Below are 288,358 nucleotides of genomic sequence, written 5' to 3' on the forward strand. Positions count from 1 at the left end.
CTCAGATTGTGCATTGCTGCTGCTGGAGGGCGGCTAGTGGCTGTCTTGAAGAGCTGGTTTTTGTCTGTGTTGCAACCCGCCTTTTCACACAGGCTAAACTGCCTGTTCAACACAGCAGACTCACCCTGCAACACAGACAAAACCAGACCATCAGCACACTGTAAAGTTGCCCTGCAACAGTGAGGCACAACATCTCCCCCGTTGTGTTTGTATAGGTTTCAATTGTGGCCATGAAATGGTATCTCCCATTGAGAGATGCCTCCTACTATGTGCACTTGAGCCCTGGTCACATCACTCCAGCTGATCTGCAAATCAGCTGAAGTACGGCACCATCCTGCGCATGCATGGGCACTATTCGGGGGGGGGGGGCACTACTTCTCGACAGAACACCAGCACTGTGGAGCTAAATTTCATTGAAAGAACCATGAATGCCAATATGCACTGTGACATACTGAATCTGAGCATGATCCCCTCCCTTCAGGGCAGTATTCCAACATAATAACAACCCCAAACATACCTCCAAGTTGACCACTGCCTTGCTAAAGAAGCTGAGGGTAAAGGTGATGGACTGGCCAAGCATGTCTCCAGACCTAAACCCTATTGAGCATCTGTGGGGCATCCTCAAATGGAAGGTGGAGGAGCGCAAGGTCTCCAACATCCACCAGCTCTGTGGTGTCGTCATGGAGGAGTGGAAGAGGACTCCAGTGGCAGCTTGTGAAGCTCTGGTGATCTCCATGCCCAAGAGGGTTAAGGCAGTGCTGTAAAATAATGGTGTCCACACAAAATATTAACACTTTGGGCCCAATTTGGACATTTTCACTTAGGAGTGTATAAAGTGTACTTTTACTGGCAGCAGTTTAGACATTAATGGCTGTGTGTTGAGTTATTTTGAGGGGACAGCAAATTTACACCATTATACAAGCTGTACATTCACTACTTTACATTGTAGCAAAGCGTCATTTCTTCAGTGTTGTCAAATGAAAAGTTATAATAAAATATTTACAAAAATATGAGGGGTGTACTCACTTTTGTGAGATACTGTATCTTTCCAGCGCTTTATGCAGATTAATTTAGACCATTGAGATTTTTGTTTTAATTAATTCATTCTTTTGTTTATTTTTTTTTGCAAACAGGAAAAAAAAAATAATGAAAATCTCAATCTTTTTTAAGAAGGGAAATAAAGCTTGTGCGTCAAGGTTAAATAAAAGACTATTTAACCCCCAAACAAGTTTTAGGTGCCTAAAAATGTTTTGGATGCAGACGAATCCTGGCTGTAATAGTGGAGCTGGCCCTTATCTAACCTTTAAAGCTTGCTCTAAATGTTTCCTAAGCTGAAATTAATGACAAAAAGAATGCAAATGAATGTAAACACTGCAGGTTTCAGGCAGTTTTTGTGTTAGGAACAGCACACTATGCTGCTGGCCCAGGCCCCGCCCTCCCGCTCTCTGATAGGTTGCTAAGAATAGTTACAGTCTGTGTCACTGAAGGGCAAAGTATTTTGAAATAGAAACAAAGTTGTTCTCAGCAGCAGTCTGGATCATGCTATGATGTGCAAGGTAAGATCACGCACCGCTGCTGCCAAGGGGAGCGCATCTTTATCATAGATCTCTGGATGACCTGGAAAAATTCCCACCACCAGGAAAATGCTTCCAGAAAACACTACAGAGGACCTTATCCTGCAGCAACACGGCCACCAACCAGTCCCTAGGCAAACAGGTAACACCATCCTGAGTGACAGCCAGGGTACACACTGTTCTGATTCTTTGCTGGGCCTGGGAACATCTCTATTGCTTTTTATTACCAAACAGATTGGAACACAGGCTTCTGTTTTTTAACTGCTTGTAAGCTTGTATTGACATGTTTATAACTATTAGATTGTTATGTAGAATAACATCAGGCTGACCCATAGCGAAAAGGATGCCGGTAGTGACGAAAAGCGGGTCTTAGGCCCCTTTTACTTGAGCTGTGTCCGGTCTGAGCAGCGGGACATCTCTGATGCAATCCCCTGCTGAACCATACCTCTGCTGATCCAATCCCCTGCTGATCCAATCTCCTGCTGAACCATACCCCTGCTGATCCAATCCCCTGCTGATCCAATCCCTTGCTGAACCATACCTCTGCTGATCCAATCCCCTGCTGATCCAATCCCCTGCTGATTCAATCTCCTGCTGATCCAATCTCCTGCTGATCCAATCTCCTGCTGATCCAATGCCCTGCTGATCCAATCCCCTGCTGATCCAATCTCCTGCTGAACCTTACCCCTGCTGATCCAATCCGCTGCTGAACCATACCCCTGCTGATCCAATCCCCTGCTGATCCAATCCCCTGCTGATCCAATCTCCTGCTGATCCAATCTCCTGCTGATCCAATCCTCTGCTGATCCAATCCCCTGCTGAACCATACCCCTGCTGATCCAATCCCCTGCTGATTCAATCTCCTGCTGAACCTTACCTCTGCTGATCCAATCCCCTGCTGAACCATACCCCTGCTTATCCAATCCCCTGCTGATCCAATCTCCTGCTGAACCATACCCGTGCTGATCCAATCCCCTGCTGAACCATACCCCCGCTGATTCAATCCCCTGCTGAACCATAGCCCTGTTGATCCAGTCCCCTGCTGAACCATACCCCTGCTGATCCAATCTCCTGCTGAACCATACCCCTGCTGAACCACTCCCCTGCTGATCCAATCTCCTGCTGAACCATACCCCTGCTGATCCAATCCCCTGCTGAAACTTACCCCTGCTGTTTCAATCCCCTGCTGAACCATACCCCTGCTGATCCAATCCCCTGCTAAACCCTACCCCTGCTGATCCAATCCCCTGCTGAACCAATCCCCTGCTGATCCAATCCCCTGCTGATCCAATCCCCTGCTGATCCAATCCCCTGCTGATCCAATCCCCTGCTGATCCAATCTCCTGCTGATCCAATCCTCTGCTGATCCAATCCCCTGCTGAACCATACCCCTGCTTATCCAATCCCCTGCTGATCCAATCTCCTGCTGAACCTTACCTCTGCTGATCCAATCCCCTGCTGAACCATACCCCTGCTGATCCAACCCCCTGCTGATCCAATCTCTTGCTGAACCATACCCCTGCTGATCCAATCCCCTGCTGAACCATACCCCCGCTGATTTAATCCCCTGCTGAACCATACCCCTGCTGATCCAATCCCCTGCTAAACCATACCCCTGCTGATCCAATCCCCTGCTGATCCAATCCCCTGCTGAACCATACCCCTGCTGAACCAATCCCCTGCTGATCCAATCTCCTGCTAAACCATACCCTTGCTGATCCAATCTCCTGCTGAATCATACCCCTGCTCATCCAATTCCCTGCTGAACCACACCCCTGCTGATCCAATCCCCTACTGAACCATACCCCTGCTGATCCAATCGCCTGCTGAACCATACCCCTGCTGATCCAATCCCCTGCTGAACCATGCCCCTGCTGAACCAATCCCCTGCTGAACCATACTCCTGCTGAACCAATCCCCTGCAGAACAGATGGATGTCCCCGGTTTGTTACATCTTTTTGCTGCAGGCCTTTTTTTTTTTTTTTACTCTTATCAGATCTATGGGTGGCCGGGTGTAAACAGATTTGTGTCCATTTACATCCGACTGCCTCTGATCTGTCATATTTAGGTCTAAATAAAGGGAAAAAAGACACAGAGACCTGGGTACATCCACCTGCCCATAGACTTAAAAGGATAGTTCACCTTTACAAAAAAAAACCTGCCCATGCAGATAAGAGATGTTTTTAGATTAAAACAAACTGTGCAGCTCTGACTAAAGATGAGTAATACAGTTGCTATAAGTGTAGGCCATTTACGTACCTTATGAAGCCTGACTGGAATACTCCCAGGACATTGCTAAGTACTCCTAGGATGTTGCTAAGTGAGGCCTAGCCATCATTGCTTATCTCCACCATCACAGGAGTGAGTGCTTTCTCTGATTCAAACCCCCTCACATACTAGAGTTGCCACCTCATCCCTTTAAACCCGAACACATATTAATTACACAGGTTCTGAGGCTAATTTAATGTAGATAAGGCACCAAGTGAGTTTAATTACCACCTTAATCAGCCTCAGAACCTGTGTAATTAATATGTGTTTAGTTTTAAAAGGACGAGGTGGCAACCCTATCACATACTCTTTCTCTCCCCTGATGCAGTAGCTCTGAGCTCAACATTTGAGAGCTCACACATGTGATGGTGGCGATGAGCAGTATTGACTAAGCCTTACTTAGCAACATCCTGGGAGTACTTAGCAACATCCTGGGAGTATTTTAGTCTGACTTCATAAGGTATGTATATGGCCTACACCTATAGCATGGGCATTATTCAACTTTAGTCAGAGCTGCACAGTTTGTTTTTATCTACAGATGTCCCTTATCTTGGTAATGCTGAACTATCTCTTTAAGCTGGGTATACGCTAGCCAATTAAGGACCGAGCCTCTTTCTGAGATTTGTTGTTTACAAGTTAAAAACACTTTTTTTTGCTACAAAATGACTTAGAACCCCAAACATTATACATTTTTTTCCTAACAGCCTAGAGAATAAAGTGGCGGTTGTTGCAATACTTTCTGTCACACCGTATTTGCGTATTTGAGGTCTTACACTTTTTTTGCAAAAAATACACTTTTTTTTAATAAAAAAATTAGACAACAGTAAATTTAGCCATTTTTTTTTATATTGTGAAAGATAATGTTATGCAGAGTAAATTGATACCCAACATGTCACGCTTCAAAATTGCGCCCGCTCATGGAATGGCGACAAACTTTTACCCTTCAAAAACTCCATAGGCGACGTTTAAAAAATTCTACAGGTTGCACGTTTTAAGTTACAGAGGAGGTCTAGGGCTACAATTATTGCCCTCACTCTACCGATCGGGGCGATATGTCACATGTGGTGTCATTTTCATATGCAGTTGCTAGTCACATATGCGTTCGCTTCTGCACATGAGCTCATTGGGACGGGGCGCGTTTAAAAAAAAAAAATTGTATTTATTTTACCTTTTTTTGTCACTTTTATTTCTATTATAAGGAATGTAAACATCAAAGAGATCTCATATTTACACAAAAATACAATAAAAAAAAAATGTTGTCATTTAAATTTTTTTTTTTTTAAATGGCCCTTTAAGAGCTATAGGCGGAAGTGACATTTTGATGTCGCTCTCACCCTGCAATGATATGGAGACGGGTGGGGGCCATCTTGCCCTCACTCATCTCTGTGTCAGGCCACAAGAAGGACCTGACTGCCTCCGCCGCTGCCGACGGCTCTGGTAAGCGGTGGAGGGCACCAGAGCGTGGCAGGAGGGGCCCCTCTATAGCCCCCGATAAAAGTGGTTTCTCAGTGAATCTGCCACAGAGACCACTTTTATCTTAAACTGGACTGCTCACTAAAGAAGACGATACCGGGGTTATGGCAGCTAGCTGCTGCCATAATGACGATACTCCTCTTCAAACAACCCACGTATAATGACAGTGGGTGGCCTGGAGGTGGCTAGCGCAGGGGTAGGTAACTTTAAAGAGGTGGAGATCTACCTGTACAAAATGGGAGAAGTCAAAGACCACTGGGCACCTCCTCACACCACTTTTAAACTTGTAATTTCTGTACTACTGTGCCGCAATCACGTGCATTGCATGGCAATCATGGGTTTAAATCAGGCGGTGAGGAGGCAACATATCCCCTCCTCACTGCCTGTCAAACACACTCAGATAACTTTTTAGAGGAGCAGCAGTGCCTGCTGCACTTGTGAATGAGCCCTTAGTTGCATTCGGCACCAGCATTCTTAGGGCTTGTTCACATGTAAAACCCTGTGTTTAAGTTGCGAGTTTTACCACCCCCAGCTGAGGCAGTAGCCAAAGGCTGCAGCAGGAATTAAGCCCCCTGTTGCTTTTGGTGCATGCAACCGCCTGCCCATTACAACCCATTCAAGTAAAATCAGGCTACTCCGCATGGGACAGGAGCCAGCACTACAGAGGCATTAGCTTATGCAGCTCTTGTTCCCTACTACAGCTCCAATTAGTTCCTCTACATTGCACTTTGTTTCATGCTCTGGAATGGTGGGTCAGAAAGCCCAGACTGCGATCTATCAGTCACTTGTCAGTGATCTACTGGTTGCTGACCTCAGCTAGTGGAATTTTAAACAAAAATTCTCAGATCTATGGGTGGCCAGATGTAAACAGACCTGCATCCATTTAGGCTGGGTTCACACTGTGTGTGGCCACGGGGCAAAGCAGGGGGTCCGGTGCGTCCCCGTTCACCAATTCAGGTCCGAATTAGGTCTGAATTTTTGAATGAATTCAGACCTAAAACAGAGCCAAAAATGCATAGGACTCTTCTGCTGTGTGCTCTGCGGCCACCCCGGAGATGTGTGACCCGGCTCCATTGAGAACCGGTCACAGTCTTCTGCCATCTGAATTGGATGCAGTGGAACCCGCATACAATTTGCAATAGTGTGAACCCAGCCTTACATCAGACTGCCTCTTATCTGTCACATTTAGGTCCAAATAAAGGGAAAAGGATGCAGAGGTCTGGGTACGCCACATAAGCTGGGTATACACTAGTGGATTTTCAAACAAAAGTTTGTACGAAAAATCTCAGATCTTTGGGTGGCCAGACGTAAACAGACTTGTGTCCATTTATATCAGACTGCCTTTGATCTGCCACATTTAGGTCCAAATAAAGGGAAAAGGACGCAGAGATCTGGGTACATGTGCCTGCCCATATACTTAAGTTGGATATACACTAGTGGGATTTCAAAAAACAATTTGTGCGAAAATTCTCAGTATATTATTTATTTATTTCAGGTACTTATATAGCGCCATCAATTTACGCAGCGCTTTACATATACATTCACATCAGTCCCTACTCTCAAGGAGCTTACAATCTAAGGTCCCTAACTCACATTCATACATAGTAGGGACAATTTGGACAGGATCCAATTAACCTACCAGCATGTCTTTGGAGTTATTATTATTATACACGATTTATATAGCGCCAACAGTTTATGCAGCTCTTTACAATGTATAGAGGGAAAAAACACAATTATAGTACAGTTAAATACAAAAGGTACAGGAGGGCCCTGCTCATAGAGCTTACATTCCAAAGGAAGAGGGTGGTGGTACAAAAGGTAATAACTGCAGAGAATAATTTGATGGGGTGGCTCTGGGACAGTTGTTAGGTGGGTTTGGGATAGGCTTCCCTGAATAAATGGTTTTCAGGTATCTCCTAAAGGTGGACAGGGTAGGGGATGATTGGACAGACTGGGGCAGGGAGTTCCAGAGGATAGGAGAGGCCCCGGAGAAGTCTTGAAGGTGAGCATGGGAGGAGGTAACAAGGGAGCTAGAAAGCAGGAGGTCCTGAGAGGAGCGGAGGGTACGATTTGGGCGATATCTGCAGATAAGATTGGTGATGTAGATGGGGCGATGTTGTGGGTGGCTTTGTATGTTATGGTTAGCATTTTAAATTTTACACGGAGGGATAGGGGAAGCCAGTGAAGGGATTGGCAGAGAGGGGTGGCAGTCACGGATCGATTAGTGAAGTGTATTAGTCTAGCAGCAGCATTCATAATAGACTGAAGGGGGGATAGCCTGCTTAAGGGTAGGCCATTAAAGAGAGAGTTGCAGTAGTCAAGGCGGGAAATAATCAAGGAGTGAATGAGTTGCTTTGTGGTGTCATTAGTCAGGAAGGGTCGAATTCTGGAGATATTGCGGAGGTGAAGGCGGCAGGATTTAGCCAGTGATTGGATATGGGGGCTGAAGGAGAGGTCAGAGTCAAGGATTACACCCAGGACCCTGGCATGTGTGGTGGGACCAATGGTTGTGTTGTTGATATTAATGGTGAAGTCACAGGGGGGGATTATGAAGGAGGAAATATAACAAGCTCAGTTTTAGAAAGATTGAGTTTGAGGAAGTCGTATGACATCCATACTGATATGTCATTCAGTAAGTTTGAGATCTGTGGGGGTGAGTTGAGGAGTGGAGAAATAGATCTGGGTGTTGTGGGCATAGAGGTGGTATTGGAAACCATGGGAGGTTATCAACTGGTCCAGGGAAGAGGTATAGAGCGAGAATAGGAGGGGCCCAAGCACGGAACCTTGGGGTACCCCAACAGAAATAGGAAGGGGAGCGGAGGAGATGGAGTTGTAAGTGACACTGAAAGTGCACTGAGATAGGTAGGAGGAGAACCAGGATAAAGCAGAATCGCGGAGGCCAAGGGAGTGTAATTTGCTGAGGAGGAGCAGGTGGTCAACTGTGTCAAAGCTAGTAGAGAGGTCTAAAAGTATGAATATGGAGTAGTGGCCGTTGGTTTTAGCAGTTAGTAGGTCAGTGGTGAGTTTTAGTAGGGCAGTTTCAGTAGAATGTTGTGGGCGGAAGCCAGACTGTAGGGGGTCGAGAAGGTTGTTGTCCATGAGGTAGCGACTCATTCGGTCATGGACAAGGCGTTCAATGAGCTTGGAGGCAAACGGGAGCAGGGAGATAGGTCTTAAGTTATTCAAACAGGTGGGGTCTAGTGAGGGTTTTTTGAGTATGGGGGTAACCAGTGCATGTTTGAGTGGGGAAGGAAAGGTGCCGGAGGAGAGGGAGAGGTTGAAGATGTGGGTTAGGGAGTTGAGGATAGAGTGGGAAGGCGGTCACAGTAATTGTGAGGGGACAGGGTCCAGGGAACAGGTAGTGAGGTGAGCCATGGAAAGGAGTTTATCAACTTCCCCTGTGGTAACTGGGCAAAAAGAGGAGAGTATTGATTGTGGTGTTGGACCTGTTGTGTTGGGTAGGGGAGGAAGTTGAATGCTGGATATCTCCTTGCGAATTGTATCGATTTTGCTATTGATATGGTTGGCAATCTGTTGAGCGGTAAGCAAGTTGGTGGGTGGGGGCAATGGGGGGTGAAGTAAGGAATTAAGGGTAGAAAAGAGTTGACGAGGTTTGGATGAGAGGGTTTTGATGAGAGTGTTGTAATAGGTTTGTTTAGCAGTGTGGAGGCAGGAGTTGTATTTGAGAAGGGCAGATTTGTAGAGGGTAAAGTCTTGCAGGGACTTCGCTCAAGAGCACGGTTGTGTCTTTTGAGACTTCTGGTGTCGTCTGTTTGCCAGGGTTGTGGCAGATGGGGCCTGGTTCTGCGTGTAGAAAGAGGAGCAAGTACATCTAGGGAGGATGACAGCATGTTGTTGTAGATGGAAGTGGTTAGGTCTGGGTAGGACAGGGGTGCGATTTTGTCATAAAGGCATCAGTAGCATAGTGAAGAAGTGAAGGGTTGAGGTTGCGAAGGTTTCTGTGGGTAGTGGTTTGTGGGTTGGCAGCATAGGATGTAGGAGACAAGGAGAGTGTGAAACGGATAAGGATAAGGTATATTGAAATTTTGTTAAAAAATAATGCAATAATTTGTTTGCTTTTATAACATTGGATTTTGAAATAAATGGACTTTGAATGAAAATGAAAAATCACATACACTGTTAGGCCGCGTACACACGCGCGGACTGTTTGCCCAACCTTGTTCGTCAAACAGTTTGGGCAAACAGTCCGCTCAAAATTTGCATGAGCGGACTTGCCCACACACGAGCGGACTGTTTGACGAACAAGGTTGGGCAAACAGTTCGCTCAACTTTTGAAATGAACGGACTCGCCCACGTAAGGAGGAGGCAAATCCGCCCATTTCGAGCGCGTGTACAGGTAGGCGGGGCCCGCGAGGGAGACGTCGCGGGCTCCGCCGCCTGGAATGGGCTTAAAGGGGAACCCCAACGCCGAAAAAAATCGGCGTGGGGGTTCCCCCCAAGTCCACACCAGACCCTTGTCCGAGCACGCTACCCGGCCGGCCAGGAAAGGGGGGCGAGCGAGCGCGCCCCCCCTCCTGAGCCGTACCAGGCCGCGTGCCCTCAACATGGGGGGGTGCCTTGGGGAAGGGGGGGCCGCGCGGCCCCCCCACCCCAAAGCACCTTGTCCCCATGTTGATGAGGACAAGGGCCTCTTCCCGACAACCCTGGCCGTTGGTTGTCGGGGTCTGCGGGCGGGGGGCTTATCGGAATCCGGGAGCCCCCTTTAATAAGGGGGCCCCCGGATACCGGCCCCCCACCCTATGTGAATGAGTATGGGGTACAATGTACCCCTACCCATTCACCTGTGAAATAAAGTACAAAAAAAACACAACACATGGAAAAAGTATTTTATTGCACAGCTCCGGGGGTCTTCCGTCCTCGGGGGTCTTCTCGCCGGACTCCTCCGCTATGTGTGTGTAGCTCTTTTACTAGCGGAGGAGTCCGGCTTTCTTCCTCCCCGCCGCCGGCCTCTTCTCCCGACTTCGGGGGTCTTGTCCCCCTCTTCGGTTCTTCTGCCGGGCCACCGCGCCTGGCCTGGTGGCCCGGTCTTCTGTCGCCGTCTTCCGTTCTTCTGTCGCCGCCTTCGGTTCTTCTGCCGGGCCACCGCGCCTTCTTGTAGCTCTTTTACAGGCGGTGGCCCGGTCTTCTGTCGCCGCTGTCGTCGCCGCCGCCGCCGCCTTCCGTTCTTGTTCTTCTTCTTGTTCTTCTTCTTCTTCTCCTGGAGATGTTGACTCGACGATCTCTCCGGCCGGAATGCCAGGGACACGCTGCGCTGCCACTTATATAGTGACAATGGGGCGGTGTCACATGGTATATGTCACATGGGTTGGTCACATGGGTTGATGTCACATGGGGACTATGACATCGTAAGGGGGCGGGGTCACCATGTGACCAACCCATGTGACATATACCATGTGACACCGCCCCATTGTCACTATATAAGTGACCGCACAGCGCGGCTCTGGCATTCCGGCCGGAGAGATCGTCGAGTCAACATCTCCAGGAGAAGAACAAGAAGAAGAACAAGAAGAACAAGAACGGAAGGCGGCGGCAGCGGCGACGACAGCGGCGACAGAAGACCGGGCCACCGCCTGTAAAAGAGCTACAAGAAGGCGCGGTGGCCCGGCAGAAGAACCGAAGGCGGCGACAGAAGAACGGAAGACGGCGACAGAAGACCGGGCCACCGGACCAGGCGCGGTGGCCCGGCAGAAGAACCGAAGAGGGGGACAAGACCCCCGAAGTCGGGAGAAGAGGCCGGCGGCGGGGAGGAAGAAAGCCGGACTCCTCCGCTAGTAAAAGAGCTACACACAGATAGCGGAGGAGTCCGGCGAGAAGACCCCCGAAGACGGAAGACCCCCGGAGCTGTGCAATAAAATACTTTTTCCATGTGTTGTGTTTTTTTTGTACTTTATTTCACAGGTGAATGGGTAGGGGTACATTGTACCCCATACTCATTCACATAGGGTGGGGGGCCGGTATCCGGGGGCCCCCTTATTAAAGGGGGCTCCCGGATTCCGATAAGCCCCCCGCCCGCAGACCCCGACAACCAACGGCCAGGGTTGTCGGGAAGAGGCCCTTGTCCTCATCAACATGGGGACAAGGTGCTTTGGGGTGGGGGGGCCGCGCGGCCCCCCCTTCCCCAAGGCACCCCCCCATGTTGAGGGCACGCGGCCTGGTACGGCTCAGGAGGGGGGGCGCGCTCGCTCGCCCCCCTTTCCTGGCCGGCCGGGTAGCGTGCTCGGACAAGGGTCTGGTGTGGACTTGGGGGGAACCCCCACGCCGATTTTTTTCGGCGTTGGGGTTCCCCTTTAAGCCCATTCCAGGCGGCGGAGCCCGCGACGTCTCCCTCGCGGGCCCCGCCTACCTGTACACGCGCTCGAAATGGGCGGACTTTCCGAGCGGGAACAGTCCGCTCATTTCGAAAGTACAGCGGACAGGCCCACACACGGGCGGACTGTTCGCTCAAACACAGTTTCAGCGGACAGTTTTTCGGAATTTCCGAAAGACTTTGTCCGTCCAACTGTCCGCTGAAACTGTCCGCTGAAAGCCCACACACGAGCGGACTGTCCGCCCAAACACTGTTCAGCGGACAAGGTTGGGCGAACAGTCCGCCCGTGTGTACGCGGCCTTAGAAATTTTTATACATATACATTTCTATCCTGCTCCTTGAATGAGTGAAATGAATGCTGATTTGACCCCACCCCAGTTGTTAGAAAAACAAATGAACATTCTTACAATGAAAAATTTTGAAGTTTCTGGTCAGATCTACCTGAAAAACTGAGAAACGACCAGATCGGACCACCTGTTATGAAAGGGACCTTAATAATAGTAGCAAAGTCCCGGGGTCCCTGAAGCCCAATGGTGACCTCCAGAGTTAAGGACAGCTGACATCCTTCAGTGTAGAGTGGGTTACAAGGCATGGTAGGTGTAATGCAAGATGAACACGTGGGCGCCAGACACTTTTTGAATGCAAAGAGATTTATTGTCTCTTAAACAGAACTGTGGGATTAGGGCCAGGACACCCTTAGGTAGATGCAATGATAATTGTCAGACTCCGAGACTTCTATAGGTAGACAGCGATACAGGTGAAGGCTTCCAGCTGGATACCACTTCTGTATAGGTAGGACGCTGTCACCTATGGCAAGAATCTTGCAACATGAACAGTTCTCTTTACCCCACACTCACTCACTGTGGGTCTTCCTTCAACAAGCTCCCAATCTCTCTCACTAGACTTCAGATCCACTAGCCACTGGATCCCCTGAGCTTTTTCAATGTAGCACTCAGTATTTTCCTCAAGCATCACCCCCACTTCACTGCTGGGTCCCTGGCTTGGCACTCACAGATACTCCTCAAGCTTCACCACTGCTGACACGTTAGGTCCCTGGCTTGGCATTTCACAAGCGTCACCTCTGCTGTCCTGCTGGGTCCCTGACTTGGCACTTGCTGATGCTTTCCCACTTCTTTACCTTCCTCGGATAGCGAGAAGTCTGCACTGGTACTGGCCTCAGCTCACACACTGTGGTCTCCGGTAGCAAGGTGGATGGTCCTTTTGTGGCGACAGCTTCCCCTCTACCTGTGAACATGACTGGTTCCCCGGCCGGCAAAACTTTACTTCTGGTTGGACTACAAGCCCACAGTCCAAACCCTGCACTACTTCTGGATAGGCTCTCAGCCCAGCAGCCAGATGTCCCTGGGATAGGCCTAGCAGCCCGGGGCAATACGACACAGGTCCACCCAGACAGCCGTCTAGGTGGCACAGAACCCTGATCACCTGACTCCACCCAAATAAATAGGTTCTTCCAGCAGGCCAAGGGACCCAAGAAAGTCCCTACCCATTGGCTGAGACACCCCATTCATTCCTAATCTGTTCTTGCAGTGCCCTTGTCTTATTTTATGTCACCAGATACCCAGCCATCTAGTAACAGAAGAGAGAAGTGCAGCAGTTCCAGAATTAGGGCAAAATTAATTGACCTAACAATTGGCCAAGGCAACCATCACTTCGCAAATACATTTAATAGCAACCCTGCCTAAACATCAGGATTCTACACAATGATTACCAAATTCAGTGAACCTGTACTTTTGCCATATTACAGGTGTGTTTAATAGCAGGCAATACTAGGAATTTATACTTAAGCAGGCCATACATGGGTCAAATTGCAAAATAACGTTCTTACGCAAATCGTAACTAACCATTTTCTTTCGAATTTCGCACCATAAGTGGGCTGCAGTAATGGCCGATTTTCGTGCAACCATTGAATTTGAGTGATCAGGCATGTTGGAAATTTTTGGAAAAACTAATTTCTAATCAATGATGGGAGAATCGTGTAGGGAATATAATAAAAAAAGAAATGTACATGAGCTTTGACCTGGAAAGAAAAGAAGATTCCCAGCCACAATCTTTCTCTTCTGTAGTAACATTAAGTGAAATTAAAGGCTTAGTTGTTTGAATTTCGAAATCAATGGCGGCACCAATGGACCACAAAACAGTTCAGATTTTCAAAAGAAAATTTGTTCGCAAATCAACCCGTGTATGGCTGGTTTACTTCTAAATGCCTGACCATTATCTGAATTTGTAAGTACCCTGTTGTTTCAGGTGCGGTGGAACACATGTCCTTCCCCTTGCTTACTACAGTGCGATTCAGGGGTCTGAACAGCCAGTTGTCACACTTGAGTACTATTACTTGGAAAAAGTTAAAAAATATGCAGGAATTTTTGGGGTCTTTGGTGCCTGCTATCAAGGGTACATGTTACCAATTAAAGTATAACTAAAATAAAAACATTTTTTTTTAGGTCTGGATTGAGTTGTAAGTTTCATAGAACTTCCTTTATTGCTGTCTCTATTAGGGAGGTTTACTGTCTCTAATTCTCCTTATCACCAATGTATCCAGTGATAAAGGAGGAGATTAATACAAATTTCTGAGTTGCCACCAGAAAAGGAATAGAGGGGAAATTTTTCAATGAGGACACTTGTTCCCTTGACAACTGGCTGGTACACACAGGCCAAATATCATCAGGTTCAACAGAAACCGGTCAACATTTTTCTCGTGTGTACACCTGCCTGTCTGGCAGAAGCCGGCTGAAGGAGCATGCTGGAAAATGGGCACCTGATCGGCATCCAATCATCACTGATAGCCAATGGCTGCGAGCGCCCACTATTGTGTTCTGGTGGCAGGGCCGTCTGTAGTGCAGGGCAAACGCGACACCTGCCCTGCGCCCAATCTTTGTTGGGGGGCCCACGCTACCAAATAATTGGGGCCCCAATGACGGCTTTGCAAAGCGCACAGACGACACGGGAGGCTGTATTCCCAAGCTAGTCAGCAGAGAGGGGGTGGGGCCGGGAACTCCACTGACACTTTGACCCCACCCCATGTAGCCTGTATACTCGAAACACAGCAGCTGTAGTGAAAGCAGTGATCAGAATGGGAGCATCAGTGGAGCTCCCGGCCCCACCCTCCCTATACTAGCTGGGGAATACAGCGGTCAGGGGGAGCGGAGCTGGGAGCTCCACTGATGCTCTAACCCCTCCCCATGCAGCCTGTATGCTTAGAATGGAGCAGCTGAAATGATAGCAGAGAGTGGAAGCCCTTCCCACAGACCTCTGAATGTATGTAGTGAGCTTGGCTGGCCAGGTATGTCCATACACCCATAAAATGCCTGACTGCTGAAACCCTGAGCCATGTTATTCAACTGTAAAGCTGTGCATCTCCTGTATAATTTCTACAGTCTCCGATGGTCTCCTGTAGTATGTCCACAGTCTCTGATTGTCTCCTGTAGCATGCCCGCAGTCTCTGATTGTCTGCTGTAGCATGGTCACAGTCTCTGATTGTCTCCTGTAGCATGTCCACAGTCGTCACTGATTGTCTCCTGTAGCATGTCCACAGTCATCACTGATTGTCTCCTGTAGCATGGCCACAGTCGTCACTGATTGTCTCCTGTAGCATATCCGCAGTCTCTGATTGTTTCCTGTAGCATGTCGGCAGTCTGATGGTCTACTGTAGTATGTCTGTAGTCTCTGTCTCCTGTAACATGTCCGCAGTCTCTGATTGTTTCCTGTAGCATGTCCGCAATCTCTGATTGTCTCCTGTAGTATTTTCGCAGTCTCAGATTTGTCTCCTATAGCATGTCCGCAGTCTCTTGTTATCTCCTTCATATAGTTACATAGTTAGTAAGGATGAATAAAGACACCAGTCCAACCTGAGTGAGGTGTCCATAATTGTCCCTATCCCTGTACATTGCACACTCACATTAGTCCGTACTCTCAAGGAGCCCACAATCCAAGGTCCCCATTCATATACTAGGGCCAATTTTGGACAGAAGCCAATTAACCTATCTGCATGTCTTTGGAGTGTGGGAGGAAACCGGAGTACCCGGAGGAAACCCACGCAGGCACAGGGAAAACATGCAATCTCCAGGCAGGTAGTGTCGTGGTTGGGATTTGAACCAGCAACCCTTTTTACTGCTAGGCGAGAGTGCTAACCACTACAACACTGTGCCGCCCTTCAGTATGTCCGCATTCTCTGACCCTCTCCTGCAGTATGTTTACAGTCTTTGATGCTCTCCTGTAGTATGTCTGCACTCTCTGACCCTCTCCTGTAATATGTGTATTAGTGTGCCGCTTTACTTGCTCAATTATTTGGGATTGCTCCATTGCTCAGTGAATGGTAATGATGTGCATTAACCTGTAGCAACCAAGCAACCAATCAGTGAACAGTAGTGATCTGCTGTAATCTCTAGCAACTAATCAGTAAGTGGTAATGATGTGCTGTAACCCCTAGCAACCAATCAGTGAGCACTAATAATGTGCAGTAACCTCTAGCAATCAAGTGGCAAGCAGAAATTATGTGTTGTAGCCTCTAGCAACCAGCCAGTGAGCTGTAAGGATAGACTGTAACCTCTGGCAACCAATTGCAATCGCTGTGTGATCTGCTGCAGTAAACTGATTTGGAGTCTACCTGCTATTTTTTGTATGTCTCAGACTGGTGTGTGTGGGGGGCAAGAAAATGTTTGCCCAGGACCCAATCAATATTAAAGACAGCCCAAATGTGTCAGCTGATCACAATGTTTTTATCACGTTGGGATAGGATGACTAATGTGACATTCCCCCCCCCCCCAACAAAAATAGCACTCACCTGCTTCAAAAGCATCACTCCATCACTGGCCAAAGCAGTAAGATCAATGTGCCAGCCCTGGCCAGCCAAATTCTGCACCATTTTGGCCAGCACAAAAACAACTCTATAGTTCAGTGCTTTTGCAATTCTATTGCTGTTGAGCTGCATTGCAAGTATGACATGGCCCTTAATCTGATGCAGGAGTGACAATTAATAGGGGTTGACCTCCTGAATAGTTTTTTTTGTTCTGTAAAATTTAAGTTTTTCCTGCCTCTTAGCACATAATGTAACCAGGCCTCCAATAACGGGTACAAGCAGCTCTACTATACAAGGTCTGGGACCCATCGGGTATAAATGGAGGCCTGGGATTTGTAGGGGCTGTCTGGGTTCAGGCCTCATTATCCAGAAGCAGCCTGCAGTTTCCAGCTAGTGGGCAAAGTGTGACCTCCTCAGTGGGAGGAACCAGCTCAGCAAGCCAGCAGCAAAGAGCTAGCCAAAGGGCAAGCTCAAGTCAGGCCCATTCCGGGCCAATTAGCTTGACAAGTTCAGACTTCAGAGTGTTCACAGCTTGTCAGGTAAATGAAGAGGGTGCAGCAACTCTTCCTTACTTCCTCCTTATTGTGATTCCTTCCTTTGTTTACCTGCTGCCCATTATTTACATGACAGTACATTCATGATAGGCTGTACATTTTGATTTATAATGGTGGCCCTGCAGTGTGATCATCTGAGCATTCCTTCTGCACACAGCAGTCGCATGTTTTATTCAATCATTTTTACTTTTACTAATCACCCGCTATTGCTACTTATCAGATCATACCATCATTGTCATGGTGCTCTGCCTGTAATCATAAAAATCATTTTTTTGGCACTAGTCCATAAAACATGCAGTAAATTCTAGATTGACTGCCCTGTTGTTAACATAAAGATCACAGTAGACACATATACGCAATATAAAAATTGGCTAATGCCCATAGTAATTGCATTCATGCTGCATCCCTTGTGTTCTGTAAATGCTTGTTTGTATACTATCTACTTCTAACAAATTTCCCAAGGCCCATATGTACAATATGTATTTCCAAGCACTTTGCAACTGTCTGATTTTATGCATAGTATTTTCCTTGTCAAAAAGATTTTATTGAACATACAATAGAGTATTTGACAATAGGTTAAGTACATAATATACAACAGAAGTAATGAAGCTCAGAGTTATATATTCAATACAATGTAAATGATATATTCAACTATAATTACTACTAAAACAATAACGCATATTAATGGTATGGTTTTTTAGAGGAATTAGCTTCTTAAGTAGGAAAAAGCTTCTTATGCATAGTATTTTCAAGAGTTTCTTGGTACCACAGGCACTACCTTGTCTATAAAGACCTTTCTCAACCAGGGTTTTGTGGAACACTAGGGTTTTTGCAGAGCTTTCTATGGGTTCTTTGAGCACTTTCTACGTCTTAGATATGATCCGATTACATCAATGATGTTTTAAGCCTGCCATAGACAGTTCAGCATGAAGTGGCTAAGATTCGAGCCATGTATGGGCAGGCTGAATGCACCAAAGTTGATCGATCAATCAACTTGGGTACAACCAGCCTGCTGAATTTTACAAGGAAATAAATGTACTCCATCTATCGCCAGCCTTAGGCTATCTGTAGGGTTATTCTTTCAAGTGACCACTGATATAGGAAGTACTCTTCCCAATGACCACCGGGCTAATGCACTGTAAGCTGTAGATAGGCTGAATTTTGGTAGGGATTTCCTGAGACCTGAAAGTTTTTCTTAGAGAGTTCCTTCATGTTAATAAGGCTGACAAAGGCTGGTCTATAGGCTAAAGTGTGGGTTGTCTGAGCAGACATCCTTCTTCTCATGAGAATTTATTTCAGGCAAGCTAATCTTCGCCAGAGCTCTGTAATACGTACAGACTTGCTTATAATACTGGCCTTCCTCTGGATCAACTGTGGGTATAGTATAGTATAGTATAGTATAGTATAGTAAAGTATAGTAGAGTATAGTATAGTATAGTATGTATAAAGTTTTTCTATGTGTCTATGTGTTTTTTTTTTGTTTTTTTTTGTATTTTATTGGTTGAATTAATGGAGCTACTGTATTTTTTCAATCTAACTATGTAACAGACATTCCCTGGTCTAACCAGCTTTTTTGGGGAACAATTACCCCATGTTTATGACATGTTCCCTTTAAGCAGGGACATATGACTTTCTCTGTAGGGTGCTGTTTTTTTGTTTTTTTCTCTGGAAATTCCTTTTGCTGTGAGATACGCTTACTTTTTAACATGGGTCATAATCCTGCCCCTGCAGGTGACTGCTATGAGCTGACAGCACTGGATTAGGTAAACATGTAACACTTCATGTTTGCAATGAGATTTATGCAATATGCAATAATAGAATGACGGCAGAGATTACAGAGATTATTATTAATCTTATCAACAGAGATTACAGTAGCTGTGTCTTGTGCACAATGCAAGGTATCGCTGCTGATATACAGTATCTCACAAAAGTGAGTACACCCCTCACATTTTTGTAAATATTTTATTATATCTTTTCATGTGACAACACTGAAGAAATGACACTTTGCTACAATGTAAAGTAGTGAGTGTACAGATTGTATAACAGTGTAAATTTGCTTTCCCCTCAAAATAACTCAACACACAGCCATTGATGTCTAAACTGCTGGCAACAAAAGTGAGTAAACCCCTAAGTAAAAATGTCCAAATTGGGCCCAAAGTGTCAATATTTGTGTGGCCACCATTATTTTCCAGTACTGCCTTAACCCCTCTTGGGCATGGAGTTCACCAGAGCTTCACAGGTTGCCACCGGAGTCCTCTTCCACGCCTTCATGACAACATTACGGAGCTGGTGGATGTTAGAGACCTTGCGCTCCTCCACCTTCTGTTTGAGGATGCCCCACAGATGCTCAGTAGGGTTTAGGTCTGGAGACATGCTTGGCCAGTCCATCACCTTTACCCTCAGCTTCTTTAGCAAGGCAGTGGTCGTCTTGGATGTGTGTTTAGGGTCGTTATCATGTTGGAATACTGTCCTGCGGCCCAGTCTCTGAAGGGAGGGGATCATGTTCTACTTCAGTATGTTACAGTACATGTTGGCATTCATGGTTCCCTCAATGAACTGTAGCTCCCCAGGGCCGTCAGCACTCATGCAGCACCAGACCATGACACCGCCACCACCATGCTTGACTGTAGGCAAGATACACTTGGCTTTGTACTCCTCACCTGGTTGCTGCCACACACTCTTGACACCATCTGAACCGAATAAGTTTATCTTGGTCTCATCTGACCACAGAACATGGTTCCAGTAATCCATGTCCTTAGTCTGCTTACCTTCAGCAAACTGTTTGTGGGCTTTCTTGTGCATCATCTTTAGAAGAGGCTTCTGGAATGACAGCCAAGCCATGCAGGCCAATTTGATGGCATATGATCTGGGCACTGATAGGCTGACCCCCCACCCCTTCAACCTCTACAGCAATGCTGGCAGCACTCCTACATCTATTTCCCAAAGACAACCTCTGGATATGACGCTGAGCATGTGCATTCAACTTCTTTGGTCAACCACGGCAGGGCCTGTTCCGAGTGGAACCTGTCCTGTTAAACCGATGTATGGTCTTGCCCACTGTACTGCAGTTCAGTTTCAGGGGCTTGGCAATCTTCTTATAGCCTAGGCCATATTTATGAAGAGCAACATTTATTTTTTTCAGATCCTCAGAGAGTACTTTGCCATGAGGTGCCATGTTGAAATTCCAGTGACCACTATGAGAGAGTGAGAATGATAACACCAAATTTAATACACCTGCTCCCCATTCACACCTGAGTCCTTATAACACTAACTAACAAGTCACATGACACTGGGGAGGGAAAATGGCTAATTGGGCCAAACTTGGACATTTTCACTTAGGGGTGTATTCACTTTTGTTGTCAGCGGTTTATACATTAATGGCTGTGTGTTGAGTTTTTTTGAGGGGACAGCAAATTTACACTGTTATACAAACTGTACACTCACTACTTTACATTGTAGCAAAGTGTAATTTTTTCAGTGTTGTCACATGAAAAGATATACTAAAATATTTACAAAAATGGGAGGGGCGTACTCACTTTTGTGAGATACTGTAATTGCAACTTCTATTGCCCTGTGTTCCAGAGACACCTTGGCACCCATAAAGGTATTATTGGAAAGCAGGTAAAGCTTACGTTTAGTTAGGTTCAGTAAAAAAAAAAAAAAAAAAAAATATATATATATATATATATATATGTGTATATATATATATATATATATATATATATATATATATATATAAAAATATAGATATATATGTGTATCTAATGTTGTGCTTAACTCACACTTCTTGCCCCTTGCAAGCACCCCATCGGGAGAAACGTGAGTAGGGCAGAGTTTAGCGTCGGCGTTATGACACCCAGTGAATCAGCGGTGCTGTGTGATATGCTTGTCAATCTATCTGTTTTGTGAGTACCCACTTGGTTTATTAATAAATGTTTTCTAAACAGTACTTCACTCTGGGATTTCCTTGCTCTTACCTTGGTATATGTTTCTGCTGCTGAGACCGGTATATGAGAAGCGTTTGAGTGACCACTTTTGGGGCATGCCATTCATGAGAGAGTGAGGCTTGAGGCTTACTGTGGTGTGAGGGGAAGAGAGCTGGAACCATCCATCCATCCATGCGGGATCTGTCATCTTTTAAATGCTGATTTAGACCTCTTGAGTGGTGGGGTCTAAGGATATGGTAAGCAGCATTATAATAACTTGGTGGTTGGTACACGGCAGCTGCATGAGCCCTGGTTCACACCAGTGTGGCTTTGATATTGCGCTATTTCAGTGCAATTGTAAAGCTGCAGATCAGTGCGATTTGGATCTCTGATTTCATTGCGACTTGGGACTTCATTTAACAGAAGTCAATGCAAGTCACAATGAAATGTCAGAAAAATAGTGCAGGAAGCAATTTTTATGGTTTCATTGCCAAAAGTAGGGTGTGACTTTTCATGCGTTTTTGTACTGACAAATTACATGAAGGTTTTGGTGGACTATTGTTTATAGGGTTTTATTATTTATTTTTTATTTGTTTGTGATGCATTATATATTGAATTAAAGGTTTTCCTGACAGCCCATATATATATATATATATATATATATATATACACAGTGGCGTGCATTTGTATTCAGCCCCCTTTACTCTGATACCCCTAACTAAAATCTAGTGGATCCAGTTGGCTTCAGATGTCACCTAATTAGCAAATAGAGTCTACCTGTGTGTAATTTAATCTCAGTATAAATACAGCTATTCTGTGAAGCCCTCAGAGGTTTGTTAGAGAACCTTAGTGAACAAACAGCATCATGAAGGCCAAGGCACACATCACCCTGAAAAAAACATTCCCACCGTGAAACATGGTGATGGCAGCATGTAGGGATGCTTTTCTTCAGCAGGGACAGGGAAGCTGGTCAGAGTTGATGGGAAGATGGATGGAGCTAAATACAGGGCAATCTCAGAAGAAAACCTATTATGCCGCATACACACAGTCGGATTTTCCGATGGAAAATGTTCGATGGGAGCTTTTTGTCAGAAATTCCGACCGTGTTTAGGGTCCAGCGGACATTTTCCATCGGAATTTCCGACACACAAAATTTGAGATCTGGATCTAAAATTTTATGACAACAAAATCCGTTCTCGTAAATTCCGATTGTGTGTACACAATTCCGACGCACAAAGTTCCATGCATGCTCTCAATCAATTAAGAGATGGAAGCGATCGGTCTGGTAAAACTAGCATTTGTAATGGAGATAGCACATTCGTCATGCTGAACATTTTTAAATCTTTTAATGCAGCGCATTCTCTTCTTCTTTAGAATGCTAGGATAATGCTGCTCATTTTCACACACAGTTCTGATAAACTGATTTCTTTATTATTTCTCATGATCTCATGAATAATTGTTTTTTTTTTTCATCAGATCTCAATAATCATTTTTAGAATTTTTGGTTATAGTGTTATTTTTTTTATTATAGTGATCTCCATAATGTTTTCTTTCTTTTTGTTTGTCAAGTTACTTCAACACATTATCTTGTATTTTTTAACCTCAAGGAGGTTGGTTTGTGTTGGTGTCCCTTGTTAATTTGATATTGTATTATGGAAATGTACCTGCCTACTCACAAACAAACTGGCCTTTTTGAAGTAAAACACATAGGCAAGTATTTGTGAAAAATAAATAGCCATTTATTCTGGGTCATAACAAAATAAAGAGGAAGGCATCGCTGGAGAAACTGGTGAAATTTGCAAAGCCTTTGTACCCCAGGGCAAATATTATTTTGCAGTCAAAATTGGTGGTCTGAGGAGTCCTTAGCCCCTGTACACACGGTCGGACATTCTGCCAACCAAATCCGTTGGATTTTGTCCAACAGATTTTGTCTGACGGATTGTGTCTGAAACTGTTGCATACACACGGTCGGACCAAGTTGTCGGAAAATCCAATAGTTCAGAACGTGATGACGTTATTTCGTTACGACGGGACTACGTTCACGCTAGTAGCCAAAAGCTTTGATGTAGGAATTTGATCTGGGCATTGTGGCACTTTGTCCGATGAAAATTCTCTACACATGATCGGAGTATGTCCGATCGGACCAGTTTGTCGGAAAATATTTCCAACAAGTTGGAAAATTGGGTCCGACGGATATGCCGACGGAAACAGTCCGATGCATACCACACACAGTCGGAGTATCCGACAAAACGGTCCGATAGGACACATTCCGTCTGAATCTCCGATCGTGTGTACAAGGGCTAAGTAATAGTGAGCACAATCTGGTCCAGGGCTACAAGAGATCAGGAACGCCAGCAGATGACATATCTGTCCTCAGGCTGTGGTCTTACAACAGCCTGTGTCTTTTGTCAGATCAGACTGAACCCAGGCCATCACTCTCTTGTCTTCCTTCTAGGCTTGCTTCCAGGCTGTGGCTCTGGTGTTGTAGTTGCGGCAGGAGGTGGAGGAGGAGGAGGACCATGGTTGAACTCACAAACGTGGCTTTGGCTTGTGAGTTTGCCCCTCAACCCCTTATTTGGGGCTTGTAACATAACTTACTCACATAAGAGGCGTTGGCCCTCCTCCATTTCTAGCATTTTGCAGGCTGCCATGCAGGCATAGTCCTCTTGAATATTGGGTGGGGGGGTTCTGAGGGCCTTCTGAGTAGCCTTCCAAAATAGGCCAAGTGCTACCTCCTCCAGGTTACTCCTCTTCCTGGGACTTTTTTCTGGAAGGTGGAGGGGAGGCACATGGGTTTTGGGTAGGCTACTGGGCCCGGCCACCTCCTGGCTGCCACTTACCCCCGCCACCTCCTGGCTGCTGCTTTCCACAGCCTCCTCCTGGCTGAGACTTTCCTGTGTATGAAAAAGGGACATAGTTTTATTTTTTAGTTCATCAATCACACACAATTTTTAGCACATGATTGTTGCAAATTGAATGTTAATAAAATAGAAAAGACCATCATTCTGAACCCAGCATTTTTCCTTCTTGTCCCAATCATTTGTGGCTAGACATGTGCAATTCATTGAGTTCCAAATTCGTTTTTTTATGAATTTTGACAAATTTGTTAATTCCAAATTTCCGAATTCTTCAATTTCAAAATTTCAAAATTTGCAAAATTATGAATTTCCGAAATTTCCAAATTTCCAAAATTACGAATTTCCAAATTTCGAATTTCCGAATTTCAGATTTTCGGATCTACGAATTTCGGATTTTCAGAATTCCGAATTTTCGGAAATTTGAAAATCTGAAAAAAATAAAGAAAATCTGTTTAATTCTAAATAATAACTAACTATTAAATTATAGGTATTGGAATTTCCTTTCAAATTTGTCTGTTAGTGAACGTTACAAATAGAAATAGAAACCAGGCGTTCAAGAAGTTTAGAGGAAAAGGGGAGCAAGGAGATAGGGCGTAGTTTGTTAAGATTGGTAGGGTCCAAGGACAGCTTTTTAAGTATGGGGGTGACCAGTGCATGTTTTAGTGCATTGGGGAAAATGCCATAGGTGAGGGAGAGATTGAAGATGTGAGTTAGAGAGTGTAGGATAGAGTCAGAGGGTGACCGTAGTATTTGAGAGGGAATAGGGTCCAGGGGGCAGGTGGTTAGGTGGGTGTTAGAAAGGAGTTTAGCAATTTTGTCTGTAGTAGCAGATTTGAATAAGGGGAGTGTCAATTGTACCTGTTGTAATGGGGTCTTAACTGGGGGAAATACCTGTAGAGTGGAGATTTCATTACAAAATGTTGGTTTACCAAAAAGTATCTCCTTGTACAGTATAGCACTACATTTTTGATCAGAGCTCCTTTTGCATGAATTATTGCATCAAAGCGGCGTGACATGGAGGGGATCAGCCTAGCTGTAAGCTATAATCATCAAAATTAAAAGAGAGAAATGCTTGAAATATATCACTCTGTGTGTAACACATCTATATAAAATATATGAGTTTCACCTTTTTAATTGAACTTTTTGATGATATTCTAATTTTATTAGATGCACCTGTACACACACACCCATAAAATCCAACGTCAATCTGTTGTGATCCACCATTCCACTGCTATACACTGGGTACTGCAATGTCATCTTCCTCTGTAATGTCTTTGGGAGGCACCTGTGTCTTATAGTCAGGCCCCTGATGATGGATGCCCTGCCAGGTACTTCTTCCTCTAGCTCATGGCTTCTGAAATATCTGATGTGTGGAGATGGGGTGGTCCATAAATTAAAAAAAAAAAGATAAATAAAAACAAAACAGAAAAACGTGTCACTTTTTTAAAATTATGGGGTGGGGGAATACAGTGGGGCAAAGGAGTATCATGGCGTAAAGGTCCAGTCTCTGGAGCGGGACATAGGTTGCAAAAGAAAGACCTAACAGGCTTTATAGCCATCATCTACACTATCCAGATTGGAATAAAAGTGTTTTGGCTTCAGATATACTTTACCTTTTGAAATTTTATTTGCTGCCATGAGTTAGGCCCATTTCACACTTGTGCGACTTGTCCTGCGACTTGGGACTGCAACGTCGCATGACAAGTCATAGTCCCTGCACTACTTTGATCTGACTTTGATGCAAGTCGCGTAAAAATCACAGCTAGGTCACAGAAGTGTGAAAGGGGTCTTACTGAAGTTTAGCTATGCTAATTACTGTTTTTACACACATTATGTTAGTGTTAACGTGGAATTAAATTGCTGCAACTGTGAAAACATTTTGGGGGGCCCATAGGAGCTTGTTCCATAATGTGTGCACAGCATTATTGCTCATTATTATGACATACTTACTGGGATTTCTGCGCTCCCTCTGTTGCCAGCGATTCCATCTTCTCTTGGAGTTACTTCATCCTAGAACAGACTCGTGCCAAGACTTTACACTCAGTTGCGCATGCACGGCTTAGTGTATTCATACAGAAAAAAAATGCTGACAGGCAGGGAGATGCATCTATAGCAAAAGACTAATACTCACTTTATATATATATATATATATATATATATATATATATATATATATATATAAATTGCTAAATTTTCACTTTAACGTAGGCCCATAAGGTTTGCAACACTAAGGCCGCGTACACACGCGGGGACTGTTCGCTCAACTTTGTTCGTCAAACAGTTTCAGCAGACAGTCCGCTCAAAATTAGCATGGACGGACTTGGCCACACACGACGAACGAACAGTCCGCTGAAACCCTGCGCGATGACGTGAACGGCACGTACGACGGGACTAGAAAACGACGTCCTATACACTGCAATGCAACCTTCGGCGTATAAATTCTTTCTGAGCATGCGCGGAACTTAGTTTGACGAACAAGCCTACACACGCGGGGACTGTCCGCTCAAACCAAGTTTCAGCGGACAGTTTTTCCGGATTTCCGAAAAACTTTGTTCGTCAAACTGTCCGCTGAAACTGTCCGCTGAAGCCCACACACGAGCGGACTGTCCGCTGAAACACTGTTCAGCGGACAAAGTTGAGCGAACAGTCCCCACGTGTGTATGCGGCCTAACTTGTACATTTTACTAAGGCTATTTCCTTAACTGGAAGAATATTTGAGAAGAGGGACAGAGTTTGACTTCTGCATTTGTGATCTACATAATTTACTGGAAATAGATTAGAAATTGCTGATTTTTGTCCATGTTCTAATCTGAACAATTAACTGGCTTGTCCAGTAAGGCAGTAATAAGAGCACTTATGTTGTACAAACTGCGATAACCTAGAGAGCAATCCGATTTCACATCCCAGCAGTTTAATGTAGGTAATACTGCAAAAAAAATTGCTGATTGCTTAGTATGGATTTCTAAAATTTATACCATAAGGTAATACTTAGGCCGCGTACACACGGGCGGACTGTTCGTCCAACTTTGTCCGCTGAATAGTGTTTCAGCGGACAGTCCGCTCGTGTGTGGGCTTCAGCGGACAGTTTCAGCGGACAGTCTGACGAACAAAGTTTTTCGGAATTTCCGTAAGACTGTCCGCTGAAACTTGGTTTGAGCGAACAGTCCGCTCGTGTGTAGGCTTGTTCGGCAAACTAAGTCTCGCGCATGCTCAGAAAGAATTTACACGGCGAAGGTTGCATTGCAGTGTATCGGACACCGAATTTCTCGTCCCGTTGTACGTGCCGTTCACGTCATCGCGCAAGTTTTCAGCGGACTGTTCGTTCGTCGTGTGTGGTCAAGTCCGCTCATGCAAATTTTGAACGGACTGTTTGTCAAACTGTTTGACGAACCTAGTTGGGCGGACAGTCCGCCCGTGTGTATGCGGCCTTAGTGTTTTATTTTTTTTGTTTCTTGTCTGGTCTGCCCATGCAGAGCACCATCATGCACATACCTGTGCATTGGGGGGTAAGGGGTGCTGTGTTTTAAAAAAAAAAAGGGTCAAATGTGTGTTTTCTTTTTCCATTGCAGTGCATTGGCAGTTCATTCATATTAAGTGCATAGGATTGCATAAGTGTGAATCCCCACTAAAGCCAGGTTTACATATGTGCAAATTGGATGCAGTTTTCGCCTGAAGTGCACCTGAATCAGTAACAAGGAACGCACCGGACCCCAGGCACGAACCCATGGCCATAGATATGCGAACCCGGTCTTAGAGTTTAAAGCTGCCATTGTAAACTTCTTACCATGAGTATTAGTACTGTTATGCCGCGTACACATGATTGCAATTTTGGTCGGAAAAAGCTCTGATGGTTTTCCTGATGGAATTCCAACGGGATTTCGCTCAAGCTGTCTTGCCTACACACGGTCACACCAAATTCTGACGGTCAAAGCGGTGACATACAACACGTCTGACGGGACTAGAAGAAGGAAGTTCAATACCAAGTAACCAATAGATTCCATCTCGTAATTGAATCTGAGCATGCGTGAGTGTTTGCGCGTCAGAATTGCATACATATGATTGGAATTTCCGATAGAAACTTTTTCCGTCTGAAAAATTGAGAACCTGCTTTCCTCTTTTGCTGGCTGAAATTTGGCCAGCAAAATTCCGATGGAGCATACACACGGTCGGATTTTCTGTCAAAAAGCTCTCATCTGTCTTTTACTGGCTCAAATTTCCGGTCGTGTGTATGCAGCATTAGGGTCCTTTCACACAAGCAGTCCATCCGGTGGACTCCGGTTTGCTCTGTGGATCCCCGCTGAGCAGGTGAATGACAGGTCCGTCTCTGCTCACTGGGCAGAGATGGATCTGTCAGAGCCCCACTCTGCTCTATGGGGAGATTGGATGAAAAATGACCACCTGTCCATTTTCATCTGATCTAGGATTGGATCGGATAGCAGCTGGTGTCAGAGGTCATGTCACCACTGACATCCGCTGCACCATAGGCGTGAATGGAGCGTCAGATCAGATACGCCTGAAAAACTGACAGGCAGACCTGATCGGAAAGCCCATGCGAAAGGGCCCTATGTTTTTAATCTTCACCATTCCACAGTCTTCAAGAATGATTGTATAGGATTTTTCAGTTACTGCTTTGTAGATGCACCATAAAATACCTTCCAAACCTATTCGGTTAAAACTGTCAAGGGACACTTAAGCCGCGTACACACGGGCGGATTGTATGGCCTACTTAGTCCGTCATACAATCCGAAAGGACAGTCCGTCATACTTTCGAATGAACGGACTTGACCACACACGGATGCACAAACAGTCCGTCGAAAGCTTGCGCGATGACGTGTACAGCACGTACGACGGGACTAGAAATAGGAAGTCCAATACACAGCAATGCAACCTTCCGCCGTGTAAATCCTTTCTGAGCATGCGCCATTCTTAGTCCGTCGAACTAGCCTACTCACGAGCGGATTGTCCGCTGAAACCAAAGTATGACGGACAGTATTACGGCAATTCCGAAATACTTAGTACGCCAGACTGCACGCTGAAAAAGTCCACTGAAGCCCACACATGAGCGGACTGTCCGCTGAAATGTGTTTCGGCGGACTAAGTAGGCCATACAATCGTGTGTATGCGGCCTTACACAAGCAATCCTATCTTCACACTTTCCGCTCTCACCTAGCCTCATTATACACGTTGGATTGTGAACTGGATAGATCCAAGGCAGAGACCCTTTTCTCCAATATAATCCTCCCAACGCTATCTCAATTCCATTATGATCGACTCGAAAACCCTATCACTGAAGATGAAGTTTCTATAGCCATTAAAGCCCTGAAACTTGACAAAAAACTGGCCCTGATGGGTCTTCTGCATCTTATTGTAAGAAATTCTCGAGCGTTTTGACTTCTCTTCTGGTGAAAGCCTTTAACGCAACTCTTGCGACAAGCTTCTTGCCAGGTCGGATTTATCCCAATCCAACAAACTGGAGATAATATCTGCAGAGCCGCGCTTCTTGTACATGAAGCTAGGCAGCGACGCATTCCTTCCTGTTTTCTCTCTCTGGACACCAGGAAGGCATTCAACATCGTTTCATGGTCTTATTTACACTATACCCTTCAAAAATGGGGCTTTGACCCACATTTCATGGGTTGGATCTCTGCTCTTTATGACAAGCCAATTCGACAACTCGATAGAATCTGGCAAGCTTGGATAAAGCATTGTTTGAAACAGTGCTTATGCCATGGTGACTCGCCTTTGTTAGTCATTGGTCTCTGGCAGTGGGTGTTCTCTCTTTCCCTGGGGAATCTATTCTGGTCGCCCCACACTCATAGTGGGGTCTTCTTTTATTTTCCTTTCTCTTTTCTATACCACGCCTCTTTTCTCCTAGTATACATTAATAGCCTATTTCAAGCTCTTCGCAAACCATTGGCCTCTTTAGCAGAGGTGGTGTCTGGTTATAATAGGCTGTCAGTGTTAATAATGGTAAAAACTGTAATTGCCTCACTCTGCTCACTCTCTATTGAGCGGGTTATGTTTGTTTCTGTGTCAGTACCTGCTACTGTTGATTTTCTACATAGTTTCCTGAGGCTGCTGTTTTGATAATTTTTTCACAATTAACCTAGCTGTCACCCTACTGGTGACTATCTTAATGCATTACTTCTGTACAGTTACCGGTAATATCTTCATTATAGGAGTTCTTTTGTTACCGGTATACTTGTAAACTCAATAAACAATTTGAACAAGGAAAAAAAATTCAGTTGGGGACTTAATGATCCAGGTTTTGTTTTTGGGAGAGATATACATTATTTTAGTATGGACTTTTTTTTTTTTTTTTGCTTGTGACAATGGCACTAACCTGCTGGCTTGGCCTGGAAAAAAACAAAAAAACATTTACCTTGCCTGGTAGGAAGAAGGTTTTGTTTCTGGTGATGAAGAGAAGGAGGAGGAGGAGGAAATGGGGCAGGCATCAAGAGGAATGTTGTACATGGGTGGGATGAGATTGTTGATGTCCTGACTGCTGCATTCAACACCTGAGCAAATCCCCCCATCCCTATTTAACACTTCCCCACCTAAATAAAGTAACATCAAAGAAAAAGGGGAAGCTTTCCTGTAGCCAATATAACTGTCATTTATGCATGGTTCTTAGGAAACCTAGAAGACTTCTGTTAGATTTGTCCAGTGTTGTAGGCATGTCAATAGATATCTTTTCTCCTGGCACCTGTCTCCTTTCTGAAGTCACTTTTACTCATAATTCCTCCTTTTTATTGTATGTTTGCTGCAGCATTGCTTAGCGCAGAGATTACAGAGAAGGCCAGTAATCATATACATTTTCAAGGCTATATTGGCTGCTATATTTATATAGAATGAATCCTAACATTTATTTATGGGTATATGACTTCTCTTATAATCAACCAAAACTAATAAACAGAGGGCCCCGTATATAACAGAGAGTCAATATAGTTATTTGCTGCTGTAGCGCTACCCCTTTAAGGACTGCTGGATTTTGGGTCCCCCTTCTTTGGCACAGCTTTCCCTCCTGAATGGCTAGCTTTCATTATTATTATTATTATTATTATTATTATTATACAGGATTTATATAGCGCCGACAGTTTACCCCTTTCCCTGTAGGCGATGAACAAACAGAGGTTTCATCTCTCAGTCCCAAGTGTCCTGTAGCAGGGATAAAAATTTCTGATCAGGTCTCCTGCTGAACAGGTTCCATGCGCTCCCAGGGTGTCTCAGCCAAGTTTGGCTGAGGCTGAAGGGGGTGAGAGTTGCTCGTCCATCTATTCCTTTCTCTCTCTGGCACCTCTTTCCTGGAGGCAGAGCCACCATCACCAGGGTCCCCCTCCAGGCCTCTGGATCCTGGAATATCTACTTACATAGCCAGGCTCTACAATATTTAAGGACCATCTCCCCACATTCTTACCCAGGGATTGGCAGAGATCCCTTGAATATTCAGTCTCTCAATCCTATACCCCCACCCACTAAGTTCTGGAATTTACTAGAAGATTCCAGAAGCCTGGGGGAAGCAACAGAGACTCAACTTGCAGAGCCTGCCAACAAATCTACACTGAACTTCACTTGACCCCAATTAAAATGACTTCACAGACTAAAGTGCAACTAAATTTGCCTAATTTATCCCAACTATGTACACTAGGAAGTGATACACTGCTATACTCCGCAGTAATACTTCACACTAGGGATGAGCTTGATGTTCGAGTCGAACATACGTTCGACTCGAACATCGGCTATTCGCACGTTCGGCGAATACCGAACGTTATGGGCCGTTCGCGCCAAATTCGTGTGGTGCTCACGGCCCACAATGCACTGCACTATCGCAGTGCATTGCTGGCTCATGATTGACCAAGCATGCACTGTGACCCCGCATGCTTGGCCAATCACAGCGCCGGCAGCAAGGAGAGCCATGATTGGCCACAGGCAGGATGCCTGTGGCCAATCATAGCTCAGGCTGTGTAGTACACGCCCCACACTATATAAGGCTGCCAGCGCGGTGGCCTTGTGTAGTGTGTTGGCGTCTGCAGGAGTTAGTGGGTGTTCTCTGTGTACCTTCAACACAGTATACACTGTTCGTTATTGGCCAATTTAGGGTTCTTGCTCTTCTGTAATTGAGCTTTTAGCAATCTGCAGGAGTTTGTGGGTGTTGTCTGCGTGCCCTGACCGCAGTATACACTATTATATCCACCTATATAGCTAGCTATATTGCTCTTTGGTAATAGAGCTTTCAGTCAGTTGTAGGAGATTGTGGGTGTTGTCTGCGTGCCCTGACCGCAGTATACACCATTATATCCACCTATATAGCTAGCTATATTGTTCTTCTGTAATAGAGCTTTCAGTCAGTTGTAGGAGATTGTGGGTGTTGTCTGCGTGCCCTGACCGCAGTATACACCATTATATCCACCTATATAGCTAGCTATATTGCTCTTCTGTAATAGAGCTTTCAGTCAGGCCGCGTACACACGCGGGGACTGTTCGCTCAACTTTGTCCGCTGAACAGTGTTTCGGCGGACAGTCCGCTCGTGTGTGGGCTTTCAGCGGACAGTTTCAGCGGACAGTCTGCTGAACAAAGTTTTTCGGAAATTCCGAAAAACTGTCCGCTGAAACTCTGTTTCAGCGAACAGTCCCCTCGTGTGTAGGCTTGTTCGTCAAACTAAGGCCGCGTACACACGCGGGGACTGTTCGCCCAACTTTGTCCGTCAAACAGTTTCGGCAAACAGTCCGCTCAAAATTAGCATGGACGGACATGCCCACACACGACGAACGAACAGTTTGCTGAAACCGTGCGCGATGACGTGAACGGCACGTACGACGGGACGAAAAATACGACGTCCTATACACTGCATTATAACTTTCGGCGTGTAAATCCTTTCTGAGCATGCGCGGAACTTAGTTTGACGAACAAGCCTACACACGGGCGGACTGTTCGCTCAAACAAGGTTTCAGCGGACAGTTTTACGGAATTTCCGAAAAACCTTGTTCGTCAAACTGTCCGCTGAAACTGTCCGCTGAAAGCGCACACACGAGCGGACTGTCCGCCCAAACACTGTTCAGCGGACAAAGTTGGGCGAACAGTCCGCGCGTGTGTACGCGGCCTAAGTTCCGCGCATGCTCAGAAAGGATTTACACGCCGAAGTTTGCATTGCAGTGTATAGGACGTCGTATTTTTCGTCCCGTCGTACGTGCCGTTCACGTCATCGCGCACGGTTTCAGCGGACTGTTCGTTCGTCGCGTGTGGGCAAGTCCGTCCATGCTAATTTTGAGCGGACTGTCCGCTGAAACTGTTTGACGGACAAAGTTGAGCGAACAGTCCCCGCGTGTGTACGCGGCCTCAGTTGTAGGAGATTGTGGGTGTTGTCTGCGTGCCCTGACTGCAGTATACACCATTATATCCACCTATATAGCTAGCTATATTGCTCTTCTGTAATAGAGCTTTCAGTCAGTTGTAGGAGATTGTGGGTGTTGTCTGCGTGCCCTGACCGCAGTATACACCATTATCCACCTATATACAGTGCCTTGCGAAAGTATTCGGCCCCCTTGAACTTTTCAACCTTTTGCCACATTTCAGGCTTCAAACATAAAGATATAAAATTTTTATTTTTTGTGAAGAATCAAAAAAGTGGGACACAATTGTGAAGTGGAACGAAATCTATTGGATTTTTTTTTTTTTTCAAAAACATTTTATTGAAGTTTACATGTCAATACAGATAATCAGATTAGCATATAATAAGTGAATAACAGTGGTTCAGTTACATTTGCCATAGAATAAAAGGCGGACGCAGCCGCCAACAAACATATGAGAACTTTTAAGGCAGTATGCGACTTTCAGAAGAAGAAAAAGGAAAAATATCAGGAGAAAAAACAAGAAAGACATGGGGAAAAAACTGTGAACCATCATGTAATAAGTTGTCTTATTACCTAAACAGCTAAGGTGAACCACCGAATCTCAGAGGCTATTTGAGTGGAGTAAATGAATGTATCTGCCATGTTATTAGTCATAAGTACAGGTATAGACAGAGGGGATACGTGACTAGTATTATCGACGGAGATATTGATCTCTAAGGTCGAACAGACCGCATATTCATGAAAATCAGTGAGAAAAGCAGGGGAGTTTACGAGATTGAACATTAAGGTGGATTTAATAAGTGTAGGGAAATTCTAAGTGAGAAAAGATTCCCATTCATTGGGCATTTTCCTACAAGAGGAATCTGTTTTTGGAGCTAAGTAGTCAAACCTGCATGAGTTGTTTATAGGGATCAGTAGTCTTAAAATGAATCCAACAAGCCCATGTGGCCGTGAATTTTGAAGGAGTATCGTTCGCTTGGTGGATCAAATCTTCCATTGTCATAATGGCGTTAATGTTATTAAACCAATCCTGGAGTGAAGGGGGGTCAGAAGAGCGCCATTTGCGAGGGATACATGTTCTGGCAGCGTTGATCATGTGCATCGCTAGAGACTTATAATAAGAGCTGTCGGGGTGATCAGAGTGATGCAGTAAAAATTGGGCTGGACTTTTGTCCAGTTGATATGTAGTGACCTCTGTTGTTATTTTGTGTACTTCCGACCAATATGTTTGTATGATGGGGCACGTCCACCAAATATGAATAAATGTCCCTGTGGCCGTGTTACATCTCCAGCACATCTGAGATATGGAAGGGTTAATTATGTGGAGTTTATGGGGTGTAAGGTACCATCTTGATATTATTTTGAATGCAGTCTCTTGCGTGTTGGCGTTGATTGATCCCTTATGGACATATCTATAGACTCTATCCCAATCAATATCGGAAACTTCCATTTGGATATCGTTGGCCCATTTGTGCTGTATTTGGATGTTTTGTTTATCACTATCAAGAAACAACAGTGGGTAAGTATAGGAGATGAGATGGCGTTGTGGTTCTTCCTTGGAGCATAGCTCTTCGAAGGAAGTTAAGGGACTGGACCAACGTGGTTTAAGTTTATGATTAAGTAGAAAGTGACGGATCTGTAGGTATGTCCACATCGGAAACGTCTCCTGTGTTGTAATGGATGCCAGATCTTCCCTGGAGAGGAATGTATCATTGCGGAAAAAATGTGAAGCTCTAGCTGTAGCATGTGGCCATCCCGGCGTCGGGAATGTTGAATGGGTGCCTGGAGTGAAATCGGGATTGCCCCTAAGGGGGGTCATGGGGCCGTTCGGAGAGGAAATATTGTGATGAATACAAGCCCAGCGGAAAGAATGCAGTGTCGGAGCTATCAGGGGGTGGGTCTTGTATGTGTGAGATTGGTATTTATAGTTTAGCCATGGGAGAGAGGTCAATGGGTCGGGGGATAAAGCCTGTTCAAGACGAACCCAGTCCTTAAACGGGGCATGAATATGCCAATCAATAATTCTAGTAAGGTGGCAAGCCACCTGGTATTTGTGGATATCCGGGAGACCAGTTCCTCCCTTTAATTTAGGCAGAGTTAGTTTGGAAAAGTTTATACGTGGGCGGCTTTTGTTCCAAACAAACTGTGTACATAATTTGCGGTACGTGGAGAAGAAGGTGGAAGGGAGTTTTATTGGGATAGTCTGCAATAGATACAGAATTCTTGGTAAAATGTTCATTTTGAGTATCGCCATTCTACCAAACCAAGAAAATCGTTCCGGAGACCATTTCTGAAGATCAGAGCTAATCTTCTTTAAGAGGGGGGCATAGTTTTGGGCATATAGGTCCGATAGGGAAACTGGAAGTTGAATGCCTAAGTAAGTAATTGCTGTGTCTTTCCACTGGAAAGGGAAATTGGTACGGCATAGAGAACATAGTGGTTTGGGCAAGGAAATGTTTAGGGCATTAGATTTGTCAAAGTTAATCTGTAGATTTGATAGGGTCCTAAAGTCAGAAAAATCTTGTAATAAATTGGGAATAGTAGTTAATGGGGCTGACAGGAAAAGGAGAATGTCGTCTGCAAACGCCGCAACCTTGTAAGTGTGGTTCTTTATATCTATTCCTCTGATGTTGGGGTTAGCTCTGAGCCTTCGTAGAAGGGGTTCTAGTGTTAATATAAAAATCAAGGGGGATAGGGGACACCCCTGACGTGTACCATTCGATATGGAGAAGGCGTCCGACAGATGGCCATTTACTCTAACCTTTGCCGTTGGGACAGAATATAGAGCTAGAATCGCATTCAGCATTTTAGGAGGGAAATGTAGAGCTGTAAGTACTTGGGATATGTAGTCCCAGGCCACTCTGTCGAACGCCTTCTCCGCATCCAAGGACAGCATAAATCCAGGCGTTTTAGAAATTGATAGCCAATGTCCGATGTTAAGCGCTTTAAGGGTGTTATCCCTTGCTTCCCTACCCGGTATGAATCCGACCTGATCAAGACTGATGAGCTGAGGTAAGAGTGGTAGTATTCTATTAGCCAACGCTTTAGCATACCACTTAAGGTCCACATTTAATAGGGAGATGGGTCTATAATTCGTAACTACCAGAGGATCTCTGCCTGGCTTCGGGATGACCGCGATATGCGCTTGTAAAAATTCTGCTGGGGGAGGGGTAGGTTCTGATAGTGAACGGAAAGCCGAAAGAAAGTGGGGTGAGAGAATATCTTGAAACGTTTTATAATAGGCCACTGTAAGGCCATCAGGGCCGGGGCTTTTTCCGGGTTTGAGCTGCTTTAGTGCTACAGCAATTTCTTCCGCTGATAAGGCAGAGTCTAAGCCTTGGGCTATGTCATCCGAAATTGGGGTAGGACTATATTTGTTCAAAAATTCCTTAATTTTAGTGCGTCGTAATTCTGATTGATCTGTAGTCGGGGTCGTTTTGGAAAGGTTATAGAGTTTAGTATAATATTGAACGAATTGATTAGCTATATCTGCAGATTTGTGTAATCGGTTGCCTTTTGTGTCGGTCAATGAATGGATAGTATTAGAGGCCCGTCTGGTTTGAATCGCTCTTGCCAACAGCCTGCTGGTTTTGTTGCCAAATTCGTAAAATGATTTTTTATAAAGGATATACTTGCGTTTGGTTTGTTTATCTAGAAGATCCAGGAGTTCCGCCCGAGCTTCTGTAAGTTCCTTAAGCGTAGCTAAAGCTTGGGATTGCTTGTGGGCCGACTCAAGTCTCCTAATTCGGGCAGTAAGGTCGGTATATAGCTTTTTCCTGTCTCGGTTACGCTTAGCTGTCAATGCTATTAATATACCCCTGATGGTACATTTGTGTGCTGCCCAGTTATTTAAAGGGGAAGTGTCTTCCGCCTTATTTTCGGTGAAAAAATGTTTCAGTTGTATAGTGAGTTCTTGCATAGCGGATGGGTCAGTGAGTAGAGAAGAATCAAGTCTCCAAATCGGGGCTGAAGATTTGATTATTGGGAATTGTAGTGTGATAGAAATTGGGTGGTGGTCCGATAGGACCATCGGATCTATCGAAGCCTTTTGCAATAACGGGAGGTCTTTCTGCGTTAGAAATAAAAAATCAATGCGTGAATATCTGTCGTGAGGGGTCGAATAATATGTATAATCCCTGCCGTCTGGGTTTAAAGTGCGCCATGTATCGTGAAGTAGGACAGTAGTCAAAGAGGTATTAATAGTCTTTAAGGCTCTATACGGGAGGGAGGACGTCCCGGAGGACGTGTCAAGGAGGGGCACGAGGGGAACGTTAAAATCTCCACCCAGGACTACAATTCCTTCCTGGAAAGAGGCTAGCGTAGTCGTTATATCTTTAAAAAAGGGGACCTGTTTGGTGTTTGGGGCATATATATTGACTAAGGTAATTGTCATGCCAGCATATTGACCTTTAAGGAAAATGAATCTACCATTGGTATCTATTAGTTGATCGGTGAGTTGGAATGGACAATTTTTATGAAACAGTATAGATACCCCTTTCGATTTCGTTAAAGGGGACGTTGCATGAAAGGCGATGGGGTAGTGGTTGTCTGTGAGTTTCGGGACTGAGTTCGTCTTGAAGTGGGTTTCTTGCAGAAAAATAATATCTGCTTTACTCCTATGCATTGTAAGGAGGAGTTTGGATCTTTTCTCTGGAATATTCAGGCCTTTAGCATTAAGCGAGATAATTTTTGCCTGAAGTGGAGTTGTTGGATTCGGAGTGGGAGGCATTATCAAATTTAAGTTTAAGACAAACTACAATATCAGTAGGGTACGTATCTATCCCCGATCAGAGTATAATTAAACACTAGTACCTGAGCTTAGGAACTTTGGAGAGAACCTCTGTCTATATTGGAAAATATAGGGCAGATAAAGCACGACTGATTCGGTGGTCGGAAAAATGGTGATCGTTCAACGATGAACAAAAGTACAACTGGCGTTGGGGAGTCCCCTAGAACCGTATAAGGGTCAAAGGGACTATCTATGTACAATAGCCAGTTAAGTTCAGTGGTGTTGGGTAAAATATCGTATTGTGGGCTTTATACGTACCACTGCGGTGGGGTTGACTATGGGTGAAGTTAGATATGTAAGTGAAATCGACACTCTATTGTAGCTATCAATGTTATAATGGGCCAACGGTCTCCACCTAACAATAAGGGAAACCGATGGTCCAGAACTAGATCTGAGAAATGTCAAAACTATCCTCTAGCCGTCTGGCCCGCAGCCAGAACTGAAACCTTCATATTTAAAAAAAAAAGTTGTGAAGTGTGGGGGGTGTTGTTTAAGCAATGGTGTAGCCCAGAATGCAAGTCAGAGCATGGCATGGGATATACTGCTAGGCGAAGAATGTCGTAGAAGCATCAATCTCCCAGACGTCATGCTCCTGGTACACTCATGCATTATCATATATAACATTGAGTATTTCTGTTAGCCTGAAAAATAAAGCCTGGAAAAAAAAAAAAAGTTCACTCGTCCTGAACCACAGACCAAGGGCAGCCTTGTATGTGTATATGACATCCACTGGGTGGTGCATTATGAACCAAAAAATCAGAAACTTGAAAAGTAACATATAACCAACATCAAATTTAAACAGAAAGAAACTATCTCATCACTCCCTTGAGTACGGGAAGTAGAAGAATCCTCCTTCAGCCTTACGTTACAGCCCTGTCTGAACAAAAGGATAAGACAGCATATATAGAGAAACGTTGAATGGGATATTATGAAAAATAGCCCTATGATGTCAGTTGGTATATTTCCCCTGGGGGTGTCTATCATGTGGCAGGGTGTGTGATCCATGAGGTCTCAGGGAGTAGCAGCCATACACCCCACTAATCTGGTTCCTCCCGGTAGCCCAGCATAAGTGTATGGGGATTTCGTCCCGGCCTTCCCCCAGAAAGAGGAAAGACCTCATACTCCCCCAACCCGGTGAGTTGGGGCAAGATAAAGCAGGTCCCGGAACCGTAAATAGGTACCCCCAGAATGCAATATTCTATAGCACGATAAAGTGGTACCCGACATATATAGTTTTATCATATACCTGTATACAAGCCCTTTTACGTGAGGTATCATTTGCGGGAGTGTCTTGTCTTTAAATATAATTTTGGTAGGTAGTCCAATCTGTCGGATACGGTCCATGTTGCTGTCCGAAACCTTTAATCGAAGCACTGGAGATTAGGTATGGTGTTGACCTTGAGTGGTCTGTATGAAAGAGCAAAGTTAGTTTTGACGTTGAAACGCTCCCTCTGAAGCATAAGGGAGGTCCGTTCGAAGTCATCAGTGCAATGTCGTGACCAGTAGCCCGTTCGGAATTGCCGATGGATGTGTTTTAGAAGATTTGTCCGACGGGATGGCAAATTTTGCGCAATCATTATAAGACCCGATTGGAAAAATAAAAAACGAACGGGTTCAATATAAAGGACCGTTATCTCCAAAGGTGTGTGCAGGAATAATAAGGAGGGCTGACTGAGTCAAATAACAAGAGAACGTACCTGCCGAAAGTAATCCAATGCAGCCTGGAATGGCACGACAAATCAACAGGCAGAACATATTCGGTCGGGCATCAGGGAAAGTCAGGAGGTTCAGAATAAGGCAGGAAGGAGTGATGAGAGATGATGGTCGATGACCGGTGGAGCGGTTTAGCGATCCCTGCGTGCTCTCCTCGGTAGTGGTGCCGCGGTTGGGCTCGCGGGTATGTGTCGGATGCGGGATCCCCCTCCTGTTCCGTCCATAGATGGAGATCTTCGTCTTCTCGAGATCGGGGTCTGAATCTCCATGTGTTCGTAACCCGAATAGCCGCCGCTACGGGTCGGGATCTGAAAGTCAGCATACCAGTTCGGTAGGTCGACATACGGGATGTCAAGCGTACAGCAGAACGAATCTAGCTCTTCCGGAACCCTCAAGGTAGCAGTGCGTCCGTTATGAACGGCTTGAAGGGCGAACGGAAACTTCCACCGGTAGCGTATATCCCTGTTTTTCAAGATTTCTAGCAAAGGACGGAGGTCCCTCCTGTTTCTCAATGTTATTGCTGACAAATCTTGATATATGTGGATAGGGTGTTCCTCGTACGTCAGCCTCGGATGGTCTCGGGCCTTCTTGAGAATTTCCTCCTTGACTGAAAAGTCATCGATGTGGCAGATGACATCTCTTGGTGGATCTGCTTCCTTGCCCTTGGGCCGAAGAGCTCTGTGTATGCGCTCCATAGCGATGACAGTTTGCTGGGGCCTCTCAAGTAGTTGGTTAAACATGGATGTTACCGCTGGTATTAACTGTTCTTGATCAATCGTCTCGGGTAGGCCACGTACCCGAAGATTGTGCCTGCGGCCTCTGTTATCAATATCCTCGACGTGTCTCTGAAGGTCACGGAGTTGCATGGTGTGGTTGTCTACCCGCCGTTCAGTTTTGCGGATGGCCTGTTGGTGATGTGAGGCCTGAGCTTCCACTGCATTCACTCGGCCCGATATTTCCTGCAGTTCCCGGCGGAGGTCTGATATGGCGGCTGTGAGCGTATCCTTGATGTCTGTCGCTACCGCCCTCAGATCTTGCAAGCTCGGGTGTTGATGTTGCGGAGAGCGAGCATTGCCTTGTAACAGTGGAGGATCTGTAGGGGTGAGGGTAATGCCGACATGGCCGCGGGCGGGAGGATTCGCCGCCATGTTTGAGCCTTGGCTCCGGAAAAGCTCCGGTATAGTCGGTGATGTACGGGCGCTCAGGTCTCTCGGAGAGCGGGAGCGGGATGTGGAACGACTCCAGGACGAAGTGCCCATGATCTAGGCGATAGCACGTTGTTAGAGTCCCCCGTTATTAGAAGCTCAGGCTGCAGACCAGACGGAGCTCTGAAGCTAAGCAGCCATCTTCATCCAAGGCTAGCCACGCCCCCTTCCTATTGGATTTTTGAAACTTTTTTAACTAATAAAAAAATGAAAAGTGGGGCGTGCAAAATTATTTGGCCCCCTTGCGTTAATACTTTGAAGAGCCACCTTTTGCTGCGATTACAGCTGCAAGTCGCTTGGGGTATGTCTCTATCAGTTTTGCACATCGAGAGACTGAAATTCTTGCCCATTCTTCCTTGCAAAACAGCTCGGTGGATGAAGAGCGTTTGTGAACAGCAGTTTTCAGCTCTTTCCACAGATTCTCGATTGGATTCAGGTCTGGACTTTGACTTGGCCATTCTAACACCTGGATACGTTTATTTGTGAACCATTCCTTTGTAGATTTTGCTGTATGTTTGGGATCATTGTCTTGTTGGAAGATAAATCTCCGTCCCAGTTTCAGGTCTTTTGCAGACTCCAACAGGTTTTCATCCAGAATGGTCCTGTATTTGGCTGCATCCATCTTCCCCTCAATTTTAACCATCTTCCCTGTCCCTGCTGAAGAAAAGCAGGCCCAAACCATGATGCTGCCACCACCATGTTTGACAGTGGGGATGGTGTGTTGAGGGGGATGAGCTGTGTTGCTTTTACGCCAAACATATCGTTTTGCATTGTGGGCAAAAAGTTCGATTTTGGTTTCATCTGACCAGAGCACCTTCTTCCACATGTTTGGTGTGTCTCCCAGGTGGCTTGTGGCAAACTTTAGATGAGACTTTTTATGGATATCTTTGAGAAATGGCTTTCTTCTTGCCACTCTTCCATAAAGGCCAGATTTGTGCAGTGTACGACTGATTGTTGTCCTATGGACAGACTCTCCCACCTCAGCTGTAGTTCTCTGCAGTTCATCCAGAGTGATCATGGGCCTCTTGGCTGCATCTCTGATCAGTCTTCTCCTTGTCTGAGCTGAAAGTTTAGAGGGACGGCCAGGTCTTGGTAGATTTGCAGTGGTCTGATACTCCTTCCATTTCAAAATGATCGCTTGCACAGTGCTCCTTGGGATGTTTAAAGCTTGGGAAATCTTTTTGTATCCAAATCCGGCTTTAAACTTCTCCACAACAGTATTACGGACCTGCCTGGTGTGTTCCTTGGTCTTCGTGATGCTCTCTGCGCTTTCAACAGAACCCTGAGACTATCACAGAGCAGGTGCATTTATACAGAGACTTGATTACACACAGGTGGATTCTATTTATCACCATCAGTCATTTAGGACAACATTGGATCATTCAGAGATCCTCGCTGAACTTCTGGAGTGAGTTTGCTGCACTGAAAGTAAAGGGGCCGAATAATTTTGCACGCACCACTTTTTTCAGTTTTTTATTTGCTAAAAAAGTTTAAATTATCCAATAGATTTCGTTCCACTTCACAATTGTGTCCCACTTGTTGGTGATTCTTCACAAAAAAATTTAATTTTATATCTTTATGTTTGAAGCCTGAAATGTGGCAAAAGGTTGAAAAGTTCAAGGGGGCCGAATACTTTCGCAAGGCACTGTAGCTCTTCTCTAATTGAGCCATCTGCCATCTGCAGGAGTTAGCTGGTGTTGTGTGCCTCCAGCACAGCACAGTATACACCAGTATCTACCCTTTAATTCCTGTTCTATAATAAAGGCATCTGCAGGAGTTAGTGGGTGTTGTGTGCCTCCAGCACAATATACACTACCCAATTGCTGGTTTTCCCATCTCCTTTCAGGCCATTACCATGTCTGGTAGGCCAACAAGGAGAGGCAGACAGGCACAAGCCGATAAAAAAGGGCAAGCAGGCTCTGTGTCTAGAGACAACAGTGCTGGTCGTGGACGCGGTGCATCGTCATCATCAGCATGTGGCCATGGGACACGCTTGTTCTTATTTTCGGCAGCTGGACGTGTTGAGCCGCATCATGGCGAAGACTTGGTAGAGTGGATGACCAAGCCCTCTTCATCCTCCTCATCCTCTCTCACCCAGTCTCAGGGTACTAGCAAAGCAGCTGCCAACGCATCGTCTTCCCTCCTCTCAATGTCATCATCAGTGACTCCTTCCCTAGACCCACCAGTGCGACCATGTCCTCCGAGGAGTCCCCTGAATTCTTTGAGCACAGTGTTGGGTACATGCTCCAGGAGGATGCCCAGTGTTTTGTAGGCTCTGATGATGATACTCAGCTAGAGGAAGGCAGTAGCGTTAGCGCAGAGAGAGGGGATGCTCAAGAAGGACAGCAATCTGGCAGTCATGCTCCACAAGCTGCAGCATACTGCCAGGTTTGCTCCAGCGAGGGAGGGGATGATGAGGGCACTGACTCCACGTGGAGGAGGAGGAGGAGGAGGCACATGTCCAACGAGGCAGGATGCCCTCCGGGGGCCAGCTTAGGGGCAGCACACCGACTAAATCACACCGCAGAGCTCCGCCTGTACAGGGCGCTGCCTCTGTGCGTTATTCTAAAAGTTCTTTGGTGTGGGCCTTTTTTGACACGAGTGCATCAGATCGCACCGCTGCTATTTGCAACATATGTCCCAAGCGTATCTCGCGTGGCCAAAACATCAGCCGCTTGGGCACCACATGCTTGACCAGACATATGTTGACCTGCCATGCAGCTCATTGGCAAGCGTACCTCAAAGACCCACACCAAAGAACAAAGCGGACCTCTCCTTGCTCCTCATCAGCTGGGATCTCCAACCCCACTAGACCTTCAGTCCTCTCTGAAACCTGCTCTGAGAGGAATGAAGGTGTAGAATTAGGTGTGTCACAGTCAAGTGCTTCCAGGCACTCTGCTAGCAGTACACCCACGTCCGATTAAAGCAGGCAAATTTCCTTGCCCCAGCTGCTGGACCATCGAAAGAAATTCACTCCCAGCCATCCACATGCCCAGCGGTTGAATGTTAGCTTGGCTAAATTGCTAGCACTTCAACTGCTGTCTTTTCAGTTGGTAGACTCGGCCCCCTTCCGTGAGTTTGTACAATGTGCGGTTCCTCAGTGGCAGGTCCCCAAATGCCACTTTTTCTCATGGAAGGCGATTCCGGCTCTCTACCGGCATGTGGAAGGCAATGTCCTTGCCTCGCTGGACAGGGCGGTCAGCGGTAAGGTGCATATTACTGCTGACTCATGGTCCAGCAGGCATGGACAGGGACGTTACCTGTCTTTCACGGCCCATTGGGTCACTCTTCTGGCAGCTGGGAAGGATGCAGGACAAGGTGCAGTAGTGTTGGAGGTTGCCACCACGCCTCCAAAATGCTACTACTGGTTGTGACACACCTCTCTGCTCCACCCCCTCCTCTTCTTCTTCCTCCATGGCCTCTTCCAGTGCTCTGTCCTCAGAACCAGCGGTGCTCCGTAGGCGTTCAAGGGGCTACGCAAGTACGCAGACAAAACGATGCCATGCCGCGCTTGCGCTGGTTTGTTTGGGGGACAGGAGCCACACTCGGGCAGATATTTTGGCAGCTCTGCAGGGGCAAGCCGAGAGGTGGTTGACGCCACGCCAGCTTAAGCCAGGAATGGTGGTTTGTGACAATGGCACCAACCTCCTCTCCGCCCTCCGACAGGGACAACTGACCCATGTGCCCTGTGTGGCTCACATCCTTAACCTGGTGGTGCAGCGGTTCTTGGGCAGGTACTCGGGCTTACAGGATGTCCTGAAGCAGGCCAGGAAAGTCTGTGTGCATTTCCGCCGATCATTTAATGCCTGTGCTCGGCTGGCTGAGCTCCAAAAGGAGTTGAACCTGCCCAAGAACCGCCTTATATGTGACATGCCCACCAGGTGGAACTCAACGTTGGCCATGCTGCAGCGGCTACACATGCAGCAGAGGGCCATCAATGAGTACCCGTGCGACTACGGCACCAGGACAGGGTCAGGGGAGCTCGGTTTTTTCTCACCACGCCAGTGGGGCATGATCAGGGATACATGCACTGTCCTGTCACCGTTTGAGGAGGCCACAAGGATGGTGAGCAGTGACAGTGCATGCATCAGTGACACTGTACCTCTTGTCCACCTGTTGGAGCATACGCTGCATGGAATAATGGACAGGGCACTTGAGGCAGAACAGAGGCAGGAAGAGGAGGACTTCCTTGCCTCTCAAGGCCCCCTTTATCCAGACAGTGTTCCTGCTGTCCCACCCATCACACAGGAAGAGGCCGAGGAGGAGGAGGAGGACGACGAGGAGGATGATTGTGTCAGCATGGAGGTGGAGGCTGGCACTCAGCATCAGCAGCCACAGCAGTCTTGTAGGGATGATTTACAGTCCCAAGAAACACGTGGACTTGTACGTGGCTGGGAGGAGGTAGCTGTGGATCATGTTGTCCTTAGTGACCTAGAGGACTCCGGACAGAATGCCTTTAACTAACCTACGCTGCATGGCCTCCCTGATCTTGCAAAGCCTGTGGAAGGATCCTTGTATTCTTCGGATCAAAGAGAGGGACCATTACTGGCTGGCCACTCTCCTTGATCCACGGTACAAGGGTAAGGTTGCCAACCTTATCTTGCCATCATAGAAGGAGCAGAGGATGAGACATCTCCGGGAGGCCTTGCAGAAAGGTCTGTGCAACGCGTTCCCAGAGACTGGGAGGTTACAAACTCCTGGTCCTGGACAACGTGTTGCTGAGGCATCGGTCAGAAGGAGCAGTGGAGAAGGTGGCCGTCTAACCAATGCGTTCAGACAATTTTTTAGTCCGCAGCCCCAAGGTATGACCGGTTCCAGCAACCATCGCCAGCGTCTGATTTACATGGTGCAGGAATACCTAGGGGCAAGGTCAGACTTGGACACCTTTCCCACCGAAAATCCTCTGGCTTACTGGGTCTTGAGGATGGATCACTGGCCAGAGCTTGCACAATATGAAATTGAGCTACTGGCCTGTCCTGCATCCAGCGTTCTTTCGGAACGCACCTTCAGTGCTGCTGGTGGCTTTGTTACCGATCACAGGGTGCGCCTGTCCACCGACTCGGTTGATCGACTGACCTTCATAAAGATGAATCAGTCTTGGATCACCCACAGCTACCAAGCACCTGAAGCTGATGTAACCGAATAATTTTTTTTTTTTTAAATATCACATCCCTTCAAGACTCCCTATGCTGATGCTGAATGACTGTCCTGTTATGTTGATTGTCTATCCTCTTCCTCCTCTGCTGATATCTTGGAAGAACATTTTTGGTTCTGGGTGATGCCACCAGCCCAATTTTTCAGCCCCTGTTTAACAGGGGCGTTTAATTACAATTTTTGATGCAATGCTTCGCAGCAGGGCTCATTCCTGCACCACAACTAGAGTATATGGGAGAGGTTGCAGTGTCGTGGCAGGGCAGGGCTCATTCCTGCACTACAACTAGAGTATATGGGAGAAGTTGCAGTGTTGTGGCACTAGCACCAGTGCCTAAGGCCCAATTTTTCAGCCCCTGTTTAACAGGGGCATGTAATTACAATTCTTGATATAATATTTCACAGCAGGGCCCGTTCCTGTGCCCACCGAGAGTAACTGTGAGGACTTATAGTGTTGTGGCACCAGCACTACAACCACCAAAGGCCCAATTTTTCTACCACTGTTCAACAATGGCATGTAATTACAATTCTTGATATAATCGTTCACAGCAGGGTGCTCCAGCGCCCACCAAGAGTCACTTTGACGGCTTACAATGTTGTGGCAACACCAACACCTTGTTCCGCCATTTCTGCAGAGCATATAGGGCAGGCCCCTACTTTCAAACATCCAACATACAAACGTCTGCTACTTGCAAACGGAAGGAGACAACAGGATGTGAGATGAAAAAAGACGGACGGCAAAACAAATTATACAGGGGTGATAACCCTTCCCTATGTTTTCCAAAAAGCTTAAAAATGTATTTTTTGACTACACTTTAAAAATGTATCAGTTCAAAATTACAAACAGATTCTACTTAACACAACAAACCTACACAGTCCCTGTCTTGTTTGCACCGCCTGTATACTGCTGTTCTGAGTATATAGGGCCTGGGGGCCCCACGTCTTTCCTTTTTTTAATATGGGTACGGGGTTCCCCTTAATATCCGTACAAGATCCAAAGGGGCTGGTAATGGGCAGGGGGGGCTACCCATGCCATTTTTCTTAATGATTTTCATCCATATTGCCAGAACCAGATATTACATTAAAAACGCAAGCAGTTTTAAATGAAACACGTGGCACTTCACAGGCATACTATAGACACCCCCCAGGCACGATATTTAAAGGAATATTTCACTTTTTTTTTCACTTTAATCGTCATTAAAATCAGTGCTCCCGCAAAAATGGCCATTTTTAAAAACATTTTAGGCATTGACCCATGTCCCCTGGGCAGGAGTCAGGCCCCCAAACCCTTTTTAGGACAGTATCTTGCATATTAGCCATTAAAATGAGCACTTTTTATTTCGAACGTTCGAGTCCCATAGACTTCAATGGGGTTCTAAAGTTCGCACAAATTTTCGGTCCGTTCGAAAGTTCTGGTGCGAACCGAACCGGGGGGTGTTCGGCTCATCCCTATTCCACACCTCGAACCATCCATAAAATACAGTCCGCAATGTAGAGCCATCATTGTAATACTATGTTTCTCTCAGTGGCAGCCCGTCCATAGGGGGCGCCCAGGCGCCGCCCCCCCTCCTGTGTAGTCAAAAAAAAAATGTTTTTTTTAAAACTGCCACTTTAAGAAAAAAAAAGTCCTTTAACATAGTGCACTGTGTAAGAGCGCCGGACACAGTGCGCTATGGAAGCGCCACGTCAATGCAATCACAAGATTGCAGATGCGGCGCTTCATTTGCAGGCTTTTATCCCGCCTTGGGGCGCTAGTACTAGTCTATGGCCCGGGTGGTTTGATTGACAGATGATCTGACTCTTGTCAGATGTCACTTCCTGTTTTCGTTCACACCGCAGGAGAGGAGAGGAGAGGAGGACACAGTCAGCAAGGTAAGTGCTTCTGTGCTCCGGGAGGAGCATTCATAGTTGCCAACTGTCCCAAATTTCCTGGGACATTCCCGGGATTAGGACATTTGTCCCGAACGAATTTTGTCCCGGGAAATGTCCCGGGAAATTCGATTTGTCCTGGGAAATTGAATTTCCAGTTTTTTGCCTCCAGCCACTAGAGTTCCGTGGCCGGCGGAGACATTTTTAAGAAGACCAGAAGCTGATCTTCAATAGAGAACCTGTGGCGCCACAGTTCAAAGTCAGCGCGGCAACGACAGCTGCCGCTTGGAGGCCAGGAGATGTAATATCCTGTCGGGGGAGTCCATGCAGTGAGGATGTGGGGGCCAGTCTGTGGATGTGGGGGCCAGTCTGTGGATGCGGGGGCCAGTCTGTGGATGCCGGGGCCAGTATGTGGGGGCCGGTCAGTCTGGATGTCAGAGGGGCACCAGATGTAAGGAGGGGCTCCGCTGATGGACACAGATGTGAGGAAGGTACCTCTGATGGGGCACCTGATGTAAGGACAGACTCCGCTTGGGACACCTGATGGCATCTGGTGGCAGGCAACGTGGCTAGTGACGCGCTCATGGCTCCCACTGATTCTGCATTATGGTGAGTTGAATGATTTCATTTCATATTACAATGTAATAATAGAAATAATGCGCTTCAATCATCCTGACACCATAACAATCATGGCGCTGGGATGATTGAAGCGCTAACACCAGGTATTTGGAGTATCTTTATCTGCTGATTGTCAAACTCTGGCAAACACATATTGCTATTGTGGTGTAGGATCGGGGGGCTGCTGTCTTTCCTTTCCCTCTCCCCCCTTTCCCTCTCCCCCTATCCCTCTCCCCCCTTTCCCTCTCCTCCCCCGAATCTCAGACTCTAACCACACCCCTTTGAGCCACTTCCCCATGTAAGCCACGCCCACTATTTACGTAAACCCATATTTTGCCGCATGCCCCACCCAGTAATTATAATACAACTCCGCCTCCTGCCAAAAAAGTGTCCCGAATTTTTTTTTTTTACAATGTTGGCAACTATGAGCATCTAACATTCGTTTTTTTTTTTTCGTTATCAGTGCCTGTGGAGTGACAGCAGCATTTTTAATGTCCAACTTTACTTCCCTAAGACTTGTGTAATCTACATGTTGTGCACACCTTCCCTATCACACTGATCCCCCCCCCCTTCACTATCTTCTGTTTGCATACATGTTCACTGCTCTGACTGACACCCTTTCCTTCCCAGATGACTTTTTATCTCTTCCAAACTGTTGAGCAGCTCAGTACATTCTCTGCACTCATTTAAGGTGGCCGTAGGAATGAAATTAAAAAGGAATTATCTATACCTTAAATGAGTGCAGAGAATGTACTGAGCTGCTCAACAGTTTGGAAGAGATAAAAAGTAATCTGGGAAGCAAAGGGTGTCAGTCAGGGATTGGACCCCTAAAGAGAATGCCCAGATGTGAGACCACACTTGTAAAGAAGAACTCAGCACAGGGATGGTGGGGACCCCCATAATGGGCACATCAGGTTACAGACCCGGGAACTCAGCACAGGGATGGTAGGAACCCCTCATAATAGGCACATCAGGTTACAGACCTGGGAACTTGGCACAGGGACGGTGGGAACCCCTCATAATGGGCACACAGATGTTCAGACCCAGGAATTTTGCACAGGGATAGTGGGAACCCCTCAAAACGAGCACAGCAGGTGTACAAACCTGGGAATGCAGTACAGGGATAGTGGGAACCCCCATAAAGGGCACATCAAATTACAGACCCAGGAACTTGGTACAGGGATGGTGGGAACCCCTCCTAATGGGCACATCAGGTTACAGACCTGGGAACTCAGCACAGGGATGGTGGGAACCCTCATAATGGGCACATCAGGTTACAGACCCGGGAACTCAGCACAGGGATGGTGGGAACCCCTCCTAATGGGCACATCAGGTTACAGACCCGGGAACTCAGCACAGGGATGGTGGTAACCCCTCATAATGGGCAGAGTGAGGCTGCAATTGATGACCACAGTTTTATCTAGCAGTAATGATCGATAATCACCTGATAAATGGCTATTTACAGCCCTGCATTACTAAAAGTTGAATTTTTCAGTTTGCGCCCCCCCCCCCCCCCCCAAAAAAAATATGCAGAATATGCTGGTTGCATGACTTTATTTATCACAAGTATTTATTATAGCACTATCAATTTACACAGCGTTTTACATATTTTACACAGCAGTCCCTGCCCTCAAGGAGTCTACAATTGAAGGTCCCTATGCTGCATTCATACATGCTAAGGCTAATTTAGACAGGGTCAAATTAACCTACCAGCATGTCTTTGGAATACGCAGAGGAAACACATGCAAACACAGAGAGAATATGTAAACCTCACACAGATAGTGTACTGGTATGGATTCAAAGTGGGAACCCTAGTGCTGCAAGTAGGGTTGCCATCTTACCTCTTTAAAACCAAACACATATTATTTACACAGGTTCTGTGGCTGATTAAGATGGTAATTAAACTCACTTGGTGCCTTATCTGCATTAAATTAACCTCAGAACCGGTGTAATTCATATGTGTTCAGGTTTGAAGGGATGAGGTGGCGACCCTAGCTGCAAGGCAGAAGCAATTCCCACTAAGTCTATGGAACTGGGCTTTCCTCCCAGATTTTTTTTCTTACTACACATATTCATAATAATAGCGCTTCGCTGCCTTCAAATTCCAGAAGCCAGCTGAGCACTAATCATATCACTATGCTCTATGAATTTGCCTTTTTTTTTTTTTTAACCAGCAGTATGACCATGGTAAGGCCATATGATTGCTTTATGAAATGGACCCCAGACTGTTACTGATAGTTATGAACCTTTAGCCCTTGTACACACGATCGGACATTCCGACGGAAAATGTTTGATCGGACCGTGTTGTCGGATAATCCGAGATGTGTGTGGGCTCCATCGGACTGTTTCCGTCTGAATATCCGACGGACAAAGTTTTAGAGCTGGGCTATAAAACTTTCCGACAGAATGATCCGATCGGACTTGTGTGTAGAGAATTCCGATCGGACAAAGTGCCACGCATGCTCAGATCAAATTCCTAGACCAAAGCTATTGGCTACTAGCCTGAATGTAGTCCCATCGTAACGAAATAACGTTGTCACGTTACGTACTGTCGGATTTTCCGACAACTTTGTCCGACCGTGTGTATGCAACACAAGTTTCGGATAAAATCCATTGGACAAAATCCGACTAATTTTGATGTCGGAATGTCCGACCGTGTGTACAAGGGCTTAGGCATTAACAGAGACTGGGCTAAACACATATTGTGACTTTGCTAATGGCTATGGTATATGTCAGCATTATAGAATAATTTCAATGCAGTGAAGTAAAAAGTTTGTACTTCTCGCACTGTATGGACATCCTACATATGGGAATTTACATGTTTCTAGTGCTTGCTCCTATGATCAGGAGTCAGGCCTGTCTGGGACAGAACCTGCTGGACTAATATTTGCTTTGTTTATGGGTTACGCTGATTTGTAATGTCTTTGCGAGGACAGGCTTGGTTTATCTTGTTTGTATAAATTTACTGGCTACTATTACGTAGCACATCCTGGAAGATGCCGTTTACTTATGTCAGTTTAACCGAGAAGTGAGTTCTATTATGGAACGGCAGATACTATCACATGCCTAAGGCCATGATTATGTGGGAATAGTAAAATGAGACTGCCATGTAAAATTTCTGTTTCATGAAACTAAAAATAAAATAATATTTTAAAATGAGGAACTGATGCTCAACTGCGTAATACATCACACTAAATACAATACACTTTTACATTTTTCTGCTTTCCCATAAATGGGAGAGTTTCCAAACAATTAATGTTAAAGAATTTCCAAACAGAATTTTTTGTTAAAAAATAAATAAATAAAAAATTTAAACCTGAACTCCACACAAACAAAAATATAACGTTCATATACAGTATCTCACAAAAGTGAGTACGCCCCTCACATTTTCATGTGACAACACTGAAGAAATTCTGGTCCTCTGCTGAACTGAGCAGACAAACACCCCTGTGAAAGGGTCCTAAAAGGGGTAAGTCGCGTGTCCTTCTTTAAGTGATTGCAATGATCAGGCTTGAGGAAAGGACCCTTCAGTGTCCCAGGAGGATTCCTGTTTTCCTGCCCCTGGATTTATGTGGCAATGGATGCTTAGTGGACTGTGACACCCAGCTGTTTGGTGCAGTGGCCATATTGTAGAGCTTCAGTGGGTGCACATGGCATTGTAAGCTACAGACATAGTGAGATACCATGGAGAAAAGGAGCACCAGGATCACCTCCACCCCTTTATGAAAAATAGCCAAAGCAGCAGGTCATTCCAGATGTTAGCCTATGGCAATGACATTGATGGTGTATTGATAGAATCCTTCATAGGTAGTGCCAGACCTCACCCCACAGCAATAACAGTATGTAAACACTTATCTACAAGAGAGATATTGTCTGACAGCTGTCAGAGAGCAGATAAAGATTAGTGATTGGGTCATCTTGCTTTACGCAGCAGGTTCCCAACCACTTGTCGGTTATAATTATTTTATTTATTACTTATTTCAGGTACTTATATACTGCCGTCAATTTACGCAGTGCTTTACATATACATTGTACATTCACATTAGTCCCTACTTTCAAGGAGCTTACAACCCAAGGTCCCTAACACACATTCATACATTTACTAGGGTCAATTTAGACAGGATGTGATTAACCTACCAGCATGTCTTTAGAGTGTGGGAGGAAACCGGAGGGAGGAAACCCACGCAGGCACAGGGAGAACATGCAAACTCCAGGCAGATGGTGTTACTATAGTGATTACATTTAGAAAATATTGCAATTGCTTCATGAGATGCTGTACTGAACCGATAAGGAATCTTTTACTGGTTTCATTTGTGAAGGAGTTTAGTTAACATTTTATTTTAATACTGTCAAAATTTAATGCAAAATTCCAGGAGCCCCTTTTGCAATGTGTATTGTGGGAGGCAACAAAAACAAGACAGGCATTCCAAATTGTTTTTTTTTTTTAGCATACCATGCTGCACAGCAAAGATGTGAACACAGACATGAGTGGACTTGTGTTGTACTTGAATAAGGTTTAGAAAGACCAAGCAGCTAGGTGGGACTTTATATGAAGCGCAAGGTGTGTAGAGCCAAGCACGACCATCCCCGATAATTTCGACCAAAAAAAATAAATAAGGACAAAAATAGGTGGGACTTTATATGAGGCATGCACCCAGGAGATAACACGGTGATAGTGAATATGGCAGGTACCCAAAAATAGTATGAAAGAACCAAAGACGCTGCATATAAACATCACATGACATCAAATGGCACTAAATAATTTAATTGTATATAAAAAAAATAATAAAGGAATATTATCATAGTTCATACTAAAAATACTATTAAAAAAAACAAATTCATTAGAAACTAGTCTCTAATATTGTAACAGAAATGTAATTACTAACATGATTAGTTCATACTGTAGATACTGTAGGAAACAAATTCATTCAGGGCAGATCTCTATGATAAATAATTATATCCTAAATTAATTAATAAAAAACAATTGATATATAAGGTAATATAATGCTGTAATTGTAAACATAAGGGAGTGACTATTTGGCTCACAATACCATAGTAAAGCAACAAAGTTGGTTCATACTGTAAACATTTGTAAATAACCAAATTCACCACAACGTGTCTCCATGGTAAATAGTTGTAATCATAATTGGTTGGAACAGTCCAGTTGGTGTGTAGGGTAACAGAAGATGATAATATAATGTAGTATAATTAACAAGTTGCTTTTTACGACAGCAGTGGTCTTCTCCAGTGTTTACACGCTAGCAGCTCGAAATCTTCTCCGACAGTTGCTGTGTAATGATTAGCAATAGACTGGAATAGGGTCATATTCTAATACTAAAAGTGTTGGCGATATTAACAACTGGGCACTTAAACCTCCCTCCTGCCCAGACCAGTTTTCAGCTTTCGGTGCTCTCCCACTTTAAGGCCGCGTACACACGCGCGGACTGTTGGCCCAACTTTGTCCGTCCAACAGTTTGAGCGAACAGTCCGCTCAAACTTAGCATGGACGGACATGGCCACACACGACGGACGAACAGTTTGCTGAAACCGTGCGCGATGACGTGAACGGCACGTACGACGGGACGAAAAATACGACGTCCTATACACTGCAATGCAACCTTCCGACGTGGAAATCCTTTCTGAGCATGCGCGAGACTTAGTTGGCCGAACAAGCCTACACACGAGCGAACAGTCCGCTGAAACCTTGTTTCAGCGGACAGTTTTTCGGAATTTCCGTAAGACCTTGTTCGGCCAACTGTCCGCTGAAACTGTCCGCTGAAGCCCCACACACGAGCGGACTGTCCGCCCAAACACTGTTCAGCGGACAAGGTTGGGCGAACAGTCCGCGCGTGTGTACGCGGCCTTAATGACAATTAGTCATGCAACACAGTACCCAAATTAATTTGTTGTCCTTTTTTTCCCACAAATAGAGCTTTCTTTTGGTTTCTCTGGGTTTTTTATTGTTTGCGCTATAAATGAAAAAATATCTTTTCTTTGTTTCTGTGATAAAATTTAGCAAATTATTAATTTTTCTTCATAAATTTTGGCCACAATTTATACTGCTACATATGTTTGGTAAAAATAACCCAAATCGGTGTATATTATTTGGTCTTTGTGAAAGTTAGAGAGTCTACAAGCTGTGGTGCAAATCATACAAAATTGATCACATCTGATGTACTGGTGGCCTATCTCGCTTCTTGTGACCTGAACAAGTCAGGAAAGTACAAATACCCCCCAAAAGACCCCTTCAAGACATTTCAAGGTATTTAGTTAGAGGAATGGTGAGCTTTTTTGTTGTCATTTTTTTACCACAATTCTTTGCAAAATGAAGATTTTTTATTTTATTTTTTTCCACAAAATTGTCATTGTAATAGGTTATTTTTCTCACGTGGCATGTGTATACCACAAATAATGCCCCAAAATAAATTCTGCTACTCCTGTGTGTGCCACTGTGATTGGCCGTTTACAGCGATCCGGGGGGCACGGCCAGCACAGAACTTCCCCGATGCGCACCCGTGGCAGTGCGCAGAGGGGAAGTTAATAGGAGGAACGTCCAGGGACGCCCTCCAGGCACATAGCGTCCGTGCTGTAGCCGTCTTTTGGCTGTAGCGTGGGCACAAAGTGGTTAAAGTCTATGATGACTTATTGCAAAAGAATGTTGGAAAAGATTTTAGGCCAAAGACATTGAGGCAACAGAGACCGCTTCTCCCATAGAGAGGTAAGTGAGTCACCTTTAGGAAAGGGGGCTCTAGGGTGAGTGGGCTAGTGTGTTTTTGTTAAAAAATTAACTCACCCTTTAACATTTATGAATTTACTTATTTAAAAGGAGTTGTAAAGGCAAAAGTTTTTTTTATCTTAATGCATACTTAACTGCTTCCTGACCAGTCGCTGCAGTTATACTGTGGCAGATTGGTTCCCCTGCGTGAGCCGTCGTAGCTATACGTCTGCTCGTGGGGCAGGGATAGCAGGCACGTGCCCGCTGCACAGCGGGGGTGCCGATGCTAGGGGTGATGACCGCCGGCCACGAGCGATTATGAGCAGGAGACACAGAACAGGGACGAGTGTGTGTAAACGCATACTTCCCTGTTCTGTTCTGAGAGGAGTGACAGATTGTGTATTCCTATTAGCTAGGAACCACGATCTGCCACTTCCTCTAGTCAGTCCCCTCCCCCTTCAGTTAGAATCCCCTCCCAGGGAACACAGTTAACCCCTAGATCGCCCCCTAGTGTTAACCCCTTCACTGCCAGTGTCATTTTTACAGTAATCGAGGCATTTTTATAGCATGACAATGGTTCCAAAAATGTGTCAAATTTGTCTGATGTGTTTGCCATAATGTCACCGCCATGATAAAAATCGCAGATCGCCGCCACTACTAGTAAAAAAAAAATAATAATAATAATGCTATAAATCTATCCCCTATTTTGTGGACGCTATAACTTTTGTGCAAACCAATCAATATACGCTTATTGTGTTTTTTTTTTTACCAAAAATATGTAGAAGAATACATATAGGCCTAAACTGTGGAAAAAAATTTGCTTTAAAAAAAATGGGGATATTTATTATAGAAAAAAGTACAAAATCTTGTGTTTTTTTCAAAATTGTCGCTCTTTTTTTTGTTTATAGCGAAAACAATAAAAACAGCAGAGGCCATTAAATACTTCCAAAAGAAAGCTCTATTTGTGGAAAAAAAAAAGGACATCAATTTTGTTTGGGTGCAACATCGATCGACCACACAATTGTCAATTAAGTGCTGAATCGCAAAAAGTGCTCTGGTCAGGAAGGGGGTAAATTCTTCCGGGGCTGAAGTGGTTAATGCATTAAGATAAAAACCTTTTGTGTGTAGCAGCCTCCCCAGCACCCCCCAATTACTTACCTGAGCCCCATTTCTCTCCAGCCATGTGTCTAAGCCGTGGAGGACACTCCGACTGATTGGCAGAAACACAGCAGCGGTGCCATTGGCTCCCATGGCTGTTCATCAAAGTCAGTCAGCCAATCAGGGGAAAGAGGGGGCAAGGCCAGGTCAGGGCTCTGTGTCTGAATGGATACACGGAGCTCTGACCTGGCTCCAGTGCCCCCCATAGAGAGCTGCTGGCTGAGGGGGCACTTGATAGGAGGGAGGGGCCAGGATCAGCAAAGAGGGACCCGAGAAGAGGAGGATCCAGTTTGCTCTGTGCAAAACCAACTGCACGGAAGAAAAACCAACTGCACATGTTTGTTTTTGTTTTTTTTACCAAAACTTTACAATCGATTTAAAGCCGCGTACACACGATCAAACAATCCGGTGGAAAAGTCCGGCTGATGTCCCTGCCCATTATGATGTCACAGTCCCAGTGGATGCTCCCTATATAAGTCGCCGCACGCTGCGTCCCTGTTATTGTGGCCAGAGACAGCGACGAGGCAACAGCTCAAGAAGAAAAGAAGAGAAGAACAGAAGAACAGTAGGCGGCGACAGAAGACCAGGCCACCGCGTGTAAAAGAGCTAGAAGAAGGCATGGTGGCCCGGCAAGAAGAACCGAAGAGGGGGACAAGACCCCCGAAGAGGGGGACAAGACCCCGGAAGTCGGAAGAAGAGGGCGGCGGCGAAGAAGAAAGCCGGCCTCCTCCGCTAGTAAAAGAGCTAGCAGAAGATAGCGGAGGAGTCCGGCGAGAAGGCCCCCAAAGACGGAAGAAGACCCCTGGAGCTGTGCAATAAACAATTTTAACCCTTGTGTTGTTTTTTTTTTTACATTTTTTCACAGGTGAATGGGTAGGGGTACATTGTACCCCATACTCATTCACATAGGGTGGGGGGCCGGTATCCGGGGGCCCCCTTATTAAAGGGGGCTCCCGGATTCCGATAAGCCCCCCGCCCGCAGACCCCGACAACCAACCGCCAGGGTTGTCGGGAAGAGGCCCTTGTCCTCATCAACATGGGGACAAGGTGCATTGGGGTGGGGGGGCCGTGCATCCCCCCCTTCCCCAAAGCACCCCCCCATGTTTAGGGCACCAGGGCACCCCGCCTGGTATGGCTCAGGAGGAGGGGGGGCGCTCGCTCATCCTCACCACCTTTCCTGACCAGCCGGGTACCGTGCTCGGATAAGGGTCTGATATGGACCTAGAGGGGGACCCCACACCGTTTTTTCGGCGTAGGGCTTCCCCTTTAACTCCATACCAGGTGACGGGGCCAGCGACGCTTCCTTTGCTAATCCCGGCTACCTGGAGCTGCATTCAAAATGAGTCCGTTCATTTCAAAAGTACGGCGGAAGTACCGTGTGTGGGTAGGTAGCTCGTTCGGAAAGTCCGGTGGACAGTCCGGCGGTTTGTCCGCCAGACTAAGTCCGCCGGATAGTCTGATACGTGTGTATGCGGCATAAGACTAGTTCTTTAAAAGGTGAATCTGGAAAAATAGCATGTCCTTGTCTTACACTTTTTTTTCCCCACTTAAAATAAATATGTATATAGGAGGATTACAAGGGATAACATAGCAAACAAAGCCAAGTTGTCAAGGATGCTAATTATCAAGAGAGAGAAGTGCTGATTTGGTGGTATGCCCATGTTTTATGGCTGTTTGTAAAATGTCTCGAGTTGTAGAGGATTTAAATATGCCTGAGGTGGCAAATTACATTAACACATGATAAAAAAATGTCCTCATTATAGAAATGCTGTGGGACAAACAGACAATATTTCGGATATAAAAAAAATAATTGTATTAGTAAACAACAATTTGAAAGGACTTTGTAGATTAAGGGCTGCGTGTTCTCTTATCACCCAAAGAAGGGTGAATGCCACTGCATTACAGAAAAAAAAGTGGAGAATGGAGGTTGTGTACAACCGCCTACACATGACCGGTTTTCCCATCGGAATAAACTCTGAAGGTTTTTCCAACGAAGTTCAGCTGAAACTGTCTTGCGTACACACGATCACACCAAAGTCCGACTGTTAAGAACGCGGTGACGTACAACACGTATGACTAGACTAGAAAAAGGAAGTTCAATAGCCAGTATCCAATAGCTCATACTTGCTTCAGAGCATGTGTCGTTTTTGGTCCGTCGGAACAGTACACAGAAGAGCGGTTTGTTGCAGTTCTTTAGAGTTGACATTTAGAAAGAAAATTATTCAGACTGATTCTTAGGCATTTTAGAAAGAATGGTCACTTCCCTCTGAGATAAGTAGCACTGGGGCTGTCTTTAAGGTGGGAGACTATATTTCTTCTGACCTTTTCTAATGCCTAAACAGAAATACCTGTGAGACCCATGTATCCCTGCATAAAGCAGAAGCTGTGTCTGCAGCCATTGCAGGATGGTTGATCACGTATGGTCAACCAGTTTTTAAGTATCAAAATGTATCAAAATGTAATCATTATATTAAATTCCACATTGAGTTTCAATCCTTGCCACTGTTTCTACTCCTATTAATCTGAACAATTTTGAAGTTTGTAAACGTATTTTGCAAAAACCGCCCCACATTTACTTACATTTTGTGACATACATTCAATATGCCCTGTAAATAGGCACTGCTGTGTCACACATTTCATAGCGCCTGAATTCTGAACTACTGAGGTGCTGAGAGGAGGGGTTTCAGGCCGTAGGTTTAGTACCATGGGATATGTAGTCCGTAGAAACTGAATGTAAACAGCATAGGAGAAGCTGTAGAGCATGCAGGGAATCCAGGAAGTTGTGGAAAGAGATGACCAGCAGACAGGCAGAACTCACAACATGAAAGGACATTTTTCAAGTAAGCTTATATAGTATTGTCAAATACCATATAACTGTTGTTTTCTTTGGTATTACAATGCTGATGTCATAGAATGAAAGTGCATGCTGTGACCACAAGAAGTGCGCACAAGCCAGCTTTGGATTTCTTACATAATCAACAAGTATATTTTTTCCCAAGGCTTTTTTGTCAAAGAATAGGTGCAGGAGCAGGTGGGTAACCCCTTTAGATCCAAAACCCCTATAATCAGGATTTAGAGGCTCTTTTCCACCCCAGAAGTGTCTATGAGCCTCTCAATTCCAGGTCCCTTTATAAGGACATACTAATCCTGAGAGCACTGTAAATCAGCCCTTCTGCTCTCCATAGTCAATATTGCCATCACACACGTTCCTGGAATAGGCTCTTAGAATACAGGGTGCTGTACCGACCGCCAGCTGGATACTGGAACCTATACGATATGTAGATATTTGCCTGCACACCAAGGATCATCAATTTAGTCAAAACATTTTTTTTATTCAAAGAATGATCACATCACAAAATGGTATATTACAACGTTTCAGAGCCACGCAGGACCCCTTCGCCAGGCATGCTCGTCAGCCCTTCTCCTCCCCATGCGCACTACCCTGGAACCCTTCACCCTGCATGGGGCAGAACCCCTGAAAAAAATGCATACAAGATGTCCCCCTTAAAGGAACCCCAACTCAAATAATGGGAAAAAATACCTGCCACCCAGGACACACTATGGCGTCCTGTAATATACATGCATATATACAGTGGAGACAAAAAGTCTACACACCCCTGTTAAAATGTCAGGTTTCTGTGATGTAAAAAAGTGAGACAAAGATAAACCATTTCAGAACTTTTTCCACCTTTAATGTGACCTATAAACTGTACAACTCAATTGAAAAATAAACTGAAATCGTTTGGTGGAGGGAAGTAACAACAAAAAAGGAAAATGTGGTTGCATAAGTGTGCACACCCTTATACTAATACTTTGTTGAAGCACCTTTTGATTTTATTACAGCACTCAGTCTTTTTTGGTATGAGTCTATTAGCATGGCCCATCTTGACTTGACAATATGTACCCACTCTTCTTCTTCTATCAGATTGTGATGGCATTTCCTGTGCACAGCCCTCTTCAGATCACCCCACAGATTTTTAATCGGATTCAGGTCTGGGCTCTGGCTGGGCCATTCTAAAACTTGAATCTTCTGATGGTGAAGCCAATACTTTGTTGAATTGAATGTATGTTTTGGGTCGTTGCCATGCTGAAAGATAAAGCTCCTCTTTGTGTTCAGCTTTCTAGCAGAAAGCCTGAAGGTTTTGTGCCAATATTGACTGTTATTTGGAACTGTTCATAACTCCCTCTACCTTGAATAAGGCCCCTGTTCCAGCTGAATAAAAACAGCCCCAAAGCATGATGCTGCTACCACCATGCTTCATGGTGGTTATGGTGTTCTTTTGGTGATGTGCAGTGTTGTTTTGCGCCAAACATATCTTTTGGAATTATGGCCAAAAAGTTTAACCTTGGTTTCTTCAGACCAGAACACATTTTCCCACATGCTTTTGGGAGACTTCGGATGTGTTTTTGCAAAATTTAGCAGGGCTTGGATGTTTTTCTTCATAAGAAAAGGCCTCCGTCTTGCCACTCTACCCCATAGCCCAGACATATGAAGAATACAGGAGATTTTTGTCACATGTGCCACACAGCCAGTACTTGCCAGATATTTCTGCAACTCCTTTAATATTGCTTGGCAGCCTCCCTAACCAGTTTTCTTCTGGTCTTTCATTAATTTTGGAGGAATGTCCAGTTCTTGGTAATGTCACTGTGTTTCTCCACTTGATGATGACTGTCTTCACTGGTATATCTAATGCCTTGGATATTATTTTGTACCCTTCTCCTGACTGATACCTGCTAACAATGAGATCTCTCTGATGCTTTGGAAGTTCTCTGCGGACCATGACTTTTGCTGTAGGATGTGACAAAAGAAATGTCAGGAAAGACCTACAAGAACAGCTGAACTTTATTTGGGGTTAATCAGAGGCACTGTAAATGATGACAGGTGTGTACTGACTCCTACCCTGTTTCCTCGAAAATAAACTAGCGGATTGTCGGTGATGGCTGCAATATAAGCCCTACCCCCAAAATAAGCCCTAGTTAAAGTCCTTGTAGGTCTTATTTTCAGGGTAAGGCTTATTTTTGGGGGAAACAGGGTAGGGCTTATTTGGAGGGTAGGGCTTATATTGCAGCCATCACTGACAATCACGCTAGGTCTTATTTTTGGGGAAACTGGGTATGTAACATGAGTTTGAATGTGATTGCTTGATTCTGAACACAGCTACACCCCCAATTATAAGAGGGTGTGCACACCACATTATTTTCTCTTTTTTTTTTTACATCACAGAAACCTGACGTTTTAACAGGGGGTGTGTAGACTTTTTATATCCACTGTACATGTGTGTATGTATATATATATATATATATATATATATATATATATATATATATATAAACCTTATTATCACAAGTAACCCAATGCATTGGGTTGTGCATATCTAAGGAATTGTTTTCACAAATAGTATTCTTAGCATAGCATATAATTATATAGTTGACTATGCAGTTTACTAAAGTCCATACCTTGCAAACAAATAAAACATTAGATGTTTGTTTTGTTCCCTATCTCAATGGTATCTTCTATTTAAAATATAACACAGGTTTTTAAAGTGAATAATGCTTTCAGAGACCACAATAAACATGGTATTCATATATTTACACTGCCTGTGAAATTCTAGTTCCCCTGTTAGTTCAGGCTGGTTTTTTATACTTTTATGACTAGTTCCGTCTCTTACAAAGTCTAACGCCCCTGTCATGCACATTGTCCTGTCTCTATATTGTGATCATCTGTACAGTGACAAACATTCCACCCCTTTAATTATGCATTCATAACTTATTCCAATGCCCAACATTTTATATACTCATGTTCATTTTCACATTGCTCACTAATTCATTTTACTTTTAGTTATACATATTTCTTGTAATTTTACAGTATCTATTCTTTACACTTGTGTCAACCACAGCTCTCTTATCAGCAGCGAGCTGCAATTACATTGGGAGTTGTGGTATCCAATGTAAACAAAAGCAGCTATTTTAACTACTTGCCCTTTGGAAGGTTTACCCCCCCCATCATGACCAGGCCCTTTTTTTTGTGATATGGCAATGCGTTACTTTAACTTACAATTGTGCGATCATGCATCACTGTACCCAAATAAAATTTATGTCCCTTTTTTTCCCACAAAGAGAGCTTTCTTTTGATCACCACTGCCTTTTTTATTTTTACTTTTTACTTAACAAAATTTTTACTTTCTGCTATAAAACATATCCAATAAAAAAAATTAAAAAAATCGAATTTCTTCATAAATGTAGGTCAATATGTATTCTGCTACATATTTTTGTTAAATAAAATCCCAATAAGCGTATATTGATTGTTTTGCACAAAAGTTATAGCGTCTACAAACTATGGGATATATATATATACTAGAATTGCTATTTTTATACTAGAAATGGCGGCGATCAGCAACTTATAGCGAGATTGCGATATTGTGGCAAACAATTGGACACTAACCTACACTTTTCGGGAACCAGTGACACTAATACAGTGGTCAGTGCTAAAAATATGCACTGTCGCTGTACTAATCAAACTGGCTGGGAAGGATTTAAACATCTAGGGAGATCTAAGGGTTTAATGTGTGCCTAACCAGTGTTTGTGTGTACTATATGTGCTGTATACTTTCACTTTAGTGTAACTGTAAAAAAAAAAGGCTCTGAACAGAAATCTTTGATAATTGACTTTGAGATGATGTGACTATCCAATGATCTTTTATTTCTTTACCTGCCCGGGTTTTGAGGATAAAAATATGTAACGTTAAATAGGGATAAACAGGATACCTTTAGAGCTCATTGAACAAACCTGGATGTCAGTTCCTGGTAGGAAAAGACAATCTTGAATGTACAAACATGCATATAAAAACCTTTATGTTTCTATGCAAATCTGTAAAAAAAATTCAGAATTCGAATTTGTATGACTGTCCTTTTTTTTGTACTCATGTGTGAATATCTGTCTAAAATCCATGGCTGGCTTTACCCTTGTTGTGTCATAACACACTTTAGGACAATGTAGTTGGTTGGGTGGGTCTGGTGCACTTACCCCATCTATGGTGGGCAGCGCCGGTGGCTTCCCTTGCTCGGCGGTGGTGGCTTTCCCTTCCTCTCCACGGGCACACGAGGGCTTCCGTTTCCTCCCTCCTCCTCAGCGGCCAATTGGGACTCTTCTCTTTTCAGCCAATCGGAAAACTGAGACCTGTTTCTGATTGGCCGGATTGAGGATCAGTGTTTCAATTGTGAATATTCATTCACTGTTGTAACATCTGGGTGGGCTCCTGGTTCAATGCTTTGCATCACAAGCCAACCTTATTATGAAGCCTATTAGAGCCTCTGGCTCTAATCACGTGCTTCAAATAACACCCCGCTGCTGTAATTCACACGCCCGGCATCCTGAAAGGGACCAGACGCATAAATAATGGGGTGACGGTGTCCTGCACAATAGCAGCCCTGGATAGCGCATGTGGGTGGCAGCCATGGATAGAGGGGGCAGCTCCCCGGTGCCCCTAATGGATGGGCCGCCACTACCTAGTATTCAGAATAGACTCTCAACAAATAGAAATGAAAGCTAAGAGAGAGAAAAAAAATACTGTGATGATAGGGCGTGTGTAGTAAAGTGCATAGAAATTATTTGTCTAAAACAATGCTTAAAGTATAGTTTTTAATTTTGGACAAAGCAGATATGGATTAGAACACGCAATCCATCTACACCAAATTCTAAGGTTTTTATTGCTGTATGTTCCCCAGCTAGGCAGATTCACCCTCTCTATTTGTCATGCTTACCATTATTAGAAAAGGTGAGAGTCCAAAATTTAGAGTTGTCCACAGAACAGTAATAGAGGGGTAATCTTTCAATAAGGAAATTAGTTCTGGTGACCCTGTTGGCAGGTGCAGTTAGCTTGCCTGCCATTAGATGGCTCTGTTGCCACTATGAGATGGTAAGGGAAAAGTTAAAAGCAGGTTTTAGCTGCCCTTTTAGAGAAATCCCTCCTCTAGTGATGTAATGGGTGGAGTTAGTGCCCTTATAAATGCCAGCTGTGGGTGGGGCATGAGAGCCTGAGAGATGTCCCAGAGCTGCCAAGATGTTGACCTCCACTAAACTGAGCTAAACAGCTCAAAGCAGGGCTGAATTCCCAGGTGAGGTGGTACAGATCATAAGAAAAATAGCTGAAGTCACCCTCTCTCCCATGACCTTCTTCTGTAGGTCCTGTAGGGTGCAAAAGGCCTTAGGGGTCTGGATAGTGTCCTTGTAATTATATAATGGTGGAAACCTGGGAACAGGTTTGTCATCTGGAAGTGTGCATGGCTGGGCAAAACTGTAGAAGGAAGATATGGGACTAATGGAAGCACCTTGTCCCTCTGACCCTCAGCTGCGGGTCCTGTGACTCGGCAATTGAAGCCTAAGGCTATGGACTTAGGGTAGATGGGGAAGTGGTCCCATTCTATGGTGCTTCCAAGGAGGAGAGGGAGGTTGGCTTCATCTGCAGTCATACTGTAAGTTGCTGTGTAAGCTGTGAGTCCTAACCTGCCCTATAGCACCCCAAACTGCCAATATACCAACCTAAATTGCCCTATAGCACCCCAAAACTGCCAATATACCACTCCAAACTTCCCTATACCACCACCTGCCACCTAGACTCTGGCATTTCATAAAATAAGCTTGCAGTAGTAGTAGGTCTATGTTACAGTATCCATTGGCCATACAGTTTTCCCCTAGCTGGGATGTAAGTCTTCTCTGGCACTGTGTAAGAGAAAGCTCGCAGGCTGTGCTTGAACAGCCAGTAGGTCTAAGCAGGCCAAAACTGTCTTATAACCAGTGTTTTAGGATGGGGGGGTGACAGACCCAGCCCTTCCTTTTTGACCCTTCCCACTTTCTGAAAATTGGCATGGTTTCAGTGAAATAGTGAGCGTGACTCTAAGGTGGTGTGGTTAGGGTCTGAGTTGAACGAGGGATGGAGGGAGGGATGGAGGGAGAGGGAGGGACAGCATGTCCAGATCCTACACAACAATATAAATATGTGTATTCTAGAAAGTTTAACGATCAGCAGATAAAGATGCTCCAAATAGGGATGAGCCGAACACCCCCCGGTTCGGTTCGCACCAGAACTTTCGAACGGACCCCGCGTTCGAAACGAACGTTAGAACCCCATTGAAGTCTATGGGACTCGAACGTTCGAAATAAAAAGTGCTAATTTTAACGGCTAATATGCAAGATACTATCCTAAAAAGGGTTTGGGGACCTGACTCCTGCCTCAGGGGACATGGGTCAATGCAAAAAAAGGTTTTAAAAACGGCCGTTTTGGCGGGAGCACTGATTTTAATGACGATTAAAGTGAAAAAAAAAGTGAAATATTCCTTTAAATATGGTGCCTGGGGGGTGTCTGTAGTATGCCTGTGAAGTGCCACGTGTTTCCCGTGTTTAGAACAGTCCCTGCACAAAATGACATTAAACGGAAATAACACCATTTAAAACTGCTTGCGGTTTTAATGTTATATCTGGTTCCTGCAATATGGTTGAAAATCATTCAGAAAAATGGCATGGGTAGCCCTCCCTGCCCATTACCAGCCTATTTGGGTCTTGTACGCATATTAAGGGGAACCCCGTACCCATATTAAAAAAAGGAAATGCGTGTGGCCCCCAGGCCCTATATACTCAGAACAGCAGTATACAGGCGGTGCAAACAAGACAGGGACTGTGTAGGTTTGTTGTGTTAAGTTGAATCTGTTTGTAATTTTCAACCGGTACATTTTTAAAGTGTAGCTCCAGTCCAAAAAACTATTTCCTGGTGCCTCCATGGCAGCATACCTGTGACAAGCTCCGCCTTGGCTCCTCCCTCAGGACTAGTGAATATTATAAAAGAAAAGGTTAGTACAGCCCCCGCATTCTCCTTTTTTTCCTCATACCTCATGGCAGTGAATCCTGGTCGGCGTCCTTACCTTCTGCATTCGGCAGCGTCCGTCCGGGTTCAAGCCTCTCCCGGACGCAGTTCCTTCTCTTGGGCAGCTAAATGCGCTTATAAGGTTGGAAGTCCCTTCTGTAGGATCTTTTGGGACAAGCAGTTTGTCTCTTAAGTAAGAGCTTTACCTGCAGTATGGGCGTTCAGGCTCCAGTCTATGGCAGCAGAGGTAGCAGCTTTTGCTCTGTCCCTGAGGTTTGTTTTTTCCCTCCAGTCTCATCTGTCCTTCCTCTCTCCTGCGCTCTGTTTCCGCGGTCCCCATAGTCCTAGCAGGCCCCCCTTTCCTTTCCCATGTGTGTTTGTCACTCCCAGACTCACTAGGGGCCGCGCGCGGCGAGTCTGTGTCATTTTATAATAGTATAGCGTTCCCGCCGTCGTCTGCGCATGCGCCGGCGGGTCGTATGTTTCGACGGTCAGTTTTGACGTTCGGCGCGTGCGCGGTAGCGTCGGAAGCTTCGGCGGCCATCTTTTTTGAGGGCGAATGGTTCTTTTTGCCCTCAGAGTGTCAGAGGAGGAGCTTTAGCACGACATCACTTCCCCTCCTCCTATTTATTTCCCCAGCAGCACAAGTGAAATGCCTGTGGTCAACAAGAGAATTACACTCTAGAGTTCCAGGCTATTCCCACCCCTGTTAAGGTAAGGCATGTTTTAATGCATTTGTTTTTGTACTTGTGATCATCCGAATATATTGGTATAGCTCTGATGGAATGTCTCTTTTCACTTAAAAAGAATAAATTTATTAATATATTAAATTATTTAAATCGGAGCCTCCAAAAAAAAAAAAAAAAAAAAAAAAAAATATATATAAAAAATGGATTTAAAAAAAAAAAAAAAAAAACACAAAAACACAACACACAGTAACGGGGGGTGGGAATCGTCACTTTTGTAGGCAAATTCCCTTCTTTTCCGTGAATCAGCGCACGACTGGTTGACGCCTTTTTCCTCTGACTCTTTCCTAGCCGTTACCTCTGCTAAGCCGCCTAAACATGAGCCTTTCGCCGCCCGCTCAAGATCCTACTCTACTCCCAAGGTAAGGACCTACGCCCAGGTAAGTTTTAAAAAAAAAAAAAAAAGAGTGCACTAAGGACAATACTTTTGTATTTCAGTCCTGTACGCCAGAAGACGTCTAAGAAGACCTCAAGGCGATATGGAGATGACGATGATGATTCCTGTCACAGCAGAGACAGGTCACCCAGACATGGGCATTACAGAAGCGGCAGGAAAGCTTCAGCTAAGAGGCGCCGTCATTCGCGCTCCCCGAGACCTAGACCTACCAGATGTCAGGCCTGCGGAGGCTCCCCACTTCCGGACAAACTCATTTGTCGAGACTGCCTTAGAGACTATGCAGCAGACAGAGAGTCTGAGAGCCTACAGGTGGCAGATCTCCTTAAAAAGGCAGTAAAAGACTCCCTTACGGAATTGGTCGCTACAAGGCCGACACAACAACCGGCATCTCCTCCTCAGGAGCTGATGGCGGAGGCCTCCATTCCTGGTCCATCCACCAGTGGAAGTGGTCGTCTGTTCCCTCCCTCCTCCTCTAAACATCAGGACGAAATGGCCATTTCAGAGGATTCCTCAGATGACACAGATGCCTCTGGCTTTGCCTTTGCCATGGTCCAGCCCTATGTGCAGGCCGTTAAACAAGCAATCGGTTGGGAGGATTCCAACGTGGAGGTCAGGAAGTCCAAATCATACTTCCCCTTCCTTAAGCGCCAGATCTCCTTCTTCCCTCTTATGGAGGAAATCAGGGAGGTGATCGAGGAAGAATGGGGGAGGACAGACAAAAGACTTTCCACCAATCGATTGGGAAAATTATACCCTCTCTCCGAGGCAGATTCCAAAATGCTGGACGGCCCGCCGGTGGTAGATGCCGCAGTGGTAAGGCTGGCCAAGAACGTCACTTTACCCCTAGATGATTCAACCTCCTTCAAGGACCCTCTGGATAGAAGGATGGACCTTGACCTTAAGAAGGCCTATCAGATGGCAGGATATGCCTGTAAACCTGCAATAGCTCTGACATCAGTGTCCAACGCACTACGCGTCTGGACAGATAATATAGAGTCGGCAATCCAACAGGATATCCCTAAAGAAGAGATAATAAGGGCATTGGATGAGCTGAAGCTCTCAGCCGACTTCATTGGAGAAGCCGCCATCGATTCCATTCGTTGCTCCGCAAGGGCAATGCTTCACACAGTAATGGCCAAAAGGGCACTGTGGCTAAAACCATGGGCAGCGGACGTTGCCTCGAAGCAAAATTGGTGCAAGATACCTTTTGACGGTAAAGCCTTGTTCGGGGAAAAACTCGACAAAGCCATCTCTCGGGTCACCGGCGGAAAGTCAGGCCTACTTCCTCAAGACAGGCGATCTAGACGTTTCAGATCCTCTGCACCAAGGTTCCAATATTCCAAAAATAGGGACTACCGACAATCAAGACAAGGGAAAGGCTTCAGGCACAACTGGAAGAGCACACAGTCGACGTTTCTCAAGTCCAGGAGGCAGAGGCCGGTACCTACCCCACAGGAGCCATCAAAATCTTTTTGACGCCAGGCCAGCCCAAGTGATCCCTGTGGGGGCCAGGTTGAAACAGTTCTCAAAGATTTGGGAACAAAAATGCAGGGATCCCTGGGTAGTTGCAACAGTCAAACACGGTCATTCCTGGTCCTTCCTAAACCAACCCCCCAAGGACTATTTTTCTCCGACAAGGGTGTCAAGATCTCCTCAAAAGGCGGAAGCTCTGAAGCGATTTCTTCTTTCCCTACAGGAACAACAGGCAGTAGTTCCAGTGCCTCCATCCGAGAGATTTTCAGGTTTCTATTCCACCCTGTTTCTAGTCCCCAAAAGAAACGGAGGGTGGAGACCTGTGATAGACCTAAAGAGGCTAAATCGCTACATTTTTCTGGAAAAGTTCAAGATGGAGTCTCTTCAGACGATCATTCGCGTAGTCCAACCAGGGGATTGGATGTTGTCTATAGACCTGCAAGACGCCTACTTACACATACCTATACTCCCTACGTTCCAGAAATACCTGAGATTTGCGGTGGGGCAAGTACATCTCCAATTTCGGAGCCTTCCGTTTGGCCTCTGCACGTCACCCAGAGTCTTTACAAAAACCCTGATTGCCATCATAGCACCTCTGAGAGAATTGGGGCTCCGGGTGTATCACTATCTGGACGACCTTCTACTCCTGGCGAAGAACCCAACCCAGTTATTAGAACACAGGGATATCCTGTTAACAACACTAGTGGATTTTGGTTGGAAGATAAATTACGAGAAAAGTCTTCTCTCTCCGACCCAAGAGATGGTCTATCTGGGAGCCCTGTTCAATACAATGAAAGGATCAGTGTCTCTCCCTCCTCAGAAGGTATCTTCCATTATCCAACAGATGAAGAAGGTGAGCTTGAGATCCTACCTGACAGCCTCAAATTGTTTGAGCCTGATAGGTCGGATGTCATCATGCATCCCTATGGTCCCCTGGGCCCACTGGCATTTGAGACACTTTCAGCTGGAGTTCTTAAGAATGTGGAACAAACGATATCTATCCCAACCCATACACCTGACAACCCGGATGCTCAGGAGTCTACATTGGTGGATGAAGAGACAGTCGCTTCTGAAGTCTCGCCCGCTAGGGCATGTCGACTGGATCATAATTACTACCGATGCCAGCGCAGCTGGTTGGGGAGCACATTCCAACAAGACCTCAGTACAAGGGAGATGGTCCTTCAATGCAGCAGGCGTGGTGTCCAATGTCCTGGAGCTCAGAGCGGCCTATCTTGCACTGCTAGCCCTGGAGTTCGAGATTTCGGGCAAACCAGTTCTCCTCAGAATGGACAACAGGGCCGCGGTATCTTATGTGCACCGTCAAGGGGGAACGCGCAGCAGATCCCTCCTGAACGAGGTGGAGCCCATATTCCTCTGGGCCGAAAGGAATCTGAAGGACCTGAGGGCAGTCTATCTGCCCGGCCATCTCAACTCAAGGGCAGACAGCCTTTCCCGCAGGTTCGCAGACACCAACGAGTGGTCCTTACACCCGGAAATCTTCAACTGGATAATGATCCAGTGGGGGCCCCTCGAGCTAGATCTCTTTGCGACAGCATCCAACACCAAACTGCCAAGGTTTATCTCGAGATTTCCGCACCCCCAGGCGGAGGCAACAGATGCCCTATCAGCCCCGTGGGCATGCGATCGGGCCTACGCTTTTCCCCCACGGCCCCTCATATCGAGGTTCCTGTCAAGACTCGTGAGGGAGACATCGACGGTGATAGCGGTTCTGCCATACTGGCCAAGAAGGCCTTGGTTCCCTACGGCAATGGATCTGAGCACCAGTCCTCCAGTCAAAGTTCCAATAGTACCCCTCCTCCTGTCGCAAGGATGTCACACCCACCCAGATCCCCGCAGGCTGGACCTTCACATCTGGCAACTGAAAGGGAAAGGTTCCAATCCCTAGGGTGCTCCGACAAGGTGATCGCAACCCTGCTCAAGGCAAGAAAACCATCCACAAACAACATATATGATAAAGTATGGAACAACTTCAAGACCTTCATGCTTGATAGAAACTGTGATCCAGGTTCCCCTTCGTCATCTCAAATTCTTGAGTTCCTGCAGGCAGGCCTGGACCTGGGTCTTGCATTGAGTACTTTGAAGGTACAGGTGTCAGCGATCTCAGCAGCAACCAGTAGAAGATGGGCGGAGGACCCATTGTTAATCCAATTTTTTAAGGCCGTCAGGAAGATCAGACCACCGTCTAAACAATCTTTTCCCACTTGGGACCTTACGGTCATCCTGGAGTCCTTAGCCAATCCACCCTTTGCCCCTTCGGACTCAATATCACTCTGGAACCTAACTTTAAAATTAGCCTTTCTGATAGCCATAACCTCCGGCAGGCGGGTGTCAGAGCTCCAAGCTTTGGGAGCAGATCAGGATCATATTATTTTTTACCCAGATAGAGTGGAACTTAGAACAATACGAGGGTTCATTCCCAAGGTCGCTTCATCCTTGAGCATGTCAGAACCCTGGGCACTCCCAACATTTTCTGAACAGGACTCTGTCGCTCTTCATGAATTAGACATCGCATCCACTCTGAAATGCTATCTCCAAGCCACAGCTCCATTCCGGGCTTCCATCAGACTGTTCATAATTCCCTGGGGAAAACGTAAAGGAAAGGAGGCATCAGCCAGAACGATTGCTTCATGGATCGTCAAACTCATCCACAAGGTGTACAGGACAAAGGGACTAGAGACCCCTTCAGCGGTCAGGGCGCACTCCACAAGAGCGGTCTCTGCCTCTTGGGCGGCAAGAGCGAATGTGTCGATCGAAACTATTTGTCGGGGAGCAACCTGGTCATCCCAACACACATTCCTGAAACATTACAGGGTGGACCCAGGAGCTCTCTCCTCAGTGGAGTTTGGCAGACAGGCAATCACTTCGGCCTTAGCCTCTTCTAAATAATAAATTCTTTAAATAAACCTCTAAGCATTATCCCACCCGTCTCAGCTAGTTATTTGTCACAGGTATGCTGCCATGGAGGCACCAGGAAAACAGAAAATTGTACCATACTTACCGTAATTTTCTTTTCCTGGTGCCTATCCATGGCAGCATACATTCCCACCCTCGGTATTCTATATTAACGAGAATGCGGGGGCTGTACTAACCTTTTCTTTTATAATATTCACTAGTCCTGAGGGAGGAGCCAAGGCGGAGCTTGTCACAGGTATGCTGCCATGGATAGGCACCAGGAAAAGAAAATTACGGTAAGTATGGTACAATTTTCTGTTTTTTAAGCTTTTTGGAAAACATAGGGAAGGGTTATCACCCCTGTATAATTTGTTTTGTCGCTCATCTTTTTTCATCTCACTTGCTGCTGTCTCCTTGTGTTTGCAAGTAGGAGATGTTTGTAAGTTGGATGTTTGAAAGTAGGGGCCTGCCCTATATTATAGCGGTATGTACTGGGTACAGAGCACGCAGACAGCACGCACTATCTCCTAACACTACTGACTGCAAGCTCTATTATTAACCACTTGACCACTGGGCACTTAAACACCCTTAATAACCAGACCAATTTTCAGCTTTCGGTGCCCTCACATTTTGAATGACAATTACTCAGTCATGCAACACTGGACCTATAGGAAATGTTTGTCCTTTTTTTCACACAAATAGAGCTTTCTTTTGGTGGTATTTAATCATCTCTCATTTTTTTTTTTTTGTGCTATAAAAGAAAAAAGACCGAAAATTCTGCGAAAAAATGAATTTTTCTTCGTTTCTGTTATAAAATTTAGCAGATTAGTAATTTTTTCTTCATAAATTTTGGCCAAAATTCATACTACTACATATCTTTGGTAAAAATAAGTACAAATTGGTGGATATTATTTGGTCTTTGTGAAAGTTATAGAGTCCACAAGCTATGGTGCCAATATCTGAAAATTGATCACACCTGAAGTACTGACGGCCTATTTCCTTTTTTTTTTTTTTTTTTTTTCCACAAAATTGTCATATTATCAGGTTATTTCACACACACAGCATATGCATACCACAAATTACACCCCAAAACACATTCTGCTATTACTCCCGAGTACGGCGATACCACATGTGTGAGACTTTTACACATGGTGGCCACATACAGAGGCCCAACATGCAGGGAGCGCCATCAGGCGTTCTGGAGCACCCAGGCCAATTCTGACATTTCTCTCCTACATGTAAAAATCATCATTTATTTGCTAGAAAATTACAGAGAACCCCAAAACATTATATATATTTTTTTTTTAGCAAAGACCCTGGAGAATACAATGGTGGTCATTGCAAATTTTTATCTCACACGGTATTTGCACAGCAATTGTTCAAACGCGTTTTTTTGGGGGAAAAAACAGTTTTGTGCTTAAAAAACAAACAAAAAAAACAGTAAAGTTAGCCCAATGTTTGCATAAAGTGAAAGATGAAGTTATGCTGAGTAAATAGATATCAAACATGTCACTCTTCAAAATTGCACATGCCCGTGGAATGGCGCCAAACGTCGCTACTTAAAAAATCCCCATAGGCGACACTTTAAAAAATTTTTTACTGGTTACATGTTTTGAGTTGCAGAGGAGGTCTAGGACTAGAATTATTGCTCTCGCTCTAACGTTCTCGGCGATACTTCACATGTGTGGTTTGAACACCGTTTTCATATGTGGGCGGGGCTTGCGCATGCGTTCGCATCTGCATGCGAGCACATGGGGACATGGGCGCTTTAAAAAAATTTTTTTTTTTTTATTGTTCATTTTACTTTATTTATTTTAGTTTGACATTTTTTTCCCCAAAAATATATTTTTGATCACTTTTATTCCTATTACAAGGAATGTAAACATCCCTTGTAATAGGAATATGGGGTGACAGGTCCTCTTTACAGTGAAATCTGGGGGTCAATATGACCCCACATCTCACCTCTAGGCTGGGAAGCCTGAAATAAAAAATAAAAAAAAGATTCTGGCTTTGTTTGTACTGGCGAGTTGGTAGAAGCACCGGAGGGCGGTAAGGGGTGGGGGGCGTCTATGGCTGGGTATTTCAGGGTATCACCGAGTATGGCTGGGTATCTCCGAGTATGGCTGGGTATGGCAATTTATGGCAGGGTATTGCAGAGTATTGGCGGGGTATTGGCGGGGTACTACAGAGTAATAGCAGGGTACTGCAGAGTATTGGGGGGTACTCCAGAGTAATGAAAGGGTACTGCAGAGTAATGGGGGTTACTGCAGAGTAATGGGGGGTACTGCAGAGTAATGGCAGGGTACTGCAGAGTAATGGCAGGGTACTGCACTGCAGAGTAATGGCGGGGTACTGCAGAGTAATGGCGGGTACTGCAGAGTATTGGGGGGTACTGCAGAGTATTGGGGGGTACTGCAGAGTAATGGGGGGTACTGCAGAGTAATGGCAGGGTACTGCAGAGTAATGGGGGTACTGCAGAGTAATGGCAGGGTACTGCAGAGGTATGGCAGGGTACTGCACTGCAGAGTAATGGCGGGGTACTGCAGAGTAATGGCGGGGCACTGCAGAGTAATGGCGGGGTACTGCAGAGTAATGGCAGGGTACTGCAGAGTATGCACTGGTATTGCAGAGTATTGGCAGGGAATTGAGGGGTTAAATTCGGTGAGCAGCGATGTGGGCACTGCAGATGCAGCCCACATCGCTGCTGACACCGATCTCTTTCCCCTCCGCTGTACCGATCGGTACAGAGAGGGGAGGGAGGAACCGGCGTCATAACATGATGCCGGTTTGTTTACAAGTGATCACTCCGTCATTTGACGGAGCGATCACGTGGTAAACGGCCGCGACGAGCGGCTGTTTACCGTGATCCGTGACCCACAGGACCCGGCGGTCACGGATGCTCTCGAGTGCGCGCCCCAGGGGGCGCGCGAGAGCAGAATTCTGGGAGGCCGTTAATTAACGGCCTCTCAGAGTTAAACAACCGCCCTGAAGCCGTTAATCGGCAATGGGCAGTTGTTAAGTGGTTAAAGCTAGATCACTAGCTATATAGGTGAGGTGAATATAGTGGTGTATACTGCGGTCAGGGCACAGACAACAAGCACTACACAGCAGCAAGATAGGAAATCAGCCAAAAACGATCGGTGTGTACTGTGTTGAAGGTACACAGAACACCCACTGCTTCAGATGCTAACACACTACACGAGGCCGCCTCAAAGGCGGCCTTATATAGTGTGGGGCGTGCACTACACAGCCTGAGCTATGATTGGCCACAGGCAGGATGCCTGTGGCCAATCGTGGCTCTCCTCGCTGCTGGCGCTACGATTGGCCAAGCATGCGGGGTCACAGTGCATGCTTGGCCAATCATGAGCCAGCAATGCACTGCGCCACCGCAGTGCATTGTGGTCCGCGCGCGCCACTCGAATTTTGACGCGAACGGCCCAAACGTTCGGAATTCGCCGAACGGCCGAACAGCCAATGTTCGAGTCGAACGTACGTTCGACTCGAACACGAAGCTCATCCCTAGCTCTAAACACCTGGTGTTAGCACTTCAATCATCTCGGCACCATGGTTGTTATGATCTCAGGATGATTGAAGCACATTATTTCTATTTTTACATTGTAATATAAAATTAAATCATTCAACTCACCATAATGCAGAATCAGCGGGAGCCCTGAGTGTGTCACTTGCCAGGTCACCTGCCACCAGATGCCATCAGGTGTCCCCAGAGGAGTCTGTCCTTACATCAGGTGCCCCCAGAGGAGTCCATCCTTACATGAGGTACCCCAGCGGAGACCCTCCTTACATCAGGTGCCCCCAGCGGAGTCCCTCCTTACATAAGGTGCCCCCATCAGAGTCCCTCCTTACATCAGGTGCCCCCATTAGAGATCCTCCTTACATCAGGTGCCCTCAGCGGAGTCCCTCCTTACATCAGGTGCCCCCAGCGGAGTCCCTCCTTACATCAGGTGCCCCAGCGGAGACCCACCTTACATCAGGTGCCCCCAGCGGAGTCCCTCCTTACATAAGGTGCCCCCATCAGAGTCCTTCCTTACATCAGGTGCCCCCAGTAGAGATCCTCCTTACATCAGGTGCCCCCAGCAGAGTCCCTCCTTACATCAGGTCCCTCCCAGCGGAGTCCCTCCTTACATCAGGTGCCTCCCAGCAGAGTCCCTCCTTACATCAGGTGCCTCCCAGCGGAATCCCTCATTACATCAGGTGCCCCCAGCGGAATCCCTCATTACATCAGGTGTCCCCAGCGGAGACCCTCCTTACATCAGGTGCCCCCAGTGGAGTCCCTCCTTACAACAGATGTCCCCAGCGGAGCCCCTCCTCACAACTTTGTCCCTGCAGCAGAGTCCCTCCTCACATCTGTGTCCCCGGAAGAGTCCCTCCTTACATCTGTGTCCCCGACAGAGCCCCTCCTTACATCTCTGTCCCCAGCGGAGCCCCTCCTTACATCTGTGTCCTCAGCAGAGCCCCTCCTTACATCTGTGTCCTCAGCGGAGCCCCTCCTTACATCTGTGACCCCAGCGCAGTCCCTCCTTACATCTGTGTCCCTAGCAGCACAGTCCTCCTTCAAGGTGACTCCCCAGCCAGTTCCTAGCTTTCTCCATGTGTTCAGGGGAAAAGGGAGCGGCGCTGCCACTGCTTATAACTAGCCAAAAGACTGAATGTTGTTGTGTGCCAGATTTTGCTGACACAATCCCCCTTAGAAGGAATCTCTTTTTTTTGTGTTTGATACAACACTGACCAATAAACACATAAAGCAGGAAGCCCTTTAAACTACTTTGGCACTTGGAAAACCTCTCTGCATTCTATACGTTCAAAGCAAACCCCTACATTATTACAATTCATTGGTGGCTTTTCAGTATATAGTATATCTGGAGTTAAGCTTTAAAAATATCTTGGCCAACTATTCGCCTAGTTCTCTCCTGCAATCTGTTTTACTGAATTTGAAGCTTCAATATTTTGTTTTGCCATTGTCCTTTTTTGTCATTCAATTTTTATTATTAAAATGGCTGAAGATGATAGGTAATCTTTATTTAAAATAAAATAAGTCGTTTTTAACTGATGTGTTTCTTGTTTTAAAGGGATTGTAAAGAGAATTTTTTTTTTTTAAATAACAAACATGTTATACTTACCTCCACTGTGCAGCTCGTTTTTCACAGAGTGGCCCCGAACCTGCTCTTCTGGGGTCCTTCGGCGGATGTCTCGGCTTCCTCCCTCAGATGTTTCTCACGTTCATGCGAGCTCCCTCGCATGGTGAGAAGCATCTGCGGGCGCGCTCCCATGATACAGCCGGCGGCTATAGCCGCTCCCTGTATCACACGGACCCGCCCCCCGGTGCTCCACGTCAGTGGATGTGATTGACAGCAGCGCGAGCCAATGGCTGCGCTGCTTTCCATCCATCCACTCCAGCCAATCAGCGGCCAGGCTGAACGGTGGAATGGACGTCGGGGGACGAGCGCTGGACTTTCAAGGGGTGAGGTAAGTAAATTGGGGGGGGCTCGGGGAGCCGGCACTGTCAGATGTTTTTTCACCTTAATGCATAGAATGCATTAAGGTGAAAAAACATTTACCTTTGCAACCCCTTTAAAGAGAAATATGGCCAAATTGTTTTTGGCCATGCTTCTTTTGTAGGTCAAAGGAGTTCACTTTTGCACTTCTGTGACCCAGAGTCGATTACAGCAGGCTACAGCCTGCTGATATCACAGAGACACTCCAGGCTCTGGAAGGATCCCAACCATATTGTCAGGATCCACCCAGCTACCTGATTGATAACTGGTTCCAGCTCTCAGTGTACAGCTGAGAGCTGAAGCCAGCTGCGCCCATCCTCTCCTTAACGGCACTCCAGTGAGAAGACTGAGAACTGCACAATCACTGGTCATGTGATCACTCAAGTCTAGGTCTTACAGCCGACAGAGGACATATAGGAGAGTATGTCGTTATTTTTTATAAACCTCATACACCTCCTTTAATGAGTAAGGAGTTTAAATAACACATTGATCAGTTTTTTTAAATAGCAGACATCAATTTATTTATACCATGCTGTCACATTTTAGTGGGCTTAGGGTTGGTACAGAAGATTCTGGTGCCATTGTTACCGGCCTCAAAATGTGAATTAAGAGAGCCGATGATTGTAGACGCGATGAGATAAGGTGATCAGCTTGGCGTGGACTGCAAAGAATCACACAAACAGCATGAGATATGACCACTGGCTTTATGGCTGGAAGTAGTTTTTTTTTTACATAACAATACATCTTTTACATTTTTATAGTCACATGTTTATAACCATTAACAATATATATAATACAGATTTTAACTAAAGTATTTTAAAACGTAGTTATAACAATGAACATTACTAAATTTAATAACATATATATCCCTGTTATTCAGTGTTATAGATAATTATCTTTATCTCTCTGGTACACTTTAAGTGTGCAATAATCATACTGGCAATGCATTGCTTTAATACAAATAATATCATGGTAGTACTCTTTTTTAACCACTAGATGGTGCACATTGCATGTCTGTATGATGCAATACATAAGCTTTACATACAATAGGTTTTTTTCTATATTAAATAACAGAAAACATGTGCTTCTATAAATCAGGTTTAAATATACCTATTTAGAAAGGTTTAGTGTTTATCATAGACATTTGTTCTGACTAATGCAGTATTTTCATGTTCTTATGCACTTTTCACTTGTTTCTGACACATGCTGTTCTAAACTTCTAATTACAGCAAAACTATAGCATAAAATCTGCTGAGACTTTTTCTGCATCTGCTCAAGATGTTTAGGAATCTTTCTATCACAGGTTAATACAGATTAGGAACAATTTAGAGTACATACCTGCAAAGAATCACACAAACAGCATGAGATATGACCACTGACTTTATGGCTGGAAGTAGTTTAATTTCCAGTCACATGGTGTGTGGCCTTATATAGACTCTGTTTGTGTACCTTCTCTGCCATCTACTGGTTATTAATAGAATAGAAGGGACATGTTTAGAAATATAAAAAAAAAAATGAATATGTACTTTGCTTTGGGGTGTCTGTTTTGTGACCATATAAACCCCAGTCCGTCACACTCTCCCCTCCTTCAGTTAATGGCTCCTGACATTAAACTCAATTGGTATCTGAACACTATTTAGTGATTTAAGTAACCCAAATAGGTACTTGTTGCCACCAAGGAGCTACGTTAACTACCCGGCATGTCCTGGGAGTAGCTAGCATTGTGTGAGTTTGTATGGTGTGAATCTGACTTGGTATGTATCTTGGCTGACCTAGTGTGTCATATGTAAAGATCTCTTTAGGCTTAACTTGTCTGGTAGATCTTCTGACAGGAGTTGAGTCTTCTCCATCAACATCATTTTCCATTTGCATATCTTGGTTCACAGGTAAGTCTTGACTTAATGAGGGTAATTCTGCAGTGTCTAGTCCCACCATATCTGTAGCCCAGATTTGGTCGCCAACTACTGTTCCATCATTTTGTTCTTGTTCAAGATTGGGTGTGGCAGTTGTAGGATAGAACTCTTCAGCAGAAACTCTTAATGGGATTTTCTGTACGTTTTGAGAGTTTGGTTGAGACACAATACAATCATGACTTTCTGTAGTCTCTGGTATATAAGGATAATACCATCTTTCTTCATCTGAACATTCCTCCTCCTGGTCCACATCCATTCTGGTATCCTTTCTGTTACTTGATTGTCTTTGTTTCATCGGTACTCTTGGAATGTGTCCTTCAATTGGTAGGTCATTTACTGGTAGTAAAAGATTTCTGTGCAGTACTCGGATAGTCTTTTTACCACTTTCAGGCTGAATTTTGTACACAGGCCCATCTTTGATTCTTTCTACCACTTTGTGTACTGATTCTTCCCAGTATGAACGAAGTTTACCAGGTCCTCCTCTTTCAGAGAGATTTCGTACTAAGACCCGATCACCCGGTTGAAGAGGTGCTCCTTTTATCTTTTTGTCATAGTACTTCTTCCCTTTAGCAGATGATTTTTTGCTATTCTCGGATGCGATTTTGTAAGCTTCTTGCATTCTAGATGCCCATTTCTGAGTAAATGTTGGTTGACTTTCTGATTCCTTTTCCAAATTTAGGTTGAGCATTAGGTCAATTGGCAAACGAGGAGATCTTCCATACAATAGAAAGAATGGCGAGTATCCTGTGGCTTCATGCCTGGTGCAATTGTATGCATGAACCATATGTGGAAGATGTTCTTTCCAATCTGACTTTTTCTCTTCCTCTAAGGTGCGAAGCATCTGTAACAAAGTACGGTTCAGTCTCTCCACTGGGTTACCCTGTAAATGGTATGGAATAGTTCTTGAATGAGAAATCCCTGCCAATCGTTGCAATGTCTGAAATAAGTTGTTTTCAAATTCTCTTCCTTGGTCATGGTGGAGTTTCTCTGGATAGCCAAAACGTGGTATGAAATCTTGAAAGATCTTTTCTGCCGCCGTTTTTCCAGATTTGTTCTTAGTTGGATACGCTTGTGCAAAGCGTGTGAAATGGTTAACTATTACAAGTATATACTCATATCCTCCTTTGCTTTTCTCCAAGTGAAGATAATCAATGGATACTAACTCCAAAGGTGAATTGGTAGTAATCGAAGCCATAGGTGCTCTTTCGGTGATATTTGGACGCTTTTGTTTGATGCAGCTGCACTTCTTCAGCACATATTCATCAATGTCTTTTTGCATAAATGGCCAGTAAAATCGTTCACGTGCTAGGTGGGTTACCTTGTCAGTACCAATGTGACCCATGTCATCATGAAGATTTCTTAAGACCAATGGTTTTAACTTTTCTGGTAGAACTAGCTGTTTTCGGGTTCCAGAGTGTCGGTAGAGGATTCCTTCTTCGACTCTGAGTTTATTCCATTCATGTATCAAACGTCTTGTTTTGCTGGTCATACTCTCCTTTTCTTTGTGGTTTGGAATCCAGTCGTTCTCCTTTAGCCAGACCACTTCTCTAATGTTGGTATCGTCTTGTTGTAATGCTCTGATATTCTCTTGAGTCATTGGGCAGATTGTCTGTCCTTTCAGCAATTCTTCGGCCACATCACTTTCTGAGTGAAGAGTCAATGAAGCCACCCATAATGCCTCTTCTTCGTCAACAGCTTTGCTCCCTTGCCACATAGCTGACACAACCTCAGATGGTACAAGCTCTGTGTACTCACTCAGATTCTTCCTGAGTTCCACCGGAAATCGTGACAGTGTATCTGCGTCTGCATTCTGTTTACATGGCCTGTACTTGATATCAAAGTGGAAATCAGCCAACTCGCCAACCCATCGATGACCCACAGCATTCAGTCTGGCAGTACTTAATACATATGTCAATGGGTTGTTGTCTGTGTAAACGGTGAATGTTGGAGCGTAGTACAAGTAATCTCTGAATTTGTCACAGACTGCCCACTTGAGAGCTAAAAACTCAAGTTTACCAGAGTGAAGATGGTAATTGCGCTCTGCTGGAGTCAATGTTCTGGAGCCAAACCCAATAACACGAAGTTTTTCTCCTTGTCGTTGGTATAGTACAGCACCTAGGCCTTCATTGGAAGCATCAGTGTGTAAGACGAAGGGTAAATCAAAATCAGGGTATGCTAGAATTGGTGGATTGGTTAGCATGTCCACCAGTCTGGATACTACAGCTTGATGTTTGGGTGTCCATTGAATCAGTGTTTTAGATGGCACTTGTGCTTTGTTCCCGTTTTTCTTTGTAGATTCCCTCCGATTGTTTTTGGGGATGGATGTAGCAGATTCTTTCTCAGTGTTCTGCAAAAGTTCATACAGTGGTTTAGCCAGTCGAGAGAAATCTTGAATGAAGGACCTGTAGTAGCTCAGGAATCCTAACAAAGATCTGACTCCTCCCACTGTTTTTGGTTCTTTCCTTTTCAAATGTAATGCCGCTTCAAGATCTTTTGGGTCAATTTTTATGCCTTCTTCTGACACCATTCGTCCAAGGTATCGAATCTGTCGTTTAAAGAGTTCACACTTCTTCGGTCTAAGTTTGATACCATGCTCACGCATTCGACTAAGGACTTGCCTAATATCATTGACATGCTCCTGAAAAGTTTTGGAGTAGCAAAGTACGTCATCCAAGTATGGAGAACAACATTTGTCTCTGATGCCCTCTAATACATTCTCCATGCATCTCTGAAAAGCTGCTGGGGCATTCGTTAATCCAAATGGAATACGGTTCCACTCCAGGAGTCCCCAGGGGGTGCTGAAAGCCGTCAGATGTCTGGAGTCTTCATGCACAAAGCCTTGATGATACGCACTACCCTGGTCCAGGATTGAGAACCACGTAAATCCTCCTAAGCTATCCAGCAGATCTTGTATTCTGGGTAGTGGATGTCTATCTGGGATAGTCTTTCGGTTTAACTCCCTAAAGTCAACACATAGTCGTAGGCTACTGTCCTTCTTTCGAACACAAACAACTGGTGATGAGTATGCGGAAGAAGATTTTGTTACCCAACCTTGGTCAAGAAGGTTTTGGATATATTCTTTCACTTCTTTGTATAGGGGTTTCGGTATCGAATTGTAGCGTTTCTGGACAGGAGTTTCATCTTTCAGGTTTATCCTCAGTTTCAGGTTAGGGATGCATCCTATGTCTCCCTCATCTCGAGCAAAGACATCTGATTCATCATATAACATTTGTCTCGCTATCTCCTGTTCTTCTTCTGAGAGATCTTCCAAATTGACAGGTGGGTGCCACTTAACAGATTTGTTAGTGGGTAGCTGATTTCCAGTGTCCACTTGATTCAACTGGTTTACATGAAACACCCTTTTCTTCTGGTCAATTCCCTTTCCATCGTCTTTGTTTGGAGACAATGGTAGAATCTCAGCTGCTGGAGAAATGGTACCCAATACTGTTCTGGGTGGAAGGTAGATGTCATGTTGAGCACGGTTCAGTATAGGTATCTTCACCAGTTTAGAGAACCCATTTGGCACATCTACCACTGAAGGAAATAGTTCAAGTCCTTCCTCGACTGGATATTCGGGAAGTGGTTCAAATGACATGATTCCTCCTTTCGGCCACGCTCTAATTCTGCATTTGACTTCACAGAGCTCGCCTCCTTTAATCTGGAGTCCCTTCTTCCCCACTTTGACCATATGACTATCGAATATTTCTCCTGGGTCAGTTGCTTGACTGACAGCATTGACAATGTTATTCGCTACACTCTGTCTTACTTTCATAGCTTCACTCAGCAAGATAGTCAGGTTTTGGGTGCTGTTTGGTCGGTCACGGTTTTCTCTGATCAATTCTTCGATAACATTAAACCCAAGAATTGGATTGTCATTACAGCAGTCACTCACCAGCATTGGCACATAAATGGCTAAGTTTCCATGTCCACTACTTTCGAATTCCAGGCAGACTTCAATCCACCCGATGAATGGAATGATAGAACCATTTGCAGCTGTAATGGATAAGTTGTCATCACAAAGTAAATCTTGTATGTGCCTAATGGAGACGCTGGGTAGAAACTTTTCTAACCATGCCTTCCCGACAATGCTGACCTGAGCTCCTGTATCCATCAACATGTCAACTGGAACACCATTCATCCGACATGACAGTAGGCATTTTCCTCCAATTAATTGTGCTACATGTTGTTTGGAGAATCCATTCTCTTTTGGGAGTGTTCTAGTTGACCGGTGGGTGAATACCCTGTTTACCTTAGCATGGGACAGATCATTTGAGGTGGTCACTGGTTGTCCCTTTCCCAGTGACCGTCTGTTGTTTCCCGACTGCCTTCTTTTCTTCAAGCAATCAACCGCTCTGTGTCCTGTCCAACCACAGTAGAAACAATGGTAGCAGTTCTGACTCTCTCGTTTAATGCAATCATCACACCTGGGCTTGCAGTGAGTTGTATCTGGAACTTGAACATTGGTTAGTGGCTTAGTCATTTGGTTTCCAACAATAGGAGTTAGCTTCATCATCTTTTCCAGGTTCTTTGTGAGAGCAGAGACCTGTGTTGTTAGTTCCATTAATGCAGTGTGATTTGCTTTAACATCTCCCTCAACTCTCTGTTGCAAGGTGTCTTTTTCACTATTACCTGGTGTCTGTGATGAATGAACAGTAAGAGGTTTATGTTTAGGTGCACTGTTTAAGCGTCTCTGCCTTTCTGTTTCCTCATCAACTGATCTGGTGACTTGCTCTATGATAAAGTCATCCGTTACTGTCAAATCAGACACATAAGGCTTGATATCTCGTCTAACATTAGAATTTTTCTCATTTAGTCCCTGATACAGTGTATGAAGGAATATGCCTTGCACCAGTTTTTTGTCATAGCTAAGCTCTCGCCTATCATGTTGTGATGTGGACAGAACTTTTTGTTTTAACCCCACTAGCCTGTAAACAAATTGTTGTGCTGTTTCTCTTTCTTGCTGGGTAGCATTGCTAAGGTCCTGAAATAACTCATTACCACTTCGTTCTCTCATATGTGACTTCAAAAACCTTTTCAATTCAGCAACAGTAAGATCATCTTTGTCAGTCAACATATCTTTAAAATTACCAGGTTTGATTATTCTCAACACTGTGCGTATAATTTCAGATTCAGGGAATTTTTCTGATAGACCCTCGTCAATTTGTCTGCACACGCTACTGTAACTCATGTCCGAACCATGATCTGAAATTACACCACCATGCATTTTAAATTCTCTACGTGGCAATAAAGCAACAACATCAGTTAATCTCACCATCTCCGATACCTGTTCAGTCCTTGCAGTCCCACTACTTATTTTTTTTGCAGCGGTTGCAATGTCCACAGTTGGTGTACTTTCCTTGTTAAGTTTTAGTTCATTGATCTTGTCTTGGATGATGAGTAGGTAAGACATACCTTGATCTTCCAACTTTTCCAGCTGTTCACTTCTCAAGTAGTCTTCAATAAATTCAACAAGTTCCATTTCATTGGTACCAGTCACTGATGGAACGTCCACGTCTCTTTCATCTTCCAGCGTAATAGCGAGGCTATGCAGCTGTTCTTCATTAAGCAGATGAATTTGTTTCTGGATATCCCACATCAGCGCACGACGAGGAGACGCCATCCCTGTTGCAATCTGAAGACTTGCACTCACGAGGCAGACGACTCTCACGACTCTCCTTGTAGCTCTGTAGCAGGCTCACGCTTGTCTTGCGCTTCCTTCTCACTGGTAACACAACGAATCCCGGCAGACGAGCCCCCAAAATGTTACCGGCCTCAAAATGTGAATTAAGAGAGCCGATGATTGTAGACGCTATGAGATAAGGTGATCAGCTTGGCGTGGACTGCAAAGAATCACACAAACAGCATGAGATATGACCACTGGCTTTATGGCTGGAAGTAGTTTTTTTTTACATAACAATACATCTTTTACATTTTTATAGTCACATGTTTATAACCATTAACAATATATATAATACAGATTTTAACTAAAGTATTTTAAAACGTAGTTATAACAATGAACATTACTAAATTTAATAACATATATATCCCTGTTATTCAGTGTTATAGATAATTATCTTTATCTCTCTGGTACACTTTAAGTGTGCAATAATCATACTGGCAATGCATTGCTTTAATACAAATAATATCATGGTAGTACTCTTTTTTAACCACTAGATGGTGCACATTGCATGTCTGTATGATGCAATACATAAGCTTTACATACAATAGGTTTTTTTCTATATTAAATAACAGAAAACATGTGCTTCTATAAATCAGGTTTAAATATACCTATTTAGAAAGGTTTAGTGTTTATCATAGACATTTGTTCTGACTAATGCAGTATTTTCATGTTCTTATGCACTTTTCACTTGTTTCTGACACATGCTGTTCTAAACTTCTAATTACAGCAAAACTATAGCATAAAATCTGCTGAGACTTTTTCTGCATCTGCTCAAGATGTTTAGGAATCTTTCTATCACAGGTTAATACAGATTAGGAACAATTTAGAGTACATACCTGCAAAGAATCACACAAACAGCATGAGATATGACCACTGACTTTATGGCTGGAAGTAGTTTAATTTCCAGTCACATGGTGTGTGGCCTTATATAGACTCTGTTTGTGTACCTTCTCTGCCATCTACTGGTTATTAATAGAATAGAAGGGACATGTTTAGAAATATAAAAAAAAAAATGAATATGTACTTTGCTTTGGGGTGTCTGTTTTGTGACCATATAAACCCCAGTCCGTCACACCATATTTCCTGTAGCAGAGCTCCATGGAGATATGTGTGTAGGCAGATGCAGCCTGTACTCCCCACTGGAGGTAACACTCAACCAAAGCGGCAATGCAAAAGGGGAAGGAAGTTGTGAAGAGCTTGGTCCCTCTATGACTTCTGGCAGTCACAAGGAGACAGATGTCCAATTGGATGCTGGCCCCTCATGTGACTCCAGTGACCATCTTGGGTCAGACTGTGTCTATTTAAGACTCTGGCTCCAGGGTTTGGCACACTTTATACGTGTAGGGACAGGTTCCCTGCCCAGTACAGAGGTAGAGAGTGGTTCTGGAGGAGAAGGGACAGTGCAGGGACTACGTCTGCCTCCCTCCAGGAAGCCTTTTGGGTTTGGCTCAGCCAGGCCGTGTTCCGCTCCTCAATGCAGACACCGACAGTGCATCTTCGAGTCTTCAATCCGTTGTCACAGTTTGTAAGTGGCTCCGGACAGGTGTGCTTACCCCCTGATTAAGTTGTGTAGAACCTTTTTACAATATTATGATATTGCCTTACTTGGACTCAGATGCATTCCCTATTCGCCACACCACTCTGCACCTTGCTCACACATGGTCTGTTTAGGCACAAACTTGCATTAAAGTCTACTTAATCCTGCACCATGTCATCTAATTATCTGCATAATGAGTTTGAAGGCTTATTAAGATCTGTGCTTGTTGGTAACCCAACAAATCCTTATCTGTATTTTAAGAAGGATTTTTGTCATGCTGTAACATGGCAGCTTACCCTTTTTTTTGAGATGTTCATTTTGTGCATTGACGCAACTTCTCGCTAAATATTCATTACTTGTCATGGAAAGTATGAACAAACTTGCCAGCTGGCAAAGTTAATATGACTCACTGGCTTCAAGTCAGCTAGTAAGTACATAACGGTTTCATGCATTCATTGTTTTTACATATTTAATGCTACTCATACTGCCCTTGTTTAAATTAACAGAAAAATATCTGAAAAAAATATTCAGTTTTGTGTAGTTATTAGCACATTGAATTGACATTAAAAATACAATTTATGCAATCTGCATGATCCATGATTGGCCACATTGTTGTAATATCGTATTAGCAAAAATTAAATTGCTTTTGTAGTTATAGTGGAACTTCACCCAAAAGAGGAAGTTCCATTCTTCCTCCTCCAACCACCCCCCCCCACCCCCCCCCCCCCCCCACACACACACACACACACACACATTTCAAATATTTTTTTTGGAGGGGTGGTACCTGGTTTTGACAGGGACTCACTCATGTTTCCAGGTGGATCACCAAGGTGTAGATCCCCTCCCCCCGCCCGCAATTTTCTGGGACACATCACAGGTCCCAGATAGCTGTGGTACTATTCACAAAGCGCAGCGCAGCTTGCGCATGTGCAATAGTAAACTACCTGTGAAGCCGCAAGGAGTCACAGGCAGCTGCCCATCTGTGACAGCCCAATCTGTGAATCTCCTTTGCTCCCCTGTTTCTAATGGAGGAGAGTTATGCTCAAACACACACTGCAGGCTGCTTTGTGTCTCAAAGAAAGCCTAATTAAAAAAAAAAGTAATAACACATTCCTCACAGCCACAATTTAGATTCCACCTGGCTTCATGGCTGTCGTCCCAGAAGGAAGCCTGTTCTAAAGTTGATGCACAAGAAAGCCCACAAACAGTTTGCTGAAGACAATCAGACTAAGGACGTGTATTACTGGATCCATGTCCTGTGGTCTGATGAGACCAAGATAAACTTATTTGGTTCAGATGGTGTCAAGCGTGTGTGGCGGTAACCAGGTGGGGAGTACAAAGATACGGTAAGTGTGTCTTGCCTACAGTCAAGTATGGTGGTGGGATTGTCATGGTCTGGGGCTGCATGAGTGCTTCCGGCACTGGGGAGCTACAGTTCATTGAGGTCAACAAATTGGTGCGCTGAAGACAATGACTTAGTGCATAGATGTATTTGGAGAGATGGGAGGGAGGGGGTTAAAAGAATGTCCACAAATGAGATATTGTTAAAAAGTAGCAGCAATAAGTCAGTGAATAATAGTTATAAATCTTGATGTAATTACAATTGCTAGCACCGGGCAGGAGGCTGCATGCTGAAAGGCAGAAGAGACCTTGAGGAGAAATACAAAAAAGAGAAACATGCAGCGCCAACCTAAGTGCAGTAATATAGCACACGTTTTATTAATTGTAGTCAAAATGCACTCACTCTGTGTTAATTAAAAACAGGCACATCTCAATGGTGGAGTTTGGGTAGGCAATGTAATGGGCGATCTGGCTTCAAAGAAGGTGATCCTATAGCGCTGTGCAGTCCCGTCTGGTGGTGCCAGTGGATTCCAGTGTCCCAGGCTGAGGTCGGCAGAAACAGCGCACACACCCTGCATCATCTTGATGATGCAAGGTGTGTGCGCTAATGAGATCAGCTGGTCAGCTCCTTCCTGTGCCATTACCTACAGTCTGAGGACGTAAGACAGAAGCAATAGATGCATTTGGATTCATGGATGGAGGACAGTAAGACTGACGATCTCCGCTGTTTCTGCCGACCTCAGCCTGGGACACTGGAATCCACCGGCGCCACCAGACGGGACTGCACAGCGCTATAGGATCACCTTCTTTGAAGCCAGATCACCCATTACATTGCCTGCCCGGACTCCACCATTGAGATGTGCCTGTTTTTAATTAACACAGAGTGAGTGCATTTTGACTACAATTAATAAAACGTGTGCTATATTACTGCACTTAGGTTGGCGCTGCTTGTTTCTCTTTTTTATAGTTCATTGAGGTAACCATGAATGCCAACATATACTGTGACATACTGAAGCATGATCTCCTCCCTTCAGAGACTGGGCCACAGGACAGTACTCCAACATGATAACGTTCTCAAACACACCTCCAAGATGTCCACTGCCTTGCTAAAGAAGCTGAGAGTAAAGGTAATTGACTGGCCAAGTAGGTTTCCAGACCTAAACCCTATTGAGCATCTTTGGGTAATCCTCAGACGGAAGGTGGAGGAGTGCAAGGTTTCTAACATCCACCAGGTCCATTATGTCGTTATGGAGGAGTGGAAGAGGACTCCAGTGGAAACCTGTGAAGCTCTGGTGAACTCCATGCCCAACAGGGTTAAGGCAGTCTGGTTACCACATAAAATATTGACATTATGGGCCCAATTTGGACATTTTCACTTAGGGGTGTACTCACTTTTGTTGCCAGCAGTTTAGACATTAATGGCTGTGTGTTGAGTTATTTTGAGGGGACAGCAAATTTACACTGTTATACAAGTTGCACACTCTGTACATTGTAGCAAAGTGTCATTTCTTCAGTGTTGTCACATGAAAGATATAAAATATTTACTAAAATGTGAGGGGTGTACTCACTTTTGTGAGATACTGTATATGCAACAATTAATTGTGATTGGAACAATCTGTGTGAAACAATTGGCTTGCGGCTGCCAATAATTGGCAGACAACCGCCCCTGTTGAGGGATACAAATGCAGAAATTCTAACATATATAACAGATATAAAACATCATATGAATCATATAAAGAACAGACTGAATAAGAATAAGATAATTTAGAAAAAATGTCTATCGGGATCACTAGTACCTTGGATGCACTTTATTCATTCATAATAATGTGACACATCGCATTCATCGTTGAGCCCTCAAGGTTTACGCGTACCCAAACGAAAGATCCAAGAAAACTTTCTTTTTACACAGAAGTCTGGATTTATCACCACCTCTCCTGGTGAGTTTTCTACACCTGGTATAGATACAGCTGAGGGGTCACTTGCATGACAGTCATCGAAGTGCTTAGTTACATTGGTTGAATGTTTCTTGTGAATAACATAAAGATGGTCATGCATGTGATCACTCAATCAGTGGGTAGTACGGCCAATATACTGAAAGTTGCAAAGGTTGCACATAATTGCATATATCAAACACCTAGTGTTACAATTAATGAAGGAAGTAATGTCATGATTTCTGTTGCTACTAGTAGAATGCACAAAATCTCCCCTCTTAATATGGGAACAGCAGGGGCATCCATTAGGTTCCATCTGCCTTGGAAAGTTTGATCTCATTAGTAAAACAATGAACAGACAGAGGACATTGGAGAGTGAAGACTTTAGAAGCAGAACCAGCCACTATACATGTGATGAGCTCTGAAATTATCTGCAGAGGATTTAATGGAAATAAACAAAATGATAAATAAAGTGGGCTTGACTTTAACATAGTTGCAGTAATGGACTGTATTAGCAGTTCAATTCACATTTTTGTCCTCAAATGGCACAATACCCAAGGTGCTGTACAGGGGCGGACTGACAACTCATGGGGCCCCCTGGGCAATAGGAGATTATGGGGCCCCCAGGCAATCAGAGATTATGGGGCCACACAGTATACACAAACACACACACACAGAGTATACAATCACACAGTATACACAGACATGTTTCTATTGGCGGAGAAGGTACTGGAGAGGTGGGGCAGCTATAATCTCAGGATTTTTAGAGCAAAAGGATGCCGGTATGGGACATTTCAGAGACAGATGTAAAAAAAACACAGATTTTTACATACTGTCCCTGGTTTTACTGAGCCTGGCAACCCTGATGGGGCCCCCTAGTGGCCCGGGGCCCTCGGGCAGTGCCCTAGTGGCCGAATGGTCAGTCCGCCCTTGGTGCTGTAACATGCAAATCTTGACTTGTCTTGACTCCCCTTTCATCTCCAATTCTTCCGATTTCTCCTTCAGTGTAATATGTGGTCTTAAAGTATATATCAGGGGATAAAAAAACCATATGCAACACATGCACTTTTCCCCATGTTTTATTAATTTAGTCACCCTGCAAAAACAGAAAAATACCTATTTATGTGCCAGCAATGCATTTGGCTCCTTATTCTTGGTAGGGACTGAATGTTGTCAGTGCTGCTAAGTTGTCTTCTGCTTAACTACTGTAAAACCTAACTTCAGGTTTCATTAAACTTTAAATAGTTTGTTTACACCAGGCTGGTCCAAACAATTTCCTTTACAAATACATGTGCCAGCTGTCAGCACTGTATATACTATATACAGCAGCGGTATAGGGACTTCTCATCCCATTCCTGGAACAAAATCAAGTCAGGATTAAATAAATAAAATGTGTTATTTCACAACTCAGGCCTGCATATAAACTGACAAGGCATTGTTTAGACATAGTTCTACTCTTCTACTTAAAGTGGTTGTAAAAGCAGAAGGTTTTATTATCTTAATGCATTTTATGCATTAAGATGAAAAACATTCTGTGGATAGCAGCCCCCTCAGCCCCCTAATACTTACCTGAGCCCCATCTCGATCCAGTGATGTGCACAAGTGCCTCGGCTATCTGGGACTCTCCCTCCTGATTGGCTGAGACACATTAGTGGCACCATTGGCTCCCGCTGCTGTCAAATTCATTTAGCCAATGAGGAGAAAGAGGGGGTGGTGCAGAACCACGGCTCTGTGTCTAAATGGACAAACAGAGCTGCGACTCGGCTCAGGTGCCCCATAGTAAGCTTCTTGCTGTGGGTGCACTCAACAGAAGGAAGGTGCCAGGTGAGTCGACGAGGGACCCGAGAAGAGGAGGATCTGGGCTGCTCTGTGCAAAACCACTACATAGAGAAGGTAAGTATAACATGTTTGTTATTTTTAAAGAAGAAAATATACTATACTTTACAATCACTTTAAATAGAGTACGCAGTGCATACCTAATGAAAAAATATGACTTCTCACATGTAAGCATGCAAGAAGAATTTAAAATATGAACATTTAAATGCACCCACAATTTACTAGCATGCTACAATGTAATGGGGGACCCTTTTGAACTCAAGAATTCTCTTGCTGAATAAAAATGGACACGTCTAAGCGATATCTTAAAGCAGTGATGGCGAACCTTGGCACCCCAGATGTTTTGGAACTACATTTCCCATGATGCTCAACCACACTAAAGAGTGCAACAGCATCATGGGAAATGTAGTTTGAAAACATCTGGGGTGCCAAGGTTCTCCATCACTGTCTTAAAGCGTTATTTCACCTTTATTAAATTAAAAACTGCATATTTAAGGAAAGGACTCTTGTAGATAAAAACAAACTGTGCAGCTTTGACTAAAGTTGAATAATGCCTTTCTATAAGTGTAGGGCATTTAATTTTGTTGACTCTCTGGCAGGGGCACTTTAACCTCTTCTGGACCGCCCACGCAGGTATACTGTGACAGGGCGGCCCTCCTGCACGAAATTATGTACCTGTATGTTATTCTGTGCACGGGATCTGTGCGCCACCAGCGACCCGCTTCCACTGGCATTGGACACAGCGGGAGCCAATCAGCGGGTCCGGTGGACGCAATGTCTGCCAGGACCGACCTATTAATCTCAGGAGAGGCAGAACAGTGGTAAACAAGAAAGATTGCCATTCTGTGAGAGGGGAAAATTGAGTTTTTGTGTTTCTGCTAAGCAGAAATATGGATCTCTGTCTCCCCCCCGTCAAAGCACCCCCACCCCCGGGGTTAGAAAGGACCCCCTAGGGACACACTTAACCCATTCCCTGCCAATGTCATTAGTAAAGTGACAGTGCATTTTTATTTAGCACTGATCACTGTATTGGTGTCACTGGTCCCCAAAAAGTATCAAAAGTGTCAGTTAGGTGTTCAATTTGTCCGCCACAATGTTGCAGTCCTGCTAAAAATCGCTGATCGCCGCTATAACTAGTAAAACATTTTAAATAAATAAAAATTCCATAAATATATATATATATATATATATATATATATATATATATTGAGATTTTTTCCCCCAAAATATGTAGTAGAATACATATTGGCCTAAATTTAATATGTTTTATAGCAGAAAGTAAAAAATATTGGTTTTTTTTTCAAAATTGTCTGTCTTTTTTTGTTTATAGCGCAAAAAATAAAAACGCAGAGGTGATCAAATACCAACAAAAGAAAGCTCTATTTGTGTGAAAAAAAGGAGATCAATTTTATTTGGGTACAGCGTCACAGGACTGCACAATTGTCAGTAAATAAATAAAGCAATAAATGGCCTGGTCATGAAGGGGGGGTAAGCTTGGGGTAGGGAATTCCATAGGATGGGTGAGGCTCAGGCAAAGTCCTGGAGATGTGCTTGGGAGGAGGTAACAAGGGGGCTTGAGAGCAGGAGGTCTTTGTTGTTATTTTGAGACCAGGTTAGGGATGTAGCTGGGGGCTGAGTTGTGGATGGCTTTGTAAATTGTTGTTAGTATTTTGAATTGAATTCGTAATTCGATATTATGTATAATTTATCCTTACATGTAAATATATATGGAGGTTCTCTGTCATGGCCACTTGTACTGTATATACTGTTGTTTATGTGTTACTGATTGGGTGTTTTCTTTTTTTTTTCTTTAGGATGTGGACTTTTTATCGTCCTTTCTTCAGTCATAGCGGCTATAAGTGGATTGCTTGTGGGCTATGAGCTGGGTATTATCTCCGGGGCCCTTCTTCAGCTACATAGCCTACTGCATCTTAATTGTCAACAGCAAGAACTAGTAGTGAGTGCACTGTTAATTGGAGCACTTTTAGCCTCACTGGTTGGAGGATTCCTTATAGACTTCTATGGAAGGAGAATCGCAATCATGATTACGTCTTGTTTACTTGGACTTGCCAATTTGCTGTTGATCACTGTTGTATCCTATGGAAGCCTCATTGCAGGACGCCTCATCATTGGCATTTCCATATCTTTATCTGCAATTGCTACCTGTGTTTATATTGCAGAAATTGCACCTCATCATAGAAGAGGCATGCTGGTGTCTCTAAATGAACTAATGATTGTAGTTGGCATACTGCTGGCCTACATTTCAAATTTTCTCTTTGCAACTGTTAGCAGTGGTTGGCAATACATGTTTGGACTCATAATTCCTTTGGCTGCGTTACAGGCATTTGCTATGTATTTTCTCCCTCCGAGTCCTCGTTTTTTAATCATGAAGGGACATGACGAGGCTGCAGGCAAAGTTCTTCAGAAACTTAAAGGAACCTCACAGACCAAGGAAGAGCTTACAGCTATCAAATCCTCCATAAAAGCAGAATACCAGTACAGTTTTTGGGACTTATTTGGTTCAAGGGACAATATGAGAGCCCGCCTATTAATAGGCGTAGCTCTCAGCTTCTTTGTCCAAATTACAGGGCAACCCAACATCTTATTTTATGCTTCTACAGTACTGAAATCGGTTGGCTACCAGAGTGATGAAGCTGCTAGCCTAGCCTCAACAGGCATTGGAGTTGTGAAAGTAGTCAGTACAATCCCAGCAACGTTTTTTGTAGACAGAATTGGAAGTAAGACTTTCCTCTGTATTGGGTCTGCTGTCATGGCAACATCATTGGTTACAATGGGAATAATAAGCCTTAATATTGACATTAATTATAATAATATTTGTAAAACCAGCTCCTACCTAAACCAGTCCTTTGAGGATTCCCACTCTTACAAATCAGACCTAATAACCAAAAACAATGAGTCTCTCCAGAAAGAATTCCGTGAATTATCAACCAGGACATCTTTACCTCCTTCTTCTGGAAATGTGACTGAAATGGACCAACGGATTATACAGACAGGACATGATCCCCCTGAAGAAGCTGTTTCGACACAAGCACACAGTGTACCAGTATTCATGAAGTGGTTGTATTTAGGCAGCCTACTCATTTATGTAGCTGCATTTTCAATAGGTCTGGGTCCAAGTAAGTGTTTTCAGTTTCTTTTACTTTACCGGTAGTAGTAAAGGCAGACAATCATTTTGTTTTTGTGGTCCCTGAACCAGAATTATTTATTTAGCCTTATATATGATAACGCACCTTCTAATAATTTAAGTCATTTTGATATGGTTTCTCCTTGACAAAATACATAAGACAGATATGGAAAATAAAAAATATAAAAAGTGTGAGAATCTGGCTACAGGTCAGATTTAGTCATAGGTTATTTGCATGCTTTTCACTGTACAATACACTAGCCTTTCTGAGCACATTTGCTTATCTTTGCCTTTCACATATCATTTACTCCAGTGTGGTATTTCCACCCTTCCTATTGGCAAATGTCAGTTTGATTTTTTCTAGAACATACTTGTTTGATCCATTACCTTTTGTTGTATGTTTGGTTCTTGCTTTGCGATTCCTGTGTTTTTATTTTGTTATGTTATTCCTTGGTCTGTATTTTGTGGTTATGTTTAGTTCTATAAGTGTGTCCTGGCAACCTTCTCATCAAACAAAAGCAGTTGTGTTGCTTCTGTGTGGGTGCATATAGTTTTCCTCTGCTCTTGAGTGTCGAGGTTATGCGCTTTTCTGCCAACCTTCTATTCAAGCGTATGTAAGCTGTTTGGTTGCTTCTGCCTCTGCATGGTTTTCTCTGACAACCTTTTCATCTAGTAGATCTAGTCTTGGTACTTGCTGCTATACACGTGTGTGTGTGACCTTTAACTCTCCGTTGTTGAGTCTGTTTTTCTGTCTCAAATGTGCCACCAGGGAGGGCCACAACCTGGGATTGTCAGCCAATCTCCTTCTTCGCCACCCAGAGCTCTGGCAAAGACCCAACCATCTTGTGGTGAGACATTCCACCTGCTGGTGACGCAACCTCTATTCTCTGTTCCCTCAGTCTGTTTACAGATTCTACAGTGAAGGAAAAAAGTATTTGATCTCCTGCTGATTTTGTACGATTGCCCACTGACAAAGAAATTATTAGTCTATAATTTTAATGGTAGTTTTATTTTAACAGTAAGAGACAGAATAACAACAACAACAAAAAAACTGAAAAATGCATTTAAAAAAAGTTATAAATTGATTTGCATTTTAATGCGTGAAATAAGTATTTGACCTCTTCGCAAAACACGACTTAGTACTTGGTGGCAAAACCCTTGTTGGCAATCACAGAGGTCAGATGTTTCTTGTAGTTGGCCACCAGGTTTGCACACATTTTAGGAGGAATTTTGTCCCACTCCTCTTTGCAGATCCTCTCCAAGTCATTAAGGTTTTGAGGCTAACGTTTGGTAACTCAAACCTTTAGCTCCCATCACATATTTTCTATGGGATTAAGGTCTGGAGACTGGCTAAGCCACTCCAGGACCTTATTGTGCTTCTTCATGAGCCACTCCTTTGTTGCCTTGGCTGTGTGTTTTGGGTCATTGTCAAGCTGGAATACCCATCCACGACCCATTTTCAATGCCCTGGCTGAGGGAAGGCGGTTCTAACCCGAAATTTGACGGCACATGTCCCCGTCCATTGACCCTTGATGCGGTAAAGTTCTCCTGTCCCCTTAGCAGAAAAACACCCCCAAAGCATAATGTTTCCACCTCCATGTTTGATGGTGGGGATGGTGTTCTTTGGGTCATAGGCAGCATTCCTCCTCCTGCAAACACGGTGAGTTGAGTTGATGCCAAAGAGCTTGATTTTGGTCTCATCTGACCACAACACTTTCACCCAGTTCTCCTCTGAATCATTCAGATGTTCATTAGCAAACTTCAGATGGGTATGTACATGTGCTTTCCTGAGCAGGGGGGGTGCAGGCTTCAAGGCGAAGTGTGTTACCAATTGTTTTCTTGGTGACTATGGTCCCAACTGCCTTGAGATCATTGACAAGATTCTCCTGTGTAGTTCTAGGCTGATTCCTCACCGTTTTCATGATCATTGAAACTCCCTGAGGTGAGATCTTGCATGGAGCCCCAGACCGATGGAGATTGACAGTTATTTTGTGTTTCTTTCCATTTGTGAATAATCGCACCAACTGTTGTCACCCTCTAACCAAGTTGCTTGGCGATGGTCTTGTAGCCCATTCCAGCCTTGTGTAGGTCTACAATCTTGTCCCTGACATCCTTGCACAGCTCTGTTGTCTTGGCTATGGTGGAGAGATTGGAATCTGATTGATTGCTTCTTTGGACAGGTGTCTTTTATACAGGTAACAAGCTGAAATTAGGCACCCCCATTAAGCCTAGAATCACAATGACAGCGGGATTGAGATTGTGTGCGTTCAGCTGAACTCGCATGATTGCATACCCGTATGTCAGTCCAACTTCGGCAGCGATTTCAGAGACATCTGTGCGGGTTCCTGCACAGATGTCTATATAAATCGCACCCCAAAGTTGCCAAAAGTAGTACAGAAACTACTTTTGGGAATCAGTGCGGTGCTGCAAAATCATCGTCATCGATTCGGACAGAGCCATTGCCGGCAATAGCCGACAATATGGCATGTGATTTGACATGTCAAATTGCATGCCGAATCGCATACGTATGAACCTAGGCTTAGAGAGTGCTCCTAATCTCAGCTCGTTACCTGTATAGACACCTGGGAGCCAGAAATCTTGCTGATTAATAGGGGATCAAATACTCATTTCACTCATTAAAATGCAAATCAAGTTATAACTTGATTTTTCTGGATTTTTCTGGATTTATTTTTTGTTCTTCTGTCTCACACTGTTAAAATAAATCTACCCTTAAAATTATAGCCTGATCCTTTCTTTGTCAGTGGGCAAACATACAAAATAAACAGGGGATCAAATACTTTTTTTCCTCACTGTAGTTGTTTAGACTCTCAGTATCTTCTTAAGCCTTGTACTACACCTTACCTTGCAGTAACAGATCTTTGCAGTAGCAATCTATTGTATGCCAATTTTACTGGTTATTTTACTATGTGTACTGGCACAGATCACTGAGAGTTGTAACTATTTTATTGCATGCCAAAACATGAACAGCCAAAAATGCAAACTTTTGTTACAGAAAAATGTGATAATTTGTTTGAAAATCAGCTCACATACAATACATTGACAACTCACAGGCCGCGTACACACGGGCGGACTGTTCGCCCAACTTTGTCCGCTGAACAGTGTTTGGGCGGACAGTCCGCTCGTGTGTGGGCTTTCAGCGGACAGTTTCAGCGCACAGTTTGACGAACAAGGTTTTTCGGAAATTCCGTAAAACTGTCCGCTGAAACCTTGTTTGAGCGAACAGTCCGCCCGTGTGTAGGCTTGTTCGACAAACTAAGTTCCGCGCATGCTCAGAAAGGCTTAACACGCCGAAAGTTATAATGCAGTGTATAGGACGTCGTATTTTTCGTCCCGTCGTACGTGCCGTTCACGTCATCGCGCACGGTTTCAGCAAACTGTTCGTTCGTCGTGTGTGGCCATGTCCGTCCATGCTAATTTTGAGCGGACTGTTTGCCGAAACTGTTTGACGGACAAAGTTGGGCGAACAGTCCCCGCGTGTGTACGCGGCCACACAAAAAAATTATGATTTGAATTGTCTGTAATATTTGGGTATACACTTTTTTATATTCCATACACAATAAGTAAGATAGGGTAGGTTTAAAGATGTAACGGGTCCCCAAAATGAAAAATTAAGGAACCACAAACAGGTGCTAAATAAGAGCACTTATCACTTAAAGGCAGTGGCGGCTGGTGCTCAAAATTTTTTGGGAAGTGAAAACAAGCTGAAAAATTCTGGAAAAAAACATCAATTGCAGACTCACTGTGCCATCAAATGCAGCCACTGTGCCGATCAATTGCAGCCACTGTGCCAATCAAAAGCAGCCACTGTGCCAATCAAAAGCAGCCATTGTGCCAATCAAAAGCAGCCACTGTGCCCATCAAAAGCAGCCACTGTGCCCATCAAAAGCAGCCACTATGCCCATCATATGCAGCCACTGTGCCATCAAATGCAGCCACTGTGCCCATCAAAGATTGTCACTGTGCTCATTAATTGCAGCCACTGTGCCCATCAAATACCGCCATTGTGTTCATTAAATGCCACCACTGTGCACATCAAATACCACCACTGGGCCCAACAAATGCAGCCACTGTGCTCATCAAATGCGGCCATTGTGCCCATCAAATACCGCCATTGTGTTCATTAAATGCCACCACTGTGCACATCAAATACCACCACTGGGCCCAACAAATGCAGCCACTGTGACCCCCGCCTCCTGTCTGACCGGCACTTACCTCATTTTGGTGGCCGGTCAGGCATCGACGAGCTGTGTCCTCCATGCTTCCTCCGTGTGTCTCGTCTTACTTCCTGCCAGGTTCCCAATAGCAGCGCTTGTCCTTTCAGCCAATGAGGTGACGTGTATCAGACCCACACTACCTGATTGGCGGAGAGGCAAATTCAGTGTTAGAAAAGTAAATATTCATTTGTTTTTCTAACACACCTGGGTGGGCTCCAAGCGCAATGCTCTGTGCTCCAAGTCCACCTTTTTTGAAGCCTATTAGAGCCTATGGCTCTAATCAGGTGCTTCAAAACAATATGCCTGTCACTGTAATTCAGGTGCCCGGTGTCCAAAAAGGTGCAGAATGCCTGACTAGGGGGTGGCGGCCATGAATAGACTCATGCAATCTGTGAAAAACCAATTGGAAATCAACTGGGAGAACACCACGCCAAAGAAACTACAAATAATTGAATCAAAAAAGCTGCTCCCTTAAAAAGAGGTAAAAAACTAATTTGTGAAGTAAATAAAGTGATAATGGGGCACTAGAGTAACTTATTAACTTAATTAGATATAGTCCTAATTATCTCAAACAAGATAAAAAAAATATAAAATATATAAAATATCACATGCAATATCAGTGATAACACATCATGATAACCTCCACTATAACACATATGTGCATCTGACAAAAAAATACACACACATATATATATATATACACAACACTCAGTGATCATAAGTGTATAATCCAGTGAAAATTATTGAAATTCCACAATAATAAAAGCGTATTACGAAAGAAAAGTCCCATTCATGTGCCAAACACTTTCCAGGTGTGGTAAAATCCTCTGAATGTGTTGAGTGAACCTTCACCAGAAATTTCAACAAACGACACCCAATAGTGATTGAATATGCAGTTTGCTTACCAGATCCGTTTGACTACTTTAATTAAAAAGATAGTCAAACAGGGCTTGTACAGGTTTGTGCCTGCTCACATAGGAAATGGCATGGAGATATAGGGAGACCGTCCTCCTCACAGGCTTAGGCGGGGTATATAGAAAGAGCAAGAGACATCCATAGTATAATACTGTTTATTTAAAAAGTGTTAAAAAATATGTAGCCAAATGGCTCCTTACATTATAGTTTGCCTGACCCGACTGGGGCTGCTCGCTTGTCGGATGGAATTCACCGGGTAGTTCGTTCCCCTTGGATACCGATGTAGCGGCGTGTGTTCCACACCGTCTAGCCGACAACCAGAAAACCGGATGTAGCGTCATAAAAACGTTACCAGGTACCGCCTCGATGTACGTTTCGTCATCAACTTCCTCAGGAAGCGTGTGACATGTGGCACTTCCTGAGGACGTTGATGACGAAACGTACGTCAAGACGGTGTGGAACGCACGCCGCTACAGCGGTATCCAACGAGAACGAACTACCTGGTGAATTCCATCGGACAAGCGAGCAGCCCCAGTGCCGGGTCGGGCACACTATAATGTAAGGAGCCATTTGGCTACATGTTTTTGAACACTTTTTAAATAAACAGTATTATACTATGGATGTCTCTTGCTCTTTCTATATACCCCGCCTGACCCTGTGAGGAGAAAGGTCTCCCTATATCACTTTATTTCAATGCATGAATCTATCTATCTACATAGAAGGGGTGGCTGGCGAGAGGGGGCGACGCCCATGCATCCTGAATGGACGGGCCGCCCCTGCTTAAAGGACAAGTATATTGTATTTTCACAGAAAGACACAACTACCGTATAGCACTACTAAGAAGAAAGAATGGCTTACATAGGTATTGAGGAAATATGACTGCTCATATATAATTACAAGCTATACAAATTGTTTAAATCAGATAGATTACTGAAAAAAAAAAATCAAAGACAACAGTTCCCTTTTAAAACAAACTGGGACCACTGCATCTTCAAAAACAAATACTGCAACATTTTTAGGCATTTCCTTACCACATCCAATAGAGCAATAAATGCTCAGACTGAGTATTTTCACACATGCACTAGACATGTTTCTTTCTCTAGGTCTCTATATATGTGACCTAAAACAGATGTTTTAAAGTTTTACTAACATACAATAATACATAGATGACACCATATTTAGTTTAGACAGTGCTTAGCACTGCAGATCCTGAAATTAACAACTAACGATTTCAACACAAAATAAAACGTTATTTGGTAGATATTGCCTTGATTTTCATATCTCTTGGCTAGTTGGTAAACTGTTTTTTTTTTTTGTGTTTTAGTGGCTTGGTTGGTGCAGAGTGAGATCTTTCCCGCCGGTATTAAAGGTCGGGCTTTCGCAATAACTAGTAGCATGAACTGGGGCATGAACCTCCTCATATCCCTGACCTTCCTTACACTCACTGGTAAGAGTTCTGTTTAATTTTATGCCTTTTCTTTCAAAATCCTGATGAAAAATATATGGGGGCACAAAAAATATTTATTAAAGAAAAGGATCTATTTGAAAACAATGGAGAAATACATAGAAGCGATCAAAAGTCATCGTGCACTGATCTGAAAATAGTTAATTTGAAATCTGGTTGCCTTATCTTTCTTCTGTTTGAGCATAGGACAGTACTATTTCATTGTTTGTTGAATAAGCCCAGTTAACACTTAAGCCCCATACACGCTATCAGATTTTCTGCTGATTTTTGTCTTCAGATTTACCAAAACCATATAATATGAGGTCAAACCTTAGGAGTTTCAATTTGTATGCAATCAGGCAGGGCTTTACACACTACATGGTATTGGTAAATATGAAGACAAAAATCAGCAGAAAATCTTATAGTGTGTATGGGGTTTTATTTAAAAGGTTTTCAATACATTTTTCATAGAATTAGAATAAATAGACAATTTATGTACTAATTTCCAAGTGAATGATTTATTCACTCATTGTTTGCTATATGAATGCAAGTGTGTTGCCAAACACTTTGAGTACAGTAAAAAGCCACGTCATTTATTTCTTATCACAGATTAATACAAATTCACACTCCTGGTTTATTAACACTAAAATGCATTATAAATATTTAATTTTGATTTGATATAGTACAGCTTATCAAGGTCCTATCAAACACACTTAGCTACACACCCAACAGAATGTATATGACGAAAACTCTGGATAAGAGAATGTGATTAAAGCAGCCAGTCTAATAGTTATCATAGGAATAAATGTGGGTGTATGATGACATCCACTCAATAGATAACACACATATACAATATATATATATATATATATATATATATATATATATATATATATATATATATATATATATATATATATATATACACAATAGATAAAAAAAGTCAGGTTTCTGTGATGTAAAAAAATGAGACAAAGATAAATAATTTCAGAACTTTTTTCCACCTTTAATGTGACCTATAAACTGTACAACTCAATTGAAAAACAAACTGAAATCTTTTAGGTGGAGAGAAGTAAAACTAAAAAAGAAACATACTATGGTTACATATATTTGCAGTCTGCACACCCTTAAACTAATACTTTGTTGAAGCACCTTTTTGATTTTATTACAGCACTCAGTCTTTTTGGGTATAAGTCTATCAGCATGGCACATCTTGACTTGGCTCTTCAGATCACCCCACAGATTTTCAATTGGATTCAGGTCTGGGCTCTGGCTGGGTCACTCCAAAACTTTAATCTTCTTATTGAAAGAGTGGGTGGCCTCACAAGACACAGTAAAATACATAACAAATGTTAACATAGGTACCATCATCTGAATTGAATGAAATAGAGGTTTGGGAGTCTGGACTCCAACCAGGACCCACCAAGGACAAAGAGGCAAGCGGACAGATTATAAAAGTAGAAAAAAATATATATAGACAGACATAAAAAATTGAACAATTTATTGGTACAAAAAACAAAAAACACAAAAATAGTTTCTTAAAATTACAGATGGTGCGGTATTTCAACTAGTTTCGCGGTGTAACCACTTCATCAGGAAATACATCTGTAAAAGATAGCTATGTAACAGCGTTAATATTTTTTTTAAACAGTACAGATTGATATAGTGGGGGAGAAAAGGTAGAAAATCACAATGACAAGCGGCTTACCCACAATCCAGCACAGTCAGGGCATATGAAACACCCAGTAAAGCCTCCCACGGCGACTGGGGGAGAATGTTTGAGCAAAATCAAAAGGCTATTGTCTAGATGGAGTAATAAGATAAATTAATTGCATTTGCCAGATAATGGTAATGAATAATGGTGATTGAAGTAGTGGTCAAGGTTGGTGTGAAGAGGAATAGGGCAGAGTAAAGGTTAAAATTGCGATTCAGTTGATAACCAATTGGCACAAACAGAGAGGGGGAGGGGGGAGAGGAAAGGGGGAGAGAAGGGGGGGAGAGGAAAAGGGGGGAGGGAAAAGAAAGAGGAGGGGGGCAGGGAAGGAAAAAAGGGGGGAAGGGGATAAGGTGAAAGTGAAAAGAGATAGTAAATAGAAAACAAGTGAGTGTGAAGGTGGTAGATAAGAATCACAGCCATGGAGAGGAGAGGTGCGCTAGAAAGCATGCTAGAAAGCATGCATTAAAAATAACACAAAGCCACCAAGAGTGCAATAGTGAATGATATAATGACACAAACCACGTGCGTAAGAATGAAAACTGAAAAAGTTCCGCCCAATGTGTTTGTATACAAAACCATAGATACCTAATTGGCAATGATGATAGAATATAGAATCCGGAGGTAGGAGTATCAATAGTATCAAATTGGATGGATAAAACCAATGGTAAAGTAAGCTTGGTGGTTACTGCAAACAGCAAGGAATGCGTGGCTTCATTATACATAAAGTAATATAAATAAAGCCTAGGAAAGGAATATAGAAAAATACTGGCATAAGTGTGCAGCATTATAATCCAAACCAATCAGTTGCAGCGATAAGGCTGTGAAAAAGCCGTATACTAGATAGCGTTCAGGGACTAACGGGCCGCCATAAGGGAACAAAGACATCCTCCGGGTCGCCACAAGCCTAAAACTAAGCAGGAACTGCCTGCTAATATAAGTCTCCCCACCTTGCACAGTGTCACAGGGTCAATGGTCACGCAGTGCGCATGCCTACGCACAGGTCCCAATGCAGCTGGGTGAAGCCCGGGCTAGGACATGTACAAGTGGAGGGACAAACTGCCCCTAAATAGGGGCGGTCTTGTGGCCACCAGGGAACCTACCTGTCGCCGCGTAAGGGTAATCCCGGGAGCCAGAGGCCACTGAAAAGCGCTGGAGCAGGGGAAAGAAGAAAGTTTAATTGACATACAAAACAATTTAATTATACAATTAGATCATTTATACAATAGAGGTTACATATAAGCAGTGATAATAATAATGAATAGACAAAGAAAAAAAAAGTATACATAATATAAAGAGGATTTACATCATTCCTCAAAAATGGCCATACACTAAAGCAGCAACAATCAATGGATAAGGTACAGGTCTGGACTAATCGCAGCTCATGAAACCATGTTAAATAGGAAAATATAATCACAGAGATTGGATTGGCAGCAATTAGATGATGAACACTATTCATAAAAGAAAAAGAAGATGGCAAGACAATGAGATGTCCCAGACAGGGACAGGGGAAGCGTCATTTAGGCCATAATGGCATTTAATCTTTATAGCCAAAGATATGGTGAAGCCATTACTTTGTTGGTTTGGAAGTATGCTTTGGGTCGTTGTCATGCTGAAAGATGGGGATTCCACTTCTTGGTCAGCTTTCTAGCAGAAGCCTGAAGGTTTTGTGCCAATATTGACTGGTATTTGGAACTGTTCATAATTCCCTCTACTTTGGCTAATGCTGGCCATACACGGTTCGAATTTCGAAAGAATTTTCTTTCGAAAATCGTATCTAAGAATTTTTGGACGAATTTTGCACCATTAATGGGCTGCAATAATGGCCAATTTTCATGCGGCAATCAAATTTGACGAATTGGACATGTTGTAATTTTTTTGAAAAACAAACGATTTTCTAATCAGTGATGAGAGAATCGTGCGAGAAATTTAATAAGAAAAAAAATGCGCATGTGCAAGAAAAGAAAATTTACAGAGAGAAAAGAAGATTCACGGCCACGAAAATTATTTTCTTTAGCAACATGAGGTGAAATTGAAGGCTTGATCAGCCGAATTTCGAAAATCAATGGTGGCATCATCGGATCACAAAAAAAAGAACTTTCTGATTTTGAAAAGAAAATTTGTTCGAAATTCGACCATGTATGGCCTGCTTAAGGCTCCTGTTCCAGCTGAAGTAAAACAGCGCCAAAGCATGATGCTGCGCCACACTTCACTGTGTGTATGGTGTTCTTTTGGTGATGCACAGTGTTGTTTTTGTGCCCAACATATCTTTTGGAATTATAGTCAAAAAGTTCAACTTTGGTTTCATCAGACCATAACACATTTTCGTACATGCTTTTGGGAGACTTCAGATGCATTTTTGCAAAATTTAGCAGGGCTTGGATTTTTTTTATGGTAAGAGGCTTCCGTCTTGCCACTCTACCCCATAGCCCAGACATATGAAGAATACAGAGATTGTTCTCACATGTACCACACAGACAGTAATTCCCAGATATTCCTGCAGCTCCTTTAATGTTGCTGTAGGCCTCTTGGCAGCCTCCCTAACCAGTTTTCTTTTCGTCTTTTCATCAATTTTGGAGGGACATCCAGTTCTTGGTAATGCCACTGTTGTGCCATATTTTCTCCACTTGATGATGACTTCACTGTGTTCCATGGTATATCTAATGCCTTAGAAATTCTTTTGTACCCTTCTCCTGACTGATACCTTTGAACAATGAGATCCCTCTGATGCTTTGGAAGCTCTCTGCGGACCATGGCTTTTGCTGTAGGATGTGACTAAGAAAATGTCAGGAAAGACCTACTAGAACAGCTGAACTTTATTTGGAGTTAACAAGAGGCACTTTAAATGATGGCAGGTGTGTACTGACTCCTATTTAAGAGTTTGGATGTGATTGCTTAATTCTGAACACAGCTACATCCCCAGTTATAAGAGGGTGTGCACACTTATGCAAAAATATTATTTTATTTCTTTATTTTTACTCCCCCAACCCCCCCCCCCCCAAAAAAAAAGATTTCAGTTTGTTTTTCAATTGAGTTGCACAGTTTATAGGTCACATTAAAGGTAAAAAAAAAGTTCGGAAACTATTTATCTTTGTCTCATTTTTTACATCAAAGAAACCTGACATTTTAACAGGGGTGTGTACGCCTTTTATATCCACTGTATATTGGTGCTTGCATTTTATGCCACGTACACAGGACCAGACTTTTCGAGGGATTAAGTCTGACAGACTTTCGACGGAGTTCTGACGGAGTTCTGACAGAGTTCTGACGGACTTTACGAATGAACGGACTTGGCCACACACAATCACACCAAACTCAGACGGATTCGAACGTGATGACGTACGACCGGACTCGAATAAGGAAGTTCATAGCCAGTAGCCAATAGCTGCCCTAGCGTCGGTTTTTGTCCGTCGGACTAGCATACACACGAGCAAATTTCTCGGTAGGAACTGGGTCCGGCAGAGTTCTGGCGGAAAAATTTGAAGCATGTTTCATATCTAAAGTCTGTCAGACTTTTGCGAATCAAAAGTCCGTTGCAGCCCACACACGATCGAATAGTCTGCCGGAATCATTCCGTCAGACTTTGGATGTTGAAAAGTCCGGTCGTGTGTACGGGGCTTTAGCCTTTGTGATTGTAATTTTCTAGTGGTTTAATCTGTGACGACTTAACATTTTATTTAGCAGAATAATTTCTCTCTGTCAGCTCAAAACATTTTGGGGAAAGTTCTTACTAAAAAAAAACTCACTTTACATTCGTTTCGGAGCTTTATTTTCATGATGGTAATACTTTTGGTGAAGGTAATACTAAATAGATAACATTTATTATTATTATTAGACATATGAATTCATTAAGTGTGTAAGTATTAATAATTATTGATGGAACATTTAAATCTTAACAGTGAACTTTTCTTATTTGTTCCCCTTTGGTCCATGAACATAGCATTGAACATGTTTTCTGATACAGTAGTGTGAGTGAGTTTTGTCACCCTAGGATAGTAAGTATGTTACTGGTAGGATCAACAGGTGAAAATAAAGGTAAAAAAATGAAAAGAACTAATGTAGATACCACATCTAAGGCTCCATTCACACCTGGGCAATTTGAATTGCGGGCGTTATCTCAGCAAAGCGTGTAAGGTATTTGCGATGCCATTATTTCTCAATGGCACCCTAAATTTGGTGCGCTTTTCCCACGATTGACGCACTACAAATTGCAGGAGTTCTGGCCTTTCTTTTGGGTGACACACATCCTACGATTTTGTTGGCGTGAGTTTGCAGCGGTTTGTCACATGACGGTTGCGCCAAAATCGCACCACGTTTAGGGTGACTTTGAGAAATAATGGCACCGCAAACGCGTCCTGCGTTTTGCTGTGATTCTGAATCACGGGCAGAATCACGGCGATTCCACCTGCGATTCAAATCGCCCAGGTGTGAATGAAGCCTAAGGGTTGGTAAGTTGCAAAACATTGCATTTTTGCTTTTGGGTTCAGATAAAAGCGTATTTTGACAACACAGTACACTGAATCAATGTTTTCCGATATTTTCAAAAAATGTCACTATTTTGAAACAATGGTAATTTTGTCTTTCCCTCTCCTTCATATGAACAGAGACTATTGGCTTGCCGTGGATGATCTTCAGTTATGCTGTAATGAGCCTAATATCTCTTGTATTTGTTATAATGTTTGTTCCTAATACAAAGGGACGCTCACTAGAAGAAATATCTATGGAACTGGCAAATAGGTAAGTGGATTTATCGGCATGTCTGTAGTTTAATATCATCCTTGCCCTAAAGGAAAAACTTAGACAGGTCATATTTGTCCTGATATTATTAATGATGCAACTGCTTGTAGGGGCTAATTCCTAAGTGATGATAAGCACTTGTGTCAAAGTTGCTCTTTATAGCAGGCAGATATTTCCCAACTAACTTAAAATCCTTGTATTTGCCTTTATCCAAAACCAAAATGGGACAACTCCTACAAAAGTATGCACTTCATCAAGAAATTGGCCAAAGAATATACGCATCCTAAAGCCAATTGACCCAATTAACATACCATTGTGTTTTTCTATTATCTAAAGAAAACGCCATAAATATACTTAGGTATTGAGGTAAGTTTTGTGTGAAGGTTGACTGTGAGTTTGATCCAAACCCAGCTTATTCACAATTCAGCAAATGTCCAAACAAGCTGGCCATGTTTGGCCAGTTCGCCTGACCCCCTCTTCCCAAACTTCCGACTGACATTTGTAAACAATAATTAGCCAGGATCTATCATTTTGTTTACAAAAAACAGCAGACCAGCTGGTTTTTGTAAACAAACTGACCAGGAATCCTTATTAACCAGATTTGGTTATAAACATATTTGGTCAATGACGTCACCCAGGCTTCTCAAGTGGTTCCTTACATACAGCAGCCTGCTGGGGGTCTGTCATTTTGCCACTGATGTGCAGTGGGTGAACATTATCATGCAGTGGATCGTCATGTCAACATTGTCAGGCCCCCATGACAAGGATCTACATTGTTGAACTAAATTATGGACATTGGATTTACATTGAGGCGCATTGTTTACTCAGTTTTTCAAATAAAGGACTTCGTTCATCTGCAGATGTTTTTATTTACTTTTCTTAGGGGAAATTTGCCCCTATTGTGACAAGGTGCCTTCCAAATTTGAAGGCAGATGGCCTGGTATAGTTGGAGGGATGGGGGGGGGGGGGGGGGGTTGGAGGCACACTCAAGCTTACCGGAGGTCCCGTTGTCTGCCTGGAGGTTGCCTGCCTCAGCTCTCCTGACACAGTATGCTCTCTCAGCGTGAGGTGGTGAGTGCTCAATACAGCCCCCAGTGGTGACACATAGGCATTACACATTATTATTTCTCAAAGGAGACAATTATAAGAAAATTCAGGGGGATTTCTTAGAAAACTCCACTTACCTTTTCCCGCCGCAGGGTTTTCTGTGGTAAACCAACAGACCCAATCTTCACCCTTCATGGTGGGTTCCATTAAACCTTCAGGAGCTGGGGACCCTAGAGGGAACCTGCTATCCTGGACCTGTAACAGCACCCTGCCAGTAAAACTTTATGGCCTTGCTACCAAAAGTACTGGATCCCAGGGTCCAGCTCTCTAAAAAGAGAAGCATTCACAAGCAAAACCTTGTTTCTTTGGATACGAGGCACGGGTACCATTAAATTCGGCCAAAAAAACACTTTGAATGGATCCGGTCAGCATGGCACATCTTTACTCGTGACCAACACCTTAGACACTTTCAAAAAAACTGAGGTGCTCCCAGTAGTGGGAGGGGTTATATAGGGAATGCACTTTTTAATTTAGGGCGTGTCGGTGTCCATCACCTGAAGGTGGTCTATAACCCACAGAGTAACTACTATGGCTCTGTGTCCTTTGATATATGAAAAGAAAGTCTGTTTTTGAATTGTAAGGGGAACCCCATGGAGTTTTCCTATTTAAAAAAAAAATTCAAAAGGGGATAATGGTATTCCATACAAATCAGATCTTATTGATACTTATCAGAATCTACAAACTCCCTTTAGAATAAGAGGACTCCCAGATATCTGGTCCCCCCAGGTGAATGAGTATGGGGTATAAAGTGCATCTGGAAGTATTCACAGCGCTTCACTTTTTATTATTTTACAGCCTTATTCCAAAATGGATTAAATTCCCTGACTAAGGCCCTTCCTTAAAATTCTATAAACAAAACCCCATAATTACAATGTGAAAGAAGTTTATTTGAAATCTTTGCAAATTTATTAAAAATAAAAAAAATAAAAAAAAACACAAAGGTACATGAGTATTCACAGCCTTGCCATGAAACTCAAAATTTAGCTCAGGTGCATCCTGTTTCCACTGATCATCCTTGAGATGTTTCTACAACTTGATTGGAGTCCATCTGTGGTAAATTCAGTTGATTGGACATTATTTGGAAAGGCATCCACCTGTCTATATATAAGGTCCCACAGTTAACAGTGCATTTTAGAGCAAAGACCAAGCCATGAAGTCCAAGGAATTGTCTGTAGACCCCCGAGACAGGATTGTATTGAGGCAAAGATCTGGGGAAAGGTACAGACAATTTTCTGCAGCATTGAAGGTCCCGGTGTGCACAGTGGCCTCCATCATCTGTGAATGGACAAAGTTTGAATCTACCAGGATTCTTCCTAGAGTAGGCTGCTCAGCCAAACTGAGAGAACAGGGGAGAAGGGCCTTAGTCAGGGAGGTGACCAAGAACTCGATGGTCACTCTGACAGAGCTCCAGAGTTTCTCTGTGCAGAGAGAACTTTCCAGAAGAACAACCATCTCTGCAGCACTCCACCAATCAGGCCTGTATGGTAGAGTGGTTAGACGGAAGCCACCCCTCAGTAAAAGGCACGACAGTCCACCTGGAGTTTGCCAAAAGGCACCTGAAGGTCTCTCAGACCATGAGAAACCAAATTCTTTGGTCTCTTTAGCCTGAATGACAAGCGTTGTGTCTGAAGGAAACCAGGCTCCGCTCATCACCTGGCCAATACCTTCCCTACAGTGAAGCATCAACAAGATTTTTGACAACAAACGAAAATACCTACAGGATGAATGCAGCAATGTACAGTGACATCCTTGATGAAAACATGCTGCAGAGTGCTCTTGACAGCAGAATGGGGTGAAGGTTAATTTTTCAACAGGACAACGACCCTAAGCACAAAGCCAAGATAACAAAGTGGCTACAAGACAACTCTGTCAATGTCCTTAAGTGGCCCAGCCAGAGCCCAGACTTGATTGAGCATCTCTGGAGAGATCTGAAAATAGCTGTGCACCAACGCTCCCCATCCAACCTTATGGAGCTTGAGAGGTCCTACACAGAAGAATGGGAGAAACTGCTCAAAAATAGGTGTGCCAAGTATGCAGCATCATACTCAAAAAGACTTGAGGCTGTAATTGGTGCCAAAGATGCTTTAACAAAGCATTGAGCAAAGGATGTGAATACTTATAAACGTAATTTTTTTTGTTTTTTTATTTTTATTCAATTTGCAAAGATTTCAAACAAACTTTTTTCATGTTGTCATTATGGGGTATTGTTTGTAGAATGTTAAGAGAAATAATTAATTTAATCAATTTTGGAATAAGGCTGTAACATAACAAAGTGTGGAAAAATTGAAGTGCCGTGAATACTTTCCGGATGCACTGTATCTGATAGCAGTTAATCACAGTCAACTGGACTTGTAATGTTGAAGACGTGTTTAACCACTTGCCGACCAGCGCACGATGATGTACGTCGACAGAATGGCACGGGCAGGCAAATGGGCGTATATGTACGTCCCTTTAAATTTGCCACCCTGCCATCGGGAGCACGCCGCCGGCGGCGCGCTCCCGCGCTGGTCGGGACCCCCGTGAGTCCGGTCGCGGGACCCGCGGACTCGATTGCCGCGGGCATCCCTGCGATCGTCTCACGGAGCGGCCGAATGGAGAAGTGCCGTTGTAAACAACATTTCTCCATTCTGCCTAGCAACTAGTGACGCTGATCTCTGCTCCATGTGTTTGGAGCAGAGATCAGTGTTCACTAAATGAAAGCCCAACCCCCCCACAGTTAGTAACACGCCCCTAGGAACACTTAACCTCTACACTGCCACCCACTGGTTAACCCCTTCACTGCCAGTGTCATTTACACAGGAATCACTGCATTTATATAGCAGTGATTACTGAATAAATGACAATGGTCCCAAAAATGTGTCAAAAATGTCCGATGGGTCCCCCACAATGTCGCAGTCACAATAAAAATCGCTGATCGCCGCCATTACTAGTAAAAATAAAACTATCCCTATTTTGTAAACGCTATAACTTTTGCGCAAACCAATCAATAATCGCTTATTGCGATTTTTTTTACCAAAAATATGTAGAAGAATACGTATCGGCCTAAACTGAGGGAAAAAAATGTTTTTTTATATATTTTTGGGGGATATTTATTATAACAAAAAGTAAAAAATAATGCGTTTTTTTCAAAATTGTCGCTCTATTTTTGTTTATAGCGCAAAAAATAAAAACCGCAGGGGTGATCAAATACCACCAAAAGAAAGCTCTATTTGTGGGAAAAAAAGGACGTCAATTTTGTTTGGGAGCCACGTCGCACGACCGCGCAATTGTCAGTTAAAGCGACGCAGTGCCAAATCGCAAAAAGTGGTCTGGTCTTTGACCAGCAAATTGGTCCGGTCTGAAAGTGGTTAAGCTACTTCTTCAGTTATAAGGACTATATATCATGACCTGCATACTGTAAATGAGAACCAGCATATGGGTATGGGCGACATTAGTTCTAGAACTAGATGGACTTTTTTTTCAACCTAGCTATATGTAACTATGTTGTTACTCATTCATCCAAAAATGTAATAATTAAACAAAGACTCCCCCACCGAAAAAGTTTGCTGTAAATCCAATGTCAGTCATTTTTTCAAGTGCTGTAGATCCTCATCAATGATACTGACCTGTCGCCTAACAATGTTTCCATATCGCAATGACAACCTGCTTCCTGAAAATGCTGCACCATTGATACTGCAGTCACAAATAACAGATCCCTGATTGGCTCCTGTTTGTAAACAAACTAGTTAGCTCATCCCTACTTGGATATAATACTTATAGTTTTTACTACAGTATGGGGGTTATTTACGAAAGGCAAATCCACTTTGCACTACAAACTGAAAGTGCACTTGGAAGTGCAGTCACTGTAGATCCGAGGGGGATATGCAAGGAAAATAAAAAACAGCATTTTAGCTTGCACGATTGGATAATGAAATCAGCAGAGCTTCCCCTCATTTCAGATCTTCCCCTCAGATTTACAGAGACTGCACTTCCAAGTGCACTTGTAGTGCAATTTCAAGTGCACTTTGCACTTGTAGTTTGCACTTGTATTGCAAAATCAATTTGCCTTTCATAAATAACCCCCTATGCCATCTATCTCTAAATTATTATTGCATTACTAATGCATGAACTATATTCTATCTTAGAAATACGCTGGTTTCAGGGATGGGGTTTGGGGTATATCTCCCTTGTATCTATTGTAGAAAACTGGGCTCCAGTATTATTTTTCTGCCTGTAGAGCACACAACGAAACATAAATCTAGGGGCAGATAGAGATAAGTAAGCCGATTCTCAAAAGTCATAAATCAAACGAGCTCATGCTTTATTGTTTCATACAGATATTTGAGAACATTTGGTGATTTGTGCTAAATAGGTTGTGTAATTTGCAGTTCCTGGTGGAAGGATAAAAAATAAAAGTTCCTTATCTTACACTCCAGCTTGTGGCCATTTGCCTAAACAATTGTGACAGCACTTACTGTGGAGGTATGGGAAAACTGAAGACCTCAAACCTCATGAAAAAAATGCTTTACCACTTTCCAGAAATGCATTTTTCTAGGATTTGGAAACTTCAGCTTTCCCGGGATCCCAATGGAAGACTTGGTGTTGTTACCTTTACTTCTGATGTTTTTTTGCTTTCAGGATTGGAAAGCTGTAAGGTGTGAATGAATATACTGTAGGCATATATTTTTTGTCTCTGGGTCTTTTCCCAAATTTATGATAATTTTGATGACATGAAATCTGCCATGTATAAGTTGGGGCAGAACAAATGAGCTGTCCTTTAAAATGCTGGGTGTTTAGGAACTATGACATTCTGGGTGTAATCAGACTTATTTACTGTTACTGGTAATAAGCTATGCCAACATCACAAACATTCTGCCAACTTTTCGCAAATCTGACTAAAAGGGAAAGGATGTCTGAGGACAGTAGGCAGGGATTACTGTGACATCAGCTGAGTGGGAGGGACCTAATCTGACAACTGTCAGACTATGTTCAGCCTATACACACAGCACATTCTGATGTCAGAAATATTGTTTATATGGATACATGAATTACCGCATTATCATACCCTGTATTATATTAAAATGGAATAACAATATCTTTGGGTGGCATTATCTGTTTATATCAACGCTCCAGAGATTGCTGCAGTTAAAATAGGACAGGATATTGGATGGCTTAATTTATTGCTGGATAAATCCATGGTTCACAGCATTTTTCTAGTTGTTTTTCACCTCACAGTTAACTGTGTGAAAAATTGGCAATGACCTCCATACCTCCCCAGAATAATGAATCACTCTTATTTAATCAAAGTCATAGTCCACTAATTTTACAACACCCAGTAAAAGTCACTGCCCTAAGTAAGTCAGAAGATGAAGTGTGAATTATGTGCTCAGTAAACATTTATTGTTCCTCTAATACAATGTCAACAACAGTTCCTGTTGGCTGTAAGTGAAAAGCAACTTTCAATAGCTAGTAAATTATAATAATTGGGATTAAAGACAATATTGTTGAATGAAATAAAGAGTTTTAGTCTATTGTTTCAGTCAAAACATACAGCATTGTATTATTAAAGCATTATTTTGCCAATCACATACATAGGAGAATTTCAGCTCATCCAGCTACAGGTTGGGCATTGTTGCCAGAATTGCTACCTAATCGAAAGCATAGGCCTGCATTCATATGGTGCAAATCCCAGCAACAGGAATTTCCTGATTCCTGCTGCTGGGTTTGACAGCTGTACTCGGATATTTTATTTTCCTTTTTGTTTTCACTATTAAAAAAAATAAATATATATATAATAATAATAATAATAATAACAATATATATATATATATATATATATATATATATATATATATATATATATGGGCTCTTTCACACCGGGGCAGTTAAATTAGATGGTTTTAATACTCCCTTAATGCCCACCCAAATTGTAACATTACAGGGCTGTACAAGCAAAGCATTGCGGCCATGGCATTTTTAACTCGGGTTGCAGAGCTTGACAAGAAGGGCCACCTGTCAAACCTGCCCATAGAGATCAATTGGGTTTCACTGCAATCACGAGCCAAATGCCTGTATGCAATGTCAGCAACTTTAAATCAGATTAAGAACTTTCAAACACACTGTTATGTGTCACATAAAGTTTGATTGCTAAGAAAAAAATAATAGTCTTTCCAGTAAATCGTACTTTTCAATCCGCAGTCATGTGAGCACAGGTTCTCCTTCCCAGATCCACTGTGTGATCCATGTGTACTCTTATGCCGCGTACACACGGTCGAACTGTTTGACGTACTTAGTCCGTCATACAATCCGACGGACAATCCGTCGTACTTTCCACTGAACGGACTTGACCACACACGGATACCCAAACAGTCCGACGAAAGCTTGCGCGATGACGTGTACAGCAAGTACGACGGGACTAGAAATAGGAAGTCCAAGACACAGCAAAGCACCCTTCCGCCGTGTAAATCCTTTCTGGGCATGCGCCATTCTTAGTCTGTCAAACTAGCATACTGACGACCGTATTGTCCACTGAAACCAAAGTACGACGGACAGATTTTTGGAAAAACCGAAAATCTTAGTACTCCGGACTGCACGCTGAAAAAGTCCGCTGAAGCCCACACACGAGCGGATTGTCCGCTGAAATGTGTTTCAACGGACTAAGTACGTCAAACAGTTTGACCGTGTGTACGCGGCATTAGCTTCTGTCCTGCTACTCAATAGCAATGCGCAGCTGCAGTTCTCCCATCTGCTGTCAATCAAAACAATCAGGTCTGTGCAGGATTTGTCAGCAGACTGACTATGGACATCAGGTATGCTGTACATTGGTACGACCTCCTGAAGCTATGATTGACTTATCCTTAAAAAATCCAGTATTTATCACAGCACAGTCTGAATTTCCATTGGATGTTTAGAAGCTTATCAAAATATACACCATCTGAGCAAAATATTCTCTTAAAGCGATTGTAAAGGTAAAAACAAAACAAAAAAAAACAACAAATATGTACTAGGGTTGCAACCTCATCCTTTTAAATCTGAACGCATATTAATTACATGGCTGATTAAGGTGGTAACTAAAGTGATTGTAAAGTCTTGTTTTTTTTTTTCTTAAAAATAACAAACATGTTATACTTACATGCTCTGTTGCAGTGGTTTTGCATAGAGCAGCCCCGATCCTCCTCTTCTTGGGTCCCTCTTCAGCTCTCCTAGCCCCCCTCCTGAAGAGTTCCCCCACAGCAAGCAGCTTGCTATGGGGGAACCCGAGCCGAGTCACAGCTCCGTGTGTCCATTCAGACACTGAGCCCCGGCTAGGCCCGCCCCCCTCTCTCTCCTCATTGACTCACTGACTTTGATTGACAGCAGCGGTAGCCAATGGCGATGCTGTCTCAGCCAATGAGGAGGAGAATCCTGGGCAGCCGAGTCTCTCGTGCCACATCGTTGGACAGAGATGGGGCTCATTTAAGTATTAGGGGGGTTGTGTGGGACTGCTGCCCACAGAAGGTTTTTTATCTTAATGTATAGAATGCATTTAGATAAAAAAAAACTTCTGCCTATACAACCACTTTAAACTACGTAGTGCCTTATCTGCATTAAATTAGTCTCAAAACCTGTGTAATTAAAGTAATTGTAAAGGCTCGCTTTAAAAAAAAAAAAATAACAATCATGTTATACTTACCTCAGTTGGGTTTGCACAGAGTAGTCCAGATCCTCCTCTTCTCAGCCCCCTCTTTGCTGCTCCTGGCCCCTCCCTCCTTTGAGTGCCCCTCAGCCAGCAGCTTGCTACAGGTTGTCACCCGAGTCAGAGCTTCGTGTATACATTCAGACATGGAGCCCTGACCTGGCCCTGCCCCTCTCTCCCCTGATTGGCTGACTGACAGCCACTGGAGCCAATAGCACCTCTGCTCTGTTTTAACCAATCATAAGGAGTGCACTGGATGGCTGAGGGGATCGTGGACATCACTGGAAGGTAATTGGGGGGTGCTGGGGAGGCTGCTACACACAGAAGGTTCTTAATACCTAGAACAGCCTTTCTCAACCTTTTCAACACAGAGGAACCTCTGAAATAGTTCTCCGGTCTCAGGGAACCCATGCTAAAAATTTGAAATCTACAACTTGTGATACAATAGTGTGATGGTCAGTGGGAAGAATGGTCCTTACACTTGTGGCCATTGGGAAAAATTACCTCCTTACAGGTAGCTAAAAAGGATCAATGGAGTCAGTGGGAACTTATCTGAGAGGCAGAAATTTCCCAATGCTGAAGGAACCCCTAGCAATCTTTGGAGGAACCCTAGGGTTCCACGGAACTCTGGTTGAGAATCACTGGCCTAGAATATAGAATAGAAAACCTTCTGCCTTTACAACTCCTTTAATATGTGTTCGGTTTTAAAGGAATGAGGTGGCAACCCAAGTATATCCTTACCTGGAATTGCACAGAGCGGCCATGAAACTCCTTTTCTTGGTTCCCCTACTGATGCTCCTGGACCCTCCTATCTGTCCAGTGGCCCCATGGGAAGCCGCTTCTCATAGGAGCACTCATGCATGCCTGCTCCAAAGCCCCACTGCTGCGTTCATTGACACACCCGTCTCTCTGACTTTGATTGACAGTACTGGGAGTCAATTGCTCCCGATGCCCCAGCAAAGCCAGCGAGACCCAGAAGTAAGGGGAGAGAAGAGCTGCAGAGGTGCACATCGCTGGAGTAAATGAGGGCTCAGGTAAACAAAATGGGGGTGAGGGGGGATGCTGATGCCTAAACATTATTTACCTTAACGCAAGGAAAGCATTACAGTAAAAAATATTTTGGCTTTGGAACCACTTTAAGTTGACTACTCCAAATTCCTGCTAATACAACAACTCATTATGGGTTATTTACTAAAAGGAAAATCCACTTTGCACTGAAAGTGCACTTGGAAGTGCAGTGGCTGTAGATCCGAGGGGGACATACAAGAAAAAAAAAAACAGCATTTTAGCTTGCACATGATTGGATGATAAAATCAGCAGAGCGTCCACTCATTTCAGATCTACCCCTTAGATTTAGAGCGACTGCACTTCCAAGTGCACTTTTAGCGCAAAGTGGATTAGCCTTTCGTAAATAACCCCCATTGTCTCTTAAAGCACTTAGAACCAGGCTGTAATAGTCATGGATAAATATTATCTCAGTTAAGCAACAGTCATCCATCATCAGACTTCGGCAGAGTCCATCAAAACCAAGCTAATTTATTAGCCTATGAAAGCCATAGGAAAAACAATAAATAACATATCAAGAAATGAATCCTTAAAGGAGTTGTAAAGGCAAAAGTTTTTTTTTCTTTTCTAAATGCATTCTATGTATTAAAATAAAAAACCTTCTGTGTGTAGCAGTCTCCCCCGCACCCCACAATTACCTACTTGAGCTCCTTCTCTTTCCAGCGATGTCCACGATCCCCTCAGCCATCCAGTACGCTCCTCCTGATTGGCTGAGACAGAGCAGCGGTGCTATTGGCTCCCGCAGCTGTCAATCAAAGTCAGTCAGCTAATCAGGGGAGAGAGGGGCAGGGCCAGGCCAGAGCTCAGTGTCTGAATGGATACAAAGAGCTCTGACTCGGCTTTGGTGACAACCTGTAGCAAGCTGCTGGCTGAGGGGCACCCAAAGGAGGAAGGGGCCGGAAGCAGCATAGAGGGTATGCGAGAAGTGGAGGATATGGGCTACTCTGTACAAAACCAACTGCACAGAGGAGGTAAGTATAACATGTTTGTTATTTATAAAAAAAAAGTGAGCCTTTACAATCACTTTTACATTTTATATATGATTATATGGTTTGTTTTATCAATGATTATTACCTATGGGTGTTTATATAGCTGCAAGGGTTAATTTACCTAGATGGAGATGTCAGGGACAGGTCCGAGGCTGCCTACACCAACCCAGCCTCCTATCTCCATTTTCGGCTCTTTCCTCTTTAAATACTCCCTATTGGTCCATCATGTCACATGACTTGACAGGCGTGAGAAACGCATTTCCATAGTGATGGGACCACATATACAGGCTTGTGTTCCAGGATCATATCTCCCCAGTGACTTCTGTTTGTTTCCTTCCGGCGTGGATTGTGACGTCCATCGTCGGCCACCCTACACCCAGGCACGGTGACTCTACAGAGGAAAGTTTCCACCGGTTGGCTTCCATCCAAGTGCGGTGAGTGGTGGTCGATACCACAGCCCATGTCCCTCCTACTCGGCTAATGAGAGAGCCCAGCACAGTGACATCCTTGCAGTCTTCTGCTACAGCTGAGGACCCACCCCCGACATCTCATCCTGGGTTGCTATTTCACTAGTTGCTATTTCATCTAGCTGGTGGATCTGGTTCTTGGCTTAGCTTTTTTTGAGCAATTCTTGATATTGTACTTATTGTTTTTTCCTATAGATTTAATAGGCTAATAAATTTGCTTGTTTTTTATTGACTGTGCCGATTGATGACTGTGGCTTAACTAAGATAATATTTATCCATGAGTGTTACAGCATAGTTCTAAGAACTTTAAGGAGACAATAGGTTGTTGTATTCTCTGTGTTAATCCTTCCCAAGGTTTTTCTCCAGCTGCTATGAGCAATAGTGCTGTTATTAGACTTCCATTTAATTCTCTCCAATTGGCACCTGATCATCTTGTGGCATTTCTCCAAATTCCTGCTACCCACTTTGTGCTGAGGAAAAGCCTTTGATTGAGGCCGGGTTCACACTGGTACGACAAACGCTTGGCAGCTCATGTCGCAGGACATGTGAAAATCAATGTTTCCCTATAGGAGCCATCCTAACTGGTCTGACACAAGTCGGTCCGACTTTGAAAATGCTCCCTGTACTACTTTGATCCTACTTCAGCCCATTGACTATCATTGAAGTAGGATTAAAGTCGTACCCTTGTCTTAACCATCCAACATTGTGTTATTTCCTGCCCCCTGCTGTAGCCCCTCCCATTGTTAGTTTTGATTGGTCAAAGGACAAGTTGATCTATCTGAAAAGTTGGATCAAAGTAGCATCCTGTTCATGAAAGTCTGATGGATGTAGGACCAATGTAGGACCAATGTAGGACCAATGTCGTAGAGCAAAGTAGGATGAAAGTCGCACTACTATGGTAGTATAGTGTGAACCTGGCCTCAAGATCAACATTTTTAGGTGAATTTAATTTCTGGTCCCCTGCTGCACTTAGTGTTTTTTGCTAAAACCTAACTCCTTTAGTGAATAGGGATGTGCTTTGGGTTCAGGCCATAGTAAAATTCAGTCCAAACTTTGCCTCTTCAGTGAAACTAAATAGGGTGTTTGCCTGCCAGTCCAAGACGAACCTATGGCTGCAACATATAGTGATACATTTACCAGCAGTGTTATTACTGCTGCTAAATGTGAGACTCCCTGCTCAGGCTGGTTGTTAGAAAGTTCTTGTCTTCCTAGCAGCCATTGACACATCCCAGCTTGACCCATTTTGCTGTAAACCAGGGATTACCACCTGACAGCTAAATATTAATAAAGAGGCCGGGAATAGCCATATTTGGTCAATGACATCAGTCATCATGCCACCCCTGTATTTATACACCGGCAGCCGGGAGTCTGTAATTTGGTGAGGAGTTTTTTCACTTTTACAATTTAACCCTGCGTGGCTTTAACTAACAATTGTGTGGCTGTTCGACGATATACCCAGACTAATTTTGCATCCTTTTTTTCCCACAAATAGAGCTTTCCTTTGGTGGTATTTCATCACCTCTGCAGTTTTTATTTCTTGCGCTATAAACAAAGCGTCAATTTAAAAAAAAAAAAAAACTATATTTTTTGCTTTTTGCTATAATATTGCCTAAATGTAAAATAAAAAAGTCTTCATCAGTTTAGGCCAATATATATATTCTTCTGCATATTTTTGGTAAATAAAATCGCAATAAGCGTTTAATGATTGGTTTGTGCAAAAGTTATAGTGTCTGCAAACTATGGGAAAGATTTATTGCATTTTTATTATTGTTATACTTGTAATGGCGGTGATCTGCATTTTTTAGCAGTACTGCGACGTTGCAACAGACAGATTGGAGACTTTTGACACTTTTTTGGGACCATTGGCATATATACAGCGATCAGTGCTATAAAAAATGCACTGATTAATGTGTACATGTCCTTATATGATAAGGATTTGCATACCATTCATTTTGTACATGGGGATTATGGGTGGAAAATTACAGTTAAGCATACATAGGAACATATTTAACTTATTTCTGGTCCATTCTCTTATCAAGAACATGTTCAATATGTTTCTTGTCAAGTGTAACCATGATATTCCATCCATAATCCCCATGTAGAAAAAAATTATACCAATAATCTTTTCAGATACAGGTTAAATATGTTCCTTGTTAAACATAACCATGACATTCTCCCCATAATACATAACAATGTATTCAAATAATTATTCCAATATTCTTATCAGAAACAGTTTAAATATGTTACTTGGAATGTGTATCCCTTATATTACACCCATAATACCAATGTAAACAAATAATTATGTGCATATTTGTTTCAGATGTTAAGTGGATCAATGATATTTCATCCATAATCCCCATGTAGAACAATAATTATAGCCATATTCCTATCATAAACAGGTCAAATATGTTATGTAGGATGTGTGATGGTAATATTAATCCCCTAATCCCCTTGTTGAAAAATAATTATACCAATATTCTTATGAGACACAGGTCAAATGTGGTCCTTGGCATGTGTAATCATGATATTCCACCCATAATCCCAATGCAGAAAAACAATTATACACATAATCTTTTCAGAAACAGGATAAATATATTGCTTATTAAGTTTAAAGGATATCTAAAAAAACAAGCATGTCATACTTTCCTCCTCTGTGCAGTTGGATTTGCACAGAGTGGTCCCCCGATCCTCCTCTTCTGGGGTCCCTCAAGCAATGCTACTGTCTCCTCCTCCTCTCGAGTGCCCCGTTGAAGAGCCACTCTCCCTCAGGGCACTTGTGTGGCGCACTCCCGTGTCCTGCTGCTGCATCCATTGAGACAGACTGCAAGACTCGGCCTCGCCCCCGCCACTTACATCATTGGATTTATTTGACAGCAGTGGGGGCCAATGACTGCGTAGCTATCAATCTATCCAAGACACTGGCTGGAGCTGGTGTGCTTGTCCCCGTCGCTGGAAAGACCAGGTTCAGGTAAGTAAAAGGCTTTTAAAGTGTTCTCTATGGCTAATAACATTTACGCTGTTTGTTGCCATTGCATCGGCATGCACAATTTTAAAGCATGACATGTTTGATATCTATTTACTATGCGTAACATTATCTTTTATATATTATCAAAAGTTTGATTATATATTGTGTTTTTTTTTATTTAAAAAGTATATTTGTTCCCAAAAAATTGCTGTGCAAAAATACCATCTGGCATAAAAAATTGTGACACCCAACAATTTAATCTCTAGTGCCTCTGCTTTAAAAAAAATATATAATGTTTGAGGCTGGTTTCACACTGCACACCGGAGCGGCTCACAGCAGGGGTCCGGTATGTCCCCATTCACCGCTTCAGGTCCCATTTCAGCCCAAATTATTGGCTGAATTCGGACTTAAAACGTACCAGAAGACGCACAGGACCCCAGTGCAATTCGCACCGGAGTTGTTCTGGAGATATGTGAACCGGCTCCATAGTAAGCCGGTCACAGTCTTTTGCTATGTGAATTAGATGTGGGGAAAGTTTAGGTTGCCATAAAACCCCATTTGTTTTCAAAAGCCCCAGTCATTCCTAAAAGCACTTCTAATAAACATCAACCCTTCATATTTTTCATCCTGGTAAAAATTATTTTCAATTGTAATGAGGGACAATCAAAAAATGTGTAATCATAATATTCTTCCCATAATCTCCTTGTAGAAAAACAATTATACCTATATTCTTATCAGAAACTGGTTAACTATATTCCTACATAAGTTTAACCATGACATTCCACCCATGAAGAAAAAAAATGATGTGCATATTCTTATCAGAAATAGGTTAAATATGTTCATTGTTCAGTGTAAACATGATATTCCACCCATAATCCACCTAAAAAACAATAATTATACCCATGTGGGAAGCAGGTCAAATGTATTACATAGGATGTGCAGCTATGATATTCCACTCATAATGCCCATGTACAACAATATTTATACCCATATTCCTAACAGAAATGGGTTAAATATGTTACTAGGTATGATTAAAGCGGAGTTCCACACAAAAATGGAACTTCTGCTTTTTGGACCCCCCTCCCCCCTCCGGTGTCACATTTGGCACCTTTCGGGGGGGGGGGGGGGCAGATACCTAATACAGGTATCTTTCTCCCACTTCCGGGCATAGATACCCGTGGTGCCACTCGTGGGTATCTACGCCACTTCCCGTTTACCCCGCTGTCTTCTGTGAGGCACACTGGTCCCACGAGACAGCAGGGACCAGTGGGAACGCACAGCACGAGTCGCGCATGCACAGTAAGGAACCAGGAAGTGAAGCCGCAAGGCTTCACCTCCTGAATCCCTTACCGAAGATGGCAGCGGCAGCACTCGAGAGCAGAGGAACAGATCAGCTTCGGGCGCCCTGGACAGGTAAGTGTCCATATTTTAAAAGTCAGCAGCTGCAGTATTTGTAACTTCGCTTTAACTACAATATTCCACCCATAATCCCATGTAGAAAAATAATTAAAATAATTATATGCAAATTCGTAAAATAAATAAGTTAAATATTCTCCCAGGTATGCAATAATCCCCATGTAGAAAAATAATTATATGCATAATCTTATCAGAAATAGGTTAAATATGTTTATTGTTTGGTGTTAACGTGATATTCCTCCCATAATCCCCATGAAAAATAATAATTCTACCCATATGTCCATGAAAAACAGGTCAAATGTAATTTTTTCCATTACTTCTGTATAATTTATGATAATGATCCTGTTGTACAGCTGCATATACATCAGCAAGCGAATGGTACACTGACATCTAGTGAGAGTTCTGAGTATTGCAGCCAATAATCCAATCATTCCATCATTCCAATATGCAGTTTAGTATGTCCCTAAAAAAAATACACAGCTGGAGCTATTTCAAATACTGTTGTTGCTGGTGATGCTATTATCTTTCGTCTATGTTATTATTGTAAATATAATGTACTGCAATTGTAAAATAACTGTGTCTTTATTTTCCAGGTCATTCATGTGCCATTCACTTTGCTCCTTGGGTAGAAGTAGACAGAAGCTGGTGCCAGTGGAGCTCAATATGAACACAACATAGATGCCATTTAGAAGGACTGCAATCTGCAATTTATAATGAATTTTTTTTTAAGGCGCACTTTAATTCAATAAACAGTACCCTTTGTTTTAAACTATACTATTAATAAATAGGGAAGTGGTAATTGCAAATTTGTAATTATCCTTGAAAAAGATGCAGATCAAGCTTAAAGTGGTAGTGAACTCTGTTACACCGCTTGTACCTACGGGTAAGCCTGTAGTAAGGCTTACCTGTAGGTACTGTGAATATCTCCTAAACTTGCACTGTTTAGGAGATATTCAAAGTGCGTACAGCTGGTGACATCACCAGCACATGAACACTGAAGGTCCGGCATACAGTGCCAGACCTTCAGAGCACATGCCATAAATGGCGGTTCCCATGCGCATGCGTGGGAATAACATCATCGCACACCCAGCCACTCATGTAGCCGGAGGCCACGAACCTGGAAGGAAGATGGAAGCTCTCTCAGCAGTGACAGCACGGTGCTGGAGGGCTTCGCTCTAAAGTAAGTTTCTCATGATATGCTAGTATGCGATGCATACTAGCACATTATGACATTGCCTTGCAGGGAAAAACATTTTTTTCTCCAGCTGCGGTTTTCTATCGCTTTAAGCAACAATCTTGTTATGTTTTCAGATTTATGACTGGCTATTTAAAGCTAAATTCCAGTATTACCTTTAGTTATGCACAGTTCCTGTACTGAATTTCACCGCACACTAATATTCGCACAGTGTGCATTACAAGCTGCAGCTAGTCAGATAAAGCCCTCCTCATGTGCAGTATCATCTAATGCCACGTACACATGACTTGACTTTCCAGCAGAAAAGGTCAGATGGAATCATTTCATCGGATATTCCGATGGCGTGTGGGCTTCAGCTGACTTTTTTTTTCTAGAAATAGAATTTTTTTTAAATCTTTCCGACAGAATCAATTCCTATTGGGAAAACCTTTCCGACGGACCAAATACGATGCAAGGGCAGCTATTGGCTATTGAACTTCCCTTTCTAGTTCCATCGTACGTCATCACGTTCGAAACAAACAGACTTTGGTGTGATCGTGTGTAGGCAAGTCCGTTCGGTCGGAACATCGCCGGAAAGACCGTCAGAGTTTATTCTGGCGTAAAGTCCAGTCGTGTGTACGCGGCATAACTCTTTCCTCCTCGGCCTTACGGCCTATTCACACCAAGGAGATCACATGTTGCCAGCACATATGTGCAGGCAACAAATGTTCTCCTAGGTGCTAAAGCCAGTTTAAATTGCTGGTCGTTGCTTCAGCACTCCCTACTCCAGGCTTTCTTTATGAATATTTGCACAGGAATATATTTGGGGACATTTACTAAAACTAAAGCAGTCACAATTTGAAACAGTTGCCCATGGCAACCAATCAGCTTCTATCTTCAGCTTGATCAGTTAAGCCTTGAAAATTAAAGATAGAAGCTGATTGGTTACCATGTACAGCTGCTCCAGTTTTGATACACTTGGGACTGCAAAGTCGCATGACCAAGTCGTACCCCATGATTTCCAGTGAGTACAGTTCATATCTGTGCGACTTCAAAGTAGTTCCTGCACTACTTTGGTCTGACTTTGATGTCTACTTGAGATCCATAGACCTCAAGATTACACAGCTTCAAGTCACGTCAAAGTTGCGGTAAAAATTGTGCAACTTTCAGGTCGTACAAGTGTGGATGGGGCCTTATTCTTATGTGCCTTTGTTTTGATCTTTGTAGATATACGCAGCTCAATATATATATGGTGTAAACCAGGTATATGCAATTAGCGGACTACAAGTCCCATGAGGCATAGCGAGACTTTGACAGCCACAAGCGTGACACCCAGAGGCAAAGGCATGATGGGACTTGTAGTTTTGCAACAGCTGGAGGTCCGCTAATTGCATATCCATGGTGTAAACGATCACCGAAATAAAAATAAAACTGTTAGACCCCTTTCACACTGAGACTTTTTCAGGCGCTTTTGGGCTAAAAATAGCACATGAAAAACGGCTCCCCTGCAGTCTCAGTGTGAAAGCCGAAATGCTTTCACACTGAGGCGATGCACTGGCAGGATGTAAAAAAAACTCCTGCAAGCAGCATCTTTGGAGTGGTAATCCGATCCTGCCCATTGAACTGAATGGGCACCGCTGCCGAACCTCCGGGCAAAGTGCTGCTGCAGTGGAGCTTTGCTGGTCGTTTTAACCTTTTTTTGGGCACTAGCTGGGGTTTAAAAGGGCCCTGCTAGCGTCTGAAAACCCCCACAAAAATGGCGGTGAAGCGTCGCTAAAAATGGCAGCGCTTTACCGCCAGCGGTGCCAACGCCCCAGTGTGAAAGGGCTCTTAAGCTAATGAGGTGCAGGTGCCTCGCCTTAGCAGCCTCTCAACCCTTCCCACTAAATACAAATCTCATGTCATTCAAACAGGTAAAGTTTCCGCACTTGACTGTCCCTTCCTACCCTTTGCACACTCCTATTGGTAAGGCTGACAGTCATAGTGATGGATCAAAACAAATAATGTGTGATGGGGCTTATCTGCAAGTTTCAGCTCTATCTGAAAGTCTTGAGACTTTGCCTGTCAGAATGAAATAAAAATGAAATTCGGAAAGTTGACAAGACTTGGGAGACCGCTGCAGCGGTTTATTTCATTTTTTTTGTCCAGCCAGGAGAAAAATAAATCAGCATTTAATGAATTAACTGCATCTATTTTATACATATACCAAAAGACAATGTTATATAGAAGGTTAGAAATCAGCTCCAGCAACTGGTAACAGTAATGAGATTCAACTGACCCTGGTAAACTTGTCACAATGAAAAGGACTCTGGAGTTGTTACAGGCCTAAAATTTGTGTGGAACACTACTTTGTTTGTTAAACAATGTAATGAAAATCATAAACCGGTAAAGAAGAAGCACAAAATATTTATTACTGAATTTTGCGTTCTTCTTGTAATATATGCTGCTAGTTTTATTCAATGTAAATATTTAAAGTGGTTTATTTTGTCTACTGATTTAAAATTGTATTCTCTTTAAATGAATGTGTTTTTTTTGTTTGTTTTTTTCCTCATCAATAAACCTGAAAAACTAAAACATAGTAATCTTACTACATTGATATTTATACAAGGTCCCTATAAAAAAATAAAAGTCACCCCCACTGAAAGTTTTCGCGTGTAAGGCTTTCTTAACACAGGGCGTACTGAAGCGTGTGCCCGCGTTAGGGCCGTGTTTATCTGCATGGGGGTGCACAGATGTTGTGTGTGTGCAGGCAGTTCCACTGATGTCAATTGGGATGCAGCGGCTGCCCGGGTACAGCCAATTCTCCCACCAACACAGTTGTCGAATTAGGAGCAGTGGCTGCATTCCAATTGAAAACAATGGGACTGTCTGCACGGGGGATGCACAGAACACCTGTGGATCTCCATGTGAGTAAAAGGGACAATTACAGTCCCTTTCAACTAAATGATATAAATGGAATGGAATACCGTATATACTCGAGTATAGGTCGACTCGAATATAAGCCGAGGCCCCTAATTTACCACAAAAAAACTGGGAAAACTTATTGACTCGTGTATAAGCCGAGGGTGAGACATGCAGCAGTTACTGTTACAGCTTAAAAGAGTGGAAAAGAGGGTCAACAATGCCCATCTGCAGCTGTATACCTCCCTGTGTCCATCACTGTGTCCATCCCTGTGTCCATCCCTGTGTCCATCACTGTGTCCATCCCTGTGTCCATCCCTGTGTCCATCACTGTGTCCATCACTGTGTCCATCCCTGTGTCCATCACTGTGTCCATCCCTGTGTCCATCCCTGTGACCATCACTGTGTCCATTGCAGCCTACCTGTGTCCTGTGAATGCCTCCGTGTGCCAATCTGCAGCCTCTTTGTCCTTCTGCAGCCTCTGTGTGCCATTTTGCACCGATCTGCATGTATAAAAAACATACGGCGGCCATGCCATTCAAAAGCCGCACCTCTCCTCCTCGTCTGTGATAGGCGGAACACTCAATTTCCCAGCAGTCAGTGTTCCGCCTATCACGGACATCCTCTCATCCTCGTCCATAGTATGAGGATGAGTGGATGTCCGTGATAGGCGGACCACTGACTGCTGGGAAATTGAGTGTTCCGCCTATCACAGACAGGGAGGCGCGGCTTTTGAATAGTGGAATGGCCGCCGTCTGTCTGCACGACACGCTGATCGGGTAGGCAGACGGCGGTGACTCGAGTATAAGCCGAGGGGGGCACTTTCAGCCTAAAAAAAGGGGCTGAAAATCTCGGCTTATACTCGAGTATATACGGTAATTGGATTTTTTTCCAATACATTTTTATTGGGTTTTAAGAGAAGGTATACAGCAACAGACATAGTTGCGGATGCAGCTGCTGTAATAACACAATGAACAGTGAACAGAATCCCGCTAATGTATTTGTAAAGTGTAGTATGACACACACAATGGGGGTTATTTACTAAAGGCAAATCCACTTTGCACTACAAGTGCACTTGGAAGTGCAGTCACTGTAGATCTGAGAGGGGACATGCAAGGAAAATAAAAAAACAAAATTTTAGCTTACACATGATTAGATGATAAAATCAGTAGATCTTCCACTCATTTCAGATCTACCCCTCAGATTTATAGCGAGTGCACTTTCAGTGCAATTTCAAGTGCACTTGTAGTTTGCACTTGTAGTGCAAAGTGGATTTGCCATTCATAAATAACCCCCAATGGTACTAGTGTCATACATCTGGTAATGCTGTTGCAAGGCATTGAACATGCTGAGTAGAACAAGAAAACCAAAACAAAATAAGTAAAGTGAAATATGAAGAGAAGTCCCTTGTTCCAAGGCCCATAGTGGACCTGAGCTGTGGATCTCTGCAGGTCCTCCAGAGTTACCATGGGCCTCTTCGCTGCTTCTCTGATTAATGTTCTCCTTGCCCGGCCTGTCAGTTTCGGTGGACCAACATGTGTTGGTAGGTTCGCAGTTGTGTCATACTCTTTCCATTTTCGGATGATGGATTGAACAGTGCTCCATGAGACGTTCAAAGCTTGGGATATTTATTTATAACCTAACCTTGCTTTAAACTTCTCCACAACTTTATCCCTGACCTGTTTGGTGTGTTCCTTGGCCTTCATAATGCTGTTTGTTCACCAAGGTTCTCTACCGAACCTTTGAGGGCTTCATAGAACAGCCGTATTTATATTAAGATTAAATTACACACAGGTGGACTCTATTTACTAGGTGACTTCTAAAGGCAATTGGTTCCACTAGATTTTAGTTAGGGGTATCAGTGTAAATCGGGCTGAATACAAATGCACACCACACTTTTCAGATATTTATTTATAAAGAATTTGTAAAACCATTTATCATTTTCCTTCCACTTCAAAATTGTGTCCCACTTTGTGTTGGTTTATCACATAAAATCCCAATAAAATGAATTTATGTTTTTGTTTGTAACATGACAAAATTTGGAAAATTTCAAGGAGTATGAATACTTTCTTAAGGCACCATAAAAGCCAATGTAATCTGTAGAAACAACAATTTGGCCGCACGTGTCCCAAGGACACCAATCTGGCTGGGGGACCACAGGCTCCATTGAAGTTGCATATGCTAATATGATGGTAGATCTGTTACTGGCTTAACGATTGTTAAAGGAAATCAGTACTGAAAGAAATACGTTATTGATGATATTTGTTGTCATTTGTTATATCTGCTATCAACACTTTCAGATCAAAAAGTCGAGGGGAATTCAGTGCTCCCAATCTGCATATTTATTCTGGGATAGTGACTCAAAAAGTACTGAAGCCCAATAGCCAGACCAAACACTAGATAGCCTCCATACGTCCTTGTTATATATTCCCTTTAGGAAGGAAGTTAGGTCAAGCCCAGAGCTCCCTCTAGTGATTATTCTAGCAGTTAATACAAAAACTACAGAGCAAGCACATAGAACATAAGAAAAAAAAAATAATTCCAGATGCACACTGCAGTGACAAAAAATATGCTACTATAAATACAATATACTTTCCCTTTATTTACTGTAGGTATTCAAGTAAGTAAACCGAATTATTTCAGAAAAAAAAAAAATTAAAGACATATACAGTGCACCCTAAAAGTATTCACAGCGCTTCACTTTTTCCACATTTTGTTATGTTACAGCCTTATTCCAAAATGGATTACAGTCATTATTTTCCTAAGAGCCCATTCACACAGGGGCAACACGACTTGTAGGCGACTTGAGTCAGGCAACTTGGACACGACTTGAGTTAAGATCACAGCCCGACTTCAAAACGACTTGTGATGACTTCAAGCGCGACTTGGGACGACTTACAAGTCGCCCCAGGCCAGGCGACTTTTGCCGCGGCCAAGCAGAGAATGAGCTCAAGGGGGAACTCCACGCCAAATTTCTGAAAAAAATTTGGCGTGGGTTCCCCCTCCGAGAGCATACCAGGCCCTTAGGTCTGGTATGGATTGCAAGGGGAACCCCCTACGCCGAAAAAAACGGCGTGGGGGTCCCCCTCAGATCCACACCAGACCCTTATCCGAGCACGCTACCCGGCCGGCCAGGAAAGGGGGTGGGGACGAGCGGGCGGCCCCCCCCTCCTGAGCCGTACCAGGCCGCGTGCCCTCGACATGGGGGGGTGCCTTGGGGGAGGGGGGGGGGTGCCTTGGGGGAGGGGGGGGCGTGCGGCCCCCCCACCCCAAAGCACCTTGTCCCCATGTCGATGAGGACAAGGGCCTCTTCCCGACAACCCTGGCCGTTGGTTGTCGGGGTCTGCGGGCGGGGGGCTTATCGGAATCCGGGAGCCCCCTTTAAGAAGGGGGCCCCCGGATACCGGCCCCCCACCCTATGTGAATGAGTATGGGGTACAATGTACCCCTACCCATTCACCTGTGAAATAAAGTACAAAAAAAAACACAACACAGGGAAAAAATATTTTATTGCACAGCTCCGGGGGTCTTCCGTCTTCGGGGGTCTTCTCGCCGGACTCCTCCGCTATCTGTGTGTAGCTCTTTTGCTAGCGGAGGAGTCCGGCTTTCTACCTCCCCGCCGCCGGCCTCTTCTCCCGACTTCGGGGGTCTTGTCCCCCCTCTTCGGTTCTTCTGCCGGGCCACCGCGCCTTCTTATAGCTCTTTTACAGGCGGTGGCCCGGTCTTCTGACGCCGCCGCCGCCGCCTTCCGTTCTTCTCCTTCTTCTTCTCCTGGAGGTGTTGACTCGACGAGCTCTCCGGCCACAATGCCAGGGACGCGCTCCGCTGCCACTTATATAGGGACAATGGGGCGGTGTCACATGGGTTGATGTCACATGGTAAGGAGGCGGGGTCACCATGTGACATCAACCCATGTGACCAACCCATGTGACATCAACCCATGTGACACCGCCCCATTGTCCCTATATAAGTGGAAGCGGAGCGCGTCCCTGGCATTGTGGCCGGAGAGCTCGTCGAGTCAACACCTCCAGGAGAAGAAGAAGGAGAAGAACGGAAGGCGGCGGCGGCGGCGGCGGCAGAAGACCGGGCCACCGCCTGTAAAAGAGCTATAAGAAGGCGCGGTGGCCCGGCAGAAGAACCGAAGAGGGGGGACAAGACCCCCGAAGTCGGGAGAAGAGGCCGGCGGCGGGGAGGAAGAAAGCCGGACTCCTCCGCTAGCAAAAGAGCTACACACAGATAGCGGAGGAGTCCGGCGAGAAGACCCCCGAAGACGGAAGACCCCCGGAGCTGTGCAATAAAATATTTTTTCCCTGTGTTGTGTTTTTTTTTGTACTTTATTTCACAGGTGAATGGGTAGGGGTACATTGTACCCCATACTCATTCACATAGGGTGGGGGGCCGGTATCCGGGGGCCCCCTTCTTAAAGGGGGCTCCCGGATTCCGATAAGCCCCCCGCCCGCAGACCCCGACAACCAACGGCCAGGGTTGTCGGGAAGAGGCCCTTGTCCTCATCGACATGGGGACAAGGTGCTTTGGGGTGGGGGGGCCGCACGCCCCCCCTCCCCCAAGGCACCCCCCCATGTCGAGGGCACGCGGCCTGGTACGGCTCAGGAGGGGGGGGGGCCGCCCGCTCGTCCCCACCCCCTTTCCTGGCCGGCCGGGTAGCGTGCTCGGATAAGGGTCTGGTGTGGATCTGAGGGGGACCCCCACGCCGTTTTTTTCGGCGTAGGGGGTTCCCCTTGGAATCCATACCAGACCTAAGGGCCTGGTATGCTCTCGGAGGGGGAACCCACGCCAAATTTTTTTCAGAAATTTGGCGTGGAGTTCCCCCTTGAGAGCTGATAATTCTGTCAGAGTCGCCTCCGTATAGACGGAGATCCGACTTGGAGGCGACCTCCATTGAAATCAATGGGTACCGGTCGCCTACAAGTCGGATAGAAGTAGTACAGGAACCTTTTCTGAAGTCGGAGCGACTTCAGTAGTGTGCATTAAGACGGCTCTCATTCACTTACATTGCTTTTTAAATGTTGTCCGACCTGAGGCGACCTGAGGCGACTAGGGGCGACCTGAAGTCGGATCAGGAGTTGCCCCTGTGTGAATGGGCTCTTAAGATTCAACAAACAATACCTCATGACAACATGAAAGAAATTTGCTTGAAATCTTTGCAAATTTATAAAAAAAAATTAAAAAGACTAAAAAAATGTACATAAGTATTCACAGCCTTTGATCAATGCTTTGTTGAAGCACCTTTGACACCAATTACAGCCTCAAGTCTTTTTGAGTATGATGTTACAAGCTTGGCACACCTATTTTTGGGCAGAATTATTTTTTTATACTCTGTCCTATGGTGGTCTATATCATCTAGGATAGTTGCTACATATTTATCAGACAATGGGGGTTATTTACTAAAGGCAAATCCACTTTGCACTACAAGTGCACTTGCAAGTAAAGTCGCTGTAGATCCGAGGGGGACATGCAAGGACAATAAAAAACAGCATTTTAGCTTGCATATGATTGGATGATAAAATCAGCAGAGCTTCCCCTCATTTCAGATCTACCCCTTAGATTTAGAGTGACTGCACTTCCAAGTGCACTTGCAGTGCAAAGTGGATTTACCTTTCATAAATAACCCCCAATGTATCAATTTATTCTTGTTGCTTGTTCTATATACCATGTTTTGTTAATTAATTAATTGATTTTTTAACATGTTATGCAATCATTACTAAGGAATAAACATTGTGTTTTTACACTGACTGCCTTTCTGTTGCCACACATACCTCATTAAAAGTCCCAATTACCCCTTCTTTGTTTCTACCTATTTTTGGGCAGTGTCTCCAATTTTTTTTTTGCAGGACCTCTTAACCACCATCGGGTTGGATGGGGAGTGTCGGTGCAGCCATTTTCATATCTCTCAAGAGATGTTCAATTGAAGTCTGGGCTCTGGCTGGGCCACTCAAGGACATTCAGAGTTGTCCCATAGCCACTTCTTTGTTATCTCGGCTGTGTGCTTAGGGTCATTGTCCTGTTGAACCTTTGTCCTAGTCTGAGGTCCAGAACGCTCTGGAGCAGGTTTTCATCAAGGATGTCTCAACACTAGAGCTGCACGATTTTGGCTAAAATGAGAAACACAATTTTTTTGCTCAGAATAAAGATCACGATTCTCTGGGGATTGTGAGTAATTTTCTAGCAATAAATATTGATTTTAACATGTAAGCAGCAAGTGCCAGAAAAAGGTTTAATCTTTAAGTGGTTAAACTTCCCTCATCTATAGGCAGAGGTTCATTCCTTTGATCTAAGAAGAAATGTTACTTTGTTTATACTCATCCACTATATTGTGAAAACAAATTGGCAGGCTGCCTGGATTTTTTTTTTGTCAGCTGTGAGAACTCTCTGCACTCTCTGCAATCGTGATCGTGGTTTTGAAGAACAAGAAGGGAAAAGAATCACAATTTTGATTCTTAATGATTAATCGTACAGCTCTACTCAACACATTGCTGCATTTATCTTTCCCTTGATCCTGACTAGTCTCTCAGTTCCTGCCGCTGAAAAACATCCCCACAGCATAATGCTGCCACCACCATGCTTGGTGGTGCCATATGCCATGCAATGGCAGAGATGGTATTTACCAGGTGATGAGCGGCCCCTGGTTTCCTCCAGCCATGACACTTAACATTCAAGCCAAAGAATTCAGTTTTTGTTTCAGATCAGAGAACTTTGTTTCTCATGGTCAGAGTCCTTCAGGTTCATTTTAGCAAACTCCAGGGGTGCTGTCATGTTCTTATTACTAAGGAGTGACTTCTGCCTGACCACTCTAGCATACAGGCCTGATTGGTGGAGTGCTGCAGAGATGGCTATTCTGGAAGGTTCTCCACTCCCCACAGAGAAACGCTGGAGCTCTGTCAGAGTGACCATCGGGTTCTTGGTCACCTCACTGACTAAGGCCCTTCTCCCCTGATCGCTCAGTTTGGCAGCCCATTCTAGGAAGAGTCCTGGTGGTTCCAAACTTCATCCATTTACAGATGATGAAGGCCACTGTGCTCATTGGGATCTTCAATGCTGCAGACAATTTTCTGTACCCTTCCCCAGATCTGTACCTCAATACAATCCTGTCTCGGAGGTCTCCAGACAATTCCTCTGACTTCATGGCTTGGTTTGTGCTCTGACATAGACTGTTAACTGTGGAGCCTTATATAGACAAGTGTGTGCCTTTCCAAATCATGTCCTATCAACTGAATTTACAGGTGGACTCCAATCAAGTTGTAGAAACATCTCAAGGTTGATCAGTGAAAACAGGATGCACCAAAGCTCAATTTTGAAACAAACTTCTTTCATGTTATTATTAAGTGTTATTGTTTGTAGAATTCTGAGGAAAAGAATGAATTTAATCCATTTTGGAATAAGGGTGTAACATAAAATGTGGAAAAAGTGAAGCGCTGTAAATACTTTCCAGATGCACTGTGAGATGTCAGGATCTTAGCCGGAAACATGCACCTTTTATGGACTACAAAAAAGATGTAAGCACTACAATTTAAACTCCAAATACATAATTTTACAAACAGAATTATCTGTTTTTTTGGGAATGATTTAAATTTTTTTTTATGAGTAATGGTTTACCACTAGGTTGCCTGTACTCTTGTGACATTAAAATAGATTGGAACTGCCACTTAGTGCATTACAGCCACTGAACCTGAATCAGTGGCGTCACTGGGGTTGGTGTCACATGGTGCTGTAAAACAGTGTCCCCCCTGCCCCCCTTCCATCTGTCCACGTCACTAGTGCATGCACGTTGCAGGTCTGGCAAACTGTGCCAGACCTTCAGAGCACCGTGCCATAACTGAGGGCTTCTGCACACATGCGCGGGAGTGATGTAGTCGCAGCTCTGCCCATACTTTTTATTATCTGCTGTCCTCAGGGACAGATCCGATCCAGAGATCCCACTGTATGGCGATCTCAGGATTGGATCAGTCCTTGGGGACAGCAGATAATTGCATCAGTGGCATTGATGATTTGATTCGGATTTTGGAACTGACCTGCTGACATGGTGTGTTGCTTGCTGAACCAGATCTGATGGCCGCAGGGAAGATGGCAAGATGCTGTGACCTGATGACAAGGTGTGTAGTTTGCTGGACCGTGGTGGACGGTATCTGCAGCCAGGGATGATGGCAAGATGCTGCAGTGAACTTTTGCTTGTTGGACGGATCTGATGTGGGTGTGGGTCACTGTCTATCCATACCTGGACTGCGGACATCCCCCTCCCCCTTATCAGACCAGCTTAGGGTGGCTCAACTCAGCTACAATACCTGGGTGGTGGACACAGCCCCCCCCCCCCCCCACCCCCATCATACCAGCTCAGGGAGCTAATATACCTATTCATAATATAGCTGCATCTGATAACAGGTGGGAGGGGGGTGCTGCTGCTGGACACAGCTATATTTATATTATATATAGGCATAGAAGCTGACTGAGCCCCCCCCCCCCCCCCATCAGACCAGCACAGGGTGCCAGAACTGTACACTCCTCTCACAGGGTTGTAAGTGGGTTGCGTGGTGACACCAGTGACACCATGGCAACCTGTCCCCCCCCTCACCTAAGGCTATCACACCTCACCTTGGACTTAGGCTGGCGGCGGACACCCTCCCACCCATTATAGCACCAGCTTAGGCCCAGGGCAGGGCGGGTGGCTCACAATACATCTGTGACCCATGCCAGGCGGCTGCTGGAGAGGACAGTGTGCAGCCGCGCAGCCTGATCAGAGATAATGAAATGTGACAGGCTCAGCAGGGAAGTAGGAGGAGGACCAAAAAAAAAGCCAAAAAGGACCACTTCTCATATACAATCTCAACGGCCGCAAACCAACCACGGGAACTGTTTAAACTGGTTAATCAATCAATGAATCCGGTGTGCCTAGAACCCCCAGAAAGCGAATCCCAGGATTACTGTGACAAACTGTCGGATTTTTTCATCGATAAAGTCAAAACCATCAGGGAAACAATTTGTCAGAAGAAAACATCCAACCTCAGCCAGCAAATACATAAAGAGGATGTCCGCACCAACATACCGCAACCGCCAAAATTTTCACTATCCCCAATTACCGTAGACACCGCAAAAAACATCATTAATAAACTGCGTGACAGTACCTCACCTATTGACATCATCCCCACAAAACTACTGAAAGAATGCTCCGACATCGTGGCTCCAACCATAACCCACCTCATAAACCGATCATTCCACGAAGGGATTGTTCCCAGCATCCTCAAACAAGGCATCGTCAAACCTCTACTCAAGAAACCAAACCTGGACCCTCAGGATCCAAACAACCGTAGGCCGATTACAAGCCTCAACACCATTTCCAAGATCATGGAGAAAGCTGTAGTACATCAGCTACAACTTCACCTGGATACTCACAAACTCCTGGACCCGCTGCAATCAGGCTTCTGCCCGGGTCATGGAACAGAAACAGCTCTCCTCAAGATTTGGGATGATGCCCTCGAAGCAGCAGATGACAGGGAGCCGTGTCTCCTCGTACTGCTAGACCTAAGTGCAGCGTTTGATACAGTAGATCACAATACTCTACTCGTCCGCCTCACAGAAGTAGCCGGAGTCCAAGACATAGATCTCCATTGGTTCGCGTCCTTCCTAGGAAATCGGTCACAGACAGTGAAACTAGGAAAATTCCTCTCCGAAACTCGGGCAGTCACCTGCGGAGTCCCTCAAGGCTCTCCGTTGTCACCCGTTCTCTTCAACATTTACATTCGCCCACTCCTTCAAATCATCAGATACTCAGATCTCTGCTTCCACTCTTACGCTGACGACACGCAACTTTATTTCCGGATCAATGGAAAAAAAGATCACCAACAACAACTTGAAAACTGCCTCAAATCAATAGAGGACTGGATGACCACCAACTCCCTCCAGCTGAACCAATCAAAGACAGAGCTTCTTATCTTACACCAAAATCATAAGCCCGCAACCAAAACCTCCTGGTCTCCACCAACCGTCTTTGGGCAGACTATCTCCCCAAAGACCAAAGCGAAGAGTCTCGGGGTTATTTTAGACGCACAAATGTCAATGGATGCGCAAATAGGATCTGTAGTCAGTCGATCTCACCATCTGCTGCGCATGCTTCGCAGACTCATCCCTTTTATCCCAAAGAATGACAAAGCAGTGGTAGTTGGAACAATCATTAATTCACGACTGGACTACGCAAACTCGCTTTACATAGGATTACCACAATATCAACTTGCGCGATTACAACTGATCCAAAACACGGCGGCAAGGCTGATAACAGGAAAAAAACCCTGGGAATCCATTTCATCTTCACTGAGGAGCTTACATTGGCTAACCGTAAAAAATCGGATCACGTTCAAGACCCTTTGCCTCACCCACAAATGCGTGCATAGAGAAGCTCCGCAATACCTAATGGAGAAAATAAATCATTACACACCAAACCGCAGTCTTCGATCAGCCAACAAAAACCTCCTCCTCGTGCCCAAAGCCCGGTATAAATCCAAGGGTGATCAGAGATTCGCTGTCCAAGGGCCTCGGCTATGGAATGCTCTACCAATCAACATCCGCCTGGAAGAAAATCACCTGGCTTTTAGGAAAAAATTCAAGACCTTCTTCTTTTAGCAGATGATCAAAGCTCGCCACAGTGCCTAGAGGCGATTCAGTTCGCATTGTGCGCTATATAAGTATTTCATTCATTCACTCATTCAGGACACAGGCCAGGCTGCGCCGCTGGAGGTGTTCCGGCCGGGTCAGCTGAAAAAAAACAAAATGACAGGGCTTTCCTCGACAGAGTCGGGATTATGTCACCCCTCTAGCGTGTGTTCCCCTCCCCAGCGACACCATTGAACTGAATGAATCACTAGCGATGTCTCACAAATAAACACTTTACACCGTTTTTTGTACTGCAATGGCTATTTTTTGCTTCAGTACATAATCTCGTATAAGCTTATGATAGCTTATCGCCAGATCTCATTTAGCCATGTGTATTTACTGCTGTCAACCTTTCTTAGGAAGAGTAGGATGGAAAGTCGGCAACTTGTTCTCCAGAATCAGAGACTTTATTAATTATGGGCAGCGTTAAAATACAACAGCTTACATGTTTGAGACATAACATTTACATAAGAATACCAAAAAACCCCAGCCTCCTATGCCAGCTCCTGTCCCAGTTGTAGCAGTAGTAGCAGAGTAAATAATAGGCCTTTAAATACACTCCAGTGAGTACACAGACGCAGTGATTATATATATATATATATATATATATATATATATATATATATATAGAACAATTATGCAAAGAAAGCCGCGCTTATGGAATAGGCCACAATCGAACAGTGATATATATGAATATTTATGTACCCCCAGATCCTTTTTCTCTTAATAGTTAATTTCGCAAAATATAAAAATGTAATTGTTTTTATGAGGTTGCTGCCTCCCTGAAAACCACAGGCTGCGTTAAACAACCTGGGTTTGAAAATTGAATGATTGTTGTGGGCTGCTGGCGCTACCTCAGGCTGGTGTTAAATCCGAACCTGCCTTAACCATTTATTATCCCTGAAGCCTATATATATATTACACCCGTGTTTAATATTGTATTCCTATTATTGTGATTATACCAAAAAAGGTTTTTTTTTTTATATCCTTAGTCCAACCAAATGTGACTATACACCACTTATGTTAATTACCATATATGAATTCACTGGGTTCATCACTTAATTCAAAAGAGCTGAAAACAAAAACCATAACCAAAACACAAAAAATCAAAAAGAACCGAATAATATTCAAACTATTCTGTGATGGTGAACAAAATCCCCATGTATGGGAAGTATAACACCTATACCTCCACTGCACGTGCACAATCCTTGTGCTAATTATTATTTATTATACTGTAGGGGCCCCCTAAGCCTTAATAACTAGATTTGTGTGTACCACCAAAAAAAAACAAAAAATGCAACCTTATTCAAAACCAGAAAAATTATAAACAAAAAACAGAAAATGTGTAAAAATAAACGTGAATAGAAACATGTAAAAAATCATATATATAGTCCAAAGATAGTCTTTCCTTCAGGTATTCCCAGAAGTACAATTATTTTGCTTCAAGTGACAGAAAGGTGACTTTTGTGATTATGCCTGCTTATTGGTGACTTCCGTGCTTTTCCCCCTCAAGGGTCCCCACTCACCGAATCCACGCACCCCCTAGGGGGTTACACGCCTGTAATCTGTGTTCCACTTTATTGAGGATCCCACTGCTTGGCTCTGTCTTCAACAGGTCCTCTCCAGGATTTTTAAAGGAGATGAGAGAAAAACTCTTTTGTCCGCCAGTAGTTCCTCAAAATGAAAAAAATCCACTCATGGTGTAGTATTTTGGTTTACTAAATACTTAAGTTGGTGGGGAAGGGGAGCAAGCTACAAAAATCTTAAAAAAACGTTTTCTTTATAGATATGTATATATGGTGGGAGACTGGTAGCCACTTAAAAAATGCTTTATTGCAAAAAAATTATTAAAAAACTTTTCCATATGCCAAAAAAGTTTCTGCACAACACTTTGTACAAAAAATATTTTTTAGATTTTCCACAACATTGCAATCTATAACAGTTGCACTGCAAAAAAAATTCTTTATATATGTATAGCAGTCATACACTTCAGAAAATATACAAAATCAAAACAAAATTAGTAATAATAAAAATAAAAATATATAAAAAATTGTATAAGAAAGCAACAATACAGTCCTTCTTTATATACTTATGTATAGCAGAGCTGTGCTCAGTCATATGAGGCCTATACCCCTAAGTATACACCCTCCTTCTATGGTGGGGAGCTCTGATCTCTCTTTAGGGGGTACCGTTTTCCAGGCTCTATAAGGCTACTCATATGCTGTATAAAGATTAAAAAAATTAATATTGTTTAGCTTTAAATGTTGGGCATCTTTGCACAGACATAAGCAGCAAAATGCAAAGACCACAAAGCAAAAAACAGCACTCCGGTTTGCGGAATCCCTCTGAGCGAGCGGCGTGCGCTCCAGCTGCGCTCCAACGGGTCAGGCGCACCGGAAGTGACGTGGTGTGCGTAATGACGCTGGTGCAGCGTCATTACGCACACCACGTCACTTCCGGTGCGCCTGACCCGTTGGAGCACAGCTGGAGCGCACGCCGCTCGCTCAGAGGGATTCCGCAAACCGGAGTGCTGTTTTTTGCTTTGTGGTCTTTGCATTTTGCTGCTTATGTCTGTGCAAAGATGCCCAACATTTAAAGCTAAACAATATTAATTTTTTTAATCTTTATACAGCATATGAGTAGCCTTATAGAGCCTGGAAAACGGTACCCCCTAAAGAGAGATCAGAGCTCCCCACCATAGAAGGAGGGTGTATACTTAGGGGTATAGGCCTCATATGACTGAGCACAGCGCTGCTATACATAAGTATATAAAGAAGGACTGTATTGTTGCTTTCTTATACAATTTTTTATATATTTTTATTTTTATTATTACTAATTTTGTTTTGATTTTGTATATTTTCTGAAGTTTATGACTGCTATACATATATAAAGATTTTTTTTTGCAGTGCAACTGTTATAGATTGCAATGTTGTGGAAAATCTAAAAAAAATTTTTTTGTACAAAGTGTTGTGCAGAAACTTTTTTGGCATATGGAAAAGTTTTTTAATAATTTTTTTGCAATAAAGCATTTTTTAAGTGGCTACCAGTCTCCCACCATATATACATATCTATAAAGAAAACGTTTTTTTAAGATTTTTGTAGCTTGCTCCCCTTCCCCACCAACTTAAGTATTTAGTAAACCAAAATACTACACCATGAGTGGATTTTTTTCATTTTGAGGAACTACTGGCGGACAAAAGAGTTTTTCTCTCATCTCCTTTAAAAATCCTGGAGAGGACCTGTTGAAGACAGAGCCAAGCAGTGGGATCCTCAATAAAGTGGAACGCAGATTACAGGCGTGTAACCCCCTAGGGGGTGCGTGGATTCGGTGAATGGGGACCCTTGAGGGGGAAAAGCACGGAAGTCACCAATAAGCAGGCATAATCACAAAAGTCACCTTTCTGTCACTTGAAGCAAAATAATTGTACTTCTGGGAATACCTGAAGAAAGACTATCTTTGGACTATATATATGATTTTTTACATGTTTCTATTCACGTTTATTTTTACACATTTTCTGTTTTTTGTTTATAATTTTTCTGGTTTTGAATAAGGTTGCATTTTTTGGGTTTTTTTGGTGGTACACACAAATCTAGTTATTAAGGCTTAGGGGGCCCCTACAGTATAATAAATAATAATTAGCACAAGGATTGTGCACGTGCAGTGGAGGTATAGGTGTTATACTTCCCATACATGGGGATTTTGTTCACCATCACAGAATAGTTTGAATATTATTCGGTTCTTTTTGATTTTTTGTGTTTTGGTTATGGTTTTTGTTTTCAGCTCTTTTGAAATAAGTGATGAACCCAGTGAATTCATATATGGTAATTAACATAAGTGGTGTATAGTCACATTTGGTTGGACTAAGGATATAAAAAAAAACTTTTTTGGTATAATCACAATAATAGGAATACAATATTAAACACGGGTGTAATATATATATATATATAGGCTTCAGGGATAATAAACGGTTAAGGCAGGTTCGGATTTAACACCAGCCTGAGGTAGCGCCAGCAGCCCACAACAATCATTCATATATATATATGTGACACAGAACTTTATTTATATCAATAAAATGTATAAAAACACATAGTGTAAGTTACAGCTTGCATATTGACACCAACAATCATCATCCTCTCAAAAAAAGCTGCTATACCAAAAACAGAGACTATTCGAGTTTGGTGACAAAAACAGTAAGATTCTGGCTTATTTGGCTAGAATTGACATGCCACCTACCTCTATACCCTGTATTTTCGATCATACTGATACTCTTAAAACCTCACCACAGGAGATCATGTGGATCTTTTTTGATTTTTATACTCAACCATATGCTTCTAAAGCCGCCTATGACCTGATGACGTACCTGAGTACCATCCACTTACCTGTCCTCTCTGAGATCGAAGTTAATGACTTAGAACGGCCCATAACAGTGGAGATAGAAGCAGCGATTGCCTCCTTTAATCCAAATAAAACTCCGGGTCTGGATGGTCACCCAATTGAGAGGTACAAAACTTATGCAGAGTATCTATCGCCAAAACTACTGTAAATGTACAGGGAGGCTTATGAAAAAGAAGTTTTACCTGCCGCACTTTGTGAGGCTTTGATAGTCCTAATCACAAAGCCCAATAAGGATCTCAAATATTGTGAAATTTTGGCAAAGGTCCTGGCCCGTTGTCTAAATGCAGTTTTTGCTGGTCTTATTAACCTTGATCAAACAGGATTTATCCCCGGGCGATCCACGGCAATTCATTTATGCTGTTTATTTACTAATCTTCAGATCTGTGGTCCTGATCCAGACACTAGAGTGGTGATATTGCTTGATGCGCACAAAGTGTTTGATTCCATTGAATGGCCATATTTATTTGAGATCCTCAAACGGTTGGGCTTTGGCCCTAAATTTCTGACATGGGTCAAACTACTATATTTTCAGCCTCGATCCTTATCTTTAGTTTGTGGCTATTAAAGGGTGCAAGATTAATGAACTAGAAGAAAAAACCTCCTTATACGCCGAAGATATGCTCTTGTACCTGACGGACCCCCTTATTACAGCCTTACAGGTTTATTTCACATTTTGGGACCATTTCAGTCTTCAAGGTCAACTGGAGCAAATCTAGACCTCAATCTTTAGACCCCCTATTCAAATCAGTAATTCTTCCTGCTATACCACTTCAAATGATCTCTAAATGTCGCTATTTAGGAATTTAGATACCTACCTATATAGAAAACAACATATATCCCCTAATACGCAAACTGAATGCTTGGGTTAAAATCCCCCTAAAGTTGCTGGGTAGGATCAACCTATTTAAAAATGATCTTCCTGCCCAGGTTTTATATATATTTTGGCATACTCTGATTCCTCTGTGCAAAACATTTTGTAGATATTAACACCCAGCTCACCTCCTTCCTCTGGGCCTCTCATCCCCCTAGAATTTCCCTAAAAATGTTACAACTCCCAGTGCAAAGAGGGGGTTGGCGTCTCCTAATTTGCAGTCCTATTACTTGGCCACTCAGCTGACACACCTACACAGCTGTTTTTTCCTGACATAGATAATGCCTCAGTGGTGGCACAGGCGGCCGCTATGCATTCCTATGAAGCTTTGGTTAACTTACTCTATAGAAATGGGCCTTATCCCAGTAAGGGGGCAGAGGTCTTAAAGCTATATTCTAAATTTTTTCATATACGCAGTTGGAAAATTAAAGCCTCCCCTCGTACCTCCTCTCCAAATGCCCCCTGTGGTTCAATAACAACTTGGCTGAACTTGCTCATCTACCTGACATGCACCGCTGGCCTCGTGTTGGACTAAAGTATACTCACCAGCTATTTTCCTCTGGGACCTTTAAATCATTTGCAACCCTGAGGGCTGAGCTGGGTGTCCCTAACAACTATTTATTCTCATATCTGCAACTAAGACACACGGTGGCAGCCCAATTTGGGCTGTGGGATGTCCAACTTCAGCCCTCAGTTTTGGAAGCTTTATTATATAATAATGATCACTCTAAGCTGATCACCAGATACTATTCTTTATTGTTGTCTTTGTCTACTACCCGGTTACTCAAGGTTAAAAATCAATGGCAAACTGATATACCCACATTGCTGGATGAGACCAGGGAAGAGGTTTTAGGTGCTCAGTTAACAGACCATATAGCTGCAGTAGATAAAGTAACACAACTGAATTATCTACACAGAATACATTTTACCCCGACCTGTTTATATAAGATGTGTAAGTTGGAATCCTCTGAATGCTATAGGCAACTTTTTCCATCTGATATGGGATTGTCCAAAAATACATCAGTTCTGGTCAAATATTATCTCTTTTATGGAAACAAGACTGCCTTTACCCAATGTATATAACCCTGCCAGGTGCCTCCTCGGAGATCTGGAAGAGGAAGAGTTAGGTGCCGCCTGGAAGGTATTAGTCCGATTCCTCCTTTTCTATGCAAAAAAAAGCAATTGCCCTCCATTGGAAGAAATCGGAGCCCCCCCCCACTTTACAGATGTGGGTAGAATTGGCCAATCAAGCCCTGCCCATGTATAAAATGACCGATACTGCTAGAGGTTGCCCAAAAAATATTGATAGAATATGGTTGGAGTTGACCTCTAACTTTTTGGGGGAGATTAAAGTTTAACAAGAATGGGAGGTATGCACCCATGCGTTTATAGATATGTGCCTTGTGTTATAGCCTCTATTTCCACATTATTATGTATTTTGATTGGAATGCTAGGTTCTTCTAAAAAGATCTAATCACCAGCTGTTTTGTTTTCTGGTAATTTTTGTTTACTTTACGGGTATACAGATATGTACCGGTGTCTATATTATTGTCATTTGATATTTCAAACTGCATATGTACCCTTTATTTGGCTTGTTTGTTAATATGAAACAAATAAAACATCTTTAAAAAAAAAAAACAAAAAAAACAACAGTCATCGTCCTCTGCAAACATGCATGGCTATTGCTCAAGATAGAGCGCTTAAGGTTTACACATTTCGGAAAGATTACAGCTTCTTCAAGACCTCCTATCTCTCACATGAATATATATGACCAAAGAAATAAATTTTCATAGAAAGATTTCATTCATATGTAGTATATTTTGGCTATGCTGGGTTGTATATGACAGTATATTTGATGAAAGCGGTGGAAACCCACATGGTATAGTCGCGCAGGCCTGTGGGAGAATAATCAGTCCCAGGGTAGAGCTCTGATAAATAGGCAACTACTTCAGAGGCATTGGATGTTCCATCCTTTTTATTGATATAAATAAAGTTCTTTATTTTGTGTATATAACTGCATCTGTGTGCTTACTGGAGGGGAATTTAAAGTCCTATTATTTACTCTGTCTTGTCATATATTTGAAACAAGGATGATAACCTTCCACTGGCACACATCCTTAGTTGGAACTTCCCCCATACACATTCAACAAATAACTTCTGAAAGATCAGAGATGTGTCTGGAGCTGCATAAAAGAAAAGGTAAGACAATGTCCAAATAGGGGAGGAAAGGAGGGACTACATTAGGGAATATGGAGGCCTCAAGCCAGCCATAGATGAATCGAACCTCGACCAGTTCTGTGGTGGAATGAAAGAAAAAAAGCATAATTTATGTTCCGCTTTATCCTTATAAAACTCCAAGAATGGTTTTTCACCTTACAAGACTTCTTACTCTGACATCTGCCTAGCAGAGGGGATCACGAAAATAAGAAACACCTTGTGTGTAAGGTCACTCATGTGAAAGTCACCAATAGGTTCAAAAGGAGGCTCCTAGAGGGCCCTCAGGACCAGATTACTATCCCATGGAGTAACTGAAGAGAATCTGGGGGGAGCTAGGCGAGCTACTCCCTTCACAAAATAATTAACTGGGGAGTGAGGCCAGCGGTCACTGAAAAAAAGATAGCCAAAGTAAGATTTGTCCCTTAATGGTGTTCAAGGCCAAACACTGATCCTGACCAGACTGGAGAAACTCTGGGATATGTAAGCATTCTAGGTGCGATGGTAGACCATATGGGAAGTGGACCCTTTAGCATGGAGAGGCTTAGGGATGACTGAGTCCCATTACCTTGATCCCTCCGCAACTGGGCTGGCCAAGCCATCAACTGAGAAGTAGGATGGAGCATTGGTCCTTGAGACAGTAGGTCTGGGTGTTCTGGAAGCAGCCGTGTTCATCTGAAGCATGCGTATATGCGAGTACTGCACACTTCTGGGCCGCGAGGATCACCAGAAGCCCTCCACCTCAATTCTGCTGGTAGGATCTTTATGAGAGTAAGGTGCAGATTAGGGAAAACTGATCCAATAAAGTTACCAGAGCAGCTACAGCAAAGGCTTGAGGATCCCTGTACCTGGCAACAAACCTGCCCACTTTATTGTTGCACCCGGATGCTAGAAGGTCCACATCTGGCATCCCTCCTGTGACAGAAGTCCTAAAATACCTGGGGACCATTCTTTAAAGTCCACCTGTCAACTTCTCCACACCAGGGATAAGCATGGCAATCAGGGCTGAAAGATGCCATTCCGCCCAGTTCAGAATCAGTTGTGCCACATCTGTTTGACTTCTGGTGTGATCTCGATGGTTGATGTAAGCCAAAGTATTGCCTGACTGAACCCTCTTTGGAAACCCACAAAGCTGAGGTATCCAATGCTGAAGGGACATTTGAATGGCCTTGAGTTCCAGAATGTTGATGGGAAGCTTGAAGACATTCTCAAACCAGGTTTCTTAGATTGCCAAGGTTCTGAGTTGAGGATCCACATATAGCTTTGCAATGACGGCACTGTCCATTGCATGTTGGTACAAAGCAGGGATAAGGGTTGTATTAGGCATCCAGTAAACAAAAACCGCATCTACGGGGTTACTGGTGGACTGCCTGTAAAGCAGGAGGGGTTAATGGCCGCTGGAGACTAGGACACCCTAAACCAGGGGTAGGCAATCTCAGCCCACCAGTTGTGGTGAAACTACAAGTCCTAGGAGACATTGCAAGACCCTGACAATCAGAGGCATGACTCTTATGCCCCGTACACACGATCGGACTATCTGGCGGACTTGGCCCGTGCGTGGGCTCCGACTTTTTCTTTCCCCAAAATTGTCCGCTGGACTTTTGAAATGAACGGACTTGCCCAAACACGGAGGAAAGTCCGTTCATTTTGAATGCGGCTCCAGGTAGACGGGGGTAGCGAAGGAAGTCAATGTAGCCGCCTCCATCGGCGAGATTGACACCTCGCTGGTCCCGTCACCGGGTATGGACTTAAAGGGGAAGCTCTATGCCGAAAAAATGGCGTGGGGGGCCCCCCCAGGTCCATATCAGACCCTTATCCGAGCACGCAGCCCTGCCGGTCAGGAAAGGGGGTGGGGACGAGCGAGCACCCCCCTCCTGAGCCGTACCAGGCCACGTGCCCTCAACATGAGGAGGTGCTTTGGGGAAGGGGGGGCCCTGCGCCCCCCATCCCAAAGCACCTTGTCCCCATGTTGCTGAGGATGAAGAGCTGTGCAATAAATTATTTTAAAACCTTGTGTTGTGTTTTATTTACACTTTTTTCACCAGGTGAATGGGTAGGGGTACATTTTACCCCATACTCATTCACATAGGGTGGGGGGGCCGGTATCTGGGGGCCCCCTTATTAACCACTTAACAACCGCCCTATAGCCGAATGACGGCTACAGGGCGGTTTCTTAACTCTGGGAGGCCGTCATATGACGTCCTCCCAGAATTCCGCTCTCGCGCACCCCCCTGGGGCGCGCACTCGAGAGCATCCGTGACCGCCGGGTCCTGTGCATCACGGATCACGCTCATAGCGGCCGTTTACCACGTGATCGCTCCGTCAAATGACGGAGTGATCACTTGTAAACAAACCGGCGTCATGTTATGACGCCGGTTCCTCCCTCCCCCTCTCTGTACCGATCGGAACAGTGGAGGGGGAAGAGATCGGTGTCAACAGCGATGTGGGCTGCATCTGCAGTGCCCACATCACTGCTCACCGAAAATTAACCCCTCAATTCCCTGCAACACTCTGCAACACTCTGCAACACTCTGCAACACTCTGCAACACTCTGCAACACTCTGCAACACTCTGCAACACTCTGCAACACTCTGCAACACTCTGCAACACTCTGCAACACTCTGCAACACTCTGCAACACTCTGCAACACTCTGCAACACTCTGCAACACTCTGCAACACTCTGCAACACTCTGCAACACTCTGCAACGCCCTGCAACGCCCGCCAATACCCTGCAACGCCCGCCAATGCCCTGCAACGCCCGCCAATGCCCTGCAACGCCCGCCAATGCCCTGCAACGCCCGCCAATGCCCTGCAACGCCCGCCAATGCCCTGCAACACCCGCCAATGCCCTGCAACACCCGCCAATGCCCTGCAACACCCGCCAATGCCCTGCAACACCCGCCAATGCCCTGCAACACCCGCCAATGCCCTGCAACACCCGCCAATGCCCTGCAACACCCGCCAATGCCCTGCAACACCCGCCAATGCCCTGCAACACCCGCCAATGCCCTGCAACACCCGCCAATACCCTGCAACACTCGCCAATACCCTGCAACACTCGCCAATACCCTGCAACACTCGCCAATACCCTGCAACACTCGCCAATACCCTGCAACACTCGCCAATACCCTGCAACACCCGCCAATATCCTGCAATGCTCTGCAATGCAATACTCTGCAATGCCATACTCTGAGATACCAAGCCATATCCAGCCATAGTCGGTGATAATCTGCAATACCCAGCCATAGACACCCCCCCCCCCCCTCCCTCCGGTGCTTCTACCGACTCGCCAATACGATCAAATCCAGAATCTTTTTTTTTTTTCAGGCTTCCCAGCTTAGAGGTGAGATGCGGGGTCTTATTGACCCCATATCTCACTGTAAAGAGGACCTGTCATGCCATATTCCTATTACAAGGGATGTTTACATTCCTTGTAATAGGAATAAAAGTGATCAAAAAATTTATTTTTGGGAAAAAAAAAATGTCAAACTAAAATAAAGTAAAATGAACAATAACATTTTTATTTTTTTTTTTAAAGCGCCCCTGTCCCCATGTGCTCACATGCAGAAGCGAACGCATACGTAAGTCCCGCCCACATATGAAAATGGTGTTCAAACTACACGTGAGGTATCGCTGCGAACGTTAGAGCGAGAGCAATAATTCAAGCCCTAGACCTCCTCTGTAACTCAAAACATATAACCAGTAAAAAAAAAAATTAAATCGTCGCCTATGGGGATTTTTAAGTAGCGACGTTTGGCGCCATTCCACGAGCCTGTGCAATTTTGAAGAGTGACATGTTAGGTATCTATTTACTCGGTGTAACTTCATTTTTCACATTATGCAAAAATTAGCTAACTTTACTGTGTTTTTTTTTTTTTTTTAAGCACAAAACTGTTTTTTTTCCAAAAAGAAAGCATTCGAAAAAATTGCTGTGCAAATACCGTGCGAGATAAAAAGTTGCAACGACCACCATTGTATTCTCCAGGGTCTTTGCTAAAAAAACATATATAAATGTTTTGGGATTCTATGTAATTTTCTAGCAAATAAATGATGATTTTTACATGTAGGAGAGAAATGTCAGAATTGTCCTGGGTGCTCCAGAACGCCTGATGGCGCTCCCTGCATGTTGGGCCTCTGTATGTGGCCACACTGTGTAAAAGTCTCACACATGTGGTATTGCCGTACTCGGGAGTAATAGCAGAATGTGTTTTGGGGTGTAATTTGTGGTATGCATATGCTGTGTGAGAAATAAACTGATATGACAATTTTGTGAAAAAAAAAAAAATCTTGATTTTGCAAAGAATTGTGGGAAAAAATTACAACTTCAAAAAACTCATCATGCCTCTTACTAAATACCTTGGAATGTCTTCTTTCCAAAAAGGGGTCATTTGGGGGGTATTTGTACTTTTCTGGCATGTTAGGGTCTCAAGAATTCAAATAGGCCGTCAGTACTTCAGGTGTGATCAATTTTCAGATATAGGCACCATATCTTGTGGACTCTATAACTTTCACAAAGACCAAATAATATCCACCAATTTGTACTTATTTTTACCAAAGATATGTAGTGGTATAAATTTTGGCCAAAATTTATGAAGAAAAAATTAGTAATCTGCTAAATTTTATAACAGAAACAAAGAAAAATTCATTTTTTTACAGAATTTTCTGTATTTTTTCTTTTATAGCACAAAAAAATAAAAAACCGAGTGGTGATTAAATACCACCAAAAGAAAGCTCCATTTGTGTGAAAAAAAGGACAAAAATTTCATATAGGTCCAGTGTTGCATGACTGAGTAATTGTCATTCAAAATGTGAGAGCACCGAAAGCTGAAAATTGGTCTGGTTATTAAGGGTGTTTAAGTGCCCAGTGGTCAAGTGGTTAAAGGGGGCTCACGAATTCCGATAAGCCCCCCGCCCGCAGACCCCGACAACCAACGGTCAGGGTTGTCGTGAAGAGGCTCTTGTCCTCAACATGGTGAGGACACGTGGCCAGGTACGGCTCAGGAGGGGGGCTGCTCACTCGTCCCCACCCCTTTTCTGACCGGCCGGGCTACGTGCTCGGATAAGGGTCTGATATGGATCCGGGGGGGACCCCACACCATTTTTTAAGTCCATACCAGGTGACGAGGCCAGCGAGGTGTCAATCTCGCCTCTGAAGGCAGCGACATTTACTTCCTTCGCTAGTCCCCTTCGACCTGGAGCCGTGTTCCAAATGAACGGACTTTCCTCCGTGTGTGGGCAAGTCCGTTCATTTCAAAAGTCCGGCAGACTCCCGCCATAGTCCGGCAGTTTGCCCGCCACAACTTGTCCGCCGGAAAAGTCCAGTCATGTGTGGGCAGGTCTGCTCATTCTGAAAGTCTGGCGTACCTCCGCTTCAAAGTCCGGAGGTTTGTCTGCCGGACTAAGTCCACCAGATAGTCCCGACCGTGTGTACGCGGCATTAGAGGCAGAGGCATGATAGGATTTTTAGTTTCACCGGAGCTGGAGGGCCGAGGTTGCCTACCACTGCTCTAAACCAACATACAAATCATATGCAAGTGAAACAGGACCAGCATGAACCAACTGCAAAGCGGCTGTAGCTAAAGGCTGAACGTTATTAGGTTAAACATAGGTCGCAGTGCAAACTGCATACAAGCATAACTTTTCTGATAAGGATTATCCTTGAACCCACTGCAGAGCAGGAAGGGTTAATGGCATACTATGGCACAAAAGGTCACTGGACCACTAAAGGTAGTCACAGATCCACTGAAAGACAGGAGGTGAAACATGACCAATAAATTCTTTCCCGAATAAATGAGTTTTCAGGCATCTTCCTAAAGTGGACAGGGTAGGGGCTGTTAGGACATACCGGGGCAGGGAGTTCCAGAGGAAGGCAGAGGCTCTAGTGAAGTCCTGTAGACAAACATGAGAGGTAACAAAGGAGCTAGAGAACAGGAGGTCCTGGAATGAGGAGAGGGGACGAATTGGGCAATATCTGTAGATGAGGTTGGTTATGTAGCTGGGGGAGATGTTGTGGATGACCTTGTATGTTGTAGTTAGTATTTTGAATTTTATACAGTGGGGTAGTGGAAGCCAGTGAAGGGATTGGCAGCAGTCACGGATCGGTTAGTGAGGTGTATGAGTCTAGCAGGAGCATTCATAATAGACTGAAGAGGGTATAGCCTGTGTAAGGGTAGGCCCTTAAGGAGAGCGTTGCAGTAGTCAAGGTGAGAAATAACCAAGGCCTGAATAAGTTGCTTTGTGGTGTCGTTAGTCAGAAAGGTGAGATATCTGGAGATGTTACGGAGGTTATGGTGGCAAGATTTAGCCAGTGATTGGATGTGGGGGCTGAAGGAGAGGTCAGATTTAAGGATTAGACCCTGCATCCTGGCATGTGTGGAGGGACCAATGGTCATCGATCGGTTCACAAACAGAACTAAAGTGATACATTAACAACAAAAGTTACTCATACCTACTGTGGAAATGGGGTGAAACTGAATCGTGACCAAGCCACCATAGGCTTCCAAACAGTAAACAAATGAGGCATTGCCAACAAAAGTTACTTACAAACCCTTCTAAGGAGCAGGAGGGGTTAGGCCATCCATGACTAAGTTGCTATAGGCCACTGTACAAACTGTACATAAGTGAGACATTACTAACAAGGAATACTCCTTGTTACTAAAAATATGGACCCACTGCGGAGCACGAAAGGCCAACAGCTGTCCATGAGCAGGTCACTATAAGCCTGCTAAGAACATAACAGCATTCAAGTGAGACACTACCAGTAAAGGTTACTCAAAAGCCCTTCCTGCAGAGCTGGTTGCTCTACAGACCCAGCCAGCAAAGAGAGTATAACGCTCAACTCACATCTATGCATGTTGCTTTTGAGTGTTTCTGCAGTGCTTTCCGCATTTTTTTACAGCGATTTGCGGTTTTTATTTTTTTGGGGGGAAAATTTGTTGGACATATTTAAAAACACAAATTGCAGTAAAAACGCACTACATGCTTTTCTGTGGCTTCTACATTGAAGTCTATTGAACCAAAAAAAAAAGCACCAATTTGTGTTCCTTTCCAAAAATGCAAAGGCACAAAAATGCATGGATTTGTTCCATAAAAATCCATGTTAACAAAACAAAAAAAAAAGTCCTGCGTTTCTGCAAAAAGCATGAAAAAAACACACATTGATGTGAATAGAGCCTTAGGGCCTTTGAGAAAGACACTAGAGTGTATTGCTCCCCCCTAGTCAATAATGAGCCCCCGTGACGCAGTACTCTTGAGCCCTAGATTTGCTGTTTGCAATGCTACAGCTTTCCCAGAGGGGTACTCAAGCCACTGTAGGGTGGAAAGAATCAATTCCATAAATAGCAGCTGAAGCCCTGGTAGAAGCCTCAGATCATGGTGCTGTCTTTTTTTTTTATTCTTTATTTAAAAATTAGCAGAGGAATGATCAACTGTCCTATGGACAATATGTACAAAAATCTTGCCATTGGTGAATATTTAACAATCATATCTATGATCAACAATTCCTCTTGCTTTCCTTGGTTTTTAAGTTTTTTTTTTTTTTATATATATATATATATATATATATATATATATATATATATATATATATATATATATATATATATATATATATATATATATATATATATAATAGTTTATAATGGGGTTTTGAAGCAAACTTTGCAGGGAGGAGAAATGGAAGAAAAGGGAATCCAGTGTGGATGGTACTTTAGGAAGGTATATTAACCTTTTCGCTGCCAGACCCTACGTTTCACTTTAAGCCCCGTTCACACCTATGCCAATTAGATGCGGCTTACAACGCATCCAATTCACAGGACATTTTAAAATACATTCATTTGAATGAATCTGGTTCACATAGGTGCGTTGCATTCGCACTGCGCATTGCACAAAAAAAGTGTGCGTTTTCTGGGCATTACGGTGCGAACTACAACCCATTATCTCCTATGGGAACACATCTGATTCGCAGATGCATTCCGTTCTGAACACAAATTCTCTCCTTCTCCTCACTTCACCTCCCCCCTTCCTGCTCACTGATCTGCAGCTAAAACGGAGAGGAACCTCTGAACAACTTATTATCTTCACAGTGAAACCGGAGCTTCAATTCGCAACGCACACGTGTAAACTCAGCTTTTTGCAATTTTTCTATTTTTTATTTTATTTTTCCCTTACAGCTTTCAGAGTTCATAAAAGACGTCCCACCCCACCCCCAAGTCAAATTTTCTGAAAGCACACGACCAGTAGAATAACATAAGGTGCTACTGATTTTAGGGCACAATGATATTAGTGCAAATGTTTGTCAAAACCATATTTTTGTTAAAAATACACTAAAATCATCATTATTAGCAGATAAAACCACAGCACATTTTATAAAATTCCAGCCAACTATAAAAGCTAACCTGTATGGAGTTAATAACAAATATTTGTTATTTTTAAAATTGTGCTTTTTTGGGAAATGGTGAAAATCGAACGTACATAAAAACTTAATTATCTAAATTTTTCCATAAAAAAAAAAAAAATATTGAGCTTTTTCTTTCTCACAGCTTTCAAAGTTTGTGAAAGACCCCATCAAACCATATATTTTCTGAAAGAACATGACCTGTAGAATACAAAAAGAATGTGCTACTGATTTTTAAGGCCCTGCGATATTTGCGCAAACGTTTACCAAAACAATATATTAGCTAATAATACTCTAAAATCATTATTAGTAGATAAACAGCACATTTTACAAAATTCCTACTAAATTTAAAAGCTTAAAATGTTTGTTAACCCCCAAAATAAAATACACATACTGTGGTTTTTTAAAGCAGATTAAACAGCACAGAGCTTGCACTGTGTAATCTGCCTCCCTCTAAACTGTATAAAAAAAAAACCTCCCTGAACCTGCCACTTCCTATATGCCCTTCTCTATACAGACCATGATAGCCAAGGCTGCTCAGCCCTGATCACTGTGGTCAAAATGCGTCCCTCCGTCATACGCTGCCCTGCTCTCCTCTCTCTCCCCCCTCAACCCCTCCTTCTTGCCTGTCAGTGCACTCTCCGTCTGCGGCCCGCCGCTATTATTGAAAGTAAAAAAACTAAAATTGTCACTGCCAGCCTTTCAGAGGCTGGCATACCACATTGTAAATCCTTTCTAAAAATTAGCATTCTAAATAGCTATTTAGAGCGATCTTCAGGCCGGTCACGTGACTCGTGGCCGCTTTACAGCTCCGAGACAGGGCTTCTGCAGGAGGAGCTGAGCAGCTACGTGATCTCCCCAGCTAACGTCAGAGGGAGATTATGGTCCCGAACTATTAAAGACAGCTCTAAATAGCTCTGTGTTGCCAGGAAAAAATGTCACACGCTGCTTTGTAAACTTCATAACCGAGACCTATACAGGCGTGATGGCAGCCTGGGGACATGCAGGGGAAGGCCAGATTTGCAAAAATTGCACCAAATGCAAACATGCTCAATCTGACAGGCTTAACCACTTCAGCTCCAGAACATTTACCCCCTTTGGTGACCAGGCCATTTTTTGCGGTACCGCACTACGTTACTTTAACTGACAATCGCACGGTCATGCAACTCTGTACCTAAACAAAATTTGTCTCTTCTCCCACAAATTGGTGATCAAATACCACCAAAAGAAAGCTCTACGTGGTTTTTAGGTTTTGAGCTATAAAGAAAAATTCAAATAAAAAAGTACTTTCTGCTATAAATACATATCCAATAAAAAAAAAAAAAAAGGAAAAAAAAAAAAATGTCTTCATCAATTTATGCCAAAATGTATTCTGCTACACATTTTTTTTCAAAAAAAAAAAAACACACCCCCATAGGTGCACAAACTAAACTATGGGATATTTTTATTTGACATTTTTTACTAGAAAGGGCAGCAATCAGCAACTTATAGTTGCGGTGGACAGTCAGGACACTTTTGACACCAACACAGTGATAAGTGCTAAAAAATATATACGGTCACTGTACTAATGACACTGGCAGACAAGGGGTTAACATAAGGAGCAATCAAAGGGTGTTTCTAAGATGTGCTTTACCACTGTGGGGGAGGCGTTTGTGCTTAGCAGAGGCACAGGATCCCTGTCTTCTGTAGTGAAAGAACGGCAATCTGCCTTGATTACACAGGCAGACCGCCGCTTTGTTACTGTACCGAAGAATCGGCGGGTGCCGGCGGAACCATACCCGCCAATCAGCTCCCGCTGTGTCTAGCCACAGCAGGAACGGGCCGCCATCGCCCTAAACCTGGAAATGCCAGCAGAGCCACTTTGCCGCTGTATATTTACAGTATGCAGTTGGCAAGTGGTTAAATTATCAGTCACTGCTCTGCTAAATCCTATTGGAATATAGCACTGTACCCAGGGAAAAGCTGTAAGTCCAGAGGCATCTAAGCAGATCTTGTGAACAGGGACAAACCCCAGCCTGGCTTTGCTGTTCACAGGCGGGCATACCCCATGAAGTGATCTTAAGAGACTAGGTTACATTGGTGCAGCGCCACTGCCTTGGACCTGAAAGCACCCAGCAGCTGACAATGTGTTGCTCCACATGCCAAGGAGATTGCCTAACTCAGGCTCCAGTACCTGAAGCGATCTTATAGGCAGGCCCTGTCTCTTCCATGTTGTGAGGTCTGGGTATAGTCCAGTAATGGCAAACCTTTTTGAGCCCAAATGCCCAAATTACAACACAAAATCAACTTATTTTTTTCAAAGTGCCAACACTGACAGCCACATTAGTGATAGCCACAAATAATGGCCGCAAGAGCCTCTCACCAATCCCAGCGGCACAGCAACACTTAATTGGAACAGATGTCTTGTTGCCCGTGGTGACACCCACAACTGCCACTGCAGGGGCAGCATCCTTGACGCCGCTGTCCCCTGGCTCACAGAGCACTGCTCCAGTCTCTCTCCATTGCAGCAATGACTCCTCTCTCTCCGGGTGGTGATACTGGGCTGGACATTAAATTGGACCCATAGTCTTCCATGACTACGTGTCCCATGGTGCCCTTGTCCTGGCTCCTCATTGGTCCCTGGCTGCAGCCAATGGGGATGCAGGAGAAATTAGAATAGCCCCCGATCTCTGCAAGCGATGCTTGATAGAAGGGGGGCGAGTGGGAGGAAATACACCGACAGCCCGCGCTCGTTGCTGCACTTCTCACTCCAGCAGCTTCGCCGTGCAGGGGAGGGAGGATTAGAGAGCGCAGGCAGTGGCACCCACTTCCCAGTGTAGTTGGCGTGCCCATGGAGAGGGCTCTGTGTATCAGCTGTGGCACACGTGCCATAGCTTTGTGCCTGGTATAGTCCGAGGCCCAATATTGAGGGGCACCAATCCAGAAGATGCAAGGGGAACAGCCGCCGTAGCTACAGTGCAGCCAAAAGCTTGATAGAAAAAGGCCAACAATAAAATCAATGGAGAAAAAGGTCAAAGATTTCTCTGTCACCTAATACACAAAGGAAAAAAAAAAAACTGACGGAGTGGGAGGGATTAGGTGGGTGTTCCAACAGCTCTTCTTTGCCAGTGTCCAGTCACCCAAAGGCACTTGCATATAACCCAATGATTTAGGACCAAGCTTGTGTCCTGCACTGTACAATTTAGAAAATTATTTGCTTAGGAAACTTCCAAAAAAGTTAAGGCACGTATGCCAAAAGATGCTAACTAGATTTTTGGTTTACATACACATTAATTTTTAATATTTCCTGGAGTGCATCTTTAAAGGTTACATACCGTAGCCTTTTATGAGGCTCATTAGACTTCTCCCAAATGGTTAAAGGGGATATGCCAAAATATCTGTAAATATCAGTTTTGCCTCAAGTAAATTACTAGTATGCATCTTTTAGGTTTAAAATAAGTATTTTATAGGTAAAGTTTAACGGAAAAAAAAAAATCCTTTGAGTACATCATGGGATACAGAGTCTAGCTAATATTCATTACCTGCTGGGACATCCCAGAGCAAAAGCCTTGGGGGGGGGGGGGGGGGGAAGGAGAAACCCTGCCAAACAATAGCCATCAGAACTTATACGGCAGCCCACAGTACACTGTGGCCGAAAGCAGAATCCTTGGCTGCTCGAACATCTACTTGATAAAATTTTGTGAACCTATGCACTGAAGACAAAGTAGCAGTGGTACAAATCTGAGCCACAGATACCCGATGGCAAAAAGCCCAGAGGTTCCTTCACCCCTGGTAGATTGAGCTTTATGTTTCAAACCATAGGCCTGAATTATCAATTGATGGGCCCAATTGTCAATGGAAGCCATGGAAGTTGCCTACCTCTTTTGGGTCCTTTTGTCAAAACACAAAAAAAAAAAAAAAAAAATTATTCAAAAAATAAAGGAGTCTTATCCTTGGACCTCCCCAGATCTAGACAACTAAACCTTGACTGCCCGAACAAAGTCCAAAGAATGCAGTCTCTCTTCCGCCGATCGAGGCTGAGAGAAAAAAGAAAATGAAGGCAAAAAATAATGTCCTGGTTTAAATGAAAGGCCGATACCATTTTTTTGGCTAAAAAAGGATGAACCAAGTCGTAAAACGACCCTGTTGTGGTGAAGGATCAAGTATGGCTCCTTGCACAAGAGGGCTGCCAATTCCGACACCCTTCTAGCCGAGGTGATGGCCATCAGGAAGGCTAGCTTGCGTGACAGCAAGTCTAATGGAATTTCCTTGATAGGCTCAAATGGTTGTTTCCGTAACACAGACAGCACCAAGTTCAAGTCCCAAGGACACATAAGTGACCTAATGGGGGGAAGCAAGTGAGTTGACCCCTGCATAAAAGGCTCAGATCAGTAAATGGGAGGCTAACGGCCTTTGGAAGAATACCAATAGGGCCGAAACTTGACCTGTGATTGTACTCAAAGCCAATTTGATTTCCACAGCTGACTGTAGAAAAGAGAGAATTCTCCTAATTGTGTATTTCCGATGATGCCATTTTTTGGCTTCACACCAAGCAATAAGTCTTCCAGACCTTATGATAGATCTTCCTAGTGACAGCTTTTCTAGCATTCATTAGGTTAGACACTGCTGGTCCCGAGATATCCAAACAAAAGAACTCACTGCTCCAGGTGAGACAGGAAGCCTAATTAGATTCACAGGTGCCTTCCTTGGCTCGCCTCCGCATACAATGAACACTCAAGAAATGGCTGCTCTCCGAGATCCATCAAAATTCTTATTTAATAATGAACATCCCAAGTGTTACAGACAGTACAGATGGTAGACGCGTTTAAAACACTCTAACAGGTGCGCTTATTCATTATCTGAATGGAAGTCAACGTCATGCGCCATCATACAGGTAAAAAACAGCCAGACACAAGCAAAAAAAAAAAAATTACACTTTGCAAACACCCACAGCTAGCCCAAAAGTCCCCCGTATGGTCACCGCACACAGTTGTCCAGCCTCTAGCTAGCTTAATTGTTACAATCACTGGGACATCCCACAATAATAATAATAATAATAAGGGGGTTTCACTTACCCGCGCAGGGCAGCTTAGAAACTAAGAGCCCAATCTTCACCCTTTACGGCGGGTTCCTGTCAATTGAGGACCTTCAAGGACTGGGTACACTTTTCATGGTTAGGGTCCACTTACACTTGCACCTGTACAGCACCTTGCAGGAATGCCTTAGCACTGTAGTGTCCAGGATTCCACTTCGCAGGGTCAAGCGCCCAGAGGCTGGATTACTGGCAAAACCTTGCAGGATCTGGAGTCTTCTTTGCAAGGCTCGGGTACCATTTATCTAAGCATATAAAGCATCAAATGGATCCGATTGGTCAATCCCTTGATTGATTTAAAACCGCCTGTGGGACTAGAGACCTGAAGCTCAGAGAGCTCAAACAAACTGCCCCATTCACCTTGCATACACTGGTATAAAAAATAAAAAAATAAAAACGGAAGTCCTTCCTGTATGGGAGGGGGTTATATATGGGATCATTTTCTGTCCAAAGACCTTTGGTGTAGCAGTGTCCATTCACCTGGAGATGGAGTATAACCAGCAGGTAATGAATATTAGCCTGACTCTGTGTCCCATGATGTATGAAAAATAAATAATATATATTTTAGGTCCTGCCTGGGAGTGATTACCAAAAAATTAGAAAATAAAACATTTTAAGCAAATTCATTTTATTAAAAAATATTTACACAAAGAAAGAGGGAGGGGGGAAAAAAATAAAAAAAAGGGGGGGGGGGGGACATGTGCTATGAGAAGAAAACATTTATAAAAACACATTCAATGAGTGAGAAGAAAACTTTTACATTTTCTTTGGTGCCCATATTAAAAAAAAAAAAAAAAAAAAAGGGTAAAATACTATAAATAAATCACAAGCTCAAACAAATGATTTGCCTTAGTGCACGTCTTTACAGGTCTCTCCATATGAATGCATGGGAATTACTTGACAAATAAATAGCACAGATGTTTAAAAGCAGCAGGTCCACGTCTTGTAAACAGTCCTTTCTTAAAACACAGACATGTCTCTGAATCCACAAAGCGGCAACACTGCGACAGACAACAGGGTAAAAAGAAGTGTTGTCCCTCTATTGGTCCGATTTTCTTTGATCAAGTTACAAGTTTCCTTTTTTTTTTTTTTTTTTTTTTTTTAATTGCCTGGATTTAAAACCTCAATCCTTGAAGTGGTTAAAATGGATGGGGCTCATAGAGTGGTTATTTATTTATAAAATCACTTTTCTGCTTTCAAACACAAAAGGATAAATCTGCTCCACGCCAGTGGCAACGGCTTGCACATTTGGACCTGCAGAAAAAGAAAGATTTTTTTTTTTAAAGGAAAGCATTTCATCCTAGAAGTACTTAAACATTTTTTGTACCTGACACACACATGCGTTAACACTGCTAGTTGAGAGAAAAATAAATAAATAAATAGGATTGATGCTTGGCCATGAGTGGTATGTGATATGTAACTGATCACTTCTCATAAGTGAGGAAAGGTATGAATTAGATTGATTCTTGTTAATGAGTGAAGAATGATATGAAGACAGATTCTTGCTCACAAGTAGGGATGCTATGAAGACCAATGCTTGACTGGAGTGAGGACTGGTATAAAGACAGATCCCCATGAGTGGGGATAGTATTAAAGAGGGAGGATGGAATAAAGCAGACTGTTCCTTGCTTATGAGTGAAGAATGGTATAATATGAAGACTTATTGTTGCTAATGAGTGAGATAAGAAGACTGATCCTTGCCTATTGGTAAGAAATGATACTCATGAGGATTGGTATGAGGAAACCTGGTCACTGCTCATAGGTAAGGCATGGTATTAAAAAAAAAAAAAAAAAAAAAAAAAAAACGTATTCTACATATGCAGCAGTCAGCAAAGAAATGCATGCCTTGAGCAATGCTACACCCCCCAATCAAAAAAGCACTACAGAAGGCTACATTTCTAGAACTCAAATTCAGAAACTGACCACCAGGCAAAAACTGCATAACTTTTACTAATTGTTAAAAGTGCAGAAACATTTCTTGCAGCTACATTGCACCAAATTGCCTCTGTAACGAGGTTGCCAGTTTTCTTCAGGACTTCCTCATTACGAAGTACCAGTCCTGCCTACATATGACATAAAATTGAAAATCCAACAAGCACTGGATTGCGAAGCAAGGAGGGAACCCATTCGAGATTTTCACTAGGGGATGGTGTGTACATCGGTCTGACATTTGTTTTGAAATTTGTTCAAGACCTTGCATGCACCAGAATAATCTTTACTGGCATCCCAGTCTTAGTCCGTTGGGTTCAATATTGCGTTGGCCCAACCTTTGCAGCTATAACAGCTTCAACTCTTCTGGGAAGGCTGCCCATGAGGTTTAAGAGTGTCTATGGACCATTCTTCCAGAAGCGCATTTGTGAGGTCAGGCACTGATATGGACGAGAAGGCCTGGGTCGCAGTCTCCACTCCAATTCATCCTAAAGGTGTTCCATCAGGGCGAGGTCAGCGCTATGTGCAGGCCAGTTAAGCGCCTCCACCCCAAACTCACTCATTCATGTCTTTAGGGACCTTGCTTTGTGCACTAGTGCACAGTCCAGTTGGAACAAGGGGCCATCCCCAAACTGTTCCCACAAAGTTGGGAGCATGAAATTGTCCAAAATGTCTTGGTATGCCGACGCCTTATGAATTCCCATCACTGGAACCAGGGAGCCCAGCCCAACCCATGAAAAGACAACCCAACACCCTAATACACCCCCCTCCTCGCCCACACCAAATGAATTGGACTAGGGCACAAACCAAGGTCCATAAAGACATGGATGAGCGAGTTTGGGTTGGAGGAACTTGACTGGCCTGCACAAGTGACCTAACAAATGCGCTTCTGGAAGAATGGTCAAACGGTCCCATAGACACACTGCTAAACCTTGTGGACAGCCTTCCCAGAAGAGTTAAAGTGGTTGTAAACCCTTACAACACACTTTGACCTACAGGTAAGCCTAGATTAAGGCTTACCTGTAGGTCCAAGAAATATCTCCTAAACCTACACGGTTTAGGAGATATTTGCCGAAAGACAGGCACTGCTGTCTACGGCGTATGCGCCATTAGACAGCGGGGCGCAGGCGCACTGAGTGCGGCATCGTCAACAACGAAGATGCCACGCGTATCGGCTCCCGTGCACATGCGCGGGAGTGATGTCATTGCGGCTTCGCCGAATGACAGCGGCGGAGCAGCGAGACCCCACCGAGAAGATGGGTGCGCGGGACTACAGGGGACAGCGATGGCATCGCTGTCTCCTGTGTCATGCAAGTGACACATAATGGACTACTATCTGATGCATAGTAGTCCAGTATGCTCTGCCTTTGTAGGGAATGAAAGAGGAAGTAAACTCATCAGGGTTTACTTCCTCTTTAAAGGTGCAATGTTAGGGCCAACTCAATATTGAACCCTACTGACTAAAACTGGGATGCCATTAAAGTTCATGTGCGTGTAAAGATAGGTGTCCCAATACTTCTGGTAATGATAGATAGAAGTTCCATTTCTTAAATAACAATTTTGAAGGCACATGCATGTGTGACTTTAGTACTTGTAAACCGCTGACATAAAATATGAACAAATCATATCCCTCTAGTGTGTCTTTGTCTCAATCCAGAGTACTAATTGCCATTTCTGTCTACTGCCTTGTTCCTCTGCCATCATCATGGGCCACTTATGACAAGTTTTGCTGAGACTAAGAGATAAACAGGTGACAGGGGAGGGAGCTCTAGTGCACAACCTGTGAAGGACACCCACTGCGCTGTGTCCCTTACCTCCAATCAGCTCTACTCACCGAGTGTAACCAGCTCCCCACCCCCTGCTTTCTGAAAGCTCAGAAAAGAGGTATATTTTCTGCACTTTCAATGGTTGCAGAGAAGAGAAGACTGCAGATAAACAAGTACAACCTATGAACGAGGCTTTTTTTCCTCTCCATGTATCACGAGGGTGTCCAACCTGTGGCCCAAGGTGGCTTTGAATGCGGCCCAACAAAAAATTGTAAAACGTACTTAAAAATGTTGATCTTTTGAAAAAAATAATTTTGTAATAATGCGTTAACAATTAGCGAACACATGAAGCTGAATAAAAGTTTCAGCGTCTTCTTACTGGACTTTTATACATTTTATCTTCCCAAAGAAAAAATACTCCACTCTTCACAATCACTCCTTATGCAGGTCATAGTTTTTGGCAGCACCTATATTTGTGAGCAACTATTTTCAAAGATGAAGCACGCAAAGAGCAAATTTAAAAGCAAAATATCTGATGAGCACCTTGAGAATTGCTATTACATCCATCGAACCAGATATTCATGCGTTAGTTTATCAAAAACAGCATAAAATATCACACTAGTTACTCTTTTACATTAATAGAAAAAAAAAAAAAAAAAAAAAGTGTTTTATTACTCAGATAGGTACATTTTCTGTATCAGTAATCTCCAACTTGTGATCTGCCTGACTTTTTCTGCTCGTCAGCTATGCGCATTAATAGTGTATTTTATGTGTGGCTCAAGACAATTCCTCTCTTTCCAATGTGGCCCATGAAGGTCAAAAGTTTGGACAACCCTGCCGCAAGGCAAAGTAGAGTGTAGAGTGTATAAGACTGTTCCTCCCACAGGAACTTAAATCAAGACCATAAGACTTATCTTATAATGCAAAATCTGGTGCAGCTCTTCATAGGAAACCAATCAGCTTCCAGATTTTACTTGTCACCGCTTACATGGACAAGCTGAAATTAGAAGCCGATTGGCTACCATGCAGAGCTGCACCAGATTTTGCACTCTCCAGTTTTAGTAAATAAACCCCATAGTGCACAGAACCTATAACAACCTTCCCTTATTACTGACAGTTGCCAACATTTGGTACTTTGGAAGAGTACTCAAAAGGAAAAAAAAGGTTTCCCTGTGTTCTGACTGCCTTAAAATTCTCATTATCGCAGTCTAGTGGGTCAAAAACAAAATGTCGGGAGACTTCGGCTGGTTCAATAAAAAAAAAAAAAAACGACTGTCATTCGGCCCATGCGTATGTCGGTCTGTCAGACAGAAGGCGGCCATTTGACTGGCTTCTGTAGGGAAAGCATGCTGGAAAACCAGCAGCCAACAGACACCCGGTCAGTGCGCTCATCGAATGGCAGACAGTGCTGATCGAAGTGTTCTGACAGGTGGCGGCTATCCCTATCAGAAGACAACAGTTTAGGGCAGGTTTGTGTACTCACCTATTTCTAATCTGCCCCAGTCACATAATCCTGCTGTTTTGACTTCCCTGTGTCAGTAAGCAGCTACTGCATTGAAGAGGGAGAAGCGCGATCAGCTGAGCCATAGGAGTGTATGGATAACATTACAACTTCAGGAATTCACAGCTGTTGTCAAAAGCTCCCTTACACAGGGAAGCCAGACGTTCTGAATCATGTGACCAGCAAGTATGCAGATCTTTGTTAAAGGGGTTAAGACAGTGCTCACAATCACTGCCAGCCACTCTGCATCATATAGTATATAGTGTAGTTTTTTTTTTAATTTTTTTTTTTTTATATTAATCTTCTAAATACTGAATTTCCTCTTGCCGATCAAGGGTCACGTGACTGCCCTCGCTCTCTTCCTCCAATGTATGTACTACAGAAGGAGGGGCTGAGATCTCACTGATGTCTGCCAGGCGATCATGTGACCTCCCTCTGTAGTACATATGGAGGAGGAACAGAGTGACGGCCAGTCACATGACCGCTGATCAGCGAGAAGAAATGGTATTTAGAACATGAATTGAATAACATCATACACTGTATACAACATGTTATCCTAGCAGAGGGGCTGGCAGTGGTTGTGAGCAGTCATTTTTGCACTGCCCAGAACAGTGCTAGAAGGGGAGGGGACGGGTAGAGCATACAAGGAGATCTGCAGATGACAGAGGCACAAACTGACCACGGTGTCAGCGCTCAGTAGCCATGATAAACCAGGGTCAGTTTACAGGGCGGAGGACAGAACCAGGCAGGATCAGCCAGGTATTTCAGGCGACAGAATGGGCCAAATTACACAGCGCAAGCACTGTGCTGTTATTTATGCTTTAGAGGAACAGGATCTTTTTTGGGTAACAAACGCTTTAATGCAGGATAGCCAGGAGGGGAGAGGGAACGTTTAAGAATAAATTAGGTGTAACCTTCACTTCCACTTTAAAAGCAGATGTAAGAAAAAAAAAAAAAAAAAAACCCCCACACACGGAGGTGGAGGTGCCGACCTGAGTGTAGTATTAAAATGATTACTTTAATAGGATTTGATTAAAAACACTTAAAAGATGATAGAAGATGCATGTTTGTCAAAGTAAAGTGCAGTACTGGCATTCCACATGGCTCTGTGGGTCCCACTGCTGTTGCAGATAGCTGGAAAGGATTGAGCAGCTGGCTGGAATGGATCAGTGTTTCTCCAGGAGCAAAGGAACCAAGCAGCTCCACACAGACCAGCATGGACCGTGGAACAGGAAGTGATATCACCGGCGTTTGATTGGACCTAGGCAGGGCTGGAATCTTGTCAACCAGGGCTGCAGTGATGAAAGCCTATGCGCTCAGAGCTGACGGCTCCTTCTACTGGCCCATAGAGTGCATAGCCTTTCATCACTGCAGCCCTGAGAGGATTCCAGCCCTGCCCAGGACCAATCAGATGCCGGTGACATCACTTCCTGTTCCACGGTCCATGCTGGTGATCATGTGATCTGGTGTGGAGCGGCTTGGCTCCTGGAGAAACACTGTGATCCATTCCGGCCAGCTGCTCAATCCTTTCCAGCTATCCGGAACAGCGATGGGACCCACAGAGCCATGTGGAATGCCAGGACTGCACATTACTTTGACGAGCATGCATCTTCTATCATCTTGTAAGTATTTTTAATCTAATCCTAGTAAAGTTATAATTTTTGGTTATCTGTTTTTTCCTCACAGGTCTTGCAGAGTTCTGGACACACTCTGAAGGATGGCTGCCTTCCTTTTTAACCCTTAATAACCCTTTCTATGGATACATCACCATCCAGCTATTACAGCCACAGACTATACCCCTAAGGATTACTCCATCTAGAGCGCCAGATAAACACTGACTATACCGATAACTTTAAAAGCAGAAGCATTGCTTGCTTTTAACTGGGCTGCTTTTCACAAACTACATATGAAAATCATCTCACAATTTTTTTTTTTAACCATCCATGCAAAAATTCAGAACATTTCTTTTGGTTCACAACTGCATTAGGCATAAGAAGGAATATCTGAAAAGTTTGAGGGTATTACCTGTTACTGTAATACTTCCAGTTGAGAAAATCTGTAGTGTTGTTTTTAAAGTCTTTATTCTATAGCAAACCGCAGGGTGAAGTTCAGGTTCATAACTGCACAAAAACACAATATTTTGCATAAAAGTCGCATTGGAATGAGATGAATTAAAATCATAGGATTAGAAAAAAAAAAAATATAACACTTACCTTGCATGAGGGCGGTTTTTCTTCGTAAATTCTGGGAGCCTTATTTCAAATGGCATATTACACACTGCCAACACATTGACAACTTTAAATTCTGTAAATTTTACCTGTTATACAAAAACAAAGAAACACTTAATTATAAGAGCAATATTCATTAATGTATGAGAGACATTATATATATTCATTCATTCATATACACACACATATATATTTCAAGTCCTGAGTAAGGATGAGCTCTGGCGTGTTCACACAGCCCACGTGCAGAGCCCGCCGGGAAGTCGGCACTGCGCTGATCACAGGCAGTGAGACATTGTCCCGATGCGCTTCTGCAGAGATCGGGAAATGTCTCACTGCCTGTGATTAGCACAGACTTCCTGGCGGGCTCTGCATGTGGGCCGTGCGAACAAGCCAGAGCTCATCCTTAGTCCTCAGCTACTAGCCAGGCCACCAGTTGCCCTGACTCCAATTCCACCCCTGCCCTCAAATTATCTCATGAAATGGACGCTTAAATGTTTTATGCAGAATTAGGTTATAAAAATAAATATTAAACAACTTTATCTGTGCCCACCAATGCAGCCTACCTTTGCAGGGGAGGAGAGCAACAGGAAAGCCAACCAGATGATCAGTGCACTGGGAACACAGCGATAACAGCTTATTTTAACTGCTGTGTTACCGCCACTCAACGTTACATACAGCCCCACCCCCTGGCCATAGAACTTTGATTGACCGATCGCCCGTCCTGGGATTGGACGGTTGATTTATGTGATAGCGAGGGGCAGGGAACATGGCAATGTGACATGAAAGCCGTTATCGCTGTGTTCCCTGCACTCTGATCATCTGGGCGGTTCTCCTCTTTCCCTCTATGATCGATGGGAAAAGGACTCTCATTCAACCTAGGCTGCCGGCAATGCTTGGCGCTAGGGCTGCAACTAACAATTTTTTTCATAATCGATTAGTTGGCCGATTATTTTTTATCGGTTAATAACCTTAAAAAAAAAAAAATAAATAAAAAAAAAGGTAATTTTGCTGCGATTTGCATTTTTACATATTTTTTTGCCCAATTTGTGAGCAGATTAAAAACACAAATTGCCGCAAAAATGCATTATTACATGCTTTTCTGCAGATTCTCCATTGAAGTATATTGAGCTAAAAAAACAAAAAAGCACCGTTATGCGTTAAAAAAAGTCCTTGTCTTTTCTAAATACGCAGCAGCTGAAAAAAAATCATGGATGTGAACGTGTCCCACAGAAAACCATGTAAATGAACTGTAGTGCGTGGCCTGAGATGTTTAGTAAAATAATGGGGTTAAAAAAAAACTAAAATTAGTACAAAAAGAGCAAATAATCGCTACTGTAAGGGGGTTCATTTTTTACTATGGGATAGTGGAAGTAATATTTACAGTAGCGATTTGCTCATTTTGTACTATAAAGGGCTAATTTTAGATTTGTTTAACCCCATTATGTTAGTGGCCGATTAATCGATTATGAAAATAGTAATCGATTAATTTCATAGTCGAATAATCGATTAGTTGTTTCAGCCCTACTTGGCGACCCCCCCCCCCCCCCCCGTTCCCAGGCAGCCATAGCTCGCCAGCCCTCAAAATACACTCGCAAAATGCAAGCAGGCGAGTGGTATTTTTGGGGGCCACGTATAATATATACATTTTACATACCAATCCACAAATAACTTCAGGTGATATACAGGACTCTGAAAACATGTGGTGTGGCTGTTTCAAAATGCACAATAAGGAGGCACTTGGCCAGAAGAAAGCCATTACTACGCAAATGCCACAGTATCCCGCTTACAATACGCCAAACAGTACAGAGACGTGCCTCAAACCTTCTGCCACAAAGTCATTTGGAGTGAGTAGACCAAAATTTTGATTTTTGGCCACAACCATAAATGCTACATTTCGCTGATGTTTTGGAGATGACTGCAGTATGTTATCAAAAAATACTGGAGGAGCATTTACATTCATCAGCCAGGAATCTGCACATGGGATGTACTTGGACATTCCAACATGACAATAATCCAAAACACAAGGTCAAGTCGACCTGTCATTGGCTACAGCAGAATAAAGCAAAAGGTTCTGGACTGGCCATCTCAGTCTCCTGACCTCAATATCATTGAGCCACTCGGGGGGGGGGGGGGGGGGGGTCTCAAAATGTGCAGTTCATGTAAGACAGGCCAATAATTTACAGGAACTGAAGGCTTTTTGCCAAGAGGAATGGGCAGCTTTACCATCTGAGAAGATAAAGAGCCTCATCCACAAATAACACAAAAGATTTCAAGCGGTTATGGATTTTAAAAGGGGGCAATACACGACATTAAGAACGGGGGTATGTAAACATTTGATCAGGGTCATTTGGGTAGTTTCTGTTGTGATGATTTAAAAAGAGTAAACAAAGTTGATTGATAATAAATGGCTTCAGCCAAACACGAACCACGAGTGCAAGAAAAGCTTGTGTATTATCATTCATATTCTCTGAAAAATGGCCAAGAAATCATAAATCCTGCCAGGGTATGTAAACACATGAGCACAACTGTATAGAACAATTAGGGATGCATCAAAATTTCGGCCATCAAAACATATCGCCCGAAAATGGCCTTTTTGGCTATTTGCCGAAAGAGAAATCTTGCCGTTAATGGAGTCGAAAATGAGGCGGGCCCACACACCCCCACCCCTTTACGGGGGTGTCATCTCCTCTCTTCTCCTCCAATGTCACTGTCAGCTCTGTGGACCTTGTCCTATCCTCCCTCCCCATCACACATTCATCGTTCCTCTCCTGAGGTCACATGGTACCACAACATCAGCTCTCACCCCAGTCACATGGCTGCGGTTCCTTTTATCTCCTCTAGCAGGTCACCCGGAGCCGGGTGTCATCAGGCAGCACGCTGTCCTTGCAGCGCCTCCTCTACAGACTGTCCCGGCAGGTCTTGGGGGCATCGCTCTGTCAACACAGGCTGGGCTCTTGTTCGTGACACTTTCAATGTGATGCAACAGAGGCGGCTGGATGTGTTCGGGAAGAGGACGGTGAGAGGCGGCCTGGGGGGTATGAGCTGTGCCTAGTGCTGACCTGTGACCGCAGTTCTCGTCTCCTAATGCTGACCTATGATCCCCTGTTCTGACCCCACGCCTCTGGACCCTCATGTTTCCCCTCCTCTGACCCTTGCCTCCCAAACCTGACCCTAATTTCTCAGCACTGACACTCAACCCCAAATCTCCCAGCACTGACTCTTCTCTTGACCCACATGTTCCAGCTCTGACCTGTGTCCCCCTCCTCTAACCCTTGTCTCTCGACCCTAATTTCCCAGCACTGACCTACATTCCCACATCTCTCTGCACTGACCTGTGTCTACCTGCTCTAACCCACTTTGCCATATCTTGTGGCACTAACGATTTTGACTGGCTCTTGTTTCCTGGCACTGAACCACAACGTCACCTGCACTATGCCATCACATAGGGGGCCTCATCAGTCCTGTTGTGATGGCAATATAATTTGCAAGCAATCTAATGTTTAAAAATAGAAAAAAGTTTGATAAAATACATAAAAAATAAACACACCAAAAAATTTCCTAAAGTCACACATTCCCACAAACATATACGAAAATTAAGATTTCCATATATATTAGGGGTTGCAGTACATGCTGGAGTTAGCAATAATGGATCCATTATTTGTGATTAAATGTAAATTGAGGAACTATAAAAAGGCTTTTAAAACCGCAAGCATGCACCATGTTGAGACTTTACATTTGCACAGCCAAATGTTTTATAAAAAAATAAATGTAAGTCGGAACAGGTGGTATATTGGGATTGTATGCACCAAAACTAAGGAGTATATATTTTTTTACTTAACTATTAATTTGTTGAACAATCTTAGAATTTTTTTAAATTATGCCATAATTTTAATCTGTCACCATTTTCTGCTTTCAGAAAAAAAAAAATATGTATATGTATGTATATATATATATATATATATATATATATATATATATATATATATATATATATATATATATATATATATATGTATACATACATACATATACACACACACACACACACACACACACACACACACACACACCTGTTGCCATTATACTTGTGCATAAACAGAGAAAATGAATACTGTACCAAAAAGCCAAGTTTTTGCAAACAACGGGCCAACCGTCTCGCACCGAATTTGGCTTCCTCTTCACTAGAGTAAAAAAGAAAACAATGAGCCACACAGTTATGGGGAGTATAATAATAAAAAAAAAAAAAAAAAAAAAAAAAAAGCTGTAATGCATAACAACTAGATGCCTGTATAACATGCTAACTGGAATCTGGCTGACAGGGAAAAAAAATGAGGCTGAACTGGTGTCTTTATTCAACCAAACTATGTAAAAATGGGGTGCCATCAAATCTGGCTTCTTCTGAAAGTTGTAAGCTTCAAATCAATTCAGAGATGTCAGCTACAACATTTCTATCCCGACAAGTTTCTTTTGCTTCTCGAAATTCAAAAACGTTATAGCTCAAATTATCAGCACGTTTTAAATTGCTATGACTATCATATAATAGGTCTTATTTATGCAGTATGATATCTTATGTATTATTTAATGTAGGAGTGAATAATAACAGAAAGAGAGGGACCAGCTTACGTGGCTTTGTTTGGGGTAGCTGAGGTCAGGCCTGGAACTACAGAGGGGGAAATATTACCATGGTATTGTCTGGCACATGGTTATCCACAAAAATGGAAATGTTACTTTTTGGACTAAGTACTTAGTGCAGTAATTTAAATATTGAACATGTGCGCATTTTATATTTTCACAGAAAGGAATACAGCTTTATTCACCCATCTTTACAAGACCTGTCCTGAGGACTTTCATGAAATTTGAAGAAATGTTTTACCTTGTGGCTCCTGTACAAATAATTTTTCCAGATGACCAGATTGTAGCAGTTATTCTAGGCTTTCTCAGTTTCATCAACACCTTCTAAAATAAGAAAGAACACATTTAGTCTAAGCAGTCAGAAAAATTACAATACATGCATCTTCCAGAATAAATAAAAAAAAAAAAAAAAAAAAAAAAAATGAAAAAAAGTGTGGTGTAAATTTGTATTCAGACCCTTTTACTCCGATACCCCTAACTAAAATCTAGTTGAACTAATTGCCTTCAGAAGTCACCTAATTAGTAAATAGAGTTCACCTTTGAGTAATTTTATTCTCAGTATAAATACAGCTGTTCTGTGAAGCCCTCCGAGGTTTGTTAGAGAACCTTAGTGAACAAACAGCATCATGAAGGCCAAGGAACACACCAGACAGGTCAGGGATAAAGTTGTGGAGAAGTTTAAAGCAGGGTTTACTTCCTCTTTAACGTTTCTGTTTGTAACATGATAAAATGTGGAAAATGTCAAATGGTGCGATTTATTTTTCAAGGCACTGTAAGTAAAAAAGTTTTTTTTTTTTTTTTTTTTTTTAACTATTCACATCCTGAGCAAGGAAACTGATGGCACTATATAAAATCTTGTATAATAAATAACTCAAAGCAGGGGTTGACAAATTTGCTTGGAATCTAGGAGCCAGCTAAAAAAGTTAGGAGCCAGGTCCGTGACAGCGATCTGGACCTGTCCCTGGCCTGACATGGAGACGAGTGAGGGGAAGATAGTGCCCCCCCCCCCCCCCCCCCACCTGTCTCCAAGTCATTGCCCATAGCGCTTAGAGGGACATTTTTAAATTGCATTTTAGTGTAAATATGAGATGTGAGGTCTCTCTGACCCCAGATCTCATATATAAAAGAGGACCTGTCATGCTTTTTTCTATTACAAGGGATTTTTACATTCCTTGTAATAGGAATAAAAGTGACACACATTTTTTTTTTTTTTTTAAAAGAACAGTGAAAAAAATAAAAATAAAAGTTAAAATAAGAAAAAAAAATTGTTTTAAATGCGCCCTGTCTTGCCAAGCTTGCGTGCAGAAGCGAACGCATATATGAAAGCGGTGTTCAAACCACACATGTGAGGTATCGCTGCGATCGGTAGAGTAAGAGCAATAATTCTAGCCCCAGACCTCCTCTGTAACTCAAAACGTGCAACCTGAAGAATTTTTTAAACGTCGCCTATGGAGATTTTAAAGGGTAAAAGTTTGTCGCCATTCCATGAGCGGGCGCAATTTTGAAGCGTGACATGTTGGGTATCGATTTACTCGGCGTAACATTATCTTTCACAATATAAAAAAAAAAAATTGGGCTAACTTTACTGTTGTCTTTTTTTTTTTATTAAATAAAAAATGTTTCCCCAAAAAAAGTGCGCTTGTAAGTCCGCTGTGCAAATATGGTGTGACAGACAGTATTGCAACGACCACCATTTTACTCTCTAGGGTGTTAGAATAAATAATAATAAAATATATATATATATATATATATATATATATATATATATTTTTTTTTGTTTAGGGGTTCTAAGTAAAGGGATGGAGAAAGACTGGCCCATTAGCATTGTTGGTTGTAATTCCAACGGCCACCACAAGAGGGCGCCAGATTCCAGAAGGAACCATAGGATCACAGAAGGCCTCAAAGCCGGGGGCTCAATTACTGGCCACCTGCGGCGCGGCCCGACGCGATCGCGCGCGGGGGGGGGGGGTCCACGGAGACGGGATACCCCCAGCTATGCTGCCCCAGGCGCAAGGTCGCTGATTCTAGTCGCCAATGCGACCTGGCGACCGGGTTTTGTCGAGCACTGACTCAAAGTATTATGAAACAAGCAGCGTTTCCAGAAATACAGGTTTGCATATACTTTAATAGGGTATTAAAGTATATGCAAATCTCAACTTTTCCATTGTAATATTTCTTTAGATGCCCCCCCCCCCATATCTCCCTATGATCCTTATTACATCAAGAAAGGAGGGATTTATTCCTGGAAGCCAGATATATGCATTCCTGTGTTTGTGCTGGGATTGAGCTTGATCATGCACTGCCAGGACTTAAACTGAGCCGTTACCAACAGCTCCAGGTCTCCTTCAAATATTGGGAGTGAGGAGAACTGGCTCCCAATTGTGTGATCGCTGATTAGCTTACTACTGTGAAGACCAGCCCCAGTGTTTCCCCTCTGTGAAGAGGAAAAGATTAATTGCATCTTTTAAAGAGAAAAAAAAAAAATATATGATTTTTAAAACAGCTTACCTGTAAGATCCTTTTCTTTGAAGTACATCACGGGACACAGAGCCATAGTAGTTACTATGTGGGTTATAGGCCACCTTCAGGTGATGGACACTGGCACACCCCAAGATAAAAACTGCACTCCATATACAACCCCTCCCACTACTGGGAGTATCTCAGTTTTGTAGCAAAGCAATAAACATGTATACCAAAGAAGGGGAGGGACCTCTGTGTCCCGTGATGTACTTCAAAGAAAAGGATTTTACAGATAAGCTAAGCGGTTATAAAAATCCCATTTTCTTATCGTACATCACGGGACACAGAGCCATAGTAGTTACTATGTGGGATGTCCCTTAGCAATGCCAACTGAAGGGAGGGAGACAACAAAAAGTAGAGCAATAAGAGACTAGACAACTAATACTGCAGCACCCTGCACCCAAAGGCGATATCCTCATGACTTTTTACATCTATTTGATAGAATCTGATAAAATGTATAGACTGAAGACCAAAGTTGCGGCCTTACAGATTTGAGCCACGGAGGCTTGGTGATGCATTGCCCAGGAAGCACTAACAGTCCTAGAGGAGTGCGCTTTGATTTGAGAGGGTGGAATCCACCTCTTTAACCATGAGCTTGAACAATTACTTATCGAATCTATTTAGATTAGTAGATTTTGATGCTGCCTGTCCTCCTTTAGGACCTTCAGGCAACACAAATAAAAAAAATCAGCTTTCCGAATCTGAGCAATCGCCTTTAAGTAGACATTGTCTGCTCTCACCACAGCAAAAAAAGTAGCGATTTTTTCCCCCCCAAAGAACAGGAAAAAGGACGGTAGAACAATATCCTGGTTTAGATAAAAACCTGACACTACCTTTGGTAAAAAGTTAGGATGAGGACGCAATACTACCTCATCCTTGTGAGCAGCAAAAATATGGCTCTTTACAAGAGAGCCACCAATACTGATAACCTTCTTGCAGCAGATATGGTTACCAGAAAAAACAGTTTCCTTGTCAAAAAAGGACCAAAGGAATATGTTGTATCGGCCCAAAAAAGGCAGTTTTGTAATGCCTACAAAACTAAATTCAAGTCCCAAGGGTTGCTTAACCGGAGATTAAGCTGAGTTACCCAGTGAATAAAGTTATGGACCAAAGAATGCGAAGCAAGTGGTCATAGAAATAATACAGATAAGGCCGAGACCTATTCTCAATGGGGCAAACTCAAGTCCAGCTTTATTTCTCCCCCATCTGCAGAAAAAAACAAAACAAAAAAAAAAAACACCCCATCAAGGACTCTACTTAGACTTATTTCTTGGGGTGCAGCTCCTGGTTTCACCAGGAGACATGTTTCCCAGACTATAGTATATGAACCATGGAGGCTGGCTCTGCATAAACCAAAGTAGAAAACTACCGAACCTGACAGCCCATGCTTTCTCAGAGTGTGGGCCTCAATAGCCAAACCGTTAAATTTAATCGCTTATAAAGTAGGATGGAGAAGGTCTGGCTGTGAAGGTAGGGTCCATGGGTTCCCTACTGCCATCTCTAAGATCCTTGCATACCAAGTTTTCCTGGACTCTGCTGGGGGGGTCACAAGAATCAACAACTTCCCTTCCTGCTTGATCCTGTGAAGAAGTTGTGGATGCAGGCAGAATAGGAGGAAATGCACAAAACAATGAGAACCGATTCCACAGGAATAGCAAGGCATCCGTTGCTAGCAGATCCTTTATTCTTGACAAAAAGCTGTCAGTCTTTTTTTGTTGATCCTGGACGCAAACATATCTATGTCCGGGATCCCCCATCCTTGACATATTGACAGGAAGATATTGGGGTGAAGGAACTATTCTCCAAGGAAAAGCTGCTGGTGACTCAAGTAGTCCGCCTGCCAATTTTCTATTCATAGAATGAAAACTGCCGATAGGCAAAGTACATTGTTTTCTTCCCAAGATAGGATAAGATTTACCTTTCTCTGGCCCGCACAACTTCTTGTGCCCCCTTGGTGATTAATATATGCCATTGCTGTGGCATAAACGGATTGAATCCTAGCAGGACATCACCTTAAACTGAACATTCAGGCCCTCAGAACAAAGTGTTATGCCTGAATTTTTAAAATGTTAATGGGCAAGGCCATGTCTGATCTAGGTCACATCTCCTGGACAGCTACCTCTTTCAGGACTGTCCCCCAACCGAAACAAAAAAGGTTGGCATATGTTGATACTATTTCCCAAGTAACTGAAAGAAGGCCAAGTAACTGAAAGAAGGATTTTACCCTTCATAGATTTTTGGATGCTAACCATAAACTGAGGCTCCGGCGCACCTAGCCTAAAGCACCTGGGATTTCCAGGTGGTCGTTCATCCAGGTACTAACCTGGCCCAACCCTGCTTAGCCTCCAAGATCGAATGAGATCAAGCGCTATCAGGGTGATGTGGCCATAGGCTTTGGAGTCAGACACATTGGGAGTGTAGAGCTTGAATTCTCTGTTTCAAGGAGATAGGATACTGCTTTGCAACAATCTAGAATGAGACTGAGCATTGAGAACGGCCTTGAATGAAGCCATCTTTCCTGACAACCTCACGCAAAGTTGAATAGGAGAAAAAACACCTTGTTTCGACTACCTAGATCAGTCCTGATCTTAGCCTGGGGTACGACCCAAGTATTTTCTTCATGTTTTAAAGAAGATTCCTCCTAGGTTGAGAATCCCACCTAGATATCCCAGGTAGTCGAAAGTGGTGACCATACCTTTGGTCTAAGCGGGCTACCGACTGGTCTAACAAGAACAGATCGACTAAGTAAACCACAATCGTTATACTTTGGGCTCTCAATCTGGCTAGAAAAGGAGCCAGAACCATGTACTCGAGGTGTAGCAGCATGAGCGCGGGCCTCTGATCCTATGGGATCTTACAGAGAGGGGAGAAAATGATGAGGAGAGCCTGGAAGGTGCTGTGCAGTGCATGCCGTTGATTTTTTTTTTTTTTTTTTTTTTTTTTTTTTTTTAAGTTCTCCTTCTTAATGAAGAGGGGTAGCAAATAGCACAGGTGGGGGGCGTCTGGTGGGGAGGAAAACCCCCTCAGACTTACCGGAGGTCTGCTGCTGGCTGGAGGAAATGGAAGCTGCTGCTCCAGACACATCGTGAGCTCTCTGAGAAAAGCGTGAGAAGGTTTGTACTCTATACAGCCCCCAGTGGTGACACATAAGCATGACAACATTTACGAACTTAAAGGAGACATTCATAAGAAAATTTTTATTTTTTTTAATAAAAACTCCACTTACCTTTCACGCCGCAGAGTTTTCTGTGGTAAAACCAACAGACCCAATCTTCACCCTTCACGATGGGTTCCGTTAAACCTTCAGGAGCTGGGGATCCTTGAGGAAACCCACAATCCTGGCCAGTAAAACTTTATGGCCCTACTACCAAAAGTACTGGATTCCAGGGTCCAGCTCTCTAAAAGAGAAGAGTTTACAGGAAAGACCTTGTTTCTTCGGATATGAAGCACGGGAATCATTCAATTTGTCCTAAAAGACACTTTGAATGGATCAGGCTGCATAGCTACTCCCAGCAAGGATTGCTCCAGTGGAGCTCAGCACAGCATATCTTCGTGACCAACCCCTTAGACACAGGCGGAAAAAAAAACTGAGATACTCCCAGTAGTTGGAGAGGTTATATAGAGAGTGCACTTTTTATCTTAGGGCATGCCAGTGTCCATCACCTGAAGGTGGCCTGTAACCCACACAGTAGCTCTATGGCTTTGTATCCCATGATGTACGATAAGAAATCTGTAATGAATAAACTAGATCAGGGCTTGATTGGTTTAGTGAGTGTCAGCGAGCTTAGGTATGGGGAAAAGAAAAAAAAAAAAAAAAAGTGTACTACTATGTGTACAAAGAAAAATATAGGTATCACTGCGATTGACAGGAGTAGGAGAATTTATTTTGCAGGTTTTTTTGGTAGTGGGTTATGGTAATGGCATAAAAATATACAGTAAAAAGAAAAAAATGTTTTTTTTGTTTTACACGGTTTGTGGCCAGTTTTCCTTTAGTAAAAAAAAAAAAAAAAAAAAAAAAAAAAGTATAACGTCCACCTGGATACAGCAAGTAGTTGATGATATATACAGTATAGACACACCCCCTGTACAGTCTCATAGGGAAACATGCACAGCCGAGATTGTCTATCACCTTTTATGTGTAAGGTAATCACCTTCTACGTGTAGGGGGGAGGGGGGTGTTAAAGTGACTAAGTAACACTTGCATGTAGCAGAGGGAGAAGAGAAAAAATACAGGAACCAAAACTAGGTGCTTTGGACTGAGGCTAATGCAGACTATGGAGGGATATACTTTGTTAATTTTCATTTCAGAGGTTTACAACCACTAGGGATTATTTTTACGAAAGGCAAATCCACTTTGCACTATAACTGCAGCCGTTGTAGATCTGAGGGAGACATGCGAGGGAAAAAAAAAAAAAAAAAAACACACATAATTTTAGCTTCCACATGACTGGATGATAAAATCAGCAGAGCTTCCTCATTTCAGATCTACAGCGACTGCCCCTACAAGTGTACAGTGCCTTTTGTAAATAAACCCCTACGTTTTCTACATCTAGCTATGAGAGACAGGGATAGAAGAAAGTTACTCACGCCAACTTCACGCTTGTATATTACATTTATCCCCTCCAATGCAATCTTCCGCAAGTTTAAATGACATCTGGTTCGAAACACACATACAACATTTGTGATTAAAATATCTAATGCCACATCGCTGTCCGCATCCATTGAGGTGGATTACTCGATTCTTGTACAAACCATGAAGAATGCACCCTAAAAAGTAATATGCAAAAATTAATATACAATGCCTATATGTGTGATCACAGAAAGACTGATATGTCTAAATTCAAGCTTAATAGCTTTACAATAGATAACATTTTGGCTTTTATCGATGGTTATGGGTAGTTGTTTGCTTTCAGACTGTCTCTCTCTACTCAAAGAAAAGTCAACAAAAATTAAAAGCAGTAGTAACCCCCCCCCAAAAAAAAAAAGAGAGAAAAAAAAAAAAAAAAAAAAAAAAAAAAGTAATATTGCAGCTTACCAATTTTTTTTTTTTTTTTTTAGGTTTATGTTCCTCTTTTCTCCTAGTGATCTGGCCAGTAACACACTACCCTATAAATACACAACTCCGGATAAAGAGATGTAGTAGATTTGGACAGCAGCATTGTCAGTCCGGGGGGAGGGAAGTGTTAAGACCCATACACACATCAGTTTTCCAAAACCCTGTAGTGGTTGCCTGCCTGATTGCATACAAATTGAAACTCCTAAGGTTTGACCTCATATTATATGGTTTTGGTAAATCTGAAGGAAAAACTCAGCAGAAAAACTGATAGTGTGTATGGGGCTTTAGAAGTACTACCAGATTTAAATACATTAACAAATTAAAGCTTGAACGCCAAACAATTTTTTTTCCTTTTGTGACAAAGGTTTTGCAGGAATAAAAGCTTGTCATTTTAAGCACCCCTGCCAGTGGTAAATTATCTGTCTCATCCCTGGAACTACAAGAGAGTATTTCTGTTGAAAAACAACTCATTTACTGGTTGGATCACCAGGTGAAAAATAAGATGAAAGAAAGCCTAAAACAGGAAACGAATACAACTACCATATCTAAGAATTGCTAAGCTACAATGGGTCAAGGCGTCACCCCGTCTCTCTCATAGGGAGAATGACGGATGCCGACACTGGTGACCCAAAGGCACCACAACAATAACCATATCAGCCTATGGCAACAATAGCAACCTAGGTAGCAGATGAGAAACCACATGCTGCTCAATACTAGTCTTTATGAAATACCTTGCCACACAATTCTTGCATAGGGTTAACATGTTAACAATATATAATGGTACCAACTAAGTCACTTTAATTAGCTAGTAGTAGTCAGTCACATTTAACGTGATTTGTTCAGTAATGTTGGAGGATTCGTACCTTATCCAAGCCATTTCTTTGGTTTTAATGAGTATCAAGAAGATACCCCAACATTTACACACAACAGGCACAGACAATGGGATCAGGGCAGATGATGATTATCCAAGAATGGGGTGGGAAGTGTAAAAGCTTTGGGTCAATCCAGTTCTAATGCCAAAATCCAGTCATTGGTCTGGGTTGGTGTTAATCATTTGCCTCATATGGCTGAAGGTTTAAAATTCTAGACACCATCTAGAAAAAGGGTGTGAATAGCCCCTCGAAGTACTGAAGTTAGAGACAGCTAGGAAACAAGGTTTTCCCAAAAGATTTCAGCAACAGCAGCCTTCGTATTCACCCAGTACAGATTTCCATTAAGAAAACTGGTAGTCAGCAACTGGTTATTTACTGGTAGTCCACAGATCTGTAGGTTTTACAAATTTTCAAATACTGCCACCATAAACCTTTAACTGAACCTGACTTGCATACAGTAGCAGCAAGTGTCTTGGGTCAAATACAGCGCCAAATAAAAAACCCTTTTGTGTCCAAAGTCTTTACAATCCCCCTTCATTAGGGCTGGATGAAATAGAAGATGGACTCAATAGTACTCCTTACAGGCAGATGTCATAAACAGTAGTCAGTGCAGAGAGCTGACAAATACATGTCATTTGCGGCCAAGTAATGACTTTGTACGCATCTTTTAACCGCTTGCCGATCGTATACTGTATATATATCCTGCATTTCTGGGTCTATTTGTGGGGGGGGGATGTCAATCTTGTTTGGGTACAGCGTCGCACGGCGAGTTAAAGTGATGTCAATGTCAGTTAAAGTGACATGGTGCTGTATTGCAAAAAATGGCCTGGTCCGTTTAAAAAAAAAAAAAAAAAAGTCAGCAGCTGCAAACACTGCAGCTGCTGACTTAATAAACACACTCACCTGTCCAGGGCGCCCGCGATGTCGGCCGACCCGTCCCTCGGCTCTCGGGTCCCGGCGCCGCCATTCGTTGTAAGGGAAACAGGCAGTGGAGCCTGATGGCTTCACTGCCCGTTTCCTACTGCGCATGCGCGAGTCCCGCCGCTACTGCGCATGCGCGAGTCCCGCAGCGCTTTCTGAATGGGACGCGCTGTGTTCTGGAACACACAGTTCCCAGAACACAGCGCGACTCATTACCCAGAAGACGCCGCGACGAAGGGAGAAGACAGAAGATCTCCGCGGAGGAGGAAGAGGAAGATTAGGAGAAAGTGCCTAGCAACAGGCATTTCTGGTAAGTAAAAAAAAAAATTTTTTTCATTTTTTTTTTTTATATTTTTTTGTAATTTTTAATATTTTTTCGTTTTCAGGGTGGCCCTCCACTTTAAGGGGGGAAATCTTCTGGGGCTGAAGTGGTTAAAGAGCAAAAAATAAAACACAGGTTACACCACCAAAAGAAAGCTCTATTTGCGGGAGAAAAAAGAGCACACATTTTATTTGGGTACAGTGTCCCACGACTGCACAATTGGTAATTAAAGTAACGCAGTGCTACGTCACAAAAAAATAAATAAAAATGGACTGGTCATGTAGGTGTGTATAATATATACATACATTATATATATATATATATATATATATATATATATATATATATATATATATATATATATATATATATATATATATATATATATATATATATATATATATATATATATATATATATATATATATATATATAATTTCCTATGGCCCCATTCACACACTGCATTTAGCGATGGTTTTGTTACATGGGGTTTTCTGCAGTTAGAAAAAAATTTATTTGACTGCGTCCAGGACCGATTTATGTGCAGATAGCTGCAATAACCACAGGTAATCGCAGTGTACTATTTAATTTGGGGATAGCAGCGGCAACAAGAAAAAACAACAGGAAGCACATCAGAAATGGCAAGAAAGTTCCACCGCAGCTGCATGTAAATCGCTATGTACAATTAATTGCAAGTGTTCGCTGTGCCTGGAGTCATGGAGTTTCAAAATAACAAAACACGCTTTTAACCACTTGCCTACTGGGCACTTAAACACCCCTCCTGCCCAGACCAATTTTCAGCTTTCGGTGCTCTCACACTTTGAATGACAATTACTCAGTCATACAACACTGTACCCAAATGAATTTTTTGTCCTTTTTTTCCCACAAATAGAGCTTTCTTTTGGTGGTATTTGATCCCCTCTGGGTTTTTTTATTTTTTACGCTATAAATGAAAAAAAAGACCAAAAATTTTGAAAAATAAAACGCAATTTTCTTTGTTTCTGTGATAAAATTATGCAAATTATTAATTTTTCTTCATACATTTTGGCCGCAATTTATACTGCTACATGTCTTTGGTAAAAATAACCCAAATTAGTGGATATTATTTGGTCTTTGTGAAAGTTATAGGTCCACAAGCTGTGGTGCGAATCATACAAAATTGATCACATCTGATGTACTGGTGGACTATCTCACTTCTTGTGACCCGAACAAGTCAGGAAAGTACAAATACCCCCCAAATGACCCATTTTTGGAAAGTAGACATTCCAAGGTATTTAGTAAGAGGCATTGTGAGGTTTTTGATGTTGTCATTTTTTCCCACAATTCTTTGCAAAAATTAAGATTTTTTATTATTTATTTTAAATTTTTTCCACAAAATTGTCATCGTAATAGGTTATTTCTCTCACATGGCATGTGTATACCACAAATGACACCCCAAAATATATTTTGCTACGCCTGCTGAATATTACGATACCACATGTGTGGGACTTTTCCACAGCCTGGCCACATAGAGAGGCCCAACATGCAGGGAGCACGTCACATGTTCTAGGAGCATAAATTGTTGACTACCTATTACACTTTTGAAGGCCCTGGAGCACCAGGACAATGACACGTGGCACTGATGACAGATGGCACTGATGACGCGCGACACTGATGTGGCACTGACAGATGCCACTAATACGGGTCACTGATGACACGTGACACTGATGACAGATGGCACTGATGACACGTGACACTGACAGATAGCACTGACACATGGCACTTATACGTGGCACTGGGGACAAATGGCACTAACAGGTGGCACAGGGGGCAGATGGCAGTTTATTTTACTTTTTCTTTTTGTAACTTACGGCCGCTGCAGCCACTCATCTCTCCCTCCTCGCACACTGTCTGTGTGAGGAGGGAGAGCGGCACTGAGAGATGATCTCATATGCTTACATATGAGATCATCTCTCATTGGACACGCTGACTGCGCTGTAAACGGCCACTGTGATTGGCCATTTACAGTGATCTGTGACTGGCTGTGTCCAAGGGACACGGCCAGCACAGAACTTGCCAGATGCGCGCTCTCAGGCGCGCGCATTGCGTAAGTAAATAGAAGGACGTCCAGGGACGCCCTCCCGGCAGGTAGCGTCCGCGCTGTACCTGTCTTACGGCTATAGCACGGGCGCAAAGTGGTTAACAGCGGCAGAACAGCCATCAGTGTGAAAGAGGCCTAACTGCTCAGCCACAAACAGCAGACTTTTAACCACTTGCTTACTGGGCACTTAAAGCCCCCTCCTATCCAGACCAATTTTCAGCTTTCAGCACTGATGTACTTTGAATGGCAATTGCGCAGTCATACAACACTGTACCTAAATTACATTTTTATAGTTTTTTCCCCCCCAAATAGAGCCTTCTTTTGGTGGTATTTGATCACCTCTGCAATTTTTATTTTTTGTCAAAAAAAATTTTTTTTTAAAAGACTGAATTAAAAAAAAAAAATTATATTTCTTTTTATTTTGTTAGTTTTAAAACAGGAATTTTTGTCCATCATTGATGTACGCTGATGAGGCGGCAGTGATGGGCATCGATGGGTAGCAGTGATCGGTTACACTGATAGGCAGCACTGATTGGCACCACTGGTGGGCATAGGTAGGTGGCAATTATGAGGCATAATTGCCTCTTCCTTTTCGAGACCGATGTCCCTTTAAGGTGAGCCGGTGACCGGCCCCTTACTCAGATCGGTGATCACCGAGTCACAGGGCGCGTGCACAGGGGAGGCCATCATTCGTCCATATCGCGGATGTCAGGTGGTTAAACAAAATATAAGTGAGGCAAATACATAGCGATGCATGATTCTGGCTAAAACGAGAATCTGGATTTATTTTCTTAGAAGATAGATCACGATTCTCTCAATGTAACATAATTTTTCACATTAACCACTTGAGATCCGTGCTATAGCCGAATGACGGCTACAGCGTGGACCTGCTTTGCCGGGACTACGTCTATTGACGTCAGGGGCGCACGCGGTGCGCTCTGTGATCAGCGAGTCTATGAGACTCGCCTGATCACGGATCAGAGCAAGGGGTCGATCCCGACCCCTTACTACATGATCAGCTGTCAGCCAATGACAGCTCATCATGTGACACAACAGAGCCGGTAATCGGCGGTGATCCGGAAATCAGTCCCGATCACGGCCAGCTCATCAGTGCCCACCTGCCCCCTGCCAGTGCCACCCAAATAATAAAAAAGTGCCCCCATCAGTGCCCACAATCTGCCTCAACAACAGTGCTGCACCCCAGTGCCACATATCTGTGCCCATCAGTGACAACCAGCAGTGCCACCTATCAGAGCCCATCAGTCCCATCTATCAGTGGTACCTATCAGTGCCCCTTAGTGCCACCCATCAGTGCCATCTTATCTGTGCCCATCAGTGTCGCCTTATCTGTGTCCATCAGCGCAGCCTATCAGTGCTATCTCATCAGCGCATTTCAATGAAGGAGAAAAATGACCTGTTCTCAAAATTTTATAACAAACTATTAAACATGATTTTTTTTTTGCATCTTTATTTGTTTGTTTAGCAAAAAATAAAACTCCCAGCTGTAATTAAATAACACCAAAAGAAAGCTCTATTTGTGGGAAAAAATGATAAAAATTTCATTTGGGTACAGTGTTGTATGCCCGTGCAATTGTCATTCAAAGTGCATCAGCGCTGAAAGCTGGTCTGGGCAGGAGGGGGGTTTAAGTGCCCAGTAAGCAAGTGGTTAAACAAAATAATTGGGCTAACATTACGGTTTCATTTTTATTCATTGAAGTGTATTTTTCCCAAAAATTTGTGTTTAAAAGACCACTGTGCAAATACAGTGCGACGTTAAATATTGCAACAATCGCCATTTTATTCCTGCATATTCACACAGGGTTTAAAAGTTACAATGTTGTTAAAAACTTGGCAGACTGCCAGAGTGCGCAGAGACCTCTCTATACCATTACATGAAAGAATTGGCAAACTCTGCAATACAGATCTCATCATAGGGGTTGAATCGAGATCTTTTAACGATTAATTGTGCGGCTCTACAAATACAGTAACCATGGCATGTGCATCATTCCAGATAGTCACCTCGACAGTGCAGAACATTGCAAGCTGAGATGACATGCACTGCATTGATGCATTCACACAATTTCATAGTAACCATGGGAGAAAACAAAGTTCAGGAATATCCTAGTTTATTGTATTGTTTTGCAAATCTACATACACTGCAAACTGAACTGTATGATTGAATTGGTTCTGATGTCGCTGTTTTACTAACCTGACAGCTTATTATTCTAAATAAGAAATGTTCATTTTGTTTACAAATATTAAAAGATTTGAACCCCTTCCTGTCCGGCCTATAGCAGAATGACGGTCGGGCGGTTGTTCGGTTATCCTGACTGGGGGTCATATGACGTCCAGCAGGATAACTGCCGATGCATGCCCGTGTGGGGCGCTCGGCGATCGGTGGTGCGGAGCATCAGTCTGACACACCGCTACACCGATCCCGGTAAAGAGCCTCCGACGAAGGCTCTTTACCACGTGATCAGCGATGTGCAATCACGGCTGATCACAGTGTAAACAGAAAGACGTTTATCGGCCTTTCCTCACTCACGTCTGACGCGAGTATAGAAGAGTCAATTGGTTGGCTCTCCTGACGGGGGGGGGGGTGTGGTCTGCGCTGATTGTTTATCAAGACAACCCCCCCCACCCCCGGCAGATGCCCACCCGGGACCACAAGCTATGCCACCCTAGACCACCAGGGGTATGACAATCGGTGCACAGGCAGCTGTCAATCAGTGCCCATTAAAATTGCCTGCCAGTGCAATCAGTGCTGCTTTTCAGTGCCCAGACCCGCCTATCAGTGCCACCAATAAGTACCCATCAGTGCAACCTTTCAGTGCCCAGTGTTGCATATCAGTGCTCCCTATGAGTGCCCATCAGTTAAGGAGAAAACTTATTTACAAAATTTTATAACAGAAACAAAGCAAAAAAAATGTTTTTTTTTTCCAACATTTTCGGTCTTTATTAATTTAGCAAAAAATAAAAACCACATAGGTATTTACAACCAAAAGAAAGCATTGTCTGTCATTCAAAGTGTGACAGCACTGAAAACTGAAAATTGGCTTGGGTAGGAAGGGGGTGAAAGTGCCCAGTATTGAAGAGGTTAAGCAACCCTGCCAGTGGTAAAATGGTTTGTCTCATCCCTGCAACTGCTACATCACACAGGACAGCTTGTTATTTTGAAAAACAACAGACTTACTGGCTGGAACACCAGTTGAAAGTAAAAGAAAGCCTGTAAAAAAACAAAAAAACAAATGCAGCCATCACTTCTAATAACTGGTCAGTTGCAACATAATAGAGTGACATTAACCCCTTCCCACCCACCATATAGCAGAATTACATGCGCAAAGTGGTTAAGTTGACCTGACTGGGCGTCATATGATGTGCAGTAGGACAACCCACACCAGCACGGCGATTGCTGGTGTTCCAGTCTGTCACACCATACATATCACTGATCTGTGACGTAGGCTTTTTACTATGTGATCAGCTGTGCCCAATCACAGCATAAACAGGAAGGGACATTTATCGGCTTTTCCTCCACTCGCACTGACACAGACGAGAGGAGAGTCGATCAGCTGCTCTGACAGGGGCAGGTCTGCGCTGATTATCAGTGCAGCCCCCCCACCCCCCGAGGATGCCTTTCTGTGCCTCACCCTGCACCTACCATGCCCCCCCAGACCCTGCACCTACCACGCCCCCCCCCCCAGACCCTGCACCTACCGCGCCCCCCCCCCCCCCCGGACCCTGCACGTAGCACATCCCAGATACAACTGGCCCTTTGAGGGCAATCTTAATACTGATGCGGCCCATGGTGAAACAGAGTTTGAATCCCCTGGTCTAGAACATCATCATGAAGAATGGGATGCTGCACACTGATTACAGACAAACCAACTTGTTTGTCTGTCCTTGATGTGCGGTGTCCCATTCTTTCTTCACTATGATGTTCTAGACCAGGGGTGTCATTCTCCATTTCATCATGCATTAAGGTTGCACTTAAGTTTTTACTTATCTGGGAATAAGTAACTTCTGCCTGTGCTGGCCCAGCTCTTCTTCACTATGTTGCTGCTGGAAGAGAACACTATACATCTGCTGAGATTAGATGTCAGCACCCAGCAGCAGTCTCCGGCCTATTGGAGGTGTACACAAGGGAGGATTTTGTAGGGGAAGACCATGCAGACAAATGTCTGCAGGGTGAGGACAGGTCCTGGTGAAATGGTGTGTAGTCAGTAGTGTAAATGGCCTCCATGTTGTGTATAGTCCTGTGCATATGGTAAAGCTGGCCCTGTGCCTCAGAAGGAGCTGTGCCATGTCAGGTGAGCAGGGATAGCACTGAGGGAACCCATCTTAATGAATGAGGTTCTGGAATGCAGTGTCACAAAGGAGCGGTCCCCATACGGCATCTCCTCAGTAACACTCGCCCACCCGGGCCAGGGCACAGACCACCCGCTCGTAGCCGGGCCTGCTGCTGCCACAACGTACCTGTGAGTGCACCGTCAGAGCCGGTGCAGCCAGTACAGTGCACATCCAAATCCGTGTCTTTCCGGAAGCTGTGCTGGGACCTGGTAACCCTGGAGCGCAGTCCGTGCCGCTCCGCCCTCCCGCCTATCAGCAAACGCCGCACCAGCCGCCAATAGCCTACGACGGCTCAAGCATCTCCGCCTTCGCCCGAGCTAAGAGTCTGTGCGTGATTGGCTGGAAGGAGGGCCGTGGCGGTTAGAGGCGGGGTGTAGGGTGGTCGTGGTCTTTGTTTGGGAATGCTGGATGTTGGGAGAGATGTCACATCCGGGCAGATACTTCCTGGGAGGAGATAAGGGAGGGGGCAGGTCTGTGAGTGACAGGCTAGAAGTCTCAAGGACAGGGAGTGCTCCTTCCAATGCATTTCTAACGGAATTCTTCTCTTTATTATTGTTTGAAGGAATGGAATCCGCTTTGGTAGTTATTCCAACGGAGCTGCCAGTCCACCTTATGTAAAAAAGGAGCTCATGTGTACATATTGGAAACAAGACTAATGTCCATTCATTGTTTTGTAGGATTGGAGCCTACAAAGCATTGCAACCCCTGATCAGTGCTTCAGGGGTGTGACTATTCCCCAGCCCCAGGGCCCCACCTCTGGTTATGGAGCTGCAGGGAGGATTGAATGGACTAAGGGCTCATTTACACTTGCTTCCACTCTAAAAGGGAACTATGGGACTGACGCAGCATCTGTCCCCTGCCGGCTCGAGCGCTGACAACCGAGTGATCAAACATTGCCGATCGCTCGGTTCTCAGAGCTCTCTGCGTTGCCCTCCCCCCAAACATGCTCACTGGAGCTCTGGGCTGTGGAGTATCTGGCTCAGGCTCTCAGAGGCATGCTTAGAGGCTAAAACGGGTGGCGGTCCAGCATGTAGGTGGATCCCAACCATATGGCTGGGATCTTGCCCAAGCCTAGACCAGCTCTGTGACATCAGCCGTCAGCGGGGTTCAGCCAGCTGCAAACAGATCACAAGAGTGCAGAATGAACTGTGATCCATATGAGCTTTGGCTGTACTTCTCCTTTAACAGTCATTAAAGTGCCTACTGCTTCAACATGCTTTTATGATTCTTCAGTGATGCTTTTATAAAGCTTTAATGAAGCTTGCCAAATACTCAGTTTATGTTGATTTTCTGTTTGTTTTAAAGGGACCCACTAGAACCCCAGCTTATTAGTACCCTCATTCAGCAGATCCCCAGCTTATTAGTAGCAGATCCTCAGATTAGTACCCTCATTCAGCAGATCCCCAGCTCATTAGTACCCTTGTTCAACAGATCCCCAGCTTATTAGTACCCTTGTTCAGCAGATCCCCAGCTTATTAGTACCCTTGTTCAACAGATCCCCAGCTTATTAGTAACCTTGTTCAGCAGATCCCCAGCTTATTAGTACCCTTGTTCAACAGATCCCCAGCTTATTAGTACCCTTGTTCAGCAGATCCCCAGCTTATTAGTACCCTTGTTCAGCAGATCCCCAGCTTATTAGTACCCTTGTTCAGCAAACCCCCAGCTTATTAGTACCCTCGTTCAGCAGATCCCCAGCTTATTTGTACCTGCGTTCAGCAGATCCCAGCTCATTAGTACCCTTGTTCAGCAAATCCCTAGCTTATTAATACCCTTGTTCAGCAGATGCCCAGCTCATTAGTACCCCCTTCCAGCAGATCCCCAGCTCATTAGTACCCTCGTTCAGCAGATTCCCAGCTTATTAGTACCCTCATTCAGCAGATCCCCAGCTTATTAGTATCCACGTTCAGCAGAACCCCAGCTTATTAGTACCCTCGTTCAACAGATCCCCAGCTTATAGTACCCTCGTTCAGAAGATCCCCAGTTTATTAGTACCCGCATTCAGCAGATCCCCAGATTATTCGTACCCTCATTCAGCAGATCGCCAGCTCATTAAAACCCTTGTTCAGCAGATCCCCAGCTTATTAGTACCCTTGTTCAGCAGATGCCCAGCTCATTAGTACCCTTGTTAAGCAGATGCCCAGCTCATTAGTACCCTTGTTCAGCAGATCCCCAGCTTATTAGTACCCTCGATCAGCAGATCCCCAGCTTATTAGTACCCTCGATCAGCAGATCCCCAGCTTATTAGTACCCTCATTTAGCAGATCCCCAGCTTATTAGTATCCACGTTCAGCAGAACCCCAGCTTATTAGTACCCTCGTTCAGCAGATCCCCAACTTATTAGTATCCGCATTCAGCAGAACCCCAGCTTATTAGTACCCTCGTTCAGCAGATCCCCAACTTATTAGTATCCGCGTTCAGCAGAACCCCAGCTTATTAGTACCCTCATTCAGCAGATCCTCAGATTATCAGTACCCTCATTCAGCAGATCCCCTGCTCATTAGTACCCTTGGTCAGCAGATCCCCAGCTTATTAGTACCCTCGTTCAGCAGATCCCCAGCTTATTAGTACCCTCATTCAGCAGATCCCCAGCTTATTAGGATCCTCGTTCAGCAGATCCCCAACTTATTAGTATCCACGTTCAGCAGAACCCCAGCTTATTAGTACCCTCATTCAGCAGATCCTCAGATTATCAGTACCCTAATTCAGCAGATCCCCTGCTCATTAGTACCCTTGGTCAGCAGATCCCCAGCTTATTAGTACCCTCGTTCAGCAGATCCCCAGTTTATTAGTACCCTCGTTCAGCAGATCCCCAGATTATCAGTACTCTCATTCAGCAGATCCCCAGCTCATTAGTACCCTCATTCAGCAGATCCCCTGCCCAGTAGTAGTGAATGCCAGGGTATCCTGTAATCACTATAATTGGTCCTAGGTCATCACATGATTACAATGTCAGCAAAACAGTCATGTATGGCTTCCATTTTGCTTAGGGCACTTTCACACTGATCCACTGCAAAAATGTGATTTTTGATGTGATTTTACTGCCTTTGCAGTGCAGTTTTTAACCACCTCCCACCCGGCCACTGCAAATATACGGTCGGGTGGGCGCTTCCTCCTTCTGAGTGGATGTTCAGGAACAGCCTTAAGAAGCAGAGGGATCATGTGCCCACGCAGCAGCGCGATCCCAATGCGCTTGCATCACCCGGAAGTTGTCAGTGAGGAGAAAGAGAACGGATCGCTGCAGCCGGCTGGTGATCGGGGTGTATGAGCTGTTTTTTACATCTTTTTAGACACTGATCACCGGCCCAGTGTCCCCACACACTGTCAATATAAGACCCCTTTCACATATGCTGTCCGATCATGTCTGCCTGTACGTTTTTCAGACAGACCTGTTCGAACGGCGGCACAGCAGCAGCGAACTTCCGCTATGGCTGCTATAATAACATGTATATGAAGGCCTATGTGCATGAAGGGGCTCAGCACGCCTGCGCAATAGAACCATCACTTTCTCCTATCTCTGCCCTCATCCAGCTCTGCAGGCGTCCTCTGCTTACCTTTCACTCCCCACAGCCCTGCTACACTCTCCATGCCCCTCCCCTGCCAGCAAACTCTCATGAGAGTGAGCAGTAAATTTGTGCTTCAGTGCACAGTGTAAAAGTGTATGACTTGATTATCGCTGTTATCACACAATACCCTTGCAAACTGAACATCTCTGATTGACGGACTATTGATAATACTTATGGAATGACAAATTATGAAACTTATGGACTTTGTTAACTGATTTATTACACATATTGTTCAGGTTTACTTGGGTTTACTTGCAGTATCAGTCACTCTATGCAGCCTTATGCTGGTATTTGTGTGTTATTTATATACCTGGGTAACTGCCATCAAGGTGGCACAGCAGGTTATTTACGGTGGAATCTGACACTGTAAGATTAATACATTAGATGCTTGCACCCCTGAGAAGTCATCCTTATGTCTGTACCTGTGTCCTTGTAAATCAGATAACGTGTCACCTCTACATTTTCTATTCCATGGAATGCCAGCTTCTATTAAATCATATAAAAAAAAGTGTTATCCCACATTTGCTGAACGCAGCAAAAACACTGATACCTAGGCACTGGAAACATATTACATGTCCTACACTGCTGGAATGGAAAAGAGAGGTAGAAGTAATAATGGAGACGGAAAGATGGGTGCATAAAATCAGAAATCAACAGGACAAATTTGAGAATTTATGGGCAGATTGGAAACAATATTCCCCAGAGTTTGGGAAAGCGTAAAATACATGAGAAAAGTGGATCTAGGTAGGCATTGTAATAATAGGAGGTAACACTGCCGTGAAGTCTCAGCCCTTGTATAGGTGTACCAGGTATTAAAGCGGGGTTCCACCCTAAAGTGGAACTTTCGCTCATCGGAAACCTCCCCCCCTCCGGTGTCACAATTGACATCTTTCAGGGGGGAGGGGGGTGCAGATACCTGTCAAAGACAGGTATTTGTACCCACTTCTGGGCATAGACTCCCACAGGAGTCTATGCCGCTTCCTGTCCCTGCGAGCTGTCTGCTGGGACACACACTCTTTAAGATAATGTATATGGAAATAAATGTAGAGCATTTAAAGTAGTTGTAAACCCTTACAACACACTTTCACCTACAGGTAAGCCTGGATTAAGGCTTACCTGCAGGTGCTGTAAATATCTCCTAAACCTACATGGTTTAGGAGATATTTACAATTCCCCGTATGAGGATTCCTTCTGCGCATGCCCCAATGTATTTGGCGCATGCGCACTTCAGAAGGGTCACGGCGTGCCGTTTTCATTAAAGGGCATGCCGTGACTGGCAGCTCCCGCGCGCACGCGTAACATCACGTAACATCCGGCCAGTCACAGAGCCGGAGTCCGCGACCCCGGAAGGAAGATGGGCACTTCCAGCCAGCGAGGAAATCGGGGACATCGCAGGCTCCTGTGTCAGGTAAGTGACACATAATGGGCTACTATGCGATGCATAGTAACCCATTATGCTTTACCTTTGCAGGGAAACAAAAAGGATATAAACCCATCAGGGTTTACTTCCTCTTTAAGGTAGAAGAGCAAAGATAGAAGTGTATATATACAGTCTACTCTTTCATTTTTTTCTTTTTTACATATCTTTTTAATATAAATTGAATTATAAAAAAAAATAAAAAATAAAATCTGATAACGTTGTCTATGTTAATTGAGTGTTGAAGGGTATTGGGTTTATTCTTTAATAGTGTGGTATGATTACATACTTTGTCATTTCAATAAATTATTAATAAAAAAAAATATTTAATGAAATTAAAGCTCACTGTACAAATTCAGCAATGCCAAATCTGACTGGAGTCTCACTGGAGTGACATCATCTCCTCCTGGCCAATGAAAGCAGCAGGCGGTCGAGACCTGGCAGCCAACTGTCTGAAGATGTCAGCCAGCCGGAAACATACACATCAAGGGCGGTGACAAATGTCTTTAGCTAATCAGGATTGGGGGTTGGTCTGGGAATTGTGGGGGGAATTTTAGGTTGAACTTGATGGACTTGTGTCTTTTTTCAACCTCACCTACTATGTAACACTTACCTCCCTTTTTGAAATCCAGAGGACACAAGTACTGATAATGATATGAGAAAGGAGGGTTCCACCAGTTATGATTTGCTGTCTGTAACATTTATCGTGTGGGGATACCTAACATTTGTATTATGTGCTTGTGGTCCAATTACTTGTAAATGAAACCAGTGTAACACTTTTTTTTTTAACTGTTACTTTTGTATTTAACCACTTCCCACCCGGCCAATGTACATATACGCCCGGGTGGGAGCTCTCTACTTCTGAGAGGACGTTCAGGAACATCCTTCAGAAGGAGGGGGATCGCACGCGCGTGCCCGCACAGCGGTGCGATCCTGATGTGCTCATGTCACCCGGACACGGCGCATCTCGGATCGGCAGGAGGGCTCTGTGATTGGCCCTCCTGATCACATGACGGCCGTGTCCAATCACGGCTGTCATGTGATGTAAACAAACAGCCGGTTGCTAGGCAATCGGCTCTCCTCTCCTCACACAGAAGTCGTCGCTGAGGAGAGGAGAGCAGATCGCTGAAGCCGGCTGATGATCAGTGAGTATGAGCTGTTTTTACAGCTTTTTACTAACTGATCACCAGTCTAGTATAAACCTACAGTGTAAACACACGTGTCACCACAATACACATGTCAACACACATGTCCCCAAAACACACATGTCCCCAAATAAAAAAACACATGTCCCCCACATATGTTCCACTAAAATCACATGTTCCAATGATTATCTGCACACATATGTACGTGATCACCTGCACACATATGTACATGATCATTTGTGTACATATGTCCGTGATCACACAAACCAATTATTATACACTTAACGGAATTTTTTTTTACCAAAAACATGTATATACCGTATATACTCGAGTATAAGCCGAGATTTTCAGCCTCTTTTTTGAGGCTGAAAGTGCCCCCCTCGGCTTATACTCGAGTCATCGCTGTCTGCCCGCTCGATCAGCGTGTCGAGCAGACAGACAGCGGCCATTCTATCATTCAAAAGCCGCGCCTCCGGCTCCGCCTTCGCCTGTGATAGGCGGAACACTGAATTTCCCAGCAGCCTGTGTTCCGCCTATCACGGACATCGTATCATCCTCGTACTACGGACGAGGATGATACGATGTCCGTGATAGGCGGAACACAGGCTGCTGGGAAATTCAGTGTTCCGCCTATCACAGGCGAAGGCGGAGGCTTTTGAATTTTACAATGGCCGCCGAGGCGCCGACGAAGAGGGCACGGGACGGAGGCAAGGCAAGGCACGGCACGGGACGGGACGGGACGGAGGCAAGGCAAGGCACGACACGGGACGGAGGCAAGGCACGGCGGCAAGGCACGGCACGGGACGGAGGCAAGGAGGCAAGGCACAGGACGGAGGCTCGGGACAAAGGCTCGGGACACAGGTAGGCTGGACACACACACACACACACACACACACACACACACACACACACACACACACACACACACGGATGGATGGAGACACACACACACAGGGATGGATGGATGGATGGATGGAGACACACACACACAGGGATGGATGGATGGATGGACACACACACACACAGGGATGGATGGACGGACACACAGGGATGGACGGACACACAGGGATGGACGGACACACAGGGATGGACGGACACACACACAGGGATGGACAGCCATGTCTCACCCTCGGCTTATACACGAGTCAATAAGTTTGCCAGTTTTTTTGGGGGTAAATTGGGGGCCTCGGCTTATATTCGGGTCGGCCTATACTCGAGTATATACGGTACATTTTGGTTTAAATTTATGACAAAATTCGATTTTATTGGATTTCTTTTAAAATAGAAAAAAGAAAATATTGTTTTTTTTCCAAATTTCTGCTATTTTTGCGCTTATATCGCAAAAAATAAAAACCAGAGTCGTGAATAAATACCACCAAAATAAAGCTCTATTTGTGCGAACAAAATGATAAAAATTTCATTTGGGTACAGTGTAGCATGACCGCGCAATTGTCATTGAAAGTGCGAGAGCGATGAAAGCTGAAAATTGGGCTGGGAAGGAAGGTGCCCTGTATTGAAGTGGTTAAAAGCAATAAATCATTTTTTTACATGTATTTTATTTGTTTTTGTATTATGTTTAGGAGTAAAATATCAATGTTTTTTCAAACCGTTTTAGCCATGTAACTATACAATATTGCCCATACATATATTAAATTGATCCCTTTATCCCTTTATCCCTTTACAGCCAGCAGATGGTGATTGTGAGTCAGTGGGAAGCTAGAAAACAACCAGCATTCAGTCAGCTATGCTATCTGGTGTCACCAGTGTTACTCGGATTTCTAAATGACAGTTATGTGTGATGAACTTCATAAAAATAATTGGTTGATATGAAAAGACATTGAATCATAAAACAGGAATCCTGGGACCCATTTATTGAACATCATGCTGCCTAGAGTTCTAAGCAGATGCCCAACATTCATACAAAGTACATATATCCTGCCAGCCTAGCATCCTACCTTTCTCCTTCCCAGCTTCTTACTCACCTAATACAAAGGTCTTGGCCTTCTGCAACATTTACATACAGTGCCTTGAAAAAGTATTCATACCCTTTAAACTTTCCACATTTTGTCATGTTACAACCAAAAATGTAAATGTATTTTATTGGGATTTTATGTGATAGACCAACACAAAGTGGCACATAATTGTGAAGTGGAAGGAAAATGATGAATGGTTTTCAAAATTTTTACAAATAAATATCTGAAAAGTGTGGCGTGCATTTGTATTCAGCCCCTTTACTCTGATACCGTAACTAAAATCTAGTCAAACCAAATACCTTCAGAAGTCACCTAATAAGTAAATAGAGTCCACCTGTGTGTACTTCAATCTCAGTATAAATACAACTGTTCTGTGAAGCCCTCGGAGGTTTGTTAGAGAGCCTTAGTGAGCAAACAGCATCAAGAAGGACAAGGAACACACCAGACCAGTCAGGGATAACGCTATGGAGAAGTTTAAAGTAGGGTTAGGTTATCAATAAAATATCCCAAGCTGAACATCTCACAGAGCACTGTTCAATCCATCATGCGAAAATGGAAAGAGTATGGCACAACTACAAACCTACAAAGACATGGCCATCCGCCTAAACTGACAGGCCAGGCAAGGACAGCATTAATGAGAAAAGCAGCCAATAGGTCCATGGTAACTCTGGAGGAGCGTCAGAGATCCACAGCTCAGGTGGGAGAATCTGTCCACAGGACAACCTATAGTTGTGCACTCCACAAATTTGGCCTTAATGGAAGAGTGGCAAGAAGAAATCCATTGTTGAAAGAAAGCCATAAGAAGTCCTGCTTACAGTTTGCGAGAAGCCATATTGGGAACACAGCAAACATGTGGAAGAAGGTGCTCTGGTCAGATGAGACCAAAATGTAACTTTTTGGCCTAAAAGTAAAATGCTACATGTGGTGGAAAATTAACACCGCACATCACCCTGAACACACCATCCCCACCATGAAACATGGTGGTGGCAGCATCGTGTTATGGGGATGCTTATTTTCAACCTGTTAGAGTCTGCAAAAGACTTGAGACTGAGGCAGAGGTTCACCTTCCAGCAGAACAACAACCCTAAACATACAGCCAGAGCTACAATGGAATGGTATAGATCAGGGATATGCAATTAGCGGACCTCCAGCTGTTGCAAAACTACAAGTCCCATCATGCCTCTGCCTCTGGGTGTCATGCTTGTGGCTGTCAGAGTCTTGCTATGCCTCATGGGACTTGTAGTTCTGCAACAGCTGGAGGTCCGCTAATTGCATATCCCCGGTATAGATCAAAGCATATTCATGTGTTAGTATGGCCCAGTCAAAGTCCAGAACTAAATCCAATTGAGAATCTGTGGCAAGACTTGAAAATTGATGTTCACGGATGCTGAACCTGAACCTGATGAAGCTTGAGCTATTTTGCAAAGAAGAATGGGCAAAAATGTCACTCTCTAGAAGTGCAAAGCTGGTAGAGACATCCCCAAAAAGACTTGCACCTGTAATTGCAGCAAAAGGTGGTTCTACAAAGTATTGACTCAGGGGGGTTGAATAAAAATGCATATATTTATTTGTAAAAAAAAATTTAAAACCATTTATAATTTTCTTTCCCCTTCACAATTATGTGCCACTTTGTGTTGGTCTGTCACATAAAATCCCAAATAAAATAAAACTTTGCTTTTGGTTGTAACATGACAAAATGTGGAAAATGTCAAGGGGTATAAATACTTTTAAGGCACTGTACCCTTAGGCCAGTTTTTCTGGCCACTCCTTGCCTGTGGATCCTTTTATACTTCTACAGGACTGTATTCCATGTCTCCTGCTTCGGTAAGATACGTTTCCTCTCGTGATAAAGATAATTTACATCAGGGGTGCTTAACCTTATGGAGAGCAAGGGCCACTTAAAGCAGACCTTCGGGAATTTTTTCAACTTTCCATCTATTAAATCTTCTGCCCTTGTTGTTTTAACTTTGGATAGTAGAACTTTTTTTGACAGTAAATACCTTATACAGCCCACTTCTTGTTTCTTGTCTGGTCATTAGCCTAGGCTTATGGCATCACGCACAGCTCTTTCTCTCACTCTTGTGAGAGTTTGCCAGGGAGGGAGGGAGAATGAGTCAGAAGAGGGCCAATGAAAGCTGCAGGGCTGCAGAGCTGGAGGTGTGCCTTTGTATGGTGGTGTATGGTGGTAATCTGGGCATGAAGATAAAGTCTTATTTTAATGGAATGCTTGGGGTATTTTTCTAAAATGCAATTTTGTTCTGATGTATATCTAAGTGAATTTGCATTATAAACTTTATACTTTTTGTTAGATTGTCTGTCCCTCCCTGATGAATTGCTTTTTTGGAACTGCTCTTTCAGCTCCTACCCTTTTTTCATATGCGAAAATAATTCAGAGGGACTCACGACAGGACTATACTCAGATTGAATTTCTGTGGTGTGAGCATCTAACAAACGTTTAGCAGCTGCTGATATACTCAGCTAACTGCTTTTTAAATACTAATCGCAAGGGTGGAGCCTTTTAGTCATTTTTATTAAACCCTTTTTTTCGAGGCGTGCCTCTGTGTGTTTGTGTAAATCCAGGAAGTAAACAGGTAGCAGCTTCAGCTGCCCACAGTTAAAATGGCTGCAGTCAGGCAAGTACAGAATCATAGTATATATAAAATAATATGCAAAGTGGTTGGAGGGAAGTTTCAGAATGGGAAAGATTTTTTTTTTACAAATTATGTAAGCAGACTGCAGTTTCTATGTAAGTGATTGGTAACTGGTCGCGGGCCACAATGAAAATGAAATGGTTCAGAATTGAATTTGTTTTTATTTTGAATAGCATAATGAAGATTTTAACCACTTCAATACCGGGCACTTAAACACCTTCCTGCCCAGACCAATTTTGAGCTTTCAGCACTGTCGCACTTTGAATGACAATTGCGCGGTCATGCTACACTGTACCCAAATGAAATTTTTATCATTTTTTTCCCACAAATAGAGCTTTCTTTTGGTGGTATTTGATCACCTCTGCGGTTTTTATTTTTTGCTAAACAAATAAAAAAATACCGAAAATTTTGAAAAAAAAAATGTTTTTTTTTGTTTCAGTTTCAAAACTTTGCAAATAAGTAAGTTTTCTCCTTCACTGATGGGCACTGATGGGGTTACACTGATGGGCAATGATAAGGCGGCACTGATGGGCACGATGAGGTGGCACCAATGAAGTGGCACTGATGAGGTGGCATTGATGGACACCGATATGTGGCACTGATAGGCGGCACTGATGGGTGGCACTGATGGGCGACACGGATGGGCACTGATAGGTGGCACAAATTGGCACGGATTGGCATGGATGGGCATGGATAGGTGGCACAGGTGGGCATGGGTTAGGCGACACAGGTGGGCATGGGTAGGCGGCACAGGTGGGCATGGGTAGGCGGCACAGGTGGGCATGGGTAGGCGGCACAGGTGGGCATGGGTAGGCACTGATAGGCGGCACAGATGGGAACTGATAGGCAGCATTGTATTATAATATATTGTACTAATGGATGCCAATCAGTGCCAATCAATAATGCATGCCAATCAGTGATGCCCATTGTGGGCACTGATTGGCATCCATTATGGGCACTGATTGGCATCCATTGTGGCACTGACTGGAATCCCTGGTGGTCTAGGGTGGCATACCTTGTCCTTGGCATCCCTGGTGGTCTGGTGGCGTCCCTGGTGGTCCAGTGTGGGCATCCTCGGGGGGCTGTGCTGATAATCGATCAGCACAGACCCCCCCTGTCAGAGGAGCAGCCGATCGGCTCTCCTCTACTCGCGTCTGACAGACGCGAGTGAGGAAAAGCCAATCACCGGCTTTTCCTATTTACACTGTGATCAGCCGTGATTGGACACGGCTGATCATGTGGTAAAGAGTCTCCGTCGGAGACTGTTTACCGAGATCGTAGTTGCCGGGTGTCAGACTGACACCCCGCAACAACGATCGCCGCGATGCGCGCCCCCGGGGGCGCGCAGCGGCTCATAATCCTGATCACGTCATATGACGTCCGGTCAGGATTATGCAACCACTTTGCCGCCGTCTATTTGCTATAGGGCGGGCGGCAAGTGGTTAAACAACAATCGGGATCATCATTTTTCATAGGACAGGTCCCCGTTGGATATTTACCCAGTGTTTAATCACACTCACAAAACAAAAGAGTGGATGACACTAGTAGGAACACTGACTTTGCACTCATAATCTGGTGCAGCTGTGCATGGTAGCCAATCAGCTTCTAAATTCAGCTTGTTCAGTTAAGCTTTGGCAATAAAAACTGGAAGATTTTTGCTTTCTATAAAGAGTTGCACCAGATTTTGTACTTTCCAGTTTTAATAAATAACCCCCCATGTCTATTTCAGTGGTTGCAGGAGGAAAATGAAAAGGATTAGTTCCTGTACATACCACCCCTGCTGCCCCTCCTGTCCAAGTGTTAAACAGAATGTGACAGGGATGCCGCACTGGCCCCCTGGAGACTGGGGCAGGGTCACCACTGTGGCCCTTGACACTACACCAATGGTTGGGGATGTGTGTGGTAAAAACGTCTCAACTATAAGGTTTTACCGCTCCCCAAACCACAAATGTAATTGAGCCCTTACTGTCCAAAATTTCTGAAATCAGAAGTTTTGGTGCACTTTCAGAAAGCGCACCAAACCCACAGAACATAATAGAAGTCTATGGCTCAGTGCAGCTAACCTGCAGGTGCACTTTAATGCACCTCTAGATAAGTGTGAAAACAGCCTAGTAGTTGTTAACCCTTTTATAGGTGCTAATATGCCCATTGCAAAATCACATTGCATGTGTTGTTTAATACACTGACCTTCTTTTCCCACTTTAGCTTCTGCTGGCATTGCTCTCCATGCTGCTAGAAGGTGAAGTGCACTTGGTACCACTCCGCCTGGGACAGGATCTGGCACTACAAAGGAAGCATCGTCTTATGCGGCTCCTGCTCCCTGTCTGTATCCTCCGGCTTGATGCACTCTGATGCTCTGGGATGGTGGCTCGGCAACCCATTGATCACAATCTGGGCTTTCTGACCTGCCATCTCAGAGCCTGGGCATGCACATGCAGGGTTTGAGGTTGTGGGCCACATCAGAGGACCAGCGGTTGAGTACTACTAATTTATATCAAGTTGATCTCTTTTAGGCAGGTCATACACGGTTTGAATCTTGGCCGGTAAAGCAGAAACCAGTCGAGATTCAAACCATTAATGGGCAGGTTGAATGTACCCAGTGGTTGCAGGACAGAAATTTGCACAGTATATGGCTGGCCTTACTTGTTTATCTGAAAACAATAAAAAAGCTTTACAGTCCTTTTAAATAAAGATAATGTCCCTCAGAGTTGGTCCTTTAAATTGAAACTGAAGTCACAAATAAAAAAAAAGTAATAATGGCCTAGGCCAGGTTTTTCAGAACATTGTAAAAACTAGGAGGCCTAAATCTTCTTCAGATTTATGCTTGTGAGCACAAAGCTAATGAAAACTCTTCTTTTGGCCTGTTTAATTATGTATTATGTGAGACACTAATTACTTCTCAAGAAACAATAGGTTCTCTTTATAACTTCAGGGATTTGCTGGCAACTTCAGACCATGAACTTCAGGAACTACTGGATCAAGGTGAGACTATAAAACATACTACTCAGATCCCGTGTCTACTGTCCTGCCTAGTGCCCATGGTGAACATGGAATATGGCTTCTGCTGCTCACATTGTTACTGAAAAAATGCATGATATAGGCACTGAAGCTGATATCTAATATGATATGCTATCTAAAGCTGATATAGGCATGAAGCTGAAGAAAATATTTCCCTTTAATAAAAACGATCATGTTCATGATGTAGTAAAGTCCATATTCTTCGATAGTGCCTGCCCTCACTCTAACCCGCATGTATCTAATTTTACATTTTAGTCTCTATTAATTTGTTACAGTCCTTAATTATTGTGTTTTGAGTCTAACGGGATAGAGAAGGCCTTGTAAAAGTGGTTGATTAAACAGCTACTTTGTGAGACAGAGGTGCAACTGGCTTTACTTTCTACATATCAAGAGTCAATGTCCATTCTACAGACTCCTAACAAACAGGAACAAATGAAAAAGAACCAACAAAAGGAACTTAGCAGTCAGCAAAGATGTTGTTTAATGAGGGCCACTGATCTATACAGTGGGGTTATACTCCCCTCTTCAGTAATCCAGAGTCGGGTCTTCTCTCCGGAAAACGTCTCTCCGGAAAACGGTACTTATGGGTTTCACTCAGAATACAAGCACCACAGCCAATCAGGAGTCCGTTCTCTTGATTGCTGTTTGCTTGAGGCTGGGTTCACACTAGTGCGAATTGGATGCGGGTTCCCTGCAATAACAGTAGCTTGTGACTGGCTGTCTATGGAGCCGGTTCACATATCTCTGCTGTGTCTCCGTGTGTGTCTTTTGGTCTGTTTCAAGTCCGAATTCAGCCAAAAATTCAGGCTGAAATCAGACCTGAAATGGTGAAAAGGGGTGCACCAGACTCTTCCTGTGAGCCGCATGTGGCAATAATAAAAGAGTGGATGACATCATAAAGGAGTGGGCGACATCATTATGCCTAAGCTGAGCCACCTGATGCAGTCCTCCTTAGCCTGCCTCTATTCAATAACAATCCCTGTGCACTCCCGTGTCTCCAGTGACTTGTGTCTCCAGAGATCCCTGTGCACTCCTGTATCTCCAGTGACTTTTGTCTCTAGAGACCCCTGTGTACTCCTGTGTCTCCAGTGACTTGTGTCTCCAGAGATACCCATGCACTCCTGTATCTCCAGTGACTTTTGTCTCCAGAGACCCCTGTGCACTCCTGTGTCTCCAGTTACTTTTGGCTCCAGAGACCCCTGTACACTCCTGTGTCTTCAGTGACTTGTGTCTCCAGAGATCCCCATGCACTCCTGTATCTCCAGTGACTTTTGTCTCCAGAGACCGCTGTGCTCTCCTGTGTCTCCAGTGACTTGTGTCTCCAGTGATACCCGTACAGTCCTGTGTCTCCAGTGACTTGTGTCTCCAGAGACCCCTGTGCACTCCCATGTCTCCAGTGACTTGTGTCTCCAGAGATCTCTGTGCACTCCTGTGTCTCCAGTGACTTGTGTCTCCAGAGATCCCTGTGCACTCCTGTGTCTCCAGTGACTTGTGTCTCCAGAGATCTCTGTGCACTCCTGTGTCTCCAGTGACTTGTGTCTCCAGAGATCCCTGTGCACTCCTGTGTCTCCAGTGACTTGTGTCTCCAGAGATCTCTGTGCACTCCTGTGTCTCCAGTGACTTGTGTCTCCAGAGATCCCTGTGCACTCCTTTGTCTCCAGTGACTTGTGTCTCCAGAGATCCCTGTGCACTCCTTTTTCTCCAGTGACTTGTGTCTCCAGAGATCCCTGTGCACTCCTGTGTCTTCTATGACTTTTGTCTCCAGAGACCTCTGTGCACTCCTGTGTCTCCAGTGACCTGTGTCTCCAGAGATCCCTGTGCACTCCTTTGTCTCCAGTGACTTGTGTCTCCAGAGATCCCTGTGCACTCCTGTGTCTTCTATGACTTTTGTCTCCAGAGACCTCTGTGCACTCCTGTGTCTCCAGTGACCTGTGTCTCCAGAGATCCCTGTGCACTTCTGTGTCTTCTGTGACTCTTGCATCTCTAGTGACCCCTTTGCACTCCTATGTCTCCAGCACACTCCTGTGACTCCTAGTACACCCTTCTGTCTCTACTCAGTCTCCTTGCACTTTTCAGGCTTTCTATGCATTAGTGTCAGTACTTTCTGTTGCCTACCCACCTTCAGCATCACCTGGTTTGACTTCTTATTATTTTTTATGAAATGGAAAAGGAGATGGCAGGGGCTTTTTAAACATCTATTTCATGTAGCTGTGATTAACATTGTAGTATACTATTTGCAGGGCCAGATTAACATAGGGGCTATTAGAGCTGCAGCTCCAGGCCCCTACCTTAATATAGGCCCAGCAGGGACAGACTGACCATTTGAATACTGCACTGTATGAGACACTCCTTGTACCTCCTGCAGCAGGGGGAATCGGTGCGGCGGGCAATCACAAGCACCATCACTATGACAGCCTCCCTCTATGGCTCTCCATTAAGCAGCTGAAAGCCACTCCACCTCCTCTAGAGGGAGATTGGTGCTTGTAATTGCGCCTCCACCCTTACTGATCACCCCAGACTGTCCATTCGATTCCCCCTGCTCTGGGCCCCCTATGTGTATGCAGTACTGACACCTTCCACTGCTCCATTCTCCCAAAAAGTATTGCAAAAAAAATAAATAAAAAAAATAAAAATAAACTCCAACAAATAATAATAAATGAAGAAAATAATTAAAAAATGTAATAAATAATTAAAAAAATTAAGGGCTCATTCACATGGGTTCTCTTGTGCATACAGTGTGAATGATTGGTTTGTTTAAAATATTTAATTTACTTTAAAAAAAAAATGTTTTCATTTTATTTATTTCCATAAAAAGGCCCATCAAAATCCTCAGTACCAGACCCATGATACTCTTAATCCGGCCCTGACAATTTGGCTTGTAGTCAGGGGAAGCTTGACTTTGACACCAGAGATCTGGATGTGCCACCATCTTCACTTGGTACATTCCAACCCCAATGCCGGCTGCACACAGATAATTCCATATGACAAAACCACTTGACTTGCTGGTGTTGAATATTGAGCTTCCAAATAGTTCTGTCCAGTTCCCAATTACTGTAACAATGACTGTTCACTGAAAAAAAAATTCCCGTGGCTTTGTGCTCAAACCTTGTATGTGCACTTTAAAGTCCCATACACTGTAACATACAGTACCTTGAAAAGGTATTCATACCCCTTGAAATGCTCCACATTTTGTCATGTTACAATAGAAAACATAAATGTATTTTATTGGAATTTTATGTTATAGACCAACACAATGTGGCACATAATTGCGAAGTAGAAGGAAAATGATAAATGGTTTTCAATTTTTTTTACAAACAAATATCTGAAAAGTGTGGCTTGCATTTGTATTCAGCCCCCTTAACTCTGATACCCCTAACTAAAATCTAGTGGAACCAATTGCCTTAAGAAGTCACCTAATTAGTAAATAGAGTCCACCTGTGTGTAATTGAATCTCAGTATAAATGCAGCTGTTCTGTGAAGCCCTCAGAGGTTTGTTAGAAACCCTTAGTGAACAAGCAGCATCATGAAGGCCAAGGAACAGACCAGACAGGACAGGAATAACATTGTGGAGAAGTTTAAAGCAGGGTTAGGTTATAAAAAAATCCCAAGCTTTGAACATCCCATGGAGCATCGTTCAATCCATAATCCGAAAATGGAAAGTGTATGGCACAACTGCAAACCTAGCAAGACATGACTGTCCACCTAAACTGACAGGCTGGGCAAGGAGGGCATTATTCAGAGAAGCTGCCAAGAGGCCCATGGTAACTCTGGAGGAGATGCAGAGTTCCACAGAGATGGCTAGCAAGGTGGGAGAATCTGTCCACAGGACCACTATTAGACGTGCACTCCATAAATCTGGCCTTTATGGAAGAGTGGCAAGAAGAAAGCCATTGTTAAAAGAAAGCCATAAGAAGTCTCATCTGTAGTTTGCAAGAAGCCATGTGGGGGAGACAGCAAATATGTGGAAGAAGGTGCTCTGGTCAGATGAGTTCAAAATTGAAAATTTGGCCTAAAAACAAAACGCTATGTGTGACGGAAAACTAGCACTGCACATCACCCTGAACACACCATCCCCACTGTGAAACATGTTGGTGGCAGCATCATGTTGTGGGCATGCTTTTCTTCAGCAGAGAAAGGGAAGCTGGTCAGAGTTGATGGGAGGATGGATGGAGCCAAATACAGGACAATCTTAGAAGAAAACCCGTTTTGAGTCTGCAAAAGACTTGAGACTGCGGTTGAGGTTCACCTTCCAGCAGGACAACGACACTAATCATACAGCCAGAGCTACAGTGGAATGGTTTAGATCAAAGAATATTCACCATACTGGTGACCCCACAATAGGTATAAAACTTTTCTGCGGAAGGGAGTTTAATAAGACACATGGCCACCCATTAAAATAATAAGAAAAGAGGTTTAACCTTAAATTGCGTAGAGTGTTATTTACTGTAACGCTTTGTACACACGGTCGGACATTCCGACCACAAAATCCATCAGATTTTTTCAGACGGATTTTGGCCGAAACTTGTGTTGCATACACACGGTCGGACAAAGTTGTCGGAAAATCCGATCGTTCGGAACGAGGTGACGTTTGTTGCGTACAACGGGACTATGTAGAGGCTAGTAGCCAATAGCTTTGGTCTCATAATTTAATCTGAGCATGCGTGGCACTTTGTCCGGCAGAATTCTAAACAAACGATCGGAAAAAGTCAGATCGGATTTTTTTATCGGAAAATTTTAGATCCAGTTTTCAAATTTTTTCCATCAGAATTTCCGACGAAAAAAGTCCGATAGGGCCCACACACGATTGGATTGTCCAACAACTTAATCCGAGCGGACCTTTCCCGTCAGAATTTCCGACCGTGTTTACAGGGCATCAGAGCGGCAAGGATGTGGAATTCCCTTGCACAGGCAGTGTTTTCAGCGGGGAGCATCGATAGTTTCAAAAAACTATTAGATAAGCACCTGAACGACCACAAAATACAGGGTTATATAATGTAATGCTGACATGAAATCACACACAGGTTGGACTTGATGGACTTGTGTCTTTTTTCAACTTCACCTACTATGTAACTTTGTAACTATGTGTTAGAATGGACCTGTCAAAGTGTAGACCAAATCCATTTGAGAATCTGTGACAAAACTTGAAATTTGCTGTTCACAGACGCTCTCCATCCAATCTGACAGAGCTTGAGCTATTTGCAAAGAACAATGCCCACACATTTCACTCTCTAGAGCAGCGTTTCTCAGCTCCAGTCCTCAAGGCACCCCAACAGGTCATGTTTTCAGGCTTTCCATTATTTTACACAGGTGCTTTGATCAGTTTCACTGCCTTAGTAATTACCACAGCCATTTCATATGAGGAAAATCCTGAAAACATGACCTGTTAGGGATCCTTGTGGACTGGAGTTGAGAAACACTGCTCTAGATGTTCAAAACTAGTAGAGACATACCCAAAAAGACTTGCATCTGTAATTGCAGAAAAAGGTGGTTCTACAAAGTATTGACTCTGCAGAGTCAAATATAGACCTTTTACTCTCACTCCTCAACGATCTCTCCCATCCATGGTAGATCAGCTGTTCACCTTCAGCCCTTTGCTGTTTCAACAACTTTCAGTATGATTCCCATGGGTAAAGAATAGATCTCTCTTATAAATAACCTCGCTCCTTAGACTCTCTTCCACTCCTGGGCTATCGCTTCCAGTGTCATGCAATCACAAACACAGAAACAGTGCTCTCTGTTTTAAAATGTATTAAATAACCCCTGCTAAAAAGGACACTTACAAGATAAAAAGCAAAAGTCGCATGCGTATAATATTAACCACTTTCAGACCGGACCATTTTGCTGGTAAATGACCAGAGGTCTTTTTACAATTTGGCACTGCGCTGCTTTAACTGGTAATTGCGCGGTCATGCAATGTTGTACCCAAACAAAATTTGCGTCCTTTTCTTCCCACAAATAGAGCTTTCTTTTGATGGTATTTGATTGCCTCTGCGATTTTTATTTTTTGCGATATAAACGTAAAAATACCGCAAATTTTGAAAAAAAATGATATTTTCTACTTTTTGTTATTAGAAAAATCCAATAAACTCAATTTTAGTCATACATTTAGGCCAAAATGTATTCAGCCACATGTCTTTGGTAAAAAAAAAGTCAATAATTGTATATTTATTGGTTTGCGCAAAAGTTGTCACATCTACAAACTAAGGTACGTTTTCTGGAATTTACGCAGCTTTTAGTTTACGACTGCCTATCTAATTTCTTGAGGTGCTAAAATGGCAGGGCAGTACAAAACCCCCCAAATGACCCCATTTTGGAAAGTAGACACCCTAAGGAAATTGATAAGTGGCATGTTGAACCCATTGAATATTTTATTTTTTTGCCTCAAGCGATTGAATAATGACAAAAAATATATATTTTTTTTTTTTTACACAAAGTTGTCACTAAATGATATATTGCTCACACATGCTATGGGCATATGTGAAATGACACCCCAAAATAAATTCTGCTGCTTCTCCTGAGTACGGGGATACCACATATGTGGGACTTTTTGGGAGCCTAGCCGCGTACGGGGCCCCGAAAACCAAGCACCGCCTTCAGGCTTTCTAAGGGCGTAAATTTTTGATTTCACTTCTCACTACCTATTACAGTTTTGAAGGCCATAAAATGCCAAGATGGCACAAAACCCCCACAAATGACCCCATTTTAGAAAGTAGACACCCCAAGCTATTTGCTGAGAGGCATTTTGAGTCCATGGAATATTTTATATTTTGCCACAAGTTGCGGGAAAATTACAAACTTTAATTTTTTTTAATTTTTTTTTCACAAAGTTGTCACTAAATGATATATTGCTCACACATGCTATGGGCATATGTGAAATGACACCCCAAAATAAATTCTGCTGCTTCTCCTGAGTACGGGGATACCACATATGTGGGACTTTTTGGGAGCCTAGCCGCGTACGGGGCCCCGAAAACCAAGAACCGCCTTCAGGTTTTCTAAGGGCGTAAATATTTCACTTCACTCCTCACTACCTATTACAGTTTTGAAGGCCATAAAATGCCAAGATGGCACAAAACCCCCACAAATGACCCCATTTTAGAAAGTAGACACCCCAAGCTATTTGCTGAGAGGCATGTTGAGTCCATGGAATATTTTATATTTTGCCACAAGTTGCGGGAAAATTACAAACTTTTTTTTTTTTTTTTCACAAAGTTGTCACTAAATGATATATTGCTCACGCATGCCATGGGCATATGTGAAATGACACCCCAAAATAAATTCTGCTGCTTCTCCTGAGTACGGGGATACCACATATGTGGGACTTTTTGGGAGCCTAGCCGCGTACGGGGCCCCGAAAACCAAGCACTGCCTTCAGGATTTCTAAGGGCGTTAGTTTTGAAAGCCATAAAATGCCAAGATGGCACAAACCCCCCCCAAATGACCCCATTTTGGAAAGTAGACACCCCTAAATTTAGGGGTACACTAGTGAGACTAGGTAATAAATGGCGGGTGCCCTGAAACTATAAAAAAAATAACTAACCAACCAGCGTCACCTGTAACAGTTATATGGTGATCACTGGTGAAAGGGTTAACTAGGGGGCAATCAGGGGGCTTTATGCGGTAGTATATGGGGGTCCCTGGCGCTATAAAAAGCTGCGGCGAACCTAAATACCTACCTGCCTAACTAGCGTCACCTGTGACACTAATACAGCGATCAGAAAAACGATCGCTTATTAGGCTGGGTTCACACTGGAGCGATGTGGGAACGCCACGAATGCGCGGCGGGTTCCCGCATCACATGCCTCCCGGCGGCAGTTCACACTGCCCTATGCGAACTGCTGGGAGTGTCAGTGAAATGTTAATGACACCCCCAGATCAGTTCGCATATCGCAGTGCGATCTGCAAACTCGGATCGCATGGTGTGAACACCCATGCGATCCGATTCTGCTGCGGACCAAAAAAAGGGTCCCGTGCGAGTTTGCGGCGGGTGCGGCGGGTGCGACACGAATTCAGCCATACTATCTGTATGGCTGAACTCGAATCGCACAGAGATCGGATGTGATTTGCACTGCAGTGCGGTGCGAATCACATCCGTTCTCATAAACCGCTGCAATGTGAACCCAGCCTTAGTGACACTGGCGACGGGGGGTGATCACGGGGTTAAACCTTTATTGGGGGGGTTAGGGGGGTACCTTAGAACTAAAGGGGGCTAACCCTAACTGCCCTAACAGTTATTACTGTCACAAATGACACCCGCCGGGTGATCAGGGGGTTAAACCTTTATTAGGTAATAAATGGCGGGTGCCCTGAAACTATAAAAAAATAACTAACCAACCAGCGTCACCTGTAACAGTTATATGGTGATCACTGGTGAAAGGGTTAACTAGGGGGAAATCAGGGGGCTTTATGCGGTAGTATATGGGGGTCCCTGGCGCTATAAAAAGCTGCGGCGAACCTAAATACCTACCTGCCTAACTAGCGTCACCTGTGACACTAATACAGCGATCAGAAAAATGATCGCTTATTAGGCTGGGTTCACACTGGAGCGATGCGGGAACGCCACGAATCCGTGGCGGGTTCCCGCATCGCATGCCTCCCGGCGGCAGTTCACACTGCCCTATGCGAACTGCTGGGAGTGTCAGTGAAATGCCGGGTGCGGAGGGTGCGACACGAATTCAGCCATACTATCTGTATGGCTGAACTCGAATCGCACAGAGATCGGATGTGATTTGCACTGCAGTGCGGTGCGAATCACATTCGTTCTCATAAACCGCTGCAATGTGAACCCAGCCTTAGTGACACTGGCGACGGGGGGTGATTACGGGGTTAAACCTTTATTGGGGGGGTTAGGGGGGCACATTAGAACTAAAGGGGGCTAACCCTAACTGCCCTAACAGTTATTACAGTCACAAATGACACCAATGCAAAAAAAAAAAAAAAGCAATTGGTGTCACTGTGACTGGGGGGGCAGGGGTAATTGGGGGGTGATCGGGGGGTAAAGGGGGGGTGTGAGTGTGCCTGGCATGTTCTACTGTGTAGTGTAGTGCTTGTGCAACTCACCGATGCTCTCTCCTCGGTGCCGGAACGAAAAATACCGACACGGAGGAGAGAATACATCACTTCCTCTCCTGTGTTTACATTACAGGAGAGGAAGTGATGTCACCGGACATTTTCATTCGTCGGGAGCGATCGCGAGGGGGTGGCCATGAATGAATGGCCGTCCCCTCGTCCGGGATCGCTCCCGAACGAATACCGACTGCCGCAGGCACCGGGCGGGGCCCGATCGGGCCCCCGACCCGCGGGCAGGCAAGGACGTACATGTAAGCCCTTATGCCTGCCCGTGCCATTCTGTCGACGTACATCGTCGTGCGGCGGTCGGCAAGTGGTTAAAGTGATAAATTGAATAACTGAGTGATGTCGCAGGCTCGGTTCCTCCCCTCTATGCATGTATCGACCTCTGATTGGTCTCCCTCAGCAGATGGGTGGGCCGCCTCACCCGAGCCCTTAAATGCTTTATGGCGGTTATAGTAACCTCCCAGGCTTCTCCTGGGCAGTCTCGAGTGGTTAGGTATACGACTACTTCTTACAGACCCCGGAAGACAGTTTCCCCTGAGCAAAATCACACTGAACTTACAATAGCAGTATCTAGTGTTTATCTAAACACAAATATTTCCACACCACTCTCCCTGGCTGCCGCGGAAACCGCCCGGTGTACAATCTGGACAATCTAAACAATAGTGCAGCACATAATCTACACCACTATTTCATTCTAGCATTGTATATGTCCTATATTCATCTCTTTAATACTGTGCCACTTTGTGTTGGTCTATCACATAAAATCCCAATAAAATACTTTTAAGCTTTTGGCTGTAACATGACAAAATGTGGAAAATTTCAAGGGGTATGAATACTTTTTCAAGGCACAGTATATTTTCGATATGTCCTGGGATCCCACAAATTCAGCCACACATAGCTGAAAGGCCCTGACTTAGCTTTGTAGTGGATGACATTTTGGACAGTGTCATTCATGTGTAAATTTAGTTTTTGCCTCAGAACAGTAAAGGGGTTCTGAGGGTTTATTATGTAGGTTAACTTTGACATCAGTTTGGCTGGGCTGTGCTAGAGTTGTGCCTGGTCATGTGTACACTGAGGTGCACATGACAGGCCAAAACCAGGCCTGGTTGGATGGTTTGGGTATCAGCTTCCTCGGAGCCAATCAGTGGGTGTGCCGGGCCCCCGCTGAGGAGTCTGGGGAGGGGTACTTAAGATGTTGAGGTAACGTGTTACGGGTGGTTCGTTTGTGAGGCCCTAGTGGTCTGTTCCTGTTTCTGGACCGGGGTAGCCCCGCGAGGGCTCCCGGTCACGGGAGCGTTCGTCGCTCCGCAACATGCTTCGGGTGACTAACCCCAATAGACCCGCCTGGTCTGGGGTAAGGATCCGTCTGTTCCTGAGTCTCGGAACCGGCTGGTCCGAGGCGCAGAAACTGAGGGAGGGTTCAAGGTGTCCGGGTGTGCTCTCGGCTTTGAGGGGCACCGCAGCTCGTGCAAGTGACCGGGGGAGGACTCTTCGGAGGAGGGTCAACAAGCTGGCATCCTGAGAAGTGCCTGGATGCTGAGTTGTGAAGGACAGAGAACGTTCCAGGTACTGAAGAAAAAGGTTCCTGTTCACTTTCAGTTACAACTTGTTCAAGGTCAAAGATTTTACAAGTTCTGAGTCAAAGCGCTGATTGCCATAATCTCTGGCTCGAGATTTGTTCAGCCTTGAAGTGCCCAGCTGCGAGTCGCTACTCTCTGGGTGGTACTAGAGACTTTGTTATATCTGCAGTTCAAGGTGCCTGAGTTCTTCACCCTTTCCCTTTGTTCCCATACGAGACAGTGTTGTTGGATGTTACCCCTGCAAATAAAAACCTTTCAAAAGGACTTTATTGGTGTCAGCGTCCAAAGTTGTTGGGTATCAACCCTGGGAACCCCTAGACGTGGAAGAACAAGCTAAGCGGAGGTAACCGGTAAGCCCAAAAAGTTAAGGCCGCCCTGCAAAGGGTTATGACTGCTACAGCTTCATTTAGCATTTAAGGCGACCCCCTGCTCAAGTTGGCTTTATCTATTTGGGCACACATGCATGGGCATGCGGTTGCCCCTCCCCCCTTTTTTTTCCAGTTATGACATTACTTGCAGTAAGTTTAAGGTGTTTAAAAGTTGTGCACTGTCTCTTTCCCACAATGTCAATTTCCCACACCTTACTATACAGGTAAATTTGTGTCCAATCAGATTGAGTGGAACTTAGCAGAAGGTGTAGAGAACATTATATAAACGGCTGAAGCCCAGGTATGTTCCTCTGCTGATCAGCCCAGAAGAAGAGCTACCCACCCTTCGCAAGCACTTGTTTGTGGTATGTCACACTCGGATTTGAGGGGGGGGGACTTGTGTATTATTTTACAAACCAAAATAAAGTGCCGCAGCCATGTTTTTTTCCACAATAAAATCTGGAGTGTATGTTATTTATTTGGTTGCCTTTGAGTAATGCTTTTATAGGTGCAGCCGGCATTCCCATGTTGAGTAGCTTCACCATCTAAAACAGAGCCATTAAAATGCCTGCATACTTTATTGCATTGCTTTCACTTTTTAGGTTGCCTGTGCCATGTCAGAATTCTATGCTGGATCAAACTAATTGCCTTCTGGCTGTGTAGAATTGGGTTCAGGGCATCCTGAATTACATCAATGCTAATTTTGCTAAATTCAAAAGTAGATGTTGTGTCAGAAACCATGAATCAGATTGAGACAGAAGTGCAGTTAAAATCCCACTTGTTTAATAATGATAATAAAAGATAAACAGAGCAACGTAGTCAAATCATAGCCAGAGTTCGGTAACCAAATGGATAGTCAGAAAAGCCAGAATGTCAGGGAGCCAGAGATCAGCGTACTTCAGAACAGGCCAGGAAATCAGGTAACCGGAGAATTAGCGTAGTGGAACAGCAAGCAGGATCAGGAACCAGAAGGGACATCAGCCAAGCAAGTCTTCAACAGGTACACAGAAGAGAGTCTCTGGATGTGTTGACCAGCCTAAGGCAGAGAGGATCTGAACTGAGCAGCTTAAGTAGCCAGCAGGACTGACGAGCAGGATATCATCACAAGGTGAGTCACCGTGGAAATATTAGAGCTGGCAATTAACCGAGCGGAAGAGCTTGAGCGGCCTGCTCTGAGAAGGAAGGGCTGTCAGTCCATAATTTTCAGTTGTACCATTTTTTTAGAATAAGTAAACATTAATGCCCTGTACACACGGTCGGACATTCTGATGGATTTTGGCCCAAACTTGTCTTGCATACACACGGTCGCACAAAGTTGGCAGAAAATCCAATCTTTCAGAACACGCTGATGTAAAACACGTATGACGGGACTATAAAGAGGCAATAGATTTCCTCCCTTAATTTATTCTGAGCATGCGTGGCACTTTGTCCATTGGAATTGTCTGCACACGATTGGAATTTAAACGATCGGAATTTGTTGTCAGAAAAATTTAGATCCTGCTCTCAAACTTTGTGTGTCGGAAAATCTGACGGAAAAAGTCAGATGGAGCCCACACACGATAGGATTTTCCGACAACAAGATCTGATCACACATTTTCCGTCGGAAAGTCCGACTGTATATACAGGGCATAAGAAAGGGGTGATGTGGATATTTTCAGTTTTAATATACTGATACTGTAGTACTGATTTACCAGGAACAGAGTTTTGGCAGGTCCATGTTATATTATTTTCTAAAAAAACACCCCCATAATCAGTAGAGTAGCACCATTTAGATGCAAAGTTAAAGTGTGACTATGTATCAAATTATAAAATCATATATTCATTTCCACATTGTTTTTCAGTGATTTCTAACCTACTCATATTACACTGAATGATCTTGAAGTTTGTAATTTTACATTGTGAAGATCCCCACACATTTAAAGTGACATTAAAGGTTCATTATAAAAAAATAAAATTCACAAACATGTCATACTTACCTGCTTTGCGCTGTGGTTTTGCACAGAGTAACCCTGATCCTACTCTTTTTGGGTCCCGCATGAGCACTCCTGTCTCCTTCTCTTAAGCCAGTGCCTCCAATAGCAAGCCTCTTGCTCTGGGGCACTGGTGCGTACTTGCTCCCCCTCTATGCGTCCATAAGACGCACTAAGCTGTGGCTTACCCCCCCCCCCCTCCTCATTGGCTCATTGGCTGTGAGTAACAGTGGCAGGAGCTAATGGTTCCCACTGCTGTATCAGCCAATGAGGAATGAGAGACCCGGGAGAAGCTTAGCTCTCATGCACATCGCCGGATCGAGAGGGGGCTCAGGTGAGTATTTGTGGGTGCCACTGCACACAAAAGGTTTTTACATTCATGCATAGAACGTATGAAGGTAAAAAACCTTCATCTTTTAAAACCACTTTAATTACTTGAATTCTGTGACAAATATTTGCTATGCCCTGTGAATAGGCACTGCTGTGTCCCTCATTTCACAGAACCTGCCTTCTTAAAGCAGTTGTAAACCCTGTAAAAAGAAAAAAAACTGTAAGACAAAGGCACAATAAGCTGGTATACACCACATACTAGCTTATTATGAAATACTTCCCGTAGAACGCAAGACCCTGCAGTGGCGCCTGGTCACCGATGAGGGGGCTGACATTATCCCCCAGCATTGCGTGCAGGAGCCCTTGGTTCCGGCAAGAGGCTATGACGTTCTGGCATGATACACTGGACGTTCAGAGCGCATGTGCCACTGACATCAGCTGCTGCATGCAGGGTGAATATCTCCTTAACTGTGCACATTTAGGAGATATTAATTTTACCTACAGGTAAGCCTTATTATAGGCTTACTGTAGGTAAAAAACACAAAGTGGGGTATACAACCGCATTAACTACAGAAGTGCTGAGAGGAGGAGTTTTAGGAGGCAAAGTCAGTACAGGAATGCCGGTTTGCAAGCAGCAAGGTACCATAGGATATGTAGTCCTTAGAAACTGAAAGCAGTGGAGAAGCTGCAAAGTATGCAGGGAGTCCAGGAAGTCATGAAAAAAGACGACCAGCAAAATAGAGCACCAGCCTCCACTGTATTGCATTGTCAGGTATAAGGATTATTTGTTATTACATTGCTGATGCTGATGTCATAAAATGAAAGTGTATGCTTTGACTATAGATCTCCTTTAAAGTGGTAGTAAAGTGGATTTGTATATGTTTTACCTACAGGTAAGCCTATTATAAGGCTTACCTCTAAGTACTGTTAAAGTGGTTGTAACCATAAAAAGAATCACTGCCAACCCCTCTTTTTTATGCAGCCATAACACACTGTGTGCATGTTCGTGTCAAACGATGCCTCTAAATACCTTTTTTCAGATCTCTTCTGGCTGGTCATGTGACCTCTGGCCACTCTATTCCTCTGATCTACGGGTTACAACAGGAGGGGGCGAGATATCCCTCAGATATCAGCCAGGGAGATCACATGACAGCTGTGCTGGCCACTCAGCCCCATCGCTGTAGCCCTTAGATGGGGAGGAGAGAGACCTGAGGTCATGTGACAGGGCCAGAAGAGATCTGAAAAAAGGTATTTAAATGCATCGTTTTCCACAAACATGTACACAGTGTGTTATGACTGCATAAAAGAGAAGGTCTGGCAGTGATATTTCATTAAGTTTATTTTACTACTATTAGCAGCAGGAGTTGGGGGTGGTGGGAGACAGCTCACACACACACACAGGAGCTGGCAGGCAAGGAGGGAGGGGGAGAGAGGAGAGAAGCAAATGACGGACCACTGTAATCAGGGATCAGCAGCCATGATTTCCATGGTGAGCACACCAGGGGGGATACAGGAACAGGCAGGATAAACCAGTTTTTTTACAGCTTTGAGAGGGACAGGATAGACAGCACAAGCACTGTACTATTTAACCAGCTATAAGGGAACTGGATCTCTTTTTTTTAGGGTTACAACAACTTTAATATCTCCTAATCTTGCACTATTTAGGAGATGTTTACTTGTGTGTTGTCACCGATGCATGCACTCTGAAGGAATGGCATACCTGTGCCGTTTCTTCAGAGCCCTGTGCCATAAACAGTGACTCCTGCACGCATGCAAGGGAGTGACATCATCGTGGCTCATACATTCAAACGGTCACAGCCCACAAACCTGGAAGGAAGAGCGGGTGAAGATGGAAGCCCTGTCAGTGGTGACAACATGCCCTGGAGGGCTTAGTTTTAAAGTAAGTTTCACATAATATGCTAGTATGTCATTTTGGAGTTTACTACCGCTTTAAGGCCTGGTTGTGGTGAGGTTTGCAGGGATACAAAAATCTAAAATGCATTTCTTTTGCCAGTTCAGTTTAAGCAAAGAATAACTCTTTATCTTCTGGGTTTGTTAGGAGGCAGTTATAAGTGAATCCCTTTTCATTTGAAGAGGTTTTTTGGCACCCTATGAGTCTACTCACTGTAACCTTTAAGTTCTTCCATAGAAATAATCCATGACTCCCTAAGGTGACTATTTCAAAGAAAATAAAATCTTTAATAATAATAAAAAAAAAAAAATCAGTTAAATAAAGTTTTGTTAAACGGCTCTCATTAAATGTAGAATTCCTAAATCTTGGCTGGAGTTCCTCATTCAATACTTTAGTAAGAGCACAGACAACTTCCCATTAAAGCTCTTCTGGGTTACATTGACCTTTACTTGCTTCCTGACATCACATACAAGTATGTCTTTTTGCTACTTTGAAAGTTGGAATGGAAAATAAGTCTTAAAGCATTGATGTCAGGAATTCGGATATAAAAAGTGTACACACTCCCACCTCCTAAAATGAATGTGCTCTTATAGGTCCACATTTTCCCAGACTGCGGTTCAACATAACAGTCACTTCAAAACATCAGCAATAATCACAAACACTCTTAAAGTTTATGATTCAATTTGTTAATCCACCTATCTTATCTGCCAGCAACAAACTGCAACTGATGGGGGCACAAGAACAGAGCCTTCAAGTTTGTTTATTCTCATGGAATAGTTGCTAAACACCATATCCTGTATATTTTTGATTTGGAGGTGACATTATGTGCTCCAAGGCCACTATCTGTTAATAATTAAGAGAAAAAAAAAATGATGCTTTCTACTTTATATGTCCTGGCTGATTTTTTATAAAAGGATAACTAAGCTTTAAAGGGATATTATAAGAAGTGAAGCAATGTTATAAAGGTACAATATTCAGGCAAAAAGTGTACGTGCAAAACTGCCCATGCATTACCAGTAATGCCACGTACACAGAAAAGGTCCAACGGAATAATTTCAATCAAAAATTCTGATGGGCCTAGAAATAGAACATGTTTTAAATCTTTCCGACTGAATCAATTCCTATCGGGAAAACCATTCGTCTGTATGCTATTCCGATGGACCAAAAATGACGCAAGAGCAGCTATTGGCTACTGGCTATTGAACCTCCTTTTCTAGTCCTGTTGTACGTCATTGCGTCCTAAACAAACAGACCTTGGTGTGACCATGTGTAGGCAAGTCCGTTTCAGCGGAACTCCGTCGGAAAGACCGTCAGAGTTAATCTGATGGATTTCGGTCATGGATTTTGGTTATTTGCCTGGAGTATTTATCAACTTTTTTTTTACCATTCCCTGCTGACATCCTCCTTAAAAAAGTTCTTAGCATTGAATTGAATTCATAACAAAATTTCCTGGAGACTAAATAGAGACTATTGCCTCCTATTTGTGCAAAGCAGATTAGTCATCACTGAGAGAAACAGACATTCTTTCTCAGTGACAATGGTCACAAGTACAACTAGCGGGGTGCAATCTCTCCACTGGGGACACAAATAGCAATAAAAACTCGACAGAGGGTCTAACCCATGGCTAAGAAACCCTGGAGAGGTGGAGATTTAGCGGAAGAATGTGTTAGAGAGTTTAGGAATCAGTAGAGTTCAGTAGTATGTAAGTCAGAGGACAGTAGTATGCAAGATATAATGCAGGGGTCAGGGATAATTAACGCAGAGTTCAGAGGGTAGTAGTATGCAAAACAGAGTACAGTGGTAAGAATTACACAGTGCAGAGATTTGAGTAAGGAACACGCAATGCAGGGGTCAGTAGTATTTAATGCAGAGTGCATAGGACTGAAGTAAACATGTGAATGCACATTGTAGGCAGCAGAAAACTGTTGATCCCTCTAATAACTGTGCCAGGTCATTAATGAGGACCTGTCATTGCAGCCAACACATTTGTACAGCCTGGTGCCCCCCTGACACTCAACCTCTGCTGTCCTTTCACCCATTTTCAGTCTGCAGGGACCTGCTCTGCAGCATGTGTCCACTATGGGCCCACCAGATTCTCCTGTTGCCATTTTTACACAGATGTGTTTCATGGCTTCACAAAGTTGGCTGGGCAGGGTCCTGGCTCACACTGCTCACTGATTGGTGGAAGTTCTGTCATTCCCCAGGCCATATTGATTTTTGCCACTCTCATAAGGTCTGAGAGGAGGAGGAGCAGGGTTAGGAACTGGCAGCAAGGCAGGGTCACAATCTACCCATCAGATAGTAGGCAGGTATCTACTAGGGGTGCTGCTGTTGTAGATAGTTACTGGGCTGCCCAAGTGGGGAAAAGGTTAATATGGATTCTGCACATACGGAGTTAAAGAGGAACAGAAGGCCACCACGAAGGGTTAACTGAGCAGGAGAGTTGAGGAAAGTGTGGTTGCTACAGGTAACCATGATCTGGTCGCAATGTATAGCAGCTGGCCAGTAAAGAGTGGTAACAGGCATGGGTGACAGGTACTCCGGTAGCGAGAGGTTGGTGCTCTGACTCCCTCCTTAGCAATTGGTGCCCCAAAAGCAATCGGGACTAAACCTGCAGTACAGAGCCCCCTTGGACCTAGCCACATGGTATGGGAGCGTGAAGGAGTTAAATAAAATGCACGCATGAGGTCCATGCTTAGTGCATGGCGGGAACCCCATTCTGTCACTGAGAGTGAAGTAACAGAGTTATTCTGGACTGGTGGAGTAGGGCACAGGCTCAGTGGTGTCCCTCCTAAATGCTACATTTGGTAGGCAAAGGTGGGCAGTGACATGGGACATAACGTTTCACAGAGGAACTCTGTATATTACATGGCTGCACACGGTGTACGACTCATATCTAAGCTAGGGTTTAGCTTTAATGTCGACTCTCACATGACTGTACTGTGGCTCCACATGAGGAGAGGGGGCCCCCCACCTGCAGGGTAAGGAGGGCCCACCCATGACTTGTCCGCAAGTGACAGGTAGATCCCAATTGACTGGTTTGCCGACACCCAATTCAACCTTTTCCTACTCTATGCCAAACAATAAATAAAAAAATTGCATAGAGATACAGTTAAATGTTGTCGCTCTGCAGTTGGGGTAGCTGAGGGACAAATAGTTTAAATGGATTTTAAGTAAGTTGCAAACAAATACAATTCTAACACCATTTAACACCCCTTTAAACAGCTGCAACTAATTTATTTATTTTTTGGGGGGGGGGAAAGGTTCAATCTACATGAAGAAAAACTGACCTTTTTAGGGACCTCAATAATGCTATATGGTTTGTCTCAGCCCCTTATGTTTGCTGGACAGCTTGGTCTGTATATAAATGCAGAGAACATATAAATAAAGGCATGTGAAATGGAATTGAAATACAACTAATGGTCCTTTAAAGCCCAACTCCAAGCACATTTTTTTTTTAAGTTTCAAACAGATAAGAATAGATAAGAAAAATGTTAGAATCTTTGTAAACTTTTTTTTTGCTGTCTTCTGACATCTTGCTTCCTGTCAATTTAATAGGTGACAGAACAGGGGAAAATGTCAGAAGACACAAGAAGTGCGGATAAATCACCCCAACGGACACAAGGCAACAATAAAAACACATTTTCTAGTAGAGTAAAGGTTTAAACCTTTTCAGCATTTTATAGCTGTCTGTGTCCCCATGAGAAAGATTTCCCTTCAGTTCCTCTCTGAATAACAGATGTCACACAGAACTGGATACAAAAGGAGTTTCCACTCAGACAGAAAATTTTAAAATGTAAAAATCGATGGATGTTCTGAATCTTACACCATGCTATCTAAAACCAAAAACAAAAGATTTACCCTAGAGTTGAGTTTTAGATCCTAGTACTGCTGGGGAATGTTTTACCACTAGTATTTTAAAGCGGCACTAAACCGCTGTGTGTGTTTTTTTTTTTACAACCTGCAAGGTAAAGCCATAATGTGCTAGTATGCATTGCATGCTAGCACATTATGTGAAACTTACCTGAAAACAAAGCCCTCCTGCGCCATGCTGTCACTGCTGAGAGGGCTTTCTTCCAGGTTCGTGGACTTCGGCTGTGTGAGTGGCCAGAGCCAGGATGACGTCACTCATGCACGAGGGAGCTGCTGCTTACGACACAGGACTCTGAAGGAGTGGTCTTTGTCGCCGTTCCTTCAGAGCGCATGTGCCGGTGGCATCACCAGCTGCATGCACAGTAAATATCTCCTAAATGGTGCATGTTTAGGAAATATTTACAGTACCTATAGGCAAGTCTTATTATACCTATTATACCTTACCTTACTTATTATACCTTAGCCTTATAGGCTTACCTATAGGTAAAAGTCAGAGATGGGAGTTTACTCCCACTGTAAAGCTGAAGTTAGGTTAAAAAATAGTATACAGCACTGGGGACATAACTTATCTCTATAACGCGTGTCCCATATCTGACTGGCAGCTGCTTACTGTAGAAATCTTCCCAGCACTGATGCCAGGCTGCACGCCCCACATCAGTGATCTACTGGCACCTTGGGGGTTAAGATCAGTGGCTTTGACTGTGAAGCATTGGCACACTTTGCCACCCCCCCCACCCCCTCCTCTCTCATCCACTCACAGTACTTGTAGTATTTTTTTCTAGAATAAAAAAAAATTGTGAATGGAGGAAGAAGATTCTATTATTCTCATGCCCCTCTATTCACAGAACGCTTTTCATTCTGGGAAAAAATACTATGAGTTTCATGAATGGGCAAGAGAGAAGGGAGGGTAGGGCGAGCGGCTTCGATACTTCACATTCAAAGCCATTGATCTTAAACCCCACAGTGGCAGAAGATCACGGCTGTCGAGAATACTACCCAGCTTTAACAATTAAAACGGGAAAGTTGCTGAATGAATATGGTCCTCTAATGATTGTTGTAGCTACTGCTAGAAAAATACTGAAAAGACTAAAAATGATTTCCAGCTGTTTGGACCAGTGTTGAATGAATCAGTTTGAGGTCAGAATGTTCTCCTGAGTGCTGAAAAACAACCAAGTGCTAATGAGTAAATTAAGACTTTCTAAGAGATCAAAACAATACATGATAAGGAGGTTTTCCCTGAGTAATTTTCATCCAACACAAGAAGACCATGAACAGTATTGCTACAGTGACCACAGACTATGGAGACTATAATATTAGCTATTCCAGTTCCAGGAAATCAGACAATTCTCCTTTGCAGTGGTGCTGCACCCACCCTGCAAAGGTTAACTGCTTGTTTATTCTAGGAGAGAATGAAAGCATTTTTACTTACCTGATCCTCCACTCCCCTGGCAGACAGTGCTCCCCTATTCTACAGCAGTGGACTGTCTCTCAACATTATCATGTCCAATGGACCGCACATCAGTCTTGATAATATCAGGACCTTAGACCATTGGGGGGAAAGAGCCTGTGGAGACTGATCTACCAGTGCCGAGGTGTGGGCATATAACATTAACCATAAGCATATACAGTAAATGCACAGCAGTACAGAAATAATACAGGCTTTATATAAGAAAATATTATTAACAGTACATACATCCAATGTACAAACAGGTAGTATCAACAAAGTGCCCAATAGAAGTGCTGGTGGAATCTGCACATATATACATATATCTATCTATATCTATCTATATCTATCTATCTATATATATATATATATATATATATATATATATATATATATATATATATATATATATATATATATATAGTTATTAATAGATATACTGTACCTCCAAATGAATGTTGCTGCACAGTCCAGTTGCAAGGACCACTACGATGATCATGATGCAGCATCCGTCTTTGTGTCAGAGCCCTGAAAACAAGATCTGTGGTAATGGGCAAACTCTCCAGACATTGTCCAATCAGCCTGGAATGCAACTTTTCACCAGTAGGAACTGTGATGTGGCACTGGAACTAAGAGTCAGCCTATCTACTCTACATGTTAATCTCTCCCTGGTGGTTTCTAATCTGACATGCAACCATAATTCTAACTACAAGAAGTGGCCATCAAATGCCTAATCTGGCTCTAGCCTATACTGGTTAATGAGCCCTAAGTAAAAACTAGTTATGGAATCCCAGACCAGAAGGGATAGGATTATTTACAATAACAAGAGCTATGCATAACTAATTTAACAGGAGCTGCACGTAAACTATATTGCAATAAACAGGTTCGCCTACTAATATACTGGAAAGTGAGAACTACACACATACTAGACCTAGCTATCTGGCACTGTACATCAGAAATAAAAAGAAAAAAAGATCGAGCTTCGAGGGTTGTAGCTCGTCGATCTGGGGTCACAGAGACCCCAAATTTGGGGGGTAGGTAGCCAAGGTCCTACCCAACTACTGGACAGTTTGGACTACTAGTAGATATTGGGCTTCTTGTGCAACCTGTCAGAAGCTACATACAGAGCAGTAGAAGCGGGCATGTGTCTATAAGACACATACTCCCTTACAGCCCAGCCCTCTTAACTACAGGGAAAAACATGGGTATAAGATTTACCCATAATCCCATGTTTTTCTCACGCAGTTAAGAGGGAGAATGAGAATCTTCTGCTGCTTAAAGGGTACTGTTTTAATCAAGCTAAATCATATATTATTATACTATATGTTATAACATAATAATATTTTATCTATTTACTGTGAAATTACTTGTAGCGGTGTCCCCGACCATTAAAGGCCAAATGGTAACCTCCAGAGTCAGGGAGAGCTGACATCCTTCCTCATGTGGGTTATTAGGCATGGTGGGTGTAATAATGGGAATAGAAAATACCGCACTAAGTACCAAAAGAAAAAAAACAAAGTGGCTGCTGTAAACGTGAGATACACACACATGAAAATATAAAGTAAATAAAGAGGTGCTAAAAAAAATGTTAAATAAAAAAATAGTAAATATAGTCCAAAAAACACAAAGGTTGTGTAAGAACTTCCAACATGACAGCAGCCTGTGTGTTACACAATTTCAGTCCAAATTTGCACCAGTGAATAAACTTGTATTACAACACAGCAACAGGACAGTGCACCTCCACCACACAGATTTACCAGAAGGCAAGCTCTTATGAGCCTGCGAATATCAACTCAGCCAGGGCCTCTGTCCGGAGGAGTGCAGATAAAACCATTCACAGATGGTTGGTAGGGAGAGTCTTGGGCTAGGTACCAGGCGGCCAGGGACACTGAATCATCAGCCAGTCAGGGGAGTAGATCAAGCGTTGCGTTGCCCAAAAATGTAAACAGAAAACAAAGGGGGTCTGGTGTTCCTCCTCCCTCCCCAGCAGTTGGTTTCCAGTAGCAACCGGAACCAAACCCACATTACAGAGATCCATGATGCAACCACTTAGTGGGGGGAGGAAGGTGTTAACTATTGTACACATTAGGCCTCCATTCTGCTGCTGGGAGTGAGGTAACAGGTATAATGAACTGGTGGAGAGGGCGCAGGCTCAGCACTGTCCCTCCTAATGCAAACACCTTTAGGTGAGTGCTAAGTAGGTTTAGATAAGGTAAGTATTATGTAAATTTAACCAGGACCTTACACTTTTAGGCCTGGTTGTCTGTTTTGTGGGAGGGGAGTGACAAAGTAGAGGGGGGGGGGGGTGGCCACCTACACTCTGACCTAGAAAGATCCTTCTTTACCTTCCATTGGAAATGTTCTAGAAGGGAGTGGGGTGCAGGCAGCTTGTATGGAGAGCCCTGGACCAATCATTAAATTGCATTGGCAGGGGCAGGACTCACATATAAGCTGGAGGTCACATGCTTCCCGGGAGGTTCATAGGAGGAGTCTGAAGCAGAGAAAGAGGAAAGATGAAGCGAACATGAAGCAGGCTTGAAGGCCTGGGGGTTCAGAGACCCCACCGCTGGATAGCAGGAGTGGGCTGGAAGGCCTGAGGGTTCAGAGACCTCAGTGCTGGATACTCCTAGCAGCAACTATGTGATCTGGAGGAGCAGACCGGGCATCCCCATCTGGGATGTACCCGACCATGCGGAGGAAGAAGTAACTGAAAAGAGGACGGAGTAAACTGGGATCGACCTTCTGTGGCAATCATGGACTGTCGATGGGAGAAAGCAAAGGGAGTGAAACCCAGCAGTGCTTACCCGTCAAGAACACTTTCCTGAACTGAGGATTGCAGGAGTCAAGATAGGCAGGTGAGGCCTGGGGCTTCTAACATCCACAAACCGCAATGTATTTCAGAGGGACATTGGTCAGTTCACTACAGGAAAGGACATGGGACAGAAATAGGAACCAGAGTGTTAGAGGCAACTCATATTCTCTAACCGCTATGTAACATCCTTCAAGCAAGTAATAAAAGTTTTCTAAAAGTTATCATGGACTGTCGGCTGTTTATGGAATTGGTGCAGGGGTGCAACAGCGGAGCAAGTTAACAGAAAGGTATGAACACACCCAGCAGCTCCCAAGGGAGTAGTGCGCTACACATACATTAAGTTACGGTTTGTAGTGACATGGGGCAGCTCTTTCAGAAGAACTCTGTACATTTACTACTACACACAGTGTTACAGCTCACCTCTAAATTGGGGAACTACCTTAATGTTAGACTTTCACATGGCTGCGTTCCTTGCCTAGTCCCAGGCATGCACAGTGAAAGGTACCCCCACGTGGAGGGTGAGTTGGTCCCAACCACAGCTCGACTTCTGATTTTGTTAAAAATAGGAAATCCGCTACTCCCCTGAACAGGACATGTGTCTGAGACTTTCTCTTTCCATTTCTTCCTTCTGGTGTTTTCTAACCCAGACCAAAGAGACAGGAAGTGCTTATACATTATTACACATAGCACTTTGATATTAGCAGCTAACAGTAGGGGGCAGCAGATCCCTACAAAGGTTTAGAGTCAAAGAGCAAAGGCAGACCACACATTCCCATTTTGTAAAAGTACTGTTATAAGAGGATTGGCAAATATGGTTTACTAAGGTAGAAACTATTTGCAGACTTTCAAAGAATTCCACCACTTCACAGCTGATGGTAGGTTTTGAGTAAAGAAAGTTTTGCTTGAAAATGAAAACAGATATTAATAATTAATTAACTTGGGAGAGGAAATAGCGTGGCAATGAAAATACTTAGTATATTGTATATCATGCTTGTTTTTTTTTAATGTATATATTTATATTTTTTTAGAAGTCTGCAGGCCTTCCTCTTTAGTCTTTTTCCAATTTTTGGCGGTCCTTGATTATGCAGAGAATGGTGCTGACTTGATGCACACGGTAAAGAGGCACTGCAGTAATACCCCCTCAAGAGGTGGGGACATGGAGCTCTGCATTCAATATAGAGTCTTCAATCCTCCGCGTTGAAGAAGGCTTCAGGCCGGTCACAAGGTTTGTGGAGTCCTCTTCCTCAGAAGTCTTCAGGCCAGTCACAAGGCTTGCATGGCCTTCTTGCAATATTTGGTGGGCTTTGACCTTGCAGAGATTAGTGCAGACTTGATGTACTCAGGCACTGCTCCACCGCCACTGATACTTACTGCCTCCTCTCCCTTTACTCACCATTCTCACTGATGTCTACAGCCCTTTCTACCTTCCTACTCCACCGTCATAGATTCTTGTTGCCTTTTCTCTCTTCCCACGCCTCCTTTAGTGACCCTCTTCACACCAGAATCACTAAAGCTGTCTTTTCTCCCTTCCCTCTCTATCAATACTTATCCTTACTGCCTTCTCGCTACCATTATTGATCCCTGCTGTCTTCTTTACTTTCAACACCATTATTACTGATCCCTGCTGCCCCCTCTCAATTTCCAGACCACCATCACTGATCCACGTTGACTCCTCTGTCATTCCAGTTCACCATCACTGACTCATGTTGCATCCACTTCCTTTCCACTACACCATCACTGATATACCTGCTACCTCTTCCCCTTTTCCACACCACCTACATTCTCTAACCACTACTGCCTCTTCTACCTTCCCACACCACCATTAGTAATTCTCTCCACAGCACTATCACTGATCCTGTCTTCTCTTCCTTCCCTCTCTACCATTACTGATCCTTACTGTCCTCTTTCTTCCCACACCATCATTACTGATCCCGGCTACCTCCTCTCTTTTCCACAGCATCATTTCTAGTCTTTGCTGCCACTTCTACCTTCCCACTCCACCATCACTGACCCCTGTTGCCTCCTTTCACTTCCCACACCTCCTTTACTGACCTTCTTCATACCACAATCACTAAAGCTGTCTTCTCTCCCTTCCCTCGCTATCAATACTTAACCTTGCTGTCTCCTCTCTTTTACCTCACCACCATTACTGATACCTGCCTCCCCTGTCTCCTTTTCCTTTCTACACCACCATCACTGATACTGCCTCTTCTGTCTTTCCATTCCACCATCACTGATCCCTGCTGCCTCCTCTCACTTATCACACCACCATCACTGATCCTCTGTCCTCTCTCCCTTCTTTCTGTAACATTACTTATTCTTTTTGCCTCCCCTCTCTTCCCACACCACTATTACTGACCTCTGCTATCTTTTTTCCTTTCAACACCACCATCACTGATCCCTGCTGCCTCCTCTCCCTTAACACTCCACCATCACTGATCTCTACTGCCTCCTCTCTTCTGATACCACCATTACTGATCCCTTATGTCTCCTTTCAACACCACACAGTCATTACTGATCCCTGCTGTCTCCTTTACTTCTATCAACACCATCACTGATCCCTGCTGCCTTCACTACCTTTCCTCTTCACCATTACTGATCCCTGCTTTCTCCTTTCCTTTCAGCACAACCAGCACTGATCCCTGCTACCTCCTCTCCCTTTCCACTCCACCATCACTGATCTCTACTGCCTCCTCTCTTCTGATACCACCATTACTGATCCCTTATGTCTCCTTTCAATGCCACAGAGTCATTACTGATCCCTGCTGTCTCCTTTACTTCTATCACCACCATCACTGATCCCTGCTGCCTTCACTACCTTTCCTCTTCACCATTACTGATCCCTGCTTTCTCCTTTCCTTTCAGCACAACCAGCACTGATCCCTGCTACCTCCTCTCCCTTTCCACTCCACCATCACTGATCTCTACTGCCTACTCTCTTCGGATACCACCATTACTGACCCCTTATGTCTCTTTTTCATCCAACACCACCATCACTGATCTCTACTGCCTCATGTCTTTTCTTACACCACCATCACTGATCTGTGCTACCTCCTTTTGTATTTGCAGGAACAGTTTTGACTTTGTACAGTTTTGCTGCCAGGGAAGCCTGAAATATCTGATGCATACAAAATGCCTTAGCGTTGCAGTGGGAATAGGACACACGGAAAACAATTGTTTGCTGTGTGTCTTTGCAGTGACCAGCATTTTACAATGGGTTAAAACACTGGACATTACACTGGACATTACACATAGTGTGACTTGGATCTAATGCTTTTTTAGAGCCCTGGTGTTTAGAAATACATGAATGACAAGGCCAAACTTTCCATGAATCCCCTAGCTCTGTGCTCAGACTCCCAACTCCACTCTTTACCTTCCTAGGTAATTAACACATCCTAAACCTAACCCTGCTTAACACTTGTTGCATATGTGTGTGTGTGTGTGTGTGTGTGTTGCATGTTAAAGTATTACTAAAGGTACTACTTTTTAGTTTTAGATAGAGTGGAGATGGATTAGTACTATTAGTTTTTTTTTGTTTGCTGTCTGTGCCCCTATGGGTCCCCAAGGAATTCTCTTAATTTGCAGGAATTTCCTTTCACTTCCTGTTTTGGCTATGGGACAGGAAGTGAAGGTAAATCTCCCCAATGGGGCACAGATGGCAAAAAATAAACTTACAGGGGTTATAACTCTACCCTCTATCCAACACGAAAAAAAAAAGTTTTGCTGATAGTTCTGCTTTAAATGACAGTTGCCACGCTACCCCAAGGATTTTGTCCGTCGGATCTTGTCCGAAACTGTTGCATTCACACGGTCGGACAAAGTTGGTGAACAAATCCGAACTTTCAGAACGTGATGACGTAATTTCGTTATGATGGGACTACATTCAGGCTAGTAGCCAATAGCTTTGATGTAGGAATTTGATCTGAGCATGCGTGGCACTTGGTCCGATCAAAATTCTCTACACATGATCGGAGTATGTCCGATTGGCCCAGTTGGTTGGGAAATATTTCCAACATGTTGGAAAATTGGGTCCAACGGATATTCAGACGGAATCAGTCCGATGCATACCACACACAGTCGGATTATCCAACGACACGGTCCGATAGGACACATTCCGACGGATTCTCCAACCGTGTGTACAAGGGCTAAGACTACCCGCACACATCAGTTTAGCTTTTGCCATGGAACTGATCTACATGCGAACAGCACCCCCGATCGACCCTGGTCGCAGTCAGTGTATGTCTGTGGTTTGCATTTTTTGGCTGTACACAAATTGACAGCAGCCTATTGGCCAGTTTGTGTGCTGCCATAGCAGTGTTGCTGCTGCTAGAGGCGCCGTTTTGCCCCCTCTGAACACAGAAAACAATCCACTGCTAAACTACCATGTGACTGTAGGCTATGATCAAACTATTAAGTATTGTGACTAACAGTGGTAAAAGCTTTCAGTGGTGCTGCTGATGTCTTGAGATCTATGGATGATACATAAGAATTAAAAGCATTATAACCATGGTACATACTATGAGAAAATTGGAGGAAAAATTCCATACGAGGCATGATCATTCGATGTACATATAGTGTGTACACAAGTTTTGACATCAGATTTAGACTTTCCAAATGAAAATTTCGGAAGGGACAAACTCCAAAATTTTTCTCGTACGAGAACAGAACTAACGATTTTCATTTCATGTGTGCTGTTTTCATACAGTTTTCGTATGAGAAAAATCAGATACGAAAGACTGCACATGATCAGAAACAATAAACAACAACAACAAAAAAAAAGCCTTTGTCATTCAAGAATTTTAGTACAATTAGTACCATCCTCGGTTATCGACCTGCTGTGCAACATTGAGGAAAACTGGTTTATTGTTTATCTGATTTTCTTATAGTGTGTGCTGGGCTTAAAGTTGTTGTAAAGTGTCAGATCACCTTGAGGCGAGGTGACAGGTGCACACCGTAGGGATCTGGAGTGCACCGCAAGGTTGTGGACCCTACGGCTGACTGTTGCAGACGGGGGACAGATCCCACTGGGGTTAGAGCGTAAGATTCCCTGGGGCAAGGAGTCTAAGAGCCAGCAGGTGTTCACCAGTGCCTCTGGTGGTGAGGATGGACTTGGCTGCAACTGGCTCCAGGTCGCGACCCCAGGGTCCCCCAGCTCACACCCGCAGTAGGCAACAGGAGAATAGGGATGGTGAGGAACAAAGCCAAGGTTGGGGCCACAAGCAGACAAGAATAGTCGGGTACACGCTAAAAGGTCAGGATTACAGGCAAACAGGGATAGTCAAGACACGCCAAAGTCGGTAACGGAAACCAGTAGCAGAGCACACGGCAGGAAACAGGAAGCTAACACACAAAGGAATACACAATGGTTGATCAGCCCTGATGGCCTCTAGTGCACAGGTTAATATAGGGCTCCCTGATAGGGCCTGGGGTGGAGCCATGCTTAGAGGAGAGGTTATAAAAACCACCAGGTGGAAGTGGCTGGCCTCTAGTCTAGACATGAGGGGAGGTAAGCAAACACAGGAAGATCACTGCATAACCATGACAGTACCCTCCCTCTTACGAGGCCTCCCCCTCCCCCGCCTGGGTCCAGGCTTAAAGGGAAACTCCAGATGGAACCTCCTTAACAGACAGGGAGCAAAGACCTCAGATGCAGTGATCCAAGACCTCTCCTCAGGACCCAACCCTTTCCAAAGTACGAGGTACTGAAGAATGCCTTTACGGAGCCGGGAATCCAAAACTTGACTAACCTAATATTTTAGATTATCCTCAGAGACCGAAACAGAGGTAGGGAGAGGACGAGAGGACTTGAGGACTAAAGGCTTTTTAGGAATGGGTAAGGGCATGAGAAGTTCAGGAGTCTGAGCAGGAACCCCCACACCCTTAAAGATGAGCTGGGCATCCATAACAGGACCACCAGACTGGGCAGAGGTCAGTGGATCCCTAAGGTCATGTTGGTTAGAAAGTGACATGTCACAAGAGTCAAGCTGGGTAGCTGCAACACAAACAGAATGCAGAGAACCCTGAGAAAAAGATTGAAAACCCCTCCTGGCCGAATGAGGTATTCTATCCAAAGGATGGATTGAGCCTCTTAAACGGGTTTGAACGGACATAGTAGCAGTAGGGTGAGGCCAGGTCACCGAAGGTGCTGAACAAGAAGCAGGAAGCTCATTGGGCATGGGCTGGACTGGCATAACTGGTGCAGAGGTCGACTGAATAGTATTGTCAGGTGTAGCGACCATCTCAATCGCATCACAAGGCATAGCAACTGTGGAACTTGCAGACAAGTTAGTTTGGCTGTGCGTCCAAGGGAAATTAGGGAAATTAGGGACAGGCAAAGGTAAATGATTATGCGAACTGGAGTGAATGATCGACTCAGGTTCATAGGTGGGCCCCTCATCCAGAGTACCACAAGACCTAGAGAGTGCAACAGTCCGACTATTGCAGGATGCATCCCAGAAATCGCTATATACAGTGGGAAGAGCAGAAGATACTGGGATGGTAGTAACAGGAAGTCTCTCCTTTGGGGTACCCTTGAGTAGGCAGGAAGAGGAACAGGAGGAACCCCAAGCCAGGATCTGACCAGCAGACCAGTCAACGTGCGGAGAATGGAGCCGTAACCAAGGAAGACCTAATATGATAGGAGATGAAGCCTTAACAGGAAGAGTCTGAAAGCGGATAGGGCCCCCTGGGAGAACCGTGCCATCAATCGCCAAGACCACCAATGGTGTTGTAAGGGGCAAAAGGGTAAGTCTCATGGAGGATGCAGTTTCCCAATCCATGAAATTGGCAGCGGCTCCGGAATCCAGATGTGCTGAGACCGAACGAGAGGAAGCACCGACATGAAGCAACACAGAAAGGAGAAGACGAGAAGGTGAAAGTGATATTTCAGGGTCTAATACTCCACCTTCCAGATGTATTAGCCCTGAGCGTTTTTCCGGACGAAGAGAACAAGTGTCACGGAAATGACCTTTGGCCCCACAATAGAGGCATAGGCCCAGAGTTCTGCGCCTAGCACGTTCTTCGGGAGATAACTTAGTCCAGCCCAACTGCATAGGTTCCTCAGTAGGCAGGGGGTGTTCCTCGGATCGCAGAGAAGGGACTGGGGGCTCAGGCTGCCTAAAGAACAGGGAGTGCTGGCGTCTTTTTTCCAGGGCCCTCTCCTGAAAGCGAATATCGATCTGGTTACACAAGGTGATGACACTGTCCAGATCAGCAGGAAGGGATCTTCCTGCTAATTCATCCTTCACTCTATCAGAGAGGCCATGTAAAAAGGTTGCAACTAGGGCCTCATTATTCCAGCTCAATTCAGCTGTGAGGATACGGAACTGAAGAGCATACTGTCCCACAGAAGCGGACTCTTGACGGAGACGTAAAAGAGCTTTAGCCGCTGAGGAGACACGACCCGGTTCCTCGGAGATATTCCGAAAAAGTTTCAAGAAATCAGACAGGCTAGAAACCACTGGATCATTCTGTTCCCACAGAGGGGCGGCCCAAGCTAATGCCTCACCGGACAGGAGGGATATGATATATGCGACTTTTGCCCGATCGGACAGGAAGTTTTGGGCTGAGGTTCAAAATGAATAGTGCATTGGCTAAGGAACCCCCTGCAAGCCTTGGAGTCCCCGGAGAAACGGACCGGAGCTGGTAGTAGTAATGAATGTGTGGCTGCGACTGATGCGATAGGTGCAGCAGCAGATAGCGGTTGCGGTTGTTGAACTGGGGGTCCTAATGAGACCTGAACCTGTTCAAAACAGGATGCCAAATCCTGAAGGAATCGCATCACCTGGGTCTGATGCGATTCTTGGGTCTCAAGTCGCCGAACTAAGCTCTGCAATGGATCATCTGCAGGAAGCGGCACGTCAGCCGGGTCCATGGCTGATAAAACTGTCAGGTCACCTTGAGGCGAGGTGACAGGTGCACACCGTAGGGATCTGGAGTGCACCGCAAGGTTGTGGACCCTACAGGTGACTGCTGCAGACGGGGGACAGATCCCACTGGGGTTAGAGTGTAAGATTCCCTGGGGCAAGGAGTCTAAGAGCCAGCAGGTGTTCACCAGCGCCTCTGGTGGTGAGGATGGACTTGGCTGCAACTGGCTCCAGGTCGCGACCCCCAGGGTCCCCCAGCTCACACCCACAGTAGACAACAGGAGGATAGGGATGGTGAGGGACAAAGCCAAGGTTGGGGCCACAAGCAGACAAGAATAGTCGGGTACACGCCAAAAGGTCAGGATCACAGGCAAACAGGGATAGTCAAGACACGTCAAAGTCGGTAACGGAAACCAGTAGCAGAGCACACGGCAGGAAACAGGAAGCTAACACACAAAGGAATACACAATGGTTGATCAGCCCTGATGACCTGCAGTGCACAGGTTAATAGAGGGCTCCCTGATAGGGCCTGGGGTGGAGCCATGCTTAGAGGAGAGGTTATAAAAACCACCAGGTGGAAGTGGCTGGCCTCTTAGTCTGAAGACATGAGGGGAGGTAAGCAAACACAGGAAGATCATTGCATAACCATGACATAAAGCCACTTTGTTATCTTCCTAGAAGCTGCATTAACCACTACAGCCCCAGAAGGATTTACCCCCTTAATAACCAGGCCATTTTTTGTGATATGGCACTGCATTACTTAAACTGAAAATTACAAGTTCGAGCAACGCTGTACCCAAATAAATTGATGTCCTTTTTTCCAACAAATAGAGCTTTCTTTTGGTGTTATTTGATCTGCCTATGTAAACAAAGCCTCTCTCTGGATCAATCGTGGGTGGTCGGTGGACATCGCCAGTGTCTGCTGCATGAAACAACGTATGTTTCACACAATAGAGCCACCCTGCCGCAGTATATATGCGGTGGGCGGTCCTTAAGTGGTTAAGTTATGTGCCCCAGTGTATGTTCTATATAAAAAATCTGCCGCTTTATACCTTATTTCAGAGCGCCACTCAGCGCTCATGTGACCGCCCGCCGCTACAGTGGGAGGGGCTGAGAATCCCCCGTTGATGTTAGCCAGGAGGAAGGTAGGAGAGGAGGAAAGCAGCGGTCGGTCACGTGAGCACAGAGCAGCGCTCTGAAATAAAGTATAAAGCGGCATATTGTTTATATAGAACATACACTGGGGCATATCATTTAATGAAACATAGGGGATTCTAGGAAGATAACAAAGCTATTTTAGCAGATGGAGGGGAGGGGCGGGAAGCAGATTGGCAGAAATTATCTGACAGGTGGGGGGGGGGGCGGGTGAGGAGTGACAGTGGGATGACGGAGGCACGTAAACTGACCATGGTAATCATTGATCAACAGCCATGATAAATGTGGTCAGTTTACAGAGGGGAAGGAAGCACCAGGCAGGATCAGCCTTCTATTTTAGATGATAGAAAGGGCCAAATTACACAGCACAAGCACTGTGCTGTTATTCATGCTTTAAAGCTTGGGTCTTCAAGCTATGGCCCTCCAGTTGTTCAGGAACTACAATTCCCCTCACGCCTAGTCATGACTGTGAATGTCAGAGTTTTATAATGCCTCGTGGGATGTGTAGTTTCACAACAGCTGGAGGACCGTAGTTTGAGGATCCCTGCTTTTTAGAGTTACAACAACTTTACGGGTTGAATCTCAACCCTAACAGATGTACTCAGCTCCTGCAATGCTTTAACATGAAGCACTATCTCTGATTACATAAAACTGTCTGAATGACTGTGATACATGACAAAAGGACACCAAGTAGGCTAGAAAGTGTGCTAGGCAGCAACTAGGAATCTGACAAATGTTAAAATGGTGTATAAGTTTTAGAATCCACTACCATAAGGTTTACATGTACATCTAAAAACGTCAAAAACAACATTTAACCACTTAATAACCGCCCTATAGCCGAATGACGGCTTTAGGGCGGTTTCTTAACTGTGGGAGGCCGTCATATGACGTCCTCCCAGAATTCCGCTCTCGCGCGCCCCCTGGGGCGCGCACTCGAGAGCATCCGTGACCGCCGGGTCCTGTGGATCACGGTAAACGGCCGCTCGTCGCGGCCGTTTACCACGTGATCGCTCCGTCAAATGACGGAGTGATCACTTGTAAACAAACCGGCGTCATGTTATGACGCCGGTTCCTCCCTCCCCCTCTCTGTACCGATCGGAACAGCGGAGGGGGAGGAGATCGGTGTCAGCAGCGATGTGGGCTGCATCTGCAGTGCCCACATCGCTGCTCACCGAAAATTAACCCCTCAATCCCCTACAAATACTCTGCAATACCCTGCCATTACTCTGCATTACTCTGCAATACCCTGCAATACCCTGCATTACTCTGCATTACCCTGCATTACTCTGCATTACCCTGCATTACCCTGCATTACCCTGCATTACTCTGCATTACCCTGCATTACTCTTCATTACTCTGCATTACTCTGCAATACTCTGCATTACACTGCAATACTCTGCAATACCCTGCCATTACTCTGCATTACTCTGCATTACTCTGCATTACCCTGCATTACTCTGCAATACCCTGCAATACCCTGCAATACTCTGCAATACCCTGCAATACCCTGCAATACTCTGCAATACCCTGCATTACCCTGCAATACTCTGCATTACCCTGCAATACTCTGCAATACCCTGCAACGCTCTGCAACACCCGCCAATACCCTGCAACACTCTGCAATGCTCTGCAACACTCTGCAATGCTCTGCAACACTCTGCAATGCTCTGCAACACCCACCAATACCCTGCAATGCTCTGCAACACCCGCCAATACCGTGCAACACTCTGCAATGCTCTGCAACACCCTCCAATATCCTGCAATGCTCTGCAACGCAATACTCTGCAACGCCATACTCTGAGATACCCAGCCATACTCTGATATACCCAGCCATACCCAGCCATAGTCGGTGATACCCTGCAATACCCAGCCATAGACACCCCCCCCCCCTCCCGCCGCCCTCCGGTGCTTCTACCGACTCGCCAATACTATCAAATCCAGAATCTTTTTTTTTTTTTTTTTTCAGGCTTCCCAGCTTAGAGGTGAGATGTGGGGTCTTATTGACCCCACATCTCACTGTAAAGAGGACCTGTCATGCCATATTCCTATTACAAGGGATGTTTACATTCCTTGTAATAGGAATAAAAGTGATCAAAAAATTTATTTTTGGGGAAAAAAATGTCAAACTAAAATAAATAAAGTAAAATGAACAATAAAAATTTTTTTTTTTTTTAAAGCGCCCCTGTCCCCATGTGCTCGCATGCAGAAGCGAACGCATACGTAAGTCCCGCCCACATATGAAAACGGTGTTCAAACCACACATGTGAGGTATCGCTGCGTACGTTGAGAGTACGTTGAGAGCAATAATTCTAGCCCTAGACCCCCTCTGTAACTCAAAACATATAACCAGTAAAAAAATAAATTAAATCGTCGCCTATGGGGATTTTTAAGTAGCGACGTTTGGCGCCATTCCACGAGCCTGTGCAATTTTGAAGAGTGACATGTTAGGTATCGATTTACTCGGTGTAACTTCATCTTTCACATTATGCAAAAATTGGGCTAACTTTACTGTGTTTTTTTTTTTTTTAAGCACAAAACAGTTTTTTTTCCAAAAAAAGCATTCGAAAAATTGCTGCGCAAATACCGTGCGAGATTAAAAGTTGCAACGACCACCATTGTATTCTCCAGGGTGTTTGCTAAAAAAACATATATAATGTTTTGGGATTCGATGTAATTTTCTAGCAAATAAATGATGATTTTTACATGTAGGAGAGAAATGTCAGAATTGTCCTGGGTGCTCCAGAACGCCTGATGGCGCTCCCTGCATGTTGGGCCTCTGTATGTGGCCGCACTGTGTAAAAGTCTCACACATGTGGTATCGCCGTACACGGGAGTAATAGCAGAATGTGTTTTGGGGTGTAATTTGTGGTATGCATATGCTGTGTGAGAAATAAACTGATAATATGACAATTTTGTGAAAAAAAAAAAAAAGTAAAAAAAATCTTGATTTTTGCAAAGAATTGTGGGAAAAAATGACAACTTCAAAAAACTCATCATACCTCTTACTAAATACCTTGGAATGTCTTCTTTCCAAAAAGGGGTCATTTGGGGGGTATTTGTACTTTTCTGGCATGTTAGGGTCTCAAGAATTGAAATAGGCCGTCAGTACTTCAGGTGTGATCAATTTTCAGATATTGGCACCATAGCTTGTGGACTCTATAACTTTCACAAAGACCAAATAATATCCACCAATTTGTACTTATTTTTACCAAAGATATGTAGTGGTATAAATTTTGGCCAAAATTTATGAAGAAAAAATCACTAATCTGCTAAATTTTATAACAGAAATGAAGAAAAATTCATTTTTTTACAGAATTTTCTGTATTTTTTCTTTTATAGCACAAAAAAAAAAAAAAACCCAGCGGTGATTAAATACCACCAAAAGAAAGCTCCATTTGTGTGAAAAAAAGGACAAAAATTTCATATAGGTCCAGTGTTGCATGACTGAGTAATTGTCATTCAAAATGTGAGAGCACCGAAAGCTGAAAATTGGTCTGGTTATTAAGGGTGTTTAAGTGCCCAGTGGTCAAGTGGTTAAAAACCTGATTAAACTCAGCCATCAGAGGAAAGAACAATATAAATATGGCAACTCAAAATTAAAATTAAATTGTTAAATTAAATTAATTATTAAATTGTAACTTTATTGGCTATCAAAAATGATTGGAACATACAACTCCTCATATTAAAATGGTACCACACACAACAAACACACCTAAAACCACACATATACCCCTCTATTATAACAAATAACATTACCCCTGTATTAAGCAGTATAGCTAATAATGGCTAATATATATGTGTGTATGGGGTGGGGTGATCCTAATAGTAGATGGAACTGATTTCTGGTCAGAGATAAGCTCTTATGCATGTAATTTATAGTTCATATTACCCATCCCAAGAAAAGCATATCTGTCAAACAAAGCGGTTGCAGAGATGGATCCAAGATTTGTGGTGAAATGATAAACAAATCCTCAGGCCTAATATGAATCAAGGTAAGATGTGGCCCAGAGGGTCAATGGTCACTGATTATACAGTGGTGTGAAAAAGTGTTTGCCCCCTTCCTCATTTCCTGTTCCTTTGCATGTTTGTCACACTTAAGTGTTTCGGAACATCAAACCAATTTAAACAATAGTCAAGGACAACACAAGTAAACACAAAATGCAATTTGTAAATGAAGGTGTTTATTATTAAAGGTGAAAAAAAATCCAAACCATCATGGCCCTGTGTGAAAAAGTGATTGCCCCCCTTGTTAAAACATACTATAACTGTGGTTGTCCACACCTGAGTTCAATTTCTATAGCCACACCCAGTCCTGATTATTGCCACACCTGTTCACAATCAAGGCATCACTTAAATAGGAGCTGCTTGACACAGTAAGGTCCACCAGAAGATCCTTAAAAGCTACACATCATGCCGAGACCCAAAGAAATTCAGGAACAATTGAGAAAGAAAGTAATTGAGATCTATCAGTCTGGAAAGGGTTATAAAGCCATTTCCAAAGCTTTGGGAATCCAGCGAACCACAGTGAGAGCCATTATCCACAAATGGCGAAGACATGGAACAGTGGTGAACCTTCCCAGGAGTGGCCGGCCGCCCAAAATTACCCCAAGAGCGCAGCGACGACTCATCCAAGAGGTCACAAAAGACCCCACAACAACGTCCAAGGAACTGCAGGCCTCACTTGCCTCAGTTAAGGTCAGCGTTCATACCTCCACCATCAGGAAAAGACTGGGCAAAAATGGCCTGCATGGCAGAGTTCCAAGGAGAAAACCACTGCTGAGCAAAAAGAACATCAAAGCTCGTCTCAATTTCTCCACAACACATTTTGATGATCCCCAAGACTTTTGGGACAACATTCTATGGACCGATGAGACAAAAGTGGAACTCTTTGGAAGGTGTGTGTCCAAGTAAATCTGGCGTAGAAGGAACACTGCATTTCATAAAAAGAACATTATACCAACAGTAAAATATGGTGGTGGTAGTGTGATGGTCTGGGGCTGTTTTGCTGCTTCAGGACCTGGAAGACTTGCCGTGATAAAAGGAACTATGAATTCTGCTGTTTACCAAGAGATCCTAAAGGAGAATGTCCGACCATCTGTTCGTGTACTCAAGCTGAAACGAACTTGGGTTCTGCAGCAGGACAATGATCCTAAACACACCAGCAAGTCCACCACCGAATGGCTGAAGAAAAACAAAATTAAGACTTTGGAGTGGCCTAGCCAAAGTCCTGACCTGAATCCTATTGAGATGTTGGGGTATGACCTTAAAAAGGCCGTTCATGCTTGAAAACCCTCTAATGTAACCAGGGGCGGATCCAGAGTCTAGTCTCGGGAGGGGCACTGCCAGAAAATAAGGTGTTGCTTACAGAACACGTTTGTATTAAAATACAAAATATTTAACATATCATACAGTCATAACCTTGTTTAAAACAGTGACACTGTTTTAAAGTGTTAGATGCATCCCCATGCCGGCATCCCATTTATTTGTATTCTAACACATGGCTGCATGGACACAGCCACTATGTCCCAATATGACATGCTGGTGTGGGTACCTGAAGGCACCTGGCAAGCATTCTGGGACCCACGCAGGACATATTGGGACTAGTGATGGCCGAACGGTTCGCCCGGCGGTCGTTTCGCGGCGAATTTCCGACTTTCGCCGTCCGCGGGTTCGAACGCCTTTTTCCGTCGTTCGCCCCGGCGGACTTACGTGTTTAATGTATACAAGAACTTTAACCTTTCGTGACACGTTTATCATGTGTTACAGGACAACCAATTGAGACATGACAGCTCATGGACACTTGGACATTCCCCCTAACCTATAAATACACCCGATCCGGTGGCCATTTTACATTCTTTCTTCTGTCACTGTAGGGAAAGGATCCTGTGTGGAGTAGGGACAGAGAAAACGCTAGCTATTTGGTACACAAAAGTTCTTTTCAGGACTGGTATAGGTGTTAGGTCAGCAGCCTGAGTTTCTTTTGTCAGTTTAGATAAAGGGACAGAGCGCTGTATGCTGCTATTTTAGGGACAGCTCAGCCAGATTAGTCTTTCTTCATCATCATCATCATCATCATCATTAGCTGTTACTATCAGGTCCACAAAAGAGCTGTTCCAGCTAATCGTTCCAGCCTACTCTTTTTTGCCAATTTGTATAGGGACAGGCAGGAAGCAGTGTGTCAGGCAGTGAGGATAATTTTAAAGACTTGCTGTTACTATTAGTTCCACAAAGGTTCTTTTCAGGACTGGTATCAGTGGTACGGTAATAGGCTTGTACACGTATAATATTCTTTCTTCCAAATATAGAAAGAATATTATACTTGACTGCTGCCCTTCTGCTGCAGTCTGCTAATCATTCACAACTCACTTGTTCCACAAAAGTTCTTATAAGGACTGGTAACTTGGTCTGTCTAGGGTGCTACGGTACATAGGCTTGGGTGCGGTACAGTCTGCTGTTCTGTAAGGACCGCTATCGGTCCACAATAGATAGGGTTGCCGTGCACTACTGCTGACCGCTGCCCTATACTGCAGCAGTCCTTCAGCGGTATAGGGACTGACGCACAGTCTGCTAAACACTAATACACAACCTGCTTGGTCCACAAAAGTTCTTATAAGGACTGGTAACTTGGTATAGGGTGCTACGGTACATAGGCCTGAGTGCGTTACAGTCTGCTGTTCTGTAAGGACCGCTATCGGTCCACAATACATAGGGTTGACGTGCACTACTGCTGACCGCTGCCCTATACTGCAGCAGTCCTTCAGCGGTATAGGGACTGACGCACAGTCTGCTAAACACTAACACACAACCTGCTTGGTCCACAAAAGTTCTTATAAGGACTGGTAACTTGGTATAGGGTGCTACGGTACATAGGCCTGAGTGCGTTACAGTCTGCTGTTCTGTAAGGACCGCTATCGGTCCACAATACATAGGGTTGCCGTGCACTACTGCTGACCGCTGCCCTATACTGCAGCAGTCCTTCATTGGTATAGGGACTGACGTACAGTCTGCTAATCACTAACACACAACCTGCTTGGTCCACAAAAGTTCTTATAAGGACTGGTAACTTGGTATAGGGTGCTACGGTACATAGGCCTGAGTGCGTTACAGTCTGCTGTTCTGTAAGGACCGCTATCGGTCCACAATACATAGGGTTGCCGTGCACTACTGCTGACCGCTGCCCTATACTGCAGCAGTCCTTCAGCGGTATAGGGACTGACGCACAGTCTGCTAAACACTAACACACAACCTGCTTGGTCCACAAAAGTTCTTATAAGGACTGGTAACTTGGTATAGGGTGCTACGGTACATAGGCCTGAGTGCAGTACAGTCTGCTGTTCTGTAAGGACCGCTATCGGTCCACAATACATAGGGTTGCCGTGCACTACTGCTGACCGCTGCCCTATACTGCAGCAGTCCTTCATTGGTATAGGGACTGACGTACAGTCTGCTAATCACTAACACACAACCTGCTTGGTCCACAAAAGTTCTTATAAGGACTGGTAACTTGGTATAGGGTGCTACGGTACATAGGCCTGAGTGCGTTACAGTCTGCTGTTCTGTAAGGACCGCTATCGGTCCACAATACATAGGGTTGCCGTGCACTACTGCTGACCGCTGCCCTATACTGCAGCAGTCCTTCAGCGGTATAGGGACTGACGCACAGTCTGCTAAACACTAACACACAACCTGCTTGGTCCACAAAAGTTCTTATAAGGACTGGTAACTTGGTATAGGGTGCTACGGTACATAGGCCTGAGTGCAGTACAGTCTGCTGTTCTGTAAGGACCGCTATCGGTCCACAATACATAGGGTTGCCGTGCACTACTGCTGACCGCTGCCCTATACTGCAGCAGTCCTTCATTGGTATAGGGACTGACGTACAGTCTGCTAATCACTAACACACAACCTGCTTGGTCCACAAAAGTTCTTATAAGGACTGGTAACTTGGTATAGGGTGCTACGGTACATAGGCCTGAGTGCGTTACAGTCTGCTGTTCTGTAAGGACCGCTATCGGTCCACAATACATAGGGTTGCCGTGCACTACTGCTGACCGCTGCCCTATACTGCAGCAGTCCTTCATTGGTATAGGGACTGACGTACAGTCTGCTAATCACTAACACACAACCTGCTTGGTCCACAAAAGTTCTTATAAGGACTGGTAACTTGGTATAGGGTGCTACGGTACATAGGCCTGAGTGCGTTACAGTCTGCTGTTCTGTAAGGACCGCTATCGGTCCACAATACATAGGGTTGCCGTGCACTACTGCTGACCGCTGCCCTATACTGCAGCAGTCCTTCAGCGGTATAGGGACTGACGCACAGTCTGCTAAACACTAACACACAACCTGCTTGGTCCACAAAAGTTCTTATAAGGACTGGTAACTTGGTATAGGGTGCTACGGTACATAGGCCTGAGTGCAGTACAGTCTGCTGTTCTGTAAGGACCGCTATCGGTCCACAATACATAGGGTTGCCGTGCACTACTGCTGACCGCTGCCCTATACTGCAGCAGTCCTTCAGCGGTATAGGGACTGACGCACAGTCTGCTAAACACTAACACACAACCTGCTTGGTCCACAAAAGTTCTTATAAGGACTGGTAACTTGGTATAGGGTGCTACGGTACATAGGCCTGAGTGCAGTACAGTCTGCTGTTCTGTAAGGACCGCTATCGGTCCACAATACATAGGGTTGCCGTGCACTACTGCTGACCGCTGCCCTATACTGCAGCAGTCCTTCAGCGGTATAGGGACTGACGCACAGTCTGCTAAACACTAACACACAACCTGCTTGGTCCACAAAAGTTCTTATAAGGACTGGTAACTTGGTATAGGGTGCTACGGTACATAGGCCTGAGTGCGTTACAGTCTGCTGTTCTGTAAGGACCGCTATCGGTCCACAATACATAGGGTTGCCGTGCACTACTGCTGACCGCTGCCCTATACTGCAGCAGTCCTTCATTGGTATAGGGACTGACGTACAGTCTGCTAATCACTAACACACAACCTGCTTGGTCCACAAAAGTTCTTATAAGGACTGGTAACTTGGTATAGGGTGCTACGGTACATAGGCCTGAGTGCGTTACAGTCTGCTGTTCTGTAAGGACCGCTATCGGTCCACAATACATAGGGTTGCCGTGCACTACTGCTGACCGCTGCCCTATACTGCAGCAGTCCTTCAGCGGTATAGGGACTGACGCACAGTCTGCTAAACACTAACACACAACCTGCTTGGTCCACAAAAGTTCTTATAAGGACTGGTAACTTGGTATAGGGTGCTACGGTACATAGGCCTGAGTGCAGTACAGTCTGCTGTTCTGTAAGGACCGCTATCGGTCCACAATACATAGGGTTGCCGTGCACTACTGCTGACCGCTGCCCTATACTGCAGCAGTCCTTCAGCGGTATAGGGACTGACGCACAGTCTGCTAAACACTAACACACAACCTGCTTGGTCCACAAAAGTTCTTATAAGGACTGGTAACTTGGTATAGGGTGCTACGGTACATAGGCCTGAGTGCAGTACAGTCTGCTGTTCTGTAAGGACCGCTATCGGTCCACAATACATAGGGTTGCCGTGCACTACTGCTGACCGCTGCCCTATACTGCAGCAGTCCTTCATTGGTATAGGGACTGACGTACAGTCTGCTAATCACTAACACACAACCTGCTTGGTCCACAAAAGTTCTTATAAGGACTGGTAACTTGGTATAGGGTGCTACGGTACATAGGCCTGAGTGCGTTACAGTCTGCTGTTCTGTAAGGACCGCTATCGGTCCACAATACATAGGGTTGCCGTGCACTACTGCTGACCGCTGCCCTATACTGCAGCAGTCCTTCATTGGTATAGGGACTGACGTACAGTCTGCTAATCACTAACACACAACCTGCTTGGTCCACAAAAGTTCTTATAAGGACTGGTAACTTGGTATAGGGTGCTACGGTACATAGGCCTGAGTGCGTTACAGTCTGCTGTTCTGTAAGGACCGCTATCGGTCCACAATACATAGGGTTGCCGTGCACTACTGCTGACCGCTGCCCTATACTGCAGCAGTCCTTCAGCGGTATAGGGACTGACGCACAGTCTGCTAAACACTAACACACAACCTGCTTGGTCCACAAAAGTTCTTATAAGGACTGGTAACTTGGTATAGGGTGCTACGGTACATAGGCCTGAGTGCAGTACAGTCTGCTGTTCTGTAAGGACCGCTATCGGTCCACAATACATAGGGTTGCCGTGCACTACTGCTGACCGCTGCCCTATACTGCAGCAGTCCTTCAGCGGTATAGGGACTGACGCACAGTCTGCTAAACACTAACACACAACCTGCTTGGTCCACAAAAGTTCTTATAAGGACTGGTAACTTGGTATAGGGTGCTACGGTACATAGGCCTGAGTGCAGTACAGTCTGCTGTTCTGTAAGGACCGCTATCGGTCCACAATACATAGGGTTGCCGTGCACTACTGCTGACCGCTGCCCTATACTGCAGCAGTCCTTCAGCGGTATAGGGACTGACGCACAGTCTGCTAAACACTAACACACAACCTGCTTGGTCCACAAAAGTTCTTATAAGGACTGGTAACTTGGTATAGGGTGCTACGGTACATAGGCCTGAGTGCGTTACAGTCTGCTGTTCTGTAAGGACCGCTATCGGTCCACAATACATAGGGTTGCCGTGCACTACTGCTGACCGCTGCCCTATACTGCAGCAGTCCTTCAGCGGTATAGGGACTGACGCACAGTCTGCTAAACACTAACACACAACCTGCTTGGTCCACAAAAGTTCTTATAAGGACTGGTAACTTGGTATAGGGTGCTACGGTACATAGGCCTGAGTGCAGTACAGTCTGCTGTTCTGTAAGGACCGCTATCGGTCCACAATACATAGGGTTGCCGTGCACTACTGCTGACCGCTGCCCTATACTGCAGCAGTCCTTCATTGGTATAGGGACTGACGTACAGTCTGCTAATCACTAACACACAACCTGCTTGGTCCACAAAAGTTCTTATAAGGACTGGTAACTTGGTATAGGGTGCTACGGTACATAGGCCTGAGTGCGTTACAGTCTGCTGTTCTGTAAGGACCGCTATCGGTCCACAATACATAGGGTTGCCGTGCACTACTGCTGACCGCTGCCCTATACTGCAGCAGTCCTTCAGCGGTATAGGGACTGACGCACAGTCTGCTAAACACTAACACACAACCTGCTTGGTCCACAAAAGTTCTTATAAGGACTGGTAACTTGGTATAGGGTGCTACGGTACATAGGCCTGAGTGCAGTACAGTCTGCTGTTCTGTAAGGACCGCTATCGGTCCACAATACATAGGGTTGCCGTGCACTACTGCTGACCGCTGCCCTATACTGCAGCAGTCCTTCATTGGTATAGGGACTGACGTACAGTCTGCTAATCACTAACACACAACCTGCTTGGTCCACAAAAGTTCTTATAAGGACTGGTAACTTGGTATAGGGTGCTACGGTACATAGGCCTGAGTGCGTTACAGTCTGCTGTTCTGTAAGGACCGCTATCGGTCCACAATACATAGGGTTGCCGTGCACTACTGCTGACCGCTGCCCTATACTGCAGCAGTCCTTCATTGGTATAGGGACTGACGTACAGTCTGCTAATCACTAACACACAACCTGCTTGGTCCACAAAAGTTCTTATAAGGACTGGTAACTTGGTATAGGGTGCTACGGTACATAGGCCTGAGTGCGTTACAGTCTGCTGTTCTGTAAGGACCGCTATCGGTCCACAATACATAGGGTTGCCGTGCACTACTGCTGACCGCTGCCCTATACTGCAGCAGTCCTTCAGCGGTATAGGGACTGACGCACAGTCTGCTAAACACTAACACACAACCTGCTTGGTCCACAAAAGTTCTTATAAGGACTGGTAACTTGGTATAGGGTGCTACGGTACATAGGCCTGAGTGCAGTACAGTCTGCTGTTCTGTAAGGACCGCTATCGGTCCACAATACATAGGGTTGCCGTGCACTACTGCTGACCGCTGCCCTATACTGCAGCAGTCCTTCAGCGGTATAGGGACTGACGCACAGTCTGCTAAACACTAACACACAACCTGCTTGGTCCACAAAAGTTCTTATAAGGACTGGTAACTTGGTATAGGGTGCTACGGTACATAGGCCTGAGTGCAGTACAGTCTGCTGTTCTGTAAGGACCGCTATCGGTCCACAATACATAGGGTTGCCGTGCACTACTGCTGACCGCTGCCCTATACTGCAGCAGTCCTTCAGCGGTATAGGGACTGACGCACAGTCTGCTAAACACTAACACACAACCTGCTTGGTCCACAAAAGTTCTTATAAGGACTGGTAACTTGGTATAGGGTGCTACGGTACATAGGCCTGAGTGCGTTACAGTCTGCTGTTCTGTAAGGACCGCTATCGGTCCACAATACATAGGGTTGCCGTGCACTACTGCTGACCGCTGCCCTATACTGCAGCAGTCCTTCATTGGTATAGGGACTGACGTACAGTCTGCTAATCACTAACACACAACCTGCTTGGTCCACAAAAGTTCTTATAAGGACTGGTAACTTGGTATAGGGTGCTACGGTACATAGGCCTGAGTGCGTTACAGTCTGCTGTTCTGTAAGGACCGCTATCGGTCCACAATACATAGGGTTGACGTGCACTACTGCTGACCGCTGCCCTATACTGCAGCAGTCCTTCAGCGGTATAGGGACTAAGAGTTTTGTCACAGGGTGATTTAAAAAATGACAGGCAGAGGAAGAGGCAGGCCCTTCCGCAGGGGTGGTAGGGGTAGGGCAGGAGCAACAGCCTTGAGCCAAAGTGGGAAGTTGCAGAAGGTGCGTTCAATTACTTTAAAGGACGCACCAGACTTGGTTGAGTGGCTCACTCAGCCTTATTCTTCTGCACCCTCCTCATCCTCTCGATCTGCACCCTCTTCTTCACTCTCTGCTATGTGCACCCCCAAAGACACTACCACCAACAACACCACCACCACCACATACCTTCCGCTTGAGTGCAAATGGGGGCCTTCATGCTCCAGTGTTTTAATAGGGACCCCCGTATAAAAAGCATGAGGGTCAAGGACCAGTACTGGGTGGCAACGTACTTAGATCCCCGGTACAAACACAAAATGGCGGAAATGTTACCGCCGTCGCAGAGGGCTGTCAGAATGCAGCACTTCCAGGCCTTGCTTCGAGAAATGCTGCATTCTGCTTTTGCGTGCGCTGGCAGAGGAGCAATTCCCACTCCCAGAGAAGGATTTGCGGGTACCAATCCAACAGCGCCTGCAAGAAGAGGCCGGTTTGAAGATGTGTTGGTGACTTCGGATATGAGGTCATTCTTTCAGCCGACCCATCGACAGGTGTCATCCGGATCCAGCATCAGGGAACGCCTAGACCGTCAGGTGTCCGACTACATTGGGTTAACGGCCGATGTGGACGCTCTGAGGAGTGATGAACCCCTAGACTACTGGGTGGGCAGGCTTGACCTCTGGCCAGAGCTTGCCCAATTTGCAATCGAACTGTTGGCTTGCCCCTCATCCAGTGTCCTGTCCGAAAGGACGTTCAGCGCAGCAGGGGGGATTGTGACCGATAAGCGTACTCGCCTAGCTCACGACAGTGTTAACTACCTCACATTTCTAAAAATGAATGAGGCATGGATCTCGGAGGAATTCAACACATGTGATCAGTAGACCATGTATATGTCTATAAACAATTTTTGGAATCAAGCACACAGACCTTCTTAATTCATTTGGCTCACTTCCCTGACCCAAAAAAGCACACCGTACTATATGCCCCTACCCTCCTCTTTGAAGAGGTTGAGCGGTGTCATATTTCTACTGGGGCTGCTTATTATGAGGGGTTCCCACCATCCCTGTGCTGTGCTGACTTCCTCCTGGGTGTTCTTATTATGAGGGGCTCCCACCATCCCTGTGCTGTGCTGACTTCCTCCTGGGGGTTCTTATTATGAGGGGCTCCCACCATCCCTGTGCTGTGCTGACTTCCTCCTGGGGGTTCTTATTATGAGGGGATCACACCATCCCTGTGCTGTGCTGACTTCCTCCTGGGGCTGCTTACGGTGCTGCTGTCAGCGCTGTATGTCACGGAGCTGCTGTCAGCGCTGTATGTCACGGAGCTGCTGTCAGCGCTGTATGTCACGGAGCTGCTGTCAGCGCTGTATGTCACGGAGCTGCTGTCAGCGCTGTATGTCACGGAGCTGCTGTCAGCGCTGTATGTCACGGAGCTGCTGTCAGCGCTGTATGTCACGGAGCTGCTGTCAGCGCTGTATGTCACGGAGCTGCTGTCAGCGCTGTATGTCACGGAGCTGCTGTCAGCGCTGTATGTCACGGTGCTGCTGTCAGCGCTGTATGTCACGGAGCTGCTGTCAGCGCTGTATGTCACGGAGCTGCTGTCAGTGCTGTATGTCACGGAGCTGCTGTCAGCGCTGTATGTCACGGAGCTGCTGTCAGCGCTGTATGTCACGGAGCTGCTGTCAGCGCTGTATGTCACGGAGCTGCTGTCAGCGCTGTATGTCACGGTGCTGCTGTCAGCGCTGTATGTCACGGAGCTGCTGTCAGCGCTGTATGTCACGGAGCTGCTGTCAGTGCTGTATGTCACGCAGCTGCTGTCAGCGCTGTATGTCACGGAGCTGCTGTCAGCGCTGTATGTCACGGAGCTGCTGTCAGCGCTGTATGTCACGGTGCTGCTGTCAGCGCTGTATGTCACGGAGCTGCTGTCAGCGCTGTATGTCACGGAGCTGCTGTCAGCGCTGTATGTCACGGAGCTGCTGTCAGCGCTGTATGTCACGGAGCTGCTGTCAGCGCTGTATGTCACGGAGCTGCTGTCAGCGCTGTATGTCACGGTGCTGATGTCAGTGCTCTGTATTACGGTGCTGCTGTCAGTGCTCTGTATCTCCTGCACCCTCTTGTTTGCCTACCCTGGTCCCTGACCTTCCCTCTCCTCCATTGCCTTCATTAGCTCCATAGTCCTGAATTGTCAGAACAATTTCCCAAATAAAAAAAAAATGCTTGTAGTTATCGATCCCAAATTCACCTCATACATGTATTATGCTATTGTCCAGGTGGTGGGACTACGTGCTACCCCCTAATAATTACCCCGTGGCCGCAAATTCGACCTAAAGGTTTGCGAAATTCGCCTCCCATTGAAGTCAATGGAGCCCGCGGCGAACGGTCGTTTTCGCGAACGTTTGTGCCCGTTCGCGTTTCGCGTTCGCGAAACGTCCCGTCGGAAGTTCGTCCATCACTAATTGGGACACAAAAGCTGTGTGTGTCATTAGAAATAAATGGGATGCCAGCACAGGGATATGTACAAAACTTTATGGGACATTCCTTTCTGTCATTCCTTTTAGTATATCCCACACTTTATCCATCCCCAAGTCAGTTAAAGACAACCCGCATGTCTGCAGCATGCCCCCTGTGTGAATGAGGCCTAAAGATGAATTTTAATGTCATTCTATATCATCATTATCATCATGATAATCACACAATACAGGTGCTGTGGCTCATGATGATGATGATTGGTAATTGTAATACACAGCATGGAGGGGGGTAATGTACCGACTGACGCATTTGTGACCAATGGCAATTAATTAACCCCTTTGTGCTGCATTAGTAGCAGTGTTTTTTTTCAACCCCATCATGCTGCAGCATAAAAGGGGTTAATTAATAATGATGGTGCCACTGCCACTAATGCAGCACAAAGGGGTTAATTAATTGCCATTGGTCATGAATGCATCAGTGAGTACATTACCCCCCTCCATGCTGTGTATTACAATTACCATTCTAACTGCATTAACACCCCTCCCCCCTCCCCTTCCCTCCAAGTGTTAACCACCTCAGCAGTTCACACAGCTAACACACTGTTAAGGAGTTAAGGCAGTTAAGTGATCACTCACTTGCAGACAGTGCAGATGGGCTCACAGGTCGGAAAGCATCTTGTCTTGAATCTCGCGCTCCCGGCCTCTGAAATATGACGTCACGCCAGCCGGGACTAGGGAGCTCCTGTCGGGTGGAGATCACTCCGCCTGACAGGGAAGTAACACTGGGCACATCCGCACCGCTCTGCTAATAATACTACACAGCATGTAGCGGCGACCCCAGTTTTACCATGGTCTTTACCCCCATAAGGACGCCACCGCCTGGGCCCCTCTAAATGAACGGATGGGGCACACTGAATATGTCTTAAGCCATCTTGGAGTGGGGGAAGCAGAAATAAAGTCCCTGCAACTGCATAGACGATTCCTCGCCAAACGTAAATAGGTGGCGGAGGGAGAAAGCCTTGAAGTGAAATATTTTCGGGGGGGGGCAATTGACCCGTTGCCCCCCCCCTGGATCCGCCCCTGAATGTAACTGAATTAGGACAATTCTGCAAAGATGAGTGGGCCAAAATTCCTCCAGGACGCTGTAAAAGCCTCATTGCACGTTATCGCAAACGCTTGGTTGCAGTTGTTGCTGCTAAGGGTGGCCCAACCAGTTATTAGGTTTAGGGGGCAATCACTTTTTCACACAGGGCCATGATGGTTTGTGTCAGATTTTTGAATGCCAAAGCAGTACAATGTTTTGCATATAAATTTGGCGTTTTATATTGTAGGCCTGTAATTCTTAGGAATAACTCACTTAAATCTGTCCAAACCAGAGTCTAGTAGACATCCCGAGTATGATAAAGTGTGAAACACAAAATCATAAATTATAATTTAATAAATAACTATAAATAATTATAAAAATAATAATATAATAATAATAAAAATTATTCAATAATGTAATCAAATCAAAAACACTGAAATTTGTTCAGTTGCAGAATCGTCGCTGTCGTCACTTTCAGTGTTTGATGACAAATTTCCCCGCACGAATCACTATCACTCAATTCTACAAGTATTTCTAATTCACTGTCGCTGTTTTCTAGCTGGTCTAAAACCGCTTTTGATGTAAAGGGACACTTTTTGGATGCCATGGAGTTTCCAGGCAGAAATAACAGTATATATAATATAAAAGTGCAGGCAGGGCACTGGACAAAGCACTAGGGACAAAAGGGAGGTGAAATGATTTGATACAGTAATGTAATCCTAACAGATTAGAATGTATTATATGTGTTAGGTTTTGTGAACATTTTGTAATTTCCACCAGGCTCCGCCCCCATGCCCCCTCCCATGGCTCCGGCCCCAATGCATTGCGACGCTCGCAGGGAACGGAGCACAAAACAGTGCTACATCGGACGGATGAGTAAGCTGTACCAGGATACTGCAATGCAATCCTGAGTGTGGCTCACACTCAGGATTACTGCGAGGGAGGTTAACTGTTTACGGACCGAACCACATACATTTGCTTGGGCAGGGCAGCCTGGCTGCGCAAAGTCACATACCTGTACATGATTTTATGCATGCAATGTAGGGGGTACATGTGTGCGGCTGGAGCGCCGCTCCCACTGTGACTGGACACAGCAGGAGCCAATCAACAGGTCTGGCAGCCGCCATGGCTGCCACAACCCACCGATTATTTACAGGAGACATGGAGCAGTGGTGTGCCTATGTAAACAAGGCACACCACTGATCTGTCAGTGAGGAAAAGATAAGCTGAAACACAATCTCTCTTTTCTTCCAGTGCAACACTTCTCCCCACAGTTAGAAAGCACCCCCCTAGGACACACTTAACCCTTTGATTGCCCATGGTGTTAACCCCTTCCCTGCCAGTGTCATTTATGCAGGGATATGCATTTGTTTTTAGCACTGATCACTGTATTGGTGTCACTGGTCCCCAAAAAGTGTCAGGTTTGTCCACCGCAATGTCGCAGTCCAGCTAAAAATTGCTGATCACCACCATTACTAGTGTAGCCCACTACCCCCTTAGGAGCTGCTGTGTTTGTTCATTACCTTTTTGTCAATGACCCCATTTTCAATCCCCCATGCAATTTCATAATGCCAAACAACTCTGAACTTTATAAAACTTTATTCTGGGTGTAATCGGTGGGCTGTTGAATGGAATATATGAGATGCCCCATCCGACCCCAGCTCTGAATCCAAAAAGGGTACTGATTAGTTGTTGTAATATTCAGTAGTTGAACCCTTCTAGTGATCCTTTAGTAACTCAATTTCTATTTCTAACCTTGGCACTTCCAATGCAGACTGACCAGCATCACTCTGAATAACGCTGCGGATACAGACTCCAAAGTCACAGGCCACACTGCCTATTTCCATGACTCTTGTTGTCAAATCCCTGTCAGTCCTGGAAAAGTGCTTGATACTGTGGTCCTTGGATGCACAGTATTTGTTACGGAATATCAACACTGAGTTTCACTCCCTTTGCTCTCTCCCAATCAACAGTCCATGGTCTACTCACGAAGTGTCGATTTCCAGTTTCTCTGCTCGCTTAACTCCTACTTCCTCCTCCATGATGTCCGGTGAATCCCTGCATGGGACACCCGGTTGTCTTGCATTTCTACATAGTGGCCGTTCCTCCAGGGACCAAACGTTGGTCTCCCTGGACTCCTGCTATCAGGCTTTGGAGTCTCTGAACCCCCAGGCCTTCAAACTCCCAGCCAGAGGCTCCAGGGTCTCTGAACCCCCAGCCCTCCGGCCCTCCTTGCCTCTCAACTCTCCATTTTCCAGACTTCCGACTCCCCCGGAGCATGTGACCCCCCGTTTATATGAGAGACCTCCCATTTACCGAGGAAATGAACCATTGGTCAATTCTCTCACATGGGTTCCCTGCCACTCATGCCTCAGTCCTTCCTTTCTTACCAGCAAACCCACTGTCAAGCAGAGGAGGTATCCCTGAGCCCAAGTGTACGTGGCCACACCCCCGTCTACACTGACACTCCCATCCCCAAATAAACAACCAGGCCTGGAAAAAAATAAGACCCTGGTCAAATTTACCTATCTCTACATCCTACTTTCTCAAAAAAAATCACTAATCTTCCTAAACGGAGGGGGCGCTACACTAGTAAAAAAATAAATAAAAGAAAATGCCATAAATCGAACCCATAGTTTGTAGACTCGATAACTTTTGCGCAAACCAATCAATAAATGCTTATTGGGAATTTTTTTAACAAAAATATGTAGCAGAATACATATTGGCTTAAACTGATGAATAAATTCGATTTTTTACATTTTTTAATTGGGAATGTTTTATAGCAGAAATCTGGAAAATTGTTTTTTTTATTTAAAATTGTCTTTTATTGTTTATAGAGCAAAAAATAAAACTGCAGAGGTGATCAAATACCACCAAAAGAAAGTTCTATTTGTGGGAAAAAAAGGAAATCTATTTTATTTGGGTACAGCATCGCACGACCACACAATTGTCAGTTGAAGCAACGCAGTGCTGTAACGCAAAAAATGGCCTGGTCAGGAAGGTGGTAAAACCTTCCGGGGGCTGAAATGTACGTAAACCCAAGAATAAATATTTAATACATTACAGCTTACCAGTCCTTAGATATAATGATTGCATTCTTTTCTTTATTCATGTTTTTCCCATTATTTTCACCTTGTGATTCTGGCAGTAACACATTTCCCTGTCTAGTGAGCTGCGTTGTCATCTCAGGCTACTTGCTCCTGATTTAAAGAACACCTTTTTTCTATCTTCATCCACATAGCATAGAAGAAGGTGTTTTGTAGTTCACAGAGGGCAGGGGTGATAACAATGCTTGAGATTTGCAAATAAAGTTGTAAGCTCATTAGAATTTTTTTAGCTAGAATAAACACATTTCTTTTGCAGTAATTGAACAAGCACACATACTTTCAATAGTATATTTAACAGATCAAAAGAGAGAAAAAGAAACAAAGTACAATGTTTTAAGGAGGATGCTGTAGTGTTAACCTATTGGTGAACTGCATATCCAAAAATATATCTGATGACGCTAAAAACAATTCTGATTCTTCCTTGCATCACAGTAATATGACAATACCATATATGCAGAGTCCACTGTATATAGTGATAAAAATGTGAAATAAATTTTTAGGAAAATCACATTGTAATCAACATATAACCATACCATAGTTGTACCAATATTCCCTCCCTCTACAACTTTTCCTAGTTGTTTTCTACTGACAATAATTGGCAATCAAGTAACATCCTGTACCATCCTGTCACTAAGTTTTCCTAAGCATGTTTGTTGGTATATCAGATTACCTGTAACTATTTTGAATGACACTACAGGAGACCTTTTGGTGTCTAAAATGACAGATAAGGAATCATGCTATCTTACATGAAGCAGGGATAATGCACAGTTAGAGTAGAACTATAGGCAAAACTTTTTTCATTTTGGATAGAGTAAGGGAGGTTTATAATAACCCCTGTAAGGTTTATTCTTGTCCCATTGGGGGGAAGTTTCCCTTCACTTCCTGTCCCATAGCCAAACAGGAAGTGAGAGGTAATCCCTGCAAATTAAGGGAATCCCTTGGGGACGCCCGGGTCACCAGAACTAGTGTCCGCATTGGAAGATTTATCCCTTTTATTACTTTTCTGGTGTTCAACCCAAAATTTGTGATTTTCTTTCACTTTTGTTTCAATGATAACGATAAACAGGACAAATAGGGACAGCAAATCCCCTTAACCGGGGGGGGGGGGGTTAGGGGTACAGAGAGCAATATTAAAAAACTGACAAATGTTCTAATCACGCTTCCCTCTATCCAAAGTTTTGCATTTAGTTATACTTTAATGTTGATGTTGAATTCTATTTCAGTGGACGATAGATACGTGAATGACTATAAATAAAATAACAGTGCCAGCACTGGGACAAGGTCTTTAGGCATCCAAGGCGAAGATGTCAAATTGCCTCCCCTCCACGAGCTTTGCTTGTATGTCAAAAATAAAGTCTAAAATGATTTTAACTCCTGTTAAGATTTTATAGGTTTATATTTTATGCTTTTTTTCTTATACAGCGAGACAAAAAACATGTATGAGAACTCTACTGTTCCATCAATTGGTACAATTTAAATATATATCCAGATATATGTGCTATGCTCTAAAAAAAAAAAAAAAATTGGTTCATTGGAATCAATGGTTCCAAATGTAAAAACAAAGACCAGTTGAAAAATGCTTGTTGATAAAATTTGAAAGGTTGCTTATATTAAACGAAAAAACTTGTCAATTTGTTTTTAGATTTACATGTAGGGATGAGCTGTCAGTTTGGACTGAATGTTTCTTGTTTGAAGGCACAGCAAACACCAATTAAGCCCTGGTTCACACTAGTGTGGGTTTGTGGCCCGTGTTTGCACGGGCGCGGAAGCCCATTCAATTGAATAGACTATCGTGCCTCCGTTTCCTGCAGAAAACACCATTTTGGAAACACAGCAGCTAGTGCGTTTTGACTGTAGGTGATTGTGGGTGCAGGAATGCGTGTGATGCACCCACAACAGTGTGAACAGGGCCTTAATTTGGCAGTTTGCACTATGTTGACACTAAACTACTCCGATGGTATGTATAAAAAGTATGCATAAAAAATAGTAAACATTTTATTTTAATAAATGCTAAAAAAAATTTTTTAAATAAGTTAACAAAAAAAATGTATTTATTTATTTTAAACTACAGTCATCAGTCAGTATCCCTGATAACTGCCGCGCCAGTCATATGGTGGTGCTGTACTGTACTGGTAACAGTATGTAAAAAAAATTGTGAAAAATAATTTAGTTAAATTTCTTAATTTTCCAAAAAATTGTGACAAAACAATTACAGCTTCAAAAAAACTTGCCATGCATTTTACTAAATACCCCAGACTATCTACTTTCCAAAAAGGGGTCATTAAGGGGGAGGGGGATTTGTGCTTTCCTGGAATTTTAGGGACCTCAAGAATTGAGATAGGCAGTCAGTAAATCAAGATTGATCAATTTTTCAATTAAATATGTATACTATAGTTTGCAGATGCTAGAATTTTCACACAAACCAATTAATATACAGTTATTGGAATTTTGGTTTACCAAAGACATGTAGCAGAATACATTTTGACCTAAATGTATAAAGAAATTTGATTTTATTGGATGAATTTTATAACACAAAGTAGAAAAAAATATTTTTTAAAAATTTTCAGTCTTTTTTCATTTATATAACAAAAAATTTAAACTACAGTGGTGATCAAATACCACCAAGCAAAATCTCTATTTGTTTGAAAAGAAATGTATACATTTTATTTGCATACGTGTTGCATGACCGAGCAATTGGCAGTTAAAGTAGCACAGAGTTGAATAACAAAAACGGCCTGGTCACGAAGTGGGTAAAACCTTCCAGAGCTAAAGTGCTTCAAGAAATGTAGAACTTTATTTTTGCCCTTAAAGCATTATTAACATCACTGCTCTCCAACAAACAGGATTTGTAAATATTTATTTGCTTTGGTGCATGTTCCCAAGGGCAGTGCCAAGTCTCCCCATGCCATTTGTTTGACAAGCTTCTGTCTATTATGCCCCGTACACACAATCGGAATTTTGGTCGGAAAAAGCTGTGATGGTTTTCCCGACGGAATTCCGATGGGATTTCGCTCAAGCTGTCTTGCATACACCCGGTCACACCAAATTCCGACCATCAAGAACACAGTGAGGTACAACACATGCGACGGGACTAGAAAAAGGAAGTTCAATAGCCAGTAGCCAATAGCTTCCGTCTCATAGTTGAATCTGAGCTTGCATGAGTTTTTGCACGTCGGAATTGCATACAAACGATAGGAATTTCCGATAGAAACTTTTTCTATCGGAAAAATTGAGAACATGCTATCAATCTTTTGCTGGAGGAAATTCGGCCAACAAAATCCCGATGGAGCATACACACGGTCGCATCGGTCTTTTGCTGGCTGAAATTCCGACCGTGTGTACGCGGTATAAGCCTAGAAAGCATTAATGTCAAGACTTCAATGGTCCATATTTGACATCAGAGCTTTAGTCGTGTTCTGCTAACCTAAATCAAACCAAACCCAGGTACATTTGACTCATCTCTACTCACTCTATTATTTTTATTATTCAACTGCATGACCCTGGGTGGGTATTCTAAGCAAATTCAGATTCACTTTGCTTACTAAGCTAGAAAAAAAAACTTTCTCTACTCCATTAATGAATCAATCCCTATGGGTGTGCTTACCCACTAAAAACTTAACCCTCTACCACTACACAGTTAAAATACAATTTCTGCTTTTTAAAATCATCTTCGCTAGCAGTGCAGCAATCAATGTTAAGGTAACTTTATACTACTTTTACCATATTTCTTTTTTATGTTTTTTCCATAATAAAAACCCTGTAAAGGATTCTATTGCCTTTATTTGCACTCAAGGACTAGAGCTTGGACGAAAAGCAGAATCTTTATGCCAGAGTATGATCATAAGTTTTCTAGTATCAACTAATATTTATTACCCTTGCAAATATTTAATCTGGACTTTACACAAATAGAACTATCAAGTGTTGTCTTTTCTAAGAATAAATAGCAAAAAAATCCATCACAACCTGCAGGTCTCTATAATTTAATCAGCAAATAAAAATGATAGGTGATGATAATCACACATTTGTATTACTAATGCGTTCAGAATGATAATGGGGGAGATTTACTAAAAGTGGAGCACCCAGAAATTGGGTGCAGCTGTGTAAGGTAGACAATCAGCTTCTAACTTCAGCTTGTTCAATTAAGCTTTGACAATAAAACCGGGAAGCTGATTAGTTTCTTTGGAGAGCTGCACCAGATTTTGCACCCTCCAGTTTTAGTAAATTAACTCAAATGTGTCTAGTGGTTGATTTACAAAAAGAGTTAAGAATGTACACTTTGTAATGTGATTGTTCACTTACTTTAGTAAATAAGGTGAAGTTGTGTTCACTATAAATGCTTAAACTGACACTAAATAATACCCTTATTCTCCCAAAATAATCTGTAAACAACCACCCCTTCATGGCCCTATGCAAAACTATTTTGCATAAACTTGTTTCTTACAGTGTTTTTCTGTCTCCATGCTTGGCCAGCTCCCAAAACTCTCCTTTTTCCCTTTAGGGCTTCACGCCACAAATACACACTCCAGATCTGCTCCGGATGCTTTTCTGCGTTTTTAACGCTTTCTGGTGTGTTTTCGATACATTTCCAGATGCTTTTTTTCTTGTTTTTTCATCTGGTGTGTTTTTGATGTGTTCCGGTGCATTTTTGATGCGTCTTACCGCATTCCAGTACAGTCTAGTGCAAGAAAAATGCAGCATATTCTACTTTTTTTTGATGGAACTGGTATGCCCTGGAACTGACTGCACTGATGTGAACTCTGCCATTGGAAACCATATAACCTACTTTCCATGCATTCTTGATGCAGAAAAAAAATGCACTGGACTGCATGTGGTGTAAACTGGCCCTCACTGTTTGCTTGGAAAAAATCCCATAGCCCATAGTTCCTAGTCCATGTCCTACATAAAGTGGGATCATGGAGAATTAATGTAGCCACCCTCTAACAGGGTGCTACTTGCTGTACTTTTTTCAAGTTGCGATCCTATACTTGAAAAGATTTTTGTTTTAAAGCAGAGTTTAGTGTCAGTTTGATTACGTGCTAGGGAAATGAAAAAAAAAAATATTTTGCTTGCACATAATTGAATTACTAAAATGAACACCGCTTCACCTATAAGAGCAGCACAGTGACTAAGTGGTTAGCACTTCTGCTTAGCAGCACTAGGGATGTTGGTTCAAATCCCAACCACGACACTACTTGCCTGTAATTTGCTTGTCCTCCCTGTGCCTCTATTGGTTTCCTCCCACACTCCAACGACATGCTGGTTGGTAAATTGGCTCTAGTATGTGTATGAATGTGAGTTAGGCACCTTAGGTTGTAAGCTCCTTGAGAGCAGGGACTCATATTTATGTACAATATATATGTAAATTGACTGTGCCATATACGTACCTGTAATAAACAAAAATAAATAAGAGAACAGACTCTATTCCACTGGGATGATTTAATAATGGCACTGACACTTTTTATTTTGTTAACTGAGTAAGATTTGTAAAGTGAATGTTCATTTAGTTTAGTTTAAAAAAATGTAAAATTGTACTTCAATCATCCAATCAAGTATGGGTATATGGGATTGTATGATATTATTTATTTATTTATTGTGGTTGAACTAGATGGACTTATGCCTTTTTTCAACCTGACTAACTAAGTAACTATGTATAAAAAAAATTTTGTTAATTTCCATTGCACATGATTTTTTTTTCTTGTATGTAATTGGATAATTAAAATAAGCACAGCTTCACCTTATTCACTAATCCAGGTTAGCATGGACATTTCTTGTGTCTTAATAGACCAGGGGCACCTCCAGGCGCACAGATTAAAATGTTAAGGATAGCAGGATGCCATGATGACCAACTTGGATCAAATCTAAGGCAATAATATTATTTTTAACTGAACAAAAATGAATTGGTCCCCAAACGGTAATGTCACATTATGATGACAGAATAAATAAAATAAGAACTGGAAAAAGTAGCTAAAATATTCATCAGTATAAATTGAATAATATTGCTTAGAATGTATTATCTCCAAATGTCAAAAGAGACCAGGAGAACTCAATAGAAGAGGGCATGTACACTGGCTACCAGGAAGCTCTGGGCACATAATTTAAAACATTGATGGGATGGTAGGTGACCATGATGACCACTTTGGATCAAATCTAAGATGACTATAACTTTTTTAAATGAACAAAAATGAAATGGTCTCAAAACAGTAATGTCACATTATGAAGAGAGAGTAAATAATAGATGGACTGGAAAAAAAGTAGTTAAAATATTCAACATTTATAAATTCGTATAATGTATAGAATGTATTATCTACATATGTCAAAAGAGACCAGGAAAAGTCAATAGAAGACCTGAAGCATGTACACTGAGTGCCAGGAAGCTCTGGGCACATAGATTAAAATGTTGAAGGGCTGGTAGGTGACCATGATGACCACTTTGGATCAAATCTAAGATGACTATCACTTTTTAACTGAACAAAAATGAAAGGGTCTTAAAACATTATTGTCACATTATGATGATAGAATAAATAATAGATGGACTGGAAAAAGTAGTTAAAATAGTCAGGATTTATAAACTGTATAATGCATAGAATGTATTATCTTCATATGTCACAAGGGACCAGGGGAACTCAATAGAAAAGGACATGTGCACTGGGTGCTAGGAAGCTCTGGGCACATCATTTAAAACATTCATGGACTGGTAGGTGACCATGATATCCGCTTTGGATCAAAATCTAAGATAACTATCACTTTTTTTAACTGAACAAAATGAAATGGTCTTAAAACAGTATTGTCACATTATGATGACAAAATAAATAATAGATGTATTGAAAAGTAATTAAAATATAGAACATTTCAAAACTGTGTATGTAATGTATAGAATGTTGAGGAGCTGATAGATGACCATGTTGACCACTTTGCGTCAAATCTAAGATGACTATCATTTTTTTTAAAGAACAAATATGAATTACTCTCAAAAAAGTAATGTCACATTAAGATGATAGAATAAATAATACATGAACTGGAAAAAAAGTAGTTAAAATATTCAACATTTATAAATTGTATAATGCATAGAATGTATTATCTTCATATGTCAAAAAAGACCAGGAGAACTCAATAGAAGACCTGGGGCATGTATACTGGGTGCCAGGAAGCTCTGGACACATAGAATAAAATGTTGAGGGGCTGGTAGGTGACCATGATGACCACTTTGGATTAAATCTAAGGTGACTATCGCTTTTTTAACTGAACAAAAATGAAATGGTCTTAAAGCATTATTGTCACAATATGATTATAGAATAAGTAATAGATGGACTGGAAAAAAAGTAGTTCAAATATAGAACATTTCAAACTGTATAATGCATAGAATGTTGAGGGGCTGGTAGGTGACCATGATGATAACTTTGGATCAAGTCTAAGATGACTATCTTTTTTTAACTGAACAAAAATGAATATGTCTCAGAACAGTAATTTCACAATATGATGATAAAATAAATAATAGATGGACTGGGAAAAAGGAGTTAAAACATTCAATTTATATAAACTGTATAATGCATATAAAGTATTATCTCCATGTCTCAAAAGATACCAGGAGAACAAAATAGAAGACCTGGGGCATGTACACTGGGTGCCAGGAAGCTCTGGGTACATAAATTAAAATGTTGATGGGCTTGTCGTTGACCATAGTGACCACTTAGGATCAAATCTAAAATGACTATCATTCTTGTAACTGAATGAAATGGTCTTAAAACAGTATTGTCACATTATGATGACAAAATAAATAATAGATAAATTGAAAAGTAGTTTAAATATTTCAAAACTGCATAATGCATAGAATGTATCTTATATTAGAAGAAACCAGGGGCACTCAGTAGCAGACCTGAAGTACCAGGCTTGGATGCCAGGGTCTAGCAATACCCCTGCTATTGAACAATAAATTGCCCTAAATAAATGTATCACTTCTACCCTAATAATTAAAGTGGGGGAATACATTTGCATTAAAGAATTAAGAGTTCCAGACATTTTGTAAAGTTGTGTGCTTTGTTTTCATACTTGATCCCAAGAAAGCCATGGCTTTTGAATTGTTTGGGATGGGGCGGAAGGAGGTCAGGAGTTCATTAGATCTTCAATATCCATAGGGAGGTGATGAAAAAACAAATAATACAAGCTTGTGACACCAAAAGACAAACATCAGAGGATGAGAAGGGGGGACACAGGGGAGATGGGAAGTGTAAGGTTGCAATAAAGGAGTGGATAAGGTGACCTGTGTCCTGTGAGTGACCAGATGCCTACATGGGAGGTGATTAGAGCGCTTGGGGAACTACAAATCTCAGCACAAATGGATCTCCTGGCATGGGACATCTGATCTTACCTTGAGAGGCTGCTATCACTGACAAAGAGAAACACTAGCAGAACCAGTGAAACGGAAATGTAAAGCTCTCAGCTAGTACACCAGTATAAATTACTGAGGACATGGTGTAAACAGTCCGGTCATAACCCTGGAACATTAAACAGCCCTGCTGGGATCGCGGTGCCACTATCTCATCCCCTCTCCCTCTTTCCTCTGTTTATCTCAATGTAATCTCCCTTAAACTTCCCCATCAACAGATTTCAATCCTAATCCCTCGGAGGATAAAGCCGTGCCACTCTGTTCTAGCTTCTACCATGGACCGGTTAACCCTCTCAGCTCGGAGCCTGGCTACCTGTCTGCTGCTCACAGGCTGCCCGTTGCCAGGAGTCTCTGCCCTGATCAGGGTATAGGCAATACTTCCCAGAGAGCAAACATTATAAGTGATTAGGAGAGGGGCACATAATCACATCCCTGGGTGACCTGGCATCTACATCTCATACCAGGGAGCTGAAGGAAGACCTTGGACAGATATGCAAAGAACGTAATGGGCTATCCTATGAAAATAAATTCAAAGAGAGATAAGTCAGGAGCAGCACCTGTAGGTGGCCTCATGACTCATCTAGATATGCAGGATGACTATTGCCATAGGAACTCCCAACTCCTACGATTTACTATCCCTCTCTCCCTGCCAACATTTTACTGTAAATGCATGTACAATATACCTATCTACACTATATATTATATACACTATACATTATAACACACAGTGTATGTTCCCCATGTCTTCTAATGAGTGTTTTTTTTAAATCTCTTTTGAGCTATGGAGATACTTGTACAGTGTATAAATATATACAATTTTACGTGTGTGTACATATATATATATATATATATATATATATAAAATATCTATATATATCTATATATATATATAGATATATATATATAGATATATATATATCTATATATATATATCTATATATACTACACAAAAAAGAAAAGAAAAAGAAAATATACATTGTATTGAGTGTCTCGTGTTTCTTTTGAGATATACGCTATGTGTATTATACATTATACGGTTTAGTGATGTTGAAGCAAACAAAAAAGCAAAACAAAAAAACAAAACAAAACAAAAACAAACAAAAAAAAATGTATATATATATTTGTTTCAACATCTCTGAACTGTATAATATATACATACAGCGTATATCTCAAAAGAGACAAGAGACACTCAATAGAAGACCTAGGGCACATACACTGAGTGTATATATATATATATATATATATATATATATATATATATATATATATATATATATATATATATACACATGCAGGTTGATATAATGAGGCTGACATTTTTATGGAATTGATAAATGTTTCCTCCTACAAATTCCAGGCTACAACTGCCATAGGATCTCAAAAGTCCTATCCAAGTCCTACAACTTCCATAATACAATGATAGTACTTCTCACTCCTTGTCAACATAATATATATATATATATATATATATATATATATATATATATATATATATATATATATATATATATCTATATATATATATATATATATATATATATAGATATATATATAGATATATATCTGCATATTATATATATTATATATATATATATATATATATATATATATATATATATAATATATATACCTCACAACATTATATATATATATATATATATATATATATATATATAATATATATAACTGAACATTATACATATAAACGTTTGGATTGGATTGCTGCAGGATGATACAGTGAGGCTGATTTAGTAAATAGATGAGACATTTTACACAATAAATTCAATAAATAATGTAAACATTAATTTCAATAGTCCAGTCTTGTAAGAAGCAAAGTGCTGTGTAATTATATTTTATAATGTAATATGCTCTTAGATGGATCATTGAATTGAATATTCACATAAATAAAAACAGTCAATAATGAACTGCAACTCAGCTAAGGTCTGTTTTGTATCTGTCTCATCTTATTATCACTATATGGAAGGCAAAAATCTGTTTTCTCAATTCAATTATCAGGTCTATTTATCAGTTTTCACCCAAAATCCACACATTTATCTATTTGAATGTACATGTGTAGCCTTTGTGGTTTAACTTATTGTATTTTCTATATTTTTACAGGTATTACAGATCATCTTTAATTAAGCTATTTTCATTAAACATAGTTATTTAAGAAAAAAAGCCAACAGTGAAATTTTCCTAAATTTCTCTGAATGTAAAAAAAATGATGGGGTTCTAAACAATTATAAACAAAATGTAGCATTTTAAGCAATCTATCTATCTATCTATCTATCTATCTATCTATCTATCTATCTATCTATCTATCTATCTATCTATCTATCTATCTATCTTTATATCTATCCCAAAGAAACACAAAAAGTGCTCCATATGTAAACAAGTATTTATTTGCAGAAATATCTTTCTCGTGGAAAAAAAAAAATATATACTTTAATATAAATCTTTGTATCTGAAACAATGGGGATCAGCAGAGGAGGCTGTCAAAGCCTGACAAGACACCCTATATTTAATCATATAGTACAAAGTTGCAGACAGTGTTCTGAGTTCTCTTGGACCAGCAAGGCTCAGGACAGCATGAAATATACAAGGCCATGGAGTTAAATATAAAAATGGAATCATTAGGTATATACATTTGGTCTCTTCTCTTGGATATGCTTATATAGTCTTTAGAAGTTCTTGTCATCATAAGGTGAGATGTCCCTTCCTTCAGGGGCTGTATATAGGTTCCTTCCCTAAGGTCATGATGCCGTGGTCCCACATAGGCGACTTGAGCCCACCACCTCTTTGAGGTCATTTTCAGGTTTTCCAGCCACCATAAACGGCCACGTCTGTCAGAGAAAGGAAACAAGTACAAATGAGTTGAATGTTCCTAGCACCTAAGGAGACAGCTCTGCTATTGCTGGGAATCAGGCTAGGGAATCCAGCCCGTTAATATAACAGACCTCCACAGGCAGTCATTGTATATATAGGAATAGAAATATACCATGTACATGGAGGATTACATTGAGTCTTGTGTGGGATGAAGACCCTGACATGAAGGGATTAGTCACACAGCAGATAGAAGCCCTGATTCATTGAAATACATTTATCACACACTAGCTTCCAGGCACAATAATACTATCTGGATCTGGTCAGGGCTAATCACCTAAGTATCCTATTTTAGTTGCTTTTATTTCAAATAATCCTTGCATTACTACAAGCAATACATTATTTGTATAGTAGTTTAAAAAACAGGAGTGGCCGCTAAACTTATCAAACTTTTTTTTCGTTTTTTAAATTAATTTATTTATTTTTTACTATTCCATTTTATTTTCTGCAATTATCATAGTCCATCCAGGATTTTATATCTAGTTTATTATAAGAAAAATAGTAATAACCACAACAAAAATATTAATACTAAATATAATAATAACTACTGCTGAACAACAACAAATACTTGCACTACTGCTACCACTACTATTACTATTATTGTTAGTCATATTAGTGTTTATTTGCTGTGGTTTAACAGTAATATTTCATTATTTGTGATTGTTTAAAAGCAGTTTAGTAGTAGCAACTATTCGTATTTGTTGTTCTGTTCATTATTTGTGATTGTTTAAAAATAGTTAGTAGTAGCATTACTATTCATAATTGTTGTAGTGCAGCAGTATTGTTATTATTAATTATAATAATAATAATAATAATAAAAAAAATAATAATAAAAAATGAATAACAAAAAATAATTATGGCGGTTAAACAATAACAGATACAAAATAATATTATTTTGTTATCTATATATATATGTATCTCTCTCTCTCTCTCTCTCTCTCTCTCTCTCTCTCTATATATATATATATATTATATTATAATAATATGAATCTTTGTATTATTATTTTATATTAATAAAAATAATAGTTTATATATATGTATATATATATATATATATATATATATATATATATATATACATATATATATATATATATATATATATATATATATATATATATATATATATATATATATACATATACATATATATATATATATATATATATATATATATATATATATATATATATATTATTAGTAATGCTGCTGCTACTGCTACTGACTACTTTACACAGTAACAAATAATAAGAAATAAACAAAACATAAATGATTATAATAATAACAACAATAATTACGGTTAAACAACAACAAATACAAAATAATATTAATGGTCGTTGTTGTTGTTGTTATTACTATTATTTTATATTATTGTTATTATTATTATTAATAATAATAATAATAATAATAATAATAATTATTATTATTTATTATTATATTTAATAATTAAATAATAATTATTAATAATTAATAGGTAATAACAATTTAATATTAATAATAACGGTTAAACAGCAAATACAACATAATAGGACATGTTATTATTATGATTATTATAATTATAATTATGATTGATATATATATATATATATATATATATATATATATATATATATATATATATATATATATATATATATATATATATATATATATATATATATATATATATATATATATATATATATATATGTGTGTGTGTGTGTGTGTGTGTGTGTGTATTTTTTTTTATGTGTACATTGTAATGTTCCACAACTCTTTATTTTACTGTTTGTATTTTAGTGCTGGTTTTGTTATTGATTTTTCGCATTTAAATGTATTTAAAATATTGTCTCACAGATTTGTTAAACAATTGAATTTTGTGATCCTGCTTTTAATGAAAACAAACAAAACTCAAAGGTTGTACATCGTGTAACTTTTTTTCTTAATTAAGGGAGTGGGATGTATGTTGTGCTGATAAAGATAAAATTCCTCCCTTGCAAAAAAAAAAAAAAAAAAAAGAAAAGAAAAAAAAAGAAAGTAAAAAAAAAAAAAAAGTCCTAACAGCTTCATAATTTACAGCCGGGGAGATAAGAGAAGAGTTATGTCTACAGACTGCAGCTCTGCAGAAATTGTATTGTTACAATAATACTTACAATAGTCTCAGCTAAGCAGACGTTGTATCTGTCAGCTGTCTGTCCTCCTATCTGGTATTGATAATTAAGTGATCACCTATAGATGATCTGTAGATAAAATCCATACAATATACATAAAAGTTGGTCCCTTAGGACACTTACCAGGTTGACAGGATGGATATATCCATTCTCATACTTGTCATTGGCTAGTATCTGTCTCAGATGAGCAATATAGCTTGAAGCCAGCCTGAGGGTGTCCAGCTTGGAGAGTTTAGTGTCCGCTGGTACCCAGGGTAAGGTAGTCTTGAGTCTGGAGAAAGCTTTGCTGAGTACCCTCATCCTGGCTCTCTCCCTGGCATTGGCAGCATTCCTCTGGACCTGCTTCCCTTCATGGTTAACCCCACCCAGGGGACTTTTCTTGCGTGGGGCTTTCCTCCTCTTTCCTGTAGCTCCTCTGCCTTTCTTGGGAGATCCATTGTCACAGTTGGAACTTTCCTCGTTGCTGTCATTTGAAATCCCAAACTCTTTACTAGAATCCAGTTTGATGCCATCACATCCCAACATTTCCACCTCCTGGAAGTCCTCCACATCACTCAGAGAGCCAGTAGACATGGTCTGCACACTGCCTTGCTTGCCCTTCTTCCCTTCAGGGATCAAGGTGTAAATGCAGAATAAAGGGGATGTGTTTGATGAACAATTTTCAGTGGACACGCCTGTTCCAGTGTTTGTCTTAGGGAGAGAGCTGTGGAATTTGATGTGGACAGTAGTCATTTATTTATTGGATGGAGGGCGGGTCTGGGCTGAGCCTAATGATACAAGGAGGAGACATTCTCCCTAAAGATCTTCTCCCTCTCTTCTACTAGCCTATGGCTTCCTCCCACTACTCATCACTTACTAACACACTACATTCCTGGAGCTAGCACACTCCATGCTATTTAGTTTACTTAAATCTTATCACTTGTATTGCAACTACTTAACATTTTACTAAACTAAATGACTATTAATCAAAATACATAAAAAATCACACATACTACTGAACTACTAGCTTGCAAAACCGCATCATTTAATGATCTCTCTGTGTGCACATCATATAAGCAGAGTAGCAGACACTGGGGTTCATTTACTAAAACTAGAGAGTGCAAAATATGGTGCATCTGTGCATGGCAGCAATCAACTTCTAACTTGTACAATTAAGCTTTGACAAAAACAAACAAAAAAACAAACAAACTGGAAGCTGATTGGTTTCTATGCAGAGCACCAGTTTTAGTAAATCTCCTACAGTGACATCCTATGTCAGGATTTACTGAAACTCCACCATGGGCAGAATCCTAGGAGGGAGCATCCCAAGTGTCTATCATGACATGGCTGATGGCTTGCAGTGTCTCCTGGAGGTTTAGACCCTATTACAGAGGTCAGAGGCCATCAGAGCTCATTACTAGCTGATTCCTATAAAATAACAAACTGCCCCAATACTGGATCTAATACAACAGGACACCCAGGGAACTAATTGCACAGACAAGCCTGCAAATAAGCAGTCATTTAAAGTCAATACGAAATAATGAAAGTAGATCTTTTTTTTTTTTTAAAGTTATGTTTGATGCTTGTGTGTAACAAATACAAGCAAAGTAGACTATCAGAACATAGTTGTTGAAAACGGATTTTTGTTTGAAAATCGAACTTGACTTCCCTACAATCATAGAAGCTTGATTAATTGCAATACAACTGCTAAATGTTTACTATATGTAATATATGTAATGCAACATCTATCTATCTATCTATCTATCTATCTATCTATCTATCTATCTATCTATCTATCTATCTATCTATCTATCTATCTATCTATCTATCTATCTATCTATCTATCTATCTATCCATCTATTTGTCTATCTATCTATCCATCTTCACACATACACACATATCATCATTTTTTACTTTATAAATTGCATATATATATATATACACACACACACAATATTCTTTTACATTATACATTGCATGTTTATACATATCCTATATACACACACATAAAATATATATATATATATATATATATATATATATATATATATATATATATATATATTTACATTTATATTTGGTATACCAATACATGTATGCATATATATATATATATATATATAAATATATATAGTCTATTTATTTATATTCCGTATAATAATATATATAAGACAATTTTCACTTTCCGTTCCTTGCATGTATTAGTTCGAATGTCTTATCTAATTCTATCTATTAATCAATTGTCTAATCTAATTGATTATTGTCTTGCTTGAAATAAACGTCTTATCTCAACTGTCTGGCTGTGAATAAACCGACTTACTGCTAGTTTGTTCACAGAGATCAGGACTTTTGGAATAAACATGACAATAGCCATTTCCTACAAACAACAGATCGCATTAAAATCCAGTGCGATCCTTTGCACGATTTGTATACACACAAATGTATAAACTTATTCTGTTACTGTGTATCTACTTTACACATGTAGTATACCATCAAACTAGATACAAAGTTGCCATGGATGACAGTTATTAGAATAGAACACTTCTGCATTTTACTACTTTTTCTTGTTACAAAGCTCTTTGAAAATATAATTAATACTTACATTTATTGTAAGTAGAACACATCATTTGTAGAGGTTAGACAAATAATGTTATTTTTTTTATATTTTAATGACCGAGTGGTTTTGATTTGTTTAAGGAATAGATCATTTTCTGTTATTTGAAAATGCTCCACTTTTTTTGTAAATCAACCGTGAACAATGAATGCTGATATCACTGTATGATACAGATGACATGACATCGTGCTACTAAAGACATCACTGTATGATACATATGACATCACTATATGCTACTAAAGACATCACTGTATGATATATATGACATCACTATATGCTACTAAAGACATCACTGTATGATACAGATGACATTACTATATGCTACTAAAGACATCACTGTATGGTACAGATGACATCACTGTATGGTACAGATGACATCACTATATGCTACTAAAGACATCATTTTATGATACAGATGACATCACTATGTGCTAAAGACATCACTGTATGATACAGGTGACATCACTATGTGCTACTAAAGACATCACTGTATGGTACAGATGACATCACTATGTGATACTAATGACATCACTGTATGATACAGATGACATCACTATGTGATACTAATGACATCACTGTATGGTACAGATGACATCACTATGTAATACTAATGACATCACTGTATGATACAGATGACATCACTTTGTAATACTAAAGACATCATTGTATGATACAGATTACATCATTATGTTATACTAATTACATCACTGTATGATAGGAATGCCATCACTGTGTAATACTGATGACATCACTGTAGAATACAGATGACATCACACCAGTTAGAACAATGCAACATGACATCATTACGTTATACTAATTATTACAGTGCATGATATGAATGCCATCAATGTGGCATACTGATGACATCACTGTAGAATACACATGACATCACATCTGTTAGAACAATGCAAGAATGAAAGCAACCCAGGTTGATAGGTTGATACCTGTTTGTCCTTGTATTTGTAATATTAAGCATATAGTTAACACATCTCAACTAACAAAAACAAAATATCATCCGAAGCAAGCACAAATAACTGCAAATCTATTATTATTTATGAACAAAAATAAGATTGTTAGAGGTAACAACTCAACTTAAAAAAAAAAAAAAGAAAGATTTGTTTGATTTCTTACAATTAACCTTGAATTTGCAGAAACACATTGCTTTTGTCATTTTGTGATTCTCTTTGCTGCGACAGACCCATGATTACAGGCATTGGTATTAATGGTGAGCTCCTGAAATGAGAGAACTTTTAGCTGTATTGTAATCTGCGATGAGCTCAGTGGAACAGCCAAGGTTAGGATAAGGCTAGACTACAAACCATTCATATTATCCACAATAATTAGGGTTGGTGAACAGCAGGGGCGGACTGACAACTCATGGGGCCCCAGGCAATAGGAGATTATGGGGCCCCCAGGCAATCAGAGATTATGGGGCCACACAGTAGACACAAAGACACACACACACAGTATACAATCACACTGTATACATAGACATGTGTCTATTGGCTGAGAAGGTACTGGAGAGGTGGGGCAGCTATAATCTCAGGATTTTTGGACCAAAAGGATGTCGGTAAGGGACATTTCAGAGACAGATGTAAAAAAAAAAAACCGACAAATTTTTACATACTGTCCCTGGTTTACTGAGGCTGGCAACCCTGATGGAGCCTCCTAGTGGCATGGAGCCCTGGGCAGTGCCCGAGTGGCCCAATGGTCAGTCCGCCCCTGGTGAACAGCAACTCTCATCTCATAGTACATACACTTGTGTCAGGAGCCATGGCACTCCCCCACCAACCACATGATCCACCATACTATTGCATAGGTTTTATATTGTGTATGTGCTCTTAGGTGTTTAGGCATAAATAGATCTGATCCTATATGTTGTTGCTTAAAGTGATACTAAAGGCACGATAGCATCTATGATGCAATTTTTCACTAGCATTAATATGGCAGGCTATTTTTCGGAGTACCCCATAACTTACATTGTTGACCTGTTGTTCCTATTTTTTCAAATTCAACAGACCAAGCTGGGCAGCAAAAGTAAAAAAAATAGAAGGTTGAGACAAACCATTTAACACTGACAGGGGTGAACAATGGTCAGCTTTTTATCATTTAGTTAAAACCTTTATCCCAAAAGGAAAAAAAAAAATATTTCTAGTTGGAGTTAAGATTTTATTTGTTAGTCACTTATGTGAAGTCAATCTAAATCTACTAATCGGTCTAAGGCTCTGTTCCCATCTGGCATTTTGGGATCTCGGGGATAATCGCAGCAATCCTAAATTGCACTGCAATAACAAAACGCATGTTTGGGTGCCAATAATTTGAAACAGCACCTAAAACACAGCGGTTTTGCCCATGTTTATCCCCCAGCAATCACAGCAAACTGCTACGTTCGAAGTGTGTCTCCCAAAAAAGGAGCAGGAACTTCTTTTGGGCATCAAGCTTCACGCGTTGTGGTTTACCGTGATTTACATGCAATTTATCATGTGATAATCATAGCAAAACAGCATCCTGTTTAGGTGCCATTGAATATGAATGACACATAAACATGCATTTTGCAATTGCAGTGCGATTTGTGATCACAGCCAGAATCGCAGCGATTCTGACTACCACTACTCTGCTGTCCAAAGGTGTCTCCATTTCTCCTGCATAGATAGAGGAGCAACCCTAAGATAGGTAGTTTTTTACTGGCTGGATCACCAGGTAAAAAATAAGGGAAAAAAACGCAAATTGCTGCAAAATCGCGGTAAAAACACAGCAAGCACCACAAAAAGCACTGCAGAATCGCTCAAAAGCAACATGCATGAAAAGAAAAGTAATGCAGTAACAATATCTAAGGCTAAAGTGTTTTTTTAAGCTCCTAGAAGCTGTTATTAGCATTTTTCTGCTCCTAGAAGCTAAATAGTGTTTCCTATGTGTCCAAACACACTACTTTAGGCTATTAGCGTTTTTTGAGCTTCCGTGTTTTTGTAGAGTTTCTTGGAGCGTTTTTCCAGCAGAAATGCTCCTAAACACTGCTAAATGCTCCTAAATGCTACTAATAGCGTTTTTTGGGCTCCCCCCCCCCCTTTAAATACAAAAATGGCAATAAAAATGCCAAAGGTAAAAATTGCAACAGAAACTCGTACAGGATCCTTTTCAAAAATCACATCAGAATTGCATTGCATGTATGTAAATGGCCTCCATGAAAAGTCATGTTATTTCATTTATCATGTGATTCCATGTGTTCTGGAACAGTGTGAACCTTAACCACTTCAATACCGGGCACTTAACCACCTTCCTGCCCAGACCAATTTTAAGCTTTCAGCGCTGTCGCATTTTGAATGACAATTGCGCGGTCATGCTATACTGTACCCAAATGACATTTTTATCATTTTTTTCCCCACAAATAGAGCTTTCTTTTGGTGGTATTTGATCACCTCTACGGTTTTTATTTTTTGCTAAACAAATAAAAAAATACCAAAAATTTTGAAAAAAAAAAAAGTATTTTTTTGTTTCAGTTTCAAAACTTTATAAATAAGTAAATTTTCTCCTTCACTGATGGGCACTGATGGGGATACACTGATGGGCAATGATAAGGCGGCACTGATGGGCACTGATGAGGTGGCACCAATGAAGTGGCACTGATGAGGTGGCATTGATGGACACTGATATGTGGCACTGATAGGCGGCACTGATGGGCACTGATAGGCGGCACTAATGGGTGGCACTGATGGGCGACACGGATGGGCACTGATAGGTGGCACAAATTGGCACTGATAGCTGGCATGGATGGGCGGCATGGATGGGCATGGATAGGCGGCACAGGTGGGCATGGGTAGTTGGCACAGGTGGGCATGGGTAGGCGGCACAGGTGGGCATGGGTAGGCAGCACAGGTGGGCATGGATGGGCACTGATAGGTGGCATGGATGGGCACTGATAGGCGGCATGGATGGGAACTGATAGGCGGCATTGTATTATAATATACTGTACTAATGGATGCCAATCAGTGCCAAACAATAATGCATGCCAATCAGTGATGCCCATTGTGGGCACTGATTGGCATCCATTATAAGCACTGATTGGCATCCATTGTGGCACTGACTGGAATCCCTGGTGGTCTAGGGTGGCATACCTTATCCTGGGCATCCCTGGTGGTCTGGTGGCGTCCCTGGTGGTCCAGTGTGGGCATCCTCGGGGGGGCTGTGCTGATAATCGATCAGCACAGGCCCCCCCTGTCAGAGGAGCAGCCGATCGGCTCTCCTCTACTCGCGTCTGACAGACGCGAGTGAGGAAAAGCCGATCACCGGCTCTTCCTATTTACACTGTGATCAGCCGTGTAATCGAGATCGTAGTTGCCGGGTGTCAGACTGACACCCCGCAACAACGATCGCCGCGATGCGCGCCCCCGGGGGCGCGCAGCGGCTCATAATCCTGAGGACGTCATATGACAGCCGATCAGGATTATGAAACCACTTTGCCGCCGTCAATTTGTAATAGGGCGGGCGGCAAGTGGTTAAGGTAGAATAGGTGTATAAAACAAGCTAATGCTTTATTTATTTTTTTGTGGATTATTGTTTTAGGCCTGATTCACACCTATGCATTTTTAGTGCTTTTTGCATTTTGCAGATTTGCACTACAGTCCATTTACCATGGGAATCTATGGGACATGTTCTGTAGAGCAAAATGCAAAAAGCACTAAAAATGCATAGATGTGAATCAGGCCTCAGGCTCAATTCATATCCATGCATGTTGCTTTTGAGCAATTCCGCAGTGCTTTTTGTGGTGCTTGCCACGATTTTACCACGATTTTGCCTCAATTTTTTTTTACACTGTATATAGCTGGTTGCTAAGGAGGGGGCCGGGAAGCCAGCCGCTGCGTCCTTAACAACCGATGAGTCATCAGTTGTCAGCAGGCTTCCCACTAAAAAAAAAAAAGAATCGCCAGCTACAAAAAAAAACTATAGAAAAACAGCGTGGGGGCCCCCAGGATCCCGGCCCCTCCCCTATCTGAATGAGTATGGGGTACATTGTACCCCTAAACATTCACAAAAAAAAGTAGTGTAGTGTTAAAAAATGCAGTAGACAGTTTTTGACAAGTCTTTTATTAAAAATCTTCTTCTCCACTTCTTCTCATCTTCATCCTCAAGTCTTCTCCTTCTTCCCCTGTTTTTTCTTCTGCTCTTCTTTTGTCTTCTTTGTCCGGTGTTCTTGTTCCTCTGCTGCCGCTCCAGCCAACGACCCTCCTCCGATTCTGCGTCCCGCTGATCTGTCAGTGCCGATGTCCGCATTTCTTAAATAATGATGGGGGCATGGCAATCGGATTATGTCATTCAAAGGCCACACCCTCTTGTGACGCCACGGACCCATCATGCTCCAGGCGGTGATGTCACACGCAGGTGTGGCCTCCGGATGATGTAACCCGATTGCCACGCCCCATTGTTATTTAAGAAATGCAGGACATCGGCGCCGACAGATCAGCAGGACGCAGCATCGGAGGAGGGTCGTCGGCGGGAGCGGCGGCAGAGGAAGAAGAACACCGGACAAAGAAGACAGAAGAAGAGCGGAAGAAGAAGTGGGGGGAGAAGAAGACCGGAGGATGAAGATGTGGGAGAAGATGGAGGAAGAAGCGGAGAAGAAGGGGAGAAGAAGAAGATTTTTAATAAAATACTTGTCAAAAACTGTCTACTGTATTTTTTAACACTACACAATTTTTTTTCACAATGTACCCCATACTTATTCACATGGGTGGGGCCTGGGATCTGGGGGCCCCTTATTAAAGGGTGCTTCCAGATTCCGATTAGCTCCCCGCCCGCAAAACCTCGACAACCACCGGGCAAGGTTTGTCGGGAAGAGGCCTTTGTCCCCATCAACATGGGGGCAAGGTGCTTTGGGGTGGGGGGGCAGAGCCCCCTCTCCCAAAGCACCCATTCCCCCCATGTTGAGGGCATGTAGCCTGGTATGGTTCAGGAGGGGGGAGGCGCTCGCTCTTCCCCTCCTTTTCTTGAGCTGCCGGGCTTCATGCTCGGATATGGGTCTGGTATGGATTTTGGGGCATTTTTAAAAAAAAATTGGTGTGTGAGGGTCCCCTCCGAATCCATACTTGACCCACGGGCCAAGTTTTCACAATTTTTTTTGTAGCCACCATTTTTTTTCTACATTGAGCAGGAAGCCAGCTGACAGCTGATGACTCATTGGTTGTTAAGGACGCGGCGGCCAGCTCACTGGCCCTCTCCTTAGCAACCAGCTATATACAGTGTAAAAAAAATAAAAAATAAATACGCAAAATGTAAATCGCGGCAAAATCACAGAAAAAATGCGGTACTTGTGTTTTGGACGTGGGTCCATTTTATTCTTTATTACATGCAAAATGCTGCATTTTGCGGGAAAAAAAAGTACCCGACACTTTCCAAAAACGCAGATACACAAAAATGCATTGATGTGAACAGGTTCCTATGGAACATGTTCTGTAGTGAAAATCTGCAAAATGCAAAAAGCACTAAAATGGCATAGGTGTGAATCCAGCCTAAGACTGGTTTCTGCTTGCTTTGAAGAGACACTACACTCTGGTTTGTACAAAAATTCTATTCAAGTACGTATTTTTAACTCAAGAAAGTACCTTCTATTGCTCTCAGTCTACTCCAAATCCCATTTGTTTTCTTTTTTTTTTCTTTTTTGCTGCTGCAATCTGACTCCCTGTTAGAGGATGGCTATATTCCTTCTCCAAGTTCCCACTATATGTAGGAATGTAGTCACCTCATCTTTCTCACTCCCTACTATACGGTATACTATGTGATTTGTAGTGTGTACAGAGCAGTGCACATGACTGCAACTAACGGAAGCGAGAAGGAAATGGAGAGGTTCAGGAGCTCATAGAGCAGTGGTCCTCACCTCTTGTCCTCAGGACCCACTAACAGGCCAGATTTTAAGTATTGCCTTGGGGAGATGCAGACTTAGAGTACTGCATTCACTGAGCAGCAAATGATATTACCCGTGATATATTTCAGTTATCTTGCAAACCTGGCCTGTTAGTGGGCCCTGAGGACAGGAGTTGAGAACCACTGTCATAGAGGATGTTAAAAAGAGGCAGAAAAACACAGTAAGATACTATCTTGGGAAAATATATATTACAGGGTCATTAACCACTTCAATACCGGGCACTTAAACACCTTCCTGCCCAGACCAATTTTGAGCTTTCAGCGCTGTCGCACTTTGAATGACAATTGTGCGGTCATGCTACACTGTACCCAAATGAAATTTTTATCATTTTTTTCCTACAAATAGAGCTTTCTTTTGGTGGTATTTGATCACCTCTACGGTTTTTATTTTTTGCGCTACAAATAAAAAAATACCGAAAATTTTGAAAAAAAAAATGTTTTTTTTGTTTCAGTTTCAAAACTTTGTAAATAAGTACGTTTCCTCCTTCACTGATGGGCACTGATGGGGCTACACTGATGGGCACTAATGTGGCACCAATGAAGAGGCACTGATAGGCGGCACTGATAGGCGGCACTGATGGGCGACACGGATGGGCGACACGGATGGGCGACACGGACGGACACTGATAGGTGGCACAAATTGGCACTGATAGCTGGCACGGATGGGAGGCACGGATGGGTGGCACAGATGGGCGGCACAGATGGGCATGGATAGGCGGCACAGATGGGCATGGATAGGCGGCACAGGTGGGCACTGATAGGCGGCACAGGTGGGCACTGATAGGCGGCACAGGTGGGCACTCATAGGCGGCACAGGTGGGCACTCATAGGCAGCACAGGTGGGCACTCATAGGCGGCATTGGTGTTATACTATAGTAATGGATGGCAATCAGTGCCAAACAATAATGCATGCCAATCAGTGATGCCCATTGTGGGTACTGATTGGCATCCATTATGGGCACTGATTGGCACCCATTGTGCTGACTGGCATCCCTGGTGGTCTAGGGAGGATTACCTTTTCCCTGGTGGTCTGGTGGCATCCCTGGTGGTCCAGTGTGGGCATCCTCGGGGGGCTGTGCTGATAATCGATCAGCACAGGCCCCCCCTGTCAGAGGAGCAGCCGATCGGCTCTCCTCTACTCGCGTCTGACGCGAGTGAGGGAAAGCCGATCACCGGCTCTTCCCATTTACACTGTGATCAGCCGTGATTGGACACGGCTGATCACGTGGTAAAGAGTCTCCGTCGGAGACTCTTTACCAAGATCGTAATTGCCGGGTGTCAGACTGACACCCCGCAACAACGATCGCCGCGATGCGCGCCCCCGGGGGCGCGCAGCGGCTCATAATCCTGATCACGTCATATGACGTCCGGTCAGGATTATGAAACCACTTTGCCGCCGTCAATTGCCTATAGGGCGGACGGCAAGTGGTTAAAGGGGTTGTAAACCCTCATCACCAGGGGCGGGGCTGAGTCCGGCATTCTGTGTCTAGGGACACAAATGCTGGACTCGGGAGCTTGCCTACAAGGTAACCCCTTTGATTAAGTGCTTCTTTTAGGGGGTTTACCGATGCGGGAGGAGCCGTGAGTGCCGTTGGGGGACCCCAGAAGATGATGAACAGGATCACTCTGTGCAAAACTAACTGCACATTGGAGGTAAGTATGATATGTTTGTTATTTGAAAAAACAAAACAAAAAAAACAAGGGTTTACAACCCCTTTAAGTAGTGGATATGGACTTTAAGAATAGGGTTATCATTTCATGTATTTAACCTCCCTGTCGGTTTTTCAGAGTGTGACTTGGGGTTAAATTTCAGTACCATTAGCGGTAACCCCGAGCCACACTCGGGATTGCATTTCAGGATCTTGGTGCAGGTTACTTACCTTATCCCCAGGATCCCGCAATGTATCTGCAGGCTGTGTCCTCCGTCTGATGCTCTGTGTGTCGGGCTCCAATCCCTGCGAGCGTCACGACCAGGGCCGGTACAAGGCAGGGGCAGATGCCCTGGGCGGTACAATTTACTGCAGAGAAGGGGGGTGCAGGTGAAGTGGGCTTCTAAAAACTGTCTGGAATTGTGTGTGCGACTGTACACACCAGCCGCTAATAGCTGCAGTTGCAATGATGTGCTGAGTGCGCTCCTGCACCCGGCACAAGCCAGCATGCCAGCCCTTCACTTGCCTTCCCTGTCAGTGGAGATACTCGGACTCAACCCCCTTACAGGTGTTTCATAGTTCCGGCCGGCCCGGCGTGACATCACTCACTGAGAGGCCGGCGATGATGGGTGGCGGGATGGGAGAACTCAGAGGAGCATCATAGACTGCTCCTGGTGCTGTGACCAAGAGGAGCCGAGGAGGAAGAACCAAACACTGCATGACTGCAGTGTGTATCACACAAGTAAGCAGATGATTGCAGCTTAATTAACTCTATAGATTTGGGGCGGTGGAGGTGGCTGAGGGGAGGTTAATTACCAATGGTATTAAATTTCAGTATCATACAGCATGAGGGGGTTAATGTATTGCCATTGGTCACTGATGCATTAGTGACCAGTGTCAGTTAATTAACCCCTTTGTGCTGCAGTGGTGGCACCAGTGTTAGCCCTTGTACACACGGTCGGAGAATCCGTCGGAATGTGTCCTATCGGACCGTGTTGTCGGATAATCTGACTGTGTGTGGTATGCATCGGACTGATTCCGTCGGAATATCCGTCGGACCAAGTTTTCCAACTTGCTGGAAATATTTTCCGACAAACTGGTCCGATCGGACATACTCCGATCATGTGTAGCCTACTCCGACGGACAAGGTGCCACGCATGCTCACATTCAAATTCCGACACGGAAGCGCTCGTTCAGGTAAAACTACTGCTCGTAAGCAATATAGCACATTCGTCATGCTGCAATGTTAAAAATTCTTTCATGAAGCGCATTCTCTTGTTCTTTACAATGCTGCAAGAACCAACTTCTTTTGATGCTCATAGTCACACACACTTCTCCCGAACGTATTTCATGACTCGTTTTTAACCATTTCAGCAATACAATTTTAGTTTGCGTCACATCTACACAATTTTAGATTTTGTTTATTCTTTTTTGGATGCTTTTTTTTTTGGATTCCCTAAAAATCTCCTTTAAAGACAGTTTGCTAATTTCTCCTTTTTTTTTTTTTTTTTTTTTTTGGTGTGTAAACTTACCACAACAACATTATTCTATTTTTGATATTTTGTTTTTCTTTTTTAATCTACAGGAGGTTGTTTAGTGTTGTTAACCCTTGTTATTTATTTCACTTTGTTTTTTTGAAATGTACCTGCCTGCTCACAAATAAACTGGCCTTTTGGAAGGAAAACACATACACAAGTATTTCTTCAAACAAAAAAAATACCTTTATTTCGGTGTCAGTAACAGATAAAGAGGGAGGCAGCAATGTTGAAACTGGGGAGATTCGTGAAGCCTTTGGCCCCCAGGGCACACATCAACTATTTAAACGCAAAAATTGGTGGCCTGAGGAATACATGTCTGAGGGAGAGAAGTCTGGTCCTGAAGTCCAAGAATGAATGAATGAATGAAATACTTGTATAGCGCACAATGCAAACTGAATCGCCTCTAGAAACCCGGAACAGTATCAGATGACATCTATGTTCCCAGGCTGTGGTACTACAACAGGCTGCATCTTCTGTCAGACCAGACTGAACCCAGGTCATCACTCTCTGGTCTTCCTTCCACGCTTCCTTCCAGGCTGTGGCTTTGGTGCTGGAGGTGTGGCAGAAGGAGGAGGAGGAGCAGGGGCATGGGCCAAACCACACAAGTGTGTTTCTGGTGTCATTTGGCCCAACAGACCCTTGTTGAGGGTGTGTATAATAACCTCCTCACACAAGATCTGTTGCCCCTGCTCCATTTTATCAAGCTTGCACGCAACCATGGCGGCAAAGGCCTCTTGGTAGGTGGGTTTTGCTTGGAGTGCCGCAGAAGCCTCACCAATCAGCCTCAGGGCCGACTCCTCAACATTCCCCCCCTTTCTCACCCTTTTGCGTGGAAGGCGGAGGGGAGGGACTTGGCATTCAGTGAGGCTCCTTTGGCTGCCCACCGCCTGGCTGCCGCTTACCCCCGCCTCCTCCTGGCTGTCACTTTCCACAGCCATCTCCTGGCTGCTGCATTCCACACCCTCCTGGTCCTGGCTGAGTTCTTCCTGTGTATGAAAAAGGGACATCGTTTTAGTTTTTGGTTCATCAAACACACACAATTTTCACATCAACACTGTTGCAAATTGTTAACCAATAGAAAAGACTATCATTCTGAGCCCAGCATTTTTCTTTCTTGTCCCAAAGATTTTGGCCACTACTGTCTATTGATATGTGAAACACTCAGCAATTAGTGAGCAAAAATCAAGTTAACATCATTCATTTTGACTCCACAAATATGTACAACAATACTATGCCTGGCTCAAGCTGGGCTCCTACAGTTCTTACTGAGTGGAAGGGCCAGATTGGGCGTCGGAAGACTCATCAGGTGTGAAATGGAGCATAGAAGGACGCATGGAAGGAAGAGTAGAGAGGGATTCTTTGACATCAGCCTGGTCTGCCAGAAAATGCATCCTGTCATAATACCACAGGGTGGGGACATAAACGTCATCTGCTGAAGCTCCAGACTGCATGGACTTCAGCACCTTGGTCCTCTCCCTCATATATGTACTCCTGAGGCTACCAATTTTCTTTTTTAAATAGTTGACATCTGCCCTGGGGACCACCGGCTTCACAAACTCAACCAGTTGCAACATTGCTGCCTGCCTCTTTTGTCTGTTACTATATAGTGGGTGTGTTGCTTGCCACAGGAAGGGCATGTCTCTGTATTTATCTATGAACAGAGGGAGGAAGCTATGGTCGTTGAACCCCTTCCATAATGTCTGCAAGACACAACACAAGACAAACCCTAATGTCAGTCTAAACTCCACTAATGCAGGCCTCAATCTAGAAGCAGTGTAGCCTAGTGATGTACCAAGTTCAAAATTTTACCTTCGTTTGCACGTTCGTCACGTCAGCTTCTCCCTCTGTTCATCGTACGGACGACACACGCGTGTTGTGTCTTATATACAGTGCGCATACGTGAAACTCCGTCCGCCCCTGACGTTATTTCTAGACTATTCCCCGCCCCTTCGCTTCCGGCGCAGTGGGGGGAGCACATGGCGGAGAGAACACAGGTGCGCACTAATAAAAGTTCTAGTTCCACTAACGAGGAGGAGGGTGAGGAAAGCCCGGAGACTGAAACGTCCCGATCCAGGAAGAGAATATTTAAGGCCTCAAATATGTATTTTGGAGAGATGTTGGAGATGGTGGACATATTGAACAGGACCGACTATGATGGGAAGTATGGCCCTTACCCAAACCCAAATATCAGAAAGGCCAAGATCATGACTAAAGTTGTGAAGAGTCTTCATAAGAATTTTGGGGTACGACGATCCAAGGATCAACTGAGAAAACGCTGATCAGACCTGAAACTGAGGGAGCACCATCAGTACAGAAGGATCAAGCGCGTTCTTGACAAAAGTAAGTAGTTGTCGTGTGTTCATATGATTATTATTGCTGGCATCCTGCTCCATGTGCTTTGAGTTCATGTTGTGCATTTTAAAATGGCCACTTTCAAGTTCATGGTTTCATTCATTCGTAGGAAACATTGTTCTGCAGATAAGTATTCTAGCTGAACACAGTGTCCCCAATAAAGTTATGACCTTGAAGCTTGGACAAAATAAACAATTGGACAACACTTCCAAACAATGTTTCATATTGTTAATTCTGCCCTCTGTGTGATAATTCTTTATTTTTTTCTCATAGGGGAGAGATGACTCGGCATGGTGTGCTTTTTTGCTTTGTTTTTGCTTTGTTTTGTAGGTGAGGTGGAAGAAGATTCCCGTTTTACCAGTGAAAGTGCCCAGATCCTGATTGGGGAGATAATGGGGTGCAATCGTGATTTGGAAAATATACAGCAAAATATCAATGATGTTAAAAATAAAATGAAGAACATCATTGATGTTTTGGGGAGAGTATGAAACACACAAAACTAGATAGGGTTTTATCTTTGATATTTTACACCAAAAATTTTGTATTTCTCGAAATTCCAAATTTGGAAGATGCACAGAGTGTGTAAACATGCGCTATCTCCCATCATGGGGGATCAATGTACGTGTTTTGTGTAAAGTGTCTGAGATGAAGGGGTTGCAGCCCCAAAGCATGTACATTGATCACCCATGATGGGAGATAGCACATGTTGACACACTGTGTGCATCTTCCAAATTTGGAATTTTCAGGGGTTCACACCCCATGTGATGAAGGCAATATCAGCCCAGTTTGTACATGCTCATGTCTGATATTGTTTTCACTTTTCAAAGTTGAACTTTGTAAGTTGCTGTGTTCTGTATTTTACTGTTTGATACATGCCTGTTTACCCAAAAAAACACCAAGTAAACCAAATTTTGATTAAACTCTGTTTTTGAAACACACAATTTCTTGGTTTGTTGTAAAAACCTTTTCGAACCTTTTCGAAATGCACATGTGAATGTGCTTGTATTAAAAAGTTTAATTATCAACAATGTGTGGCTTCCTTTTTCATTGCACCAAAAATGTATTTGGAGTAAAATTTAATTTTGTGCTGAGAAGGAGTGTGATTTACTAAAGGCAACTCCACTTTGCACTCCAAGTGCAGTTTCAGGTGTACTATTGCAGTGCACTTGTAGTGCATAGTGGATGTGCCTTTAGTAAAAAACACCCACAGTGAAGTGTAAATTTGGACAATCATGCCATTTTCCTGCTATGGTGCTGAAAATGAGCACGATTTTGGTCAGTAATGCACTACATACATTAGTTACCAAAAAACAAGGTGTGTGTGTGTAGCAGACCCACAACATAATAAGATTATCTGAAGAAGAGACTGTCCCCTCATCTCGTTCTGAACTTGGGTTTGCACTGAAAAGGCACAACTTGAAAAAACCTAAATATACCTAGGAGACACCTAAAACCAAGCCAAGCAGTAAATGAAGGAGTTTCAGAGAAAAATGTATTCTTAAAATGCCGCTCAGACATTGTCTGGCATATCAATGGCCCCCCTACCCACAAAGCAGTCCATGTATTGTGTTCTAACCTCATGGGCGCTTTGGGGGGCAAGCCAGGATGAGCATGTTCAAGGCTCGTGAGGTTATCTTCATTTTCCAGCAAGTCTGCTTCTTGTTGGCCAACTGAGACCGCATAGTTCACAGAAACTTTTTTCATAAAATTGTGCAGAACACAGCACACCAGCACTATGTGATTCAGTTTGTATTCCGCCATGTGAATAGGCGTAAGAAAAAGGCGGAACCGGCTGGCCAGTATACCAAAAGTGTTCTCCACCACTCTTCGGGCTCTGGACAGGTGGAAATTAAAAATCCTCTGGTCTGGGGTGAGGGTCCTCATGGGGAAAGGCCGCATCAGATGGTTCGCCAGGGCAAACGCCTCATCCGCGACAAAGACGAACGGGAGTCCTTCCTGATTCTCCTCTGGGGGTGGCAAGCCCAGGCTGCCACTCTGGAGACGCCAGCAGAACTCCGTCCGTGCGAAGACTCCACCATCCGACATCCGTCCATTTTGCCCCACGTCCACATACAAAAAGTCATATGTCGCAGACACCACCGCCAACATCACGATATTATGAAACCCCTTATAATTATAATATTACGACCCCGAGTTGGGTGGTGGGGTTCCTAATGAGTTTGGCACAACCCCCAAAAAAAATGTCACTCTGCATGAATTGATGCACACACATAACATTTGTAGACATTTTAGGGGGTGTTTAGGCGAAAGCAATACTATGGAGCTGACAAAAGACATTGGTAAGTGATTAGACTATAGTTTTATGGGCCAAGAAGAGCATGGTGGGGAAGTTAGTGAGGCAAATCTGCATGAGGACAAAGGGGCAGAGCATATGAATTAGAGCATATTGCAATGATGGTAATTAGGGAATGAGGAAAGAAATGCAAGACATTAGCGAGCATGAAATACATAGAATGTGATGTTAAAGGATAAAACTTACCTACATATAGTCCTTCTGCAGGACCTGAATGATGGCAGAACAGGTCTCTGGAATAATGATCCCCAGAGCCTGGGGTGAGATGCCTGTAGAGAACTTGAGGTCCAGAAGGCTTCTCCCAGTCGCCAAGCAGCGCAACGTGGCGATGAGCCTCTGCTTCGGAGTGATGGCTTGCCGCATGCAGGTATCCTGCCTGCTGATATAAGGGGTCAGCAAAGCTGGCAGACGGTGAAAAACGGGGTCCGTCATCCGGAGATAATTCCTGAAATCATCAGGATTATTCTCCCGGGTCTCACGGAGCAAAGGCATGTGCGAGAACTGGTCACGCTGGCGCAACCAATTCTTGGTCCACAAACGCCTCCCCTCCCTGTTCATGGACCAGGCTTGTGTCAAAGTAACAACCCCAACACGAAGCCCCTGCACAGCACAAACTCTACGACGAGTACATAGACGAAACATGGTTTGAAAACGGTCGGCTCGTCAGAACGGACACCAGAAAGCACCGATAAACAGCAAGGCCTGAAAGAATTACCTGAATAGCAGAAGCAAGCAGACAATAAAAAATGCCTTTCAAAGCGTACTATACCAAGATATAGTCCAAATGATCAACAAATACTTACTGACTGCACGCACTGATTATCAGATACGCAAAGACAAGCACAAACTGAAGAGCAGTAGCGATCTGAATCACAAATCTAAAAAGCATGAATCGTCTCTCACCAAACTTCTACTAACACGAGATCAGCAGAAGGAGCCCAAAGGGACGTGGGACGTGGTGCTGAACGTGGTGCTGAACTTCCCTTTTCTAGTCCCGCCGTACACGGCTTACGTCACCGCGTTCTTGCCAACCGCAAAATCCGACAACTTGGTCCGACCGTGTGTATGCAACAGTTTGGGACACAATCCGTCGGACAAAATCCGTCGGACAAAATCCAACGGATTTGGTTGGCAGAATGTCCGACCGCGTGTACAGGGGCTTAGTGTAAATTAACACTGACACTGGTGAGACTAATGCAGCACAAAGGGGTTAATTGACTGCTACCAATGGCAATACATTAACCCCCCTCCATGCTGTATATTACAAATTGGGTCTAATACCAGTGATAAGAACAAAGTCCCAATTACTAGATTGCATGGACCGCCTATCACATGTAATCGCATTAGGATCAAAACAAGCTGGCTGGCTAATCACAGCTACCAGTCCTTCCAAGATTGGAGAAACGCAGTAACGTCAGGTGATGGAGCGAATCCCGGAAGGACAAATAGCTGCGATTAGCCAGCCAGCTTGTTTTGATCCTTGTGCGATTACATGTTTTTGCAGTAAAAGCAACATTTTTAAATAACGTTTTTAAAGATTTTTACAGTATGGCTAGCAAGCCTCTTTGGTATCTTGGGGACCATCTGTGATATTTTTTCCTGGATGGTGGATCCACTTGCCGTAAGGGGTTCCTTGAAAAGACCTGGCTGGGTTTAGTGTCACTGACCTTCCCCAATAGGAGGTCTGTGCCATCTGGTAAGCAAGCACTTTATCTATGGTGGAGGTGACTGTCACAGGATCACTCAAGTGAAGGTGGCGGATGGTGCGAATGTTACCAAAAAACTTTTTTTTTTTATCACATTGGGAGTTTGTTTTTATCACTGGTGCTTGACTCACTATTAATTAACGCAACTCTGTTCATGAATTTATGATTTGGGACTGTGTTATATCTCACAGTAGAGTTTGCGGCTGCTTTAGATGTTCGTGTTATTTGGCGTTATTTGATGCATATTACACATACCATTGTTAATTAACCACTTGCCGACCCATCACAGTACATGTACTGCTATGGGGTGGCAGCTACGGGTGTATGATGCTGCCTGTTTCACGGTGTCGGGCGCATGCTCCCACCCACCTACTCACCTATGATTCGACATCTCAGGAGACTGTCAGCAGATCCCAGCCAATTATTCATGGCTGGGACATGCTGATCGGCTGTGTCAAATCACAGCCCAGAACTCTGTGTTGACAACCAATACAGGGGCTCTTTACAAAGGGAATGATCACTTTTTTTCTTTTCTCTGCAAAACACTGACTCTTTGTTTACATCCTGTCCTCTATTTATATATCATATTTAGGTAGGAAGGAGACTAGGGTAGTCAGAGAGGTAAGCATAATGCTTATTCTAATGTGGGGACTACCTTTTGCCTTTTTTAAACTTTTTTTTTTACCTTGACAGTTCAAATTGGCACATAACACAAAACACATACTTAAAGTGGGGTGCCCCCTAAAAAAAATAAAATAAAAGTCAGCAGCTACAAATACTGCAGCTGCTGACTTTTAATAATCGGACACTTACCTGTCCCAGTGTCCAGCGATGCAGGGGAACGAAGCCCCCCCTCGTTCCCCGCTCCGCTCGCGGTGCCGTCATTCTTACTGTGGGCACCCACTGCGCATGCGCGAGTGGCGCAGGGCGCCGTGATATGCCGCACAGTCATCTGGGACACGTGACAGGTCCCAGGTGACTGTGCGGCACGAGGGGAAGTGATGTCACCAGCCCAGGCAATGAAGAAGGCAGACTACGAGGGACCCCCTAGCAACAGGCATTTAGAGGTGAGTAAATTTTTTTTATTTTTTTCCAATTCTTTTTATTTTTTTTTAAAGAATTTTAAGCTATTTCTTATTTTTTGGTGGCAACACCACTTGAAGTTCCCCCTTCCCCAGCGTCTATCAATTAGGTGGAAAGCTGGAAGGATTAAAGTGGAATTTCGCTCTCTCAATCAACATTGATTATTTTTAACCTTTATCCTGCTAGGATTAGTAAATGAATAGGAAAGTATATCATATTTACTTGTATATCATATTTACTTGCTAAGCACACCCTCTCCTGCTTGCATTACTGAACTAAGGGCAGAGGGATTCCAGGAAGTAAATACTACATGAATCACCTGCCCTTGCTCAAGGTGGCCACAGCCAGAAATACTAGGGGTTTTTTTAAAGTGATTTCTCAACAAAACAAAGCATGGTGACATGGATGGGTGGGGAGGTCTGCTCTGAATATTAAAAATGAATTAAATAATTTTTTTTTGGGTTGTGGCTCTGTGGAATGTGTAGTTCCACTTTTACAGGAAAATCAGAAATATGGATATAACTTAAACCTCCTAAACCTCTTGATCTATCAGCCATTTCAACATGCTATTTTTACTGTAGGCAATTTCTTCATTATATGCTCAGTCTGAATTGTTTATTTGCAGCCTTACATAAAGACTCGTATACCTGTGCAGATGTTCTTTCATTAATTAATTAGTATTAAACTATTATAATAATATATGCTTTATTGCAGCTTTTCCCTTGCATCAGCTTCTTCCTTCAGGTGATGTCTATTTTGAAGGTTAGATTTTTTACAACAGATACTCATAATTCAGCTTCACATTTCAGAAGGTTTTCAAAAATCAATGACCCAGCAGTGTACAAGCTTAAAAAATAAAAACATAAAAAAATAAAAAATAAATAATCTCACTGCATTCCCCTATCTTCTGGTGCAGACTCAAACACTCTGTAACCCAGCACCAGTCCTCTTTCTGATTGAATGATGACCAGCTTCATCCAAATATGCTGAGTTGAGCCTTAAGACCCTTGTCATTTCTAAACACTCATTATTGCTTGTTTGTCTAAGCTAAGCAGGGCAATAACTTCTCCGCAGGATGTGGTAACCTTGCAAGAAGATCTGAACAAATGAATGGGGTGGGCAACTACATGGCAAATGAGGTTTAATTTGGAAACATTTAAAATAATGCATTTGGGTAGCAAAAATATGAATGCAATCTATACACTGGGGGGAGAACCTCTGGGGGAATCTAGAATGGAGAAGGACCTGGGGGCCCTAGTAGATGATAGGCTCAGCAATGACATGCAGTGCCAAGCTACTGCTAACAAAGCAAACAGAATATAGGGCATGTATTAAAAAGGGGTTCAACTCCAGAGATAAAGCTATAATTCTCCCACTCTACAAGACTCTGGTCCAGCTGCACCTGGAGTATGCTGTCCAGTTCTGGGCGCCAGTCCTCAGGAAGTACTGGAAATGGAGCGAGTACAAAGAAGGGCAACAAAACGAATAAAGGGTCTGGAGGATATTAGTTATGAAGAAAGGTTGCGAGCACTGAACTTATTCTCTCTGGAGAAGAGACGCTTGAGAGGGGATATGATTTCAATGTACAAATACCGTACTGGTGACCCCACGATAGGGATAAAACTTTTCCGTGAAAGGGAATTCAATAATATCAATAACATTTTAGGAAAAGTGGCTTAACCTTAAACTGCGTAGGGGGTTCTTTACTGTACGAGCGCTTAGGATGTGGCATTTCCTTCCACAGGTGGTGGTATCAGTGGGGAGCATCAATAGTTTCAAAAAACTATTAGATAAGCACCTGAACAACCACAACATACAGGGATATGCAATGTAATACTAACATATAATCACACACATAGGTTGGACTTGATGGACTTGTGTCTTTTTTCAACCTCGTCTATTATGCAACTATGTTTTTCATATAGTGATTAGCTGAGCATGGTCAGCCTTGCTTGAACAAG

The 288,358-nt window shown here is 43.5% G+C and overlaps 3 protein-coding genes and 1 pseudogene across 5 annotated transcripts; 1 reads left to right on the plus strand and 3 right to left on the minus strand.

Annotated features, from left to right (window-relative positions):
- The first annotated feature begins 1,516 nt into the window (after positions 1 to 1,516).
- SLC2A12 (solute carrier family 2 member 12) lies at positions 1,517 to 171,410 on the plus strand. 2 transcript variants are annotated; one of them, XM_077486820.1, is made up of 5 exons: positions 1,517 to 1,716; positions 93,318 to 94,640; positions 101,123 to 101,245; positions 107,561 to 107,693; positions 171,259 to 171,410. In XM_077486820.1, exons 1-5 carry the CDS (start codon positions 1,644 to 1,646, stop codon positions 171,302 to 171,304), a joined length of 1,698 nt encoding a protein of 565 aa, XP_077342946.1. In that variant the 5' UTR covers positions 1,517 to 1,643; the 3' UTR covers positions 171,305 to 171,410. The 2 variants fall into 2 exon arrangements, with proteins under 2 accessions (XP_077342946.1, XP_077342945.1); XM_077486819.1 differs by lacking the exon at positions 171,259 to 171,410 and adding an exon at positions 123,950 to 127,104.
- On the minus strand, positions 160,113 to 187,611 carry TBPL1 (TATA-box binding protein like 1). Of its 2 annotated transcripts, XM_077486823.1 has the most exons (8): positions 187,340 to 187,611; positions 186,060 to 186,092; positions 178,203 to 178,382; positions 171,337 to 171,419; positions 170,581 to 170,644; positions 166,449 to 166,552; positions 166,261 to 166,355; positions 160,113 to 160,293 (listed from the first exon to the last, which is right to left on the minus strand). In XM_077486823.1, exons 3-8 carry the CDS (start codon positions 178,335 to 178,337, stop codon positions 160,214 to 160,216), a joined length of 561 nt encoding a protein of 186 aa, XP_077342949.1. In that variant the 5' UTR covers positions 178,338 to 178,382; positions 186,060 to 186,092; positions 187,340 to 187,611; the 3' UTR covers positions 160,113 to 160,213. The 2 variants fall into 2 exon arrangements, with proteins under 2 accessions (XP_077342949.1, XP_077342948.1); XM_077486822.1 differs by lacking the exon at positions 186,060 to 186,092 and having other exon boundaries at positions 187,340 to 187,608.
- Positions 175,890 to 176,008, minus strand: LOC143990764 (5S ribosomal RNA; annotated as a pseudogene).
- A 75,983-nt stretch (positions 187,612 to 263,594) lies between the features above and the next one.
- TCF21 (transcription factor 21) lies at positions 263,595 to 266,938 on the minus strand. The gene is made up of 2 exons (XM_077486824.1): positions 266,371 to 266,938; positions 263,595 to 264,057 (listed from the first exon to the last, which is right to left on the minus strand). The coding sequence occupies exons 1-2, from the start codon at positions 266,818 to 266,820 to the stop codon at positions 263,968 to 263,970; spliced, it is 540 nt and encodes a 179-aa protein (XP_077342950.1). The 5' UTR covers positions 266,821 to 266,938; the 3' UTR covers positions 263,595 to 263,967.
- Positions 266,939 to 288,358: the final 21,420 nt, after the last annotated feature.

The sequence above is a fragment of the Lithobates pipiens genome, unplaced genomic scaffold (genome assembly GCF_037356315.1).
Source record: "Lithobates pipiens isolate NorthernLeopardFrog02 unplaced genomic scaffold, aLitPip1_a1.2 Scaffold_18, whole genome shotgun sequence".
NCBI classification, from domain to species: domain Eukaryota; kingdom Metazoa; phylum Chordata; class Amphibia; order Anura; family Ranidae; genus Lithobates; species Lithobates pipiens.

Excerpts from the sequence above, each read along its gene's own strand:
- SLC2A12 (XM_077486819.1), top strand. The coding sequence starts at position 1,644 with ATGCTTCCAGAAAACACTACAGAGGACCTTATCCTGCAGCAACACGGC. Across the intron at positions 1,717-93,317 it reads ACCAGTCCCTAGGCAAACAG|GATGTGGACTTTTTATCGTC; the intron begins GTAACACCATCC and ends TTTTTTCTTTAG. Across the intron at positions 107,694-123,949 it reads TCTATGGAACTGGCAAATAG|GTCATTCATGTGCCATTCAC; the intron begins GTAAGTGGATTT and ends TTTATTTTCCAG.
- TCF21 (XM_077486824.1), bottom strand. The coding sequence starts at position 266,820 with ATGTCTACTGGCTCTCTGAGTGATGTGGAGGACTTCCAGGAGGTGGAA. Across the intron at positions 264,058-266,370 it reads ATATCCATCCTGTCAACCTG|ACGTGGCCGTTTATGGTGGC; the intron begins GTAAGTGTCCTA and ends TTTCTCTGACAG.
- TBPL1 (XM_077486823.1), bottom strand. The coding sequence starts at position 178,337 with ATGGATGCGGACAGCGATGTGGCATTAGATATTTTAATCACAAATGTT. Across the intron at positions 171,420-178,202 it reads TATACAAGCGTGAAGTTGGC|AAGGTGTTGATGAAACTGAG; the intron begins GTGAGTAACTTT and ends TTCTTATTTTAG. Across the intron at positions 160,294-166,260 it reads TGGAAGTATTACAGTAACAG|GTCCAAATGTGCAAGCCGTT; the intron begins GTAATACCCTCA and ends CTTTTTCTGCAG.